Raw genomic sequence first — 286,115 nt, 5'->3', positions numbered from 1 at the left:
ATTGAGAAGATAAAGTTATGATAGAGATTTTACTTGATTATTTTGACGCATTACCTTTTGGTATAAAGTGTGTATTGTTGTTTATATTTGCTATAGTTATCTCGCTTTTTATCTATTATATATGGAAATGTAAGAAGTGTAATTGCTAAGCTCATGGAGCCACATGATATATGCATTTTGGATATACGAATTAGGTGTAATAATTTGAACTGCAATTGTTATCCATTTGCTTATTTTAAATGTAAGGTATGCCAGGGTAAATGGTGGACACACTGTGAATTCGGATACTCTCCGGCAGGAGTTTGCACACAGTGTTGGAAAAAATTCAAAGAGCTCTCACTAAGTGGAGACTAAAACAATTAGAGTCTAAAAAAAAAAAAAAAAAAAAAAAAATTATTCGGGAATCCCAAGAGTGGTGGGAAATTTTTGCTAAAGGAATAAACCCTCAATATTATTGTTACCACTCCAACCAGTTCCCCTTTATAGCTGAAATCTTGGCTATAAAATGCAGAAGGGAAGTACAAACCGTGTTTTGCTTTGCCCCATTAGTTAAAAGCTGCAAAGTGGGAAGCCTATATAAACAGGCAGACAGCCTGAAGCAGCTGTTCTCCTGAAGAATTCCCTTGCTGCCGTGAAGATGATACACCCCGTGGCTCGAAGCAACCGAGTCGACGGGCAAGGCAGAGGAGGAACAAACTGTGGAGAAAAGAACCAGAACAATGGGACACTAAAGCAACAATGGCCGAACTTCCCCAGGACTGGTAAAAATATACTTAAATTGGCAAAATTGATAGACACCTTTTTTCCTGGTATACTGTTAGTTTTGTTATTGATAATAACCAAAGCAAAAGGGGGAAACCCACATGAACCATTTAAGTGGGAACTAATATCTTGGGAAGGAACGAAAACAATAGCCACTTTTAGCAACCCAGGGCCACCTGAATTCGTAGTGAAACTTTGTGATTTAGTACCAATACCTTGTGAAAAAGGACCTCCATTTTATTTATGCCCGGCCTCTGGACAGCCTTACTGTCATTATCCCGGACACTATTATTGTGGTTATTGGGGATGTGAGACAATAGCCTCGGGCTGGACAGTAAAGGCTCCTGATAAATATATAAAAGCAACCTGGACTCCTAACGGATGTGTACCTGAACAAACAGGTGTAGATCTTACAGGTCTGCGTGACGTGGATTATGTAGCTCCACGTAACAAGAAAGTCTGTACTCACATCAAATTTCAAGTATTGCATCCCCTAGAAGACGAATGGTTGGTAGGACGAACATGGGGAATACGTGTCTATGCAGGAATTCCTAAAGATTGGGGAGGGCATTTTCTCATAAGAAAAATTAAAATACCACATGATTCACTCCCTGTTGGGCCGAATAAAGTATTGAATTCACCCACTTTTCCTAAGAAAAAGATTGTCCCCACAAGTGTTACAACCACTCGTCCAAATTCCCTATCAGTAACAGATAGAACAACTAATGACACAGTGACTGAGTCCTCTTTAGTTAGGGATTCAGGAGTGTCAGAATCCAAAGACCCCTTATGGGATTTAATGCAAGCCTCTTATCGTACCCTTAATGAAAGCAAACCAAATTTAACTAAGGAATGCTGGTTATGTTACAATGTTAGACCACCATATTTTGAGGCAATCGGAATACCAGATAGGATTCAATGGTCTAGTGGTTCAAACCCACAAGAATGTCCATGGGATGACCAGAAGAACCATACGCAAGGAATTACTATTCAATTAGTAACAGGTCAAGGAAAATGTATAGGTACAGTGCCCGAAAAATATCAGTCTTTGTGTAATCAAACAATCACTAAAGTTAACATAAAGAAACATAAGAATCAAAATGACAAATGGGCTATCCCAACACCAGGAGCTAAATGGGTTTGTTCAGACATCGGAGTAACGCCTTGCCTATCCCTAAACGTGTTTAATCAATCTCAGTTTTGTGTACAGGTGATTATTGTTCCTCGTCTGATCTATCACACCTCTGAGGAGGTGTTACGCCACTTTGAAGGAGTCCTGAATAGACAAAAACGAGAGCCAATTACAGTGGTAACCCTAGCTACACTGCTGATAGCGGGCGGAGTTGGAGCAGGTACAGGCATAGCCTCCCTAGTAAAAGGTCAGGAATTACAAAGTTTGCAGATGGCTGTAGATGAGGATTTAGCAAAAATAGAACAATCTATCCAAAATTTAGCCACTTCAGTAAAGTCTTTATCAGAAGTAGTGCTGCAAAATAGAAGAGGATTAGATCTATTGTTTTTAAAGGAAGGAGGGTTATGTGTAGCTCTTAATGAAGAATGTTGTTCTTTTGCTGACCATACGGGAGTAGTCCAGGACACCATGTCTGAACTCCGGAAAAGGTTAGATCAACGTAAGAAAGATCGTGAGGTGAGCAGGTCATGGTATGAAAACTGGTTTAATGTTTCACCTTGGCTAACTACTTTGTTGTCTGCTTTAGCAGGACCGCTTATTATATTGATTCTGGGACTTATATTTGGGCCTTGTATATTACGCTATATTTTACACTTTATTAGAGAACGATTTGACATAGCTAAATTGCTTATTTTAACTATGAAGTCTAGGGAAAATATAAGAGTGTATCTATTAATGAGGATGAAGATTGTTGCGAATGTGTTATGCCACGTGAAAATTGTGCCTATTGTAATTGTGAGGTATTACCTTGTGAGTGTTATGATAAATGTTGGGATTGTGGAAAAAGGTTTATTTGCAGTGCCGAGAATGAAAGTAGTGTCTAATAAACAATAATAGGATAAAAAGAAAAAGGGGGGATTGTAAGAAACTATGGACTAAGATATTGTTTATTAAGATTTATGTTAAGCATAATGTAAAGACTAGGCGCCAGATATCCAGAATGCCTCTTGTGAAAAATAAGATAACCGCCAGATGTTGCTTGTAAAAGAGAAGATAACCGCCAGACAGAAACAAGACAGACGACCCCATATAAAGATATAGGAGTAAGGGGTTAACACCTCCACTACATCCAGGATGCTGCTTGTAAAAGAGAAGATAACCGCCAGACAGAAACAAGACAGAAGACCCCATATAAAGATATATGAGTAAGGGGTTAACACCTCCACTACTTCATGAACACGAAAGTAAAGTATAAAAAAGGACTGTTTAAACTGCTCAGGGCGGCAGCTGGCGGAGCGCAGACTCCCCTGCCGTCCAGCGCTGTCTTTGCTCATATTCTACTTGCTATAATTAATAAAATTTTAATTGGATTATGATCAATTGTGGTCTCAATTTATAACACATTACATAGCTCTCTCTCTTATCCCAAGGCGTCCAAACCTTACAGTCAGGGCATTCAATTTCTTGTCGCCACCATACATATAATAATTCTTTACACCATATACACTTTAAAACATACAGAGGTTCACATTCACCCCTCGGATGTTCAAGACAATAACCACATACCAACATTTGTAATATACTGAATACAGAAATGTTCTCACATTTCCAGCATAAATGAGTATAACAATTATTAATAACCTTGTAATTATTAATTAAAAGGCCACTTTTCTCCACATTCCAACTTATAAAGCGGCCACCATTTTACAATATTTTATCAATGTTTTTCTATTCACATTTCCACCAGCGGATCCTCCAATATCCCTCCAGTGACTCAAAACACATCCTAACGGGCTTTTCTTTAAAATCCCACCACTCTGTTTTCTTCCCATTTTTCCAGCTTACACTCACAGAACACACTTATCACTTACAGAATTACTACTTACAAAATGCAACACACAGGTATCTTTCTACAGCAACACCAAGAGCTCACTATTATTATCAAAAATATAGCCAAAATCACAGTAACAATTATCAAAGTCAAATTCCACATTCCATAAATCCGGTAACCAAAATAAGCAACACTGCAGCAAATAAGCTTGAAACAATGAATATTCCATTAACGCCTATACATATTCATTACCTGAACCCGCCTACCCTCGCTTCGTATGCTAATTAGCTTATCAGTCTTTCACGCTTGTGCAGATTCTTCCAAAAATTGTGGGCCGGGGTCTTTAGAATATAACAATTATTAATAACCTTGTAATTATTAATTAAAAGGCCACTTTTCTCCACATTCCAGCTTACACTCACAGAACACACTTATCACTTACAGAATTACTACTTACAAAATGCAACACACAGGTATCTTTCTACAGCAACACCAAGAGCTCACTATTATTATAAAAAATATAGCCAAAATCACAGTAACAATTAGGGTACTGCTTCTCTAATCCCCTGAATTACTATAGTTCTCAGGTCCTGCATATGAGTTCTATGCGCCGGATCCTGATTATCCCAATTAGGTCTTTGGAGTGGCCATTTAATATCTGCTTGGGGTCCCTGGGTTTCCTCGGTAGTAAATAATTGACAAAGGATAGATTGCATCTTATCCCAAGTATAAAGGTTTGGTCCCAGAAATTGATCTAATCTTTCTGCCACTCCGAGTGGGTCCTCAATTAAGTTTCCCATCTCGGTCCTTTTAAAATCTCGTAGGTCAGCCGAATTTAGAGGCACAGAAATATATCCGATCACAGGTTGAGGTCCCCCCATGGGCTTTTCTCTTAGGGGGTATATTTGAGCTGCCCCTTTTTGACTTCCAGTTACGCGTCTAGGAAGAGGGGGAGAGACCCTTGTTCCGACTCTGGTGGGGGAATGGGCGCTCTGGGGACCTCTGCAGGAGCAGGAGGAGGAATGTAAGGAGGGGGGGTTAGAAGGGTTTCGTCTAACTCTCCCTTCTTTTTCTTTTGTTTAGTTTTTTTATTTCATTCAGCGGGTAAAGTCTAGCTCCCGGTTTTTTAGCCACACCTCCACATATTGACTCTCCTCCGGGTTAAGGGGTTTTTTTATTATTAACCCAGAGGTTTAATTGCTGTCTTACCCAATCTTCTTCTGACCCATAGACTGGCCAAAAGACATTTTTTGAAATCTTCTTCCCTCCCCATATCTTAGTACAATATTCTATCACTTTCTGCTTATCTTTCCCTAGGGTTCCAGGGAAATATCTCCAATTGTCCAAGATATATGCCAGAGGGGTATTCTTAGGTACAGTGGGTACCCTTCCCATGGGAGTCGAAGGCTTGCTGCCCTTCGCCCCCATCTTCTGGAATATCCACAAACATACACTCACTCGCTCCCCTTGTTCCTGGCCCAGTCCCTCGCGGGAGATGGGAGACGCAGTACTTAAGAGTCCACACTCGCTTGGTTCAGTATATCGAACCTCTCACTCGTTATATTCCAGGAAACCCAATCCCGCCCGAACGGCAAACCTTGCGAACAAATTCCCAATATACTTACACGTCCTGCGTCTTCGTCCAGACTCCCGTGCACAGAATTTTTATGGGATTTTACCGGTTTCTCCTTTGCTCATTATTCTAGAATTTAGGTTCGTCGGTAAGGTTGGAGTAAGCTGTTGGTCGCGGGGCCGCGAAATGCCGCGGGGCGCCCCCCCGGAGGACCAAAGCCCACTGTTCCTTATCCGAGTCACGGCACCAGAAATTGTTATAAATTGAGACCACAATTGATCATAATCCAATTAAAATTTTATTAATTATAGCAAGTAGAATATGAGCAAAGACAGCGCTGGACGGCAGGGGAGTCTGCGCTCCGCCAACTGCCGCCCTGAGCAGTTTAAACAGTCCTTTTTTATACTTTTTACTTTCGTGTTTATGAAGTAGTGGAGGTGTTAACCCCTTACTCATATATCTTTATATGGGGTTGTCTGTCTTGTTTCTGTCTGGCGGTTATCTTCTCTTTTACAAGCAGCATCCTGGATGTAGTGGAGGTGTTAACCCCTTACTCCTATATCTTTATATGGGGTCGTCTGTCTTGTTTCTGTCTGGCGGTTATCTTCTCTTTTACAAGCAGCATCCTGGACATCTGGCGGTTATCTTATTTTTCACAAGAGGCATCCTGGATATCTGGCGCCTAGTCTTTACATTATGCTTAACATAAATCTTAATAAACAATATCCTAGTCCATAGTTTCTTACAAACAGTATCGTCTTCTTTTGGATTAACATTATACATAGGTGGAAGGGCACACCAAACAAGAACTGGTTCAGTCAAAAAGTTCGAAACATAGCATGCCTTCTCTGAACATACCTCTGGGGTCATTCCCTTCATTCCCTCTTTTTTTATGCAAAGAGAAACACTTTTACCATAACAGAGAAGCCCCTAGAAGCCCCTATTTACATCTCTGAGCCCGGACACAAACCGCAGCTGTGTGCTCCACCATGCTCAGGGCAGGAATCATTTATGCCGTTACACAGCTATGTATCTCTACAAGCGTGCAGACACCTATTAAACACTAGATAACCATGTTTATCTTTCCTATTCTCCTTCACAATACCTAGCTGTTCTCTCATCTCTTGTTAGGTCAAAATATTCTCCAGTTTCCTCTCCTAGCTCTCTCTTCAGACATTCTCTAACCTCTTTTTTGCTTGTTAATTGCGAGGAGGCAAAGGGGGTGTGTAGCTGGGTGACCATGACCTGCTTTATGTTACAGTCAACTAAACACTAAATACAGAAAAAAAAACCCCGTATGGGAGACATAAGGCAAACATCAATAAGGTGGTTAAAGATAATTATAATAAATCCTGTAATACTTTTGAGTCATGACCCAAAGTTTCCCAGCCGTGAGAAGAGACCAAAGGCATCCCGCCCCTGGCTCTGTTGCAGATCTTTGTTTTAAGGCTTTTGAGTTTTGTATACTTTTGTAAATTAATTCACAGTGATCACTCAGATTCACGTAACACATCCTATCAAAGTCTTCACACTTGTGTCCCTGTGCTAATAATAAAAATCAATAGCAACTCGGTTCTGTAGCAACGTATGATGGACAGAATCAACATCTGTTAATAAGCCAGAAAAAAAAAAAAGTATTTGTAGTATTACTTTGTTTAGCAAGCTAGCAGCCTAATTTACTAAGCAAGTTAAAAGCGTGTACTATTCTTACAGAAGAGATTAGAGAAGCAAAAATCTGTTATGCTGCATTCCAGAACTCAGCCTGAGAATTACAGTCTGCTGTGAGCTCTGCGTTACAACCATTTGACACATGTTGGGGTTGCGGTTGTGAAAGTTGCCTGTTTACAATTTTCATTGACATTATCACAGCTAGTTGTTTTAAAAGCAACCCTTGAGCTTCCTGATGTTCAACTTGCTGCAAAATATTCTGAAGCCAATCAATCAAGTTAGTATTAAAGTTAGTGACTCTCTAGGACCCGGCAAGACTGTGGCAAGACTCCCGCATCCGGACTGCCTTAATAGCCATTCCTTCATTTGCAAACAGTTGTCCCTGGGATACCTTGCCTGAGTCACAGAATCGGCACAATTAATTTCTCCAGCCAACTGCTCATAGTTAACAGCAATTCCCCGATTAAGGTTTTCAGTCAAGGCCACTACACATAGCTCACAAAAATCAGATAACCACATCATATACTGTATCAGTTAGTACCATACAAAGCAATGACTTCCAATCATGCAGTGTGAGTGTATAAGGCTCTGCCATCACTTCAAGAAGGAACATAGCAAATGTATTATGAATCCTCCCTTCCCGCACTGCTTTGCTTAACTCTTTAACAGCCTCGTATTGCACAGGCTGCCACTCTGCAGGTTGATTTGTCTGACAAAATACTGAACATGCCATAGCGACTCCCAAAACCCATCACTGAAGTGTTTCCCACTTGCATTCCTGTCACCAATCCCTCAGACTCCCTTTCACCCTCCCCAAAAATACAATCAATGCATCAGGAGAGACAAGGGGGTGGGGGAAAGGTCTAGCTCCTTTTCCAGATCTATAGGACCTGGATCAAAAGGTTTATCAGTGTCAATGGAATCATTGTCCGAGTTGTCCTGTTCCCGTGCTTGGTCCTGTGTTGTGAGGGTCGCTGCAATCAGTGACAGAAGCTTTGGGGGCAGAGGAGGTGTGGACGGAATCGCCATCACTGACGGTGTCTTGAGAAGAGTCGCGCTGTCGGTGGAATTTACAGCTTCCTCTGGTTTAGCACCGTTAGTAGAATTAGTCCACACTTGGCAAAGAGTAGTCAGAATTTGCCACCAAGATGCTAAATGCATTCCCGACACGGAGCTCCCCTCCGCGGCAGCATCATACAATCGGCTGCTGTATGTACACACTTTCATTCTTTCAAAGTCTCTAAAGTTTCTTGGCTGCTCACCTGTCTCGATGAATACAGGTGTTATCCTCGGGGTTTAGGTTGTCCGCCTGGTCCAGCCAGCCAGACGACCGTTCAGCCAAGCCGTCTCCTCCGGAACACAGCCCTCTTCACGAGCTGTCTTTTTTATCGACCAGCTCCGTCCTTATTCTTCCAAGGCTTCGGAACACCACCGTAGGGGTCACCATTTGAGGAGACTGAGGCACGGACTCCCTGATCTGACTAGAAGACCCTTCATGAGTCCATATACGTCTCTTTCTGGGGACGAAGCCTGATTCCCCATTACGGATTTCCCACAGCTCACCTCTCAGCTCCGGAGGGATTTCAGGCCGGCTCCTGCTTCCTTTCAGCAGATCATTCAAAGTTCTGTGGGATTTGCTGCATGTCGCTCAGATAGGCGATTCGAGAGCCCTTCACGTCAGATCCTTAAACGCATCACGTCGGGGTCACCAATTTGCGGCGAATGAAGAGACGGGACGCAGCTTGATGCAAGCAAATGTCAATTTATTGTACAGAAGCACGAGGTTTTATAGACTTTCAGAAGCTGCGCGTTTGAAACAGATTGGTTCTTGAAGCTAAGCCTTGCAGACTAGGCAATCCCTGATTGGTGGTTAACTGCCATCAATTAACAGCAAGGTGTTACCTTTCCTTGGCGCCATCCATCTCCCACTCCCCTGTGCTCTGCAAACATGCCTCATCATGTTAATTGTTGTCTAGACAAGCTCGAGCACATTCCCCTCAGCTAACCGATTGCCACGCATGGTCCTAGTTTCCGGACCGCTCCTGCATGTAACAAAGTATTATAATCCAATGTTCCATTAAATGGCCACTTAACTTCGCCCTCTAACTTATACAATGGCCACCACTGATTACAATATTTAATGAGGGTCTTTTTACTTTCTGTGCTTCCCTTCCCAACAATATCCTTCCAATGGGCGAGTATACAACCCAGAGGACTCTTTTTTAGTATCCCTCCTTGGGTGTTACCCATTTTCAATATACTCTTAAGGAATTTAAACTGACTTTTAAATTCTCTTTTCACGCCTGTCAGCCACACTCTCACTTATTCTCACTCAATTCCACTCTCACGGACGTCCATGCACTCAGAGAAAATCACACACACATCACTTCACACAAACACTATGGTTCGACAAATTCAAATCGGTAGTCTATTCCAAATGCCTTATTGCCATAACCAAAATCAATACCAAAAGAAATCTAACATAGCATCGCTCCAGTTAACAACCTTTTAGCAGCTGGAAATATTTTGTGAATTACCAGAGGTCCGCTTACCCCTCTCCTGCTTCTCCTGGTTACCTCGAACTCAGTCGATCTATCCCCGAGATCGCTACTGGCCGCTCTATCGGCCAGCGAGTTTCCCAATTGCAGTCCCAAACCCTATAGGTACCCAACCCACGGGCACTATGCTGCACGCCAGACGTCTCTGCGCGATTTATCAGCAGCCCCGAATGTGCGTACGCTTAAGTCCCTTCGTTAAACATACCGTTAAATCTGCAGCTTCAAGAGGCTGTTGTCCACTCCCGCGGTGATCGGCCGGCAGCGGAGACGACTCCGAGTAAAATGCTCGGGGCGCGCCTAGGAGCATCCGCTCCGCAGTCGGTCCCGCAGCCGAGTGGAGATCCTCCTGGCTGGCTCGCCAGAACTGACGTGCGGAAAGCAGACTCCACAATCAGTAAGATTGTGAAGTAGGTATGATTATTCAGCGCTGGGCAGCACGGGGGGTAGTCCCGCCAAAACCGTGTGCGCCTGACATGAAAACTTGCTCTGTTTTTATAAGGCATCTCATTACATATTCATAATGTGTTGCAATGCGCCTATACATATGCATTACCTATCCCCGCTTCGTATTAAAATTAGTTCTGCGAGCCATTTCCGTATTTTTTTCTCGACTGAGTTTGCGCAGTGTTCCCTGGTGGTGGTCGTCAGGGGTCCTGAGGATGAAGGCAGGCGAGTCTTCCTCATGACCTCCCACATCTGGCGCAGGCTCAGTAACGTCCTGGTTTTTGTCCAAACCGCAGAACTGGCTTTGGCTTGTTCTTGCAAGGTTGTAATTGTTCTTTTGACTTATATGGTCATAAAGCTGGACTTATAAGGTCATAAGGCTCTTTACTCCCGTATACCTTATCACAACACCCAAACAAACCATGTAAGATCTGGCAAACAGCTAAGCAGACTATTATAATCGTTAAAACTTTACCCTAAACGGCCAAGCAGACTATCATTACCCTAAACAGCTAAGCAGACTATCATAATAATCGTTAAACTTTACTCTGTCTCTTAACCCCCTTCTCTCTCAGACAGGTCGAGGAAAGGAGCACTTGTTCTTTACAGAGGATGAAGTAGCAGAAATAAATGTGTAAATAGGCATGACCATTAGGCCATTAGGGGTGTTTCTATGGGTATGTCTGCTATGCCCAGAATGGTGTAAGAACAGTAATCCGCTTTGCAAATTTGGCTGTATGACCATATCACTATGTTTAGAGGTGCAGGCATCAATAGATGCAAGTGTTTTCACAGAATTAAGAAAACCATCTTGTCCATGCAGTCCAGCCATAAATGATGCACAGAACAACAAATGATAGAAAAAAAATGTATTTTCAGATGCATATGAGTAAATAGAGTATTCTGTGCTGTCCTGCACACGCATGTGTGTACATGTATTCGTAGCCAGTGAGTCGTGGCTCCTAAGCCTGATTTAAAAACTGAATGAGTTCATTATAATCCCCTCCCCCCCCCCCAAAAAAAATAAAATATCTGAGGAATCAATCTAATCTGCTTTACTAAATAAACGTATGAAAATGCTTACCAGGGATAAACCTGGGGACTCTACATATTTCTCTCTTTTTCCTCCAACAGAATGAAATCACCTTTGAGACAATAAAGGAGTTGGAAGAGGAGCCAGTGTGTCCCATTCAGTGTTCTCTGTGTATCTGCGTGCACCGCTTCCCCTGTTTGGTTCCTGATCTAGACGGGAAGGACAGGGAGGGTGTAAGGACACTGCAACTCTCTCTCCAGAAGATTGGCTTTTGTGCTGGCTTCAGGCAGTTCTGAGCTCTTTGGGGCTTAAATCTCCCAGAATGGGTGTGATGTTGAGTTGTCTACTCCAGGGCAAATGGAGAGGAGGAGGGGCGCCTGGAGGGAGGACCACTGGCTCAGGGGACACCCTGAGCATCAGAAGTTGTTGGAACCACTGATGACTAGAGCTGTGACCAGGGGGGACCTCTCAGATTTCTCTGCATGTGGTACCCCAGTTGCTGGGACATACATTAAGCAGAGATTGTGCGGTGTGGTGGGAGGGTGACTTGGTTTGCAAAGGGGGAGCTCAGGCCAAACCCCTGCCAGGCAGGTAGAACTGCAGATCCTCCCTGTGCTTCGTGTTCACCTTGCCTATGACAACGTGCCACAGAAAAGCTGAGCACAGCCCTTTGCTGACGCCCAGCAGCTTGTGCTCCCTGCTGTGCCCCTCTGAAATGTTTTGGTTGATCGTCATTTCATGGAGAGCTCTATTGTCCCCACAGCCAGGGCTACTGCAGCAGTAGCAAACCAGGGCTTCTAGTTACTCCCCGACACCTGCCTTCCTCCCCCTCTGCATCTCCCCAGCTCTCACAGAGGAGGGGTTGCCAGTGGTGCCTTCTTCAGGCAGGGCATGTCTGCAGCTTCCATTGAATACCCTCCTTTCCTTTGAAAGCCCTGCCTCCTTCTGGCGGGTGGGGTTTGCTCATTTCCATGGGCGCTTTTGCAGGTGGTGGTGACATGGGAAGGAAAGGGACATACAGTGCTGGAGGTAAAGAGCCGCTGCGCGTCTGTTTACACTGTGTTTGTACAGCTGAGGTGGATACAAATCGGGGGTGGCTTTGCTGGAGAACTTTGCCAGGGATATAACTGACCGCCTGTTTGGGAGTCCCAGAGCAGCACGTTCGGTACCAGGAGATCGCTGCGCTGCCTGCCCTTGCCGTTGCTCTTGCGCATGCGGCAGTAAATACCTCCTCTGCACAAAACTGAGTCCGGGTAGAGTCCACGGAGACAGTTTTGGTAAGAATCCCAGGTGCTGCAGAAAAGCAGTCTGAGGTCTCAGCTGAGCTGTACTGCTTCAGAAGGGAGATTAGCCATAGATAGGTATGTGCTTTCTTTCTCAAAGAGGGGAAGGATGGTGTGGGATAGTCCTTTGCTCGGTGGTCCTGTGGGCATGTGTACTGGAGAGGAGCCATCACAGGCCACCTCTTCCTGAGCAAGCCACCACTGTGGGAGGCACTGAGATGCTCAGCAGAGGCAGTTTAGGAGCGACAGGGGTGGTCTGTCCTGCTGCTTGGAGGTAATCCCCTCCATACAACCCTGAGATGCAACGTACCCAGCTAGAAGGAATCCCAGTAGAGGTGGACAAAAAGATGAACACGTGCAGGTATTGCTCCCCAGCAACATGCGAAAAAATTCATCAGCAGTACATATCCTGGCATGTATCCGTTCATATGGAAGGTGAATATTTATGGTTTTTAGTGTAAGTCAAAAGTTGTTGGACAGTCTGGTTTGCCTTGGAACGAAACCATACAACTAAATTTCGCGAAGCAACCCGTGTTTCAAATCCGTGGACAAGGTGAAATGCCATGTGCATGAGAGCGTTTCTCATCAGCGCGGATCTTTGCTGTCTCTAAAGCAGTGCAGGCTGGGGCTGTGGGTGCTACTGGAGATACACAGCCCGCCTGCACTGCAGGAAGGTCATCCTGGTCTGACTGTCAGATGGAGCTGTATGTTGTACAATATTGTACGTGTTGTGCCAAGCTTTCTGCAGGTAAAGAAAGAAGCAGTCATGTGTTTTACAACAGCAATCATAGGTGATGCTGTGAAGAAATTCAGGGAAAATCTGCGGCGCATGGGATTTTGACTACAACCAAGCTGTAGTTCTGACTTGTCTTGGTCACTTTAATTAGTAATGTGTCATTAATTTAAAAATAACCGGTGCAGTTAAAGAGCATGGGTGTTGGTCAGAAATGCCTGGTTTCTCATGTGTAAATTCAGCAAGTCAGACGCACTGATGCAAGTGCCTGGATGAATCGGTAAAACAGGGCTGGGCTAGCCAGGGTTGGCACGGGCAGCGTGTGCAACATGTAGTTGTTTAGGCAATAGCTCTAATTCAGAGTTATGATGGAGGTGCTGAATGTGCTTGGTTTTGAAAGCACGCAGTGTTCGTTAGCTTCAATGGAAACTGCAGGATCCTGCTGTCCAAATCAATGAAACTGTGAGATACAATCCACTGTTCAGGAAAGTCAGAATATGTTTTTAAGGAAGTCTCTGTTGGTAGGTAAAACCGCTGCTGAAGCGATAGCAGCGATGGAGCGTGTGTAAAAGAGCCTAGGGAGACCTGCAGCCTTCTGGAACCAGGCAGAGTATTTCCTGTTCACTTTAGCTATTGGTCACGAAGGGAAGATGCTTCCTACAAATTAGGGTTTGTTCTAATGGAAATAGGTGACTTGTGAATAAAGAGGGCAGTGCAGAGTTGTCTTTTTTCCCCATTTTTGGAAAACAGAATGCATTATTGTTCCAGTTTAACAATAGGTTAAATGGTTCCAGTGCAAGTAGTTATCTCTTCATTGCCATAAAAAGAAATCCATAGAACTCTATCGGTTCTGATTCTGAATCAAAGAATGAAAATAGCTTCTGAACAGGGTCCTGACTAATAATTCATGTGCTGTGATATCTGCATGGTGTTTCTTCATTGCCTTTCACTAAAATTCCTCTTTCCTGTGAAACCAGTTGTGTTTGTGGGTTTGGGATCTTTTTTTCTTTCCTCCCCTTGTTCGCGAACTGCTTGATTTTTTTCTGGTGGTGTTACAACGAACATTGTGCAGTCCTCCTAACGCTTTGTCCATCAGTACTGTTTTCACTTTTTTCTTGTTCATGTTTTAAGAGACACTATTGTTTTCTTTCTAAGGGCTGTATTTTTGTTATGTCTTGCATCATGAGTGAATTCAAAGTACTTTCAATGGCATAATACACTTTGTAGTGTAGTTTTGTGAAAATGCTTCTCTATGAATTAAAAAAAAGATCATTTTATATTATTTCAGGGGTAAACTCTGAATTAATCAATCTTGGATGTGGTGTTTCTGTCTTCTAGAAATACGTGAAGCTTAACTTTGTTTTTATAGGTTAAGAAGGAAAAAAGCAAACAAAGATGTTCAAAAGTGCAGGCCGTGGCAAAACAGGAATGTGTGGATAAATTAAATAACATCACTAATCGGCAAATGAAACAAAAGATTACTGTAAGGAAGAATGACTGTTTGAAAATGGAGAATGAAAACACGATAGAAGAAAAAGACAAAAAGAGTTTTTCATCTGGGGAGAGCTCAAAATTGATTAAAATGCCAATGAAAGGGTAAGCTAAGGAAATAATCTCTAGCTCTTATTTGTAGTACTATGTAAGTGTCTTAGGTTTTCTGATACTGTGGTAGTTGAAGTAGTTTCCTCAGTGGTGAAAGCCATAGTGAGTAGTCCACTGCTTCTCAAAAAATGAAGAAAAATTCTTTTTAGACAAAATGAAGCGCACGATGGAGGTTCAAATTTATTGCCTGCTCTAAAAAAAGAAAAGGGGAAAACAAAAGAAAACGCCCACCTAAATTCCTGTGATTTCCATGTCAACACTGAGGTAAAATGCATCTTCAAAACCAGAACTGAAGACTGGAAAAAGCAGTTATTTTTGTAGGAAATGGCCACCTAGAAAAGAAAAGTAGGAACTTGGGGTTTGCTACTACTCCCTTTTCTAGGTGATTTTAGTGATCTCCGTGCAGTTGGTGTTTTCCTTTTCATTAAGTTAATATGCCCTTTGTCGGGAGAGGGGAAAAGATGATATTACCAAACCAATCTCAAAAGTCTAAAGAAGGCACACGTATTTTTATGCAGACCTAAGCAGGAGCTTTTTCTGTCTGTCCTTCAAAGGAATCTCTGCTCTAGATGCTTTCTGTAACGTGGCTGTTGGATATAGTCCAGCTTAACCTGGATCCAGCTCAGATTCCACGTGTCCCCCTCACTCTAGGGGAAGGGTTTTAAATACTTGGGCATATTCCACGATCTTTACAGTCAAGTCTGTGATTTTATCATAGCTATTTTTTGTCTCGGTTGTTTCTGGACATCATCTTAAGTATGTCTGTTTCACAGAAATATTTTTTTATAAACCTACTCACTTGGTGTTTTGTTTTTTTTCTTTCTTTCTGTGTAATGCAGTAAAATTGCCCTGAATGCCAAAGGTGCAAAGGAAAGTAAAAGACAGCCTTCAAAGCAGAAGGCTCATCAGCAGATGAGCTCTTCCAGTGGCAATCATGGTCAAGTACCGGATGATAGCACTTCCAGTGAAACATCTGAGGATGAAGGAAGGTATGCATATAAGGAATGTTGAAAATAAAACTCACTTAATGATAAAAATTGGCCTGAGAGCTAGAGGCAAGTTTGGGGTTTTGTTGTGTGTTTAAGGTTTTTTGTAAACCTGATGCATATGAAGATTCTTGTTCTTTCGTGTGACCACCTGATGTTCTTTCTTGTTCTTTCTTGTTCTTTCCTGTGACTACCTGATGCGCTTTGTGTTGACAAACACTTCACTTCTGTTTAGAGTGCTTTTGAACATGCTGGCCAAGTCAACAATAAGGTCACGTGCACGAATTCTGATTAATTACATGAGTGTGTGTGCACAGGCATAGAAGTATTTCATGTGTTTAAAAAGGGTGAGGTATCTCAGTTTTTTCACTGCAGGTATCTCAGGATTTTTTGCCCTGCTCCCCGCTCCACCTTTTCTCTTGCAGCTGTGTACCCTCCTGACTTCTTGCCCACCCTGAACTTACTTGTGTGGGTTGTGGCAAAGTGAGAAAGAGAAGTTGTTGACACTGTTCAGCCCTAGCTAAAAATCTGGTGTGTTATCAACACTGTTTTGGTCAGAAATCTAACACACAGCCCTGTGTGGGCTGCTGTGAAGAAAATAAACTGCGTCCCAGCCAGACCCAGGACACCAGAGAATCCAAAATTACAGTTCATTGACCTGTAGGAGAAGGATTCTCGGTACTGAAGAGAGCTAAACCCCTGGTATTAAACAGGGAATGCACGTAAGCGTATAGCTACATGTCTGTAGCTGTAAGATTTCTGTCACTTTGCGTGAAGTTTAGGGAACAGTTATTTCAACTATTTGCTTAATATCTTGCGGAAAAATTAGCCTTCCAGTAGACATTAATAGCACACAATAATTGTTTCAGTCTTGAACTATATCTAGCAAAGTTACTATACCAGATTTTAGTTTAATTCAGTTCTGCAATTAAGTTTTCAAAGCAACTGTAGGTATTATTCATAATGCAAAGTAAGCATTTCAGTACTGAAATATATTTCTTGTTTTCTAGACCTGCAGCAACAACCAGGAGTGAAAGGAACGAGGTACTGTAAAACTAGTTTCTTGATAAACAGTCTCTATCAGCTTTTAATCACTTAGGTGGGAGCAGTGTTTATGTAGTGATCAACCAGATGTACAAATTGCTGCTGGTATGCAGCTTTATTGTATTTGAGACAAATCTGTGGGCTGTGAAGGAGAGAATGAATCATTCCTGCATTTGTAATGGTCTGTAATACTAGACAGTGGAATTACAGAAAGTACTGTATTTTTTGTAGGTCAGCATACCAGTGGAAGTAACTGATGACCCTGGTTTAACTCACTCATCTGACCCACCTTCAGAGGATGTCCGGTTACAAGCTTCAACCTACAAGGAGACTATGCTGCTGTTGGAAGAGCTTAGTGTGGTTCATATGGGTATGTTTTCAAGTCTCTGTCTTCAGCTGTTACAAGTTCCCCTTAAAACATGATTTCTTTGTATGCACTCCAAAGTATGTTAATTTCATATTTTGATATAGTATCTCTTTGTGACTAGAGATCCCCCTCAAAAGCTGTGAAACTGTCACTTAACCTGAGATGTTGCCTGCATTGCCAGCCGACGTGCCTTACGTTATCATTGGTTCTCTGTCTAGTCAGAGCTGGAGAAGCAGTTTCTTGCAAAGTACAGTTCAGCTCCTTCTAATGCGGTCATCAAAAGTCAGCAAGAGCTTTTTCTTCTTTATATCCCCTTGATGTGGTTTAAGCCCAGCCACACCTAAACACCTAAGCACCGCACAGCCACTCACTTGTTCCACCCCAGTGGGGTGGGGGAGAGCATCGGAAAGGGAAAAGTGAGAAAACTCATGGGTCGGCATGAAAACAGTTTAATAGCAAAAGCCACGCACGCAAGCAAAGCAAAGCAAGGAATTCATCCAGCACGTCCCATGGGCAGGCAGGTGTTCAGCCATCTCCAGGACAGCAGGGCTCCGTCACGCATAACAAATACTTGGGAAGACAAAGTGCCATCACTCTGGATGTCCCTCCCTTCCTTCGTCCTCCCCCAGCTTTATATGCTGAGCATGATGCCGTGTGGCATGGCACGTCCCTTGGGTCAGCTGGGGTCAGCTGTCCCAGCTGTGTCCCGGCCCGGCTCCTTGCGTACCCCCAGCCTGCTGGCTGGTGGGGTGGGGTGAGGAGCAGAAAAGGCCTTGGCTCTGTGTGAGCGCTGCTGGGCCATAAGGAACACATCCCCGTGCTACCAACCCTGTTTGCGGCACAGCTGTAAAACATGGCCCTGTACCAGCGACTGTGAAGAAAATTAACACTATCCCAGCCACAACCAGCACACCCCTCAACAGCTAATGAGAAAGAGTACAGCAAAATAATGGCTTTGCTTAAAAATAATAAGTACATATATATAACAAATTTCAACTGTCATAAGATGCTTGCATATATGCACAAGGCATTATATAAACATAAGCATCACTTACTAGGGCTCTTAAACTATGCTAAAATTTCATTAGGCAAGTGTTAACCTTGGCTGAAGGCCAAACTCCCCGCCCAGTGCTGCCACTGCCCCTCATTGACGAAACGGGGTGAAAAAGCCTGTGGGTCAGTGTGAAGGCAGGGCTGTCACTTCCCAGTGACTGTCACTGGCAAAACAGACTCCACCGATTAAAATACATTTGGATAGTGAGAAACAAAGACCCCAAACCTGAGAAGGACACGTCGGCACCCCCCCTGCTCAAGCTCTGCTGCGCTCCTTCCCTGCCACCTCCCCAGGCAGCACGGGGAGGCTGCGGTCTGCAGTCGGGACGTAGCAGTTTCTCTCTGCTGCTCCTTCCTCGTCCCTTTTCCCTGCTCCAGTGTGAGTCCTCCCCCAGGCTGCAGTCCTTTGGGGAAAATCTCCTCCAGCCTGGGCCCTCCATGGGTCGCAGGTCCTTCGGGAAGGATCCGCCTGCTCTGGCACGGGGTCCTGCGCAGCACTGCGCTGTGGGTATCTGCTCCAGCATGGTTCTCTCAGGGGCTGCAGGGGAATCTCTGCTCTGGCACCTGGAGCAGCACCTCTCCCTCCTCCTTCGCTGACCTGGGTGTTCGTTTGCGGGGCTGGTTTTCACATGCTTTTCCCCTTCTCTGCCCGTGTGGTGGTTTCACCCTTTCCTACGTTTGTTTTTCCTGAGGAGCTGCCAGCACGGCTGAGAGGCTCAGCTGTGCCCTGCGGTGGGTCCATCGAAACCGTCCATGTCCAGCACGGGACGACCCCTGGCTCCTTCTCACAGGGACCTTCCCGCTACCGAGACCTGCCACCTGCACCTAATGCAGCAAAGCATTGAACAGCTTATACATTGGGCAGTATTTGTGCAGCTTTGTGTCTTTTCTGTCTCAAAACAGGTTCTGCTACTTTGCTGAAAATGCAAAACATACTTCTTGAATATGAACAGAGAATAGAACGTCAGAAAAATCAGTATAAAGCGCTCTCAAGAGAAGTAAGGAAATTGGAAGATGAAAGGGAGGAGTCACAGTTCAGAGCGGAGAAGACTCAAGATTTGAAATCCGTATTGGCTCACCAAGCAGCAGAATGGAAAAGGGATATCCAAAGCCTTAAGTATGTAAATTGTGGTCTGATAATGTATTATCTTGTCAGTGGTTTTGTTCCGAAAGACACTGATGGTGCAGGCAACAGGATGAGAAGTTTCCAGTCTTTTGGGTTTGGGTTTTTTGAATCCCGTGGGCCAGTTATGCTATGAAGTAGATAATGGGAGAGGGGAAAAACGTCCGGATACCAGCTCCATGTACAGTCTTCTGGATGTTGTTCTAACTTTGTTTTCTAGCAAGAAAAGAGCAAGAGAGTGTGTATGGGGAAATCAGATTTATAAGAGAGATTTGAGAGATGGTTGGGTGGTGTTTTTTTTTTTTTCATTTTGTCCTTGCGGCTTCAGTTGGCCTATAATACTAGGGTTTCTGGTAACTCCACCCAGTGCAAGTCAAACCAGAGCTTAGAGCATTTGTTTGCTTACCTGTTTGTTTGTTGGAAAGGTCAAGTTTGGGATTGCCCCTTTCCCCACACTCCTGAGCTAGACCCAGAGGCGTGAGGTTTCTCATCGTTGTTGACATCACGTCAGACAGGCGTGGCCAGCAGGCACCGTAGGCAGTTCAGCAAGGACAACTGCAGAGCCCTGGCCTGGGAGGGGAGATCTCCTTGTGGTGATCCCCGGTGGGACGGCGTGGCTGGGGAGCGGCCCAGGCAGAGAGCGAGCTCAGCAGGAGCCACCGTGAGCTGGCAGCTGGGGCGGCCCGCAGCGGCCTGGGCTGTATGGAGGGCAGCAGTGCCAGGGCACTGGGGGCAGTGAGTGCCCACCCCTCCGCAGGGCTTGCTGAGCTGTGTCTCGAGCCCGGGGCCCGGTGTTTGGCCGCCCAGCCCAGGAGATCTTGCCCAGTCCGTGTGAGGTCGGCAGGGAGATGCCGGGCTGGCCCGGGGGCAGGAGCACCAGCCCTGTGAGGGGAGGCTGCGGGAGCTGGGCCTGGGGGAGTTGGGCCTCCCAGCGCGGGGGAGGGGGGTACGAGGAAGAGAGGCCGGTCCCAGCTTGGCCTGGGTTTGACTTCAGCAGGTGTTCAAAATCCTCAAACATCTGTCAAGTATAAAGAAGTAGTATTTTCATTCTAAGTGAATTCTCCAAGCAGCGTTAAATTTATACTTTCAAAAGTTACACTTTTTGCGAAATTACACTAGAAATTACATGTAAAGCTTTCTCCTTGCAATATACGCCATTCAAATACAAATGTTTCTGTCAGTCTTTCAAGTAATTTTAGTGGTGGTTGATTCTTGTTTTGCGGAATTTCTAAAGCAGGCTTTCAATTGGCAGTTCTTCCCTTAGGTTGACACTTGATTTTTTTTAATTTTTTTTTTTTGTCCACTATTGTGAGTATATGGGAAAAAATAGTCAAAATAATGATCAAACGCAAAGCTGCTTTCTTGTTTGGGTACCGTGGGCACACCATGGACCGTTTTTTACCATGTCAGTGCTCATTGCTGATTGTTTCAGTTGGTAAAGAAGCTGACCTTCCATAAGGCTTTCCTTGTAAGTCAGCTTCAAAATGAAATTGCTGTAGTTTCTCCCAGAGGTAGATCCAACTGAGGTTTAAAACTGTTTTTAATCGTATTCAGCTTAAACCCCATGCATTTCTGAATCTGGTTTTGAACACTGACATCCTTCTTGAGTAAACAGAAGCTGCTTGTTCTGCCTGTGGGCAGCAGTTGTTTTAGACTTACAGAAGGCTGCTGAAAAATTGTCGGGTCTGCCATAGGTAAGTGGCGTGCTGATTCACCAGTATTACTTCTGGTCACTGAATCCGTAATATGTAGGCAATGCTAAGTATACTAAGAAAATGTATACTAACCATAGTAAGTTTACGATGCTTTGATCTGATGAGACAACAAACTCCTTTTTCAACAAAATGGCTGTAATATGAAGATGGGTTTTTTTAATTTTATTTTTCTAGTGTGCACACTGGTGTGTGTTTCCCTATACAAACTTACAAATAACGGATAAATCACCCAAAGTTTTTTTTCTCTATCTTGTACAACTGATACCATGCACAACGGAATGAAGTTAGAATTCTTTAAAAAGTTGAAAAGTACAGTAAAAATATGAACTCTGAAAACATTTAACATTTTTTATGGTTTGAGTTGTCTCTGCAAGTTCATCATGTTGGAATATCTACTTTTATATCAGTGCTTTTGTTTCTCAAATCCTCCGTTAAATCCCAGATGTTCTTTGAAACAACAAGAAGAAAAGAGGCTCAGAGTAGAAGTGCTGTGTGAGAAAATGAGAGAAGACCTCCGAAGGAAAGAAGATCAATATTGTAAAGAGATGGAGGAGAAACAGAAACTTGAGTTACACTCTAGGAATTTAGAAATGGAGTTAAGAACACTGAGAAAGCTCTTGAAACAGGTATATTAAATAATGAATTAAAGTCTTTGTCTTATTTTCTGCTTCTTTTCAATTGTATTCCAGTATGCCTAGAGAAGGAGGCGCTTTGTTCACGGAAGAGGCGTTGGATAACAATTGTCAGGTTTTGAGAACAGTAGGGTACAGTTGGTTCACAATTGGGCTGGTTTTTTTTTTTTTTTTGCTTTGCAGTTTATTATTCCTTTTTTCCTTTTTCAAAATTGAGGTTTCATTTGTATTTCAGGCAAAGCCTTACGTTTTTTTGAATTACTACAAAACATCCTGTATTTCGCCTTCTTAAATTTTCATAAGAAAATTTAAATTTATTTATTTATAGGTGGATTATCATAACGGTGGGGAATCAAAAATGTTTTCAAGTATGCAAGGGAGAATGGGAAGATGTATTGCTAGCTCTGTTTTTTCTTCAGATGCAAGCAGTTTTATTGTATTACTGTAGGTTGAAGAGGAACGTGATGAAACACAGAGACAGCTCTCTCAGGAAAAGAGGGCCAGAGCCCTTCAAGAAGGAATTTTGAACAACCACCTTGGGAGACAAATGGAACTAGAAGAAGGGACAAGAAGATCTATAGGAAAAAAATCAGAGGTAAGCAGATTTTTTTTTCTAATAATAAATTAAATTTCACCATGTTTGTTTTAAAGTCATAATAAATCTTACATAACTTTTTCTGTTTCTTGATGGTTTATTTACTGTTTACCAGTGTAACTTATCTGGGTAAATACCTTTCTTGTTTTCTCTTATGTCTAAAAGTTCTGGAAAGCAGCATCACTCCTGTATGTACCTGAATTACTTGTGCAAGTAGGAAACTAATAGAAGACACTGTTTACACCGTTTCTTAACCTATCTGTTATTTGTCATTTCACAGACATTTCGTCATCACTTTTTAGGCTTTCTAGCAGTGAAACACCTAGCTACCTATGGCAAGGTTGACCAGGAAGAAAGTTGTTTGACAGTGTTTGTGTTTCCATTGCTTTTTTTTTTTTTTTTTAAATTAGTTATTCCCTTATTGAACTTACTTCAAGTATGCCTTTCTTTTCCACCTCCACATAACTAAAATTTTATGATCGAATATCAGCAATGAATTCAACTCTCTGTAAGAGTTAGAGTAACTGGAGGAGAAAAAGCAATCATAAACACTGTATTAAAAAAGATCTTGAAAAGAGTTTACTGAATTTCCTAAAGAATGTGCAGTGCCTGGAAGATCTTGAAAAGAGTTTACTGAATTTCCTAAAGAATGTGCAGTGCCTGGAAGCCTTTTTTTTCTTGGCTGTGCTGCCCAATAAATGTAGAGTGAATGTGTTTAAGTGGAAAAAAGTTATACATAAAATAAAGAGGAAATATACAGGACTATTGCATTCCGGGGGTGATTGAGTTTTATAGCTAACTTCCAGTAACACAAAAGGATAAGTGTTCAGAAGACATTTGAGAAGGAAAATACCCTTTCTAGCCTTGTGTTTACCAGATCTGTAGCACAACTAATTCAACCTTAAAGGCAGTATTATAAAGGCATGCACATACAAGAAAGCGCTGTCATTTTAAAAGCTTTGGTTGCTGGTTTAAGGGGGGAAAAAAACGTAACTGTATATTTGGGATGTTCATTTAGGTTTTAAGGATATGTTGCACTTCCGTTGTGTACGTACGTTGTACATGTGCATGGGTTCACAGAGTAGCTTATTGCCTGAAACTTCATCTTTGAAGTCATGCTTTAGTACTAGAAATGTTAAAATGCAGTTTATTGCTGCAGGTTTTTTGTAGATTCATTTCCCAATTGGCTCTTTATTCATGTTCCCTGTCCTTCAGGAATCCAGCACTGACAGAGAACAGGATCTGTTGTACAAGAATCAGTTACTACAAGATGAGATTGCTATGCTAAGGCTAGAACTCACTCAAGTAAGACTTAGGCACCAGGAGGAAGAAGGAAAATATTTAAAGGAAAATGAGACCTTGAAAGAAAAAAATGAAGCTCTCAAAAAGGAACTTAAACTGAACAAGGAAGCGTTAAGACAAATGTTTTTTCAGTTCAACACGGAGCTGGACTTACTAAAGACAGAATCTGCAGTGCTGACTTCCAAACTTGAGCAGACAAACAAAAGCAAAGACAGACTAGAGACAGAAATTGAATCATTTCGTTCCTCCCTGAACGCTGCAGTTCAAGAACTTGAACTTCATTTGTCATCAAAAAGCAATGCTGAACGAAGATTTCACAGAGAACGTGATGAATGCCTTTGCTTGCAAGTCGAGCTCCATCGTGACCTCTCTGGCGTGCAAGAAACCAACAAGAGCTTGTCTCTGCAGCTGTGTAAAGCTAAAAGCAAAGCTAATAGGCTAGAAAATGAGCTTCACCAGTTGAAGCAAATGCTCAGAGAAAAAGCTTTGCTTTTAGAAATGGCAAAAAAGAATTAAGTCAAGGCCAGTGTCGGGCAAAGGAATGTGATCATGCTTGACAACTTGAGAAAGATCCAGTAAGCAAACCTGTAATAAAACAGGAGTCCTTGCAGGAGCGATTGGCCCAGCTCCAGAGTGAAAACCTTTTTACTCCATCAGCAATGGGAAGAGATGCAGAACAAGAGGATCATGAAAGAAAAAATAGTGGATTATGTGCAGCACTGTTTTAATGACATTTTCAGCAAACTTAGAGCTGATACAGAAAAGCAAGTTTATCTAATAGAAGAGCGAAACAAGGATTTAAATGCCAAGTGCACTGATTTAAGGGAACAAGTCTTTAAATATGAGACTGACGTAGTAGAAAGACAGGTAAAGTATATGCGTAGAAAGAACAATTTAAAGTTTGTCCATTCTTGAAATTAGTTTGTTCCTACAATGTATCCGGTGTAAGTTATATGCATGGGACCAAAGAATACTGATTTGTTCTGGTTTGTTATGTTTCTCTCGGAATTGCGGAAAGTTTTGGCAACGGGGATATTAGTCCTCAGATCTAAGCAGAGAACAGAAAAAAGGTATCCAAGTCTAAGCTTTGATCAAGAAAGGTGATTCTTCTCTAGAACTTTTTTTCATCTATTTTCCTTAGTCCATGTTATGCCCTATAGAATAGTCTTAAGTATTTGATGGTGTTGATGTAAGTATTGCACTGATGACATGAATGAGAGTGGTATAAAAGGAGGAACCATCCAATACACGAGGGCTGAGAAATGAAGGTACAGAGAAGTGAAGTGGTTGGGGATAGATTTATATGAAGCTTCTATAGAGGGGAAAAAATAGGTTCTCTGTAAGCTGCTATCAAGAGTGAAGAGTATTAGTAATGTCCAGCTGTTGATTTCTGTATGTGTTTTGAGGGTTCTGAGGGGCCTACCTGTTCCTCAAAGTTCATGTCAGACGGTGACCTTAAGCTTTCCCTTTTATGATGTGTAGCCACACTCCAGCAGTACTGTCAATCATTGTAAACTGTGACTTGCTTTGTATTCTTACTACCAAAATAATGGGTTCCTTTTGAAGATCATGTGAGAGAGTGTGTGTATATGTATATAGCTATATATATATATGAGCTATGCAGATTTTTGTAAACCTAATCTATCAGTACTTCTAAAACGAGCTGAGTAAGAAGACTACAAGAGGATGTGATTCAACATACCCTTAAAGTGTATCTCAAAGGAGCTTTCAGATATTTGTATTCATTTAATTGTATTTGTATAGTGAAGAAACAGAAGAAAGAACAATCTAACACAAAGTCCTGCCTTCAGTCACCAGAGTAATATTTGCAGTCAAACTGTGGCTCTTAGATCACAACAGATTTCTTTGGGTTTTGTCAGGAAAAAAATACCTGATTGCAGTGTGTTCCTGTGTATTGTTCAAGGAAGAACAATACCTGAGCCTTTTTTATGTGTTAGGAAACAGAAATCCTCGTGAACAGCTGCTGATAGTCAAAGGTTCTCAGCTGAGAAAGATGACGAGAGGTCATCATCCATGCAGATGCCTGCTGCTGGCAGGCAAAATTTCATACTTTTGGGTTCAATCTAGACAGGTCTAATTGTATAATAAAATAAGTTAAAGGCGTATTTCATGTTCTTAGAACTTTCTTCATGCTAATTTAACTGTTTCATTAGGGCATGTTTGGACAACTGCAGCAGGAGCTTGCTGATGCACCTAAAAAGCAATCTATGCCAGAAGCTTCACTTGAAGTTACTACACGCTACCACAGTGACCTGGAGAGAGACAAGCTGCGCTTGCAAAAGGAGTTGGAAAGAAAGTTGAAAACTAAGGTACTTAATGTCTGTAACTATATGAATAAATCTGAGTGTAGCTGTTGAAAGTAGGAGCGAATGTTGTCCTTTTGCACCACCTTTTGCAGTGTTCTTACGAAAACTGAAGTATAGAGGGAACCAGAGGAGCTTTGCAGGAAAGCTGTAGGGTGATTTTGTGTGTGTGTGCATGTCATCTTATCCCCCAAAGTTGTAACCTCATCCTGTCGCTTCTAGAGTATTCCTTCTTCCCACCAGCTCCAGCTGCTGTTCTTGGTTATGGTTCCTAAGGTGTGTTTTACACTCCACATCAACCTTGGCCATAGGTCTTGGATGGGTGGAGGAGAGCTTAGGCCTGTTTCTGTGTAAGTTACTGCATTCTCCTGCGCTCTTGTCTTTTCCGGCCACCTTACTTTTTCTTCTGCCACTGTTGCCTTCACAGACGCAGAAGCAGAACATGCTGGCTCTGACATCCAAGGACTTGCACAGCACGTGGGAGGAGCACTTGAAGTCAAGATCCCACCTTGAAGAGCGCGTTGCTCAGCTGGACGAGGAGAAGGCTGAACTGTTGCAACAGGTGAGCCCAGAAAATTCTCCGGGCACCGAGGCAATACCCAGGAGAACCACATGCACCTTCTGGTCAGGTTCTTACATATCATTGCTTTCTGTTATCCCTGCCATTCAGGCTGCGAGTACCTTATCGTTTGGGGGTCACGGAGGAAGCAAATAAAAGCTAGATGGGTATCTTTGTGTAAGTTCTGGAGTGGCTCTGTTGGGAAGAGTTCCCAGTGTGGTTTGCTATCAGTTGAGCACATCGAGCAAGGCCACAGTTCCCAGTTCTTCCTTGGATTTTGTGTGGTCATCTTCTGACCCCTTGGTTTCTAGGCAGGTTTATGTTTCCAGTGCGTGTATGGAGGAGCTGCTGTATGTTTTCAGCGTAGCGGGAGCTTAAAAGCCTTGCAGAAAAACATACTGAAGGAATGCTGGGTAAATGAACGAGTGCTTGGGAAACAAGCAGCGCCTGCCAGTTGCCAAGGGGCGGCCTTCCCCTTTTCTCCTTTTCTGTAGAGGGAAAATGGAAGAACAAAGTCAAAACAGCTGCCAGCTCTCCTCTGGTGTGGCTGAGAAAACACCAAGAGGAGGAAAACCATCATGTGGCTAAGTAAATGCCCACACAGAAGAGGTGGAGGTAATGGCCGAGGGGAATAAAATGTTGAAGAACTCCAAAAGATCAGATTCCTCCACAAGCCCCTGCCTGCTGGTTGGTGGAAGATCCCATGAAAGCTTTGGATGGATTGATGTTCTCCCATGAAGTGCATACCTACATAATCCCTACTATGAGCAGAGGCACTGCCAAAAGTGTTCTCCAGCATCTTTTCCACCTGTTATGTCTAGAAGAGGATGGCCTTTGCTTCAGGCGAGGGCATCTGTTTCTGTAGTTACATATTGGTCTGTTTGATGTGAAACCTGAAGTGATGGATGGAATAGCCTCGGGAATTCCGTCCCATGGCATTCTGTGGAACGTGGCTAACGGATAGAGATGTCCAGCAGCTTCTCTGTGGAGAGCGCTAGATGCACAGACTGTACGTAGGTATTTTTCCTGTGCTCTGTGTGCGTGATACATCTTTCTTTTCTCTTTTGAAAGTGCGAGAGTGAAAGAAAGGAAGTGAAGAAGCTGGTAGAGTTGAAACGCCCAGTTGAACTACGTCTGGCCCAAGTAATGAAAAGAAACCTCGATCTGCAGAAAGACTGTAAGAGGTACGGCTTTTTAGCGTGGTGAAGAGGTATCCCTGCGTAGGAGTCATGTTTTATTAAACTTTAGTGTAAAAATAGGTGTACCTAACTGTGAGCAGATGCCAGCCTCGTGTTAGTTCTTGCAAGGTACTTCTGTACACCAGCCCCTGGTTTTCAATAGCTGCCAAAACAACTGCAGATGCAGGTTGCCCTGCAGTTCTCCTGGGAAAAAGGGAGTCTTTCATTCCTCTTTTCAGGTGAAATCTGGACTCTCCAAGTGTATGTGGCACAGGAATACTGTTTTTTCCTGGTAATTCCTGGTGCGTCAAGTACATTAAAGATAAAGCAAGCTGTGTCTGTGCTGTTTACATGAGAGTATGTGAAAAAGTCCAGTTTTGTTTCTTTTTGCTTCATTGTTTTCATGACTAGTTTGCTGTGCAGGTTGAAGAGGCTGCTGAGCAGAGCTACGAAGGAACTAAGGGTGTATGAGGCGAGAGGGGGACTGTCCCAGCTTAATTTGCAGGGAGAAGTGAAGAAAATGGTCAATGAAATTGGCAGATTAAGAACAAAGGTGAGCTTTATTTTGTTTGGGTTATTGTGGTGGTTTTTCTTTTGTAACCTTTATTCTTTCTTTATACTTCTTTTCATGTTGTTGATTTTGACTACTTTTTTCTTGGCTGTATTTCTGAAATTATTTGGCTGGTTTTTGATGTTCCTTCTATGGTCACAGTAGTAGGCGACTGTAATACTGATGTAGCTCTTAGGGGTAAAGATGGAAGTGTTACGTACACAGCAGTATCTGCGAGGGCGCATCAGGGGTAGGCTGTCCTGCAGAGGAAGGGCAAAGCAAGAGCCACAGCAAGGCTGGCAGGGTCTGTGACCACACAGGCCAGGGATCAGCCCCACAGGCCCTCACCAAGAAGAGCAGAAGAGTTCTGGGGACAGTTCTGGGGACAGTTCTGGGGACAGTAAGCAGAGTCCTCCAAGAGTGCAGATCACCAGGCCGGTCCATAGGGATGGGCAGGTCTGCAGTCCTACTGGGACGTCACGTCCATGGGTGAGGGCCAGGGCTGAGAGCAGTGAAGGCCCAGCACAGGCCTGGCTGCAGCTTGAGGCCGTGGCAGCATCGTCGGGCTCCGACGGATGCATTCCCTCTCGGAAGAGAGGGGAGTAACGCCACCATCACTCGGAACAACTCTGTGCAGTTGGCCTTGCCCAAGGTCACCCCCTGAAGCCTGTCTCAGGCACGAGTTGAGCAGGAGGCAGGTGGGGGTTTGCTTTTCGGAATGGTGTCTTTGCTTCCCAGGGCACGATGCAGTGTGAGGTGATGCGGAAAAAACCCTGTAACTTGTTGCTTACTAGTAGCTGACTCAGTCCGTCTTTCCCTTGTCATGGAGACCCAGAAGTAGAGTTCCCAGAAGTGGTTCTGAGGTTGCTCTGCGTAATAGATTCTAGTTTTTAATTTTGCATCCTTTCTGTCTAATAATAAACAAACAGTTCCTGTTGTGCCCATAACACTATATCCACAGGACCCATCAGCACTCTCTTACCTTCCAAGCCTGAAACTGAATTTCAGCCCAGCCAGCTACCAAAGTCCCTACCAACTAAAACTGGGTAATCACAGGGGGGTTTAATACCATTCTGAAACATTTGACATTGCACAGGAACTGTAGGGTCTCCTGGTCTTGGCTGGGGAGTGACCTGTAAAAAACCCAAGTTTTTGTGGCTGAGCATGCGTGCACTTGGAAAAGGACTGGAGAAGAAATACTTCCTCCTGGAAAGAGCACAGAGATGGATTGTGTTTACTCTGTATTGCCACCTTGTATATAAATTCCTGCCTTTCTTCTAATGTTTGGAAGAAAACAAATACACCCAATTAAAAAGTGCATTTTGCTCTCCATTCCCCCATTAAATGGTCAGACTGATTACAGAAGTGCTCTTGAAATGGCTGCTGCTCATAGCCATTTCCCAAAACTCATACAATTCAGGTTTTGCAACCTGAATTTACTTGGCTGTGTTTTCAACAAAAGTCTTTTTTCTGTCTTTTTAAAATTATTATTATTATTTATTATAGCTTTTCCTTCTAGAGATCACGTCTACAATAACAGATCGCTGCTAATACATTGAGGATCAGCTAAGGAAAGTGACTGTACATCAGCCACTTTGGTCGGGAGAACACTGCCAGAGTGAACAGGCTTGATAAAGCTGTGAAGGCTCATTCCAGAAAGGAAAATGAAGGTTTTAGGAGCTGTACCATTATTAGCAATGAAGAAAAAGAAGGTATTTCAAAGGGCTGAATCTTCTCCCTAAAAAGTGGTACCAGATTCCTGTCCTGTTGTAATCAATATTTTCAGCGCTAATCACAGTGAAGTGTGTCCCTCTCTCTGATTTAGGATTTCTTTCCCATCTCTCTGTTTTTCACAAACTCATTGGCAAGAGACAGTTTCTAAGAGGAAGTAGTGTGCTGGCAAGGTGTTCCATCAGTCAAACCATCTAGGGTATACTGGACTGTGACATCACCCCAAAACCTTATGGTACTTATAATAAGGTTTCACCACGCTGAACTACCTAGCGGCATCACCGCAGCAGTACAAAAGTTGGGAACCATCCTCCTAATCTATACCAAAGGCATGACCTGTCTTTTGATTTCTGGACCACGTTTCCATACCCTCAGTGCGCGTTTGTGTTCTTTTGTGGCAGTGCCAGCTCAGCCACATTTACTGGAAAGTAACTTTCTGACCCTGTCCTGGCAAGGCAGGTAACTAGATGATGCCTACAGCCCCCCCCCAGCCCCCCTCCCGCTATATTAACCCTTGCTGTTCGTTCCTTTGGCATCCATTTGCCCAGGGCTAACGATGGCACACAAGCAGGACTGCTCAACAAACTAGGAGGCGAATTGCTCGCAGAGCTGTTTTGGCCATAACTCCCTGACGAGATGCCCTTGCCCTGAACGACAAGCGCTTTCCCAGTTTGAGCCATTTTCTTTTAAAACCAACTAGACCGAGCCCCCCAGCGTGCTCGCAGCGCGGGCCCCGCCGGGGGCCAGCGGGGAGCTGCTGCTGCCCGGTACGCCGGCACCCCCCCGGGCTTCCCGACAGCGGCCCGAGTGCTCTGCGGGGGGCGCAGCGCCGCCGCCACCCGCCGGGCCTCTCGCTGCCCCCGGCCCCGCTCGGCAGCGCCGCGGCCGGGCACCGCGGGGCAGGAAGTGACGTCACTCGCGCTGGACTCGCGCTGGACACGCGCCGGAGCAGACCCCGCCCCCGCCAGCAGAGCCCGCCGGCCGTTTAACCGCCGCGCTCGCCGCTGAGGGAGGCGCTGTCCGCCGCTGCCGCGCTGAGGAGCAGCCTGTGCGCTCGGCTTCCCGCCCTCTGGTGGTTCGCTCTGTAGACAGCCGTACCGGGCCGCTGCCCGGGGCCCCGATCCCCCTGCCCCGGGGGCCCCCCGATCCCCCGTCCCTGCCCCGGGGGCCCCCCGATCCCCCGTCCCTGCCCCGGGGCCCCCCGATCCCCCGTCCCTGCCCCGGGGCCCCCCGATCCCCCCCATCCCCCGTCCCTGCCCCGGGGGCCCCCCGATCCCCCGATCCCCCGTCCCTGCCCCGGGGGTCCCCCGATCCCCCGTCCCTGCCCCGGGGCCCCCCCATCCCCCGATCCCCCGTCCCTGCCCCGGGGCCCCCCGATCCCCCGTCCCTGCCCCGGGGCCCCCCGATCCCCCGTCCCTGCCCCGGGGCCCCCCCGATCCCCCGTCCCTGCCCCGGGGCCCCCCCGATCCCCCGTCCCTGCCCCGGGGCCCCCCCGATCCCCCGTCCCTGCCCCGGGGCCCCCCCGATCCCCCGTCCCTGCCCCGGGGCCCCCCGATCCCCCGTCCCTGCCCCGGCCCACCGGCTGCCTCCCGCCGTCGCTTCGCTGAGGCGGGACCGTGCCGCGGGATGAAGAGGTTTTTCAGGTTCTGGAGGAAGAAGAAGGGGCGGCCGGCAGCGTCCGGCAGCTCCGCCAAGCCCTTCCCCACCGGTGCCTACGAGCTCCGGCTGAAGGACCTGGGCAAGCTGCACCGTGCGGCCGCCCGTGGCGACCTGGGTCAGGTGCGGCAGAGACTGAAGAAATACGGCATCGACGAGCGGGACACGGCGGAGCGGTAAGCGGCGGGGGGCAGCAGCGCCGGGCGGTGCTGGGACGGGGTGTGGGGGGGTTGCGGGCAGCGCCGGCACCCTCAGGTGCAGCTGCAGCCACCGGCAGCTCAAGGGCACTGGGAGCGAACGGCAGCATCGCTGCGGGGAGCCTCAGCCTGGGCGGGGAGCCAGGGCTGTGCTGCCAGGAGCCCTTGGAGTCGGCCGAGCATCCCCCGTCTTGTCCCGGTCTTGCCCCGGCCCCCTCCGTGCCCTCGTTCCCGGGGGTGTTGCCTTGCCTGGGGGCTCAGGAGCTGCAGGGGGCCGGCAGCAGCCTGGCCAGGGCGGGTTGCAGAAGGAGCCTCACGGCCATTCTCCAGGCACACTTGGAAGGCAGAGTGCAATTGCATTACCCCTCTGAGGCCTCAGCATGGGGGGTTAGTAGTTGAGCTGAGCAAGCTGCACTGCCTCAGCTGGGAGTAAAAGAGGGGTAAGCACTGCGTTTAGGAAAGGGTAAATGTGCTGTGTATTGGTGCTGTGTGGACGGTTGCCCGATGTGCCTTTTGTGACTCTGATGTTGCAGCCAAAGCAACATCAGTCTGATTTTAGGTGGCAGTTACTTTGCTGTTTGCTCTGTGGCCTTGGTACAGCTAATTAGTGCCTTGGTTTGGAAGATCTGGGCAGTGCCATGCAGAGGAAGCTGCTGCTTCTGGCAGGTGTTAGGATATGTGCTTTTGAGTCGAGCACAGCAAGTACTTGGCAGTTGTATCTTAAGGAGAAGCCCTGGGCTGCAGCATAGCTCCTCATGATCCACCGTAAGCCTAAGGGAATCAGCTGAAGGTTTTGGGTCTTGTATGTGTTGAGCTGTTAATGCCTTTTCTGAAAAGACTGAGTCAAAACATCCATGACATTCAGAGGAGATGCTGGTTTAATCAGAGTACTTCAGCATCCTGGGCTGTCTTTTCTGAAGACTGGACTTTTGCCAGCCAGCTAGCTTATTGCCCTGAAAACACCTGGAACTGTCTAGATTTGTAGGAAAAGCAATGAAGAATGCAGTCCGTCAGCACGTGGGCTGTGTGCCTGAGTGTTGCCAGCCAGTATTAGTTTATGCAGCTGGAGGGTGGGTGATGCTGGCTAAGGTGGCTCGAGTGCACTTTTGTGCATACTTAAGCTGCCAGAGTCAAGGTGCTCGATGGCATTTATGGAAATAGTTCTGAAAGTCTCTCTCTTTTTCTTCTTACTGCCTTCCCATTCACTGTGGCTGATTCAGTCATCAGTCAGTCACCAGCTCTTAGCAGACCCTGGTATGAAATTGAGCTAGTTTTTGTGTTTCAAGCTCATCTTGTCTAGAAAGCTTTGTTTCCTCTGGAAAGGTTTCCTTCTGTGTGCCAGGCTATTGTCAGTGTTATAACAGGACAAATAAAGTCACAAACGGTAAAAAAAAACAAGCCAGGGCCGGGGGGGGGGGGGGGGGGGGGGAGGGGAGAAAAGGCAGTGTACTATGATGAGCACTGTGGTGGTTTTGCCATGATAATGCCCAGTGCTGAAAAGCTGCTGAAAAGCGCGGCTGAGAGCAATTCAGTGGACAGAGCCTGCCTGCTTGCTGCAGCCACTGCCCTCTGTACCAGCCATGGGGGTTGCAAGGCCACCTGTGCCCTCTTAGTGCTTGTGGGTGTGATGTGTGTTGTGAGTGACCACTGGATACAGCTGCATTTCAGGGCTTCATCGTGTTGGAAGACTTGATATCATTGGAAGTAGAGGTGAAGAATAGGAAATAATGCAAAGTAACGGCAAAAATGTGTGCATTGGTTGTATGACTATCTCAGGTTTGCTCCTCAGGATTTCCAAAAGCAAAATCTTGCACCAGGAACATGGCAAGTATCACACATACAAGTTCCTTCCATAAAGTGGGTCCTGTAGCCCATAAGACCTCCCGAAAGTGTGCTTGATGCAGCATCAGTTAGGAGCAGGCAGCTTTCAGAGGTGGTCTAGCAAAACCTTCAGCCTCACTGACAAAGATGGGCAAAAGTCAGCACAGAGCTGGAAGCACTGCAGGCACAATGCCAGCTAGTCATGGATCCTGGGTCAGAGCTCATCGCTAAGGGAGATTTACCCTGTCAGCTGCCTGTCAGACTGAACTCCAGCGCTTTCATTGCTTGGCTTGTAGCTGCTGGGTTGTCGGCTCAAGGGCCATTCAAAGTGTGTACTGCCAACCTGCTGTTTCCCAGTGGGGTTGTTTCGTGGCTGCTCAGCATCAGCAGTTCTCTTCTACTCTGTAGGTGATCAGCGTAGCAGCAGCAGGAGCAGGAACAGAATCTGGGCAGTGTCCCCAGGGTTGGGTGGCAAAAGAAGTTCGGTGTTACTGGAGGCCTCTTGCAGGGACAGGCAACCCTGAACACCGGTGTTCTCTGCCAGCCTGTTCCCTGAAGTGGATCTTCTGTGGAGCACAGCAGGCCTTGCTCCAAGCAGAGCCGTCTCCTGTTGACAGACTGAGAGGCTTGGTTGAGGAGGACAGCAACAAGTCCACAAGTTTTCTGAAGGCTTTTCTGTTTGCAGAGCTGATAGTGACTACTTCACGTCTGTCATGCTTCCTAGTGGTTGGTAGTAGCAGCTTTCAGATGATTGTGGACTCCTTCATAACCAGTCCTGGTTAGCTTTCAGATAATCTCAGCCATTCATTTCTTCAGAGATGAAGGATCCTGCATGTTTACATGGGAATTTCTCAAAAGTGGTGGTAGTTGCTCTTGAGCTACTCCTCTGTCAGTGCTCCAGTCTGTTCCCTGTCTGTAGCAAGACATTACAAGTGCTTTGAAGTTTTATGTATTTCTCTCATCCTCATCTTTGTTGCAGTGGAGGAGGCTTTTCAGCTGCCCTGTAACAAGTATCTGTGTTACAGATTACTGTGTTTCTGCATCACCTGCCACTGCATTTGTGTACCTCTCCCTTTCCATTCCCCCGTAGCCAGGGAGCTGTTGTGCTTCTGCCTCAGCAAGGTTGGTTGAGCTTTCCTAAATACAAGAAGGACCTACCCACAGTGATGTGGTTCAGAGCCAGTGCTGGTGTTCCCCTCAGTTCTTGAGGAACTGTGGGATTGTTACTGCATCACCTTCAAGGGAGGAAGGTCCCAGCTGTTTTCTAGCTTGTCTTCTGCTCTGTTGGGACAGGTGTCCTGCAGAGCAGCAGGTGCTTTGCCTTTGCACAGAGTGAAGCTTGTGCTGATTTGTGCCTCTGACTTAGGGGGAAACACATGCAAGGACTTTCTGGGCAATTTCTTTCAATATAAGTAGGCTGGTTAATTGACATCAGACCCAAGGTGTTCTGTGGTTTGAAGGAGTCCTTTTCTTTCTGGCAAGGCTTTAACTTGAAGAAAAGAGTTTCATTTTCTTATGCTGGTCATGTATTATGGAAACACAGTATTCCCTCCCTGGAGAGGACTTCCTCTGTAGTAGGCTTATTATGACTATTGTAGTTATACATATCTGAAGGATCAGGTATTACTTTCCTGTACTCAGGATTACAGTGTTCTGTCTGGTTTGCTGCATGTTATGGGGGGCACTTTGGTGCAAGTGAGTACTTGGTTTTGTTGCAGTAGTAAGCAAGCTAGAGAAAAAGCAGAAATTCTTGAAGTGCAGGGAAACGCTAATACTCTTTATATAAAGCCCATCTACATCTCTGATACTTCTGGCACATGAATAATTACAGAACTTAGAGGGTTGCTTGCCATAGTTCTCAGATTCCCAAACTTTGGTCTTTTTTGCTGCACCACAGGTGTAGTCCTGCTGGAGGCAGTGACCAACACCTGGGCACAGGAATCTGTGCAGATTAAGTTCTAGAGTGAAGGAAATGGCACCTTACTAAGCAGATGCTGCGGAGGGGTTTTGCTGGCCAGTCTCGGGTGTTTGGTGCGCAACTGCTGTTACTGGTAACGGAATGAGAAATCATTTCTTAAGCTTGCTTTGTGCAAAGTGAAACTTGTGGTCATATCAATTTATCAGAGCCTGAAATTATTTCTCTAGTTGTCTGTTTGTGCTAATTTAATATGTTTAATTTTTAGGACACCTCTGCATCTTGCTTCTGCGAATGGCCATGTGAATGTTGTTACATATCTCGTAGAAAACAAGTGTAAACTAAATCTTACTGACAGTGATAACAGATCGCCGCTGATGAAGGTATTTGGAATATGTTATGCTCTTTCAAGTGGGGCTTGCCAACTAAATGAGAGGTGGCTGGTAGGATTCTTTACACAGCTCAGCGTAGAAGCATGCATCTGGTAATCAGCGTGGAATAGGCATATGTTAGCTCAGCTTTGTAGGTGCTCTTATTTTCCAGCATTGGGAAGCTGGGGCAATTGTAACAGAGTGCTGGCAGTTCTTCCTTTTTTGCGTGTTGTTCCCAGGCAGTACAGTGCCAGCAAGAAGAATGTGTAGCTATTCTGCTAGAGCACGGTGCCAACCCACATCTGGCAGATGCTGACGGCAACACTGCCCTTCACCTTGCTGTCCGATCTCCTAATACAGCTGTAGTGGGGCTGTTACTTGAGCATAATGCCAATATTGATGCTCGGAATAAGGTAAATTTTTGTATTTGTTGAAGAAGTTCTTTCAAAAAGTTGTACTAGTATTTCTCTTGTAGGGTTGTTTTTTTTACTTTTATTTTTAAATGTATTTATCTGTCCTTTCAGGAGGGAAACACTCCGCTTATTCTTGCTATCTCTGAACGTCATGAAGATATAGCAGAGTTTCTTCTGCAGAGAGGAGCTGATGTGCATGCTCGAGATCACTGTGAAAGGTGAGTGGTTTGTCAAAACTCTGCATGGGTCTCTTCAGTATTCTTTAGGTTGGATTAATCGGAGGCCTGAGAATGAGCTCTGAAAAAAAAAACAACCCAGGGAGCCACATAGCAGCTATTTCTGTGTGACTTGTGAAAGAACATCTGCACTTGGCTGTTGTCATACCTCGGTGGGTGCTTTCCTCGTAGAGGATTACAAGAAGGCATTGTCTGTGGTGGCCCTTCTGGCAGGAAACATGCTGTTAACTCAGCAGCACTGCCTCGGTTTGAAAAGACATCTCCTGCATAGTGGCATAGTTTGTATGTGAGTGTTGTCTATGTGGAAGCTTTGTCTGAAGATTGAACGTTTGGTTGTTTTGACTCCCTCTTGCATTTTATGGTTACTGTTAATATTTAATGAAAACTGCGTTTTCTTTTGCTCATTCAGTAATGAGGACAGTAGTTTTTGAGAGCAAATAGGAATAAAAATAATTACAGTGTCTGTGTCAAATGATCTACTTCATAACATATTTTTGGTGTTTCAGAACCCCACTTATGACTGCAGCATCTAGTGGACAGCTTAATTTAATAAAAGTTCTTCTTCGATATGGTGCTGATCTTTTCCATAAAGACACTAATGGATGGACAGCTGAGGATTATGCTGTTATTCATGGATATTCTAGGTAAATTTTTGACTTTATTGTTAGAATAGGTTGTCAGTTGTCAGTGTGGCTTTTGAATGTTTTCGGTAATAGCAGCACGGTTTAATGGTGTGTTGAAAGCTGTCCTGAAGCTGTGCTCAGTGGCGTCTTCTGATACATATCGTTCCCTGTGTCTAGTATTAATCTGGATGTTGAAGAAAATTTCCGCCCTGAATTGTCTGTAGATTTTAAGTTTTGACGCTAAGCTTGCACCTGCCCAATACAAACTCTAAAACATGTCTGTATCCTACAGTTACCCAGAGGTAGAACGTGGCAAACTGAAATGCATGTCAGTCCTCTCCTCAGACCAGCACCATTGTCCTTACTGACTTCCACTACAATGAGCAGGAACTACCAGCCTTTTGTTTCAGAGATCTAACATATCCCTTTTGTTAAAGTCTTAAGCAGTTTCACCCCTCTTATGGATAGCTTTGTACCTGTGCGTATCCCTTCTCTAAGGTGGTTATGTGTGCTTAACAGCTAAGCTGAAAATACTGTGCCGAGCGGGAGCTAATAGCTTCGTAGGTGTGGATATGCACCTCTAGAGTGAACATGACTGTAGTGAATATTGAAGTATGTAGTAGTCGTGCAGTAAGTTCTGTGTGTATTACTCTCAGTGAATGCATACAAGTATACGAATTCATACGGCTATGAATATGTGTAGGGTGGATAAGTGGCTGTTAACTGTTCTATTAAACTGTGTAAGCAAGTATGTGGTTGTTTTTACCAAATATGTTTCTTCTCTTTCCCTATATAGTCTTTGTAAACAACTGGTGGAATACGCATTCTGGGGAGACAGAGACGAAGGTGGTGCACAAGGCGACACAGTACCTGGCATTCCTCACCGGGCCAGAGCTGCTGGCTTGACGTTGGGTGCACCTGCTGTGGACAGAGGAGGTAGGATCTTTAATCACGCAGGAGCTCACGAGGAAAATCACTGTGGCCTTTCCTTTAGGGGGTTTGTGTTGTCAGCGCTCACTGTGTTTGCCGTTGACTTTAGTGGAGGCATCAGGTGGGGTAGCGCAAGAAGCTTTGTGAATATGCTGATTTGTTGCTGGTTGGAGGTGCTTCTTGTCAGGGGTGAAGGCAGCTGCGGTTTGTGTGCTACGGGCCCACTTACCAGGTTGTTGCGTTCTGCCTGCCAGATTGCCCATCTGTATAGGTTTTCATACAGAGAGAGAAGGGGGACAGGGAAGGAACTAGGTGAGAGTGGTTTTGGTTTTGGGGTGTGTACTTGTACCTGTAGATGGCCATTCAGATTGTGAAAATGAATTGCAAAAGCAGTAGGTTCGTCCTGAGTAGTTGTTCATCTTCCTGTAGCTGGGAAGCAACAGATGAGTTAGCAGGGCCGTACATGTCTTGTTGATTTCCACTGAGTTTGTGCGATGGTGTTTTAATATTAATAGTTTCACCTGCACTAAGCTGCCTTTAGTGAGTTGTCTTATTTCTCAGCATCAGTTACGATTGTTGCTGTGTAGGTGCTGTAGAGACATACTTAGGAAAAATCGTCTTGGAAAAGTCACTTTGTTAGAAACAATAATGCAACTTCTGTGTGTACTGTATCTTCATGGACATAGTTTGATTCCAGTAAAAATAAAAACCACTTCTACTTCCAGTAATTTTATGAAATAAACATTAAAAAGTCCATATTAACTTGTGATCCAGAAAAACAATTGAATTGCCTTGTTATCAAAAAATTAGCTCCTTCAGTGAGTTCATTTTAAATTAAAAAAACCAACTCCTTAATTTTTAAGATCCAGTCTATGCTTACGAGCTCATATAGCCCTAGAGGAATCTTAGAAAACTAATCTTTTAATATAGTACAAGACAGTTTGATCTTTACCTCTCAGGCCCTACAGTGGGAAGTTCTATCCTTTCTGGTTTTTTTAAGGGTGTTACATCAGAACTTTGTGGCAAATGGGCAGCAGACAGTGTTCAAACACAGTTTATTACTCCTTTTTTAAATATGTCATGAAATATGAGCAAAACATGGGATATTTTTTCCGAATTCACTTTTCCCAGATAGGGGAGTTTAATTTAGAGCCAATCTTTGTTCCTTTGACTTGGAATAGTTGCTTTGATCTAGTCAGAGATTTGTAAAGTTTCTTGATAGATTGAAGGAAGATGTAGAGGTTTTTATTTTTTTTTTTATTTTGTTTTTGGAAAGCGCATGGTACAGGTAGTTTAATCAAGAAAATGTTGCTTTTACCCAAACAGCACTCTGTGGCTGCCTCCTGTGCACATAGATAATTGCTGTGGTACCACATTGTGATGACTGACAGGCCTGGGTTATGTTAAAGTATGTGGCTTGAAGAATAATACTGTTGTATATTCATTTTGGAATCACACCCTCAGGGAAATATGGCTTCTTGAACCAAGTAATTTGCTCGGTTCCTTGAAAACAGTAATACTACTAGCATAAGTCAACAATGTTACGGGAAATCCTCACTTGAAGAGGCCTAGTAAGTGTGAAGAGCATATTTATGTGGGTTAAGGACTTGGGAGGAGAAAGAGTGCGCTGTGGTCTCAGACTGTTTATAGTAGGGCTTGTTTTTCTTGAGTAGTACGAATCTTTTTCTCCTTGTGCTCAGTCTCCTAGAAAATGACCCCGGCCTGTTGAGTGAGAGGGATTAGTAGCATGCAGGGAACACTTGGTGGCATTGATTCTGCAGTCTCTTGCTTGCACACACAAAGCACAGGTCCTGCATCCTGAGTCCCTTTGATAGGCTGCAGTAAAAGCTTTGAAGCCCCTGTTAGAGGAGAAGCTAGACTGATCTTGAGACAACGCAGGAATACCCACTTTGAATTCTTTGTTTTAATCTTGCTCTTCATTCCTGTTTTTCTGGGATCTTCAATGTAGTCCTTATTCCTTTTGCACTTGTTGAACATTCTTCAAAATACTCGCTTCTAGTGAGCAAGTCGGTATATTTAAGAGGTTGGCTCATGCTTATTTGAGTGTTTACTTTTTGTCAGAACATGAACCTTTTCGTTGATTACAGACAGACTTGCAAAAACCTCCAAATGAATGGCTTCCACCTCTAGCATATCGAATGACAGACTTTTCAGATTTGAAGCTGGAATTTCTTTGGCAAAAAGTAATTATGCATTTTTTCTAAAAGCGAAGGTTCAGATTTCTAGTATGTCTTCAGTGGCAGCTTTTTTTAGCTGCCACACTGCATATTGGTGTATTGTTCCTTCAGCGTTTCCCTGAGTCCCTACAGAAACCATTGGTTTTTCATCATAGAGCTCTTGGAAAAGAAACAAGTGCTTCAGTGTGTTTCACATTGCTTCTTCATTTCTCGATTTTTGTAAAAAGTGATACAGGAGATATAAATCAATCTTGAGGTCCTTTTTTTAACTCTTACATGTGTATTTTCGATAGGAGTCCTCTTGCCACATCCATTCCATGTATTTGTGGTAACATCAATATAAGCAGGACTCCCTGTTGCTCTGAGGCAAATGTTATGGCCTTGTCACAAAGACATTTGAGTTGGGTAGCTGCAATAACAGAACCACACCATTCATTGACATAAAAAATAAAATTTTACTAAGTAGGATGGGTAGAGCAGGTGCATGGTGATTTATATTCTAAAGCTTCTGTTCCACAACATAGACACGCGTACACACACAAGCACACATGCATGACACTCACACCAGTCAGTGCACCCGTTCTGGCCCAGTTGTGGCCTGCCCTATAGCCCTGGGGGAACAGGATATTCACTCTGACTGCTTGTCATGCCTGCGTTCTGGCTGGTGGCGTAGCTTCTCTATGTGAACAGTTCAGCATGGTCAAATCAATATATGCAGGGCTTTTACCTTCAGACTGAGGTAGGAGGGGGCTGTGTTTGCTTCAGGCACCATCTGACACAACTGGCTAGCATATCTCCAAAGTTTGTTGGCACCTACAGATTTTTGGGATGCTTAGAGGGATTTTAAGTGTGCCGTATGTATAAAACACTCTACAAATACGAAGGAATTGCATTGGCAGTCAGTGCTGGGCAAGGACCAGTCAAGCTGAGAGAAATTCAAAGTTGACAGTACAGTAAACTGTCAAGAATCTGTTTCAGTGTTTCAAAATATTGGAATATAGGTATTCTACAATGGAGCAAGTAAATTAAGTTACACTGTTTGACACTGTCCCTTAAGAGTAGAGTTCTGTAGGTTGTGATAGGTTTGGCTTCTACTTCTTGTAACTGTAGAGTAGGCTGATGGTCACAGTACATTCTCCCATTGCTATAGCTTTGTTAATGTACTGGTTAGGTTTTCCAAATTTCTGGGAATTCACATTTATTCTGGTGCCCTTGTTTGGTCTGTCCTTGACACGCCTTTCCCTAAATGGATATAGGAATGCCACAATCTCCTAGCCAGACATCAAGAACAGGAAAAACAAAGAAAGGTATTCTATACAGTAGCATTTCAACTATGGAACATGTTGTGTGATGTACAAATACTAACACACCTGTGATGTTTATTATCTTAGAGGTCTCTATTCTGATGGTTTTGGTTTTATAAATCAGGTTTGAGAGCAGGGTTTGGGCACTTTTTGTTTGCGTGTTTTGCACGGGTCCTTTATTACTGAATTGAGTGATTGCTTTGTGTCATTAGTGATAGTAAATAATATTAAAAAAAAATATATATGCTCTTCTGTTACTCCACAATGAAAATGGACTTCAATTAAAGTAGAAACAAGTGATCCCTAGATACTACTTTTCTAGATCCCATTTCTACAGTAGGGCATCAAGATCTGTCTGAAAACTAGCTCATAAACTTTCTCTCTTGCTTTTTAAAGGAGAATGGGAACTGGTTTTGATCATTGCTTAAAGTTACTATCCATGGAAAGCAAAAGTTCAGATAACTTACTCAACATGATATGCCCTTTGTTTTCTTTTCCTTCTAATGATTTTGTCTAAGACATTTTGTCTAAGGTTTGGCTGTCATCATACAACTTTATGGAAGGCCACCAATCTTCTATTTATAAGCAACTTCATTTTGTGATGATAGTTAACGAGAACTAATTATCGAGGACTTGAGGAATGCTGAAATAGATACGATGTGGAGGCTCTATTTGTTTTTTTCCTTTCTGTCCTGGGAATTGAAGAGGCCTTTTATTTCATCTTAGTTGTTGGTAATTGAGAGGTTTTCGCACTCTTCAGGCTGGATTCCTAGAGTTCAGGTTTCTTTAGTACATCAGTGGTGTGCTAGAGTGCGCTATCGTTGAGTTTGCAACATGTGCATCTGGGCCACGCTGCCATTCGGAGGGATCTTGACAAGCTGGGTAAATGGACTGTCAGGCCTGTCTTAACAGAATTCAGCAAGGGCAGATGCCAAGTCCTGCACATGGAAAGGAACAACCATTTGCTACAGCACGTGCTGGAGCTGCCTGGCTGGAGAGCTGCTTTGCTGGGAATAGCCAGAGGGTCTTGGCAGAAAGCGAGCTGAGAATGAGCCAGCAGGGTGCCCTGCCGGCTGAGAAGGTTAACGGTGTCCTGGGCTGTATGAAGAGCAGCATAGCCAGGGGACTGAGGAAGGGGATTGTACGCTGCTACCTGGCAGTCCCTGGGTTGTGTCCAGCTCCCTGGGTATAATTTTGAGCCCCCAGTGCAAGAGAGAGTGGTCTTTCATCCGTGAGCGAGTTCAGTGGAGGGCCATCAAACTTTGCCAGGAGCAGGACTACTTGCCTTTTGGGGAGAGACTGGGGGAACTGGGCTTGTTCAGTGTAGAGAAGAGATGACTTTGAAGGGGACCCAGCAGCAGCAGCTTCCAGTACGTGTATGGAGAAGACAGAGACAGGTGCCTCCCAGTGGTGTGTCACATGAAGCAAAGGTACAAGAGGCATAAATGGAAACAAGAGAATTTCTAACAGAATGTGGGCAGCTTCACCATGGTGAGAACAGTAAAACAGAGAGGTTGTGCAGTCTCCTTGAATGGTTCAAGATCAGACTGGCTAAAGCCCTGTGCAGCCTCATCTGACCTCAGAGCTGAGTCTGCTTTGAGGAGGCGGTTGGCTGAGAGACTTGCCGAGGTCCCTTGTGACCTGATTTATCCTGTGATCCTGTGTGCAAGTTGCTGTCTTAACATGGATGAAAGCTTGGAGCGTAGTATAGAGTGCCCTGGTTACGCCTGTTTTGCCTGTTGAATACCCTTTTTGGTGCAGTGTAGAGAACTGCTGGGGATTCTTCTATGTGAGGATAAGCTTTAGATCTTGGTTATGCTTTTTGATGTTTTTTACCTTTTCAGGATAACCTGTAAGTGGGTAGAGCACCAGCTAGTATAGTATATAAACCAGTAAAATCTCTGTCAACAGTGTGTGCTTGTGTGTGCAGTAGGAGTACTTCAGCAGTTCATTTATTTACTGTCTTGCTAAAGCACCAGTATTTTGTTAACTGTTTATTAACACAGCATATTCATGCTATGCTGGCTTTTTTTAGTTTAGAGGTAGTTCTTAAACTTTTGGGTATAAAAGTTCAAAGGAGATAAAACTCTGGTCTTTTTTGTTTTGTCAATTCAGTGTGACTTGAAAAAGCAGTTGTTTGGAAATGCATGCATTCATTCATGCTGTCTTACGTTAAGTTGACTCCCCAAAGTTTCATTCTGTTATGACATGTAGAGTTGTCCAGGTTAAATGTTTGTATGTGCTGGTTAATTTTTAGCATGCCAAATCTAATTTCAACATGTCAATTCGTGTTTGCACAGCAATAGATGACTTGTCGCAAGGAGACTCAATCAGGTAAGACTTTAAACATACCCAGCACATACCTGAGGAATGACTGGAGAGACACAGTACTCATTTTGCTTTACTTTTTAAGAAGCTTGGAGAAAGAGGGGAGTGATGTCAGTTGGCATACTTCTGAGGAAGAACTCGATTTTACTCCCAAGGTATGGTGTATTTACAGTAAATGTCCTATAGAAATAAGTGATCTGAAGGCAAGTTTTCTGGGGGATTGAAAGAAACTACAGTTCTAGCCAATATTGTTTTCTCCTTAGAAGCACTCTCTGACCTGCCAGCCTTTCTTCTGCTGTGAGTTTTTCCTAAAAGACCTTGTAGCTGTGGCAGATCATGCAGCAGATTTGTGGTTTGAGGCAAAAGAGCAATAGGCGACGAGATAAATCACCACAGTTTTATTTGTTCTTGGTCATTTGAGTCAGATTTTAAGTTTATAAGTTACTAATATAACCTGTTCTGTTCTTCCCCAAACACTGTTAATGTTTCCTGTAAATTTTTAGATAGAATCCTAACCGATAAAGGGCACTTTTTAGCGAAGATGTACTGAAATCCTTCATCACTTAGTTCTCCTTTCCTCCTCATCAGGTTACTCAAGAGTGCTCAGTGGATGAGTAACTCAAATGGGTCATGTTTTTTCTTCTATTGAGATGGCATTCTGTGCTTGCACGTAATCTCACACTGCATGTTTTCCCTCTTCTTTTTTTTTGAATGCTTAGGTAGTATTCTTTTTGTCAGCTACAAGCTCTCAGGCCTGCTTTTTTTGCTAGTGTTCTGAAGAATTATTAACTTCTGCAGTGATGTCTGGAACATCTGTTCTGTTGCTCTGGGATTCTGCAGCAATGAGGAACCAGTGTTCTAGTTCAGCCTACTCTGTAATACTGGAGGTGCAAGCATGTTTAGTTTTAACATGATTTCATTTTCTTGCACTGATTTAAATATAAATTATGCATTTTTTGGCATGTTTTTGAAATTTCAGGATATTCTGGTAAGTGTACTTGCAGGGACTAATTAATGCATTAAACCTAGGGTTCTTAACAGTTACTTCCCTTGTGCACAATTGCAAGTAATCATCCAGAAGCTGCGATCTTAAATATAACTGAATTTTACTGAAGTACTACAAATATTAAACCCAGATTTTTAAAACTGCTATGCATGTAACCATAGTTTTGGAAACAATTTTCAGAAGGGTGCCTGCATGGTATTTTGGGGGTGAAATACTCACTGAATTGCATATGTGAGGAGTGTTTTTGTAGTTAGAAGTATAGGATGGAGCCAGCACCTGACCACTATCAAAAGGACAGCCTGATTACATTTAGTGTTCAAGGTTTGATGTGACCAAAGGATTTGTTGTTGTCGTTAGTGTTCTAAAAGAAAATAATCATTTATTTACAGAAGCTGCAGAAGCCAAATTTGACATTGTTAATGAATGTTTCCCAGCAGTTCAGGAAAAACAGTAAGCTATTTGGAAAAGATTGCATAGTATACTAATATATAAAAGTAGATTTGCTAAGTAGTTTTTTAAACAATTCTTTTCCTATAGTAAATGAGAAAAGTAGCATTTTGAAAACACAGCACTTAGGCATTTCAGAAAAAATAAGTCATGCTGTTAAAATGAAGGTATTAATCCCCTCCTAAGCCTTTGTCCCTGGCCAAGTCCTTCCTCCATCCTGCCCATCCTTGACTTGGTTCCTTTTCCAGACATTCCCAGATTACTCCATTAATCTGGTAACATACCTGTTGCCATTTACATAACTCCTTTTGTTGTTTTGACATAACTGCCATGTCTCCGAAGACGGTGAATAATGAAGTATCTTGCAAGTCAGTACCAAAGCAAACTGTCTGTCAAAATCTAAATAATTTGCAAGATAAACCAGAAAGTTGGAACAAGAAAAGCATGATTCAGGCGAAGTTTCACAGAAATGATGACTCCCTTTTTGCAGAATCTAAGATGACAAACTGGAAAAAAGAGACACCTCGGCTTCTCTCAGATAGTTGTGGTCTTAAGGAGAAAAAGTCAAGCTTCAGTAATGGCTTTGAAAGTGATAATAGTTCTTTGTCAGCAGGAAAAAACCCAAGGCTTGAAAGTCAAAGACCAAACTCTGTCTGTCTTGAACATGTGGATGATGAAGATACAGAAGAAGAGCAATGTGAAGTAGATAATAAAGTCTGTGAAGCACCGAAACAAGAAAGTGAACACTTGTGCTTGAATAGGCATGAAGAAAATGTAAGAGCAGCATTTCACTCAGGCACCAAAGTAAGTTATATAAGGATGATTCAATCACAAAGGTATTTTCTAAGGGGAATAAAGGTAAGAACGAAAAGGTAAACTGGATTTCTGTTGATATTTCACGTATATCCATCTTTTGATCATCCTTTTTTTATAATAGAAAATGCCTTTACTCCTAACCAAAGCAGTTTCTTAGGTATAAGAATAATATTGGGCAGTATTTTCAATATTTTTTTATTGGTTGCAGTGGTTTTGCAGGAAAACAAATAGGCAGTATAGTTTTTCTGAAATAAATTAATTTTTTTCTCAGTTGTATGTACAGTTTTTATCTGTCAAGATTTATTGCCATTTAGTAAAATGCCTGGTGTGATGGCTGAAAATGAGGAACGAAAAAGTTTGAGTAAGATTGAGAGCAGGAAGTTAGTGATTTTCCTGGAGCAAAGTAGAGGAAAAGGAGCATGTTCCAAAACAATGTAACTGAAATGAAAGCTAGAGTTAGGCTGACATGAAGAATTGCTTCTCTGGAGCTTTGCAGAGCCAGGGCTAATGACTTAGGGCTAATGTCATTGCTGTCTCCTCAGAGATTCCCATGGAAAAACTGAAGGCCTTGTAAAACAAAGCTCAACAAAGTTTCCCTGTTGTCTTACACAGGAGAAGCATTTTTAAAGTTGTCAATGGGTGGCTAAGAAGGTGCTTGTTTCTGCTATTTCCAGCTGTTTGGTCAATCTCTTTTAGGAAAAATCACCTGAACAGGAAGAAGAGGAGAAGGAGCAGGAAAAGGAAGACACTGGTGAAGGGCTACAAACTGCAGTTGTTGAGGGTGTGAAAAACTCTATTTGTAATGATAGCCATCAAGTCCACAGTGCTTCCAAAGACAACACTGGTGAGAGAAGTGAGTTAGTGAATACTGATCCCAGTTCTTCCTCTATAAATATTAATGCACAGTAAATGAACTGAAATGGTGATTGACTTCTGAAACAGTAAGTTTTTCCCTTGCCTGTGAACCCTAGTGGGCATTGGCAAGGAGGAAAGTAGCTTTTGTTCCTTTTCGTTCGTTCCTGAAGAACAAATTGTGGCCTTGGATTCCAAATGATGCTACATGGAGCACGTGTCATTCTTGGTTTTGTTGCTGTGTTCTCCCTGAAGCGATCAGAACAAAATGCACAGTTGAAAAAGAGGAGGATTAGAGAGTCTTGGGTGTGACAGTGGTATTCCCCTTTCTGGCCCGTACTGTCAGACTGAAAAGTTGTGATTGCTCTTGGCTGAAGCCTGGGAAAGATTTGAGTCGATCTGAGAGAAAGCTGTTCTGTTCCAGTGCCTCACCTTGTCCAGTTTTAAAACGTAGAAAGTCTCTCCAGTGCCACGCTTGAGTGTGCTTGAAAGCATTGCCATGTCAGTCAGGGCTGAGCACTCTGGTACTCACCTCAGGTCTTGGAGCAGGAGGAGAAGGCACACTTTCCACTGTCTGTCTCCAGAGAGTAGAGTGGTGTGGTAGATGTTACCAGAGCGTGTGTAGCTGCTGATCAAATGCTACAGAGCGGGCCTGGCAGAACCTGCTCTATTCCAGGTGTTGTGCCTATACATGCTCTTCTGTCGGTGCATTTTACCATAAGCCTGCATTTGGCACAGTGTGAGTAGTCCTAGCTGAGGCTGGAACCAGCAGTTCCCCTCTGCTAGGACGGGTGCCCTCACTGGTCTCTAGCTCCTTTCCCATTTTTTGTGTGCATGTCTCCACAAGAGCGAATCCTGAATCAGTTTTACCTAACGGACTAGCTTAAAAGAGAGAAATGAAGATAGTTTAATCTGGCCAGGAACCTACTGAGACTGAGCCTTGCGTGTGCCTAGTAGAGAAGAGATTCGGATGTTAGCCCCCTGAGATAGAGACAAGTTGTGTGTTTGGGGTGAGATTTTGGGCTGTGAGCCTCTCCTCCTTTCAATGGCAATGCTTAGGTGTCTACCTTCTGGGAAGGTGCAGGGTAAAAACTGCTAGTCAAGGAAGGTCTTTTCTGGTAGTGCTACAAAAGGAGCATTGTTTCTTGGTGATTTTAGCGTGAAGATGTGTCGGGTGGTGTTTCTATGGTACTTCTTGTACAGTGGATGGTGGTAGTCAGTGGCAATTTCTGGAGCTGTGGACTGGAGAACAGGTGACCTAAACTCTGTATGCCACAGGGCTGCAGCGTGCTGGAGCCTTTTCCTGAGTGTGACCCAAACACGTCTTCAGTGCTGCTTGTAGCTGTGTCAGCTGTTGTGCATAGCCATCTTCTGCTGGAGAGGTGGCAATCCAAAGGAAGTACCATGATGTTGTGTGCTGGGTGTGAAGAAACCCTTGAATTCAACACTCACTCCTTAGTTTGTCCTCAGCAACAGAGCCGCTGTGCATCTTTTGGGTGCAGGGGTGCTGGGGAAAAGCAGAGTGAAATAGAAGGGCTCAGTGTCTCACCTCTTACTGCCTTTGTAGGTGCCCTGACTGCGGTGGGAGCAGAGGAAGAGGAAGATGCTGAATCTCCCTGGGATTCTGAGGTATTTCCCGTGAAGGACACCGGGGTTCCCAGTGGGGCGGGGGTGGGGAGCGAGATCCAGAAGCACTCGGAGCTTGGGCCCTGCCGCGGCTGAGGCTTATTTCCCCTTCTCCTGGTTCTGCTGTATGTTTGTAACTGGGGGCCCTTGAAATACTTGTGCTGTGTGCTAGCTGTTCAGCGAGGCTTGGGATGAAGGTAGGTCGAGCTAATGATTTGGGTCTCATGGCAGCTGGCCCTTGGAGTTGGGTTTCTGGTACAGTATTGCGGCAGTGAAGTTTCTTGCTGCTTAAAATAGTCTGAGCTTCTCAGCGGGGCTGGCGGGATTGTTGCTTTTTCACCACACAACTCTATTCCGCTGACGTGTTCAGTGGTTGCCCTTAGGGTCTGCAGCCTAGATGATGAGCTGCTTTGGGAAAGAGCCTTTCTACCGTTTTGGCCCTTTTTGAGAGTAGCGTTCAACAGAAATACCACACGTGCTGGCTGTGTTTGCCCTTTTAGTTCTTCCTGTCTGTGGGAATGGGTTAGAAGAAAGCGGGCAGAGTCTGTAGCTTACGCCCTCTGACTTCTCTTGTGAGGAAGAAGGAACTCTTCCCCACCCGCTTCTTAAAAATACAAGGCTAAAACGCTGCTGGGTTGTTTTGGGTTTTTTTTGTAGCCTTGGTTTCTGTAAGCTTTGTCTTGCTCGTCTTTGTTCAACCCTTGCAACTGGGAGTAGCAATGTGTTCGCTCCCCACTGCAGGACGTGTGCCTGGGGAACGTCAGCACAAATTTGAGTATCGGGTACCAGTTCAGTCCGAAAGTTGGGTCCCCCCCAGACCTGCAGTTACGGGTTGGCAACCCACAGCTCGAGTTACCGTGTTAATTCTCCCTTGCGGCTGTGCAGTTTGCCAGCGTGACAGACTAGTTTAGATGAGTTGTGAGGTTTTTGCCTAAGATCTGAAAACACACAAGTCTGCTGTGATTTTCCAATATACTGTGTCTTGACGTGCCCTTTCCAAGGGGCTGATCAAAGGCTTTTGTGATTCCATGCTGTGCAAGTTGGCTTAGCAGGAACATTTTGCGTAGAAATGAGTTGAGAATTTGTACCGATGCTCACGCCCGTGTTTTATGCTCTACAGACGGATTCTGAAAGTCCGGAAGAAGGATCACCTGGTGTGTTGCTTCCAGCTGCAGACAGACACGGAGCGCGCTCACGGATTGTTTCAGGGGAGCGCCACACCGGTAACTTCCTGGTGGACTAAATGTTTGTCTGTAAACACGTACAGGCTGAAGTGAGCTTTTATCGATGTCTGCCTTAGGAATGCACTTACGGTGTGGGTGCGCGCTATAGCAATGAAGTGCTTAGTATTTGTTAATTAACACCAGCTGTCACGGCGCTTGCTGGCAAGTTGTAAAGGAAGTTACCTTGTTTGCGTTACGTGTGCCCTTTGGATGTGTTTGTATCTCTTTGGGTTCGGGTTCTTGTGGCATAGTGCTGAAAGTGTATGTGGTTTAGGGCTGACCTGTCTGAACACCTGGACATTCTTGGATGATAACGTAGCAGAAGAAAGCTATGATCTGGCCAAGCACTTTTCCCCCCGTCTTAATTTTTGATACCTTACTGTTACGCTTTGCCTAGGAGCTAAAACGTGACTGAAAGTTCAGGGTTTGTTGTGAAGGGCTTCTGCCTGTAGTTTGCGACGCTGTCTCTTGAGCATCTGGAGTGTAGAATGGCAGGGAAGTTTTGCTGTTGGCGTAGAACTCTCATCTGAAGGATTTCTCCTTTACTAAACGGTCAGTCCTGCTTGTAGTGTAAGTACAATAGAATAGCTGAAGAAGCGAATCCAGTTTTAGTTTAGTAAGCTGGAAGCAAAACTTTAAAAGCTCCTGGGAGCTTGTAAATCCCCTTGCTGAGTAGTTGTCGTGCTTTGTATGATTCTACTGAGAGAAGTTTAAAATCGGTGTAAAAAGGAGGTAAAAGGTGATTACGCTAATCTTTCTAAGGTTTTTCTATACTGCTAGACCACCAAGTTTACTGAAATCAAATGCTGTTTGCTTTTTAACCGTTTTTGTAAACATGAAAATAATGCTGTGGAGCCATTCTTAGTAACATTTCATGCACTTCTTTCATGAGAGGACTCAAACTGTAAGATGACTAAAGCAGAGGACTTGAGAAATATAGGTGGGCCAGTAGATTGTGTGGGTTTGTAAATGATTTCCATGTTGGACAAAAATTTTTTAAAAATTACATATTTGGAACTGTGCTATAAATGCAGATTACAACCAATTGTAATGGGTTGGTTTTTTTCCTTTCCACACAAGCTGGACCCGAACAACCTGATAAGAACTAGTTTGCTTCTACCTCATTGAATGATGTGTATGAGGTGTCTGTGTCTGCACCCACGTTTCCTCTGTCCCATCGATGGAAAGGAAAACACTCCTCAACATTAAACACTTGTAGGATAATCGCAGTCGTAGTGCTGCTGGACTGTTTTACGGTAGTTCGTTACAGCAGACCAGCTTTGGCTTTTGAAATGATCTTTGTAGAAGGCAGGGTTCAGCTCCTCAAAAGAAGTATTTTGATCTTGTTGTGCTAACAAGCATGTCCTTACTGCTTCCTATGGCTTGTCCTGGTTCTGTGAGTATTGTTTCTTAAATCCAAGGCGCACGATGGGAAGCATGCATTGTCCATTTCTTGTATACTGATACAAATGCTGGATGTTGAAGTAGATTGAATGTTAAGTATCGCAGTCTCGATGGAATAAAGCTTGCGAGTAATACTTAGTTGTAGAAACTGCTGATGTTGAATGGAGTGAAAGGTGCCTTCAATTAAATGAAATAACACTTTCCAAAACATTTTTTACCTCCAGGCATTTTGGAGAACCCCGACAATTCCCAGGTAAGTATTTGTTCGTGTCAGACTGACTACTTGTCCTGCTCGTTAAATATTATGTAGTTACTTCAAGTCTGAATTTTTTTTTTTTTTTTTTTTTTTTTTTTTTTTTGTCATTGGATTGTCTTTCATAGCTGAAGACCCCTGAATCTGTTTTGGAAATGAATGAAACCTCTCCTAAAAAAATGCAGCAGAAATCAGGTAATGTTCACGGCATGTAGTTCTGGGTTTAGCTTTGTAATCTTTCTAGATGGGAGTATTTAATAAAGCATCTGATTGATTTGTTTTGCGGATCTGTTGGAGGAATTTGGTTTAGGACACGCAGAAGATATTGAAGGTGTTCATAACAATCTCTTTGTAGTGTTCTTTTATGAACAGACCCATTGTACTTGCAATTTTCTTTCTAATACGAAATGAATGGCTCTAGCAAGGCATCCCGGGAGCAGAAGGTGTACTGAAATAATCCTCGGTGTATGTGTTTGCTCCCTCCTCTAGTCTGCTGTTCAGCACTGTCCATACCCTTCCGTGATGTACGCTTCCTACACCGTACTTGCTGTCATCTCCCCTTTTCAGGCAGTCCTGAAGTCTGCTTTTCTTTCCGTGGCTCACACCCCCCCCCCCCCCCCTCCTGATTGTCTTGGTCCTTTGAGCATGTGCTGTGGCTGATTCCAGGCTAGGGATCTGTAGGCTAGGCTGTCCAGGAGCTGCCCGTGAGCCACAAAGGGTAATTCTTGGGCTCGTGCCGTAGCTGTAGTTTTCAGGAAATATTACTTGCCTGGCTTTATCTCTACCTGCCTGGCAGTTGTTTTGAAACATGTACAAACACGTTCCTCTGAGGCTTCCCTCTCTTGTTTCATGGAAAATGACCAGCAGGCTCAGAGGCAGGGGAGGGAGGTGAGGAAGAGAGACAAGATGGGAGGAAATTAGTGTCAGCGTGTTGTCAGGAATTCTTTTTTCTTTGGAAACAAGGCTAAAGTTGAGGCGGCTAGCTGGTCGGCTATGTATTGGAGAGAGGATATGTAACCTTAATGGGGTTTTTTTGTTTCTTTGTTCTGAGGTTTATTGATTTGTATAGTTGATAATTTGTGTTGTATTTTGTATTAATCACACTTGTTAATCGGATGAGAAACAATTTGCCATTCAGGTTTTAGAGTTTCTACAACTGTCTATTGACAATATAAACCAGAGAGAGGTGAACAGATATGCAGAAAAGTAAGCGGACTTGGAACTATTTGTGTTCTATACTTAGAAGTTACAAGTTCTTTGGCATCTTTGCTTTAGGCGAAGAAAAAAACCAGTATTGTTGTTCTTTTGACAATAATAGAGATGAAACTTCTCTCTAGGAGATGTATCTTCCTCCTTCTCCTCTCGCTCTTCTCCCTCTCCTGTATTTGCAATGGGTAAGCAACAGGTCCTCTCTTGCCCTTTATTTTGCAGTGACAGTGTTCTGGTAAGACACACAAATACTTGTTAGAGGTTGTTCGGTTAAAACTTGAGTTTTGGTTATGTCTGTATTCCACGGTAACGTGAAGTGTAGCCCCACAACGGACCAGTATGTTACGATATTACAAACACAGAAAGGTTGCCTTTTCGTGGCTCATTTCATGTCGGCTGTTTTTCCTGTGTGGCTTTATTCACCTGCGTCATGCTGGTTTTTAGCCATATGTTACCTTGAAGGTCGGGTGCTAAGAAGTAGGTGTAGATGTAAAAATTTCTTTCTTTCAAACAGTTTATGTTTGGATTTGGGTTTAAGGAATTTAGGTTGCTTCAGCAAAGCATCATGATTCCTGCAGCGCAAATATTTCTGACTCTAAAAGGGTTGAAATGCCATCCTTGACAACTTGATTTCATAAATCTGGAGAACAGGTACAGTATCTTTCACAATTAAATGTTCAGTGAGAGCTGGAATTTCCCATCCTATTTACTTTGTTACTGTTGCATAGTAATACATCCTTAAAATCTATTTTTGAGGCAAAGTAGTGGTGTTCTCGTGTTTTCTGCATAGAAGAGTAGCTGCTGTCCACTGCAATCTGCCAAAAGTCATTATGTAAGACAATTTATGAGGAGGGAAGTCTCAGAATAGAGTGGAGAGGTGAGGACTAATTGGAAAGAACTAAGATGACCAGAAGTCATTTTTCAATGCTAGCTAGAGAGCAGACCAGAGTAAAAGGTGGGGGATTTGCATCTTTTTGTATGCGCTGCACTGCAGGCATCCGTTAATAAAAATGCATGGTAGCAATAAATGACAGGCAAAAATACTGGAATCTGGTTTACCCTGTGAATTTTTTATATACGTTTTTTTGAATGGTGGGCTCTTCAGAAGCCTTGGAGTAGGGTTCTGCCAGTGTTTTAACTAAGACTTTCTCCCTGTGCTAAAAGTGAAGAACTCTTGACAGTGAGGAGTCCTCCTCTTTCACAGTGTTGACAGAAGCCAATAGAAGCCAGTGTTGGCAGAAAATAGACTCGTGAATTACTGCTCCAAGGAAAGAAGAAATTTTACTTGCAACAGCTAATGGGAGAAGTCCTTATCTTTTTAGTTTATGTTTTTGAGTTATTTTTCCAGTGGTTGGAAAAATAATTAACTGACTAGAGTTACCGACACGATGAGAACTGGAATTTTGCAGATAGAAGAACACTGTAGCCTTTCATCTTTCCTGCTTCTTCCTTGTTCTGTACCCATCATACAGAAATGTCAAGATTGATTAAACCCTGTGGAAAAGGATTCTTAGGGGCTCCAATGTTGTTAAAATCTTACCTAAAAAGGGAGACTTCAGGCTCAAATAGCTGCTGCTGAACACCTTCCTGTTGACCGTGACGGGCAAGGCTGAAGAGGAGTTAAGGGTTGCTTTTCATTCTAGCAGCATGGCGCCTAATTTTGAAGTGACTGCACTCTGAAACAGAATCCAGAAGACGAAGACACCTACGTACTCTGAACAGAGAATGTGACTTGCATCCTTAGAAGGCCCGTACAAAACAAAACCCTGGGTGCTCGCAGGTCTGCTTTTATCCAGCTTTCAGGCAGATACAGTTGACCAGAAAAGCTGGTCATTCAGCCTGTGCTGTGCACAGGGGAGGTGTCACAGCTCTCCTGCATCCACATCTAAGTCTTATCTTCTAAGCAAAATTGTGGTGTCCATGTTACATGATGGGAGTGATGGCGCGTATCAAATTGCATGGTAGGAAGCTGCCTGCATTTTTCTGTTTGTGACCTGAGTGAACATTGGTGAAGTGACAGAAGAAGTCTGGTAAGCGTACCTTCATGGAAGGAGAGTAGGAGCAGCCCCGTCTGTCTGACCGACTGACCACCCGCTGCTGTACGTGGGTGGAGAGGCTTCTAGGAGTAGCACGTAGACAATGAAAGTTTGTAAAAGGAGTCGCCTACAGGAGAAAATGCCAAAAGCGAGGCTGGCCCTGTGATTCATCAATAGTAGACCCTTTTGTATTTTTATGATGTTCCGGATTTTCTTCCTGTCTTGCTCGCTTTTCTTGTGCGAAGAATGTTGCGTCCCTCTCTAGCAGCAAAGCTTTGTGCATAGCCATCTCCTGCTGGAGAGGAGGCAAGAGAGGTGGCGATCCAAAGGAAGTACCGTGGTCTGTTGTGTGCTGGGTGTGAAGAAACCCTTGAATTCAACACTCACTGCTTAGTTTGTCCTCAGCAACAGAACCGCTGTGCATCTTTTGGGCGCAGGGGTGATGGGGAAAAGCAGAGTGAAATAGAAGGGCTCAGTGTCTCACCTCTTACTGCCTTTGTAGGTGCCCTGACTGCGGTGGGAGCAGAGGAAGAGGAAGGTGCTGAATCTCCCTGGGATTCTGAGGTATTTCCCGTGAAGGACACCGGGGTTCCCAGTGGGGCGGGGGTGGGGAGCGAGATCCAGAAGCACTCGGAGCTTGGGCCCTGCCGCGGCTGAGGCTTATTTCCCCTTCTCCTGGTTCTGCTGTATGTTTGTAACTGGGGGCCCTTGAAATACTTGTGCTGTGTGCTAGCTGTTCAGCGAGGCTTGGGGTGAAGGTAGGTCGAGCTAATGATTTGGGTCTCATGGCAGCTGGCCCTTGGAGTTGGGTTTCTGGTACAGTATTGCGGCAGTGAAGTTTCTTGCTGCTTAAAATAGTCTGAGCTTCTCAGCGGGGCTGGCGGGATTGTTGCTTTTTCACCACACAACTCTATTCCGCTGACGTGTTCAGTGGTTGCCCTTAGGGTCTGCAGCCTAGATGATGAGCTGCTTTGGGAAAGAGCCTTTCTACCGTTTTGGCCCTTTTTGAGAGTAGCGTTCAACAGAAATACCACACGTGCTGGCTGTGTTTGCCCTTTTAGTTCTTCCTGTCTGTGGGAATGGGTTAGAAGAAAGCGGGCAGAGTCTGTAGCTTACGCCCTCTGACTTCTCTTGTGAGGAAGAAGGAACTCTTCCCCACCCGCTTCTTAAAAATACAAGGCTAAAACGCTGCTGGGTTGTTTTGGGTTTTTTTTTTTTTGTAGCCTTGGTTTCTGTAAGCTTTGTCTTGCTCGTCTTTGTTCAACCCTTGCAACTGGGAGTAGCAATGTGTTCGCTCCCCACTGCAGGACGTGTGCCTGGGGAACGTCAGCACAAATTTGAGTATCGGGTACCAGTTCAGTCCGAAAGTTGGGTCCCCCCCAGACCTGCAGTTACGGGTTGGCAACCCACAGCTCGAGTTACCGTGTTAATTCTCCCTTGCGGCTGTGCAGTTTGCCAGCGTGACAGACTAGTTTAGATGAGTTGTGAGGTTTTTGCCTAAGATCTGAAAACACTCAAGTCTGCTGTGATTTTCCAATATACTGTGTCTTGACGTGCCCTTTCCAAGGGGCTGATCAAAGGCTTTTGTGATTCCATGCTGTGCAAGTTGGCTTAGCAGGAACATTTTGCGTAGAAATGAGTTGAGAATTTGTACCGATGCTCACGCCCGTGTTTTATGCTCTACAGACGGATTCTGAAAGTCCGGAAGAAGGATCACCTGGTGTGTTGCTTCCAGCTGCAGACAGACACGGAGCGCGCTCACGGATTGTTTCAGGGGAGCGCCACACCGGTAACTTCCTGGTGGACTAAATGTTTGTCTGTAAACACGTACAGGCTGAAGTGAGCTTTTATCGATGTCTGCCTTAGGAATGCACTTACGGTGTGGGTGCGCGCTATAGCAATGAAGTGCTTAGTATTTGTTAATTAACACCAGCTGTCACGGCGCTTGCCGGCAAGTTGTAAAGGAAGTTACCTTGTTTGCGTTACGTGTGCCCTTTGGATGTGTTTGTATCTCTTTGGGTTCGGGTTCTTGTGGCATAGTGCTGAAAGTGTATGTGGTTTAGGGCTGACCTGTCTGAACACCTGGACATTCTTGGATGATAACGTAGCAGAAGAAAGCTATGATCTGGCCAAGCACTTTTCCCCCCGTCTTAATTTTTGATACCTTACTGTTACGCTTTGCCTAGGAGCTAAAACGTGACTGAAAGTTCAGGGTTTGTTGTGAAGGGCTTCTGCCTGTAGTTTGCGACGCTGTCTCTTGAGCATCTGGAGTGTAGAATGGCAGGGAAGTTTTGCTGTTGGCGTAGAACTCTCATCTGAAGGATTTCTCCTTTACTAAACGGTCAGTCCTGCTTGTAGTGTAAGTACAATAGAATAGCTGAAGAAGCGAATCCAGTTTTAGTTTAGTAAGCTGGAAGCAAAACTTTAAAAGCTCCTGGGAGCTTGTAAATCCCCTTGCTGAGTAGTTGTCGTGCTTTGTATGATTCTACTGAGAGAAGTTTAAAATCGGTGTAAAAAGGAGGTAAAAGGTGATTACGCTAATCTTTCTAAGGTTTTTCTATACTGCTAGACCACCAAGTTTACTGAAATCAAATGCTGTTTGCTTTTTAACCGTTTTTGTAAACATGAAAATAATGCTGTGGAGCCATTCTTAGTAACATTTCATGCACTTCTTTCATGAGAGGACTCAAACTGTAAGATGACTAAAGCAGAGGACTTGAGAAATATAGGTGGGCCAGTAGATTGTGTGGGTTTGTAAATGATTTCCATGTTGGACAAAAATTTTTTAAAAATTACATATTTGGAACTGTGCTATAAATGCAGATTACAACCAATTGTAATGGGTTGGTTTTTTTCCTTTCCACACAAGCTGGACCCGAACAACCTGATAAGAACTAGTTTGCTTCTACCTCATTGAATGATGTGTATGAGGTGTCTGTGTCTGCACCCACGTTTCCTCTGTCCCATCGATGGAAAGGAAAACACTCCTCAACATTAAACACTTGTAGGATAATCGCAGTCGTAGTGCTGCTGGACTGTTTTACGGTAGTTCGTTACAGCAGACCAGCTTTGGCTTTTGAAATGATCTTTGTAGAAGGCAGGGTTCAGCTCCTCAAAAGAAGTATTTTGATCTTGTTGTGCTAACAAGCATGTCCTTACTGCTTCCTATGGCTTGTCCTGGTTCTGTGAGTATTGTTTCTTAAATCCAAGGCGCACGATGGGAAGCGTGCATTGTCCATTTCTTGTATACTGATACAAATGCTGGATGTTGAAGTAGATTGAATGTTAAGTATCGCAGTCTCGATGGAATAAAGCTTGCGAGTAATACTTAGTTGTAGAAACTGCTGATGTTGAATGGAGTGAAAGGTGCCTTCAATTAAATGAAATAACACTTTCCAAAACATTTTTTACCTCCAGGCATTTTGGAGAACCCCGACAATTCCCAGGTAAGTATTTGTTCGTGTCAGACTGACTACTTGTCCTGCTCGTTAAATATTATGTAGTTACTTCAAGTCTGAATTTTTTTTTTTTTTTTTTTTTTTTTTTTTTTTTTTTGTCATTGGATTGTCTTTCATAGCTGAAGACCCCTGAATCTGTTTTGGAAATGAATGAAACCTCTCCTAAAAAAATGCAGCAGAAATCAGGTAATGTTCACGGCATGTAGTTCTGGGTTTAGCTTTGTAATCTTTCTAGATGGGAGTATTTAATAAAGCATCTGATTGATTTGTTTTGCGGATCTGTTGGAGGAATTTGGTTTAGGACACGCAGAAGATATTGAAGGTGTTCATAACAATCTCTTTGTAGTGTTCTTTTATGAACAGACCCATTGTACTTGCAATTTTCTTTCTAATACGAAATGAATGGCTCTAGCAAGGCATCCCGGGAGCAGAAGGTGTACTGAAATAATCCTCGGTGTATGTGTTTGCTCCCTCCTCTAGTCTGCTGTTCAGCACTGTCCATACCCTTCCGTGATGTACGCTTCCTACACCGTACTTGCTGTCATCTCCCCTTTTCAGGCAGTCCTGAAGTCTGCTTTTCTTTCCGTGGCTCACACCCCCCCCCCCCCCCTCCTGATTGTCTTGGTCCTTTGAGCATGTGCTGTGGCTGATTCCAGGCTAGGGATCTGTAGGCTAGGCTGTCCAGGAGCTGCCCGTGAGCCACAAAGGGTAATTCTTGGGCTCGTGCCGTAGCTGTAGTTTTCAGGAAATATTACTTGCCTGGCTTTATCTCTACCTGCCTGGCAGTTGTTTTGAAACATGTACAAACACGTTCCTCTGAGGCTTCCCTCTCTTGTTTCATGGAAAATGACCAGCAGGCTCAGAGGCAGGGGAGGGAGGTGAGGAAGAGAGACAAGATGGGAGGAAATTAGTGTCAGCGTGTTGTCAGGAATTCTTTTTTCTTTGGAAACAAGGCTAAAGTTGAGGCGGCTAGCTGGTCGGCTATGTATTGGAGAGAGGATATGTAACCTTAATGGGGTTTTTTTGTTTCTTTGTTCTGAGGTTTATTGATTTGTATAGCTGATAATTTGTGTTGTATTTTGTATTAATCACACTTGTTAATCGGATGAGAAACAATTTGCCATTCAGGTTTTAGAGTTTCTACAACTGTCTATTGACAATATAAACCAGAGAGAGGTGAACAGATATGCAGAAAAGTAAGCGGACTTGGAACTATTTGTGTTCTATACTTAGAAGTTACAAGTTCTTTGGCATCTTTGCTTTAGGCGAAGAAAAAAACCAGTATTGTTGTTCTTTTGACAATAATAGAGATGAAACTTCTCTCTAGGAGATGTATCTTCCTCCTTCTCCTCTCGCTCTTCTCCCTCTCCTGTATTTGCAATGGGTAAGCAACAGGTCCTCTCTTGCCCTTTATTTTGCAGTGACAGTGTTCTGGTAAGACACACAAATACTTGTTAGAGGTTGTTCGGTTAAAACTTGAGTTTTGGTTATGTCTGTATTCCACGGTAACGTGAAGTGTAGCCCCACAACGGACCAGTATGTTACGATATTACAAACACAGAAAGGTTGCCTTTTCGTGGCTCATTTCATGTCGGCTGTTTTTCCTGTGTGGCTTTATTCACCTGCGTCATGCTGGTTTTTAGCCATATGTTACCTTGAAGGTCGGGTGCTAAGAAGTAGGTGTAGATGTAAAAATTTCTTTCTTTCAAACAGTTTATGTTTGGATTTGGGTTTAAGGAATTTAGGTTGCTTCAGCAAAGCATCATGATTCCTGCAGCGCAAATATTTCTGACTCTAAAAGGGTTGAAATGCCATCCTTGACAACTTGATTTCATAAATCTGGAGAACAGGTACAGTATCTTTCACAATTAAATGTTCAGTGAGAGCTGGAATTTCCCATCCTATTTACTTTGTTACTGTTGCATAGTAATACATCCTTAAAATCTATTTTTGAGGCAAAGTAGTGGTGTTCTCGTGTTTTCTGCATAGAAGAGTAGCTGCTGTCCACTGCAATCTGCCAAAAGTCATTATGTAAGACAATTTATGAGGAGGGAAGTCTCAGAATAGAGTGGAGAGGTGAGGACTAATTGGAAAGAACTAAGATGACCAGAAGTCATTTTTCAATGCTAGCTAGAGAGCAGACCAGAGTAAAAGGTGGGGGATTTGCATCTTTTTGTATGCGCTGCACTGCAGGCATCCGTTAATAAAAATGCATGGTAGCAATAAATGACAGGCAAAAATACTGGAATCTGGTTTACCCTGTGAATTTTTTATATACGTTTTTTTGAATGGTGGGCTCTTCAGAAGCCTTGGAGTAGGGTTCTGCCAGTGTTTTAACTAAGACTTTCTCCCTGTGCTAAAAGTGAAGAACTCTTGACAGTGAGGAGTCCTCCTCTTTCACAGTGTTGACAGAAGCCAATAGAAGCCAGTGTTGGCAGAAAATAGACTCGTGAATTACTGCTCCAAGGAAAGAAGAAATTTTACTTGCAACAGCTAATGGGAGAAGTCCTTATCTTTTTAGTTTATGTTTTTGAGTTATTTTTCCAGTGGTTGGAAAAATAATTAACTGACTAGAGTTACCGACACGATGAGAACTGGAATTTTGCAGATAGAAGAACACTGTAGCCTTTCATCTTTCCTGCTTCTTCCTTGTTCTGTACCCATCATACAGAAATGTCAAGATTGATTAAACCCTGTGGAAAAGGATTCTTAGGGGCTCCAATGTTGTTAAAATCTTACCTAAAAAGGGAGACTTCAGGCTCAAATAGCTGCTGCTGAACACCTTCCTGTTGACCGTGACGGGCAAGGCTGAAGAGGAGTTAAGGGTTGCTTTTCATTCTAGCAGCATGGCGCCTAATTTTGAAGTGACTGCACTCTGAAACAGAATCCAGAAGACGAAGACACCTACGTACTCTGAACAGAGAATGTGACTTGCATCCTTAGAAGGCCCGTACAAAACAAAACCCTGGGTGCTCGCAGGTCTGCTTTTATCCAGCTTTCAGGCAGATACAGTTGACCAGAAAAGCTGGTCATTCAGCCTGTGCTGTGCACAGGGGAGGTGTCACAGCTCTCCTGCATCCACATCTAAGTCTTATCTTCTAAGCAAAATTGTGGTGTCCATGTTACATGATGGGAGTGATGGCGCGTATCAAATTGCATGGTAGGAAGCTGCCTGCATTTTTCTGTTTGTGACCTGAGTGAACATTGGTGAAGTGACAGAAGAAGTCTGGTAAGCGTACCTTCATGGAAGGAGAGTAGGAGCAGCCCCGTCTGTCTGACCGACTGACCACCCGCTGCTGTACGTGGGTGGAGAGGCTTCTAGGAGTAGCACGTAGACAATGAAAGTTTGTAAAAGGAGTCGCCTACAGGAGAAAATGCCAAAAGCGAGGCTGGCCCTGTGATTCATCAATAGTAGACCCTTTTGTATTTTTATGATGTTCCGGATTTTCTTCCTGTCTTGCTCGCTTTTCTTGTGCGAAGAATGTTGCGTCCCTCTCTAGCAGCAAAGCTTTGTGCATAGCCATCTCCTGCTGGAGAGGAGGCAAGAGAGGTGGCGATCCAAAGGAAGTACCGTGGTCTGTTGTGTGCTGGGTGTGAAGAAACCCTTGAATTCAACACTCACTGCTTAGTTTGTCCTCAGCAACAGAACCGCTGTGCATCTTTTGGGCGCAGGGGTGATGGGGAAAAGCAGAGTGAAATAGAAGGGCTCAGTGTCTCACCTCTTACTGCCTTTGTAGGTGCCCTGACTGCGGTGGGAGCAGAGGAAGAGGAAGGTGCTGAATCTCCCTGGGATTCTGAGGTATTTCCCGTGAAGGACACCGGGGTTCCCAGTGGGGCGGGGGTGGGGAGCGAGATCCAGAAGCACTCGGAGCTTGGGCCCTGCCGCGGCTGAGGCTTATTTCCCCTTCTCCTGGTTCTGCTGTATGTTTGTAACTGGGGGCCCTTGAAATACTTGTGCTGTGTGCTAGCTGTTCAGCGAGGCTTGGGGTGAAGGTAGGTCGAGCTAATGATTTGGGTCTCATGGCAGCTGGCCCTTGGAGTTGGGTTTCTGGTACAGTATTGCGGCAGTGAAGTTTCTTGCTGCTTAAAATAGTCTGAGCTTCTCAGCGGGGCTGGCGGGATTGTTGCTTTTTCACCACACAACTCTATTCCGCTGACGTGTTCAGTGGTTGCCCTTAGGGTCTGCAGCCTAGATGATGAGCTGCTTTGGGAAAGAGCCTTTCTACCGTTTTGGCCCTTTTTGAGAGTAGCGTTCAACAGAAATACCACACGTGCTGGCTGTGTTTGCCCTTTTAGTTCTTCCTGTCTGTGGGAATGGGTTAGAAGAAAGCGGGCAGAGTCTGTAGCTTACGCCCTCTGACTTCTCTTGTGAGGAAGAAGGAACTCTTCCCCACCCGCTTCTTAAAAATACAAGGCTAAAACGCTGCTGGGTTGTTTTGGGTTTTTTTTTTTTGTAGCCTTGGTTTCTGTAAGCTTTGTCTTGCTCGTCTTTGTTCAACCCTTGCAACTGGGAGTAGCAATGTGTTCGCTCCCCACTGCAGGACGTGTGCCTGGGGAACGTCAGCACAAATTTGAGTATCGGGTACCAGTTCAGTCCGAAAGTTGGGTCCCCCCCAGACCTGCAGTTACGGGTTGGCAACCCACAGCTCGAGTTACCGTGTTAATTCTCCCTTGCGGCTGTGCAGTTTGCCAGCGTGACAGACTAGTTTAGATGAGTTGTGAGGTTTTTGCCTAAGATCTGAAAACACACAAGTCTGCTGTGATTTTCCAATATACTGTGTCTTGACGTGCCCTTTCCAAGGGGCTGATCAAAGGCTTTTGTGATTCCATGCTGTGCAAGTTGGCTTAGCAGGAACATTTTGCGTAGAAACGAGTTGAGAATTTGTACCGATGCTCACGCCCGTGTTTTATGCTCTACAGACGGATTCTGAAAGTCCGGAAGAAGGATCACCTGGTGTGTTGCTTCCAGCTGCAGACAGACACGGAGCGCGCTCACGGATTGTTTCAGGGGAGCGCCACACCGGTAACTTCCTGGTGGACTAAATGTTTGTCTGTAAACACGTACAGGCTGAAGTGAGCTTTTATCGATGTCTGCCTTAGGAATGCACTTACGGTGTGGGTGCGCGCTATAGCAATGAAGTGCTTAGTATTTGTTAATTAACACCAGCTGTCACGGCGCTTGCTGGCAAGTTGTAAAGGAAGTTACCTTGTTTGCGTTACGTGTGCCCTTTGGATGTGTTTGTATCTCTTTGGGTTCGGGTTCTTGTGGCATAGTGCTGAAAGTGTATGTGGTTTAGGGCTGACCTGTCTGAACACCTGGACATTCTTGGATGATAACGTAGCAGAAGAAAGCTATGATCTGGCCAAGCACTTTTCCCCCCGTCTTAATTTTTGATACCTTACTGTTACGCTTTGCCTAGGAGCTAAAACGTGACTGAAAGTTCAGGGTTTGTTGTGAAGGGCTTCTGCCTGTAGTTTGCGACGCTGTCTCTTGAGCATCTGGAGTGTAGAATGGCAGGGAAGTTTTGCTGTTGGCGTAGAACTCTCATCTGAAGGATTTCTCCTTTACTAAACGGTCAGTCCTGCTTGTAGTGTAAGTACAATAGAATAGCTGAAGAAGCGAATCCAGTTTTAGTTTAGTAAGCTGGAAGCAAAACTTTAAAAGCTCCTGGGAGCTTGTAAATCCCCTTGCTGAGTAGTTGTCGTGCTTTGTATGATTCTACTGAGAGAAGTTTAAAATCGGTGTAAAAAGGAGGTAAAAGGTGATTACGCTAATCTTTCTAAGGTTTTTCTATACTGCTAGACCACCAAGTTTACTGAAATCAAATGCTGTTTGCTTTTTAACCGTTTTTGTAAACATGAAAATAATGCTGTGGAGCCATTCTTAGTAACATTTCATGCACTTCTTTCATGAGAGGACTCAAACTGTAAGATGACTAAAGCAGAGGACTTGAGAAATATAGGTGGGCCAGTAGATTGTGTGGGTTTGTAAATGATTTCCATGTTGGACAAAAATTTTTTAAAAATTACATATTTGGAACTGTGCTATAAATGCAGATTACAACCAATTGTAATGGGTTGGTTTTTTTCCTTTCCACACAAGCTGGACCCGAACAACCTGATAAGAACTAGTTTGCTTCTACCTCATTGAATGATGTGTATGAGGTGTCTGTGTCTGCACCCACGTTTCCTCTGTCCCATCGATGGAAAGGAAAACACTCCTCAACATTAAACACTTGTAGGATAATCGCAGTCGTAGTGCTGCTGGACTGTTTTACGGTAGTTCGTTACAGCAGACCAGCTTTGGCTTTTGAAATGATCTTTGTAGAAGGCAGGGTTCAGCTCCTCAAAAGAAGTATTTTGATCTTGTTGTGCTAACAAGCATGTCCTTACTGCTTCCTATGGCTTGTCCTGGTTCTGTGAGTATTGTTTCTTAAATCCAAGGCGCACGATGGGAAGCGTGCATTGTCCATTTCTTGTATACTGATACAAATGCTGGATGTTGAAGTAGATTGAATGTTAAGTATCGCAGTCTCGATGGAATAAAGCTTGCGAGTAATACTTAGTTGTAGAAACTGCTGATGTTGAATGGAGTGAAAGGTGCCTTCAATTAAATGAAATAACACTTTCCAAAACATTTTTTACCTCCAGGCATTTTGGAGAACCCCGACAATTCCCAGGTAAGTATTTGTTCGTGTCAGACTGACTACTTGTCCTGCTCGTTAAATATTATGTAGTTACTTCAAGTCTGAATTTTTTTTTTTTTTTTTTTTTTTTTTTTTTTTTTGTCATTGGATTGTCTTTCATAGCTGAAGACCCCTGAATCTGTTTTGGAAATGAATGAAACCTCTCCTAAAAAAATGCAGCAGAAATCAGGTAATGTTCACGGCATGTAGTTCTGGGTTTAGCTTTGTAATCTTTCTAGATGGGAGTATTTAATAAAGCATCTGATTGATTTGTTTTGCGGATCTGTTGGAGGAATTTGGTTTAGGACACGCAGAAGATATTGAAGGTGTTCATAACAATCTCTTTGTAGTGTTCTTTTATGAACAGACCCATTGTACTTGCAATTTTCTTTCTAATACGAAATGAATGGCTCTAGCAAGGCATCCCGGGAGCAGAAGGTGTACTGAAATAATCCTCGGTGTATGTGTTTGCTCCCTCCTCTAGTCTGCTGTTCAGCACTGTCCATACCCTTCCGTGATGTACGCTTCCTACACCGTACTTGCTGTCATCTCCCCTTTTCAGGCAGTCCTGAAGTCTGCTTTTCTTTCCGTGGCTCACACCCCCCCCCCCCCCCTCCTGATTGTCTTGGTCCTTTGAGCATGTGCTGTGGCTGATTCCAGGCTAGGGATCTGTAGGCTAGGCTGTCCAGGAGCTGCCCGTGAGCCACAAAGGGTAATTCTTGGGCTCGTGCCGTAGCTGTAGTTTTCAGGAAATATTACTTGCCTGGCTTTATCTCTACCTGCCTGGCAGTTGTTTTGAAACATGTACAAACACGTTCCTCTGAGGCTTCCCTCTCTTGTTTCATGGAAAATGACCAGCAGGCTCAGAGGCAGGGGAGGGAGGTGAGGAAGAGAGACAAGATGGGAGGAAATTAGTGTCAGCGTGTTGTCAGGAATTCTTTTTTCTTTGGAAACAAGGCTAAAGTTGAGGCGGCTAGCTGGTCGGCTATGTATTGGAGAGAGGATATGTAACCTTAATGGGGTTTTTTTGTTTCTTTGTTCTGAGGTTTATTGATTTGTATAGTTGATAATTTGTGTTGTATTTTGTATTAATCACACTTGTTAATCGGATGAGAAACAATTTGCCATTCAGGTTTTAGAGTTTCTACAACTGTCTATTGACAATATAAACCAGAGAGAGGTGAACAGATATGCAGAAAAGTAAGCGGACTTGGAACTATTTGTGTTCTATACTTAGAAGTTACAAGTTCTTTGGCATCTTTGCTTTAGGCGAAGAAAAAAACCAGTATTGTTGTTCTTTTGACAATAATAGAGATGAAACTTCTCTCTAGGAGATGTATCTTCCTCCTTCTCCTCTCGCTCTTCTCCCTCTCCTGTATTTGCAATGGGTAAGCAACAGGTCCTCTCTTGCCCTTTATTTTGCAGTGACAGTGTTCTGGTAAGACACACAAATACTTGTTAGAGGTTGTTCGGTTAAAACTTGAGTTTTGGTTATGTCTGTATTCCACGGTAACGTGAAGTGTAGCCCCACAACGGACCAGTATGTTACGATATTACAAACACAGAAAGGTTGCCTTTTCGTGGCTCATTTCATGTCGGCTGTTTTTCCTGTGTGGCTTTATTCACCTGCGTCATGCTGGTTTTTAGCCATATGTTACCTTGAAGGTCGGGTGCTAAGAAGTAGGTGTAGATGTAAAAATTTCTTTCTTTCAAACAGTTTATGTTTGGATTTGGGTTTAAGGAATTTAGGTTGCTTCAGCAAAGCATCATGATTCCTGCAGCGCAAATATTTCTGACTCTAAAAGGGTTGAAATGCCATCCTTGACAACTTGATTTCATAAATCTGGAGAACAGGTACAGTATCTTTCACAATTAAATGTTCAGTGAGAGCTGGAATTTCCCATCCTATTTACTTTGTTACTGTTGCATAGTAATACATCCTTAAAATCTATTTTTGAGGCAAAGTAGTGGTGTTCTCGTGTTTTCTGCATAGAAGAGTAGCTGCTGTCCACTGCAATCTGCCAAAAGTCATTATGTAAGACAATTTATGAGGAGGGAAGTCTCAGAATAGAGTGGAGAGGTGAGGACTAATTGGAAAGAACTAAGATGACCAGAAGTCATTTTTCAATGCTAGCTAGAGAGCAGACCAGAGTAAAAGGTGGGGGATTTGCATCTTTTTGTATGCGCTGCACTGCAGGCATCCGTTAATAAAAATGCATGGTAGCAATAAATGACAGGCAAAAATACTGGAATCTGGTTTACCCTGTGAATTTTTTATATACGTTTTTTTGAATGGTGGGCTCTTCAGAAGCCTTGGAGTAGGGTTCTGCCAGTGTTTTAACTAAGACTTTCTCCCTGTGCTAAAAGTGAAGAACTCTTGACAGTGAGGAGTCCTCCTCTTTCACAGTGTTGACAGAAGCCAATAGAAGCCAGTGTTGGCAGAAAATAGACTCGTGAATTACTGCTCCAAGGAAAGAAGAAATTTTACTTGCAACAGCTAATGGGAGAAGTCCTTATCTTTTTAGTTTATGTTTTTGAGTTATTTTTCCAGTGGTTGGAAAAATAATTAACTGACTAGAGTTACCGACACGATGAGAACTGGAATTTTGCAGATAGAAGAACACTGTAGCCTTTCATCTTTCCTGCTTCTTCCTTGTTCTGTACCCATCATACAGAAATGTCAAGATTGATTAAACCCTGTGGAAAAGGATTCTTAGGGGCTCCAATGTTGTTAAAATCTTACCTAAAAAGGGAGACTTCAGGCTCAAATAGCTGCTGCTGAACACCTTCCTGTTGACCGTGACGGGCAAGGCTGAAGAGGAGTTAAGGGTTGCTTTTCATTCTAGCAGCATGGCGCCTAATTTTGAAGTGACTGCACTCTGAAACAGAATCCAGAAGACGAAGACACCTACGTACTCTGAACAGAGAATGTGACTTGCATCCTTAGAAGGCCCGTACAAAACAAAACCCTGGGTGCTCGCAGGTCTGCTTTTATCCAGCTTTCAGGCAGATACAGTTGACCAGAAAAGCTGGTCATTCAGCCTGTGCTGTGCACAGGGGAGGTGTCACAGCTCTCCTGCATCCACATCTAAGTCTTATCTTCTAAGCAAAATTGTGGTGTCCATGTTACATGATGGGAGTGATGGCGCGTATCAAATTGCATGGTAGGAAGCTGCCTGCATTTTTCTGTTTGTGACCTGAGTGAACATTGGTGAAGTGACAGAAGAAGTCTGGTAAGCGTACCTTCATGGAAGGAGAGTAGGAGCAGCCCCGTCTGTCTGACCGACTGACCACCCGCTGCTGTACGTGGGTGGAGAGGCTTCTAGGAGTAGCACGTAGACAATGAAAGTTTGTAAAAGGAGTCGCCTACAGGAGAAAATGCCAAAAGCGAGGCTGGCCCTGTGATTCATCAATAGTAGACCCTTTTGTATTTTTATGATGTTCCGGATTTTCTTCCTGTCTTGCTCGCTTTTCTTGTGCGAAGAATGTTGCGTCCCTCTCTAGCAGCAAAGCTTTGTGCATAGCCATCTCCTGCTGGAGAGGAGGCAAGAGAGGTGGCGATCCAAAGGAAGTACCGTGGTCTGTTGTGTGCTGGGTGTGAAGAAACCCTTGAATTCAACACTCACTGCTTAGTTTGTCCTCAGCAACAGAACCGCTGTGCATCTTTTGGGCGCAGGGGTGATGGGGAAAAGCAGAGTGAAATAGAAGGGCTCAGTGTCTCACCTCTTACTGCCTTTGTAGGTGCCCTGACTGCGGTGGGAGCAGAGGAAGAGGAAGGTGCTGAATCTCCCTGGGATTCTGAGGTATTTCCCGTGAAGGACACCGGGGTTCCCAGTGGGGCGGGGGTGGGGAGCGAGATCCAGAAGCACTCGGAGCTTGGGCCCTGCCGCGGCTGAGGCTTATTTCCCCTTCTCCTGGTTCTGCTGTATGTTTGTAACTGGGGGCCCTTGAAATACTTGTGCTGTGTGCTAGCTGTTCAGCGAGGCTTGGGGTGAAGGTAGGTCGAGCTAATGATTTGGGTCTCATGGCAGCTGGCCCTTGGAGTTGGGTTTCTGGTACAGTATTGCGGCAGTGAAGTTTCTTGCTGCTTAAAATAGTCTGAGCTTCTCAGCGGGGCTGGCGGGATTGTTGCTTTTTCACCACACAACTCTATTCCGCTGACGTGTTCAGTGGTTGCCCTTAGGGTCTGCAGCCTAGATGATGAGCTGCTTTGGGAAAGAGCCTTTCTACCGTTTTGGCCCTTTTTGAGAGTAGCGTTCAACAGAAATACCACACGTGCTGGCTGTGTTTGCCCTTTTAGTTCTTCCTGTCTGTGGGAATGGGTTAGAAGAAAGCGGGCAGAGTCTGTAGCTTACGCCCTCTGACTTCTCTTGTGAGGAAGAAGGAACTCTTCCCCACCCGCTTCTTAAAAATACAAGGCTAAAACGCTGCTGGGTTGTTTTGGGTTTTTTTTTTTTGTAGCCTTGGTTTCTGTAAGCTTTGTCTTGCTCGTCTTTGTTCAACCCTTGCAACTGGGAGTAGCAATGTGTTCGCTCCCCACTGCAGGACGTGTGCCTGGGGAACGTCAGCACAAATTTGAGTATCGGGTACCAGTTCAGTCCGAAAGTTGGGTCCCCCCCAGACCTGCAGTTACGGGTTGGCAACCCACAGCTCGAGTTACCGTGTTAATTCTCCCTTGCGGCTGTGCAGTTTGCCAGCGTGACAGACTAGTTTAGATGAGTTGTGAGGTTTTTGCCTAAGATCTGAAAACACACAAGTCTGCTGTGATTTTCCAATATACTGTGTCTTGACGTGCCCTTTCCAAGGGGCTGATCAAAGGCTTTTGTGATTCCATGCTGTGCAAGTTGGCTTAGCAGGAACATTTTGCGTAGAAACGAGTTGAGAATTTGTACCGATGCTCACGCCCGTGTTTTATGCTCTACAGACGGATTCTGAAAGTCCGGAAGAAGGATCACCTGGTGTGTTGCTTCCAGCTGCAGACAGACACGGAGCGCGCTCACGGATTGTTTCAGGGGAGCGCCACACCGGTAACTTCCTGGTGGACTAAATGTTTGTCTGTAAACACGTACAGGCTGAAGTGAGCTTTTATCGATGTCTGCCTTAGGAATGCACTTACGGTGTGGGTGCGCGCTATAGCAATGAAGTGCTTAGTATTTGTTAATTAACACCAGCTGTCACGGCGCTTGCCGGCAAGTTGTAAAGGAAGTTACCTTGTTTGCGTTACGTGTGCCCTTTGGATGTGTTTGTATCTCTTTGGGTTCGGGTTCTTGTGGCATAGTGCTGAAAGTGTATGTGGTTTAGGGCTGACCTGTCTGAACACCTGGACATTCTTGGATGATAACGTAGCAGAAGAAAGCTATGATCTGGCCAAGCACTTTTCCCCCCGTCTTAATTTTTGATACCTTACTGTTACGCTTTGCCTAGGAGCTAAAACGTGACTGAAAGTTCAGGGTTTGTTGTGAAGGGCTTCTGCCTGTAGTTTGCGACGCTGTCTCTTGAGCATCTGGAGTGTAGAATGGCAGGGAAGTTTTGCTGTTGGCGTAGAACTCTCATCTGAAGGATTTCTCCTTTACTAAATGGTCAGTCCTGCACGTAGTATTTTTTTTTATTTTGTGTTAAGTTTTTTGTCACAAGTAGGATGATTCAGGATGCACTCTAGGTGTAAATAAGTAATATGAAGTCTTGATGGTTATAAAAATGTGTGGTTTTTCACTGCAGGTGAGAACTCGGGATCTACCTTTCATATGTCATCATCAGCTGAAAAAGAAGACATGAAAGATGGCATTGAATATTATGGTGTGCGGGTATGTAAACCCAAATATTTTGGATTGCAGTCTGATTCAGTAGGCTGTATTATACACTAAGGTAAAGAAAACTTACCAGTCAATGAATAATGCAGAAGGGACGTCCTGTAGGTGAAGGCTGTGTTTACCGTCCGAAATAAAGTTGGATACAGTCTTCTTATGGTGGGGTTAAATCCTTGTCACTATGTCGGATGCTTGTTGTTTTCAGTTGGTTTGCTTAAATTTTGAGCGGTGTTTCTCCTCTTGTGCACTGCTGAGAAACAGTGCCACCAAATGTGGGTTTTATTGCCTGTGCAAAATGCACGTTCAAGTGAAGAGGGAGATTTGTCTATAATATGCTGATCTGTTTGATGAAACATGCCGGTCTTCCTCTTTGTAAGACAAAGATCAAAGAGAACACCTTGAAATATCGCGACCTTTCTGATGCTTCCCCAGCCTCTGCAAAATACGCTCTTGTTTGGCCACGTGAAGTGTTTGAAAAGGGTTTTCTCAGAGGGTATCCTAGAGGGGAATAAGGCAGGCGTCCTGCTTGTGGCGGGTGTGCGGGGCAGGGCTGCACAGCGGGGTCTGGCGTCCTCTGGAACGAACACCCGAAGGGACAGCGTAGCAAATGATTTCCACCCCACAGCCGGGCGTCACGAGAGAGGGACGTGCCTAATTCCAACAGGCAAAGCGCAGGACTTAAGCCTGTTGCAAGGTGGTAGTAGTTGGCCAGTGAGCTTGGGAAGGGGGAGGGTGAGACAGGTGGTGTCTGGCTGAGGTGCTCCTTCCCTCTTGTGAGCGGAGGGGTCTTTGCCGCGGGAGAACAGGGCCTGGCTGACGAGAGGAGCGCGAGGAGCATGACGGTCTCAGCCCGCTGGGACACCAAGGCTGCAGGCCCTCTTCAGGAGGCACCACGAGGGGAAGGGGCGTGTGGGCAGGACTGTGACACGGGGCAGAAGCCGTCGGTGCTGTTGAGAAACAGAGCGTGGGGACAGGGACTTGAGGGGGCTGGGTAGGATTAAGGTGTGGTGCGGTTTTCCTGCGAGCTTGGGTTCCTGATTCCTGGGATGAGGGCAGGAGCAGGCAGGTCTCCCTAATAAATCCTTTCCTTTGCACCTTGGAGTGGAATTCATTATTTCTGAAGCTTGGGTGAAGAAATAATCCTCCCTTAGCCAGTTCTCCGTGTGGTGAACAGTAAGAAGCTTGTCATGTTCATTCCCGTTGGGTTAGCTTAGGTGGCCGGGGACTGTACAATGCCAGACGGTAGAGCGCGATGGAGGGAGGAGGGTAGGTGAGGAAAATGTTGGCAGTTTTAATGAAAAATGGTATTAAAGCAATAAACCGTGAAAAATAAACATGCTCTGTGACAAATGCCGGCAGTTACAGCAAGCAAGCAGGCTAAAAGGTAAAAGCAACCCTAATGCCTAGGCAAACCTAACCCAAGAAACTGCTGTCTCTGAGTCCTTCTCTTGTTAAGAAGATGGTGTGCAGTGAACCTTTCATTTAGTGTCCCTTGATTTTTTTTAATGAAAATGGCTTTCAAAATGCCTTATTTCTATTATAGGATGAGTTTGCAACAGAAATTGCATAGATTAACTGTAGTAATTTTTCTTGATAATCTTTCTGTCTGTACCTGTTTACTTAAGGATAAATATATTTTAGAAACTACCAACTTGATAGAAAAAAACAGCACATGAAAACCACACTGGTAAGGCAGAAGTTTTACATCAGAAATTTCACAGCAGAAAATGAGGAATTGCACAGTGCTGACAAGCAGTTAAGTCCAAGACCTTGGAAAGAAAGATATGCAAGAATGTGGGTTGAAAATGAGAAAAGGGAATTGAAAACAAATTGTAAAAATGTTACAGCAGAGCTAAAGCAGCTGCTTGGTGAAATTAATGAAACTGGGAGAACTACTTCCCTTGTGGAAGAAATGTCAGAAGATGGCTTCAGTGCTGAATTGAAGAGTTCTCATGTTGTTTCATCTCATGCAACGGAATCAAGTAACAGCTTAGAAAGTAAAGTGAATTTGGAGATATTAAACTTATGCTAGGTGGAAAAGTACCCAAAATGGAAACTGTATTCCGAGTCTTGGTGTCCTTTCTGATCAAGATAACTGAAATGCAAACATGGAAGATACCTGGAGTACAGATGAAGAAGATTGCACAAACAATATCGATGATACAAAGATGCCTCTAGCAGAAGGAGGGAGAGAGAAAGAGAGAGAAAAAAATGCCTTGTATGGAAATGGAAGAGAATGAAACTGAAAGTAGTTGAAATGCAGTGGGAAGTCCTGAATACTCCCTGAGATACAGCTTTAAAACAAGTCTTTTGGATGACATTTCTAATATTATTCCTAAAATAAGACCAGTTTCTACATGTGATGAAAATGCACTTTCTGTAACAGAGGAAACTTGGAAAAGACTCTGGATTTAGTGATGATTTTCCCAGGGACTGCTTTATTAACAACAAAATAGGAGAAACAGAAATGGAAAGACTTTTTGCAAATGCTCAGCAATCATACGTCATGCTGAAAAGGAATCTTGATGAAGAACTAAAACAAGATACGGGAAGATTTAAGGGTAGGGTAGGAATGCTGCAAATAGTATTCCTGGCTTTGGAGAAAGAGAAGGTACAGCTGCTAAAAGAGGTGGTTCACCTGCTACTCTTTATTCTTTAATCTCGCTCTGGATCAACGGTCCTGTTCACTTTAGCTATTCATCATTAAAGGAGGATGCTTCCTACAAATTGGGGTTTGTTCTAATTAAATTGGTGACTGGTGAATAAAGAGAGCAGTAGAGAGTTGTCTTTTTTCCCCATTTTTGGAAAACGGAATGCATTATTGTTCCAGTTTAACAATAGGTGGCACTTGGTTCCAGTGCAAGTAGTTATCTCTTCATTGCCATAAAAAGAAATCCAGGTTCTGATTCTGAATCAAAGAATGAAAATAGCTTCTGAACAGGGTCCTGACTAATAATTCATGTGCTGTGATATCTGCATGGTGTTTCTTCATTGCCTTTCACTAAAATTCCTCTTTCCTGTGAAACCAGTTGTGTTTGTGGGTTTGGGATCTTTTTTTCTTTCCTCCCCTTGTTCGCGAACTGCTTGATTTTTTTCTGGTGGTGTTACAACGAACATTGTGCAGTCCTCCTAACGCTTTGTCCATCAGTACTGTTTTCACTTTTTTCTTGTTCATGTTTTAAGAGACACTATTGTTTTCTTTCTAAGGGCTGTATTTTTGTTATGTCTTGCATCATGAGTGAATTCAAAGTACTTTCAATGGCATAATACACCTTGTAGTGTAGTTTTGTGAAAATGCTTCTCTATGAATTAAAAAAAAGATCATTTTATATTATTTCAGGGGTAAACTCTGAATTAATCAATCTTGGATGTGGTGTTTCTGTCTTCTAGAAATACGTGAAGCTTAACTTTGTTTTTATAGGTTAAGAAGGAAAAAAGCAAACAAAGATGTTCAAAAGTGCAGGCCGTGGCAAAACAGGAATGTGTGGATAAATTAAATAACATCACTAATCGGCAAATGAAACAAAAGATTACTGTAAGGAAGAATGACTGTTTGAAAATGGAGAATGAAAACACGATAGAAGAAAAAGACAAAAAGAGTTTTTCATCTGGGGAGAGCTCAAAATTGATTAAAATGCCAATGAAAGGGTAAGCTAAGGAAATAATCTCTAGCTCTTATTTGTAGTACTATGTAAGTGTCTTAGGTTTTCTGATACTGTGGTAGTTGAAGTAGTTTCCTCAGTGGTGAAAGCCATAGTGAGTAGTCCACTGCTTCTCAAAAAATGAAGAAAAATTCTTTTTAGACAAAATGAAGCGCACGATGGAGGTTCAAATTTATTGCCTGCTCTAAAAAAAGAAAAGGGGAAAACAAAAGAAAACGCCCACCTAAATTCCTGTGATTTCCATGTCAACACTGAGGTAAAATGCATCTTCAAAACCAGAACTGAAGACTGGAAAAAGCAGTTATTTTTGTAGGAAATGGCCACCTAGAAAAGAAAAGTAGGAACTTGGGGTTTGCTACTACTCCCTTTTCTAGGTGATTTTAGTGATCTCCGTGCAGTTGGTGTTTTCCTTTTCATTAAGTTAATATGCCCTTTGTCGGGAGAGGGGAAAAGATGATATTACCAAACCAATCTCAAAAGTCTAAAGAAGGCACACGTATTTTTATGCAGACCTAAGCAGGAGCTTTTTCTGTCTGTCCTTCAAAGGAATCTCTGCTCTAGATGCTTTCTGTAACGTGGCTGTTGGATATAGTCCAGCTTAACCTGGATCCAGCTCAGATTCCACGTGTCCCCCTCACTCTAGGGGAAGGGTTTTAAATACTTGGGCATATTCCACGATCTTTACAGTCAAGTCTGTGATTTTATCATAGCTATTTTTTGTCTCGGTTGTTTCTGGACATCATCTTAAGTATGTCTGTTTCACAGAAATATTTTTTTATAAACCTACTCACTTGGTGTTTTGTTTTTTTTCTTTCTTTCTGTGTAATGCAGTAAAATTGCCCTGAATGCCAAAGGTGCAAAGGAAAGTAAAAGACAGCCTTCAAAGCAGAAGGCTCATCAGCAGATGAGCTCTTCCAGTGGCAATCATGGTCAAGTACCGGATGATAGCACTTCCAGTGAAACATCTGAGGATGAAGGAAGGTATGCATATAAGGAATGTTGAAAATAAAACTCACTTAATGATAAAAATTGGCCTGAGAGCTAGAGGCAAGTTTGGGGTTTTGTTGTGTGTTTAAGGTTTTTTGTAAACCTGATGCATATGAAGATTCTTGTTCTTTCGTGTGACCACCTGATGTTCTTTCTTGTTCTTTCTTGTTCTTTCCTGTGACTACCTGATGCGCTTTGTGTTGACAAACACTTCACTTCTGTTTAGAGTGCTTTTGAACATGCTGGCCAAGTCAACAATAAGGTCACGTGCACGAATTCTGATTAATTACATGAGTGTGTGTGCACAGGCATAGAAGTATTTCATGTGTTTAAAAAGGGTGAGGTATCTCAGTTTTTTCACTGCAGGTATCTCAGGATTTTTTGCCCTGCTCCACGCTCCACCTTTTCTCTTGCAGCTGTGTACCCTCCTGACTTCTTGCCCACCCTGAACTTACTTGTGTGGGTTGTGGCAAAGTGAGAAAGAGAAGTTGTTGACACTGTTCAGCCCTAGCTAAAAATCTGGTGTGTTATCAACACTGTTTTGGTCAGAAATCTAACACACAGCCCTGTGTGGGCTGCTGTGAAGAAAATAAACTGCGTCCCAGCCAGACCCAGGACACCAGAGAATCCAAAATTACAGTTCATTGACCTGTAGGAGAAGGATTCTCGGTACTGAAGAGAGCTAAACCCCTGGTATTAAACAGGGAATGCACGTAAGCGTATAGCTACATGTCTGTAGCTGTAAGATTTCTGTCACTTTGCGTGAAGTTTAGGGAACAGTTATTTCAACTATTTGCTTAATATCTTGCGGAAAAATTAGCCTTCCAGTAGACATTAATAGCACACAATAATTGTTTCAGTCTTGAACTATATCTAGCAAAGTTACTATACCAGATTTTAGTTTAATTCAGTTCTGCAATTAAGTTTTCAAAGCAACTGTAGGTATTATTCATAATGCAAAGTAAGCATTTCAGTACTGAAATATATTTCTTGTTTTCTAGACCTGCAGCAACAACCAGGAGTGAAAGGAACGAGGTACTGTAAAACTAGTTTCTTGATAAACAGTCTCTATCAGCTTTTAATCACTTAGGTGGGAGCAGTGTTTATGTAGTGATCAACCAGATGTACAAATTGCTGCTGGTATGCAGCTTTATTGTATTTGAGACAAATCTGTGGGCTGTGAAGGAGAGAATGAATCATTCCTGCATTTGTAATGGTCTGTAATACTAGACAGTGGAATTACAGAAAGTACTGTATTTTTTGTAGGTCAGCATACCAGTGGAAGTAACTGATGACCCTGGTTTAACTCACTCATCTGACCCACCTTCAGAGGATGTCCGGTTACAAGCTTCAACCTACAAGGAGACTATGCTGCTGTTGGAAGAGCTTAGTGTGGTTCATATGGGTATGTTTTCAAGTCTCTGTCTTCAGCTGTTACAAGTTCCCCTTAAAACATGATTTCTTTGTATGCACTCCAAAGTATGTTAATTTCATATTTTGATATAGTATCTCTTTGTGACTAGAGATCCCCCTCAAAAGCTGTGAAACTGTCACTTAACCTGAGATGTTGCCTGCATTGCCAGCCGACGTGCCTTACGTTATCATTGGTTCTCTGTCTAGTCAGAGCTGGAGAAGCAGTTTCTTGCAAAGTACAGTTCAGCTCCTTCTAATGCGGTCATCAAAAGTCAGCAAGAGCTTTTTCTTCTTTATATCCCCTTGATGTGGTTTAAGCCCAGCCACACCTAAACACCTAAGCACCGCACAGCCACTCACTTGTTCCACCCCAGTGGGGTGGGGGAGAGCATCGGAAAGGGAAAAGTGAGAAAACTCATGGGTCGGCATGAAAACAGTTTAATAGCAAAAGCCACGCACGCAAGCAAAGCAAAGCAAGGAATTCATCCAGCACGTCCCATGGGCAGGCGGGTGTTCAGCCATCTCCAGGACAGCAGGGCTCCGTCACGCATAACAAATACTTGGGAAGACAAAGTGCCATCACTCTGGATGTCCCTCCCTTCCTTCGTCCTCCCCCAGCTTTATATGCTGAGCATGATGCCGTGTGGCATGGCATGTCCCTTGGGTCAGCTGGGGTCAGCTGTCCCAGCTGTGTCCCGGCCCGGCTCCTTGCGTACCCCCAGCCTGCTGGCTGGTGGGGTGGGGTGAGGAGCAGAAAAGGCCTTGGCTCTGTGTGAGCGCTGCTGGGCCATAAGGAACACATCCCCGTGCTACCAACCCTGTTTGCGGCACAGCTGTAAAACATGGCCCTGTACCAGCGACTGTGAAGAAAATTAACACTATCCCAGCCACAACCAGCACACCCCTCAACAGCTAATGAGAAAGAGTACAGCAAAATAATGGCTTTGCTTAAAAATAATAAGTACATATATATAACAAATTTCAACTGTCATAAGATGCTTGCATATATGCACAAGGCATTATATAAACATAAGCATCACTTACTAGGGCTCTTAAACTATGCTAAAATTTCATTAGGCAAGTGTTAACCTTGGCTGAAGGCCAAACTCCCCGCCCAGTGCTGCCACTGCCCCTCATTGACGAAACGGGGTGAAAAAGCCTGTGGGTCAGTGTGAAGGCAGGGCTGTCACTTCCCAGTGACTGTCACTGGCCAAACAGACTCCACCGATTAAAATACATTTGGATAGTGAGAAACAAAGACCCCAAACCTGAGAAGGACACGTCGGCACCCCCCCTGCTCAAGCTCTGCTGCGCTCCTCCCCAGGCAGCACAGGGAGGCTGCGGTCTGCAGTCGGGACGTAGCAGTTTCTCTCTGCTGCTCCTTCCTCGTCCCTTTTCCCTGCTCCAGTGTGAGTCCTCCCCCAGGCTGCAGTCCTTTGGGGAAAAACTCCTCCAGCCTGGGCCCTCCATGGGTCGCAGGTCCTTCGGGAAGGATCCGCCTGCTCTGGCACGGGGTCCTGCGCAGCACTGCGCTGTGGGTATCTGCTCCAGCATGGTTCTCTCAGGGGCTGCAGGGGAATCTCTGCTCTGGCACCTGGAGCAGCACCTCTCCCTCCTCCTTCGCTGACCTGGGTGTTCGTTTGCGGGGCTGGTTTTCACATGCTTTTCCCCTTCTCTGCCCGTGTGGTGGTTTCACCCTTTCCTACGTTTGTTTTTCCTGAGGAGCTGCCAGCACGGCTGAGAGGCTCAGCTGTGCCCTGCGGTGGGTCCATCGAAACCGTCCATGTCCAGCACGGGACGACCCCTGGCTCCTTCTCACAGGGACCTTCCCGCTACCGAGACCTGCCACCTGCACCTAATGCAGCAAAGCATTGAACAGCTTATACATTGGGCAGTATTTGTGCAGCTTTGTGTCTTTTCTGTCTCAAAACAGGTTCTGCTACTTTGCTGAAAATGCAAAACATACTTCTTGAATATGAACAGAGAATAGAACGTCAGAAAAATCAGTATAAAGCGCTCTCAAGAGAAGTAAGGAAATTGGAAGATGAAAGGGAGGAGTCACAGTTCAGAGCGGAGAAGACTCAAGATTTGAAATCCGTATTGGCTCACCAAGCAGCAGAATGGAAAAGTGATACCCAAAGCCTTAAGTATGTAAATTGTGGTCTGATAATGTATTATCTTGTCAGTGGTTTTGTTCCGAAAGACACTGATGGTGCAGGCAACAGGATGAGAAGTTTCCAGTCTTTTGGGTTTGGGTTTTTTGAATCCCGTGGGCCAGTTATGCTATGAAGTAGATAATGGGAGAGGGGAAAAACGTCCGGATACCAGCTCCATGTACAGTCTTCTGGATGTTGTTCTAACTTTGTTTTCTAGCAAGAAAAGAGCAAGAGAGTGTGTATGGGGAAATCAGATTTATAAGAGAGATTTGAGAGATGGTTGGGTGGTGTTTTTTTTTTTTTCATTTTGTCCTTGCGGCTTCAGTTGGCCTATAATACTAGGGTTTCTGGTTACTCCACCCAGTGCAAGTCAAACCAGAGCTTAGAGCATTTGTTTGCTTACCTGTTTGTTTGTTGGAAAGGTCAAGTTTGGGATTGCCCCTTTCCCCACACTCCTGAGCTAGACCCGGAGGCGTGAGGTTTCTCGTCGCTGTTGACATCACGTCAGACAGGCGTGGCCAGCAGGCACCGTAGGCAGTTCAGCAAGGACAACTGCAGAGCCCTGGCCTGGGAGGGGAGATCTCCTTGTGGTGATCCCCGGTGGGACGGCGTGGCTGGGGAGCGGCCCAGGCAGAGAGCGAGCTCAGCAGGAGCCACCGTGAGCTGGCAGCTGGGGCGGCCCGCAGCGGCCTGGGCTGTATGGAGGGCAGCAGTGCCAGGGCACTGGGGGCAGTGAGTGCCCACCCCTCCGCAGGGCTTGCTGAGCTGTGTCTCGAGCCCGGGGCCCGGTGTTTGGCCGCCCAGCCCAGGAGATCTTGCCCAGTCCGTGTGAGGTCGGCAGGGAGATGCCGGGCTGGCCCGGGGGCAGGAGCACCAGCCCTGTGAGGGGAGGCTGCGGGAGCTGGGCCTGGGGGAGTTGGGCCTCCCAGCGCGGGGGAGGGGGGTACGAGGAAGAGAGGCCGGTCCCAGCTTGGCCTGGGTTTGACTTCAGCAGGTGTTCAAAATCCTCAAACATCTGTCAAGTATAAAGAAGTAGTATTTTCATTCTAAGTGAATTCTCCAAGCAGCGTTAAATTTATACTTTCAAAAGTTACACTTTTTGCGAAATTACACTAGAAATTACATGTAAAGCTTTCTCCTTGCAATATACGCCATTCAAATACAAATGTTTCTGTCAGTCTTTCAAGTAATTTTAGTGGTGGTTGATTCTTGTTTTGCGGAATTTCTAAAGCAGGCTTTCAATTGGCAGTTCTTCCCTTAGGTTGACACTTGATTTTTTTTAATTTTTTTTTTTTGTCCACTATTGTGAGTATATGGGAAAAAATAGTCAAAATAATGATCAAACGCAAAGCTGCTTTCTTGTTTGGGTACCGTGGGCACACCATGGACCGTTTTTTACCATGTCAGTGCTCATTGCTGATTGTTTCAGTTGGTAAAGAAGCTGACCTTCCATAAGGCTTTCCTTGTAAGTCAGCTTCAAAATGAAATTGCTGTAGTTTCTCCCAGAGGTAGATCCAACTGAGGTTTAAAACTGTTTTTAATCGTATTCAGCTTAAACCCCATGCATTTCTGAATCTGGTTTTGAACACTGACATCCTTCTTGAGTAAACAGAAGCTGCTTGTTCTGCCTGTGGGCAGCAGTTGTTTTAGACTTACAGAAGGCTGCTGAAAAATTGTCGGGTCTGCCATAGGTAAGTGGCGTGCTGATTCACCAGTATTACTTCTGGTCACTGAATCCGTAATATGTAGGCAATGCTCAGTATACTAAGAAAATGTATACTAACCATAGTAAAAGTTTACGATGCTTTGATCTGATGAGACAACAAACTCCTTTTTCAACAAAACGGCTGTAATATGAAGATGGGTTTTTTTAATTTTATTATTATAGTGTGCACACTGGTGTGTGTTTCCCTATACAAACTTACAAATAACGGATAAATCACTCAAAGTTTTTTTTCTCTATCTTGTACAACTGATACCATGCACAACGGAATGAAGTTAGAATTCTTTAAAAAGTTGAAAAGTACAGTAAAAATATGAACTCTGAAAACATTTAACATTTTTTATGGTTTGAGTTGTCTCTGCAAGTTCATCATGTGGAATATCTACTTTTATATCAGTGCTTTTGTTTCTCAAATCCTCCGTTAAATCCCAGATGTTCTTTGAAACAACAAGAAGAAAAGAGGCTCAGAGTAGAAGTGCTGTGTGAGAAAATGAGAGAAGACCTCCGAAGGAAAGAAGATCAATATTGTAAAGAGATGGAGGAGAAACAGAAACTTGAGTTACACTCTAGGAATTTAGAAATGGAGTTAAGAACACTGAGAAAGCTCTTGAAACAGGTATATTAAATAATGAATTAAAGTCTTTGTCTTATTTTCTGCTTCTTTTCAATTGTATTCCAGTATGCCTAGAGAAGGAGGCGCTTTGTTCACGGAAGAGGCGTTGGATAACAATTGTCAGGTTTTGAGAACAGTAGAGTACAGTTGGTTCACAATTGGGCTGTTCCTTTTTTTTTTTTTTTTTCCTTTTCAGTTTATTATTCCTTTTTTCTTTTTTCAAAATTGAGGTTTCATTTGTGTTTCAGGCAAAGCCTTACGTTTTTTTGAATTACTACAAAACATCCTGTATTTCGCCTTCTTAAATTTTCATAAGAAAATTTAAATTTATTTATTTATAGGTGGATTATCATAACGGTGGGGAATCAAAAATGTTTTCAAGTATGCAAGGGAGAATGGGAAGATGTATTGCTAGCTCTGTTTTTTCTTCAGATGCAAGCAGTTTTATTGTATTACTGTAGGTTGAAGAGGAACGTGATGAAACACAGAGACAGCTCTCTCAGGAAAAGAGGGCCAGAGCCCTTCAAGAAGGAATTTTGAACAACCACCTTGGGAGACAAATGGAACTAGAAGAAGGGACAAGAAGATCTATAGGAAAAAAATCAGAGGTAAGCAGATTTTTTTTTCTAATAATAAATTAAATTTCACCATGTTTGTTTTAAAGTCATAATAAATCTTACATAACTTTTTCTGTTTCTTGATGGTTTATTTACTGTTTACCAGTGTAACTTATCTGGGTAAATACCTTTCTTGTTTTCTCTTATGTCTAAAAGTTCTGGAAAGCAGCATCACTCCTGTATGTACCTGAATTACTTGTGCAAGTAGGAAACTAATAGAAGACACTGTTTACACCGTTTCTTAACCTATCTGTTATTTGTCATTTCACAGACATTTCGTCATCACTTTTTAGGCTTTCTAGCAGTGAAACACCTAGCTACCTATGGCAAGGTTGACCAGGAAGAAAGTTGTTTGACAGTGTTTGTGTTTCCATTGCTTTTTTTTTTTTTTTTTAAATTAGTTATTCCCTTATTGAACTTACTTCAAGTATGCCTTTCTTTTCCACCTCCACATAACTAAAATTTTATGATCGAATATCAGCAATGAATTCAACTCTCTGTAAGAGTTAGAGTAACTGGAGGAGAAAAAGCAATCATAAACACTGTATTAAAAAAGATCTTGAAAAGAGTTTACTGAATTTCCTAAAGAATGTGCAGTGCCTGGAAGATCTTGAAAAGAGTTTACTGAATTTCCTAAAGAATGTGCAGTGCCTGGAAGCCTTTTTTTTCTTGGCTGTGCTGCCCAATAAATGTAGAGTGAATGTGTTTAAGTGGAAAAAAGTTATACATAAAATAAAGAGGAAATATACAGGACTATTGCATTCCGGGGGTGATTGAGTTTTATAGCTAACTTCCAGTAACACAAAAGGATAAGTGTTCAGAAGACATTTGAGAAGGAAAATACCCTTTCTAGCCTTGTGTTTACCAGATCTGTAGCACAACTAATTCAACCTTAAAGGCAGTATTATAAAGGCATGCACATACAAGAAAGCGCTGTCATTTTAAAAGCTTTGGTTGCTGGTTTAAGGGGGGAAAAAAACGTAACTGTATATTTGGGATGTTCATTTAGGTTTTAAGGATATGTTGCACTTCCGTTGTGTACGTACGTTGTACATGTGCATGGGTTCACAGAGTAGCTTATTGCCTGAAACTTCATCTTTGAAGTCATGCTTTAGTACTAGAAATGTTAAAATGCAGTTTATTGCTGCAGGTTTTTTGTAGATTCATTTCCCAATTGGCTCTTTATTCATGTTCCCTGTCCTTCAGGAATCCAGCACTGACAGAGAACAGGATCTGTTGTACAAGAATCAGTTACTACAAGATGAGATTGCTATGCTAAGGCTAGAACTCACTCAAGTAAGACTTAGGCACCAGGAGGAAGAAGGAAAATATTTAAAGGAAAATGAGACCTTGAAAGAAAAAAATGAAGCTCTCAAAAAGGAACTTAAACTGAACAAGGAAGCGTTAAGACAAATGTTTTTTCAGTTCAACACGGAGCTGGACTTACTAAAGACAGAATCTGCAGTGCTGACTTCCAAACTTGAGCAGACAAACAAAAGCAAAGACAGACTAGAGACAGAAATTGAATCATTTCGTTCCTCCCTGAACGCTGCAGTTCAAGAACTTGAACTTCATTTGTCATCAAAAAGCAATGCTGAACGAAGATTTCACAGAGAACGTGATGAATGCCTTTGCTTGCAAGTCGAGCTCCATCGTGACCTCTCTGGCGTGCAAGAAACCAACAAGAGCTTGTCTCTGCAGCTGTGTAAAGCTAAAAGCAAAGCTAATAGGCTAGAAAATGAGCTTCACCAGTTGAAGCAAATGCTCAGAGAAAAAGCTTTGCTTTTAGAAATGGCAAAAAAGAATTAAGTCAAGGCCAGTGTCGGGCAAAGGAATGTGATCATGCTTGACAACTTGAGAAAGATCCAGTAAGCAAACCTGTAATAAAACAGGAGTCCTTGCAGGAGCGATTGGCCCAGCTCCAGAGTGAAAACCTTTTTACTCCATCAGCAATGGGAAGAGATGCAGAACAAGAGGATCATGAAAGAAAAAATAGTGGATTATGTGCAGCACTGTTTTAATGACATTTTCAGCAAACTTAGAGCTGATACAGAAAAGCAAGTTTATCTAATAGAAGAGCGAAACAAGGATTTAAATGCCAAGTGCACTGATTTAAGGGAACAAGTCTTTAAATATGAGACTGACGTAGTAGAAAGACAGGTAAAGTATATGCGTAGAAAGAACAATTTAAAGTTTGTCCATTCTTGAAATTAGTTTGTTCCTACAATGTATCCGGTGTAAGTTATATGCATGGGACCAAAGAATACTGATTTGTTCTGGTTTGTTATGTTTCTCTCGGAATTGCGGAAAGTTTTGGCAACGGGGATATTAGTCCTCAGATCTAAGCAGAGAACAGAAAAAAGGTATCCAAGTCTAAGCTTTGATCAAGAAAGGTGATTCTTCTCTAGAACTTTTTTTCATCTATTTTCCTTAGTCCATGTTATGCCCTATAGAATAGTCTTAAGTATTTGATGGTGTTGATGTAAGTATTGCACTGATGACATGAATGAGAGTGGTATAAAAGGAGGAACCATCCAATACACGAGGGCTGAGAAATGAAGGTACAGAGAAGTGAAGTGGTTGGGGATAGATTTATATGAAGCTTCTATAGAGGGGAAAAAATAGGTTCTCTGTAAGCTGCTATCAAGAGTGAAGAGTATTAGTAATGTCCAGCTGTTGATTTCTGTATGTGTTTTGAGGGTTCTGAGGGGCCTGCCTGTTCCTCAAAGTTCATGTCAGACGGTGACCTTAAGCTTTCTCTTTTATGATGTGTAGCCACACTCCAGCAGTACTGTCAATCATTGTAAACTGTGACTTGCTTTGTATTCTTACTACCAAAATAATGGGTTCCTTTTGAAGATCATGTGAGAGAGTGTGTGTATATGTATATAGCTATATATATATATGAGCTATGCAGATTTTTGTAAACCTAATCTATCAGTACTTCTAAAACGAGCTGAGTAAGAAGACTACAAGAGGATGTGATTCAACATACCCTTAAAGTGTATCTCAAAGGAGCTTTCAGATATTTGTATTCATTTAATTGTATTTGTATAGTGAAGAAACAGAAGAAAGAACAATCTAACACAAAGTCCTGCCTTCAGTCACCAGAGTAATATTTGCAGTCAAACTGTGGCTCTTAGATCACAACAGATTTCTTTGGGTTTTGTTAGGAAAAAAATACCTGATTGCAGTGTGTTCCTGTGTATTGTTCAAGGAAGAACAATACCTGAGCCTTTTTTATGTGTTAGGAAACAGAAATCCTCGTGAACAGCTGCTGATAGTCAAAGGTTCTCAGCTGAGAAAGATGACGAGAGGTCATCATCCATGCAGATGCCTGCTGCTGGCAGGCAAAATTTCATACTTTTGGGTTCAATCTAGACAGGTCTAATTGTATAATAAAATAAGTTAAAGGCGTATTTCATGTTCTTAGAACTTTCTTCATGCTAATTTAACTGTTTTGTTAGGGCATGTTTGGACAACTGCAGCAGGAGCTTGCTGATGCACCTAAAAAGCAATCTATGCCAGAAGCTTCACTTGAAGTTACTACACGCTACCACAGTGACCTGGAGAGAGACAAGCTGCGCTTGCAAAAGGAGTTGGAAAGAAAGCTGAAAATTAAGGTACTTAATGTATTTAACTATATGAATAAATCTGAGTGTAGCTGTTGAAAGTAGGAGCGAATGTTGTCCTTTTGCACCACCTTTTGCAGTGTTCTTACGAAAACTGAAGTATAGAGGGAACCAGAGGAGCTTTGCAGGAAAGCTGTAGGGTGATTTTGTGTGTGTGTGTGCATGTCATCTTATCCCCCAAAGTTGTAACCTCATCCTGTCGCTTCTAGAGTATTCCTTCTTCCCACCAGCTCCAGCTGCTGTTCTTGGTTATGGTTCCTAAGGTGTGTTTTACACTCCACATCAACCTTGGCCATAGGTCTTGGATGGGTGGAGGAGAGCTTAGGCCTGTTTCTGTGTAAGTTACTGCATTCTCCTGCGCTCTTGTCTTTTCCGGCCACCTTACTTTTTCTTCTGCCACTGTTGCTTTCACAGACGCAGAAGCAGAACATGCTGGCTCTGACATCCAAGGACTTGCACAGCACGTGGGAGGAGCACTTGAAGTCAAGATCCCACCTTGAAGAGCGCGTTGCTCAGCTGGACGAGGAGAAGGCTGAACTGTTGCAACAGGTGAGCCCAGAAAATTCTCCGGGCACCGAGGCAATACCCAGGAGAACCACATGCACCTTCTGGTCAGGTTCTTACATATCATTGCTTTCTGTTATCCCTGCCATTCAGGCTGCGAGTACCTTATCGTTTGGGGGTCACGGAGGAAGCAAATAAAAGCTAGATGGGTATCTTTGTGTAAGCTCTGGAGTGGCTCTGTTGGGAAGAGTTCCCAGTTTGGTTTGCTATCAGTTGAGCACATTGAGCAAGGCCACAGTTCCCAGTTCTTCCTTGGATTTTGTGTGGTCATCTTCTGACCCCTTGGTTTCTAGGCAGGTTTAAAATGCTTGATGTTTCCAGTGCGTGTATGGAGGAGCTGCTGTATGTTTTCAGCGTAGCGGGAGCTTAAAAGCCTTGCAGAAAAACATACTGAAGGAATGCTGGGTAAATGAACGAGTGCTTGGGAAACAAGCAGCGCCTGCCAGTTGCCAAGGGGCGGCCTTCCCCTTTTCTCCTTTTCTGTAGAGGGAAAATGGAAGAACAAAGTCAAAACAGCTGCCAGCTCTCCTCTGGTGTGGCTGAGAAAACACCAAGAGGAGGAAAACCATCATGTGGCTAAGTAAATGCCCACACAGAAGAGGTGGAGGTAATGGCCGAGGGGAATAAAATGTTGAAGAACTCCAAAAGATCAGATTCCTCCACAAGCCCCTGCCTGCTGGTTGGTGGAAGATCCCATGAAAGCTTTGGATGGATCGATGTTCTCCCATGAAGTGCATACCTACATAATCCCTACTATGAGCAGAGGCACTGCCAAAAGTGTTCTCCAGCATCTTTTCCACCTGTTATGTCTAGAAGAGGATGGCCTTTGCTTCAGGCGAGGGCATCTGTTTCTGTAGTTACATATTGGTCTGTTTGATGTGAAACCTGAAGTGATGGATGGAATAGCCTCGGGAATTCCGTCCCATGGCATTCTGTGGAACGTGGCTAACGGATAGAGACGTCCGGCAGCTTCTCTGTGGAGAGCGCTAGATGCACAGACTGTACGTAGGTATTTTTCCTGTGCTCTGTGTGTGTGATACATCTTTCTTTTCTCTTTTGAAAGTGCGAGAGTGAAAGAAAGGAAGTGAAGAAGCTGGTAGAGTTGAAACGCCCAGTTGAACTACGTCTGGCCCAAGAAATGAAAAGAAACCTCGATCTGCAGAAAGACTGTAAGAGGTACGGCTTTTTAGCGTGGTGAAGAGGTATCCCTGCGTAGGAGTCATGTTTTATTAAACTTTAGTGTAAAAATAGGTGTACCTAACTGTGAGCAGATGCCAGCCTCGTGTTAGTTCTTGCAAGGTACTTCTGTACACCAGCCCCTGGTTTTCAATAGCTGCCAAAACAACTGCAGATGCAGGTTGCCCTGCAGTTCTCCTGGGAAAAAGGGAGTCTTTCATTCCTCTTTTCAGGTGAAATCTGGACTCTCCAAGTGTATGTGGCACAGGAATACTGTTTTTTCCTGGTAATTCCTGGTGCGTCAAGTACATTAAAGATAAAGCAAGCTGTGTCTGTGCTGTTTACATGAGAGTATGTGAAAAAGTCCAGTTTTGTTTCTTTTTGCTTCATTGTTTTCATGACTAGTTTGCTGTGCAGGTTGAAGAGGCTGCTGAGCAGAGCTACGAAGGAACTAAGGGTGTATGAGGCGAGAGGGGGACTGTCCCAGCTTAATTTGCAGGGAGAAGTGAAGAAAATGGTCAATGAAATTGGCAGATTAAGAACAAAGGTGAGCTTTATTTTGTTTGGGTTATTGTGGTGGTTTTTCTTTTGTAACCTTTGTTCTTTCTTTATACTTCTTTTCATGTTGTTGATTTTGACTACTTTTTTCTTGGCTGTATTTCTGAAATTATTTGGCTGGTTTTTGATGTTCCTTCTATGGTCACAGTAGTAGGCGACTGTAATACTGATGTAGCTCTTAGGGGTAAAGATGGAAGTGTTACGTACACAGCAGTATCTGCGAGGGCGCATCAGGGGTAGGCTGTCCTGCAGAGGAAGGGCAAAGCAAGAGCCACAGCAAGGCTGGCAGGGTCTGTGACCACACAGGCCAGGGATCAGCCCCACAGGCCCTCACCAAGAAGAGCAGAAGAGTTCTGGGGACAGTTCTGGGGACAGTAAGCAGAGTCCTCCAAGAGTGCAGATCACCAGGCCGGTCCATAGGGATGGGCAGGTCTGCAGTCCTACTGGGACGTCACGTCCATGGGTGAGGGCCAGGGCTGAGAGCAGTGAAGGCCCAGCACAGGCCTGGCTGCAGCTTGAGGCCGTGGCAGCATCGTCGGGCTCCGACGGATGCATTCCCTCTCGGAAGAGAGGGGAGTAACGCCACCATCACTCGGAACAACTCTGTGCAGTTGGCCTTGCCCAAGGTCACCCCCTGAAGCCTGTCTTGGGCACGAGTTGAGCAGGAGGCAGGTGGGGGTTTGCTTTTCGGAATGGTGTCTTTGCTTCCCAGGGCACGATGCAGTGTGAGGTGATGCGGAAAAAACCCTGTAACTTGTTGCTTACTAGTAGCTGACTCAGTCCGTCTTTCCCTTGTCATGGAGACCCACAAATGCTTTTGAGGTTGCTCTGGCTGTTCGGTAGCGTGGAACCTTTTAGCTGCTTCTCCGCTCATTACTGAGATAGCTGTGTTTCAAAGTTATGCTCCTTTTTAGAAGATATTATTGTAGAACGAGTCAACTGCCTTGACAGTGGCTCACTTGTAGTTCACAGGTTAGCAGCATATTTGTGTTCCTGTTGGAAGAGCTATTTTGAATGACAGGGAATGGAATTACGTTTGGGCAATTTTAAATAAGTGTAAAGTTTCTACGTATTTTAGAGACTTTCAAGTGTTGACTCTGGTGGTTTCCCCCTCTTTTTTAAAAATAAAAGATGATGGGATATCATGTTTTATGGTTAATAGGTATAGACGATGGATGTTTCTGGAGGGGGAAAGAAGGGGATAGAAGCTGTAGTTGACCATTGGGACCTATGGGAACTCTGATATTTCCTGGAAATCTTTTGAAAACAAACTGTAGCTTTGACCTAAAGAGACTGTCTTCTGCCACCAGTGCTGTAAAAGCGGTGTTCTGAACCACTATTTCCAGATCTGTTAGCGTAATGGAAGGAAAGGGTATCCGTTTCTTGCCTTGTCAGTTCTGTGACGAAGCTTTGACCGTGTGACAGCATGTGAGAGTTCCTCTGAAGCATGATACATGGGTTTTTTTCTGATGAAACCAGAATGTGGCTGTGATGTAACTGGGTATGGGTGTGTTTGATTTCCTATGATCGTATGAACATCTCGCAGAAGAATAGCCCTAGTGCTTTTCAGCCTAGCCCTGCGGGTGTAATGCCGCTGGTTTGGTACCTCTTGGTCTGTGACCCACTGCAGAACTGAGGAAGGATGGGAACCTGAGGAATGCTGTCAGAAATGATGTGAAAGCTGTTCTTGTTTTAAAAGAAGAGCCTGGTTTCACTTTTGTTTTAACACTGAATCAGCAGATGATAAATAGTCTTGATGGCCAACTCCTTTACCAATTTTCACAGATTTGACTAATTTTAGATCCCTCTGAGTTCCCTGTTTTTTTCCCCTTTCCTGTCTACAGGTTGATGAACTTTCCCAGCAGCTGGAGATAGAGTCTAAAAAAGGCATGCAGCTAGAAGCACAAAATCATGATTTGCGAGAGGAGTTGTCCACCATGCGTGGGAGCCATGAAAAACTGGAAAAGAGCAAAAGCCAGCTGAAAGAAGAGGTGGCTAATCTCAAACACCATATGGAGACTAACATGGTGGATCGCAGCCAAATAGAACAATACAAAAGAGAGGTGGAAGAGTGAGCTGAACAAGAAATAAGACAAAAACTGCAAGAAGTCAATCTGATTTTGCAGGTAAGTTAATTTCTTATGTGTGTCTGTTATAGACTTCTGTTTTGGTTGTCATTTTATAGGGGCGGGGGGTGGTGCCTGATTCCATGTGTTACGCTGTACTTCTGTTTTTCCTGAAGGGCAGTGGGAGAAGGGAATATGGTTGGGCAAGATGCTTTCATGTGCGTGCAGTGTGCCTGCAGGCCCTGAATCAAAAACTTGCCAAGGTAGGTTTTCATTTTGCAGTTCTTGGAGGGGTATCACTGTCCACTGGTCTGTTCTCATTGTTTATCCTTGAATGGGTATTGCAACTTAGAGTTGTCACAGCCAGGCATACACATCTTCCTTAGTCATTGCACAAGGGGCAACGCTCAGAAAAGAAGTCACCAAAGCTGCAGGGTGGGGGCTGGGGGTGCGGCATCTCCATGATTTCTTTGAGGAATGCTATGCCCTGTCCTACAGAGATAGTGTTCCTTCATCAGTAGCTTTGATGAGTAATAGTGCTAAGATGGGGGTTCTTTCTGAATGAAAAGAATCATTTAGTGTGGTAGTTCCAGGGTTCTGCCCTGGTCGCTGATGGCAGTGAGGAGGCACAGTTGCCTCGCTGAATAGAGCTGGGCCCTTGAAATTGGGTGCACGCAATTGACTGGCGAGGAGAGTTCTCTTTTTCTTTGCGGTGGTTGAAAGTGTGTATCTACTTCAGATGCAGGCAGCCTCCCAGGACAGATTAGAACAAATCAGAGCCAGTCGTCATGCTTTGCTGACAAACCAGCTAGACCACAGAATTGGAGACCTCGAACGTGAATTGGACAGGATAAAAAATACCCAACGAGACAGTATTTTTCAAAAAGAATCTGTACAGGCAGAAGCGGAAAAGTACAAAGACCTGTACCTGGAGGAAGTTAAAAATGGAAGATGCCTAGGAAATAAACTAGAAGGGTAAGTCCATGCATTTTTGGGGTGATAATAAGATACTACTTCTTCCTCAAGCAGTTTTCTTCGTTAAATACCTTTTCTACATCTGGTCAGCATTATGCATAAGATAGCATATTTGTGATGAAAGTACCTTAAGGGTCCCCCCTGTTCATTGGAACTATCTTCATTTCTCTTCAGTGTTCCAGCAGTAACACCACCGATCATGGGCATTAATAGGATATTTTTGAAGTTGAGTTTGTTTTAACAGGCAGCCTTTTTGCCAGTCTCTAATCTCCTCTTCTTACTCTAAGTATGGCAGAAAAGATAATGTCATGTCCTTTACTGCTTGAATAAGGATAGGCCCTTCAGAGAACAGCATTTGGTGCTGTGAAGAAGAACAACAAAAATCTTTTGGCTTCCATTTTAGCCGCATGTCATAGGTTTCAGCTTTCTTTGGGAAAGGAAGGGTAGCCCAGAGTTCTTATGCAGGTGATGTACCTTTCAGGAAGAGCTATGTAAACACACGGTGTGCACAGACTGCTTTGAGGCCTTAATGCTGAGAAGTCCAAAGTATTGGTTAACTTGCTGCTTCTTGCAGGTAGTGTGGCTACCTAGAAATAGGCTCTTCAAAAAAACTCAGATCAAATTATGGACGTTTTTTTTGGACTCTCTTAATCCCTTCCACTTTGAGAAGTCAAATAATAGTCAAAGACCTGGAGGGTAACTTTGCGGAGGTGTTATTACCAAAGATAATTCTTTGTATGCTTCTGAATGTTTCAGAGCTAATGAGAGACGAGCAGAAGCCAATGCTAAGCTCCTTCAGGAGTGCCATAGAAGCAAACCTTTAATTGCAAGCAGCGCTGTCAGTGGTCCAGTTCTGTATTCAACTGAACTGGGACATACTAGCAACGATCTGGCACTGAATAGAAGTCTAAATCTAGGAGGAAGCTTCCTAACCCCAACCGTGAATACGTTAGCCACATAGGCTTCAACTCTGTTTCTTGATGGTAAGGTAAGCGTTTTTAAATACTGTTCTCAACTAGTGTTGAAGAGTATCTGTAAGCAAGGTTGTGCTTTTCAGTCTAAAGTCAGAATCCATTTCTAGTTCCAAACCATATGCTCTAATATGCTAAACCAAATTGCTCATCAAACCAGTATACAACTAGGTGGTAGAAATGAAGACTTCTGGTCATTAGGGTTATAAAATTTCCAGAAGCGCTCAAAGACCAAAAAATACTGAGTTCTAAATGATGAACTGCATAACAGGTTTTTTTTGCAAGTTCTCTTTTGCAAGAGAAACTGTGATGAAGAATACTGTGGCATAGGAAGCTGCCAAAGAAGCTCTTCAGTAAAATTTAGTGCCGATGCCCCATCCCTGGCAGTGCTCAAGGCCAGGCTGGGTGGGGCTTGGAGCAACCCGGTCTAGTGGAAGGTGTCCCTGCCCATGGCAGGGGGGGTGGAACTGGATGATCTTTAAGGTCCCTTCCAACCCAAGCCATTCTGTGGATGACCTTTTTTAAAACAGCTAACTTTATGATGAGTGCAAAATCCCATCAGACATCTTTGTTTGAGACACCTTTTCCTCCTTCACTGATGTTCATGCTAGCAGTTTCTTCACCGGAACTTGTTTTAGTACAATACCAACAAAGGGATGCTTCAAAACTAGGATGGTATGAACAGGACACGTAACTTCTCACTTGAGTGTGGGACGTATGCTGTGCATAGGAGGCATTTGATTTTTGTGGGTCCTGCTATGTGGTGTTATATGTAACTGCTCCTCAGGAAGTCTACAGAGCTTTCTGATTTTGTACAAAAGCTGCAACCTCTGCAATACCTCTGGTCAAAATGTGCCCTGTAATTAGCAGTCAGCATGATAGCACATCCCTCACAGAATGGTAAACGTGATATCATGAGACTTGGAAACAGATGTCAGTCGTTGTAATCCGTTTCCCACCTAGCATAGGACTGAGGCATGGGCAAGCTTGCCTGTTCAGTCAGTGTCTGTCCCTCGCGTATTCTGTTGTTGAATGGATGTGAGAAGCATTCGCTCACTTTTAAGCCTTACCCTGGTTCACTGGTCCCACCTACACTGGGAAGAATCCATTTAAAATAACGTGTCTACATACTGCACCTGGTTTAAGAAAAAGAAAAAACCAAACCAAACAACAAAACAAAAATAGACAAAGCGGTGTGTAGGTAATGCGTAGCAGCGGCAGTTAAGAGATGAACTTTTCTGTATCATTGTGAATGTGTTTTTTGTGTCAGAGGGGCGGACAAAACACTACCTAAAGAACGTGGGAGGCAATTAGTACTGTACCACCTGCAGGGATTATTCTGCACGCAAGCAGCAGAAAGGAGGCGAAATTCAGGGATCCACTGCAAAACTGAAGGAGAAAGCCAGGACAAGGGAACAAGAGGGACAGGGAGCAGGGAGCACGTGAGGGCAGGGGAAAATGAGAGAGAGATGGGAGCGAGATGTTACAAGAAGAAAAAGGCAAAGGAGGAAACCATCCCACTTCTAGGAAAAAAGCTGTCCTAGTTTAAAAGAAAAGGATTTAACAGTTATGGTTTCTTTTTTTGAAGAAGAAACAGGAAAAAAAGAATAACCTCCCTGTTACTAAATCCAGCTGCACATCTCTTTATGATATTTCTTCCTGTAATCACCAGTTAGGGAACAACTGAGACTAATTGTAGTGGCACTGCCTGTAGCCTCAAGTCACCTGACGTTCAGTGTATTCAGGGAAGTCTTAAAACCTGATCTTCTCTGGAGTCCTTCAGAAGAAAGGAACTGAGTTCTCAGAGGTGCAGTAGTTGCTAGAGGACTAGGTGAGTATTTCACTTAGAACTGCGGGCTGAATTGTTCTCAGTCGGGTGCAGTATGTCATGTGCATAACATGCATCTGAGAAAAGAGGATTGAATTGGAACGTAAGACTTTGAAGTCAGGAAGTAACAAAAGGGAAAAACTGCATGTATCCCTCTGCATACAATAATGGGTGGCAAATCTCAATCAGTTTCCAAATGCAAAATCACCAGATGCACAGTCTGTGCTGTCATTTCCGCAGGAGTCCCGTGCCATTCAGGAGGCAAGTTGGAGCATGAGGGAAGAAATCAGAGATTATAGTTTTAGTCTGTTTTGAAATGCTTTGCTGGTTGTGCTGCCTGGTATTCTGTCTGTTCACCAGACTGTTTCAAAACAGAAGAATTTCTCTGACTCTAAGCCTTTTCTTCACTTCACTGTTTACTTCAGTTATGCCTCAGCTTTGTTTTCCCACTAACCTGGTTCCCTTCTACAGAATTTGCCTTGCCTTTAAATTCAGGATGCTGCCTTGGCTGGAGATGACAAATGCTTCTGCCACTGAAGCTCTAAATGACAGGGAGTTAAGAAGCTGAAATTGCAGCGTGCCTCAGGCAGTCCTTTGAGGCTTCTTTTTTTAGTCAAAGCTCTCTGCAGATTTGGTGTTCCTTGTAGTAGCTTCCTCAAGGTGAGAAAGGCTATTGGAAGTAGGGAACATGCCAGCCATTCTGAAGAGGAAGATGTTTGTGTAAATTTCGTTTGTGCAGAAGCTTTGAAATAGCTTCAGGGGCAAAGAGGTGAAAATAGTTCACACTGCTATTATTCAAAATGATGGTAATCGTTGGTCCTGCAGCTGTTGGAAAAAACCCTGGTAAATGATGCTGACAAGAGGAAGGAGTGCTCCACTAGCAAGTGGACACAGTTTCTTCTTTAGACTTAACTAAGGAATTTGGTGTTTAAAGGCTTGAAAGATTGCACCGTTTTCCTAAACATTAAGCATGACTATCAGTGATTACACATAGAGCCGTACATGTTGAAGATGGTCATATCACAAGTTCAGCAAAAAAATGAGCGTGTTATTCTTAAAAAAGCATAAAGAAATGTGTTCCATCACAGTATAGCCCCTTCCCCTTTATCAAATATATACGCTACAGAAATGAATAACCTTGAAGTGCAAAAGGATCTTTAAAAATACAAAAAAAGTTCATATTGGCACAAGCTTATTAACCAGTAGAATCCCAATCACATGCAATGTCTTCGGGTTTTTTTGGTGGTTTTTATTTGTATTAGAGCTTCAGTAATGTGGAATAAATTACAAGTACTTGACAAATTCTGTGCATGTAATTAGACAGTGACTGTAGCAACTAGCAATTCAGTATTTCAGACCTGCTCCCTTAGTCCATAGACTAAGGCAAGGAATGTCTCCTGCAAGTGCTGCAAGGAGGTTTTGGGACTGGAGTCCTGTTGTTAGGTTTAACAAATGTCAAGCTTAAATCCTCAGAGCTGTGCAAAGGCTGGTGAAAATGAACATGGGTGTCTTGACAGACAAGAACAGTGAACTCTGCAACCAGGGTGAATCAGTGGATAAATGAAACCAGTTTAATGTGGGAAGGGAAATGTCTGCTTCCTACTTCATCTTCCAATTTCTGTTCCATTTCTGATTTGGCTTTCTGCACTCTTGTAGCAGTCTTTGTTGTTAGCTTTTTTACTTGCTTCATTTACATGTAGGCCACGTTCTTGTTTCTCACTGAAGACCTGTGAACTTCAGGCTGTTTTTCTTTCTTCTTCAGCTCCTTCATCAAAAATCTGTCCGTCTCTCTTCTCTGCAGCCAGATACATGGCAAGGTTTGCAGCCAGCATTGTTTAATGTTGGGATGGTATTTTATACTGGAAATGTTGTTTATGCTGTTAGGTTTTGATTAAAACTTACTGATGTATTCACATTTTCCTAACACTGCACATATTTTGAACTTTAGTTTGTCCAAGTGAAAGAATGACTGCTGCAGGGGACTTCTCTGCTTTATGTATTTGTAATGCAATGGCTTCTGTGGTAGTTAACCATCTGTGAGATGTAATGCAATGGCTTCTGTGGTAGTTAACCATCTGTGAGATGATAGTCTATGGATTTAATCTGTTATAATGGAACTTTGAGCTCTAGGAGTAGGCTGGTTTACCCTCCTTGCCACTTCTGATATACAAAAAGTTCTTGGTGGTCGCAGCAGTTGTGTCTAGGAACTCAACTTCAGAACAGTACTGGTACTCCAGACTCGGAGCATCATCTCACGGAGTCTTACAGGATCCAGCTTACTCTGTGCTAAAGCAGCCTGTGTGGATAAGTAGTAAGTCAACACCACTTTCTGAAAAAGAACTGTTGAGAAGGTGCCTGCTGCAAATGAACACCTGGTGTGTTACCGTCTGAAGAGATGTGCAGTGAGGTGAGAAGTACCTGCTCAGGAGGTTTGGGACACTCAGCTGTGATGCCTTTCCCAGGGGTTTGGGGGGAAGGAGAAAAGTGGAGGCAAGTTAAGGTCCTCGGAGGTGTATTTTGCCTGGCTCTTCATTCATTCCCTTTTCAGAAATCAGTGTGTTGGCTTTATTTCCACCTATTTCTCTTCCCTCAGACATGGATGAGAATCACAAAGACATTGATGGAATGGATAAGAGGAAAACAAGACCTTTTTCTTCTCTTGATTGATTTGTACATGTTGCAGAGGGTCCTGTGGACCTTCTAGTCATTGTGAAGACTCAGGAAACCAGGGAAAGTGGTTTCTTCTAACACCTCAACTGCTACTTATTTGCTTGGGATTGGTCCTGGGTTTGGGCCGTATTTTGGTCTAGGCATTAGTTTTCCTGCTTTTTTCTGTTACCTGTGTCTCGTCTCAGGAGTTAGGGGGTCCTTTCTCCCTGGAATTTTGCTTCTGCTTGTACCTGCTGGAAAACAATTAGAGATTTGGGGGGTCCTTTTCCATTGTTCATGCAGCTCTGTTGGCACAGAGTATTTCAATGAAGTATCACAGAGTGGTGCTTCTCCTGCAGGATCTGGTGAATTTGGTCCCAGCTATCCCTGTGTTCCTGGAGAGAGAGCCCTTCCCTCCGCTTTGCTGGTTTACAGCCCCGCTCCTTTGACCCTTGCAGTTACTGCCTGTTACTGCTCCTCTTGTGAGGGTAAGCGGAGTGGTTTCCTTCCTGAGGCTCTTGCTCTCTGTGTCCTGTTGAGTACCCTGTGCAGTGTTTCCGTTCTTGTTGTTGTTGTTATGCTGCTAGGTGGGTCTGCTCATTTCATAAAATAAATGCTCCTTCCCCCAGGAATTCAGTACTAAAATCAAGAGAGTTGCAGAATGAGTGAGGGGAAGGGGCCTCTAGAGATGGTCTAGTCCAGCATCACCCCTGCTCAAAGCAGGGTCAGCCGTAGCAGGTTTTGTCACTGTTCTGTCAGCCAGGTGTTATACATCTCCAAGGATGGACACTCCACAACCTTTTCTGGCAACTTGTTCCAGTGTCTGTCCATGCTTACAATTTTTTTAAAAATAATAATTGTAAAAATCCTTGTGTTAAAATTTCCTCTATCTGGATTTGTGCCTATTCCTCTTGTTCTTTTGCGTGGCACTGCTGAGAAGAGTCTGGCTCCATCTTCTGTACTCCCCCCACCAGGTATTTATACACATAGATAAGGTCCCTCTGAGTTTTCCTGTTCTCCAGTAAAGAAACAGTTGCAGCTCTCAGCCTCTCCATATAGCTCACGAGGTCCAAGCCCTGCAGCATCTTCATGGCCATCGTAGCCCTGGAAGCTGTATGATATCTGTTTGGAAATTCACTTCTGCGTGTCACAAATTTAATGGAAAAAATGTAGGAGTAGCAGGTATCATCAAATGTAAACAGCAGCATATAGCGCTTGGACTGTGACTCTTAAATTAAGAGATGTGATTCCTTCTTGTGAAGGCTTCTGAAGGCAGAATCATAAGTGAGAATAACTTAATTGGTAACAATACCCACTTTCTAGGGGAGAAGAGGCGTAAGTGCTCCTTTGTAGTGATCCAGGCTGATTCCAGCTACATAATAAACCCCACAGCACTCGCTGCGTAGAAGCTGTAGCTGTGGTTATCTTTTCTTAGTACACAGTTTGCAAGAAAAAATTGTGTGTGCTTTTATGTTTTTATAAATGCGTGTCGTGGTATTTGCAATAACAATAAAGAAGTTTTGGCATCATCTGTAGGAGCTCTTTCAATTTCCCATCTTAAGGTGGAGAAAAGAAGAATATTGGCACACGCTTTTTTCTATACAAATGGTGTATGTCAATCCTGCAGCAGCTGCTGGTGCAGCTCTTCTCTCTGTGAAGTTGCAGAAGCCAGCCTCAACTGGCTGATTTGTCCCTGTGGGTGGCATTTGTACCTATCTCGGCATGTAGCTGACATTCTGTTCGTGTGTTTGATGATAAACTTCAGCCATACCTTCACTGCAATAACTGCGCTAGGCTTTCTTGCTTTCTTCCTGTGTATTTTGTTAAATGCCCAGTAATAATCCAGCTGGTGACTTACAAATTGTTTTGTTAACGTTGCTGAGCAATGAGGCAGCTGCAGCCCGACGGACCAAAAGTTTCTCTTCAGTAGAAATCAAACCCCAAACCAAGATGTGTCTACTTGGAATTATATTTTTAGGTTTTCTCTCATTATGTGTGGATTTTAAGAATGTTTTAGAAGTTTAATATTAGAAAAACGTAACTGTTAAAATATTAACTGTATTTTCTGTATAATTCTAGGTATGGCAGGAACTAGATGAAAAAATCGCTAAAGAACTTAAACAAGGTAATGTGTCACTATGTTAGGGGCATTTTTAAGGAAAAAGAGGAGTGTTCCTACTCTTGAACATAATGGCTTGAAAGCTGTGAAGTTCCTGTGCTAAGCACAGGGAGGTTTTTCTGCTAGCTTTCCAGTTTAGACTTGAATGTGAAAACTTCCAGCTTACCAAAAGATTGTGTAGAATGTTATGCAGTTGCCTGAAAAAGACAAGTGCAGAGAAAACTAACCCACTTCCTCTACAGGGGTGCACTTGGCTTAAGCTGAAGTCACGTTTTTCTAGAGTGAATCCTTGAGCACAAACGTCAAACGTAAAAGAAGCCCCGAGAGAAGATGTTTATAGACTTCAGCCATCACTGCTTCTTCCATGTGCATCAGTTGCATTCCGCACTAAATCATACCGTGCACATTCTCTGCTGTTGGACCTTGGTTTTTTGCTATTTCTTATTCATTGCTTGTATTTGTAGCTTATGTTGCAGTCTTTTTTGAATAAGCAAGAAAAATATAATCAGTGATGAAAGATACCCTTTCTTTAGGAAAAAATGATTTAGTAGCACTTAGGCAAACATAAGATGAGTTGAATGCTTTTAACACATAGCATGAAACATGCTCTATAATATGAGGCCAGGTGTCCAAAGAGGAATTCCACCTGTTTCAGGGTAGTCGTTCCTCCAGAGTCACTGCTTTGCTTTGCAGTGACTGGTGCTATTTCAAAGCAGGTGGCCCCTGCGAGAATTTCCTTCTGTTCCTGCATGCTTTTGGTAATACAGAGAGTGTTCAGCTGTAGCTTCACAGCTCGTTCCGTGTGTCCGAATGGACACAAAGCCGTTGCATTTCATCCGTGTGCATTTTGAACCTGACTGTGCATCTGCTAGGTGTCATAGAGTGCGTTTGGTTTCAGGACCTTGTCTGAAAAATGTGGCTGGAGAAGAACAGTAAAGGTGGGCTTGCTGTCATTGAGTATGTGTTTTTGTGGAGGAAAGAGGGTTTTGCCAGGGTGAGTTACAAAGACGCCCCTCAAAGAAAGTGCCAGGCTAGGAGACTTGTCCTGGCCTGACTGCACTGCAAAGGTGTTTGCGTTTTCACCGGCGGATTCTTTTTAAGTTTGTCACAGAGAAGGCAGAAGCTGGTTTTTAGGAGTAGAGTTCCAATAAATCACTGCTTTGAACATTCAAGGAAAACAGATACTGGAGGTTCGAGAGATCTGCAGGGGGGCTCAGTTTAGCACTGGTGTAAGCAGGAGTCATTTGTGGATTCCCTGAAGACGTTCGCTGTGTAGCCTATAGAATTTCTTTCACTGGCTTTAGAAATACTGTTGACTGGTAAGCAAATGTGGAAAAAGATTGTTTTTTCCTTTGTGCCTAGCCCTTTGATTGTTACGATCCCTTGGAAGTTTTTAAATCTCTTTCTGGATTATAGTCTCTCCAGTTATCCATGATGTTTTCATAGTGACTGATTTGGCCCTGTCTAGTGTAAAAGCAACACCGGAATCTTGTTTCTCTTCTCCCTAGCCACTGCTGAACTTGAAGCTGGATCTGCTGGAGCTTGTCCCATGGTATTTTCTGATGGATCTTCAAAAAGTATCCACGTTGACCAGGATCCCCTTTGCAGGGCAGTACAGGAGTACCGCGATGTTTTAACCAAAAATTACCTGATTTGAACAAAATGCTAGGAAAAAAGCTCCGGAAAGGATTTTGTTTACATAGCGCGTCTATAGTTTCTCATCCCACAGTTCAGATGTGCATATGTGTTTATTGCAGTCCAAATGTGAATTCTATTAAATGGATGTCAAGCACATTGCACTTGCCTGTTGGTTTATTGATGCATAGGTGTTTTATTTTGCACTCACTCTAAGAAGCACACCTGTTTTTTTCTGACTAGCAGAATGACTCACCTTGATTCTTGAGCGTGACAGAATTGTCAGAATGTTTCTTATTAAGGTAGAAGCATTATTTTTTCTCCACTGATGTTCTGTGTTTTAACGAAAGCATTCCCTTTGTTCTGCTTAATCCTTTCACCCTATGTGTTTTTAATGTTTCCAGTGTTACTTTAATGCTTAGGACATTGTTTGATGTGATTTGAGCCTGCTGCTTCAGTCCAGATGCCGTGATTGTTTCTGCCGATAAAGTGAAATCTTTACCAGTGGTCATGCTGGAGGACAGGGCACTTTACGTTGCTGTCACCTTATGCGCCTTAGGTTTACCATTACTGTGAGTGTGTAGCAGTGCCAAGAGAGTTATGTGGTGGGTTTGGTATGTTTGTTTTGGATCACAGAACCACAGAGCGGGTGAGGTTGGAAGGGACCTCTGGAGGTCATCCGTTCTAGCTCCCCTGCTCAGGGAAGACCACCCAGAGCTGGTTGCCCAGGACCATGCTGGCTTTTGAGCATCTCCCAGGATGGAGCCTCCATGGGCAGCCTGTGCCAGTGCCCAGTCACCCTGATCGGAAAGAAGCATTTCCTGATGTTCAGCCCCGACCCTCTGTGTTTCAGTTTGTGCCCATGGCCCCTCACGGTATTCATCTTGGGGTTCGTATTAAAGGTCGCTGCAGCTGTAGACATTCCCAGTTACTACATCAGCAGCTGCGCTGTACCTGAAACACTTCATGTGCGGGAAAAATGAATGTTAAAATATTAACTTCCAGTCTCCTCAGTACTTTCCAAACCTTGTATGATAGGACAGCCAATCTTTTTGTTGCTGCTAGCAGCTGATGATGTGGTGGCTGTAGCCCAGATGGTAGCCAGTGTTCTGGGACATTTGTGTCAATAAAAGAAGCAGGTTTACTTATTTCAGGGAGTTACCTGTTACTGAAGATCTACATTGTCATTTCCTGTCCACAGAAGTCAGTAGTGATCAGAAGATGATAGAACAAAGTCCCAGTTCTGGGAAAGGAAGAATGGTTGTTCCAAGATCAATTAAGACTGGAAAAATTTGGGGGTTTTACCCACTAATTCAAGGACTTGAGTTAACAGGCAGTGAGGAAAAAAGCAATGAATGTTGCTGTGACGCTGTTCCTTTTTATATGAATACATATTTTTGAAGGTAATATACTGTATTTAATTCCAGATATTCTGTTTGAAATTTAATAAACTTTGTCATCTAATATATGTCTTTGTTTTATCGTTTCCCTTCTTGACATCGCTTTCTACCCCTTTCCCTAACCGTACAGCTCTCCAGAGCGCTCTGCTCCTTTCAGCTCTGTTCACTGCTGCGCCTTCAGCCTGTCCTGGAGGCCAGGCAAAAGGCCAGCATGTGTGTATGTCCTTCTCCACAATTGTGTTAAGATCAGTTCCCAGACTTTCCCTGTATTTTAGAGCAATCCTCCTTGTGGTTTGGGCAGAAGGTAGCAGGTGAGCTTCTGGTGGCCGTGAAACGCTGGGAAATCCCACAGGTTTTGATCCCCTGCAAAGGAAAAAGGTGTAACGAAATTTCTCCAGCCTGCACCAGAGTGGTCAAAGAGAAGTTCAGCTTTTGCTACTTTCTAGTGTCTCTCCACAGAGGAAGCAGGGACAGAACATCTTGACATTCACGTTGTGTTGTCAGTCACTGTGATAAACTCAGACGTGACCTGTGCTCACGTTTCCTCACCGCTCTCTGCTGCCAGCTCTTAGTGAGAGGGGAGAGCTCTTGGCTGGTGGAGCAGCAGAACAGAAATTCGGTGTTGGCATCTGCCATAACCGGCATTGATAGCAGTTATGATGAGGTGTGAGGGGGGTACAGAGAAGTCCAGGCAATTCCTGCGCTCGAAAGTCCATCCCCAGTGTCACTGTGGGGACACTCCTGATGAAGCAGGAGAGGGCATGGCACTTGGGGGAGGCTCTGAGGCCTGGAAGACAGGGAATGTCTGTCCCATCTTCAAGAAGGGCAAGACCGAGGAGCTGGGAACTGCAGCCTCACCGTGCTGCCTGGGAAGGTGGCGGAGCACGTACTCTGGGAGCCGTTTCCAAAGATGCTGGGGACAAGAATTTGGTAGGGAGGAGTCAGCATGGGTTTGCAAAGGGTGAAATCATGCCGCACTGACCTGGTACCTTTCTAGTGGTGTGTGAGTAACTGAGTGGACAGAGGAAGAGCAGTGCGTGTTGCTTACCTTGACTTTAGCAAGGCTTTCTCTGGCTTGTGCCCGAACAGTCAAGTTCAGGTTCAGGAACTTCCTGATCTCTTTCCAAAGAAGAAAGCAAGCGTGTTTCTTGATTTCTTTGCTCAGGTACATTAGAAACCCTTTGGGGTCAGTAGCTACAAGCAGGTTGCAGATCTTTGCAATCAGTTGTATGGAATAAACAACTCTGTTTCAGAAAATCTTATTATGCCAGTTGCTTTTTCCTCATGAGCAAATGTGTCAGGAGTTTCCCAGGTTTTGCTGTCTTCAAAATACCATGTTGAATTGTTGCTACAAAACATTAGTTTTTCAGTTACTCATTGGCAGAGTAGTGGTTGAGTAGTGCTGCTGCAGCACTAGTATGTCTTCCCAGTGAGTCCTGACCTCTGAAACATCCAGGCTTTTGCTTATAATTCATTGCTGATCGCTGCGACTCCGCTCCACTGATGCTCTGCAGAGGGAACATAACTCTGGTACCCCATAAGCACGCTGACCGCCTGTGTCCTGTTTTCATCCTGCCTTTACCTCAGAGGTACCCCTCGCCACACTTCCCTGGGTATAGAGATAAAGCACTTGTGACTAAAAACAAAGCAGCTGCACGTTCTGTGTGCCTAGAAAAGCCAGTGGTAAATGCTGCTTTACCGCTGGCTCCCAGCGAGAAGCGGAGGTTACTGGCTGCTGGGCAAACCAGCGTTAACATCGAGCACAGCAGCGAGGGAAAGCCCAGTCCAGTCATTCACTGCAGTGATGACGTGTCTGTTTTCTGGTTGCCAGTGAGAAACCTGCTCTCAAATGTGGGTGGCTGCTCCTTGCTGCTTGTTGGAAACAGCCCCCGCTACCCTGCAAGTGGTGCGGTGTCGTGGTTTAACCCCGGCTGGTAACCCAGTGCCACGCAGCCGCTCGCTCGCTCCCCCCTCAGCCAGAGGGATGGGGAGAGCTGGAAAGGAACGCAAAACTCAAAGGCTGAGGTAAGAACGATTTAATAATTGAAACAGAATAAAAATGGAAGAATAGCCACAACAGTGACAATAATAGTTATAATGAAAAGGGAGAGGGAAAGGAAGAAAGGAGCACGTGGTGCACAACGCAACTGCTGGCCACCCACTGGCTGATGCCCAGCCAGTCCCCAGGCAACAAGCCCCCTGCCCAGCCAGCCCCCAGGTACACAGAGAGCAGGCGTGCCGTCCCATGGCATGGAACACCTCTTCGGTTGGTTCGGGTCAGCGGACCTGGCAGTCTCCCCTCCCCAGCCCTTGCGCCCCTCCAGCCTTTTTGCTAGCGAGGCCTGAGGAACTGCAGTGCCTCACACCAAAGCCAAAAGACAGCACTGCGCTAGCCCCTAAGAAGGTAATTAACGCCATCCCAGCTGAAACCAGGACGTGCTGCTAACACATCTGGCAATACCCGAGCTCACTATGCTGAAGCAGAGCTGTATCCTGTTCCATAAAACAGGGAACTGATCTTCTGTGCAGGTGTCTATCTTCCATAATTTCTGTCTAAGCGTCTGGACCAGTTACCTAGCGTCGTAGTACCTGACCACGCGCTATTCGCACACAGCGAGGGCATGCTGAGGGTTGGTTGGGGTTTTTTTTCATTTTGTCTGTACAACACAAACAGTGCAGGCAAATCGCATGTGACCAAGGGAATTTCAGCTTCTCCCTGCACCCCACTGCCAGTGTTCCTTGCACTCCAGAGCAAGGGGTTCAGACAAAGGATGCCTTTCTTAAGCAAGGCAGAAATGTATGAGACTTTGAACAACCAGCATGCCAAGAGATGTTTCCCACTACCAAACCACATCTCTTCAACTATGCCTATTAGTGGAGCTTTTTCTCTAACGTGAGCTTTGGTTTCTTTCCTATCCATCACACTGGTTACATATTGCCAGTAGCAGATGGTGTTGGCTCTTTGCACCTGCAAATGAAGTTGATTTTATAATTATCTTTCTTGACACAGTCAACCTTGAATTTGCAAATTGCTTTTCATTGGTAGTACCGCCTCTCCCTAAGCATAAGCGCTACTTTAACTGAGGTTACTGTGATAGCTGATCATTGTACTACCTATTAACTATGATGAATTAATAATGATTAGTTATTACTATTAATCACTGCTATAAGCACAGCAAGGACAGTGACTGTTAGGAAGACAAGCAGCACAGTCCATGTTTTATTCAGGATAATCTGGACCACACACTAGTTGGGCCTTTTGAGCACAGCTGTGTATCACAAACAACAAGGACAATATTCACTTTTATCTTCCTTGCAAATTCTGTTCTATTTGTAGAAACTGAGTACAAGTTCTGCTCCCACCTCACAGGCCCACCCCCAGATGTCTACAGCAATACCTTCATGTAGAATGGAGCTCCAGGCACCTTTACAAACAAACAAACAAGCAAGCTTCCTTCACATCTATAAACACGCGTGGCATCTACACGAATACTACTGCCAGTCACCTTCTTGCTGGTGAAGTGCCAATTGGCCATAGCCTTAGAGAGAGTTCACTTTTAACCTCCGGCTGTATTATCAAAATCCTGTGCATAAACCTGCGTTCCCTGTTGCAGGAATGAATAGACAGTTATTACCCAGCTCAAATGCTCCTCTTTAATGGCTCTTCATGAAACAGCATCATGCTTACCTATTTCTGGAGCATCCAGGCAAAAATAACCCTGTACAAAGCTAACAGTCCTCTCACAGCAACTAGGTAGCCACAGTAGAAATTATTTACCAAGGAATCCTAAATCGCACAGGCCCATTCCAGCTCCCTTTTCCACATAATTCTTCAGAGCAATCTCATCAACAATGTGTCTTTGTATTTACTGTTCATAAACTCTTTTGTGCTGCCCTCTAATTTTCAGGAGTTGCAGGGCTACTTCCCAGAAATACATCAATATCTCAGAGAAGCTGGGATTTAAAACCTGGTTTGGTTCTTGGCATCCACAATGGCGCTGAGCTTTCTCCCATCAAGAAAAGGACATACGTGGGGGATTTTTTGGCTCATCTATTTGGGGGCAAGGAAAAAATTGCTTTGAACATGGGCTGAATTTAATCTTCGCCTTATAAATGACTGGCTGTATTACATTCCAGCTTCATCCCTGCAACAAAATCCTGCACCTGTATTTTGCCATCTGTCCTATGAGGGGCCCGAGCCACTGTGAGAAAGACCAGCTTTCATTTTGCACATGGAAGACAAGATGTGTCGATGTTACAGGCATACAGACAGGAGCAAACAAGACAAAAGTATGCACCAGAAGTGCAGGGGGAAAACGATGGATCACTGGCTTTTGCAATTTACCTAAACGTCCTTATGTCTAGATTATCTTCACTGATTAAGCCTTTCTTGGTGCTGTAGTAGAACCTTTGTCATTCTAGAAGTTTTTCACTTTAATAAGTTACTATGGCTCAGATGGTACATGGAAGAGTGCAGGGAAACTTCAGTGCTTTCATAAATAACGCTCAGCTGCTCAAAGGCCCAGGGTGATGAAGGGCATTGCCCTGGGTACATCTGTGTGTTGAAGCATGGCATTAGCAGTAGGGTAGCCTGGCAATTCCCTTTCAGCTATGAGCAATTCTGCTGGCACGTGCACTTTGCAGAAAAGCAAAACTGCTGACATACACAATGTGATTGTAGAGCATCATACACATCTTACAAAAAAAAAAAGTAAGGGCTCCCAGGTTGAAGTTTGTCTTTCTTACTGCTTTCTACACTGACCGGACTTCTAAAAAATGGTGGAATCAGAAGTTAGATAACACTCAAAATTACTGAATGGATACTACAAACTACGCCAGATGTTAACCTCTAGATAAAAAGGAAGCTGTCCCCTTCACCCATATAACAATCATCACTTACATTATAACAATAGCTAACTCTACCAAATATTTGAATTCTGTTCCATTTCTCATCAGAGACACTTTCCACTCAGATCCTGGCAATTTTAATTGAATGCGAGCTGATGACTTTTCGGGGAAGCGACCTTGAAAATCAGAAGCACAATTCTTCACAATGCTTCCCCAGTATAGTTACACAGAAGAATCTTAAGCCTTTTCAAAGGCCTCTTTGCACTTGTTAGACGTAAGCTGCCCTTACGCCTGACTCTTGTATCCAGGATGAATTAGAACAAGCAGGAGAAGAAACATGGCAAAAAGCAAGGCCGTTTCCGCTCAGCGTTAATGAGCACGCACTTCCATGCATTTTGCACTTGCAGTTTAATCATGGAAATCATTCTGCACACTCCTACTGCTAATGACCTGATTGTTAGGAGAAAGGTGGGCCCCGGTCCTATTGACTGTTTACATCTTAATGTGCCCTGGTTTTGAAATCGATGTCCAGACTAGCTGAGGTTCTACGGTGTTACATTTCCTCTGCAGCATCACACACTTCCAATCAGCATCGGCTCTTTAGCCATAATCGCTTCCTGCCCTGGCTTCTGCTCGGCACTGCAACTTGCTGCAGAACAGAACCCCCCCAAACCTGGTCTGTGTGCATGAAATGGTATAGATGAAGTGGTATTTAAGTGGCACTTGGCAAGAACCGGTTATATTCATTGGAAATGCTGTGAATGGGTTTGAAATGGTTGTAAATAGGTTTTCACTGTTGCATGTTTTTTACTGGTCTTCTGCATGCATGTTGTTTTAAATGCAATTTTGACAATCTGTCCCCTGTATCTGAGGGCACTACGTCACCTGCATGTTCCATCAGTGCAAATACTGCAGATTCTTGCCATATGCCACCTGCAACTCTGGCCGCTTCACAGAAACGTCACAGCATTCATCTGCACACAGGTAGGTTTCTGTCGCGACGGAGGGAAGACACAGTCACTCAATATGAGTGATCAGCAGACTTCGTTTATTGTCCCTTACAGTCACCTTTTATGCCTTCCTATAATTAGCTCATACATATTACAAAAGTTAAGCTCATTATTGGTTAGTTGCCTAAATACCAAGCCCGCCCCTAGTTTCTCTTCTGTAGTTATCTGTTCCCACCTGCAACATTCTTTTCCCACCGCGATCTTCCTGATATTGTGTAACAAGAACAGCCAAGGATAGTGTATTTTTGCTTTACTTCAGATAAGCTGAGAGCGATGTGCATTTTTGTCCAGCCAGCTGGACTATGTCTATGAGACCTTTTTCAGCTAGCCAGTTATCCGCAGGTTTCCATCTGCATCATAAGCAGAGCTGAAGTCTGAAATTATACAAGTGAGAGTTCCGAAAGACTTAAGCGCAAAAATCCAAAGCAAGAACCAACATTTTAAAATAACATTTTATGATAGAAAGCTTCCATATGAAATTCTAGTGCCCTAAAATATTTCTTGGTAGGGAATGTTTTCTCACAATTACTCAGTATTTCTTGTAATATGAATGGCATGCACAATAATTGTATCTGTGTTAGAGAAAACTTCCCTATAATGGGCACTGCTCTAAAACCTGACTTTGTCCACATTCAACAGGTTTGTGTTCTGCTTGCTTCTGCTTTTTGTGGATTTCACTACTTCAAATCCAGCTTCTTTCATTTCTCCGCCTGTATAATCTCCGCTTGTTTCTATGCAGAGCACTGTAATCACTGCTGAGAAAATTGGCACTAAAGATAAAACTAAAGTACAAAACAAAAAGATGATGGTGGGACAGCCAGTAAAGCTGTTTTGGTGGACAAAACCAGCGTATGCACATGCCCTTGTGCTCCCTTGAGTAATGAACACCTTTTATCAAAAAGTGCAAGTAGCAGACAAGGAGTTCAGCACTGAGTGAAATTTCTCGGCGTTCAGCAGCACCGTGCCTGATGTAAAGCTGAACGGCAGCAGCACGTTGTTCCGCTCAAGTTCCAGAGTTTCTGGAACGTTCTGCAAGGCTCCAGGAAGGAAGGTATTACCGCCTGGGTGAGGTCAGGCCCTTAGTGCTAGCAAGTAATTCTTGGCAAAGGTCTGAATGCTATTGTGTTTTCAGCTTTGATTTCCACCTTTGTCAGTGAAGCTTTTATTTTCTTCAGGGACAACATTGCTACCGGAAGAAATGTCAGCATTTCTGCCATAACTAAACACTACTATAAAAAAAAAGGCCCCAGAAAAGGTCCCCAAGACAGAATATAGCACACTGGAAGAGGCTGTTAGAACAGGACTTCCAGGACAAATGCCCTGCTCTTTGCTCTCTTCTGTCATATGTTTTTAACCTAAGCCTGGTACAAGTTTTCCCTCCCTCCCTCAAGGCTTGGCCCACACAGATAGCACCTTCTGGCACATCTAGGTTTTGCGGTTTGTCTGTGCACACCCGATATATGAAGTATGTCTTATTATTTAAGCAACAGGGAAGCAAAGACTGATTTACGTGACACAGCTTTACTGGATCTTTACCGTGACTGAAGAACTCTCTTCCACTTAAAATAAGAACAATCCACAGATTTACTTTTGCGATTCTAATCAAGGAACTGCCGTTTCCCCAGAAAGCAGAAATAAGGACACAATTAGTAAAAATTAGTGGAGTTGCATGCACAGGTGCCAAAATGCACCACAGACCAAATATAACTGGCAAGCACAAACCGTCCTGACGTTTCACTGGCGCGACTCACATTCGTAGTTTCCAAGTCTCTTCAATCAAGGCTTCTACCTTCTTCAGAAGTGCCTTCATCGTTGTTGTCATTTAATTCCTGAAGGAACAACAGCTCATGGCTTGGTATTTGTCATATTAACTGTGGAATTAATTAAATTCTTTCTTAACAATGCACAGAGAACTCAACCCTGGCATTTAGGATCATTTCTGTGTGAATCTGCAGAATAAAATTCTTAGCAGAGCGCAGATTCCTGCAGGAGAGACTGAGAGGTGGAATTATGTTACCACATTTGCTATGAAAGTAGTACAGCAGTGGCCATGAGAAATCATACGAACCACCTGTACTGTACCTTCAGCTCTAGCACAGTGTGTTTAATGTGTCTCTCAGCTGCTTTACTTATAAAACGGATTGAAGAATAAATGCTCCAGGAACTAAGGATGACGGGCTGTAGTTGATAGCAAAGGTTGAGTCATACAGAAATTCTCCACTGTTGGAGTAAGTCCTCAAAACAGAATCCATGTTCTTTCAATCCAACAGGCCATGCAGTATTTGAAGAACTTTGGTTGCAAATACGTGGACATGGAGGCACTTCACATGGACTGCAACTAGGGACGTTGCCCTTGGACCACAGGAGATGGCTCCTGCATTGCTTCATGCACAACAAATGAATGTAACTCATCTTTTTATAAGACAAGTCAGTCATTTCGCTGGAGGCATCCTTTTCCAGTACTCATCAAGACTTGTCCTTTCACTCCATGATCTCTATTAAACAAACAAAAGGAGGAAGTGACCAACCTAGGGCAATGCAGGAAATTTAATGGAATATGACAATTACCTCCAATTCAGCATTACCTCTTCTTGTCCTTAGCATCACCTTTCTCTGCCCTACTCATTTTGGGAAAATTGGTTTATGACTCTGCAAGGACTCACTGGGTTTTAGGGAACATCGCCTGTTATTTATTGAATCTTTAATCTAGGCTTTTTGCAGGAAAAGACAGTTTCCAAGAGCACTATGGACTATGATGACCCTTTTCCTATCTCAGCAGGGCTCTTCACGTGCCGCAAGGAACCAGCTCAGCCATCCAGCCACAGTGGGCAGAACCACTGTAAATGCCTTCAAGTCTGAAAAGGGAGTTACTTTTTTTTTTGTTGAGGGTACTTTTCCATCAGAAAGAGTAAAGCACAGGCTTTTTGTAGACAATACTACTCCTCATCTCCCAGGAGACATTTGCTTTGCTACGTCTCTACAACCAGTGGGAATCGGCAGAGATCCTTTGCCCCAGCCAGCTGACACCCACTGACTGGCATTCCCCCACTCCGCACACAACGGTAATCTGTGGTGCTCTTTTTCCATTCCAGTCCTCTTTCGTACCTCCTCAGCATCAGAAATAACTTCTCCTCCCCAAAATTCAGCTCTACTTCATTTCCTCTATGTTTTACCTTTTCACCACTTTCAACACTTTTGCTACGCTGGCTGCAGTGTGGGTTCACCTGGAGTCAAGATACATCCGCAGCCTTCACACCTGCTGAGCTTCCACCCTAGGCTCTTCCTCCTCTGGGAACTGACATCCTCTAGCTTTCTGTTTTAGTATCACTAATACAAGGCCATCACTCTATGTCCACATTCTGGTTTCAATCCCATTTATTTTTCCTGCTTTATTGAAATGAATCAAAGTAAATTAATGACATAAAAAATATTAACTTTCAGGGATGACCTATTTTTTAGCTGGACTGCACTACAGGTTTGATTCAATGAAAATAGTTTCAGGGTGGTTATAATTCAATAATGCATCAACTACTTTTCCTGAGTGCTTTCTTTCCACCACATACATACAGGGATCCAGCTATCCACTATGGATTAAAAGTTACTGTAAATTCACAAGACTATAATTTAATGTCATAATTTTTAAAAGCATATTGGGCCCTAGATTAAATTTCAAGATACCCCTTCTGACTGGGTGTAAGAGACTGTGCTGCTGAGACCCACCATCGCCACAGCAGATGTGTTGTCTCAGCATTGCTGTGGCAGGAGACTCATGCCATCCCCACGGGGAACGATCTGTACATTGTTAAGGCAGGAAGATAACACCACCGGCACAGAAGGGATTTAAGGCAGGAGGGTAACACCGCTGCCACCGCAGAGATCGGTCTATACATTGTTAAAGGAGGAAACCGACGGACGCCATGGAGCAACGGGGGAGGCTGATCCTGCACAACCCAACCAAACCCCTGTGCACGTGCCCAGACTTGGGGTCAGGGGGTCAGGGTGCCCAGAGGCCCCTGAGGAGTGTTGGGCACGTACACCATTGCCGGGTGGAAGGTGTGGTGTAGCAGAACAGCTTGTAGCAACTCCATAAAAAATGGAACCAACTAACATGGGACAGAACGTTCCCCCACCGGACTGGGGAACGAATCAGACCGTTGGGACGCTGCACTCCGGGGTGGTGGCTATTGCCTTGAACTCTTTCTTTTTCTTCCCTTATTTCTTTCCTTCCTTTCTCTCACTTTAGCTCTCGCGCTCTCTCCCTTTGCATTTGCAGATTTATTGTTAGGCAAATAAAGTTCCTTGGCTCTTGACTCTGTGTGTGTGTGTGTGTGTGTGTGTGCGCGCATGCGCACACGTGTGTGTGTCTGTGTATCTGTGTGTGTGTGTGTCTGTGTGTGTGTATCTGTGTGTGTCTGTGTCTGTGTATCTCTGTGTGTGTGTCTCTGTGTCTGTGTCTCTGTGTGCGTGCGCACGCATGTGTGTCTGTGTCTGTGTGTCTGTGTGTATCTGTGTGTGTGTGTGTCTGCATGTGTATGTGTCTGTGTGTGTGCGTGTCTGTGTGTGTGCGCCTGAGACGTGCCTTGGTGCGAAGTGAGTGCGGAGTCTGGATCCGCGGTTCTGTTTGCCCGTGAGGAAAACAGCCGAAGGACAAAGCGATCAAATTGAACAAGAGGTGAGTCTCTACAGAAGTTTACAAGTGTGACCTCCTGAGAGTGAAGGGCGGCGGCAGGGGTGGGAAGTGGTAAGAGAATTTACAGTGAGGCCCTCTCAGGATGAAATAACCCCTCTTTGGTGAAGCGTGTGCCCACACTTCTACAGATGTTCATGATGTTTCCCCCACTGAAGTATGGGGCGAAGATTTCTATAAACTGGATGACTTTTGGGCACCTATCATGCTCGCCCAGCTGCCTGAGGGCGAGAATGGGCAAAAAATCAGTGGTTCCAACCGCAGAGTATAGTGGATAGGATCACGATATTGCAGAAGGAAGCTAAAGTTAGGCCTGGCAAGGGAAAAATCCATAATTTGTCCAGTTTTACGGGCAAGTTTGCAGCAGCCATAGAAGATAGGAGCCAAACATTGTGTCAAGATGATGCCATGGTAGATTCCTTGAAAATGGCAGTTAAAACACTGCCAGAGCAGTTAGAAAAGTCCAAACAGCTATTAGAGCAGGAGAGAAACCAGAATGCTTTGTTAAAAGACACATTAAGAGAAGAATTGTGGAAACAAAGTGACTCGTTTGGGGAGGTGGAGTTGAAGTTAACAGAGAAAGGGATTAGACAAATACACGCCCAGGGGGAAAAAGAGGCAGCAGAAAACCCTCCTCACATGTATCCCCTGGTTAAGACTGAGTGTTTGTATGAGACAGACAATGACACTTGTGCCCAAATTGTGCCCAAATGGTTATTAAAGAGGCTCCGTTTACAGCAACTGAGTTAGTAAAATTAAGGAAGGATTTTGCAAAGACTCCAAAAGAATCTGAAACAGAATATGTTTGGAAAGTGTCCTTGTCAGGAGGGGATGGGATTTTGTTGTCAGAGAAGGAAGCAGAAGGATACTGGGGCCCAGGTGTGTTTTTAACTGCTGGCAACCATCAGGCCCCATGGTCATTAACGCAGAGGGCAGCGTATTGGGCCGGGGGAGTGAACCCTCTGGAAGGGGAGACCCCCTAGCCGTAACAGGTGCGGTGGATCAGCTGGTAGGAAGTGTACAAAAGGCAGCTTGTCTGCAGATGATGTATGACAGGAGGCTTGAATCTCGCCAGGGCTCCCCCATGATGGTGCCTGTGGACCCAGAAGGGATGACTCCTCTAATTCCAGGACTTCCTGATTCTTTAAAACCCGCTGGGATCCAGCTACAGGGGAAAATACAAAATACCCCCATATCAGGCAGAGTTATGTGAGGGGAAATTGCTCAACTGCGGCGAATGAAGAGACGGGACGCAGCTTGATGCAAGCAAATGTCAATTTATTGTACAGAAGCACGAGGTTTTAGACACTTTCAGAAGCTGCGCGTTTGAAACAGATTGGTTCTTGAAGCTAAGCCTTGCAGACTAGGCAATCCCTGATTGGTGGTTAGCTGCCATCAATTAACAGCAAGGTGTTACCTTTCCTTGGCGCCATCCGTCCCCCACTCCTCTGTGCTCTGTAAACATGCCTCATCATGTTAATCCTTGTCCAGACAAGCTCGAGCACATTCCCCTCAGCAAACGGATTGCCACGCATGGTCCTAGTTTCCAGCCCGCTCCTGCATCTCCCCCTTCCTGTTGCACAAAAAGAACCTTTGAAACCGAACGAGTAAAAACAAGGTATAAGTAATAGAACAAATAAAAAACTAACTGAGACATATTATCAGTGTCAAAATAACCCACTGTCTCTGTTCCATACAATTTTACAATTTCCCCTTTTTGTTTTTGAACAGCTGGTACCAGGTTTGGCATGTTCTGCAGGGCCCTTGCAAACATGACAGTAACCAAGGTAACAGCAAACAAACAATACTGCCAGTTGAGTGAATGGATGCCCAAAAGGCTGACATCTTCTCAGATTTTGATAACATGTTGCTGCAATGGGGCGCCTAAAATCCATGCAGCGCATACCATCAAAATCCTCACAGCCATGTCCTTGTGATATGCGGAATTAGACTCTATTGATATGGAGAAATAGTGTGAAATGGGGACGCTTAACACCGACTGTGATTGTATATGTCTGCCCAGGAATGTGGGTATGGTGACTGGTCATGGGTGCGGTGTCTGGTCACATAGGCACACAGCTCTGAGGAGACAACTACAGTTTTTGAGGAGACGCCTGCTCTTATTCCTCTAACAAAAGGGAGACGGGGAGACGCCTGCCCCTCTTCCTCTAACAAAGGGGAGACGGGGAGACGCCTGCCCTTCTTCCTCTAACAAAAGGGGCTATTTAAAAGAGAATGAGAGAAGATGAGAGACATTCCAATGCTATCTAGAGGGAGGGAGTGCTAAGTCTCCTTGCTGGAGAAGATGGGATGGTCACAAGGACATGAATCACCTTTCCTTGCTGGAGAAGATGGGATGGTCACAAGAACATGAATCACCTACAAACCTGCAAGACCACCACATTCCAGGAAACGGACTGATAAGCTAATTAACATACGAAGCGGGGTTTAGGTAACGAATATGTATAGGCGTTAATTGAATATTCATTTGTTTCATTGTATAAATGTGGGATGGTTTGTCACTTCGGGTATGCACGCTTGTGGAGGAGCGATCCCCCGTGCATCTGCGCGCAATAAACATACCTACTTTATAACTTTCGAGTTATAGAGTCTAATTCCGCACGTCAGTTTTGGCGAGCCAGGCAGGAGGATTTCTGCTCGGCTGAGGGACCAGCTGCGGAGCGGACGCTCCTAGGCGCGTCCCGGGAGATTTCCTCGGAGGAGCCTCCTCTTCTCAGCTGTTCACCCGGGAGCAGAAGAGAACCCCTGGATCCGCGGATAAAACGGTATGTTTAGTAACGGGGCGGCTGGTGAGACGCACGGAGACGTCCGGCGCGCAGCGTAGTCCCCAGGAGGAAAGGTACCTTGGGAGGGGGTTTGCTGACCAAGGGGTGGCCACTAGCGATCTTGAGGGCAGATCGAGCAAACCCGAGGTTACTGCCATTCCTAAAAGCCCGGAGGCCTCGTGACGGAAAGCGGGGGGTGGGACGGAATAAGGCGGAATCTCACAGGAACAAGAGGGACCTCATAGCAAAAGTAAAAGGGAAACTTTTGCGTAGGAAAAAAAAAAAAAAAAAAAAAAAAGAAAAAGGGGGAAGCTAAAAACTTCCATTAGGTTGTCTTAAGAATTGGGGAATTCCTAGAATGTAACAACTGAAATAGCGCTCTGTGTCTTGTTTGTTCTGTGTGTTGTCTTGTTACATGTTCAAAACTTGGAGTTATGAAATGTATGTTGAAAAATAATAATATTCTGGTAATTCGTGGCAAATAGCGGAAAACTTAACACTCTGCTTAAGACCAGGAAAAATGTGGTTTTTGTTTGTTGTTTGTTTTTTGGCAATTGTTCATTGAAATGCATACTTTGTGAACTGTCAGTGTTCCTAAAAGTTGTACATAAGTGCACGGTACCGTATAACATATTGCTTGTGTGACTGCGGGCTGCCCGGAGAGTGTGAATGGTGTGATTGAGATGCACATTTTGATTTTCCGTGTATAGCTTAATTATTTTGACTGAGTGTGAGTGCAAGAGTGCTTGAGACACGCGTTTGAGTGCAATACGAGTAAGGAGCTCTATCCGTGTTTCCGACCTTGGGTGGCTAAGGCGGCCGGAGAAAAACAAAGTAATTAAAATTGTAAAATGGGAAATGGAAGGAGTAAGCCCTGTGAAAAATCGCCCTTGGGTTGTATATTAAAACATTGGAGTGATATCGTAGGACATGGTGGTACCGAAAATAGAAGGAAATTGATTAAACATTGTAATCAGTAGTGGCCTTTGTATAAATTGGAGTGATGCGAAATGGCCTCAGGAGGGAGGAACATTAGATTATAACACTCTCCTGCAATTAATGTTGTTTCTGAGGAGAGAGGGAAAATGGGACGAAGTATCGTATGCAGACATGTTCTTCGTCCTCCAGGACAAACCTGAGTGGCAAAAGGACTGTGGATTAGTACCCCCTCGGGATCCTATGGTACTAGCACTAGAAAGAGTGCGGGATTAACATCACCTGATCTTTGATTATGGCTCTAGAAAAGGATAGAAAAAAAAACCCCAACAACTGAGACCTAAACTAGAAAGATGTTCTTGTTGAAATTTTTGTGTTTAAAAGCTCAGGTTGCGGTTCCTTCTGTGGAGCAACCAGAATGAAACATGTTGTAAGATAAAAATTTGTACTGATGTATGTAAAACCTGAGGCAGGTGTGTGTGTGTGTGTAGAATCAAAGACCTTGTGAAAGTGTTAAAGTATTGGGGTGAGTTTGTACAAACCCCCGTACCCCCTCGAAGGTGCGGCTGAGTCCTGCGGGACGCATGGCAGGGTGTTTGCTGTTTGCCTGCGAAGGCTGATATGTAATAACACAGACTTAAAGCAACAAGTAGCAGATTTGCATTCAGGGTAAGAAAGGGTTAAAACAGAAATGCTGCTGCAGAGGCAGGCCTGTGTTACCTGCAGAGCAGGAAGAGCATCTCCTGCCCCGAACCCTTCTGCTGGTGGGGAGGAGGGGATTGCTGTTGCTGACAATTGAGCAGAAGGACCTGACAATGTCACCCCGATTGCTGCAGCATTTGCAGCACAACAGGACCCATAACTGCCCTTTAGGGCAGGGAATGGGTATGAGGTGGAATTTTAGTGAATACGCAACCAACTTATTTGTTGAACTTCAGTAAAAAAAAAATAATTATTTGTTACAGTTGTGGGAGCTGCTGGCCACCAGGAAAAAATCCTGAAACCTTTAAAGTACAAACTAAGAAAACAAACAAGAATGCCAAATTCCCCAAAGGCCCTTCTTGGTAGGGACTTATTAGAACAATTGGAGGCAACAATCAAATTTAAAAAAAGGGGAAGTTACTCTGGAAGTAAATGATCACCAATACATACAGGTTATGAGCCTATCTTTGGCCAGTACTCCTATAAAAAGGGAAATTGATACCAGAATTATTCATCAGGTATATCCCGGAGTATGGGCAATTGACATACCGGGACGTGCCAAGAATGCATCACCTGTTATAGTAAAATTAAAGGAAGGACAGAGTGCGATAAGAATTAAACAATACCCACTGAAAAGGGAAGATAGGGAAGGAATTCGTCCAAATATAGAGCGATTCATAGAATTAAAACTACTAAAAGAATGTGAGTCAGAATTTAACACACCTATCCTCCCAGTTAAAAAACCTGATGGGTCTTATAGGATAGTTCAAGATTTAAGGGCCATTAACAAAATAACAGAGGATCTGTATCCTGTAGTAGCTAACCCCTATACCTTACTAACCACCCTGACACCTGACCTAGCTTGGTTCACAGTTTTAGACTTAAAAGATGCCTTCTTTTGCCTCCCTCTCCACGAAGCCAGCCAAAGAATTTTTGCTTTTGAATGGGAAAATCCCAGAAGCGGTCAAAAGACCCAGCTCACATGGACGGTGTTGCCACAGGGGTTTAAAATAGCCCCACAATTTTTGGAAACCAATTAGCAAAGGATTTGGAGTTATGGGAACCACCATCAGGAGAAGGGAAAGTGTTACAATATGTAGACGATCTTCTTATTGCAACCAGAACCGAAGAATCTTGTATTATTTGGACTGTGAGCCTGCTGAACTTTCTGGGACTACAAGGATATCGGCTTTCTAAGAAGAAGGCACAGGTGGTGTTACAACAAGTCACATACCTAGGGTACGAGATCAGTGCCGGACAATGGGTCCTAGGGAAGGCCCGAAAAGAAGCCATATGCCAAGCCCCCCGACCACGAACTGTAAAGGAACTGCAGACATTTCTGGGAATGACAGGATGGTGCAGGCTTTGGATATGTAATTATGGCTTGCTTGTTAAACCATTATATTCCCTGATAATAGCTAATCAGAAGGATCTTCAGTGGGATGCTGAATCAGACAGAGCTTTCCATGAACTGAAGAAAGCCTTGATGTCGGCACCAGCACTAGGACTTCCTGATGTGAGTAAGCCATTTTTCCTATTTTCCCATGAGAAACAGGGAATGGCATTAGGAATACTGGCACAAGATTTGGGACCATACAGACGGGCAGTGGCATACTTCTCTAAACAGCTGGATGCCACTGCAAAAGGGTGGCCTGGTTGCCTGAGAGCAGTAGCAGCTGTCATCCTAAACATCCAGGAGGCCCGGAAGTTTACCTTGGGCCAGAAAATGACTGTCTTAGTATCCCACACAGTGTCTGCAGTCCTTGAAACAAAAGGGGGGCATTGGCTCTCCCCACAGAGATTCCTAAAATACCAGGCCATAATGGTGGAACAAGATGATGTTGAGATCGTGACTACAAACATCGTCAATCCGGCCTCATTTCTTAATGGGAATGTTGGCGAATCAGTCGATCATGACTGTCTAGAAACAATCGAAGCCACTTATTCTAGTAGGACAGATCTCAAGGATGTTCCTATTAATGGAGCTGAACATTAGTTCACGGATGGGAGCAGCTATATGCTGAATGGAAAGCGACATTCCGGATATGCTGTTACAACCTCTGAAGAAGTGATAGAATCGGGACCGCTACCAGCTGACACTTCGGCACAGAAGGCTGAAATCATAACCCTTACTCGAGCTCTGGAGAGAGCTCAGGGAAAACCTATAAATATTTGGACTGATTCTAAATATGCCTTTGGAGTGGTACATGCTCATGGAGCAATATGGAAAGAAAGGGGACTGTTAAACTCCCAAGGAAAAATCATCAAACATGCAGAAGAAATTTTGAAACTCCTAAATGCGGTCCAGCTTCCTGAAAGGGTGGCAATTATGCACATCAAGGCACACCAGAAAGTGAGCACAGAATTAGAAAGAGGAAATGAACTGGCGGACAGGGAAGCAAAACAGGCAGCCAGAAAAGCAATCAAGGTAGAGGGTGCGCTAATACCCGATGGACAAATATCTCTAGAAGGTAAACCAGACTATACTAAAGAAGATCGCAAACTGATTTCTGACCTAGAGGGATCATATAATGAGGAAGGGTGGGCTGTAATCTCACATGGGAGAATAGTGATTCCTTCCTACATGGTATGGTCAGTAGTTCGGGAAGAACATAGAAAAAGGCACTGGGGGGCAGAAGCTCTCACTAAAAACATAATAGCACGAAACTCGTATACTACTATTAGACAAGTAACCCAACAATGTGATCTTTGTCTCCAGACTAATCCTAAGATTACCAAGGGGCCAAAGTTGGGAAAAATTGGGAAAGGAAATGTTCCAGGGCAACATTGGCAGATGATTTCTCGGAACTTCCTAAAAAAGGGGGGTATCGATATTTATTGGTACTAACAGATACCTTTTCAGGTTGGCCAGAAGCCTTCCCGTGCAAAACTGCTAAAGCCCGGGAAGTGACCAAAATACTGCTCCAAGAGATAATACCTAGGTTTGGAGTCCCAGCGGTAATGTCCTCGGATAGAGGACCACATTTTGTGTCCAGAATAATGCAACAGATCAGCCACCATCTAGGAATAGATTGGCAATTACATACCCCATACCGACCACAATCGAGTGGCCAGGTGGAAAAGATGAATCATCTAATCAAACAACAGATTGTCAAGTTAGGTCAAGAAACAAATCTAACTTGGCCCCAGTCTTTGCCATTAGCTCTTACACGAATTCGAACTAGACCAAGAGCAAAAGAGGGGCTTAGCCCATTTGAAATTTTGTATGGACGACCCTATGGGGTACAAAAGGGGACGTCTTCACAGATTGGTGAAGAAACAATGACTTCCTATATGGTGGCACTAAACAAACAATTAATAAGAATTGAGAAGCATGTGATGGGAACACGCAGTAGGGGTCTGGATGGACCTGTTCACGATATACGACCAGGGGACCATGTATACGTTAAGTGTTTTACAGATAAAACCCTGGAACCACAGTGGACTGGACCTTTTCAAGTCCTACTCACCACCTACACTGCAATCAAGGTTGAGGGACAGAATTCTTGGATTCACCATACCCGGATCAAGAAAGCCCCTGCAACTTCGTGGAAAGTAACCCCAGATAAAAAAGAACTGAAACTCAAATTTACTCGGACAAATGGGAACCTGAGCGGTTGTGGATCCACCATATGGGAAGGGCACCACAACAAAAAATATAGAACAATAGAGTCTGGGACTGAGCCAGTGGCCAGTCTTGCCCAATTTGTTATCAGTAAGCCCCAACTCAAACAAAGATATTTTTGATCAAAACAGATTTTATATGTATATGTGAGGAATGTTTAGATTCTTAAAATGATCAATAGTGGGTTTAAACCATTTGTGGTTTTTTTGTACCCTCTCTCTTGCCTACAACCAAGAGCCTGATAACTGGCCTTGGAATCATGCCCAGAAAAAACACACTGGAATAATGGGAAAGGTGGACTCAAAGGCGAAACTAGCTATGGTGGTTTTTTTTTTCTGAAAATGAGGTGTACCAAAAGAATCAATGGGATCGGGAGGATGTACACAAAGTCGACCGATTATGGGGAAAATTAGGAGATAGGATAAAAGTAGGGTGTCAAACATAATGAAAAAGATAACACCAAGATTTCAGGAGACACCCTGATTAATGTCAGAAAGGTAGATAAGGAATTTACCCTTCTAAATACAGCCATGTGCTTTAATTCACGGGAATGTTGCCACAATTTTACCTTAACCGAGCCCATCTTTATAATATGCCTAGGAAAATATCCTTTTGAACATAGAACATGGGCCAGAAAGACAGGCGACAAGTGGCAAACAGTAGATTTAGAATCTTGTATTATGCGAGAGCAGGAGGCCTTCCTCTGTGAAAGCAATACTATAATGGCTCAGGATACTTGTTTAGATACAGATCAGAAAATATGTCATTTCGAGGCCAGACCAAATGCAAACTTGAAAACAGTAATTATATATGCAGGGAAGGGATGTGCGTGTTTGAGAACTAAGTGTAACACAATAACTGTAGATGGGGAGGTAAAGGAGACTGCACAATATTCAAATTACTGTATCTGTAATTTTACATCTAACTTTACCCTATCACAGATGATAATTCCTACCCCCATAGGACTAAATATAAGCAGTATAAAAGAACTATTAAAACATGTAGATTTTACAACGTATACTGGAAGAAACCAAAGAAAAGGGACATGAAACTCTTCTTATGATCCATGATGTAAAAAAAAAAAAAAAGGTAGAACAGGATGGAAACCATAATTGGTGGGATACTCTCTTTGGCTGGTCACCTTCTGCAACAGGAATTCTTAACACTATGGTACACCCCATTGTGATCTTATTGATCCGTTGAGGAATTTCCTTAATACTAACCATTATGTTATATTTGTGGGTTTGGAGAATGTTTAAAAGGGTAACACTTATGTATGATGCTTTATATCATTCGGGAAGACTGCTTAAGTAAAAGAATTTACTTAATTTAATAAAAAGGGGGGATTGATATGGAGAAATAGTGTGAAATGGGGATGCTTAACACCGACTGTGATTGTATATGTCTACTCAGAAATGTAGGTATGGTGACTAGTCATGGGTGCGGTGTCTGGTCACATAGGCACACAGCTATAGAGTCTAATTCCGCACGTCACTGTAACTCGAAAGTTATAAAGTAGGTATGTTTATTGCGCGCAGATGCACGGGGGATCGCTCCTCCACAAGCGTGCATACCCGAAGTGACGAACCATCCCACATTTATACAATGAAACAAATGAATATTCAATTAACGCCTATACATATTCGTTACCTAAACCCCGCTTCGTATGTTAATTAGCTTATCAGTCCGTTTCCTGGAATGTGGTGGTCTTGCAGGTTTGTAGGTGATTCATGTTCTTGTGACCATCCCATCTTCTCCAGCAAGGAAAGGTGATTCATGTCCTTGTGACCATCCCATCTTCTCCAGCAAGGAGACTTAGCACTCCCTCCCTCTAGATAGCATTGGAATGTCTCTCATCTTCTCTCATTCTCTTTTAAATAGCCCCTTTTGTTAGAGGAAGAAGGGCAGGCGTCTCCCCGTCTCCCCTTTGTTAGAGGAAGAGGGGCAGGCGTCTCCTCAAAAACTGTAGTTGTCTCCTCAGAGCTGTGTGCCTATGTGACCAGACACCGCACCCATGACTAGTCACCATACCCACATTTCTGAGTAGACATATACAATCACAGTCGGCGTTAAGCGTCCCCATTTCACACTATTTCTCCATATCAATCCCCCCTTTTTATTAAATTAAGTAAATTCTTTTACTTAAGCAGTCTTCCCGAATGATATAAAGCATCATACATAAGTGTTACCCTTTTAAACATTCTCCAAACCCACAAATATAACATAATGGTTAGTATTAAGGAAATTCCTCAACGGATCAATAAGATCACAATGGGGTGTACCATAGTGTTAAGAATTCCTGTTGCAGAAGGTGACCAGCCAAAGAGAGTATCCCACCAATTATGGTTTCCATCCTGTTCTACCTTTTTTAAAACTTTCTTGATCCCCTCTACATCATGATGGATCATAAGAAGAGTTTCATGTCCCTTTTCTTTGGTTTCTTCCAGTATACGTTGTAAATCTGCATGTTTTAATAGTTCTTTTATACTGCTTATATTTAGTCCTATGGGGGTAGGAATTATCATCTGTGATAGGGTAAAGTTAGATGTAAAATTACAGATACAGTAATTTGAATATTGTGCAGTCTCCTTTACCTCCCCATCTACAGTTATTGTGTTACACTTAGTTCTCAAACACGCACATCCCTTCCCTGCATATATAATTACTGTTTTCAAGTTTGCATTTGGTCTGGCCTCGAAATGACATATTTTCTGATCTGTATCTAAACAAGTATCCTGAGCCATTATAGTATTGCTTTCACAGAGGAAGGCCTCCTGCTCTCGCATAATACAAGATTCTAAATCTACTGTTTGCCACTTGTCGCCTGTCTTTCTGGCCCATGTTCTATGTTCAAAAGGATATTTTTCCTAGGCATATTATAAAGATGGGCTCGGTTAAGGTAAAATTGTGGCAACATTCCCGTGAATTAAAGCACATGGCTGTATTTAGAAGGGTAAATTCCTTATCTACCTTTCTGACATTAATCAGGGTGTCTCCTGAAATCTTGGTGTTATCTTTTTCATTATATGTTTGACACCCTACTTTTATCCTATCTCCTAATTTTCCCCATAATCGGTCGACTTTGTGTACATCCTCCCGATCCCATTGATTCTTTTGGTACACCTCATTTTCAGAAAAAAAAACCACCATAGCTAGTTTCGCCTTTGAGTCCACCTTTCCCATTATTCCAGTGTGTTTTTTCTGGGCATGATTCCAAGGCCAGTTATCAGGCTCTTGGTTGTAGGCAAGAGAGAGGGTACAAAAAACCACAAATGGTTTAAACCCACTATTGATCATTTTAAGAATCTAAACGTTCCTCATATATACATATAAAATCTGTTTTGATCAAAAATATCTTTGTTTGAGTTGGGGCTTACTGATAACAAGTTGGGCAAGACTGGCCACTGGCTCAGTCCCAGACTCTTTTGGTCTATATTTTTTGTTGTGGTGCCCTTCCCATATGGTGGATCCACAACCGCTCAGGTTCACTTACTTGCCACCCACATTGTTCCCATTTGTCCGAGTAAATTTGAGTTTCAGTTCTTTTTTATCTGGGGTTACTTTCCACGAAGTTGCAGGGGCTTTCTTGATCCGGGTATGGTGAATCCAAGAATTCTGTCCCTCAACCTTGATTGCAGTGTAGGTGGTGAGTAGGACTTGAAAAGGTCCAGTCCACTGTGGTTCCAGGGTTTTATCTGTAAAACACTTAACGTATACATGGTCCCCTGGTCGTATATCGTGAACAGGTCCATCCAGACCCCTACTGCGTGTTCCCATCACATGCTTGCATTATTCTGGACACAAAATGTGGTCCTCTATCCGAGGACATTACCGCTGGGACTCCAAACCTAGGTATTATCTCTTGGAGTAGTATTTTGGTCACTTCCCGGGCTTTAGCAGTTCTGCACGGGAAGGCTTCTGGCCAACCTGAAAAGGTATCTGTTAGTACCAATAAATATCGATACCCCCCTTTTCAAGGAAGTTCCGAGAAATTGGATCTGCCAATGTTGCCCTGGAACATTTCCTCTACTAATGTTCCCTAGTTTTATTTTATTTGCTTTATTGGGATTATTGGATAAACACATTTCACATTGCTGAGTCACCTGTTTTATTACAGTATACAAGTTTTGCCCTATCAATTTCTGATTTAGACTTTTATATAAAGCATCAGCTCCCCAATGCGTCTTATTGATAATAGGGCTGTGGTCCATATTAAATTGGATGGTACCACTATACGACCATCCCTCAAATAAGTCCACTTACTTAATTTTATTTTATCATTCATATCCTGAATTACCTTTAAGTTTTCTTTAGAATAGTTTGGCTCTTGATCTGTACTTACAGTTTAGATTTTATTGTCTGGTATTAAAGGATAATTCCTCCTTTCCTACCTCCTCTGTTACTCATCTGGCCTCATGGTCGGCCAGGCGGTTTCCAATTTCCAAATCAGTGCCTCAGAGTGGGCCATTCCTCACATCAAGGTCTGGCATGGCATATGTCCCCACCGCTCAACGCCTACTGGGTTGCAGCCAACAGCGGAGCTCAAGATTCTTCTTTGTGGCAAACACAGAGGCCAACCCAGTCTTGCCCTTGACTATGGTAGGAGGCACCTGACCAACCTTATTCCTTGTACTTCGTTGTCAATGCAGTTTCATCTGCACATCCCATAACAAGTCACTGTCATGGCAAAACACACAGATTTACATTAGTAGAACTACTACAGAGTGTATTTTATTTCAGTTTTTCTGCCAATATCCCCACAGCCTTGCTGACCAAGGGATATTGTTTTTATCTGAACTGGGCAAGCCTCCCCCTTATCATTTTTACTGTAACAGGTAAAACATTTTTCACCTTTTATTTTCGGATACACCTGGTTAAAAAATTATTTTACTTCAGGGAGGTCCTCTTTTCCTCTTTTCTGTTGAATTAAAGATAAGCTTAATGTTTCAATTACTTGATCATTTTTAACTTTTAGTTTCATTTCTCCTTCTTTAAACGTCTAGATGTTCTAATAAATCTCTTCCCAACAAAGATTTCGGTGAATTTGGCATTCTTATTTGTTTTCTTAGTTTGTACTTTAAAGGTTTCAGGATGTTTTCCTGGTGGCCAGCAGCTCCCACAACTGTAACAAATTTTTTTTAATTATTATTATTGTTTTTTTACTGAAGTTTAACAAATAAGTTGGTTTTGTATTCACTAAAATTCCACCTCATACCCATTCCCTGCCCTAGAGGGGCCGTTACCGGTCCTGTTGTGCTGCAAATGCTGCAGCAATTGGGGTGACATTGTCAGGTCCTTCTGCTCAATCGTCAGCAACAGCAACCCCCTCCTCCCCACCAGCAGAAGGGTTCGGGGCAGGAGATGCTCTTCCTGCTCTGCAGGTTACACAAGCCTGCCTCTGCAGCAGCACTTCTGTTTTAACTCTTTCTTACCCTGAATGCACATCTGCTACTTGTTGCTTTAAGTCTGTGTTATTACATATCAGCCTTCGCAGGCAAACAGCAAACACCCTGCCATGCGTCCCGCAGGACTCAGCCGCACCTTCGAGGGGGTACGGGGGTTTGTACAAACTCACCCCAATACTTTAACACTTTCACAAGGTCTTTGATTCTACACACACACACACACCTGCCTCAGGTTTTACATACATCAGTACAAATTTTTATCTTACAACATGTTTCATTCTGGTTGCTCCACAGAAGGAACCGCAACCTGAGCTTTTAAACACAAAAATTTCAACAAGAACATCTTTCTAGTTTAGGTCTCAGTTGTTGGGGTTTTTTTTTCTATCCTTTTCTAGAGCCATAATCAAAGATCAGGTGATGTTAATCCCGCACTCTTTCTAGTGCTAGTACCATAGGATCCCGAGGGGGTACTAATCCACAGTCCTTTTGCCACTCAGGTTTGTCCTGGAGGACGAAGAACATGTCTGCATACGATACTTCGTCCCATTTTCCCTCTCTCCTCAGAAACAACATTAATTGCAGGAGAGTGTTATAATCTAATGTTCCTCCCTCCTGAGGCCATTTCGCATCACTCCAATTTATACAAAGGCCACTACTGATTACAATGTTTAATCAATTTCCTTCTATTTTCGGTACCACCATGTCCTACGATATCACTCCAATGTTTTAATATACAACCCAAGGGCGATTTTTCACAGGGCTTACTCCTTCCATTTCCCATTTTACAATTTTAATTACTTTGTTTTTCTCCGGCCGCCTTAGCCACCCAAGGTCGGAAACACGGATAGAGCTCCTTACTCGTATTGCACTCAAACGCGTGTCTCAAGCACTCTTGCACTCACACTCAGTCAAAATAATTAAGCTATACACGGAAAATCAAAATGTGCATCTCAATCACACCATTCACACTCTCCGGGCAGCCCGCAGTCACACAAGCAGTATGTTATACGGTACCGTGCACTTATGTACAACTTTTAGGAACACTGACAGTTCACAAAGTATGCATTTCAATGAACAATTGCCAAAAAACAAACAACAAACAAAAACCACATTTTTCCTGGTCTTAAGCAGAGTGTTAAGTTTTCCGCTATTTGCCACGAATTACCAGAATATTATTATTTTTCAACATACATTTCATAACTCCAAGTTTTGAACATGTAACAAGACAACACACAGAACAAACAAGACACAGAGCGCTATTTCAGTTGTTACATTCTAGGAATTCCCCAATTCTTAAGACAACCTAATGGAAGTTTTTAGCTTCCCCCTTTTTCTTTTTTTTTTTTTTTTTTTTTTTTTCCTACGCAAAAGTTTCCCTTTTACTTTTGCTATGAGGTCCCTCTTGTTCCTGTGAGATTCCGCCTTATTCCGTCCCACCCCCCGCTTTCCGTCACGAGGCCTCCGGGCTTTTAGGAATGGCAGTAACCTCGGGTTTGCTCGATCTGCCCTCAAGATCGCTAGCGGCCACCCCTTGGTCAGCAAACCCCCTCCCAAGGTACCTTTCCTCCTGGGGACTGCGCTGCGCGCCGGACGTCTCCGTGCGTCTCACCAGCCGCCCCGTTACTAAACATACCGTTTTATCCGCGGATCCAGGGGTTCTCTTCTGCTCCCGGGTGAACAGCTGAGAAGAGGAGGCTCCTCCGAGGAAATCTCCCGGGACGCGCCTAGGAGCGTCCGCTCCGCAGCTGGTCCCTCAGCCGAGCAGAAATCCTCCTGCCTGGCTCGCCAAAACTGACGTGCGGAATTAGACTCTATAACTCGAAAGTTATAAAGTAGGTATGTTTATTGCGCGCAGATGCACGGGGGATCGCTCCTCCACAAGCGTGCATACCCGAAGTGACAAACCATCCCACATTTATACAATGAAACAAATGAATATTCAATTAACGCCTATACATATTCGTTACCTAAACCCCGCTTCGTATGTTAATTAGCTTATCAGTCCGTTTCCTGGAATGTGGTGGTCTTGCAGGTTTGTAGGTGATTCATGTTCTTGTGACCATCCCATCTTCTCCAGCAAGGAGACTTAGCACTCCCTCCTTCTAGATAGCATTTGAATGTCTCTCATCTTTTCTGGTTCTCTTTTAAATAGCCCCTTTTATTAGAGGAAGAGGGGCAGGCGTCTCCCCGTCTCCCCTTTGTTAGAGGAATAAGAGCAGGCGTCTCCTCAAAAACTGTAGTTGTCTCCTCAGAGCTGTGTGCCTATGTGACCAGACACCGCACCCATGACTAGTCACCATACCCACATTTCTGAGCAGACATATACAATCACAGTCGGTGTTAAGCATCCCCATTTCACACTATTTCTCCATATCACTTGAACCAACAACAAAAAGCAGTGGCAATTTTGACTCACATGCTTAACTGCCTACCAAACAAGGTGATTTAACTCTTTAATGCTTTCCCTGCTGTCACTCCGGACAAGAGAAGAACCGCTGCGACACGTTCCCACCACAGCCTCCCACTACATCAGCATCTACAGAAAGACAATGATCGACATTCAAAGTGTAAACAATATCATCATCTTTTGGATTAACATTATACATAGGTGGAAGGGCACACCAAGAACTGGCTCAGTCAAAAAGTTCGAAACATAGCATGCCTTCTCTGAACATACCTCTGGGGTCATTCCCTTCATTCCCTCTTTTTTTATGCAAAGAGAAACACTTCCACCAAAACAGAGAAGCCCCTATTTACATCTCTGAGCCCGGACACAAACCCAAACCGCAGCTGTGTGCTCCACCAGGCTCAGGGCAGGAATCATTCATGCCGTTACACAGCTATGTATCTCTACAAGCGTGCAGACACCTATTAAACACTAGATAACCATGTTTATCTTTCCTATTCTCCTTCACAATACCTAGTTGTTCTCTCATTATGAATCCTCCCTTCCCGCACTGCTTTGCTTAACTCTTTAACAGCCTCGTATTGCACAGGCTGCCACTCTGCAGGTTGATTTGTCTGACAAAATACTGAACATGCCATAGCGACTCCCAAAACCCATCACTGAAGTGTTTCCCACTTGCATTCCTGCCACCAATCCCTCAGACTCCTTTTCACCCTCCCCAAAAATACAATCAATGCATCAGGAGAGACAAGGGGGTGGGGGAAAGGTCTAGCTCCTTTTCCAGATCTATAGGACCTGGATCAAAAGGTTTATCAGTGTCAATAAAATCATTGTCCGAGTTGTCCTGTTCCCGTGCTTGGTCCTGTGTTGTGAGGGTCGCTGCAGTCAGTGACAGAAGCTTTGGGGGCAGAGGAGGTGTGGACGGAATTGCCATCACTGACGGTGTCTTGAGAAGAGTCGCGCTGTCAGTGGAATTTACAGCTTCCTCTGGTTTAGCACCGTTAGTAGAATTAGTCCACATTTGGCAAAGAGTAGTCATAATTTGCCACCAAGGTGCTAAATGAATTCCCGACACGGAGCTCCCCTCCGCGGCAGCATCATACAATCGGCTGCTGTATGTACACACTTTCATTCTTTCAGAGTCTCTAAAGTTTCTTGGCTGCTCACCTGTCTCGATGCATACAGGTGTTATCCTCGGGGTTTAGGTTGTCCGCCTGGTCCAGCCAGCCAGACGATCGGTCAGCCAAGCCGTCTCCTCCGGAACGCAGCCCTCTTCCACGAGCTGTCTTTTTTATCAACCAGCTCCGTCCTTATTCTTCCAAGGCTTCGGAACACCACCATAGGGGTCACCATTTGAGGAGACTGAGGCACAGACTCCCGGATCTGACTAGAAGACCCTTCATGAGTCCATATACGTCTCTTTCTGGGGACGAAGCCTGATTCCCCGTTACGGATTTCCCACAGCTCACCTCTCAACTCCGGAGGGATTTCAGGCCGGCTCCTGCTTCCTTTCAGCAGATCATTCAAAGTTCTGTGGGATTTGCTGCATGTCGCTCAGATAGGCGATTCGAGAGCCCTTCACGTCAGATCCTTAAACGCATCACGTCGGGGTCACCAATTTGCGGCAAATGAAGAGACGGGACGCAGCTTGATGCAAGCAAATGTCAATTTATTGTACAGAAGCACGAGTTTCTATACACTTTCAGAAGCTGCGCGTTTGAAACAGATTGGTTCTTGAAGCTAAGCCTTGCATACTAGGCAATCCCTGATTGGTGGTTAGCTGCCATCAATTAACAACAAGGTGTTACCTTTCCTTGGCGCCATCCTTGGCTCCATCCGTCTCCCACCCCCCTGTGCTCTGTAAACATGCCTCATCATGTTAATTGTTGTCTAGACAAGCTCGAGCACATTCCCCTCAGCTAACTGATTGCCATCATGGTCCTAGTTTCCAGACCGCTCCTGCACTCAACAGCTAATTAACTCTGGGACAAAATACGGTCCCGTTGGTAGGTCCTGGCAAAGACCTGAAACGAGAGCCACAGAACTGCGGGAAAAGCTGAGGGACACTTAGCACAGGCTCAGGGAAGTCAGAATTCTAAATTGGTCCGATGTACTGATCCTGGGGGAGGGAGACCCCTAAGCCGGCAGGACTGGTGGCAGCTGGGGCTCCAGAGAGGTATTCACTGGGATCTAATGGATGGGCTCCCGACCCAGAGACTGGAGAAATCTGTACAGACATGGTCAGGGCACAAAGTTAGTTTCAAGCCACCCCCTAGTGCCCCACCATCAATAGGCATCGGGGAAAAAGCTGATGAAGTAAAGAAGCTATCCTCCATCCCCCAAAGGTGGGGGGAGAAGGGAGGGTGAATGTTTATTAGGCAACTCACCTTAAATTTGAGAGGAGATTTAATGATTACAGTGGCCGTTGGAACACAGAAAAAACCAGTACTGACACAGGAGCACAAATCACTGCACTGACGCAGAGTGAGGCAGAGCAATGTGGAATTCTGACTTTGCCTAAAACCCCAATTGTCCTAAATGCTTTAGGGAAAACTCAGTCGGTCCCTGTGGCCTTGGTAACATTATGGATGCCTGGGGAGGCAGACCCAGGTAACACCCAGGCTGCAAAAGGCCCTTTCCCGACAAATCTTTTGGGCATAGATGTGCTGAAGGGCAGGCAGTGGTATGATACCCAGGGGAATGCATGGTCCTTTGGCACTCCTCAGATCAGAGAATTAGCTGAAACGTCCTGGGCAGAAGTGCGCCTGTTGCAAGCAGCACCTACGCTCCCCCCTTCCAGGACGACTGATGTGACAGCCTGTCCCTTGCCGTTAGGGGCCCGGAGGGGATAGCTCCTGTGACTGAGGATCTTAAACACCAGGGCATTTTAACATTCACCCACTCCCCATACAATTCCCCAGTGTGGCCGGTTGGTAAATCAAATGGGAGGTGGAGACTGGCTGTAGATGATCGTCGACTTAATGCAGACACTGTTCCCTTGGCAGCAGCGGTGCCTAACGGAGCTGAGCGCATCTCACTCGTTCAGGAGCAGGCTCATGCGGTGATGGCCACAGCTGATGCGAAAGAGATGTTTGTCATGGGTCCCCAGCAAGAGGAGGACCGTGATCGTTTTGCTTTCACATGGGAGGGACAGCAGTACAGCTTCACTCGCCTCCCTCAGGGATATAAACATTCTCCCACCTTAGCACGTCATGCTTCGGCACAAGGATGAGCCCAAATTCTCCCAGACCTGGGAGTTAGAGTTTATCAATACATCGATGATGTTTTGATAGGAGGGGATGAAATTATTCCAGTACAGGTGACACAAGGAAAGATTGTACAGCACTTAGAGTCTCTGGGACTCCAGGTACCAGAGGGAAAGATACAAACTGCTGCAAATGAAGTGAAATTTTGAGGGATATGGTGGAGAGGAGGTTCAGCCTGTATTCCTCAGGACACCCTCTCAACACTAGAGCAGGTAAAAATTCCAGAAAATAAAAAGGAGCTGCAGCATGCCTCACGCTTATTGTTCTTCTGGAGAAGACACATCCCAGACTTTGCAATAATTGCACGACTCTTATATGACCTGCTGCGAAAAGGAGCAGCTTGGGAATGGGCTCCGGCCCACGATGAAGCGTTACAGCTTTTGGTGTCTGAAGCAAACACCCACCGGGCTTTGGGTCCTGTTCACCCCACTGACCTGTCCAGATTGAGTGGGGGTTTGCACACTCAGGATTGTCCGTTCATCTTTGGCAAAAAGGACCAGAAGGTCCTGCCCGCCCGATCAGATTTCACTCCAGGAGCTTTAGGGATGCTGAGAAACGGTACTCTAATTGGGAAAAAGGGTTGTTTGTAGTGAGTGTTGCTCTCAGAGAAGCAGAGCGAACCATACGCCAACAGCCTCTAATTTTAAGGGGACCTTTTAAGGTAATTAAACCTGTGTTAGCAGGAACTGCACCCTGCACCCCCCACCCCCTCCACCCGGGGTTAGGGTTAGGTTTTTGATTCAGACTATTAAGTACAAGACCAGGTGTTGTCCATGATCAAGTAGTCTAAAAATAGTAAAGCAGTAGCACTGGAGTCTACCCCAAAACAAACCCACTTGTTTAAAAAAGGTTTGGTGAAGGAGTATGGCATTATACAGGAAGATGTAGCATTTCAAAGACAGTAATAATATCGGTGAGTTATGGATTTACGCTAATGTATTTATTCAAACAGTATAGTACAAAGTACAAGTAATTAAGCTAATGTTCCAGGAGGTGACACTGCTCTGGTCATTTTCAGCTGTTCACATTATAGAATTCTGATCATTATAATCAGTGATTATTTCTTTTACTTGAATGCCTTTTGTATTGTTGACTTCCATTTATTATGAATTTTCTAGTCTACCAGTGACTGAAAAAGTGTTAATTAGATTATGCTTTCTTTCAAGGAAAAATGAATTATTTGAGAAGAGGCCGATGCTTGTTCATAGTTTTAGCATTTTTGATTTTATTTAAGACTTTATAACAAATTACTAGATATGGCTGACTATATTCGGGTTGTGATTTGATACACATGAGCAGAATGTACTTTCATTTTATATTACGTATTATATATTAGACTTCTCTTTTCCTGGGATGGTAGATTGAAATTGTCATGGATAGAAAGAACTTGAGGAATTGCAATCCAAGTGGTGGTGTCAGCTTTTTGTAAATGCTAAGGTTTTTTCAGACTAAGCAAAGGTATTTGGGAGGTTATATATCTATTTTCAGCATCCAGTGCTTAAAGGGAGTGGGGGACATAACCTTAAATTTAAACCTCCTCTTGCCAGTTCAATAGAATTGCAGGTGAAATGGTTCTAATTTCACCTTTTTATACTACCCAATTGAATGAATACCAAGGTGGGGGAAGTATATCAAATTACTTCAGGTGAAAAGTGATACATGCACTTACTCATTTGGTTCTCTCCAGATTTGGAATTAAAAACTTTACCACTTATTACATGATCCATAAATCTTTGTTGAAGGGAAATGCAACTGTTTCATACTCTTATGATTCTGATGCTTTTGATAATTTGAAAATGACTATTATAGAAATATTTAAAACTCCGTTTCCAAATCTGGCTAGTTTCTGTTACCATCGACTTGTTCCTCTGTTATGTAATTAGTTCTGTGACTAAAAAAATAGCCTGAAATTTACTGTCCAGTGAAATGGATAAGTTCTGGATACCTATTAATCGCAGAACTTGAAGGGTAGTTATTTAGTTATCGGACTTGCCAGCGCTGGCGAGAAGAGCCGGCCACGCAGCCTCTTGCTGCTCAGCTGCTCAGTACGAACCGCATCCGACCGTGCAGTTTGTCTAACCCAGTCAAAAGGTCAATTGCCCCAAACAGACCCTACTCAGCTGTGCAGCACTTGGAGTACACCAGGGTGCTCAGTGGCTCCAGGGACTCTGCCAGCGATGAAACCTGCTACTGCTGAGGCGGGGGAGCCCCCAGGCTTGGTGGAGGAGCGAGGAAGAATGGCACTGAGAAAAGAAAGGACAGGCAGCTGGGAATTCTTGCTTCTTCCTTCTGCTCCCCCAGTTGCTCTCAGCCTAAGGGTGGCCGCACAGATGCGTCCCCTGAAGGCCATCTTCTTCAGTCCTGTTGGCCATCAGTGTTTCTGGAGCTGTCGAGCAAGAGTGTTAGACTCTCTAGACACAGAATTCTAGAAAGCTCTCAAGAAACAAGCTCTGTTGTGCTTCCAAACTAAGATGCACAACATTTTGTGGAATTCTGATACTGGTTTTTGTTTAAATTAGCATGTTATCAGTTTCCTCTTCCCCCCCCCCCCCGTGATAACTGGAACCCATATTCTTTCCTGAAGGTGGAATTTTAAGAGGTATCTTTTTAAGGTAATATGGATGATGTTGAAGTATTATATTAGTCACTGTTTGTCCACCAGGAAAAATGCTATCAGAAGAAATTATTCTTATTTAAATGAAGTTTTTTTCATGCTGTCACAGCTCTATTTTCTGTATCAGCTGCCTTCATGTATAATAGTAAAAATAATACAGGCTTATAAGTGATGATACTGTTAAAGCAGAATACCAGATTTTGATATACACTGTACATACCCAGCAACGCTTCTGCAGGGTGGTACTGTGTAATATTAATAAGACTCATATGCTTATTTTTAATCAGTTTGCATGGAATAGGAAGCTAGTGTAGGGAGCTTTGGTGAAAATGGCATAAATGCTGGAAGAGTTTAATGGGAATTTTTAAATAATCCTAGGTCCAAAGCCTAGTCTTTTTTTTTTTTTTTTTTTTCAGTCTCGGGGTTGATGGAGATTGGGTTATAGAAATACAGAATTTTTTTAGAATAGGATTTTTTTAATACCAGCCTGTTTTATTTTCTGTTGTGCATTTTTTTAAAGCAATTTTGCAGTATAGAGAAATACTAAAGTAATCATGACAACGAAAGTACCGTATTTCTTTAAACGACTTTTTTTTAATAGTCAGTGCTTCTCAGGGTAGGAATTGTGCATGTCTGCATTGCTGAATAGCATGTAGCATGGTAAGGCCTTAACTGGGGTCTGTGGTTACTCTTGCAGTCTAAATAAAAACTATGTAAAAAGCTCCAATGTAAAAACGGTTATACTGATGGGTTGGTTAGAAGGCATTCCAAAATGGAGGTTTATTAGTATTACTCAACTAACAGGCACTTAGCTTTGTTTATTTACATTGCATGGCTTCTTTATTCAAGCAAGATTTATTCCTTAAGGTTGGATTAAATCTACACTTAGGCTCATTTTTATATTTAAAGAATTATTGGCCTTATCATCAAGCTTTAGGAGAAGGCAAATCATACGGGTTTTCTGAGCTTGTTTATGGCGCCGCTTGTTACTTGTCTTTCTACTCCACACCAATGCTCACATTATAGGTAGATTTTTTTACCTCTTAATTTTATACCCTAATACAGACATTTCCAACAAAACCTGTAGCTGTACAGTAGTTCTAATTGTCTGTTATTCATCTTTTCCTTCTTGTGAAGGAGTTGATACTGACTATTATCAGTAACAGGCTCCAGGAGTAAGTGGATAGCAGTTTTACAACAGCGTATCTGTTTCTCTGACTAGTCACCTAAAGTTCTGTCCCTTTCTGTGCCATTCTTAGCCTTCCCTTCCCTGCCTCAGGAACGCTGCAGGTTCAATGTTCTAGTATGAGAGTTACCTGATCTGGTTTTAGAAGTTAAAATTAAAAGCATGTGCTGCTATGTTGTATCTAGAAATTAACAGCAAGATTTAGGTTTTAAAGCAGAGAAATGCTGTGCTTAGTTCTCAGAAATATCGACAAACTTGCTTCTGTATTTTTCATTAAGTATATTCAAACGTGATATGAAGTGATCTGTCTTTTTATGGCCCGCCCCAAAATTGTTTGAGGATCTTCAAAAGCTATTTAAAGTAGAAGAGGGGTGGTAGAAAGCGCTTTTAAAGTATAAAGCTCCTGAAGTATTGTGGGTAGGAAGGTTAAAGTAAATTAGGTACAGAACAAATGTATCTTTGTGGTTCTTCCTGAATAATGGTTTTCCATGACAATTTGCAAGTGGCACATTCGCTGAAAAGCACCTTGAACGTGTGCCACTCATAATAAAGAGGCAACATTAATGTCCAAGGTGTAAAGTATGAGAGTGTTCCTGTTTACTCCTGTCTCTGCTTAGAACAGTTTTGTACTTAGTCTTCCTTTGTATTTTAAGTTTCTTTCTATACAATGTCTTCAGAATGCTTCTAGCATTTAAACACATTTAAAATGTAAATACATTTAAGTTCCTTGTTACACTTCACAGGATTGTCTTGTGTTTGCTGCTAATAAAAAAGTGTTAAAACAAAAGAAACAAAACAAAAAACCTTCTGAGGAAATTTTTTCATGGATTAAGGTTTTGTATAATGACTTTACATGTAGAACTAAATCATTTAAGCATGAATGTGATGTCTGCTTTTTTGTTGTTTGTATGTAACCTGAAGATGTGTTGCAGTATGTTGAACAAGTGTTGCAATTCAGACTCGGATATAAAATTTGCAAGTGAAATTTTTCTACAGTAAAGAAAGAAAAATTGTACTGCAGTGACTCAGATTTTTACAGGGTACTAACCTTTTTCAAGATTGCAAGCAATATATTTGAATTAAAATTTTGTTCCTCCTTCAGATTGCTTTGTGGAGGTGAAGAGGGATATTTTAAATGCATGCTGTGTGGGACTGCTGATTTATATGTGTATGTACAATTGTGTTTTGGAATGTCTTCAGTAAAGCAATTTTTACAAGTGGAAGTAAGTCAGTTTTATCTGGAACAATTCTATATTAAAATTTTTAAAACAGCACTCATAGATTCGATGTTATCTTTAGGAAATACACAGGCATAAAGTCATCAAACAATATGTTCTTGTGTCCTGATGTTTTTCCATATGGTAATACTGAAACATGTCAGCTTCATTTGTTGCAGGAAACAGAGGGCTTGAAGGAACAGAGCACCGAAAGCCAAATCCCATCCCATAACTCTTCAAACTTACTTTTCCCTCTCTCATCCCCACCCCGCAATCATATTTCCTGGAGTTCCCATCCATATTTGCATTCTTCTGGTCTCTCTGTTCTTTTTTTCTGAATCATACTTCTGGGTTTTTTTGTAGAGGAAAAGAACTGCTGAGAGAATGCCAAATAAGCACAACTACTGTTTGTTGCCCTTGCAGTTCCTTCAACAGCCTTCAAAGTACTGAAGATTTCTTGGTTAAGAAGTGTTATACTACAAGGTTTATCAGCTGTGCAGTGTTCCCTGGCCAAGCTGGGAAAGGGCTTGTCAGAGGACTACATACTCTGCCTTATTTTATCTTAAAAGAAAAGTAGCTCTTCCTTGGTACCGTATTCAAACTGCCCAAACTGGTTTGGGAATGGTAGACTGGTGTGATGCTTAACTCTCCTCAAATGCTGCACAGCCTGGCTTCTGTTCCCATTTGATGTCTGCAGCTGGACGCTGAGTGTAGTCTTTCAGCTTCCAATGCTACTCATTTCCTTACTCCTTCCGTATGTAAATAGCAGTTGTATGGGTTCTATTCTCTTGCTTTCCCTTTTCAGTTTGATGATTGTAGAACCCTTTTAAGGGGCTGTTGAAGGAAAAGAGTCTCTTATGGAGCCATCCAGCAACATGACTTGGTTATTTGGTACCATCAGAGACAACTGAAATATGACTGAAACACATTTTGCAAGTAAAAAGTGACGCTGTGGTCAATGGAGGAATTTTGAAGAACAGTGTCCTAAATTTGTCTCCTCTGGAGGTTACAAGTCCACAACTAGTTACTTACACTATGAACAAAACATATTCTTGGATTAATTTATCTGATCTAGTGACATATGTAAGATCATATCTAGTTGACTGGGGAGAGTTGTGTTAGGTCATAGCGATCCTCTCATTCCTACTTCATCGCTTCTCAGCTTAACTGTGGCAGTTCAGTGTACGTGGCATGAAGTTACCAGCATTAAAGAAACGTCGGTTCTGTCATAGGTGTCCTGCTGTAGCACACTGGGTATCTATACAGAAATGATGATCTATCTCCATCTATGTGGAGTCTAGAGAACATCTCTTCCAGAAACCACTTGAGAATTCTTCAGCGCCTGGTCCAACACTCCCAATCTGTTGACCTTTATTTCTTAAAGAGATAAACATACAGCAGAGTGTATGCGTGAGATTATACACATGTGTAAACACACATTAGGTTATTTTTTTTAAAGAAAGGAAACCTGGTGGTGTGTGATCAATGTACTTGGATGCATATGCTTCTTTTGAGGGTGAAAGGTATTAGGTGTGCTTTTTAATGATGATCAGTTCAAGAGCTTGTATTAACTAGAATTCCTGGAACTCTTCAGCCATTACACAGAGACTGGCATGTACTCAGTCTCTGTCAGGTGTAAATTCAGCATATGCAAGTGATGCAGCTGCTAACCTCCAGTATGCCTGCAATAGAGATTTTTCACTTACTGATGTTTGCCTAGAGTCTAAAAATCAGTATGACTAAAAATGTATGTTTTCAAATATGCTTGCCTGTGATGTAACCTAGAAGTCACCATTATCACCTAAATCATACCTGATTTCATCTGCTCATTAGCTGCGTTTTCTTGCTCAGAATCTCTCACTGTCTTCATTTCCATCAGAACAGGCAGCTGAGTGGGAAACTTGGGGACTCCTGTGTCTGCTTATTTTTACCAAAGGAACTTCTGTCATTTCATAAAAACTCTCATTTTTTGATTCAAGTACAGTTTTATTTATTTTACTTATAACACTTATGTGTGTTTCTAGAACAGTGTATGTAGATTTGGAGAACAGGAGGAGAAGGGACGACAAGAGGTCACCTGCTCTATACACCAGCCTAAGGACAGGCTTATCTCTCTACACGGGTGCCAATATTTTCTGTTAAAACCTCTATGATTAAGGTTTTAAAACAGCCCCGGTCAACACCACTTGTAATACTTTACTGTCCTTACTACTAAAAAGGATTTCATAAGGCTGAGTATCTTCTTTTGATATCTTTAGTAGCTAATACAAATTTCCCTTAAGCTTATTAGTTGTCCTATCCACTGTGGACATGAAAATTGCTCTCGCTTTATGCAGCAACCTTTTGCACGTGTGGTACACATTTGCACATCACATCTCTCTCCAATTTTTTCCTTTCTTCAGATAAACTGGTTAAATCCAATTTATCTATCTTTTCCTAAAGCTAGAAACCATGATCACCACTCCTGGTATTTCAGAACTTTCTTGAAGGATAGAGCCCAAAACTATACATGGTACTGCTGGGCTTCTTTTCTAAAGTTGCTTTATAATAATGTTTACACAGGTATCATGGTCAACTTGTCTAATAATTCCTCTAGAGCCTGTGAGACTCTATGCCTCCGCTGAACTTTGTTCCAGTCTCAAAGCAAGCTGTGCAGTGACACCATCTGGTTTGGTTTTGCCTATAGAGTTCTTCCGCATTTAAATTGCTGTTTCAACCTAATTCAGTTTAAGCTGCTTTATACAAACTCTCTCCTTTCCTTGTAATAGCTTTGTGTCCTCATTCGGTGCTGCCCACACAAGACTTCTCCTGTTTTCAGGAATAGTGCTGGCGTTTCTCCCACACGAAACGTTTGTGGGGAGGGGGCTCAAAGGCTGTTGTCTTACGCAAGCAGCTTCTTTCTTACAGACTTCCATGAAACTCAATTTTATCTTTTTTTCTTTGTCAGTAATCCAGAATAAAAGGTTAACAGGAACTGTAGAGTTACATATAGCTTTACAAGCAAGAACTTAAATAGTTAGGCATACTGACTTCAAGGGGGAAGTCAGGATAAAAAAAAATGTAAACCAAATAATACTGTGGCTAAGAGATGAAAAACATATTACTGTTACTGCATTTGTGAAAATGGCAGCAATTTTTATGGTAAGTAATATTTTTTTCTCAAGGTACTACAGTTGAATGTGATTTACAGAAATGAGCTGTGGTGTTTTGTTGGGTTTTTCCCCCTTTTCCCTGTTAGTGGGCAGGAAAGAATCAAAGTGCAGGGAGTTTTTTATTGCTGCATTTGAGTATGGTCTTTTTGAACAACCTGCCTGCCGAGTTTGTTAGGAATCTTACTTAGATGGCACTGTTTGTTACACTTGTTAATAAAATATTGCCAAAGAGTAGCTTGAAATGTGTAGGTGAAGTTGCACTGATAGCTGAGCTGATTTAACAGCTCAACAGTGCCAAACAAAAATCTTCCTCTTTTCTGCCGGTGTGCCTTCCACCTCCCCTTGTATAAGCTTCATTCCGAATGCTCTAAGATGCTGCAGCTCGCTAAACTATTAGACAAAAGAACAGTTCTTTGCCAGATTGTGGAGCTGGATCAGCTTAGCACAAGGGCTAAAGAGCACCAAAAATGGCTTAATGTGGAACTAAAAGTTGGTGCATGGGGAGGAAGGAGGGGTTCAGGTTTTGAAGAGGAGCTGATTCTTCATCCTTTAGTGGACCTGAGCTATTAAGTTGGCTCCAAGGTATGCAATGCTACCCTTTGAGAAGCTGAATTGTACAACATGTTCTTCAGGAAAAAATGTTGCGCCCAGAAGTTGTGGTAAATTCTCCTGAGTCCCTATCATGTGTCCACCTGCCCCCCCCCGTCAAAACTAAATGCATGATTTGAGTCGATCTGTCCTCTTTAAGACTATACGTATTTTCTTCTGATCTGTTTCTGTTATTTTTTAGAAAGTCTTGTCTTTTTTTGTTGTTGTTGTTTGAATTGCTGATGCAGTAGCTACCAGAAGGCGGAAGATGACCTCACCAAAAGCCAAGAAAGGCACAGCATCCAGAAGGGGAGTCCAGAAGTAAATTATAGATGGAACAACAAATTAAGCTGCTCTTTGGCTTACCTCTGGGTTGTCTTTTTTTTTTGGTTACCGTAGCACTGGAATCTATTTCTTTCCTTTTAAAGTGATGAATCCTGAAAACATTAATGTTGTTTGTACCTGTTTTGAAGAATAGATGTTTTATTAAAATAGATGTTTATTAATTAGATTTTTTTTATTAAAATATTTGCATAATTTACGAATACTTCAATACGAATGCAAAGTTTTGCCAACTTTGAAGTGAGGATGTGTTTTCTTTATACACACAAATCCATATCTTACAGGCAAACTGAAGTGCTTTTTTCTGCTTTCTAATGTAGAAATAAAGCTTTATTTACTTTTGTTGTGGGTACTTTATAAAGAACAGTGGTGTTGCATCTGATTTCTTCTAATTTTGAGTAAGTCCTATTGAGGGCCGCTTAGATGTACACCAAGAGGAAGTCTGAAATGGTAGAGACACCTTTTAAATATTTTTCAAGTGTTTGAATTAAAAAAAGAGAGCGTAAGACAAAAATCACGTCCTTGCATTCCAGTTTGTTACAAAATAAGTTTAAACAATTATTTGGAGAACAGGTAGCGAATGTTAGTTATTTTTTTCATAGTATTTGTGTTTGTGTCACTTTTCTAATTATTCAGATTTTCTCTGGAAAGGAGGAGACCAGCATTTCAGACATAGAGCCCAGGGAAAAGAAAAGAACAAACCAAAATCCAAGGTCCATTCTCAACTGCCCCCTCAGGTTTTCTTTTTATGTTAGTGAAAAGTTGTAATTATTAATAATTTTGTAAAGTGTCTAGTTCAAGTGAAAGCTTGACTTGCATGTGCTTCTCATAACAAAATAATGGTTTACCTTTTTTGCATAGTTGAGAAGCATGTAACCTTCCAAAACCTTTCTTAAAAGTACTTCCTTGCCTGGCTTTGAGTCTTGTTTTCAGAGTTGTAAGTAAAAAAATGCAGTGTTTAATTTTGGTGTGAAATACCACTACTTTACATTTAGATACTGCAAAAAAAAAAATAAAAATGTTAGGGCATGAACATTATTCTTATCAGGGAGACTGCTTTATGAAGTGTGGCAAACCAAAACGAATGCATATGAGCCAGTGGGTGGTGTATTTGTGTGGATGCCCAGTGCTATGCTTGCTTGATTTTATGTCTGAATCGCTACTGAAATAAATATGTTGTAGCATAAAATGTTGAATGAATGCCGAGGTAATGTTTTGAAAACAAGGGAATCCATTGTTTTGAAATAAAACTGGAATAACATATTTAAAAGTTCATTTCTACTCTGACTGCTATACAGACTCAATCAGCAAAGTGTGGCTGGTGACTTTAAGCATAGCATGCTTTTCATTTCAGATGCAAAGCAGGACTGCTAAAGCCTCTCTCATATTTAAAACTCCTCAAACCAAACTATCATTTTAATGACTTCATTTAATTATTTTGTTCAAAAAGTATGTTACACTATTCCGAAGAACTGTTGTCAGGAAAGCATATTGTATTCTCTTGCTGTCTTGCATACTCAAAGTTAATGTCATTCTTTTGTACTTTAGTTGTTGGACGTTTTAATTGTTTTAGTAACTTATTTACCAGTAAACTTTCTCTCTTTATTTTGAAGTTTACAAGGAGTGTGTTTTCTTTTGAGACTGCCAAAGCCAAATGCAGGAAACACAGACATTTCCATATATTTGAAAAGAATGTTCTGAGGTGCAGATTTCGTAAGCCACCCCTGCCTCTTCCCACCCCAAAAAAGTCCTGGAAAAAGTTTGTACTGACAAGTGTTCTGCGAAGAAAAAGGGTGCTTTCCATCCTAGGTGAATGTTGTTTCAGGGCTTGCCTTTGCTCACAAGAGACTGCAAAGCTACAGTCGTGGCAAGCAAGAACGCCTTTGGCTCACTGTGACCTGCAATGATGTTTTAAAGCGTGGGATGGTCAGGATAAGCGAAGTGGAAGGCTGTGACAATCCCTGCAGTGCTACTGTACATACCGCATACTGTATGTGCTTGCACACGTGTGTGTTGTTTTGCAGAACAGGGATAGGGAAACGGTAGGATTTTGTTGCCATCCCTGATTGAAAGTAAAGCCCCCAACACAAAAGAAGCAAGCTGCCTTTAGACTGCATTTACGGCTCTTGGTGACTGCAGGTGTGTGTAAATATTAGAGAACAGCAGGGTCCTGCATTCCCAGAGCCACTTGAGCAGTGCCGCGAAGACAAGTGTCCTTACTGGTATTGCAGTCATACTCCCAAGCTCTCCTGCTGTTTCCAACCTGTGCGCACAGCCATGAAAAAACCAGACTGACTGTGGATAACTGGCTAGCTGAAAAGGGTCTTATAGCCATAGTCCAGCTGGCTGGACAAAAATGCACATCGCTCTCAGCTTATCTGAAGTAAAGCAAAATACACTGTCTTTGGCTGTTCTTGTTACACAATAACAGGAAGATTTCGGTGGGAAAAGAATGTTGCAGGTGGGAACAGAAAACTACAGAAGAGAAACTAGGGGCGGACTTGGTATTTAGGCAACTAACCAATAATGAGCTTAACTTTTGTAATATGTATGAGCTAATTATAACAAGGCATAAAAGGTGACTGTGAGGTACAATAAACGAACTCTGCTGATCACTCATATTGAGTGACTGTGTCTTCCCTCCGTCGCGACAAATGGCGCCCAAAAAGGGACCCTAGAGAGGGCTGAACCTGCGAGCCACGGTTCGACGGAGATTCGGGTACCGGTCCTGAAAGCAGCGCAGGAGGCGGAAGGGCACAGTCCCCGTGCCCGGGAGCACCTACAGAGGGTCCCGCCGGCCACGCGTCGCCGAAGTCTCGCAAAGGCTGCAGCAGCGCTGACGAAGGTGTGGAGAGACAAGCGACGTACGATTCGCTCATATGCTTTTTAGAAAAGCGGAGCGTTCAGGACATAGATTGTAGAAAGGAATTACCCGGGTTATTAGCGTATGGGATAGCATCCGGGACCCCCGCGGCAGCGGCGAGCGGCGGCGCGCAGCCCGGCAGGCCCCTTCCCGGCCGCGGTTTCTCTCCAAGGCGGCACCCCCCCCCCCCCCCCCCCCCTCCGATCGTCGCCATGGCGATGCAAGCGGCCAAGCGAGCTAACATCTGGCTGCCCCCAGAGGTCAATCGGATCCTCTATATTCGGAACCTGTCGTATAAAAATCACAGCGGAGGAAATGTATGATATATTTGGGAAATACGGACCTATTCGACAAATCAGAGTTGGAAACACTCCTGAAACAAGAGGAACAGCTTAAGCTTCTCAAGGGAAAATACGGAATTGATTACAAACCCACCAAAAAAAGTGCTTCAGATGTCCCCTACAAGAAATGGGTTTCTGCCTTGAACTAGCAAACATCTCTGTGTTTAAAATGAAGCCTTTTTGCCTTGATGGAGATAATTTATTCTGTATTCTGTATTTATGCTGTATTCTGAATGTGGAAATTGGTTGGGACTAGGAGGCTGGCTTAAAGGCATTTTGCAAACGGGATTATTATTTTTGATCATTATTGTAATAATAGTTTTTTGATCAAAACCAGCCAAAATTATTTGTAAACATTAGGCATATCTGAAGAGAATGCCTTTATTTGAATCAGCAGTTAAGGTGTAGTTTAGTCTGATGCTGTGGTTTTATCTGCTCCTGGTGAATTTTTGAAGTGATGGAATCAGAGATACAAGGTATACTAAGAGTTACAAGGTAATAAGGTAATAATCTAAGTAAGGGTGCTGTCTTTTATATCTACAAGTGCAATATGCTTTTATGTAGCAGAGAGAAACTTTAACAATAATGTTGCTTGAGCGAGATGTGCATGTGACAACTTGGGAAAAGGGATATCACAACTGGAGTGCAACAGTGTTTCTACGTCTGGCAGAGTGAAATCTTTCAAGACCTGAGTTTAGACAGTCTAAAATAAATTGTTAGTATTCAGAAAACCCGTCTTAAGCCTCTTTTGCTTACATAGTGTTATGGAAGTCAACTGCTATTGTAGAGAATTAATGATTTTTCAATACATATTAACAAATACTACTATTTTAACTTGAGGCAGTTAAGTGAGAAATACTCACGTGTAGCATTTGAGGGAATGTCAGCATAAATCGCACTTACAGTAAGACTGCATTTTTAATTACTGTACTTGTTAAGATTCGATGATGCCATAAGGCTAAGGCCTTTTATCACGGATTGGTTCTGAACTAAAAGGTGTGTGCACACGTAGATATGCACATTTGTGTTAATTTCCTTAATTGGCTACAAAATAATATAATTAGGTTGGGGACTAGATCTTGGGAATTTGTCTATTATACTTCTGTTTGTTAAGGAACGTGCATAACATACAGCACCCATGTAGGCTTGGCTTGTGGCATAGTTGTCAAATTTAGCATAGACATTCAGACAGATAAGCAAGGTACTCTTCTTGTGTGTATCACCTACAAGCCATTATGGCTTAGTGTGTAAATCTGTATGTAACTGTTGAAAAATCCACTTATGAATGTATATAGCTTAGAACTAATTTTTTCCCTTTGTTAATTCTTTGATATCAATGAGGTATTCTTCAGAAAATGTATGGACTGGTTGGTTGCATAAGGGCAGTTGTTATTTGGACAGAAAATTGTTAATGGTCAGGGATTTTCCACTACAATATTTGCAAATATTCCTAGTCAAACACCAGTTTGGTTTCTTTTTGGGTTTTGAGCTTGCATTAGTCCATGTTCAGAACTTTAAAATTACCTTTGAATTTTTTAAACTTTTTATATCACTGGAACAGAAAGAGCATCTAAATTAAAGCTTCAAGCTAACTTTATTTTTCAAGTATTTCTGGAATTATCCTTCTGAACTGAGATTTTATAAGTTGGCTGTGTATTTTCCTGTGTTAAAATGCTGTTATTGAAAATGGTCAACCAAGCCTATGTCGCCCAAAATAAAAACGGGGGAATTGTGGATAACTGGCTAGCTGAAAAAGGTCTCATAGACATAGTCCAGCTGGCTGGACAAAAATGCACATCGCTCTCAGCTTATCTGAAGTAAAGCAAAAGTTACACAATAACAGGAAGACTGCAGTGGGAAAAGAATGTTGCAGGTGGGAACAGATAACTACAGAAGAGAAACTAGGGGCGGGCTTGGTATTTAGGCAACTAACCAATAATGAGCTTAACTTTTGTAATATGTATGAGCTAATTATAACAAGGCATAAAAGGTGACTGTAAGGGACAATAAATGAAGTCTGCTGATCACTCATATTGAGTGACTGTGTCTTCCCTCCGTCGTGACAACTGACATCTACAGCACAGCAGGGAAACTCTTGAGTAGGGAATGTTAAAGACTCCGCTACCTATGTTTCAAAGTGGCCACTATACATGATAAATCTTCACAGGAGAACTAGTCAGCACTTCAGCTGATGGTGTAATGAGGCTATTGATAATGAAGCACAGAATGCTTCTTTTAGTGCTTGAACGCTTTGCAGACATTGTTTCTATTTTTTTTTTTCCTTAATCTAAAATATCTGGTGAGAGAATCAAATTCAGGATGGGTATAAGATATTTTTTAGATGGTGCTTCTTTGCTAATTTTTACAGGAATAAGTTAATATAAAATATTAACGTAATTCCCGATGTCTGTTACAGCTAGCATTAAGAAGGGTCAGTTGCTTTCCTGAGTAGTTTGACAGACTTTACTCACTGTTTTATCCTAGTGAGCTGCCAGATTTGGGATGCCATAATAACAGTAATGCAATTAGGTTTTCTGCACGTTGTCTGGTTGACTTCTTAATTAAGAGTTTCTTTCCCTTTGGGAATAAGACTAGACAGCCTGTCATTTGCTATTACTAATTCTGCTTAAGATTATCACTGGAGCTTTTTTTGTAATTAGCTGTCTTAGTTGGCTCTTAAATTTTAATAGCCAATTGAAGCTACATTTTAGCCAAGTTCCATACCTAAATTGCATTCAGTCCATTAACAAAGTTGGTTAAAAGGCTCTTAAAACAAAAGCCAATAGATGGTGGTTAGCACTTCCGTGTTTGCAGCAGTAGCAGTACCAGCCTCCAGTGAACATTCTCAAGAAATGGCACTTCCTTCTAGCAAAGGAAGAGAACAAAGAATGACCAAAATTTGTTTTGGGAGCAAAGGCTGATTATGCAGAATACTTGTAGAAAAAAAATAAAATTGAAGTGCGTCTTTTCTGGAAGAAGGTGGGGGAGATGCAGAAGGGAGAAATGAATGGTTCTGCTCAGACTTGACAGGTTCTGGAAAAGCCAAATAAATGAAGTTACGTTTTTCTCCATTTCAGCTGATCAAAATTATTAGCAAAACCATCTGAAGCACCTTGTGGTGGAATCGTCACCTTGCTGAGTTTAGTTTGTAAAACATCCTGCCAGACATTAAAAAAACTGTAAGGATGCCAGCACATAGGCTCAGAGCACCGCTTCTCTAGTTGATAGACCCTATGATTTTCTTTTATACTGAAGACCATGGCTGGATACCTCAGCCTCCCAAATAATTTAATGTAACATCAGTCTGAATTTTTTATCCCTAATAACACTTGTTTAAATTAGATTTTTCTCCTCTTTTCTTTCTTTAAGGTGTAGACAGGAGATTAACAGCCTTTGGATCATCCCGTGACAAATAATGGCTGTCTCAGACTTTTCTGCTTTTTAAAAAATAAATAAATCTTTACTGCTGTGAAGACATCAAATATTAATACTACTACAGTTTTAATACAGAGTCTACTAGTTGCTGATGAGTTGTTTCAAGGATGGTTTGCAATGCCCTGTATGTGTGACGATAGGTAAGTATCAGTGGCTTCATTGCAGGAGGTGTGAGGCAAACCCCAGATTATGTCTGAATAATCAGTGTGTGTGTGTGTGTATCTATCTATCTATCTATCTATCTATCTATCTATCTATCTGCTTTTACCAGCATATATAGTGGGACATCTAAATTAGAGTTTCCAGAGTGCACCACTTCCATTGTTCAATAAGACGTAGAGCTGAAGCTCTTTGAACATGAGTTGGATCCTGTTGCTTGTAGCTGACCTGCAGAATCAAACCGACTGGAAATGCTCTGTGGCAGTAAGTGCCGGTTCCTTCATCTCTCTTGCTGTTCTGGGGGTGCTGGGCTCTCTGTGACGATGCAGTACTCAAAGGGGGAAGGAATCTTATGTGTCTGAAGGCTGATTTTCACGATGTCCTTTCTCACAGGTAGGGAGAAAGCAGATGTGGTGGGATCAACTTCTTTGGAAATTCCTAGAGTCCTAGTTGATCTCATGGATAGCTTTATGCAACCGCATGCTAACTCACATGCATTTCAGTTTTCTTCCCCCATATTTTCAAGACTGAGCAGCTGAAGATTTAGAAAGGTGATTCTATGAATTCTTGCTTCATTTTAGGCCTTCTTTATCTCTATAGATGATACCTCTATAGCAACAGTTTTGGGGTTTTGCGTGTTTTGCTCTTTGGGTTTTTTTTCCTTTTCTCCTGAAGCGATACATAAAAAAGGGAATATACTATTTCTGTGAACTGTTTTTCCTGGATGCAGAGTAAGCCGGACAGCTTAGAAAAATGCAGCAGCTCTAATTGGATGCTACAGACTAGTTTTTCTCTGCACTGATGGGCCATGTTTTTAAACATGAAGTCAACCAGCAGTATTGCACTTGTACTTCTTTCTAGTTGTCTGTGTTTCATTTTATCTCAATCCAAACCTGTCTTCTTTCAGACTAGAGCATATCCTGCTCATACAGGCTTTCATGCCAGATTTTAATGCCCTTGCATCTAGGTCTACTGCATACAAATAACTGAAGCATTTTCAAATGGACCTCAAGTTCCACAGCTCCTAAGCTGCTGACAAGTGAATCCTGACAGCTTTTTCTCCATCATTGTGAATGCTGCAACAAGCCAAAATTGAGGTTTTGCATTTTGTCAGGGATATCCCAAACAGTAAAAGAGTTGTGGAGGAACTGTTATTTGATGGGAGAAAGATTGCCTCCTGTATTTCTGCCCCTTGTGTTGGAAGGTCAGCTTTCCAACCCTGCAGACCTTAGCTGCTGTGATGGGTTTTCATAAGTATACTCGAAAGAAAAGTGACAAGAGCACAGTGAGACAGCTGTGAAGTGTAGTAGAAGTGAAAAGAAAATAGACGTTTATGAACTTTCCTGAACTAATTCCTTTTGCCAAACCACTCCAGACAGGAAGAAGCTGGCACAGTGGTAATCTGCATCTGCAGCTCCTGAGAGAAGGAAAATGCTTCTTTGGCAAATGGAGCAAGAAACCTAGAAAATTAAGGATTAATATGTTCATTTATAGAGAAGCAGTGAGAACACAGTAAGATGAAATACAACCAAGGAGGATGCATTTAGAAGACAAAAGAGCCCTGGAAGGGAAGGTACTTAGCTTTGTTCAGAATGCAAACTATAACACGCAGTTCTTGGAACTGGTGAGCTGCACAGCTGAATGTTAAAAGAAATTAGTTCATACCACACGCAATACACAATCTGTGCCTTGAAAACCTGAAGGTACTTTTCTTTTCTGCCAGGAGAGGAGTGGAACACTGGATCTACTTGAAAGTAAGTAACCCTCCAGCTAATTTTATCTATCTGCTGCTAAACTTCAACAAAAATAGTTTTATTAATAAACTGAATTCCTTTCTGAAAACAGATATATCTATACAAAATAAAAATGCCTTTATTCCTGCTTTCTCACTAATCTGTTGTTATGGAGTTGTTTCCTTTGGAACGGTGTAGGTGGATCTGCACTAGCACATGTGCAGTCCCTGACACGCTTCTAATAACGCTTGGTGATAGCCATAGTGACAGGTATAGAGCAAACGGCACCACATTCAGAAGACAATATGATGCTGAAAATATCTGGACATGGTCTAACAACTAGTTCCTTTTGTCACCTTTTCCTTATTCGCCAGCCCAGATATTTCCAAGGGGGAAACTTCTGGACCTTTTCTGGTGCTATAGAGAGACCTGCCGAATTCACGGCATCTGTGACAAGGGCTACAGCTTTCTCCATGACTTCGTGATGTTGTGCTGCCACTAAAAGGTCATCCATATAATGATACAATAACACAGTAGGCATAGCATTTCGGACAGGACTGAGTATTTTTGCAACGTACCATTGACACATTGTAGGGCTATTTTTCATACCTTGTGGCAGTCCAACCCACTGATATCTCTGCAATGGAGCTTGCATGGTGATGCTTGGAAATGAAAAGGCAAATTTCGGGGCATCATCTGGATGTAACGGGATACTGAAAAATCAATCTTTAAGATCTATGACAGTTAGATGCCAATGTCGAGGGATCATAGTCGGGGACGGGAGCCTGGGTTGGAGGGCTCCCATATCTTCCATAGCATCATTAATTTTTCTAAGATCATGGAGCAAGAACCACTTGCCAGTTTGTTTTTTAATAACGAAAACAGGTGAATTCCATGGGCTGGTAGAAGGTACAATGTGTCCTTGGGACAGTTGTTCTGAGACTAAGTTTTGAAGTGCGCGAAGTTTTTCCAAAGAAAGGGGCCATTGATCCACCCAAATAGGAACATCAGTCTTCCAAGTTATTTTCAGGGTGTCACGCACTTCAATGGCCCCATCTAAAAATGTGTACGGATAGACATTCCCCATTGTGACAATATATCACGTCCCCACAAAACCATAGGGACAGGCAGCACAAAAGGTTTAACAGAAGCCACATGTCCCTCTGGTCCTTGAATTCGAATTAGTTCCAAACTCTGACGACTGTTACCGGTCCCCCCTATCCCAGCCAGTGTCTGAGAGACATTAGTCAGTGGCCATTGTGGAGGCCATTTGGCTTGAGAAATTACTGTGACATCAGCTCCAGTGTCAATGATCCCATTTAGTGCTATTTGTTGGTCATTGTAAATAAGGGTACACTGATACATAGGTCGCTGTGGAAAAATAGATTGTGCCCACAAAATGTGAGGCAACCCTGTAGAACCAAAACCTCCTCTCCTCTGCAGAGGGTGATCAGTGGTAAGAGAGCTTACCTGCCGGGATCAAAATCAATTGCGCTATTCTACTACCTTGAGGTATCGTACAAGGTGGAAATGGAGTCCGTGCCATGATTTTGATTTCGTCCACACTGTCAGAGTCAACAACACCCGGTAAAACAAAGAGACCAGACAATGTTGTGGAAGATCTACCAATTAACAGAGCTTGTGTATCGGGGGGTAATGGTCCTTTGACATTTGTTGATAATAAATGAACCGAGGAATCGAGCAGTGTTACTGTGTGTGAGGTTGCCAGGTCCAGTCCGGCGCTGCCTGAGGTTGCTGGACAGAGACTTGAGGTGTCGGTGCTTCTCTCCGAGCTTGTTGAAATGTCAGCTGTGGCACTTGTGTCTGCGCGCGTCGCTGCCCCGCGCTCCGTGGTCGGTTTCCCTGTATCGGTTGTCCCTGGAAATCATACTTAGGTCAACATCGATTAGCATAATCACGCCCTTTCCGACATGTCGGACAAACTCCAGGACCAGGAGGTTGTTGTTTATTCCCCGCAGCCCGCGCAAGACAATTTCTCTTTAGATGACCAGGCTTACCACAACCATAGCAATTCCCCACACCACGCATCGCTGCAAAAGCAGCAGCCATAGCTTCAAACTTGTGGTCAACCGTACCGATTCGGTTACATGCTTCCACCATTTCCACCAGAGTGGGGTTCGGGTTGGGAAGAGACTTCAGTAGCCTTTTACAATCAGCATTAGCATTTTCAACACCTAGTTTTGTTAACAATATATCCCGAGCTTCCGCATTATCTACTTGACGTTCCAAAGCCTGTTTTAGTCTACCAATAAACTGCATATAAGGTTCTCGAGACTCCTGAGTGATGTTAGTAAAGGCTTTTTGTGGCTTTTGTACGTCAGGAACCTGGAAAAAAGCCTTTTTCGCCTCTTCTCTAATTGCCTCGAGAGCCGCACGGGGGCAGTGTTGAGCCTGCGCTACCGGATCAGCACGTGCACCGGTGCCCGTAAGATGCTCTATTGCCAGCGCAGCTGATGCAGCATCATTATGGTTAACGTACGTGAGCAGGAGTGCTTGCAGTCCCCCTCTCCAGTGCGACTCCCATAACGTGTACTGAGTCGGGGTTAGCAGCAATCGTGCTAAAGATTTCAAATCATGAGGAGTCATGATATAAGCATCAAACACAGAAGATAACAGACTTATAAAACAGGGAGAAGAAATACCACGTTCCGTAACCGTGCGGCGCAGTTCTTTAACAACCAAAAAAGAAAGAGCCCCCCATCGTGCTCCCCCTGCCCGACCCTGAGAATACAAGACCGGAGCAACTATAGTTTTAGCCATTTCTAGATCCCCCTCCTTTAAGGCTTGTTTCTTTATTTTTGCCCACACATCACGTAGATCAGGAGGGTATAAATCAGGTTCTTGTTCAGGCTCTACCGGTCCCGGGTCAAAGGGGTCTTCTTCTGGCAGATACTCCACTGCATTAACACCCAGGGGTTTGGAGCACTGTGATTTAGAGGCTGACAAGGACAGGGCTGTAGGAGCTTGCGACTCCTCCTCCTCCTCTCCTTCCTCTGCCTTTTCTTTTTGTGCTTTCAGAGTCTCAAAAATAACTCTCCACGAAGAGAGCAGACGGTGGGACTCAGTATTGCCTTTTGTTGTCGCAGAATCCCACAATTTCACCCCTGTGTCGTCCCAAAGTTCCTGCGTGAAAATTGTAGATGCAGTCACTGCAGGCATATTTACTTGCACCCACTTAAGCATTGCTTTAAGGTCATGCCCAGAAATACTTTCCTTATGTTTGTTAGGGAGACCTTTCATAAGCTCATATACGTCTCTTTCTGGGGATGAAACCTGATTCCCCATTACGGATTTCCCACAGCTCACCTCTCAACTCCGGAGGGATTTCAGGCCGGCTCCCGCTTCCTTTCAGCGGATCATTCAAAGTTCTGTGGGATCCGTTGCATGTCGCTCAGTTAGGCGATTCGAGAGTCCGTCCACGTCAGATCCTTCACCGGATCACGTCGGGGTCACCAATTTGCGGTGAATGAAGAGACGGGACGCAGCTTGATGCAAGCAAGTTGTCGGTTTATTAGTGATTTTCTTACAATTATATACGTTTCTACCTTCTACATATTACACACCAATTGGTTAAATCTTAAGCGTAAAAAACACTGATTGGTTGACATTTAAGGCACACCGTTAAAACAATAGGAACTTATTAGTTTACCTTGACATAGCAACAGTTTCTATTCCAAAATTAGGGGGTTTCTTTCTAGGCGGCTTTCTTGATTAACAAAGTTACATATCGGCGCCATCCGTTCCCTTATCTGGCTACTTGTTTCTCTGTCCGCCTGGCTGCCTCCTCAGCTGTAACGGCTCAGGGGTCTGCAGTTGGCTTGTTCCTTGGTTCCCAGGGCTTGTGCCCTGCAAGTTCTAACAAGTCTCTATTCATCAGGCTATCAGTACTTGGACTCTTGTCCTTGAGGCCTTGTCCTACAGGGGAACACAGACAGACAGGCTGACTCTTTGCACCAGCACTCTGCTGCCTCTTGGCACAGTTCTTTGCGTGACTTTGTGGGTGATGCAAGGTGAGGGGGTCGCTCTGAGCCAGCTGGCGTTTCCGCACCAGGCCAGAGGCGCAGGATCCCTTTGGGCACAGCTGTTCTCTCATCTTGCGTTCGCTGCTTAGATTTAGTTTAATGCCCTGTCCTATCCTCAAACAGCGTGGCTGTAGCAAACTAGAGAGGAAATGCCCTGCGGTCCCTGGCTCCCTGAGCTTGTGAAATGATCTGTTGCTTTGGGGAGGGACTGAGAAATGGTTTTACATCATTCGTATGGAAGGTTAAAATGATGTTGGCCTAGGGCAGTTCTCCATACTGCCCAAGTGACACAAGACCTTAATCTCACCGAGGTAGGCTTTGCAGAGGACGCTGTTTCCTTTAAAATGTGATTTATTAGTATGAATTAGCATTCATTTTGGGTGTGGAAGTAAATTGGTTCCCATGAAGGGCAAATTGCTGCTCTTCAACTAGAGAGAAGCAGCAGAGCAACAGATGAACATCACCCCAAATAGAAGTAGGGTGAGAGAACCCCCAGGAGCACTCATGTCCAGTACTTTGTCCCTTGTCTTGCCCTTGAACTGGTGAGTGTGTGGCATTAGGGAGCTGTGCCAGCAAGGTCCTCTGCACAGCTTCAGCGACACCACGGCGGTTTCTGCCGAACTGGGTTTTGTGCTCCTTGCAGGGCATTGGGGGAGGGATATGGGCTTCTTGGTGAGGAGCACATGGGGATTATACAGCAGAACCAGAATGTTGTACAAATTAGAATTTTGTCTCATACTTGATGGAGTGTGAGTCAGCAAAGTCCCGCAGTGCTGTCGCTCAGCTAGAAATGCATCAGTAGCATGGTCAGGATGTGCAGAGCACCTTGCAAAGCCCTTGGCCAAGAGGCAGGCTTTGGGAGATGGTTCTGTAAAGCCACCTGCGCTGGGCTTGCAGTTGCTTGCCTGCAGAGTATCTGTGTTAGTTGTGGAAGGCTCAGGAGTGCTGCCTTTGAACAACCTCTACATCCCTGATGCTGCACGATCCACAGGGACTGTGGGTAACCCAGTGAACTGGGATGCGGGTCTTCCTGATGGGGAGTTGGTTTGTATAATTCTCTTGCTTTGAATCTGTTCTTCCCTGGGGTAAGTCTGACTTCAGCGAAGTCACTCCTGATTGAAAGGAGTAAAATTGTGGCTAAGCCCTAAGTAATAGGGCCATGTGAGTTGTTAGTGGCTGAAATGCCACGTAGCCCTTTCTTGGAAAATGAGCAGTTTCCTACTGTCTCGCAGTCATTTGGGAACGTGCCACGTGGTTGGACTGTCAGTAAAGAAATAGCTGGTGTGCCTCTTGGTTTATTGGCACTTGTGTTATAAATGAACTGCTAATTTTTCTGCTGGGCAACATTTCCAACTTGTTACTCTTGCTGCTTCTGATTTGCACGTTTCTGTTTTATGGCTCCAGTTGTACAGCGTGGGTGTTCTCGTGCCAGCCCCTGTTCCCGTGTGTTCTTGCGTTATGGTCTGACGGCCTCTGCTGAATTGGAAACCATTGTGGCACTGACTGGCAGATAAACAACAGACAGAAATACTTCCATTTGTGCGTCCTACAGGCTTATTAATAGTTTATTGTAAAGGAAGAAGGAAGTAAGAAGCACATAAAAACATAGCAGAGCTTATTCTGTGTTGTCCTCTTGCTCTTTTCACTGTAGCAGTACACTGTTTTCAGGCAATGCAAGTTCAGTCTGTGAGGTTTGTGAAATTCACTGCTGATGCTCGGTGGAGACTGAATTAATGCACATTGATTACTATGGAATACGACAGGACAGCGAGTTATTGCATTACTGAAATGAAGTCCTTTAAAATTCAGCCCAGCCCTGTTAGATGTTTTGTTGTGCACAGAAGCTATTCCACAAATACTTTTAAGATGACTCTTGTGAGGAGGAAAGGGGCGGAAGACCAAGGCAAATGGCGCGGCGCCACAGGAACCTGAAGCCAAGTGACTCATTTCAAAGACTCCTGCGAACCAGCGGCTGAGGGGGGCAGGCGCAGGGGCACCCCCTCTGCTGCGAACGGATCTTCATCCTCTGGTCTCTCCTCTGTTGTCACGGCCCTTATTTTCCAGCCTTTCTGATATCAGGGTTTCAGCGGGAGCTTTCCCTGCTTGGCTTGCCCTGTTACCTCATGCTACAAGGATCTTTTCTGTGCAAGTTGGCTGCTGCAAGGAGTTCAGTGAAGCATTTGGGATAGGTTATGCAGGGAAACTGACATCTGAGTTTGGGGTTCTGGGCAGTTAGGGTTGATATTGCTGTGACAGTAATTACTGTTAGCCTGAGTTTACAAAGAGCCTGAAACAGCACCAAAGACGAGCAGCTGCTTCAGTCTCAGTGGGTGCCAGTTCAGGTGCCAGTGGTGATACCGGGAAGGCCAGAGCTTGTAATTTACTGCTTGTCACAGGGGAGCACGAGAAGGGGAACCATCATACAACTGTCTGTATCTTCCTTGAAATTGAGAGGGGAGTTGTATGAAGGATGAAGTCGTATTTTCATGAAAACCTATAGCCTGAAGCTGTGTCTAAACACAACAAACTTTAAAGCATAGATCGGATGCAACCCCTCTGTCATCCAGGCACGTTTATTTAGAAACCTGGTCTTAAACAGTCTGCTAAGGGTTTGCAGTTGCAAAGTAGAACAACATTTTGCACTGGTCTCAACTGTGCCCCTAGGCTGCAAGCAAGGGCGTAGCAGAGTTAGTGCCCTGGTAACACGAGGCAGTGCTGCAGTAGAGACTTTGCAACCTCTTACCCCCAAGGGAGGGCAAGTCAGCTTTCAAAAGCTTAAGGGACCATAGGTTCACAGTGGCACAAGCAGCCAGCTTCTGCCTAGCACCCCTCTTGCCTTGGGTTTCCCCCTGTTTGGGCTGATGCTGCATTCAGCCTGGTGCAAGGTCCCACTTTGGTGGGGTGGTAGAGCGTGGCTGAAGGGTCAGCCCGCTCTGAAGTGCTGAGTCAAGCCTTGCACGGGATGCCATGTCCCACGGTGTCCCTGGAGAGGGGGCTTGGAGCATAATGTGCATCTGCGTGAATGGCGAGAGGCATCTTTCTCTCTCAAGGTCGTGGTTGTCTCTGTGAAACCAAATCCTTGCTGCTTTAGCCTTGCCCTCAGGTCCATGGAGAAATCCCTTGTGCATTGCTGTGCAGGTGGTCCCAGTGCCCCTCACCAGCAAGGGAGCTGGGAAGGCTGCCAGTGCTTGCTTTTTGGGGGGATTTATTTCTTGGGCTCTTAATTGCATTGCTGTTGATCCATTTGCTCCTTAGCAATGACAACGACTTGACAATTACTTCCTTTTACTTCCTTCAAGTAGCTCCAGTTGTTGAAGTTCCTTTTTTCTTTATCCTCCTGCTGATCTGAACTTGCATCCTCCCCTGCCTACCCGGCACCTGAAAGAGGGAGCTAAGTAAATATGGCATGCCAAGACTTAATAAGGCAGGTAGCTTTCAATTGGCTTTGCAATGCCTTTGTTACAGTAGTGTGGCCAAAAGAACAACAACAATAAAAGCAAATAACATTCTTCATTTGCTAATAAGTTTCTGAGGATCGAAACAGTGCAGGACGTGAAGTGCCCAGATAACAGGTGCTTTAAATTCATATGGGCTGCCCATAGCTTTTATTTTAGAGGGCTTAGCTGCAAGATTGAGTACAAAATTGCCAATTCAGAATGACTTGCTGAAGGTGAAACACTTTCCTGAAATGCGGTATTAAATCATGCAGGTTGCTTGCTGCAGTTCCCTTCCTAGTGTTTTACTTTCCAAATAGGAAAAGCAAAAGCCCTTCTGCAGATTCTAGGGTTAATATTTGAGATGTCTAGAAAAAGAGATTATTCTTTTTGTCTTGGATGGGGCAGCATCTGTGTTGACAACCTTAAACCCCAGCTGAGCAGGTGGTAGGCGAGGTGCTGGGTGGTGGGTGAGGCGCTGGCTGTCAGCGCCTGTGTTAGAGCAATAGGTACGTGTCTGTGCCTGGGCTGGCTGCCTTAGGGCCCTTCCAGGAGGGGGTGGGGATGGGAGCAGAAATCCCAGCTGTGGGGGAGTCTGGATCAGTTCTGCTGAAGGGAGTTTGCTGCTGTATGCAATTCCTAAATCAAAGTGCTTGCTGCTTCAACAATGATAAAAATATCAAATTAATTAAAAGCACTGAGGAAAACATCAGGGCAGCCAGTGAGTGATGAGAAGCAGAGCTTTTATCAGCTCATCAACAAGAGCGCTGCTGGGGGTAATGGCTCCTGGCCCTATGGCAGCAGTTTTACCACTGATTTCAGTGGGGGCAAGGTGATAGTTCCAGCGCAGCGATGCCACGCCATACATCTGGAGAATGCTCTGCTCATCTCTACAGTAACATGATTTTGGTAATTTGATTTGCCTTCCTGCTGCTAAATGCCAGGCAGCCGGGATGGGGGGGGATTGCCTGGCTCTGTTCTGCAGAAGGCAGTGGCTGGGAATGCACAGCCGGCTTTGCTCTGGCGGGGTGTCTGAGTGTCCCCCGTGTGCAGCTCCCGATGCCGCCTGCCTGGGGTGGGTGTGCTAACCAGGCACCCCGTCACTTACTCCTCTAGAACAGACCTTACAGAGGGGTGTGATTAAGGCATCAGCCAGAGCTGTCTCCTGAGGCTGGGGTGAGATGTAAAGGGAAACGGAGTTCAGACACAGGAAGAACTAACACCCTTTAACTCTAGCGCAGAGCTGGCGTAGGCTGCTGAGGGCAGGGGTGGAACTGTTAGTGCTTTTAAGTACTTGTGAAACCTCTTGCAAAAACAGTTTGGGTCTGGAGCTGAGCCAGCTCTGGTGTGGGGAGATGGACCAGGTGGCTTTTGAAGGGTGCGTGTCCCCAGCCTTGGCCCTATAACGCTGTGAGAAGGGGCAGGAAATACACCCGTACCCTACACTGCCCTGACACTGCCGCAATTGTCTAATTCCGTACGTCACCAGCTTGTGAAGTATTTCACCAAAGACTGACCGTTGCTCACGTATGTGGTGAAGTCCTTTTGAAAACGTACCTGAGCATCCCCTGCCGAGCTTCAACGAGGTCGCCGCGTTGCTGGCATTGGAGTTAGTGCTGTGGCACAGCTGGGTTCTCAGTGGTGCTTCCAATAGTCTGCGGTGGCGATTGAAGCAGGTTGCGTTAGTGCTGTGATCCCTTGCACGAAGAGACTGTTCTGGTGTCTCAGAATCAAAGCATCAGATAATTGTGGTGCTGTCAGCTTGCTGCGAAAGCGGGTGAATCGGTGAGCTTGTTTCTTTGCAAGTTAACGACCCTGTGCAAGTCATGCTACTGGAATGAAAGGTCATGAAGGTAAAAGCTACTGTTGCGTTACTGAATGATACTGCTACAGTCCTAGAAAACAGCAGTTTTTCTTCTGCCGTGGGAATGGTGCTAAATGCATTGTGCTGAGATTGTTTCTTTCCCTGCAGGATTATTTCCATGAGCTCATCTGCATCACAGAAAGGGAGAAGTTTGTTGTGCCTATCCGAGCTATAGGTGCCCAAGCTATCCTGGACTTCCCCGACCAGGTGAACTTCTCAGCCTGTCCCGTCAAGTACAGCACCCAGAAAACGCTGCTGGTTCGCAACGTTGGTAACCGGGTGGCCCGCTACTGCATCAGCACGCAGAGGTAGGGAGCTCATCTCTTTTTGCGCAAAACACTGTGGTGTGACAATATAGTTGGGAAACAGCGACAAAAAGGAACCAGAGCATGTGAGCTGCCGTGCTGCTGCCGTGGCTGGAGATGGGCAGGGCACGTGGGGTTTGCTGTTGATTATAGTGTTTGAAGCATGGCGCAACCTCTGCTTAAACTCTGCAAGCTGCAGAGTGGAGTTTTATAGTGCAACGGTGTCTTCAGTGCACAGCCGTGCAAGGCTGATTCTGTTAGACTGAAAGAGCAATTGTAAGAAGGCAGCTGGACTGCCCTTGGGCTGTGGAAGATCCTGCGGGGCAGACGACAGCTCTAGGAGCTCAGTTCCTGCAGACCAAGGGCAGTGTTAAGAAATGGGCAAGCTCTGAGCTGGTGGAAGAGACATTTAAGAATTTATCAGCAGCTTTATCAGCAGTTTGTCTAGAGTAGCGAGTGCAATCAGAGATGATAGATCAAAGCAATTGGTATTGAGACCCTGACAGAAACCCTGTGGGGTCCAGAACCTGGTTTTCCAGTAGGTTTGATCTGGTCCCTGGGATCCAATATTCTTCATTAGAATGAGCTCTTAAGCGGAGATGAGCTGGCAGCAGCTTCAAAGCTGCACTACAGCCCCAAAGAGGAATGCCTTACAGCGGGGGCACAGGCCAAAGATGCAGCAAATACCTGGTGCGTGGGTTGGGAGCCTCTTGTAGAGCTTTGTCTCTCTCAGATCTCCTGGAAAGTGCTCTAGCACTTTGTAGTAGCTACCGGCAACCTCCTTGATCTTCAGTGCCTTCTGAAATGGGTATGTGGCCCTGTTGGCCAAATATACACGTTCCTTGGGAGGCCACAAGCACGTGGTATTTGGGCAGTCTCCTGGTCAGGTGCCTGACATGTGCGGCGTTGTGGACAGCCTGTACTGTTCCTGTTGGTCTCAGAAGACAGTCACTGTTTTTCCAGTTTGCTGGACTGGAGAAGGTAATGCATTTTTGACACTGCACCTGCAAGGAAACCAGTTCAGCTGGCTGGTAGTTAGCTCCGAGTTGCTTGGTCCCAGAGGTCTTGGTGCAGGAGCTGAGGTCCAGAATGCAGCAAAGACGTGCCATCTGCCTTAGTGCACCTGAGTTGCTTCAGTTTCTTCCCCAGGAAAACAGGGGTCAAGAGAAGGCTCTTTGCTCTTTCTCCTGGGAAGCGTGAGGGTCCAAGAGGCTCCTACCAAAGCCTGGCAAGGCTATGGAAGCAGGCTTCCAGGATGCTATTTAAGCAGGCTGCTGCTTGTCACTGTGGAAATACGTAGGCAGGACCTTGTAAATCCCTGTACAGCTTCCCTCTGGGATTTCCAGATCTAGTCGTCACCACCAAAACAAGTACCCAGTCGTGTGTAGCATCTCTTGGCAACGTCCTTGCCAACTCTTCTATTGAGTGATCCAGCGTATGTTGAATCCTGCTTGATACGATTTTTATGCTGAACTTCAGCAATTGAATGTTTCAGTCCTGATTTGCAACAAAGGGATGGGAAGCGTTACGAAAGCTTTATTTCAAACTACACAAGAAAGTACGATTCTGAATAACTGGATTGCATGTGCGCAGAGATCAAAAGCTGGTAAGATTTCCCATGTCAGCCAAAGGCATCGGTCATCTCTTCCATTTCGTTATGAACTTTTGAAAGCCAGTTTGAAATTTCAAACTGATGATCTTTGAATATAAGCAGCGTTTTACTTTTTTATTCTAATTAGGTCACCCCCACTTTCCTTCAGATTTCTTTTTAAATACTCTGAGGTTCCTGTCTTTTTGCTCGGTTTTTTTTGGTTTGTTTTTTTTTTTTTTTTTTTTTTGGCTTTAAGTGTTCAGCAAAATGTCATAATGAATTCCTCATTGGGAACTTTCTTAAAGGTTGAGTTCCTCTAATGCCCGTCTGTCTACCATCTGCCTATATATATGCACAGGTGTATAGGAAATATTGGAAATTTGGGGAACATGTGAAATGGAATTGGGCTGATGGAGAAGATAAAATCATAGAATAACTTTGGAAGAGACCTCTGGAGATCATCTGAGCAAACACACTGCTCAAAGCAAGTGTCAAAGTTTGATCAGGTGTGCACACAACACGAAAAGTAAGACCAAGTGATACCAACCTTCGTCTTTCCTTCTCAAGGCTGTGCAAAGCCATTTATCCCAGCATCTCCCTGTATGTGCTGTGCTCCAGCCCCTAAGCTCCTCTTCTGTAGAAAGGCTTTCGTGCCCACCAGCCTGTACTGCCAGGGATTCTTCCACCCCAAATACAGGTGTTTGCATTTCCCATCCCTCGGCTGCATGCAGTTCTGCTGTGTCCCCTGAATAGCAGCCCAGCAGTCCGGTATCTCGACTGTACTCCCCCAAGCTTGCCTGGAAGCAGATCTCAGTGCAGCACTGCCTTTTCCTGATGTTACATTGTGCTATGCTGTGCTATGGGGTTAGAGAGGATCTGTCTGAGAAGCTCCATTTAGGAATGTCCCATCCAGCTCTGGAAGCTCAGGAAATGATCCTACATGGCACAGTGCTAGGAGCCGCCTTGCATCCCTCCCTGCAGTGCCCATTATACTACATGGAGGCGTGGGATTGGAGAGTTACCATGGGATGTACAGGAATGTGACAACAGAGCCTATGTGCAGGGAAAGAGGGAAAGAGAGAGCTTGTCAGATGCTGGCTCTGTGCAGGATTTTTTCAGTATGGAGATGGAGTCTTGGATGCTTTGACCTAACAGACTGTGTTTACTGGAATGGTTACAGTGCTCGACTTTGGCTTTTATACCATTACCAAAACATTCTGTATGCCAAGATTAAATGATCTTTGGGTTTTTTTCCTGCAATAGGTCTTAGTTGACAGATGAGGCAATTCAAACCAGTAATTTTACTGTCAGTCTTGGGGTTGGAGGCAGCTTTTAATGAAATCAATTCTCACAAACTCAGATGATTTATAATGCAAATTAAGGCACCAGTGGACTAAAGGGGTTGTGGTTGTAGAAGAGAAACATACCATGGGACGAAGTATGTTGCAGCCTCCTTGCACGCTGCACTGACTAAACGTACGGTTGCAGGAGAAAAGGCAGCGCGGTAGTCGGGAAATCCTGAGCCACAGAATTGTCAGCGTTGTTCACTTGTCAGTTGTGTTTCTGACTTGTCAGGAGTATTTTGCCCGTGGTATCCTCATGGGATTTAACTTTTGCCCAGCTTTGTCAAGATGGGGAGCTGATGCCTGGTGAAAGCAAGCAAGATGTAAACACCAAGATAGATCACAACGAAATTGCTTACTAACCTGGTGTTGTTCCCTTTCTGAAGGGCAATTACGGGCAAGATCTCAGCAGGTTGTGCTGGGAAGGTCTCCCTCAGATTGGTGCAGCTAGATGAGTTTATACAAGCCGGGGATTGCAAGGCACCACTGGGAGATCTGGACCTGTGACAGTTTAGATGTTGTACAACAAAGCAAACATACAAATGGGCATAGTTAAAAAGGATGTCAGAAGAAGAGCTATTAATAAACCTCCAAACCTTATCTTTCCTGTCATTTCAGGAGCAGTAGTGATTCACTAACAGGGTAGATCTAACAGGACAAGAATTATCCTAAAGAGCAGCTCACAATTAATGGCTAAAAGGCCAGAGTTTAGCCTGCCAGCTTCATCTCTTGGCAGTGGCTTTCATGTGGCTATTAGTGTGTCAGGGACGAGGGACGTTTCCTTAGCATCTCTTATCTGTAGGCTGCAGGGAACAGCTTAGTGACGTGCACTGAAGTTCAGAGTTCAGGTTAAGCATGGACCTTGCATCCCTCTGGGTCTTTGAGAACCAGGTCTACGTGAGGGATAACAAGCTCCTGCTACAGCAGGAACCAAGTTGTCCTGTGGGTACAGCGTGGGGTGGGAGGCAGGAGGTGCAGTGTCTGACTTGCGCTCTGTTTCTCAGTCCTGAGAATGAGTCCTGACCTCGGTGGGATCCTCTTCTCTGGTAATTTGAAGATACGAAGGTATCTACTTTCTCGGGCATCCCCTGAAGTCATCCTCAGGAGTGTCATTCCCATCCCAGCTATCTGAGGGCAGGGGTATGCAGACAAGGGGATGGAGTAGGAAGGGGATGGGATGGGAGGTAGTGCTGAAGTGTGGCCCTTAACCAGCAACTTTTCTGTTCCGGCAATGTTTCTGGTAAAAACAACAAAATAAAAGAGGTGGGGGGGAATTTTTCTGTGCCTTTCCCCCAGCAGGCAGTGATGCCAGCCAAGCACCAGCAGAGCCCTGCCCAGTATAACCAGGCACAACCCCCAGTGCAGGTGCAGGGCCATGTAGAGCAGCCTGGTTCTGAGGCTGGTGGCACCTTGGCTTTCCTCCTCCCTCTCAAAAGTCTCAGGTCCAGCACGTGAACATTGCAGGCCCAGTGCTTCCCCATTAGTCACTGGTGATGTTCTTGCTAGTTGTAATGGGAGCAGGTCAGGCCCCTAATTGCAGCAATATCTCCTTAATGAGCAGGAACTCCAGCAATTTCATCAGCTGTCACTGCTTACATGAACGAAGCTCAGCTTGCACATGGCTCCAGTTTTTCACATTATTTTTGTGGGCTGCATTCCCCAATCACTGGGAAACTCTGCAGAACATATTTTTAAGGTTAATTGACCACCAGCAAAGCGCTAAACCAAATAACTTTTGCTTTCTAAGTGAGGCTGTACAAGAGCCACAAAGCCCAGCTGCTGTTGTGCAGAAACATGTTGCATCTGACTTTTCCCTGAGCATTAAAGGACTGAATTATGTGTCTGTCAGCCAAGAGCTGTTTACCTGGCCACAAATCATGATTGCTCTTGTTAAATCCAAAGTACACCAAAACCTTTTCATCATTATTTCCAACGCATTGCACAGAATTTCTCCAGCGGGCCAAGCAAACAGTTACCAAGCCTGGATCACAACCCAGAGCCCCAGATTGCATTGCTTGTGAATACACCGAAAACCTCCTGTTAAAGGTGCCTTGAAATGCTCCTGGTAATGGTGCTTCATTTAGCTAGAGATTTAATTGTTCAGGCTGTAAATGGGATACTCCTTTTGTGTCTTGTTTTCTTGTTTCTGTATCATTCTAATGTGCCTTTGCACTCCTACAGATTTTTCTTGGCTTAGGGCAGCTTTCATTGAAACACTGATAAAATGTGCCCTTTCTTAGGCAAAACCAGGATGCTTTCAAGGTAAAAAAAAAAAAAAAAGAGTTGAATTCTGCAACTTAAACTCCAGTTATTCTCTGGTCTTCAAGAAGAAATTCTCTTCTCCCTGTCTGATTTCCAGGCTGCAATCTCATTGGGACAGGCATTGCCTTGACATTTGTATCTCTTGAGGTGTATAGGTGGCAGGAAAAGACGGATTCCTGAGGAACTCAGTGTCAAGTTGTGCATGCAAATAACTCTTGCCATCTCTGTGCCCTTCAAAAACCCTCCTCCGATCGTACCGCTAGCAGTCAGACTCTTGAGCCTTGCTGCAGAGAACTGGATGCAGGGTATGGGGGAGATGAGGTCATTTTATAGCTTAGGATCTTTATAGCTTAGGCTGGAGCTCTTCAGGAGTTGGGTCGGTGGCTCAGTTCCTGGCCCTGTATGTTCTCTTTTTCTGCTGCTGACTGTGGTTTCTTGGCCCCTTGCTAATACAGGTGAGCTGGAGTGAGCTAGATGGCAGAAGGAGCGTAGTCCCCAAATGTCCCACAGTAATCCTGATGTGCCTCTCTGTGTTGCAGCCCTTTCTCTGTTGATCGCTCTGCTGGGACTCTTGGGATTGGCGATGCCGTGCAAGTAACAGTGGACTTCCACCCAGAGAAGACTGGTGATTATTCCGGGTCCCTGACAGTACACTACGACACAGGTAAGGTCTGGGCACTGCATGGTGCCCAGTCTCTGCGTCCTTCAAAACAGAGACCTTTCAAAGCAGAAAAATGTGAAGCTTGCTTTGCAGACTACTTCTAAAACCTTGTATTTCAGAACCTCTGCATGTTTTGGTGCTTCAAGTGAGCAGGTAAGGGACAAAGGCTGAGTGTGCCCTTGTTCTGTGTGGCTGTGTGCCGGCCTCTCCCTGGGGGATGCTTGTGTTGGCTGGGTGCTCTCCACCCAGCCCCCCCATGACTGTCATCTACCATCATTCCCTGTTGTCCTGGTCACCTTAACTCCCTCTCCAGGTGTATCTCCCCTGTCCTGGCTTTGCCTCAAAGAAAAGTGACAAATAGTTGGTGTTTAGGGGGGCTTTTAAAGTGCATCCCCTCAAGCGGGAATGAGGTTTTTTGGAATCCGGTTTTGCTGGGAGTTGCTGAGTCGGAGGCGGGAGGAACCTTGATTCTCCGTTACGGTGTGCATATGCACGTGTGAAGCTTCATTCCTTGGCGGTGCTATGTTTGAAGCACAACGTGGGAATGCGTGCCTCTGTCAGACTCGCTGCAATGCCACTGTCTCTTACACATCTGTCCCCTGCACTGCTTCTACGTTGTTTTGCCGCAGACCCTTGTTCTTTCTTTTTGCCCTCTACCCACCTGCATCCCACAGCTCACGACATCAGGACTAATGCAGCCAGGACTTGAGGGCTCTTGGGATTTGGCAGGAAGAGCTCGCTGCCTCCTGAGATAGGTGTAAAATTTATATTAGGCTAGGAGAAGCCAAGATCAGGCCACAGAAACACCATCAGCTTTAAGCTTCACTCAAGAGTAAGTGGGGAATATCTTTAGGAAAAGGCGTCATGTTAAAATGCTTCTGTCGGCCTTGGCTCAGCAGGGGTATGTTGTGGTGCCGAACGAGACGCTTCCTCAGTTGCATGAAGGCACTTGGCGTGTGTTTCCTCTCGCCTGAGAGGGAGGTTTGGTTTGTCCCTGTTCCTCAGCGTTGGTCCTTGGAAGTGTGGTGTCCTAACCGAGGTGATACTGTGTGCTGCTTTAGCCCGGCAAAGAGCATTTTAGTTGTCTTGGGTTTGTGGAAGTTACAAATGCTCCTGTATCTTCCAAACGCTTATGTAGCCTTACGACTTATTTCAGCTTTGTCTAATGTTTTCCAGTTATTGACATATTCACGGAGAATGGTTTATGCTCAATCAGAGGAGCTTATTGTTTTGGGTAACAGTTTCTAGGAAGAATAAATGAAATATCAGCTAGGGAAGCACAAAAAAGTGCCTTATTTGTATGCCTATACAGAATCTATAGGATGAAATTGAGAGGGATAGAATTTCTCTGGGGCAGATGAGCAGTGACAGTGGAGACTAGGGCCGTGGGGTTTATACTTTGTGACGGAACAGAGTGAGTAAATAATTAGGGCCAGGATCTTTGTGGCTTGCTTTGAAAAACCTGAGAGTCTTGTTCTTACTGAAACAGCTGGTTCCTCCGTAGTCAATCTTTGCAAAAGTGATTTGTGTGGGTAGGCCACGGAGATAAACTCTCTGCTGGCTCTGAGATGGGTGATTTCCCAGGAACATGTGCAGCTCCCTGGGAGAAGAACCCAGGATTTCATTTCTGCCTGCCAGTACAATGTGGCAGTTATTTTGAAATAAACTACGAATTGCGAAGGAGAGCAAGGGGATAACGAAGGGATTATCTCTCTAGCTTTGAAGCACACAGGTAAGTGAAAGGCTGCTGTGATTAATTGCTAAAGTGAAGCAGAAACGTTTAATCAATCAGTCCTTCGAGGTGTGGTGCAGAGCTTATTGCAGGAGTAGTGCAGAGCACCAGACAGCGTTCCCTGACCTCGCGCGGCGAGCCCTGGCTAATGTGTCCGGCACCACGACAGGCTCCCTGTGATGCGCGTACAGAAAGCAGCCGGGTTGCTCTTTCGGAGCCACCAACAGAGTGTTTATTAAGAAACAGAAGTGCTAAGAGCAAAACAGCAGTTTAAGGTGTTGGGAGGCGTTTCCCTCGCTTTGCTGTGTATCAGTACTGACTTGCTCGCAGGCAGCAGTAGTTCTCAATGGATCACACCCTTCTTAGGGTGACTTACGCAGGATCAGGTGAACATTGCTTAAATTTCTGCTGAAGCTGGGTCAGATCTGTCCCTAGCATTGCTTAAGCAAGCATGGAGCTCTTCCATGTGAACAAGTCACAATTTTTCCCTTAGCGTATGATTTGGTTGCTTTAAATTGTGTGTCCTTTGGGCTGCTTAGGAGCACAGGTACTGTCCCCTGGCTAGACTGTGTGTGTGGTGGTGGTTCTGTTGCTACAAATTTATGGATGAGCGTGGAGAAAATGTTTGCTGCTACGAGCGTAATGATTTACAATGAAAACTTGTCCTTCAGTGCTTTACGTGCCTAAACTCCTCCTTTTCGCCTGTGTACATGTGTCTGGGTGTGAAAAATCCCAGCTCGTACTGAAATGAGGGTGACTTGGGATGTTCTGGGCTCCAGCATATCCCTGCCCAGCACCTTAACATCAGATTATGGTACTTGAAAGGGTTTCTGAAACCTGCGTGCGAAGCACTCGTACAGCTTTGGAAAAGGTTTCAATTCCACTGAAAGTCCTGTTGGTCACTTGGCCTTTCCCAGATGACGTTCAGCCCACCCTGTGTGGACCGTGTGGATGTGGGAAAATAAGTTTATGGAGGTAAGTCCTGGTCTCAACCAAGTCAGTATTCATAAAGTTTCGATATTCTTTCAGCTGTCAAGTCCTGCTCAAGTGAGATGATGCCCAAGCTGCTTGCCCTGAGTGCTGCTGATTGTACACCAAACCCAGTTTGCTGCAGTAACAACATTTATTGCAACCTGGCAGCGTAGCACCAGCTTGGTGTGGGAAGGTGAGCTTTGCTCAGGGACACGTGGCTGAGGAGATGCATGACGGGTTCCCAGAGGTGTGACAGAGGTGCAAAGCAAATCCACCAGTCCAGTGCCATCCAGAAACAATAACGTCTACGGCAGGTGCTCCATGCAGGTGCAGAAGGCTGCCAGAGACAGGAGGTGCCGGAGAGATGCTTGGAGTTGTGAAAGGAGAATTGCTTCTCTACTCAGAGCTCCCTAAATGCTGACTCACATTAGACTCCTGTCTCCAAAGAGTACCTAGTATAGTATGATGGGTGGTCTTCAAGGTGTAGGACCAGATCCTGTGCCTGTATGTGGGTGCCTGCAGTGCCCACTGGCCCTTGTGGCAAGGTGCTACAACACGCTTCTAGCCCAGGGGATCTGTGGTGCGGCACTGAAATTCCTCTGTGCAGTTTTTCCCCATTGGTTGCTGCATCCCTTGGCATCTCTTTGTCAGCACAGAAAACTTCAGTAATTAGCAAAGCACCACTGAGCTTGTGCATGGCTGACAGACACTATGTATTGAGATGCTTTTATTGCTGTCAGTAATAAAAGTAATGATGCAGATGGCTCTCTTTCAGTAGCTCTGTGAGTCTAATGCAGAAGCAAAAGCCTGGGGGCAGGATCTCACCCTCTTTGAGGAGGGAGATCAGAACCCATACCCATAGGAGTATTTTAGGAGACAGCATACCCAAGAGGAGGCAGCCCTCAAGCAGGACTGTCTATTCCATTACTCTTCTGTCTCCCCTTGGTTCAGAGCCCCAAAAAGCGGTTTCCCCAGAAGAGAGGTAACGTGTGTGGCTCAGGAGTAGTTCTCGGTGGTTTTAGTCCTGCTGGAAGCCTCCAGCCTTGTGCTAAAAGCCTGGTGAGGAACCATCTAGGTGTTTGGCAGATGAATACCCTGTTTTCCCTCAACTTCCCACACAGCTTGCAGGAGGGCTGACAGCTGCTGAGCAGGAGCTGTGCTAAAGCAAATCTTGGCTTGTTTGCTGTGGATGGCAGACCCAGGCTCAGAGCATCCTTTGTGGTTCTGCACGCCCAGGGCACAGCTGGGGGAGTTCAGCCTCGGCTCCTTAATTACTTGCTTCAAGGGCAGGTAGAAAGTGCGAGCAGGGTCTGATTCTGGCTCCGTGGTTGTTAATCAGAGTGAGTTTTCCTGCGCTGGCTCAGTTCCTGTCCCCATAGGAAGTGGGTGAAGTCATGTCTCCCCTCCTGAGCCCTGGGCGGCAAGACTTGCTCTGTGCCAGATTCAGGTTATTCCTGTATGGCAGGAGAGAGCAGCTAAATAGGCTTCTTCAGTGCAGCACGCTGGGAGCTGGAGATGATGTGGAGCAGAGCTTGCCTTGCCCTGGGTCAGGGAGGGCTCTGGCTGCCTTGTTCCCCTGCCCCTGAGCTTTGCTGCCTGGCCCTGACAGCAGGGGGTCCCCAGCACCGTTTCCTCCCCATTGCTGCTTGCTAGGCGTGGGGCAAATGCCATCAGCCTCGTAGAATCATAGAATGATTGAGGCTGGAAAAGACCTTGAAGATGACCAAGTCCAACTTAACCCGGATTGCCAAGCCCACCGCTAAACTGTGTCCCAAAGCACCACATCTGTGTGTTTGTCGAACACGTCAGGGGTGGTGATTCCAGCCTGCAGCGTGGAGAAGCAAGCCCTGCCGGAGCCGTCTCCTCCCTGGCAGGGTCCCACCAGCCCCCCAGTCCCGAAGGCTGGCCAGCAGCTGCTGCTTAGGCTGCCCGCACGCGGGGGGCTGCTGCAGGGGGGTTTGGTACTGAGCACTGGAGAGCTACTGGGATGTGTGGTTTGGGTTGGTCAGTAAGCGTGATGAGCTGGCCTCAGATCTTCCCCTTCCTCTAAGCCAGCACCAACACTTGCACGATAGACAAGATCTCCTTAGGGCAGAATGGCTGCAGAAGCGTGGCCATAGAATCCCTAAAGATCTGCACAATCCAGGCCTGGAATTAGAATTGTGCTGAAGTTGTTGTGCTGAAGTTAACAAGAAAGTGGCCTTGATCTATTCCTGAATCCTGAGACCAAGTAACTTTGTTGTACTAACAGGCCATGGCTGTAACAAGCGGCAGCTGTTAGGGAAGACAGGCGCAAGGCCAAGGGAGATAGGGAGCGGGATGGGAATAAAGGCAGTAGCAAACCGCAAGGCTAAAACATGGCTAACGCAAGTAGCTGCATGGATAGAATGCTTGTTCTAATCATGATAATTAGTGGTGTGAGAGCAGCGCATGCTTAGGGGCTAATCACCAATTATATGTTTGCTTTGGGAACATGCTTGTGTATTGAGGCTGTATAAGAAGTATTAGAAGCCAATAAAGATGAGCAAGATGCATAACTCGTATTGAGTAATTTCTTGACTCCGGCAGACCCCTCTCCCAACAGTAGATCTGGAAGAACTGGCTGGGGATCACTGTATTTAGTGTGGCAGCAGTGCTCAGGGTGGCAGGGGATGTCAGAAGAGGATCTGGGTCTTCTGCCCTACACAGGACGGCCTGAGCCACTGCCCTGAGGTGCCTCAGCCCTTCTCGGTCCAACCACAGGCAGCTTCTCTGTGCTGCGGCAGCCTCTGGAGCTGTGAGTGATAACCGCCAGCTTGAGAAAACACCGAGGTTTCATCACAAATGGGGGGAAATGAGGCATGAGATCACAGGAAAAATCAAGGCATATGAAACACGATTAATTAGGGAGCTGATGTGGAGCTCTTCAGTCACCTGTGGCACGACAGAGAGTTTGATGTGGTGTGTTAGAGCCATTTGGGTTTGGTGAAGATGACGGTAACTACAGAACCAGGTGTGCTCGGCTGGCAGGAGGGCAAGCACAGCCTGTGCATCTCGGCCACGGTGGGAAACTGCAGTAGGGGCTGCATCGCGTTGCAAATGGGCCGAGGGGAATTGTCAGGGGCGTTACCGACTGCTCAGCTCCTGCACAGATCAGCATGGGGTTCCCAGCCGGAAATGTCGATGTGTTGGGATGCTGAATCCCTTTCTTCAGCTGAAATTGATGCTGGACTTAGCTGAATCAGCTTACTTTGGTAAATGAGGCCACCTCTGCAAGGGCTTGGTGGTGTGTTAGTGGCCACTGTACACATGCAGGAAGCTCATTAAATCCCAGCCCTACGTTTTTATTGATGTTTGAGGCTGAACAAGTAACGGCAGCACGGATGTGCCATCACCTCTGGGCATCTCAGCTACTCACAAGAGTAAAACATTACTTCGCTGTGATATTAGTCTGTGGTTTTGTGCAGACTTTGGAGAAGACAACCATCTCTGCATGCCTCTCTTCTCTTTCCTTTAAGAACCCCCTTTCTACCAAAGGTCCTGTCATCTTGCCAGGCTGGCACTGCCATCAGTAGCTTCTGGGAACTTGTTTGAAAACAAAATGAAAATCCTATTGACTTAGCCTTTAGATCAAGCCTTTTCCTTTGTCTTTTTTCTCTGCAAACCCACTGATGGATGTGGATAGGCAGCAGGGTTTAACTGAGGTTCAGCCCTCGCTCTGTTGTGTTTCACGTTCCTGAGATCACTCAGGTTGCTGAGCCCTCGCGGTTTGTACTGACTCCAGCCGGAGCGGAGGAGGCTCAGGACTTGCCTGAGCAAACCCTCTGCCTCGCTGCATCTTGACCTGAGCTGTGCCTGTGTTGTGCAGGATACCAGGGTGGGAATGCCAAAACCATTTCTGGTTTTAACCTTGGCCTGGTGTGAGCGTTCACAGGGGCTCTGATGTCGCAGTGTGTTCGGTTGCTATCGAGCTATATTCACGGCAACAGCCCCATAGCTTCTGGTGGCCACCACTGTGTGCCACTGCTGGTCAGGTCTGTAGCTCTTCATCGCCGCGCAATTCTCCGACCCTTCAACACCAGGCAGGCTGGTAGTGGCTTCTTACCAGTGCTGAGAGGTGAGGAAACCTTCTGCTTCCCTAAGCAGCAGCCTCTCTTGGCTCTAAAGCTTCACTGTAGTGCATGAACTGATGTTATTATTTCCGTTTGTGTTTAGTGCTAGCAGACGCAGACAAACTTGTTTTGTTTGGTGAGTTTTTAAAGATCTTGTTTCCTGTGTTATCCAAAGGTGTAAGCCAGGCTCTGACACCGTGGTTATTACAAGAGGCTGCTCTAGCTTTTCCTTGGACAGCCAGGCATTTAAGAACTTTGCAAAGGGATTTTCCTTTCTGCTTGTCTCGGGTCGTGAGTGCATGTTGTGCTTTTCTTCCTTCACTTGTGAGAATTCCCAGCAGGATTGGCTAGTTTCTGTCGGACTTTTATGTTCTTGTATGTCTGCTTCAAAGCAAGTGCAGGGTGGCATATACTGTAGGCAAAAAAAGGTGTAAATAGGAGTTCGTGCAATTATATGTTGACTTTGCATCTTAATCACAGCAGCACTGCAATGGACTGAGGATTGGTAACTAATACTTTATACAAATAATTGGTTATATAGGCTTTTATAGTTCAAATCAATTAGAATGATGGGCGAGTATAATTGGTCTCCGAAGTGTTCCTTTATGTCAGATCAGCTAACAGTTAACAACAGTTTCCTGTCTTTGTTCCCCTTTTCCACAACTGCTTGTAACAATGATTTTTCTTTATATATACTGTTTTAGATAAGGTTGTTACATTTCTTGCAAACAGAGTATGGCCTTCGCCCCTCTCTAGGACCTTGTGTTTCAAAGCCGATGGTCTGTCGCTTTGAGGGTAGAAGAAGAGAAATTAGGTTTGTGCTTCATTTGCTTGATTTTTTTTTTTTTTTTTTTCCCATGGCTTTATATCTTCAAAACTATGTAACACCCCTTCTGACAAAAATGCTGCTAAAGCAACCTGTGGAGTTGACTGCAGGAGCACGGCTGGGGGGTGGGTGCTAAGAGGGCTATTTGGAGGTTAAAAGTCCCCTTTTGGCTGTTTTGTTCATCCCCAGAAGCAGACTTCCAGGTGACGCCGCCTATCCCGTTCTTAGCCTGTGAAGGATTTCTGGAAGAATGTAGTTGTCATCTCTTTGCAGGGCATCCTGGACTGCAGCTTGTCTCTTCTATCATCAATGGAAATCACTAGTACGTTCTTAGGTGCCATGAACCCTGGATGCATTTCAGGGCAGAACTGACCATTCATTAGTCTCCTTTCCTCGTGGATCAATCAGCGTTTGCTGAGAAGCAGAGGAGTAGCTTGAAGGGTGATTGATTTATGAAGTGGCGTATTAAACATGCCTTTGCCAGGCAATCAGAATGAAGATTCCTGCTCTGTTTTTCCCCGTGGGCCAAAAGCAATGTTTCAGTTGATCAGGGACCCCAGCGTACCATGGCTGTAGTACCAATAATGATTAAAAATAGCCCACGGCATCCTGGATACGCGGCAGCGCTGTCTTGCGTTATCCAACAGTTTCATTGTCCTTTCAATCCATTCTGCGAGTCTCCTTCGCGCTGGGCAGCACAAAGCCTCTGTGCTGGCTCCCAGATATTCCTGCGCTGGAGTATTTCATCCTGTAACAAAGCCAACAGCCCTTCCTAAGCACGGTGCGGAGGAGGTAATGGGTAATACTTTGGGTGATCCATTACAGGAGGATGCACAACAAGGAGCCTGGTGGAAAGCAAAGTGACTCCTAAGTGCAGGAGAGCTGTCTGAAGAGCCTGCGACCTGTCCCGTAGACGCTGTGGCTGGTCATTGCTCTCCATCGCCCTTTTCCTCCCCATCTGTTATCTCACGGTGGCTTGCAATGCCCTGGGGTAGCAGATCCTTTCCTTGCAATGGGCTGCATGGGCTCAGAGGGGGCTTTGCTGGGGACTTTAGCTGTTGACAGCATCACCTGTGGCAGCAGTGATGATTAGGGTGCCCTGAGCTTTGTTGTAGCCTGGGCAATGGTCCTGCAGAAACCCCTGTGTTGGCAGCAGTTATTTAATGGTGAGGTTTATAAACAACCTGCTCCTAGGGCTGGAGTAACCAGCACGATGGTTTTAATGATGTCTGAAGGTAGCTCATGAACACTGCCTCAGAGGAACACTTAAAAATGACTGTCACTGCCCTGTGTTTTGCTCTAGTGCTGGAAATACAAACGTGGGGACTGACAGGTGGCCTTTGTCAGAGATCCAGCACACTTTGAAGGTGATGCCATTAGCTTCCTGACACCAAAACAGCTCAGAGCAGCGCTCCTGACTCTGATCGAGGTAGCTCTATGGGAGGTGCAGCAAAAAGCATATGGTGGGGAGGGCTGGATCCAGCTGCAGGGGACTCCTCTCGCTTTCCAGAGATTGCTAGCCTGGTGAAATGACTCCCGTCTCCGGTGGTGAAGTGGTGCCAGCAGACCTTTGCATGCTGTTTGAAAAACCAGAATATGCTGGTGGTGGTGAGGCAGTTGGGTATCGTGATAGCAGCAGGAGCAAAAGAGCTGCTCAGAGGGTTGATGTGGAGGTACAATGACACCCTTCTGAGTGAAGAGCTTGGCTTTCGTTGCTTGCTTGTATTTTCAGTGAAAAAGCAGCAGGACCTGCCTCTTTTAGAAGAGGTGAGAGCCAGGCATAGTTTTCTGACAAACTGGGCAAATTAACTTAAACTTGCTTTCCCTGTTACCCAAATATTCTGAACCTGATTGTCATGCACTCCTAAAAAGGTTTAAAATCCAAATTCAGCAAGGAGAGAGTTACAGGGATAGAAGAAGAATATTATGGTGAGGACGAAAGGCAGCAGAGTGCTGTTTTGTTTCTCTTCAGCCGTATCCATCTGGCTACCAGATTCCTAATATTTAGAGCAGTAATCGATGGAGGAAGGTACTGGCTGTTGAATGCTAGGAACACATTCTTCATAAAACCTGAAATTTGTTTTGAAATCGTGTTCAAGGGTTTGCTTTGATCAAGGGAAAGATATTTTAGCTCTTCTGTAAATTCCCTCTCCTCCTGCACAACAGGCCCCACAGAGGATGGCCCAGTGCTGGATTTCTTACTTTCAGATAGTTAAAAGTTACCATGATGTGCTAAGATACCGGTGTCCATAGCCATGCAGATGGATGCTGGAATAAAACACGGTGGTGTTCCTGCTGTCTCAAAAAGCATCGTTCAGGAGTGCACAGCCGAAAGCATCTGCTCTACTGCTGTATAAGAAGCCTCTCTTTTAATTTCAAGTTCAGGTGTCGCTTTGTTCAGGTTGCAGTGAGCTGTGTCCTGCTCATGTAAGAATGTAAGAATGAGAGAACTGACAGCCTGTAATAAGATCGTGTTGTGTAAGTAACGATAGGGCAGGTACGTCTGGCTTCAGTAAACGTGCTTTCATGGCAGCAAAGCATCCCAAACCACAGACCCATGGACATTACCCCGTCAAGTGAAATACCTAGGGCTACATTGCTGTTACAGTACAGAGATTGTTTTGTTGTGGTTTGTTTTTTTTTTTCCTCCAGACTTATATATTAAACAACCAAGAGTCTTAAATAAATGTCACATCTAATTTGGCACCCAGGACATGAAGCCTGCAGCTGCCCTGGGCCAACCCTGACAGCTCTGCTCTGTGTCAGTTTATCTGCCTGGCAGAAAGACCTGCTGCTCCCTCCTGACTCGCTGGCATCTGCACGCTCTCGTCTGTACCGGGAGGTTTGTGGGTTTACACAGTCAGCACGATGCCAGATCCTTCTCTCTGTGGTAGAAGGTGCTCCGGCAAAGCCCTCCAGCCTTCGGAAGCATCCTCGGTGCCTGCAGCCAGGAGTGTAAGTGCTCTCCAGGAGAGCAGCAGTAGGGGATGCTCAGCAAAGCGTGTAGAAGCAGGCAGTGCGTATGCTTTCTCCCTCGTGGGCCTTGGAGGTAGCATTTTTCTGTGCTGGAGGCTTTATTCACGTCTTTGTTTAATCACTTCTGATGGTTTTACCTTCCAAGCCTTTGTCCAGTTGCTTTGTGGATTTATAGCGGTGAGCGTCTGTAGGCAGCTATGGCAGCATGTTCCAAAGGAAGGAATATTCCTTGGAAAAGTACTAGTACTACTTTTCTCTAATTTTGACTAATACTATTTCAGGCCCTCAGGTTCCTGTTTTATGACAAATGGTGACAATTTTTTCCTCGTTCACTTTCTCCCAGGCCATTCATACTTTTACAAACCTACCTGTCTCCTATATCATTTCTAGGTTGAGGAATCCTGTTCAGTCTTTGTATAGAAGCTGCTCTGTACTTCGGAGAAGGGCAGAAAGAATGATTACATTTCAAAGGCTTCAGCTTGGTTTTTAAGATCAGAACTATACCCATTGTTTCAAGACCCACCTGTCCATGGGCCTAGACAGGGAGATCATGATAGTTTTCGTGGAGTTTATTTTGCAGTAGTTAGTTGTCTCGTAGAGCATTTTTCATGTCATGTTTCCATGAACCTGAGTTGTACATGCTCAAAGCACTGTGCATGTCTCCCATTTCTTGGGTCCTGCTTCCTCTGCTTGCCAACGTACGCTGAGGATTCAGCGGAGGGGGAAGGCAAGGCTTATAAAGCACGCCTGCCTCTGTAACGCTTCTGAACCTTATTTTTGTACGCTGAGTTGTCTGTTATAGAAAGCAGGCTGTCCAGTCATTGGAGACATTGCTGTTTCTCGCAACATAACTCATGTCTGGCCACGAATCCCTCCCACTCCTCCTGGGCTCCCTTAAGAGCAGAGAAGTTGAGGTTATACAGGCACGAAGGCTGAACTCTCCATGTGTGGAGATGAAGGAATGGCTGCAGAGATCTGTTTGAAGGGTGATTCATTCCCCAACCTCCCTCCAAGAGAGGGGGCTCTCTTTCTTCTGGCACGACTGTGATTCGCCACATTGTGTCTGGCTTAGGGTTTAAGGAGTCCACCCAGAAGGCAGCCAGCTCTCCCCCGTGCTGTTGCGTGGCAGCCTTGGAAAGGCAGGTCCATCCCCTGGCTGCCTTGCTGTAACCCGTGCAGCGAGGAGAAGGCTCTGCCTCGGCAGGGGGATGCTCTCCAGGGATGGCCGGGTCGCTGCCCTTCTCAGCTGGGGCTGGCTTTGAGGCTTTAAACACGCTCCACAGAAGTGCCATTTCAATGGAGAATGTCTCGTGTTTGGGGTTTGCTTCTCACCTGGGAGACCCTCACCTGCAACAGGCAGAGTAGGCTCGGTGCTCAAGTTTGAGCTTAGTTGACTCCCGGGAGTTGCTTGGTTGGGAAGAATGAAGGTTTGGAAGCTCTGGCAGTGAGGGACGCTTTGGTGGGGGTCTCTTCTGGAGGGTGAAGGGCTGGCAGGTGCTCCAGAAAGTCTCCAGGCGTTAATCGGCTGCTGTGCGCAGCCAGGGGCTCTCTCCTCTTCGGTCTGAGGCGGAAAGCAAAGGTGTGCTCGCTCGGGTTGTGGGACAGCTTGGGAACACTCAGTGTAGACTTGCACGCTCGGGCATAGGCACCGACAGGCTCCAGGCAGAAGAAATGGACTTGCAGGGCTGTGATGGACAGGTTGGTGTGGGCCGTGCCCCACCAGTCTGGTTCCGACCTATCTTCACAGACCTACAGCAAGTGAAGGCACTGCTGCTCCAACACAGTGAAGTTCTCATCTGCGTCCCATCCTGCTGTGGACTGTCGCTTTGCCTGTTTCTCTTCACCTCCCTCTTCTGCCTACGTGCCCCAGGCATCTTGTCATGTTGGCAACAAGGGATCAGGAGAGACACAACCCTGGTGGCGTGCTTGCAGGAGACTCTGGGCGAGCCGTGACCGAGGTGGGGTCTCCTCAGTCACCTGAACGACTCAGATGCAGAATTCCCTGTGACCCGCGTGGGATCACAACCCAAAGGCCACCTGGGCACATCTGAAAAAGTCTCCCTGTAGATAGTGTCACCTTGGGGATAAATCTTTACAAGCCCACCCAGAAATAAGGTGCTTAAGGTGGTGTCCAGGACATCCTTATGCTGTACACGTGCAGCTATCAGGATGTGATAAATGTATTGATCTGTGGAACTGCTAATATAGCTAAAGGCTGTGACACTTCTGTTCCTTGTGGCTTCCTCTGTTCCTTGTACTCCCATCAGCAAGGGTGATGAGCAAAGTCTCCCTTTTGCTTTATTCCAGGTGAAGATATTCATGCAAGCCTTCATGGAGCAGCTGAAGATGTCAACATCAGGCTAGACAGGAACTCTGTGACAGTTGGGAAGACCTACATCACGCTGTCAAACCACAAATCCATCGTCATCCACAATCGGAGTAAAGTCATAGCCCACTCCAGTGGAAGGCTTTTGTTAGTCAAGAAGAGGAGGATCAGGAGAAGCTGAGGTTCGCTGGGAAGATTCCTTTCAGTAACACACACTGCCCAAGGGTAAAACTAATGTACAGCTTCAGAGGGATGTTGGTGCTTTTTTGAATGGCATAGGACAAGTAAACCATCCACGACATCAGGGTGTCCCCCCTGGGCTTCAGGGTAATGGAGCTCGGTGCTTCCCATTCTGGTTCCATCCATGTTCCAGCTGATGTTTTGGGGAGGAAAGGTTGATTGCAATGGCTGCATTTCCTCGGAGAGCAAATTCCCACCTGTGGGAGCCCTAAATCAGTGAGGCCTGGTCCCTGGGCTCGCAGGGGGTCTGTGAGGCTGAGGAAAGTGTCGGCACTCCTTACCTGGGACGGCGTTGAGCAGTAGCACCTAACAGCTGCAGGCAGCGTACCTGCTGTGATATTCACTGCAGTTTCTTCCCCTCCAGCTCTGGTAGGACAGCAACCTCCTTCAGCCTGCTTTTGCAGTAATGCGCAGGGCAGGGTGCTTTGCTGGCCCCGAACGTTGAGGCCATCCAGCTGTAGGATGCTGAATTGCCTTGCGCTGTCCCGTCTTCCAGCACAACGAGGTATCCCTCACGGTGCTGAGAGGTGGGGCAGGCTCTCCAAAGGGTGTCTCTGAAGCTTTGAAATTCCGTTTGGGGCAGCAAGGAAACGCTTCTGGCCCAGGGGGAGGCACTGGAAACGACACTTCAAAGCTGGGGTGATTTAGGGAGTCCTTGTGTGACTTTTCAGAGTTGGACGGCTGTAGGTGTATAGGAGTTAGTCTGAACCCAGAGCTGATCAGGAAACTGCCTTCAACTGGAGCACTTTTTAAGGGCTTCTGAGCAAATAAAGTTCAATGTAATTAGGTCAGAAATGCCTTGAAGGCCAAACCTAGTTTCCCACTGTTCTCTGTTTTTAATTGCACAGTGCATGACTTCTCTGCAAGATCAGTGTGTTAATAGAAAAAGTCTGTAGTTACAGAAAAAGTTTGTAGTCCCTGCATGCACAGGCTATCTGCCCTGGCTGAAACCTGACAGGATAACAAACGGTGATTGCTTCAGGCAGCTTCCCTATGCAGATGTCCCCGGAACCCCTTTGGAAGAGTAACCCAGAGAAGGTGCTTCAGGGAAACCGCAGGCACTTCCAAAGCGTGGAACTAATGAGCAGGACATGCACGGGAGAGTCTGTGTTTAGTAGCCACCTTATAGCTTGAAGTGAGCGATTCTTATTTGCTTTCCAAATCCATTTTCCTCCTGCCTAACCCAATTGGAAGAGTGAGTTCCACCGCATTTTTTTGTGATGTACTGAATGTATTCTTTTTTAAAAGCAGGTGCCACCTTCTTGGCTTTGCTTCACGCTTTGTGCTGTCCCTTTTTTCTATGTACAAGAAACCCCACTGAAGACAGAGCGTTGATGGTTCTATTCAGCTGCAGGGGAACTGCCATGGCGGCTGTAAGAGAGGGGCAGGGCCGGGCGCGGGCCGGGGGGTTTATCCGTTCTGAGCCCCTCGACCCCAGCTGCGCATATCTGACAGCCCTGCCTCGCTCACAGCCGCTGTCCCAGAGGGAACAAAGCCCAGGAGAGAAAGTTCTCTGTCGGCTCAGGGGAAGCACCATGCAGGGGTGCAGCACCCTCGTGTTGCAGCCAAAGTGATAAACGGGCCTTGCTTAGCGCAGCTCTCCGTGCAAAAACCTCCGTGGCTGCAAGGATCTCAAGCCTCGACTCTGAGCGCTCGATGGAGCTCCCTCCCAGCCAGCCGAGATTCCCGACCGTCCTGACGTGGCGCTTTCCCTCCCAGCAGCGCCCATGCCCATTGAGTGCCTTTCGCTTGCAGCCGGCTCTAATGCCGGCATCAACCCTGCACTCCAGTTTTTGGCCTCTCTGAGTGTTGCTCACTAGGATAGCCCCGAGAGTGACACCCCCCCACACCCACCCCCCCACCCCCTCACCCCCAACCCCCGTGCCGGCTGCCCCCATTGTGTCCATAGGGATAGCGGTTTGCCTGCGGGCATGGTGGGATGGTGTTTCTTCCAGGAACCACATGGGTGGCAGGGTGAGCCCTGGGGGGGGCTTGCGCCGCCCGGGCTCACAGCTGGGGAGGCGGATTCCCCGCTCGCAGGGGCTGGGGGCGAGGGGAAGTGTTTTAGGGACGGACCGTGGGGGCCGGAGGGAGGGATTTGAGGGACGGACGTTGAGGAAGGCCTCATCCCTGCCGAGATGGCTCAGGCCCAGGGCAGGGCTCTTCTCTGGATGCCACGGGGTCGACTGCAAAGGAGCAGGCTGCCCCATGCAGGGAGCAGGTGCGTGCCGGGGCTGCCAGGGGCCCTGCCTGCCTGTTCCCAGCCCAGCCCCAGCTGGGGCCAGCCCTGCGCTGCAGCCCTGGGGCCGAGGCGCAAGGAGCCGGGCATTGCTGAGGGTGCTGCACCCTGACGGGCCCCGCCGCCAGCTGCCGGCTGCCCTGGGCTGCCCCTCGCTCTCCCCAGCTCTGCCTGCTGCCAGTGCCGGGGGCACCACCACGGGGCTTGCCCCCTGCCCACAGCTGCCCTGACCCACATCTGCAGCTGTACGTGGTGCCCACATCGCACAGCTGGGGCGGGGGTGGCAGGTCTCTCTGGTGGCAGCCTGGGGCTGGGGGCAAAGCCAAGCCCATCCCTCGCTTGTGATCTTTGTCCCCAGGGAGAGCCAGTGCAGACGTGTGCTGCGCTGGGGAGTGTCCCACGGGGAGGTGACGGCCGACTGCAGAGCAGCACTGAGACCCGCGCGACAGCAACAGCAGCCGGTGGCTGCAGAGCAGCCCAGGGGAGCTGGTTCCCTCGACGGGCCCCAAAGCAGCCTTCCTCAGCCCCAGCTTTTGGTGACATGTGGAGCAGCGCAGGGATGTCTCTCAGGCTTCCAGGCCTGAGGAGGCTTTCCTCCCCAGGGGCACTGTTAGAAATCCTGCTCCCAGGATTAAAGCACCCCTCCCCCCCATGGATCCGAGGCTGTGTATCCAGCCCCCTGGAGCTGGGTACAGGTGCCCTGAGCAGTCTCTCAGGGAGGATGGGGCCACCTGCCTGGTGGCTCTGACACAGAAATGATGAGCTGAAGCCCTGTGATGGTGGCCGGCCGGCTCAAAGCCTCCGAGTGCCTCAGCCTCTGTCCCCAGGAGCGTTTATCCCAGGCCCTGTTTCAGGGTGTGAAGATGGGTGCCGGTGATGTCCTGGTGCCTCCGTCTGGCTCCCACTTCAAGGTTGTGATGCCTGAGGTCAGGGACCACCTGAAGGCCTTGGCAGAGATCTCAAGGGACTTTGTGTTCCATCTAGTGTTGCCTTAGGGCTACAATGTGCTGTGGTTTGGGGGCAACAAGGTTATGGTATGCCACTGGTTAAGCGAGTAAAGTGTTAAAGCACGTTATTGTTATGGACAGAATGTGGGTTTGCTGACCTGGGTTCCTGGGGTAATGGTAGTGTGATCTTGTGTTCTGTGTGTGGTTTTTTTTTTTTGTGGAGAGTGCCTTTTCTCAGCTTTTTAGCCTTTGCAGGGTTTGGATGGGGGCCATTGGTTTGTGTACAAAGTTTCTTCTGGTTGTTTTTCTGCTGTGCTGGTGGATGGTGGTGTTTTTTCTGTCTTGAAACCATCGTTACTGGTCTAATATATCTCCTGCAGGTCAGGCAGTGTCACTTCTTGTGTGGTCTGACTCATTTCTGGTGAGTTGGTAGGTAGGTATGGAGGACTTGTGGTCCCTCCATGGAGGATGACTGCTAGAGGACTAAGAGGCAGATCTGTGGAGGGGTGAGAGGACTGCTGGCCCATAAGCAGTGACTGTCAGAGGACTAAGTGTACTTGAATTTACGTGGGCTTCCAAATTCATGGTTGTTTCTCCTGCCTTGCGGAAGAGCCATGGGAAGTCACCAGCCACACGGAAGGACAAGGGGTTTCCCAAGGCTACGTGGCTTTTTGGGGTTTGCTTTTGAGTAAGAAAGTCTTGTCTCTACATGAGCGCAACTGTGAACGGTCAATTTTGCTGACTTTAGAGAGCAGGGAGCTGCACTTTTGTGCTGTGCCTCACATGGCTGTAAGGACAGAGTGAGAACCAGCAAGAGGATTCCTTCCTGTCACCTTCTCCAGGGGAACAGTGCTGCACTTTCACAAGGTGAGCTCTGGTTCTGCATGAGTGCACAAGTTTTTGGTCAATTTTCTCACCACAGGAAGCAGGGAGCAGAACTTTTGCTCTGTGCCTCATCACATGGCTTCCAGGTCAGGGTGAGAAACAGCCAGAGAATTCCTCCCTGTCACCTTCTCCAGGGGAGCACTGCTGCACTTTGTCAAGGTGAGTTTCTTTGGGCTGTACATGATTGCCAATGAAAAGAGGTCAATTTTCTCACCACACAAAGCAGGGAGAAGAACTTTTGCTCAGTGCCTGACAGGGCTACCAGGGCAGGGTGAGAAGCAGCAAGAGAATTCCTTCCTGGAACCTTCTCCAGGGGAGCCATGCTGCCCTTTCCCAAAATGTATTTTTTGGGCTCTGCATGAGTGCAAAAGGTTTTGGTCAATTTTTCACCACAGAAAGCAGGGAGCAGAACTTTTATGATGTGCGTCATATGTCTGCCAGGGCAGGTTGAGAAGCAGCAAGAGGATTCCTTTCTGGCACCTTCTCCAGGGGAATTTCCCAGTTCCCGAGAGACTGCTGGTGCCGGCTGCAAGGGCGCTCCCAGACAAAGGGTGGTCCTGTGTGATGCTGGGGTTGGAATTGGTGATGTCTCCTTTCCTTAGTCTCGTTAAGGCTTTGCAGTGACAATTTGGTGCTTCGCTCCTATTGCTCTTTTATCATATCGCTCACAGTAACTGCCACTGGTTCCTTTTATCATATTGCATGCTATTTTCTTTTATTGCAATATAAGAAACTGCATTTGATATATTCCATTATTTGATATACTTGATAGATTTGATTATATTTGATGTGGAGTTCAGCTTTGCTGTGTATCCAGTCAGCCAGCAAAACATAATTCGGCGTAGTCGGCAGCGTACAAAGTAAAAATCTCTCTATTTAGGAAAAAAAAAATGTTCCTCGACTTGCTATTGTCAGGTGGGAACCATTGCCTTATGGTGTTTGGGCCAGAGTGGTCTGGTGGTGCTGGGCAGTTGGGCCATGCCAGGGACAGAGGGGCGGGGGCAGGGGAGGGGGCGGGGGGAAGGGGTTTAGGGATGGACGGGTGGGAATTGATGAAGGATTTTAGGGATGGACCGGGGTGTGGGGGTGTTTGTGGGTATGGGGGTGGTGGTGGGTGTGTGTGTGTGCCCCACCCCGCAGCTCCCCTCGACTGCTTCCTCCTCACCAGCACCTGCTCAGCACCCCAGAGGGGCTTCCCGGAGAGTTCCCGGAGAGCCGGGGAAGGGGCTGTCCTGCACCGCCCCTCCAGACGGGCGCCGCGCAGGCAGACCCCCGAGCCCCGCTGAGGGAGGGCAGCGCCGCTGGCCGCCCCCCTCCCGCCGCGTCTCCTCACCTGCGCCCCGCGCCTCGCGCAGCCAGCGACCCCGACCGCCGCTGCCACGCGCGCACAGCTGGCGGGAAGAGGCGGCCCCTCGGCCTCGTGCCCAGCACAGGCTTCGCTGCAGGCCTACGAGAGGTAAAGCCGGTCCCGGGGCACCATCCTGGTGAAGAAGAGAGAAGTGCGTGACCTGCCAACACAGGGGTGGCCCCGCCCCCATGCACCCTTTGGTCGGTTGCTATGGGAACGAGTCGGGCTGTTCCCCTGGCAACCGGCTGACAAAGGGCACACAGGGGAGGGACCACCCGTATGTTGGGAGGTCACACACATCTCTTCTTGACCACGATGGCGGCAGGCCCCTCGGCCTCGTGCCCAGCACAGGCTTAGCTGCGGGCCTACTAGAGGTAAAGCCAGCTTGGGGTGTCCCCCTTTCCAAGAGGCTTCTTAGGTTGCACATCCTCTGCCTTCCTAACGAGGAGCTCTGGTTTTGATGCCCACTGTGCTATCAGGAAAAATCCCCCCTCAGTTTCTGTGTGGTTCAGCAAGAGAACAGGGCAGCAGACTGGCCCTGTAGGCGCTTCTCAAGAGGCCGGCTGGAAAAGTGCTCAGGAAACACGTCATTTGCCTTCCTGGAGTGACTTGTGTGCATCTTGAGTGGTGCTGGTAACAGTGTTGCCTCCTCTGTCTCTTCCAGTGGCATACCCGGATTGTGTGTGTGCGTGGGAAGTCGGCGATGAGCTCGGTGGCAGTTTTGAGCCAGGAGAGCTTTGCCAAACACCGCAGTGGCTTGACGCAGCAGCAGGTGAAAGGTGAGAAGACACAGCTGAGTTCCTGTGATGTGCCTCTAAATAGAGACTGCGCAGGCAAGGTTCCTTGCTGTTAGCCAAGCTCGCTCCATGCCTCCGGCTCCCCCTAAGTGTCCAGGCACGGCGTTCGCCATTCCTAGGCTGGCGGCCTGCCAGACTCTGGCTTTCCACCAACAGGAGCACATCGGTGGTGCTGCACAGTGCAGGGCCAGGCGGAGGCAAGCCTCAGATCTTCACAGAGCTCTGGCTAGCAACGCTGTCAGCCGTGGGGCAGGGCATGTGCAAGCAGGGGTCATTGGGCTGCAAGAGAGCCTCGTGGGATCAGTGTGCTGGATTGTCACTTCCTCCTTTGCTCAGCCAGGTGCTGGGGAAAGTCAGTATAACCGTATTGGCTGACTCACTGATGGGTCTCGGCACCCATTCTCCAGCTGCGAGCTGGCCCGCTTGGCACAGCCCAGTGCCCAGCTGAGTCGAACATAAGCTACAGGCTTTCCCTGGACTCTGCCCCAACTAGAGTGCTTCTGCTTCTCTCTGCCTTCTTCCTGGGCATGTGTCTGTCCTGTCCCCTTCTGACCTACAGCCTTGCTGTGTCCCTTTGATTTCTTTCTCCTTGGCCTGTTGTCCCCTGATGAAGCTCCTCTCAACAAAGCTGGCGATAATGTGCTGTGTTTGCTGCCACCATTCACTTGCACGGTTGCTTCCTGCATCCATAGCGGCACCTACTGCAGTCTGTGCTGTGCTGAGCTCAGCTGTGCTCCCGACTCGGCTGCTCTCCACAAGCATAACTGTAGCAGGGTGAATAGTAGTGCACAAGTCCTTTGTTGTCCCTCTTTGATGATGCCTCAATAGAGTTGCACTGCCTATGAATGGGGGCGTTTCTGTGGGGAGAGCATCTCATTGGCCTTGTTTGCTTCACCCCAGTAACAGCTTTAAACTCGGAAGAAGAGAAGGATCCTCCCACCTACGAGGAAGCCTTCCCTGCGCTCCCTGAAAAAGCACCATGTTTGGAAGCTGCCCGGGAACCTGCTGGGCCCTGGAGCAAAATCCGGCCAATAAAGGCTTCTGTCATCACTCAGGTTGGTGGGAGTGGGTGTCTTATCTCCCTCCTTTTCATCCCTCCAAAAAGTAGGTGAAGCGAAGCTTTCCCTGGAGTATGAAATCCCTTAGTGTGCCAGAGTAACTGCCTCTTTGCTGTCCTTTGCCCTGGGGCACAAGGAAGACTGCGGCTGAATGCTAGGACGGCTCTGGAGGGGGAGGGATGTGTTGAAAACTGCCCAGACAAAGCTCTGCATCCCTGTTGCACAGACAGCTGGAACAGGCCTGAAGGGAGGATTGCAGAGGGAGGCACTGACAATCAAAAGCACACTGACACCTTGCTGTGCCCTGCTTGTGTCTGTCCCGTGGCTGAGCAGGTGTTCCATGTGCCACTGGAGGAGAGGAAATACAAGGACATGGATCAGTTGGGAGAAAGCAAGCAGGCCAAGATCTGCCTTGACATCATGCAGAAGACGGGAGCTCACCTGGAGCTGTCTCTCGCAAAGGACCAGGGCCTTTCGATCGTGGTCTCTGGCAAGCCGGAAGCAGTCACGAAGGCTCGGAAGCAGATTGTCGCTCGACTGCAGACTCAGGTGAGGGCATCTAACTGTTTCTGCCTTCATCTTTGCTCTTCCCCAAGACTCGCAAATGCTTTGAGACCCTTGGGCCCATGTGCTTGTAAGCCAAAGAGGTGTGTTGTTACATGACTAATTCAGCTTTGCCATACGTTTTCAAAGCACCCAATTGGCAATTTGGAATAGGAATGAGGCTTAAAATAGGGTTCCAAGGTAATTACAGGCCGTGGTGTTGCATGAAGCGTGGAGTCTGCGATCTCTGGAACATTTGAGTTGCAACCAGTGACTTTGTGCTGAGGTGCTGGTGCTGGAGGGGGTGCAGGAGCCTCACACACAAAGCTAGTAGTGTGTGAGAACGGGACTGTGCTTTTCCTGAAGCCCTTCAGAGAAGAACGTGGAAGGCTGGGAGAAAGAAAAGTAGAGAAAAGGAAGTCCTGCCAAAAGCCAAAAGCTTCGGGTCAGGGTTCTGCCTTGTGTAGCTCAAGGCACACTGGTAAGGAGCCACAACCCTGTTGTTTCGGTTGCTTCAGTCCTCTAGGTTTTGATCTCTTACCTTAAGGTTCTTGAGCTCATAGTCAAGGTGGTAGCTCTTGTTAGGATGTATCGCAGCCAGGTGTTGCAGTGTGTTTTAAAGTATAATGCCAAAGGTAGGTAATGCGATGTTAATACCATGTCTGCTTAGTGCTGTTCAGCCCCTGTGTCATACCCTGCCAGAGGAAAGAGAAAGGAACAAAACCCTACATCCACAATGTGCATCTGAAAAATCAGTTCAGGTCGTGCCGCCACAGATCCATGAGCCACTGTTCCCAAATATACCTCCTACTGCCCTGGCCCCAGGTCTGGAAGGTGTGTCTGTATTCCAGCTTCTCTTACGCTTGGCTGGCTTCAGGACAGGAACACAGAGCTGAAAAGTCACACCGAGTGATCTTTTCTTCATCTTTCATTTTTCCATTATAGCTTGAATGTTCATTGTCTGATTGCTGTTAGTGGTTACCTAATCACAGGGACCAGGAGCACGATAGCAGTCATCAGCTACCAGACCTGTACAAACTCAGTGAGAAGGGAAGAAGTCAGGAAGCCCTTGTATAGACCAGCCCTTTAATGGTAGATTGAGAAGGACCCCTTTTGCATGTGGGGCCTTCTAGAAGCAGTCCCAGGAGCAGCACGTGCTACACTTGAAGACACCTTAGCACTTAAGTAGCGGTGAGCATCTGCTAGCTGCCTGCCTCCTGCAGTAGGTTTCTGGTGTTGAATTTCTCTTTCCTAGGAGTCATACTGTATGTCTTGTTCTCTGTAGCCTTGGCAGCAGGTGTCAGAGTTCAGATAAACTCCAGCTGTGCGCTGTCATCTCAGTTGTTGTCTGGTGTCTTACACTGGAGGAGAGGCACCTCCTCGTCTGTGTCGGAAGGCCTTTGCTAATTCAGAGTACCGCTCCTGTGCAAACAGAAGGGTTTTGAGGGAAAGGTGGGGTCTATACTCCTGGCACGGAGGCGCTGTAGATCAACTGGTACAGTGTCAGCCCTCAGACAGAGTGTGCTGGGAAGGCGTTGTGTTTGCTCTGAGGAGCAGTACCACTGAGCAGCGTCTACCTTGCTTTCCCTGGCTCTGTTCCTGTGGATCTGCCAGTGCAGGCAAGGCTTTTCACAGATGCTTGGTTCTTCTGCTGCAGGCTTCGGCAACAGTTGCCATCCCCAAGGAGCACCACCGTTTTGTCATTGGAAAGAAGGGTGAGAAGCTGCAGGACCTGAAGCTCAAAACTGCAACCAAAATGCAGGTCCCCCGCCCAGATGACCTCAGCAACCAGATCAAGATCAGCGGCACTAAAGAAGGGATTGAGAAGGCCCGGCACGAGATCCTGCTTATCTCCGCTGAGCAGGTACCTCAGTACTGTGATCTCTCTCATGGCATTGGCTGCTCAGCCATTTTGCTTCCCCGTGGTGTAGTCGGAGTTTGCAGCCACCGTGGCTACAGTCAGTGGCTAACGTTAGCCTGAACGGAGACGTATGCTGTGCCACTCGCTGGCTGTGTGAGCACCGCTGCCAGGTCCTGAAACTTCTTGTGCTGCGTTTTGTCCATCTCTGAAGCCAAAACAAGCATTTGAGAGTTGAAGCGACGCGTCTTAGGTGCCAGCTGAGATAAGGCAGGAGATCACAGGGGTGAATATCGTAAACAAGGAGCAGCAGCAGCAACCGTATTTGTAGATTGAAAGAGGTGGAGATCTACAAGCCCGCCAACTGAGAAGGTTGCTTGGGCCAGAGTGTCAGGCAGGACACCCCTGGGAACTTAGCTGTGCCTGGCAGAGACTGTAATATAGAGGGCAGTTCCCACCAAGGTCTGTTGTGGGCTCTTCCAGGATAAGCGTGCCGTGGAGCGGCTGGACGTGGAGAAAGTGTACCACCCTTTCATTGCTGGCCCTTACAACAAGCTGGTGAGGGAGCTCATGCAGGACACAGGGACGCGCATCAACATTCCTCCACCCAGTGTCAACAAGACCGAGATAGTCTTCACCGGAGAAAAGGAGCAACTAGCCCAGGCTGTGGCTCGAGTTAAGAAGATCTATGAGGAGAAGGTACGGATGGTCCATAAAGCTTCCCACCTTCCCCTGGCACCTGCTCCTAGGCACTCTTCCCTTCTTGTTCTACTTTTGTGCATCCCTCCGTTGCATCTGGCTCAGAAGCCCTTGCAGTACATGACCCCGAATCCTACCGTTTCCTCACTCGGCAGAGTGGGAGCCGGGCTGATACTATCCGGGACGTGACAGATTACTCGCTTTTCTGTACCGTGGGACTTAGCAGGCCACCAAGAGCTCCCCTGGCTCTTGTTCACACCGGGGCTACTAAGGAAGGAAAGAAGTGTGAAGTCTACAGTGGTGGCCAGCTGACAGTATCAAAGTTGCTACCTAAGTAGAAGTTGCTGAAGAGCGAATGTCACTCCAGTTTATTTCCCACAGCCAACGCTGCTGTGAATATCCTTGTTGTGGGTTGCTGGGCTGTTTTTCCTCGTGGTTAGGTCTGTATTTGTACCGGTCTGGATTTCAACAATCGGCTTATAGCCTGCACAGTGTTGCATCACAGCACTGCCTGGGAGACGGCTGGGAGTTGAACCCTGCTGTCCAACGGGGGGACGGGGGGGACGACAACGACAACGACATGCCTGTGTGTGCGTGTGGTCTCTTCCATGCCGTGTCCCAGGGAGCTTGACACAGCATGCTAGTTTTGTACTTCCCCTGTGAATTTTTGAGCACAAGGCTTTCTGTAGGCAGGGGCCCAAGGGGTGCTAGGGTACTGCCGAGCCACTGTGCTCAGCTTGGCTTTGCTCTTTGCTGGGTGCAGAGTCTGACTGCATCTTGTGCCTCTTCCTGTCGCTCTTGTCCTTCCCCGCCCCCTTGTGATTGACGCCTCAGTGTCTCTGCCCCTACAGAAAAAGAAGACTACTACTATTGCAGTGGAGGTGAAAAAGTCTCAGCACAAGTATGTCATCGGCCCCAAGGGGAATTCCCTGCAGGAGATCTTGGAGAAGACTGGAGTCTCTGTCGAGATCCCACCCATTGACAGTAGCTCGGAGACGGTGATACTGCGAGGCGAGCCTGAAAAACTGGGGCAAGCATTGACTGAAGTCTTTGCAAAGGTACTGACAAGATGGGCTAGGCCTCCTTTGAAGGTCCCATGAAGATACATTTGTGAGCACTGACGGCTGTAGCGGGGGTGCTCTCTCTTGGGCCATTAGAGGTGCAGCTTAGAAGTCAATACCGGAGGTGCAGCATGGGAATTGGAACTGAATTGTTGGGAAGGCCTCTTCCAGTTTGTCCATCAAACAGCTTCTCTGTTTTTCTGTCTCTCAGGCCAACAGTTTTACCGTCTCCTCGGTCTCTGCCCCCTCTTGGCTTCATCGTTTCATTATTGGAAAGAAAGGACAGAACCTGGCCAAAATAACTCAGCAGATGCCAAAGGTATGGATGAGCTGGTTAGCTTAGCACCCCCGGCGTAGAAAAAGGTTTAGTCCAGATCACTTGTCACGGGAGAGAGAGGTGTATTCTAGCGTGGGTAAACCCAGGGGGAAATGACACAGATCTTTGCTGTTCAAGGGAACCCTCTCTTTTACTGCTGCAAACACTGCTCATCCTATGTTATTGTCATGGGTTGAGCCCTTCCAAGGAAGCTTTATGTGGTGCTGTTTTGAGAACTGATGTAGCAGGATACCTGGAAATGCTGAGTGCAGCAAGGCTTCTCCCTGGTGAGTTAGACGGTATCTAGATAAAGGCTAGATGAGTAAACTTCTCCAAAGCCCTTGCAGAAACCGGGACAGCACCAGAGCCTTGGGCTCTAGGCACTGCCATATGGCCGACATCGTTAAGTTACTGACTTGGGAAATTGTGGGGATTTTGTTTGGGCTTTTTGGGAAGAGGCGCATCTCTTAGTGGCAGGGATCGATGGTCTAGGCCTGACCAAGAGCATTGGCCTGGCTTGGATCTTGGCAAATTCTTAAGAGATTCATTGTCTTTCACCTCAAGGTTCGCATCAAATTCACTGGAGGAGAGGATAACATCACTTTGGAAGGGCCTACAGAAGATGTGCATGTGGCTCAGGAACAGATTGAAGCCATGGTCAAGGAACTGATGAGCTGGAGTTACTAGTTCCAGTAAGAAACTGGGGGAAGAAGGTGCAACAGAGCAGAGGGGCCCCTGCTTAGGGCCCTGCTTAGGGCCAGAAAAAATTAGAACTTGTTTTTTGGCAATTGTTCATTGAAACACGTACTTTGTGTGCTAACGCAAACTGTCAGCATTCCTAGAGTTGTATGTAACATGCTGCCTGTGTGGCTGAGGGCTGCCCGGCAAGTGTGATGTGTGTGAGAGACACAGTTCAACTGTGAAGTGAGTGGGGGGTCCCGATCTGCGTTTCCGTGTTCCCCGCGAGGGGGCCGGCCAGAGACGGACGAAGCGATTGAAAAGTCGACGTATGAAGTGGTGGAATGCACTATTAGAACGGGGAACTGTGGACCAAACACCAGAACAAATATCATTTGGGAAAAGCACGAACGCGGGGCTCCAGGTCAGTAAAGGGGAGTCAGAGGCCTTGGGAATACAGCCTATTAAACCCTGTTCCACAGGCAGTAACGTAACATTTGAGAACCGAACGGCAAGTCAGGAAGATCCTTTCTTGCTGTGGCAGGCTGCTTGTGTAAGGCTTTTATTGTCTGCTCAGGATGCTGGAGTAAATGAAGAGAACCAGTCCTTTGGGCGGGAGTGCTGAGGCAAGGCACTTTGTGAAGCGTTCTCCAAAGCAAGGGCAACCAAGTCACGCCTCGTCCTGGCTTTGTGGCTTTAGCAGTGCTTCCTGGCTCTTATTGTTGCAGGTGCTGTTTTCCTGCCTGAAGCCCTGGGGCTCCTGGGTAGCCGCCACCCCCCCAGCCCGCAGCTGCTGTCCTCAATAAAATGATCTTTCCTCTCTTCTGACTACGTCTGCCATGTGATAATTGGGGACTGGGCAGATATTGTTTGGTGGTGCGTCCTAGGGGAGGACTTTGGGATCATCCCTTGGCCCAGACTCCTTGCCAGTGGGCATCACGGCTGAGCTTTATGACTCACAGCACAGTCACACAGGGAGGTGGGGGCCGGATGGCACCTCTGGAGGTGTCACTGTCCCCTCAGCTCCTGCTCGGATTCTGGCTAAGACACAGCCTGTGCTCAGGCTCGATGGATGCTCCACTGGGGAGCAGCGCCATTAGCTCAGAGCCGGGACAACACGCAGGCAGACACGGTGCCGCCGCTGACCATCACCTGCAGCTCGCTGTCCCCTGCGGCCGTCATCCCTGCACACTGACTGATGGGCAGTTTCTCCAGATGCCCACGCTCAGGGCAACGGTATAAAGCAAACTGCCACGCTGGCCACTACAAATACGTCGGCTCGCCCAAAAAGCTTCTCCAGCAGCTCCAACAGCAGCCGGATTGCTGAGGCTTTTGTGCGTCCAAGTGTGATACGGGAGACGCCCGCACCCTGATGGAGGACGAAGGATGAGCACTCTCACCATCAACCAGCTAACTGTTGCTCATAGGCTGCTGTGGTTCAAGCGGGGCCGCCAGCTGTGCAACACACAGCTGCTCGCTCCCTCCCTCCCTCCCCAGGGGGATGGCAGGGAGAACTGGGAGGCTCAAAGGGAGAAAACTCGTAGGCTGAGGCCAAGGCTTTGATGTGTGCAGGGGAACGTGCTGGTGCAGTTTGTGATTGAAAACTGCGGGGACATCTTTGGGGAGGAGGTGGCCGGCCCCTCCCCTCCATCAGCCGAGGAGGTGCCAGCACCTGTGGACAGGTGCACAGGTATGAGGAGGGGCTGAGGGTTTTCAAAATCTGGGGCTTCTGGTCCAATTCCTTATTGTGCTGCTGGTGGATTTTGGTTTAGGTGTTGTCCACTTCCACGAGGTCACTTTGCTGCACGTGCTTTTGTGTTCCATGGGTGCGTTTGGAAGATCAAAGGAGCCGTGCAGGTGAAGCAAACGCAGAGCCCCAGGCAAAAGACTTCTTGCACACAGCACCCTCTCTGTTCATCCTCTACAGAGAAGCAGGGGCAGGTATGGTGGTGAAATCAGAAATAGTAGAGGGATGTCAGGCCAAGAAACACTGACACGTTTCTCATGTATGACAGTAGTTTCTGATAGGTCCAAGCAGCTGCTGTGCCTCCTCCTGTCATTAGATCTCTTGTCTGTTTGACTTTTCCCACCCTCTAATGATAGAGAAGAAAAACCAGAAAGGTTGTTTCTCAGATGCATTGGGAATGTGCTTAATCAATCTAAATACCTACAAGAAGTCAAATACAAAATCGCAGATTTAAAAATAAAAGGCTCACGCCCCAGAATGGGATAATGCTGCCCAAGGGATAACGGCAGAACCGTGTCCCAGGAAGGCAGAAGCAAGCCCAGCAGAACGAAGCTGGCAAGGGTCTGTCCTACCCTCCAAGGCCCCTCCAGTTTGTGGTGCCCCAGCCCGCAAGAAGGGGCAGCCCATCATCCCAATTCATCAGAGCTCCTGAAGCCTATCTTGCGACCGTGCAAATGTGGATAATGCAAAGCAACCAAAGGGATCTTATTTGAGGAGCTAAGGTAGCAATTTGGAAAACGGTAGCTTACTACTCCAGGTGTCTTGCCACCTTTCAACTTCAACCTTTCCGGTTCAGGCACTTGTACCTTTGCCTCCAACCACCCCCGAGAGCACAGCAGACTCCTCGGTAGACCCGGAACAGCTGATGAGCCTTTCAGAGGAAAGAAGGTAAAATGAGCTCCCTTTGTTTAAAATGAGAACTGATTCCAGTTGATCGTGGTTTTACCTCTCTAATAACACTGTGGAATGTCAAGGTTTGCAGGGTCTTTCGTTTCAGGAAAATGAAAAGCAAAGAAACAGAAAGGGAAAACAGGTCTCTGGAGAAGAGGCTGAAAGCACACCAGAAGAGAAAAGGAGAGAAGAAAAGCTTTTCGAGATCAACCGCTGAAAAAATTCAGGAAGCTCAAGAAGCCCAGGTGTATCCAGACACTGCTGTCCATCTCTCAAAACTCTGAACACTGCACTAAGTGCATGAACTATTTTTAGCGTGCACAAAGATGGCCCCGGATAGGAAGCAGACACCTGCCTTTTGGAAAAAAATGCGTGTCAGCAGGAAACTGCCGTTCCCGATGTTGCAGGTTTGGTTTTGCACTTACTGAAGTACTGTTTGCTCAAGGGTAAGCAGACACCTCGCCACAAGAGCCTCGATCCTTAGCTATTTACCTAGCTACTGAGATAAAGAGGCAAAGTAAGTCCCGCTGTTCTGTCCATGTTAGCAATCCTCACGCTGCCCTGTATCATCTGGATCCCAAATATGCAGCAACGTTGTTCCAGGTCACTACATACGCTTTAGATGCTGGCCCTTTTTCAAAAGGCCGCGGTTCACCTGAGGTAATTTGGGGGCGGGTGGTGGTGTTTGTGGTGGTGGTGTGTGTATTGGGATGGACACTTTTTAGTTTCTTACTTCTTCTTCCCTTACCAGTAAACAGAGGTCTATTTCTCAAGATCTTGAGAAATGTCCTGAAAAAAAGTTTTCATGACTTTTTTGTATATAGTTGAATACTCTTTCAATGTACACTATTTCACTGTTGCTAGAAGTACTATATTCCACTTCACATGGCTTGCTTCAGTGACAGCCTTGTACCGTAAATTCATATCATGTACCCCCTTTTTCTTGGGGTCCATAAGTTGCGATGCCTGCAGTTTGTAGTCCCTGCATGCACAGGCTATCTGCCCTGGCTGAAACCTGACAGGATAACAAACGGTGATTGCTTCAGGCAGCTTCCCTATGCAGATGTCCCCGGAACCCCTTTGGAAGAGTAACCCAGAGAAGGTGCTTCAGGGAAACCGCAGGCACTTCCAAAGCGTGGAACTAATGAGCAGGACATGCACGGGAGAGTCTGTGTTTAGTAGCCACCTTATAGCTTGAAGTGAGCGATTCTTATTTGCTTTCCAAATCCATTTTCCTCCTGCCTAACCCAATTGGAAGAGTGAGTTCCACCGCATTTTTTTGTGATGTACTGAATGTATTCTTTTTTAAAAGCAGGTGCCACCTTCTTGGCTTTGCTTCACGCTTTGTGCTGTCCCTTTTTTCTATGTACAAGAAACCCCACTGAAGACAGAGCGTTGATGGTTCTATTCAGCTGCAGGGGAACTGCCATGGCGGCTGTAAGAGAGGGGCAGGGCCGGGCGCGGGCCGGGGGGTTTATCCGTTCTGAGCCCCTCGACCCCAGCTGCGCATATCTGACAGCCCTGCCTCGCTCACAGCCGCTGTCCCAGAGGGAACAAAGCCCAGGAGAGAAAGTTCTCTGTCGGCTCAGGGGAAGCACCATGCAGGGGTGCAGCACCCTCGTGTTGCAGCCAAAGTGATAAACGGGCCTTGCTTAGCACAGCTCTCTGTGCAAAAACCTCCGTGGCTGCAAGAATCTCAAGCCTCGACTCTGAGCGCTCGATGGAGCTCCCTCCCAGCCAGCCGAGATTCCCGACCGTCCTGACGTGGCGCTTTCCCTCCCAGCAGCGCCCATGCCCATTGAGTGCCTTTCGCTTGCAGCCGGCTCTAATGCCGGCATCAACCCTGCACTCCAGTTTTTGGCCTCTCTGAGTGTTGCTCACTAGGATAGCCCCGAGAGTGACACCCCCCCACACCCACCCCCCCACCCCCAACCCCCGTGCCGGCTGCCCCCATTGTGTCCATAGGGATAGCGGTTTGCCTGCGGGCATGGTGGGATGGTGTTTCTTCCAGGAACCACATGGGTGGCAGGGTGAGCCCTGGGGGGGCTTGCGCCGCCCGGGCTCACAGCTGGGGAGGCGGATTCCCTGCTCGCAGGGACTGGGGGCGAGGGGAAATGTTTTAGGGACGGACTGTGGGGGCCGGAGGGAGGGGTTTGAGGGACGGACGTTGAGGAAGGCCTCATCCCTGCCGAGATGGCTCAGGCCCAGGGCAGGGCTCTTCTCTGGATGCCACGGGGTCGACTGCAAAGGAGCAGGCTGCCCCATGCAGGGAGCAGGTGCGTGCCGGGGCTGCCAGGGGCCCTGCCTGCCTGTTCCCAGCCCAGCCCCAGCTGGGGCCAGCCCTGCGCTGCAGCCCTGGGGCCGAGGCGCACGGAGCCGGGCATTGCTGAGGGTGCTGCACCCTGACGGGCCCCGCCGCCAGCTGCCGGCTGCCCTGGGCTGCCCCTCGCTCTCCCCAGCTCTGCCTGCTGCCAGCGCCGGGGGCACCGCCACGGGGCTTGCCCCCGGCCCACAGCTGCCCTGACCCACATCTGCAGCTGTACGTGGTGCCCACATCGCACAGCTGGGGCGGGGGTGGCAGGTCTCTCTGGTGGCAGCCTGGGGCTGGGGCCAAAGCCAAGCCCATCCCTCGCTTGTGATCTTTGTCCCCAGGGAGAGCCAGTGCAGATGTGTGCTGCGCTGGGGAGTGTCCCACGGGGAGGTGACGGCCGACTGCAGAGCAGCACTGAGACCCGCGCGACAGCAACAGCAGCCGGTGGCTGCAGAGCAGCCCAGGGGAGCTGGTTCCCTCGACGGGCCCCAAAGCAGCCTTCCTCAGCCCCTGCTTTTGGTGACATGTGGAGCAGCGCAGGGATGTCTCTCAGGCTTCCAGGCCTGAGGAGGCTTTCCTCCCCAGGGGCACTGTCAGAAATCCTGCTCCCAGGATTAAAGCACCCCTCCCCCCCATGGATCCGAGGCTGTGTGTCCAGCCCCCTGGAGCTGGGTACAGGTGCCCTGAGCAGTCTCTCAGGGAGGATGGGGCCACCTGCCTGGTGGCTCTGACACAGAAATGATGAGCTGAAGCCCTGTGATGGTGGAGGGCTGTCTCAAAGCCTCCGAGTGCCTCAGCCTCTGTCCCCAGGAGCGTTTATCCCAGGCCCTGTTTCAGGGTGTGAAGATGGGTGCCGGTGATGTCCTGGTGCCTCCGTCTGGCTCCCACTTCAAGGTTGTGATGCCTGAGGTCAGGGACCACCTGAAGGCCTTGGCAGAGATCTCAAGGGACTTTGTGTTCCATCTAGTGTTGCCTTAGGGCTACAATGTGCTGTGGTTTGGGGGCAACAAGGTTATGGTATGCCACTGGTTAAGCGAGTAAAGTGTTAAAGCACGTTATTGTTATGGACAGAATGTGGGTTTGCTGACCTGGGTTCCTGGGGTAATGGTAGTGTGATCTTGTGTTCTGTGTGTGGTTTTTTTTTTTTGTGGAGAGTGCCTTTTCTCAGCTTTTTAGCCTTTGCAGGGTTTGGATGGGGGCCATTGGTTTGTGTACAGAGTTTCTTCTGGTTGTTTTTCTGCTGTACTGTTGGATGGTGGTGTTTTTTTCTGTCTTGAAACCATCGTTACTGGTCTAATATATCTCCTGCAGGTCAGGCAGTGTCACTTCTGGCGTGGTCTGACTCATTTCTGGTGAGTTGGTAGGTAGGTATGGAGGACTTGTGGTCCCTCCATGGAGAATGACTGCTAGAGGACTAAGAGGCAGATCTGTGGAGGGGTGAGAGGACTGCTGGCCCATAAGCAGTGACTGTCAGAGGACTAAGTGTACTTGAATTTACGTGGGCTTCCAAATTCATGGTTGTTTCTCCTGCCTTGCGGAAGAGCCATGGGAAGTCACCAGCCACACGGAAGGATAAAGGGTTTCCCACGGCTACGTGGCTTTTTGGGTTTTGCTTTTGAATAAGAAAGTCCTGTCTCTACATGAGTAGAACTATAAACAGTCAATTTTGCCAACTTTAGAAAGCAGGGAGCAGCACTTTTGTGCTGTGCCTCACATGGCGGCCAGGGCATGGTGAGAAACAGCAAGAGAGTTTCTTCCTGGAACCTTCTCCAGGGGAGCAGTGCTGCACTTGTCAAGGTGAGGGGTTTTTTGGCTCTATGCGATTGCAAATGTGAGGGGTTAATTTTCAGAACACAGATACTAGGGAGCAGAACATTTGTGCTGTGCCTCACATGGCTGCAAGGACAGAGTGAGAAACAGCAAGAGAGTTCCTGCCTGACACCTTCTCCAGGGGAGCACTGCTGCACTTACCCACAGTGAGGGGTTTTTTTGGCTCTGCGTGATCGCAAATGTGAGAGGTCCATTTTCTCACCACAGGAAGCAGGGAGCAGAACTTTTGTTCTGTGCCTCACATGGCTGCTGGGGCAGGGTGAGAAGTAGCAAGAGAATTCCTTCCTGGCACTTTTTTCAGAGGAGCAGTGCTGCACTTTCCCAAGGTGTGTTTTTTTGTCTTTCTATGAGTGCAACCATGATGGGTCAATTTTCTCACCACAGAAAGCAGGGAGCAGAACTTTAGTGCTGTGCCTGACATGGCTGCCAGGGCAGGGTGAGAACAGCAAGAGAATTTTTTCCTGGTACCTTCTTTATGGGAGGAGTGCTGTACTTTCCCAAAGTGACTTTTTTGGGCTCTTAACGACTGCAACACTTAAGGGTTAATTTTGCTCATCACAGAAAGCAGGGAGCAGAACATTTGTGCTGTGCCTCACACGGCTACCAGGGCAGGGTGAAAAGCAACAAGAGAATTCCTTCCTGCCACCTTCTCCAGGGAGCACTGCTGCACTTTGCCAAGGTGACTTTTTTGGGCTATGCATTATTGCCAATGAAAAGAGGTCAATGTTCTCACCACAGAAAGCAGGGAGCAGAACTTTTCTGCTGTGCCTGACACGGCTGCCAGGGCAGGGTGAGAAGCAGCAAGAGAATTCCTTCCTGGAACCCTCTCCAGGGGAGCAGCCCTGCACTTTCCCAAGCCATGTTTTTTGGTTCTGTATGGGTGTTAATGTGCTGTGTCAATTTCCTCACCAGAGAAAGCAGGGAGCAGAACTCTTGTGCTGTGCCTCACATGGCTACCATGCACGGTGGGAAGCAGCGAGAGAATTCCTTCCTGGTACCTTCTCCAGGGGAATTTCCCAGTTCCCGAGAGACTCCTGGCACTGGCTGCGAGGGGGCTCCCAGCCGAAGGGTGGGCCTGGGTGTTGTTGGGGTGGGAATTGGTGATGTCTCCTTTCCTTAGTCACGTTAACACTTTGGGATAACAAATGGATGCTTCGCTCCTATTGCTCTTTTATCATATCGCTCACAGTCACTGCTACTGGTTCCTTTTATCATATTGCATGCTATTTTCTTTTATTGCAATATAAGAAACTGCATTTGATATATTCCATTATTTGATATACTTGATAGATTTGATTATATTTGATGTGGAGTTCAGCTTTGCTGTGTATCCAGTCAGCCAGCAAAACATAATTCGGCGTAGTCGGCAGCGTACAAAGTAAAAATCTCTCTATTTAGGAAAAAAAAAATGTTCCTCGACTTGCTATTGTCAGGTGGGAACCATTGCCTTATGGTGTTTGGGCCAGAGTGGTCTGGTGGTGCTGGGCAGTTGGGCCATGCCAGGGACAGAGGGATGGGGGCAGGGGAGGGGGCGGGGGGAAGGGGTTTAGGGACGGATGGGTGGGAATGGATGAAGGTGTTTAGGGATGGAGCGGGGTGTGTGGGGGTGGGGCAAGGATGTGTGTTTGTGGGAGTGGGTGTATGGGGGGTGGGGTGTGGGGGGAGGTGGGGTGGGGGAGTGGGGGAGGTGGGGGTATGTGGGGGGGTGCGTATTGATACACGGGGGGGGAGGTGTTGAGGCTGTGTGTGTTATTTAGAGAACAGAGTGGGGAGTCTGGGGGAAGGGTTTTAGGGACGGATGGGCAAGGTTGATGAAGGCCTTTAGGGAAGGATGGGAGGGGAGGTGTTGGGGTTGGGGGAAGGACTTTAGGGACGGACTGAGGGTGGGGGAGGGACTTTAGGGCCGGACCAGGGTCTGGGGGAGAAGTTTTAGGGCCAGGGCAGGGAGGTGGAGGTGGGGGATGATTTCAGGAACAGCCTGGGGTGGAGGAGGGTGTCAAGGGAAGTCTTTCAGGGTTGTTTGGGGGGAAGGATTTTAGGGACGGATGTGGTGTCTGGCGGGACGTTTGATGCCACTGTATAGATTCCACTGTATATACATTTATGTCCAGGGATTCTGCTAAGGGGAAGCTGCTGGCTCGGCAAAGGGATAAGATGTCTGAGCTCCCCAGTTGCCACGCTCTGATTTGGTGTGTAGCTCTACGTTAAACACACCTGCGCACAAAGGTTAGGCCAAGCTGACTCTCTAAAGCTGTTAGAAGTGACGAAGTAAGGGACCTCTCATCCAGGGAGTCAGCCTTGGGAAGGATGGGGAACAAAGAATGGGTGGGGAAAAGATCTCCGTTCTCTTCGGTGATGCAGAAAGAGCCTCTGGGTGAGGATGTTGTGGTCGCAGGAGGAGACAAGCCGATAGAGTGCTGCGATCCATGGAAAGTTGGTTGGAATTCGGACAAAGGTAATTGTTGTGGGGGGAGATCGTGACCTCTGACTCAGATAGCCCCCCGAGAGAGGGCAAGGCCCCGCCTGGGGAGCACAGGGAGCTAGTAAAAAACCTCAGCGGTGCTGTCTGAGGGTGTGTGCTCGTTTGCATTAAAGCAAGCAACTTGTAACCCATCCCGTGCCTGACTGAAAATGCATGTGTAATGCGCTATGAGTGTGCAAGTGCTCTGCTGTCCGTAGTGCGTACCCTCGAGGAACTGGGTGAGCACGCTCAGAGGAAACATTCCCCCGTGCTCCCAGCACTGCCATAAAGAATGCCGGCCTTCTGAAACTTGCAAGCAAGTCTTAGAGGGTTTTTCTCCCTGACCGACTTTATGGTATCATTCCCACCATACTGGAGAGAGCAAATCTTTTATTGTTTGGTGGTGAAAGCAGCTTGGGGAGCGTCACTGAAGTGCAGCACTTTTTTAACCTCAGGTCTAAAGTGCCACTGGTCCTACCGTGGAATACATCCTTCCTCAGGCTTTCAGCAAACGGAAAGGATGCATCAAACCCACCCCACAAACATGTCCTGCGCTTTTTTTATCTTTCCTGGAACGTGGGGACATGACCCTGCTGGGCCATCAGGGCCATCTGCCTGGGAGCCAAGATGGTGCCTTTACATTCCAGGCTAAGAACTTACCTTCTTTTTTTCCTTTTCAGTGACTTTAGAGCCATCCTTAGGGAGGCTGGTTAAGCTGGTTTACTGCACAGCTGGTCGCCAGTGGAGGGAAGCGGTAAGCTCTGCTATCGCCTTTGGTGTTTACTTGTTACTGTGTTGCTCATTTGAGTGATCTTACCATGCCCTGGCAAGCAGAAGCTATCACTCCACTTTAGGCCTTGGTCTAAAAGCCATGCAAAGCAATATTGAAAGTCATTCTGAGATGTGGAACAGGCCCCAATGTGCATTTTATAAAAGTGCTTCTTGGCTGCTCTTTACCTTTGTATGGGTGTTTTTCCCTTTTCTCCAGACTGTTGAAGCTCTGAAAGGCGCCAATGAGCTGCTCTCCCTCAGTTTGCTCCTTTGCCTTTGGGGAGTGCGTTTCATGTTTTCTTCATGGCTTTGCAGAGGAGAAAATCCATGAATACACAGCCTTGCTTGAATTGATCTTGCTGGAAAGTGGTTGAAAGCTTATTGCTGCCCCATCTTGCAAATGGCATACATTCTGGTTCTGATTTGATGGGCAGCGTGTCGGCTTGTCGGATAACTGTAGAACGATTCAATTGCTCAAAGCAGCAATGCTGATAGGGAGAGTTTACGTACTTCCTTGCACAAAGCAGTTCTGGGCTTTTTTCCCTCTGCGTGTGTTTCTGTGCAGACATGTGCGTGAAACACAGGTGTCTCTCTGTGTCACAGGTGGGACTGATGACAGCTTTTCATTTCATTTCAACTAGAATTTAAACAAAGATTGTGCCTGCAAAAGAATTTGAGCAGCTGTCCTTGTTTCCCAGAGCAAGCATCCAAGCACTGGGGAGCAGTTTGCAGGATCAGAACCTGAGCCTGCTCTGGGTAGTAAATCCTCAGGAGAGGAAAGAGAAACCCCAATTTTTTCAATACAGATCTAGTTCCCTTAATATTTTGAGCAGCAGAGGGGGGTGAGATGGGGCGGTGTGGTGACAGGAGAGGGACAGGAGAGGGACAGAGGAATGAAGAGAACAGGGGTGGATCTGGGCAGGGAGTGGAGGAAGGAAACCCCTGCTGAAGAGTCAGCAAACCATGAAGTATTCCTATGTGCTAAATTTCATCACACTAGCCTGTTTCCACAGCAAAGACTCCAAAGTTGCCCAAAGAAACAAGGAAAAGAGCAATTGGTACTAGTGATGGCAAACACGATGGAGTTCTTGGCAGCATGAGGAAATAGATAACTACTGTAGGAAGTTCAATGACCTAAACTGATGGAAATAAATCTCTGAAACATTTAGGGCAGCTATTGCGTAATTTTTATGTCTGTCTGACTATATATCGATCGATCGATCAATCGATCTTGCAGAAGACCCAGTTGCAAGACCCTACAGTAATATACCTCTGTTCCTGGTAATAATACTTAGCCCTAAGACTCGACCTTAAGACTCAATATTAAAACTCAACCTTAAGACCTAACCCTGAGACCTAAATTTAAGACTTAAGCTAAGACTTAACCCTAAGACATAATCCTAATACCTAACCCTAACACCTAACCTAAAGACCTAACCCTAGAGACTGAACTCTAAGACTTAACCCTAAGACTTAACCTTAACACTAAACCTTAACACTTAAACCTAAGACTTAACCCTAAGACCGAACCTAAAGACTTAACCTGAAGACATAACCTTGATACATAACCTTAAGAATTAACCATAAGACTGAACCCTAAAGACTCAACCTTAAGACGTAACCCTAAGACTTAACCCTATAGACTTAACACCAAGACTTAACCCTAAGAACTAACCCTAAGACTTAGCCCTCAGACTTAACCTTAAGCCTTAAATCTAAGACTTAACCCTAAGACTTTATCCTGACTCAGTTCTAAGACTTAACCATAAGACTTAATCTTAAGAATTAACCTAAAACTTAACCATTAGGCCTATCCCTAAGACTTAAACCTAAGAACTAACCCTAAGACCTAACCATAAGAATTAACTCTAAGATTTATCCTTAAGACTTAATGCTAGGACTTAACCTTAAGATTTAATCTTAAAACAGCCAGAAGACATAATCCTAATACCTAACCATAAGGCCTAACTCTAAGACTTAAGCCTAAGACTTAACTCTAAGACTGAACTCTATAAACTTATCCCAAAGACTTAACCCTAAGACTAAATCTTAAGACTTAACCCTAACACCTAAACTTAAGACTTAAGCTAAGACTTAACCCTAAGACTTAATCCTAATACCTAACCCTAAGAGCTAACCTAAAGACCTAACCCTAGAGACTGAACTCTAAGTCTTAACCCTAAGACTCAACCTTAAGACTTAACCCTTTGAATCTATCCCTAAGACCTAACCCTAATACCTAGCCTAATGACTTAACCGTAAGACTGAACCCTACGACTTAACCTAAAGACTTAACCATAAAACTTAACCTTAAGACTTAACCCTAAGACTAAATTGTAAGACTTAGCCCTAAAACTTAACCCTACATATAACCTTAAGACTTAACCCTAAAACTTGACCCTAAGACTCAACATTAAGACTTAACACTAAGACCTAACCCTAAGACCTAAAATAATGACCTAACCAGAAGACTGAACCCTAAGACTTAACATTGAGACTTAACCATAAGACTTAACACTAAGACTTAACCCTAAGACCTAAACGTAAGACTTAGCCTTGAATCTTAATCCTACGACTTAAGCCTAAGACTTAAACTTAAGACTTATACTTAAGACTTAAACCTAAGACTCAATCCGTAAGACTTAACCTTAAGACTTAACCCTGAGGCTTAAGCTTAAACTTAACCCTGAGACTTAATTCTAAAACATATCCCCAAGACAACTCTAAGACTTAAACCTAAGACTCAATCCATAAGATTAAACTTAAAAATTAACCTTAAGACTTAAACTTAAGAATTAAACATAAATCTTAACGCTGACACTTAACCCTAAGACGTATCCCAAAGACTTAAACTTAAGACTTAACCCTAAGACTCAAAGCCTAGGACTTAAGATTTAACCTTAAGACTGAACACAAAGACTTAACCCTAAAACTTAAATTTATGAGTTAACCTTAAGACTTAACACTAAGACATAACCTTAAGACATAACCAGAACACTTAAATTTAAGACTTAACCTTAACACTTAACCGTATGACTTAACCTTAAGATTTAACCCTAAGACTTAAATTTAAGACTTATCCTTAAGACTTAACCCTAAGACTTAAATTTAGGTCTTAACCTTAACAGTTAACCCTAAGACATAACCCTGAGACTTAAACCTAATACTTAATCTTAGAGACTTAACCCTTAGACTTAACCTTAAGACTTAACACTAACACTTATAATTAAGACTTGAGCTTAAGACTTAACCTTGTGACTCAACCTTAAAAACTGAACCTGAGACTTAACCCTAAGACTTAACATTAAGACATAACCTTAAGACTTAACCGTAAGACTTAACTCTTAAGATTAACCTTAATTCTTACCCTTAAAACTTAACCCTAAGACTGAACTCTAAGCCTTAAGCCTTACACTTAAACTTAAGACTTTATCTTAAGTCTTTACTCTAAGGCTTAACCCTAAGACTTCATCCTATCTTAACTTAAGACTTACCCCTGAGACTTAAAGATTTTAACACTAAGAATTGACCCTAGGTCTTAAATTTAAGACATAACATTAAGACTTAACCCTAAGACTTAACCTTAAAACTTAACCCTGAGACCTAACCCTAAGACTTAACATTAAGACTTAACCTTAAGACTTAACCAAAAGATTTAACCTTAAAAATCAACCCTAAGACTCAACCTTAAGACTTAACCCTAGGACTTAACACTAACGCTTAACCCTGAGACTTAGCCTTAAGAAGTAACCCTAGGACTTAACCCTGAAACTTAACCTTAAAACTTTAACATTAAAATTTAAGACTTAACCTTAAGACTTAACCCTGAGATTTAACCTTGTACGACTTAACCCTAGGACTTAAATTTTAGACTTCACCCTAAGACTTAACCCTAAAAGTTAACCTTAAGACTTAACCCAAAGACACAACACTGATACTTAATGTTAAGACTTCACCTTAAAACTTACCCCTAAGACTTAACCCTGAGACTTAATCTTAAAGATTTTAACCCTAAGAATTATACCTAGGTCTTAAATTTAAGACTTAACCCTAAGACTTAACCCTAAGACTTAACCCTAAGATATAACCCTGAGACTTAACCCTAAGACTGAACCCTAAGACTTAACCTTAAGACTTAACCCTAAATCTTAACCCTGAGATTAACCTTGAGACTTAACCTTAAGACTTATCCCCAAGACTTAAAATTAGGACTTAAACTTATGACTTAACCATAAGACCTAACCCTGAGATTAAATCTTAAGACTTTAACCCTAAGACTTAATAGTAATACTTAACCTTAAGACAAAACCCTAAGACTTAACCCTAAGACATAAACCTAAGACGTAAACTTAAAGATGTAACTATAAGTCTTATCCTTAAGACTTAACCCTAAGACATAACTCTAAGACTTGATCTTAAGTCTTAACCCTAAAACTTAACCCTAAGACTTAACCCTAAGATTTAACCATAAGACTTCACCTTAAGACTTAACCTTAAGATTTAACCTTAAGACTTAACCCTAAGACATAACCCTGAGACTTAACATTGAAACTTAGCCTTGAAACTTAACCCTGAGACTTAACCCTAAGAATTATCCCCTGTTGCGACGGAGGGAAGACACAGTCACTCAATATGAGTGATCAGCAGACTTCATTTATTGTCCCTTACAGTCACCTTTTATGCCTTGTTATAATTAGCTCATACATATTACAAAAGTTAAGCTCATTATTGGTTAGTTGCCTAAATACCAAGCCCGCCCCTAGTTTCTCTTCTGTAGTTATCTGTTCCCACCTGCAACATTCTTTTCCTACTGCAGTCTTCCTGTTATTGTGTAACTTTTGCTTTACTTCAGATAAGCTGAGAGCGATGTGCATTTTTGTCCAGCCAGCTGGACTATGTCTATGAGACCTTTTTCAGCTAGCCAGTTATCCACAATTCCCCCGTTTTTATTTTGGGCGACATAGGCTTGGTTGACCATTTTCAATAACAGCATTTTAACACAGGAAAATACACAGCCAACTTATAAAATCTCAGTTCAGAAGGATAATTCCAGAAATACTTGAAAAATAAAGTTAGCTTGAAGCTTTAATTTAGATGCTCTTTCTGTTCCAGTGATATAAAAAGTTTAAAAAATTCAAAGGTAATTTTAAAGTTCTGAACATGGACTAATGCAAGCTCAAAACCCAAAAAGAAACCAAACTGGTGTTTGACTAGGAATATTTGCAAATATTGTAGTGGAAAATCCCTGACCATTAACAATTTTCTGTCCAAATAACAACTGCCCTTATGCAACCAACCAGTCCATACATTTTCTGAAGAATACCTCATTGATATCAAAGAATTAACAAAGGGAAAAAATTAGTTCTAAGCTATATACATTCATAAGTGGATTTTTCAACAGTTACATACAGATTTACACACTAAGCCATAATGGCTTGTAGGTGATACACACAGGAAGAGTACCTTGCTTATCTGTCTGAATGTCTATGCTAAATTTGACAACTATGCCACAAGCCAAGCCTACATGGGTGCTGTATGTTATGCACGTTCCTTAACAAACAGAAGTATAATAGACAAATCCCCAAGATCTAGTCCCCAACCTAATTATATTATTTTGTAGCCAATTAAGGAAATTAACACAAATGTGCATATCTACGTGTGCACACACCTTTTAGTTCAGAACCAATCCGTGATAAAAGGCCTTAGCCTTATGGCATCATCGAATCTTAACAAGTACAGTAATTAAAAATGCAGTCTTACTGTAAGTGCGATTTATGCTGACATTCCCTCAAATGCTACACGTGAGTATTTCTCACTCAACTGCCTCAAGTTAAAATAGTAGTATTTGTTAATATGTATTGAAAAATCATTAATTCTCTACAATAGCAGTTGACTTCCATAACACTATGTAAGCAAAAGAGGCTTAAGATGGGTTTTCTGAATACTAACAATTTATTTTAGACTGTCTAAACTCAGGTCTTGAAAGATTTCACTCTGCCAGACATAGAAACACTGTTGCACTCCAGTTGTGATATCCCTTTTCCCAAGTTGTCACATGCACATCTCGCTCAAGCAACATTATTGTTAAAGTTTCTCTCTGCTACATAAAAGCATATTGCACTTGTAGATATAAAAGACAGCACCCTTACTTAGATTATTACCTTATTACCTCATAACTCTTAGTATACCTTGTATCTCTGATTTCATCACTTCAAAAATTCACCAGGAGCAGATAAAACCACAGCATCAGACTAAACTACACCTTAACTGCTGATTCAAATAAAGGCATTCTCTTCAGATATGCCTAATGTTTACAAATAATTTTGGCTGGTTTTGATCAAAAAACTATTATTACAATAATGATCAAAAATAATAATCCCGTTTGCAAAATGCCTTTAAGCCAGCCTCCTAGTCCCAACCAATTTCCACATTCAGAATACAGCATAAATACAGAATACAGAATAAATTATCTCCATCAAGGCAAAAAGGCTTCATTTTAAACACAGAGATGTTTGCTAGTTCAAGGCAGAAACCCATTTCTTGTAGAGGACATCTGAAGCACTTTTTTTTTTTTTTTTTTTTTGTGGGTTTGTAATCAATTCCGTATTTTTCCTTGAGAAGCTTAAGCTGTTCCTCTTGTTTCAGGAGTGTTTTCAACTCTGATTTGTCGAATAGGTCCGTATTTCCCAAATATATCATACATTTCCTCCGCTGTGATTTTATACGGCAGGTTCCGAATATAGAGGATCCGATTGACCTCTGGGGGCAGCCAGATGTTAGCTCGCTTGGCTGCTTGCATCGCCATGGCGACGATCGGAGGGGGGGGGGGGTGCCGCCTTGGAGAGAAACCGCGGCCGGGAAGGGGCCTGCCGGGCTGCGCGCCGCCGCTCGCCGCTGCCGCGGGGGTCCCGGATGCTATCCCATACGCTAATAACCCGGGTAATTCCTTTCTACAATCTATGTCCTGAACGCTCCGCTTTTCTAAAAAGCATATGAGCGAATCGTACGTCGCTTGTCTCTCCACACCTTCGTCAGCGCTGCTGCAGCCTTTGCGAGACTTCGGCGACGCGTGGCCGGCGGGACCCTCTGTAGGTGCTCCCGGGCACGGGGACTGTGCCCTTCCGCCTCCTGCGCTGCTTTCAGGACCGGTACCCGAATCTCCGTCGAACCGTGGCTCGCAGGTTCAGCCCTCTCTAGGGTCCCTTTTTGGGCGCCATTTGTCGCGACGGAGGGAAGACACAGTCACTCAATATGAGTGATCAGCAGAGTTCGTTTATTGTCCCTTACAGTCACCTTTTATGCCTTCTTATAATTAGCTCATACATATTACCAAGCCCGCCCCTAGTTTCTCTTCTGTAGTTATCTGTTCCCACCTGCAACATTCTTTTCCCACTGCAGTCTTCCTGTTATTGTGTAACTTTTGCTTTACTTCAGATAAGCTGAGAGCGATGTGCATTTTTGTCCAGCCAGCTGGACTATGTCTATGTGAACTTTTTCAGCTAGCCAGTTATCCACAATCCCCAAGACTTAAACTACGGACTTAACCTTTAAGACCTAACCCTGACTCAACCTAAAGATTCAACCTTAAGTCTTAACCCTGAGATTAACCTTGAGACTTAAACCTGAGATTAAACCGTAAGACTTTAACCCTAAGTCTTAAACTTAAGACTTTAACTTAAGACTTAACCCTGAGATTTAATCTTAAAACTTTAACCCAAAGACTTAACCCTAGGACTTAACCCTAAAACTTAACCCTAAGACTTCACTGTAGGACAAGGCCTCAAGGACAGGAGTCCAAGTACTGATAGCCTGATGAACAGAGACTTGCTAGAACCTGTAGGGCACAAGCCCTGGGAACCAAGGAACAAGCTAACTGCAGACCCCTGAGCCGTTACAGCTGAGGAGGCAGCCAGGCGGACAGAGAAACAAGTAGTCAGATAAGGGAACGGATGGCGCCGATATGTAACTTTGTTAATCAAGAAAGCCGCCTAGAAAGAAACTCCTTAACTTTGGAATAGAAATTATTGCTATGTCAAGATAAACTAATAAGTTCCTATTGTTCTAACGGTGTGCCTTAAATGTCAACCAATCAGTGTTTTTTACGCTTAAGATTTAACCAATCAGTGTGTAATATGTAGAAAGTAGAAACGTATACAAGTGTAAGAAAATCACTAATAAACCGACAACTTGCTTGCATCAAGCTGCGTCCCGTCTCTTCATTCGCTGCAAATTGGTGACCCCGACGTGATCTGGTGAAGGATCTGATGTGGAGGGACTCTCGAATCGCCTGACTGAGCAACATGCAATGGATCCCACAGAACTTTGAATGATCCGCTGAAAGGAAGCGGTAGCCGGCCTGAAATCCCTCCGGAGTTGAGAGGTGAGCTGTGGGAAATCCGTAATGGGGAATCAGGTTTCGTCCCCAGAAAGAGACGTTTATGAGCTTATGAAAGGTCTCCCTAACAAACATGAGAAAAGTATTTCTGAGCATGACCTTAAAGCAATGCTTAAGTGGGTGCAAGTAAATATGCCTGCAGTGACTGCAACTACAATTTTCACGCGGGAACTTTGGGACGACACAGGGGTGAAATTGTGGGATTCTGCGACAAAAGGCAATACTGAGTCCCACCATCTGCTCTCTTCGTGGAGAGTTATTTTTGAGACTCTGAAAGCACAAAAAGAAAAGGCAGAGGAAGGAGAGGAGGAGGAGTCGCAAGCTCCTATAGCCCTGTCCTTATCAGCCTCTAAATCACAGTGCTCCAAACCCCTGGGTATCAATGCAGTGGAGTATCTGCCAGAAAAAGATCCCTTTGACCCAGGACTGGTAGAGCCTGAACAAGAACCTGATTTATACCCTCCTGATCTACGTGATGTGTGGGCAAAAATAAAGAAACAAGCCTTAAAGGAGGGGGATCTAGAAATGGCTAAAACTATAGTTGCTCCGGTCTTGTATTCTCAGGGTCGGGCAGGGGGAGCACGATGGGGGGCTCTTTCTTTTTTGGTTGTTAAAGAACTGCGCCGCACGGTTACGGAACGTGGTATTTCTTCTCCCTGTTTTATAAGTCTGTTATCTTCTGTGTTTGATGCTTATATCATGACTCCTCATGATTTGAAATCTTTAGCACGATTGCTGCTAACCCCGACTCAGTACACGTTATGGGAGTCGCACAGGAGAGGGGGACTGCAAGCACTCCTGCTCACGTACGTTAACCATAATGATGCTGCATCAGCTGCGCTGGCAATAGAGCATCTTACGGGCACCGGTGCACGTGCTGATCCGGTAGCGCAGGCTCAACACTGCCCCCGTGCGGCTCTCGAGGCAATTAGAGAAGAGGCGAAAAAGGCTTTTTTCCAGGTTCCTGACGTACAAAAGCCACAAAAAGCCTTTACTAACATCACTCAGGAGTCTCGAGAACCTTATATGCAGTTTATTGGTAGACTAAAACAGGCTTTGGAACGTCAAGTAGATAATGCGGAAGCTCGGGATATATTGTTAACAAAACTAGGTGTTGAAAATGCTAATGCTGATTGTAAAAGGCTACTGAAGTCTCTTCCCAACCCGAACCCCACTCTGGTGGAAATGGTGGAAGCATGTAACCGAATCGGTACGGTTGACCACAAGTTTGAAGCTATGGCTGCTGCTTTTGCAGCGATGCGTGGTGTGGGGAATTGCTATGGTTGTGGTAAGCCTGGTCATCTAAAGAGAAATTGTCTTGCGCGGGCTGCGGGGAATAAACAACAACCTCCTGGTCCTGGAGTTTGTCCGACATGTCGGAAAGGGCGTGATTATGCTAATCGATGTTGACCTAAGTACGACTTCCAGGGACAACCGATACAGGGAAACCGACCACGGAGCGCGGGGCAGCGACACGCGCAGACACAAGTGCCACAGCTGACATTTCAACATCCTTGGAGAGAAGCACCGACACCTCAAGTCTCTGTCCAGCAACCTCAGGCAGCGCTGGATTGGACCTGGCAACCTCACACACAGTAACACTGCTCGATTCCTTGGTTCATTTATTATCAACAAATGTCAAAGGACCATTACCCCCCGATACACAAGCTCTGTTAATTGGTAGATCTTCCACAACATTGTCTGGTCTCTTTGTTTTACCAGGTGTTATTGACTCTGACAGGGTGGACGAAATCAAAATCATGGCACGGACTCCATTTCCACCTTGTACGATACCTCAGGGTAGTCAAATAGTGCAATTGATTCTGATTCCAGCAAGGGTAAACTCTCTTACCACTGATCATCCTCCGCAGAGGAGAGGAGGTTTTGGATCCACAGGGTTACCTCACATTCTGTGGGTACAATCCATTTCTCCACAGTGGCCTATGTATCAGTGTACCCTTATTTACAATGACCAACAAATAGCACTGAATGGGATCATTGACACTGGAGCTGATGTCACAGTAATTTCTCAAGCCAAATGGCCTCCGCAATGGCCACTGACTAATGTCTCTCAGACACTGGCTGGGATAGGGGGGACCGGTAACAGTCGTCAGAGTTTGGAACTAATTCGAATTCAAGGACCAGAGGGACATGTGGCTTCTGTTAAACCTTTTGTGCTGCCTGTCCCTATGGTTTTGTGGGGATGTGATGTATTGTCACAATGGGGAATGTCCATCCGTACACATTTTTAGATGGGGCCATTGAAGTGCGTGACACCCTAAAAATAACCTGGAAAACTGATGTTCCTATTTGGGTGGATCAATGGCCCCTTCCTTTGGAAAAACTTCGTGCACTTCAAAACTTAGTCTCAGAACAACTGTCCCAAGGACACATTGTACCTTCTACTAGCCCATGGAATTCACCTGTTTTTGTTATTAAAAAACAAACTGGCAAGTGGCGCTTGCTCCATGATCTTAGAAAAATTAATGATGCTATGGAAGATATGGGAGCCCTCCAACCCGGGCTCCCATCCCCGACTATGATCCCTCGACATTGGCATCTAACTGTCCTAGATCTTAAAGATTGTTTTTTCAGTATCCCGTTACATCCAGATGATGCCCCGAAATTTGCCTTTTCATTTCCAAGCATCACCATGCAAGCTCCATTGCAGAGATATCAGTGGGTTGGACTGCCACAAGGTATGAAAAATAGCCCTACAATGTGTCAATGGTATGTTGCAAAAATACTCAGTCCTGTCCGAAATGCTATGCCTACTGTGTTATTGTATCATTATATGGATGACCTTTTAGTGGCAGCACAACATCACGAAGTCATGGAGAAAGCTGTAGCCCTTGTCACAGATGCCGTGAATTCGGCAGGTCTCTCTATAGCACCAGAAAAGGTCCAGAAGTTTCCCCCTTGGAAATATCTGGGCTGGCGAATAAGAGCACAAAGTATTGTTCCTCAACCATTGCAGATCAATACCAATGTAAGAAACCTGCATGATGCACAGAAATTACTGGGAACAATAAATTGGGTTCGACCATTATTGGGAATTTCTAATACAGACTTGGGTCCTTTGTTTGACCTACTAAAAGGGGACACTAATCTTTGTTCTCCACGTAGTCTTAACTCTGAAGCAGATACATCTTTACAAAAGGTTGCCTCAGCTATCGCTTCTCGACAGGCCCACCGATGGGCTCCTGAACTACCTTTTTACTTGATTATTTTAAACCCTGCACGACAGCCTCATGCCCTGATATTTCAATGGGACCTTCAGAACTCAGACCCCCTGTCGATTACTGAATGGATCTTTTTACCTAACCAGTCTACAAAAACTATTTTGACACAACATGAAATGTTTGCCTCTCTGATTGTTCAAGCTAGATCACGCCTGTTAACCTTATCAGGGAAGGATTTTGTCTGTATTTGTCTACCAATAACAACAGTATACTTACAATGGCTTTATCAGCAATCAGACACCTTTGCTATGGCACTTGCTGACTATACAGGTCAAATAACTTCTCATCCACCTTCACACAAACTGTTTAACATTGACTTTCGTCTGATGTTAAAACCCAAAAGAAGCAAACAACCCTTACAGGCATTTACTGTCTTTACAGATGGATCAGGCAAATCACATAAATCTGTTCTCCTATGGTGGGATGATCAACAGAGACAATGGGACTCGGACATAGAGACAGTCTCCGGTTCACCTCAAATAGTAGAACTGAATGCAGTTGTTCGTGTTTTCCGAAAATGGAATGTACCACTCAACCTTGTTACTGATTCTGCTTATATTGCAGTTGTTGTTACACAAGCCGAAGCTTCTGTGCTGCGGAATGTTTCACATTCACAACTTTTTACCCTGTTACAGGAACTTATTTTCCTTTTGGACTCTCGATCTGCACCTTATTTTGTTATGCATATTAGGTCTCACACCTCACTACCTGGTTTTCTTGCAGAAGGCAATCGACGAGCTGATCTATTGACGTTACCAGTTCAAGTATTGCCAGACCACATTGCACAAGCTAAACTAAGTCACTCTTTTTTCCATCAAAATGCTGGAGCTCTTAAACGACAGCTTGACCTTCCTTCTCAACAAGCGCCAAATATTATTGCTGTCTGTCCTGATTGTCAAAAACATTCTTTCCCATCAATTGCTGCAGGAGTTAACCCTAGAGGATTACAAAGCCTACAATTATGGCAAACAGATGTCACACATTATTCTGAATTTGGTAACCTTAAATATATCCACTCTTCCATTGATACATTTTCAGGTGCCTGGTTTGCCTCTTGTCACACAGGAGAAAAGGCACGAGATGTTCGTAGACATTTAATGCGTGCTTTTGATACTTTGGGTATTCCCTTAAAGATAAAGACAGATAATGGTCCAGCTTATGTTTCAACAACTATAAAAACCTTTTTTGCCCTATGGGGTATAACTCATATTACTGGCATTCCTCATTCCCCCACTGGTCAATCTCTCATTGAACGGTCTCATCAGTCGCTAAAACATCTATTACAACAACAAAAAGGGGGAATGGGAATGGCTATTCCAGAGGAACGGTTACAGAAAGCATTGTATGTTTTTAATTTTTTAAATTGTTCTTTAATAGATAACAACCCCCCGACAGTTCGACATTTTACTGCAAATACCTTCTTCAAGGCACGGGTTAAAGCCCCAGTATTGGTTCGAGATCCAGAAACAGGTAAAATTATGGGACCATATCCTCTTGTTACATGGGGAAAAGGTTATGCTTGTGTCTCCACAGAAAAAGGACCCAGATGGATCCCAGCAAAGAATGTACGACCTTTCCGTGAACCTTTACCGCAGACAACTGATACCGACACCGACCCTACAGAATGAAATAAAAACTGTGTGAGGATTTCTGTTTTGCATTAATGTCAGGTAAACAAATTCAGGATGTAGCATCTAGATTTCACTTTTTACAGCGCTTGGAACGGACAATATCGCCCTGGATTAAACCACTTAACAAAGGTAATACGTTTGGACCAGTCCAGATCCCCAACGCACTGACGGCACCACTAGCAGATATTATCTTCCGTTACATCGACTTTCAACGACACTGTCATGAACCAGATTGGACAGCGTCTCGATTTCTACAGTTATGTTGCTATGAACATGGACCATCTTGTCGACTGTGGATCAAGGTTCATCGTGAACTCTGTGATCACGATCGCTGGTGAGTTGTAAGACTAAGGGACAGATGGGGTCATTGGATGTGTTCTGAGTGTAATAATCAAATATTAAGGTTTAATCGTATACAGTGGGCTGAACGTTTTATGGGAAAACCTCTTTTGGAATTAGAGGGAGTTACAGGGTTAGGTTCTGAGATTTTGCCAAACTTAGTTTTTGCAAATTTTTTATCATTGATTGAAAGCCTAGAAGTACGGGCTATTGCACAGTTGTTGTTTCAATATATTGTATTAGCAAGCAGAATTTATAATATTAACAAGAACATTACTGTAGGATTAGAGTGTGGACAATCAATTGCAGTGCCTCGGTCATGGACAGTACGACCAGAAGAATGGCTGGTTGTAAAACGACGATGGAAAAAGAAAAAGAGAAACAAGTGTTGTCAGTAATATGGATAATGATGTTCATACCTGGACCTTGGCCTATTGAAGGTGGCTCTTATCCCCCTTTTCTACCAAAGGTAAATGTTTGGGTCACGTTGGCGAACTTGACTGGACAGGATACTCTGTGTCTTGCTATGGCCACTCCGGATCAGCCTTTTCCCACATGTCTTGTGGGCTTACCATTAGATGAATGGCCTATACCTAGGGACCTTCAAAGTCTTTTTCCACCCAAAAACGTATCAAAAAATGTGACAGACAATTGGGATGTATGGATACCCCATCTCCCACTGGCCACTTTGGAACCACAAGAAATTGAACTCCTTGGTTCTGTAAAAATGGATTTTTGCATAAAATTTAACTACATGGGAAAGAATCAATCTAGGGCATGGGACGTTTCCCCTACTCATCCTGTTTTTAGAAATGCAAGTATCTGGTGTAATTACACTGCTAACGACTTGTCTAAATCTAGCAATGCTCCGCTCTCACTACCTGCTGGAGTATTTTTTATTTGTGGTGATAGAGCATGGCCTGTCATTCCTTCTCATATAAAAGGAGGTCCGTGTAGCTTAGGGCGACTTTCCGTCCTGACTCCTAACACATCTATGATTTTACAACATTGCTACTCTCGAAGGACAAAGCGTGGCGTTCATGCATTTGCCTCCGACTGTGATGATAACATGCAATTTTGGTCCTTTGGCCAACGCTTTATTGCATCTCTTCTGTTGCCTGGAGCTGCTGCAGGAAAGGCTCTGGCAACATTAGATAAGCTTGGCTGTTGGCTTGCCAAACAAACTAATGCCACAAGCAGTGCCCTGTCTGGTCTTTTATTAGATGTTGATAGTGTTCGCCACGCGACATTACAAAATAGAGCTGCAATAGATTTTTTGCTTCTGGCACAAGGTCATGGTTGTGAAGAGTTTGAAGGGATGTGTTGCATGAACCTTTCAGATCATTCGGAATCAATTCATGCTAGCATCCAAAGATTGAGGGATGGAGTTTCTCGCCTTCAACAAAGTGATACTTGGGATTGGTTAGATAAACTGTTCAGTGGTTGGGGCATTTCAGGATGGTTAAGAAGTTTAGTGAAGATGATTATATATGCTTTAGTTGCTTTTTTGTTTGTTTTATTACTTATACCTTGTCTTTTACAATGCTTACAAAAATTAATAACTCATTTGATTTCAGGGGTTCTTTTTGTGCAACAGGAAGGGGGAGATGTAGGACAAGGCCTCAAGGACAAGAGTCCAAGTACTGATAGCCTGATGAATAGAGACTTGTTAGAACTTGTAGGGCACAAGCCCTGGGAACCAAGGAACAAGCCAACTGCAGACCCCTGAGCCGCTACAGCTGAGGAGGCAGCCAGGCGGACAGAGAAACAAGTAGCCAGATAAGGGAACGGATGGCGCCAATATGTAATCAAGAAAGCCGCGTAGAAAGAAACTCCCTAACTTTGGAATAGAAATTATTGCTATGTCAAGATAAACTAATAAGTTCCTATTGTTCTAACGGTGTGCCTTAAATATCAACCAATCAGTGTTTTTTACGCTTAAGATTTGACCAATCAGTGTGTAATATGTAGAAGGTAGAAACATATGTAATTGTAAGAAAATCACTAATAAATGGACAACTTGCTTGCATCAAGCTGTGTCCCGTCTCTTCATTCGCTGCAGCACCTTACCATCCAGACTGGGTGGAAGCAGCTCCCCAGTGTGGCTCAATGCCCTTTCGTCCTCCACAGCCGCCATCCGGTTGTATTCCAGGGCCACATTCCCCGTGTTGGACAGCATGGAACTGAAAAGCAAGAAGGAGGAGTGAAAAGACAATGACCAATAAATACAAAGCAAGTAGAAAAGTAACACTGTATGGTGAGCTTCTGGTACCCCTTCCTTGATGCTCAGGAGTATCTTTGTCCCCAGGTAACTCTGCCACGTCTAGACCACTGCCCTGGGCTACCCAGAGACAAAGTGTTTCAAAGTTTGGAGGTTAAAGAGGAAAGGGCAGGCATGGTGCCCAGGAGACTTAATCCAAGGGTCTTATTCTGGTCTTTACATCTCAGTTTGACATTATTTTGACTGCAAACCTGTCCTCGAGCAGATGAGGACAGGCAACACGCAATGGAAGCAAATCCATGGTTGCTGTCAGCAGAAAGGCATGGCAGAATTGAACCTTTCCTGGCACGCCTTGGCAGGACGGTGGCCACCATCTCCTGCTTGGCTTTATGTGCAGATACGCAGGCCCCAGCACCCTGCCAGGACTTGGACAGGATGAAACAATACATGATTTGTTTAAAGAGAAGAACAGCAGGTGAGACTGAACACAAAGCCCTAGAAGGGACTCGAGTCCACATGTGAGGCATCTCCAGGCACCCAGGATGTGTGGAAGCTGAAACCTCAGAACCAGCAGGCAGCAGCACACACACCCCTGCCCCCACCCCCCGCCAGGCCTAATCACCCAGTTAGAAATTAGAAGAGGTTTATTAAGTGGCCAAACAATAAACATGTCAGTGTTTTATTTTTTGCCTTTATTGGCACTTTATTGCCTTTATTTTCACCAGACCACGAGTAGAAGGAGAAGCAGAGGCCACCAGAGAGCACGGCACAGCTCCGGCGAAGCAGGCACCAGGTCAGCCCTGGGCAAAGGCAGCTCCCACGCACGGGTCCCTGCCTGGCCTCTGGCTCTCACGTGAATGTCCTCGTCTGGAAGGGCAAGGTCTCCTTGCACTGAATCGTGTCCGTATCCAGCTTGAGCTCAGCGTAGTCGACAACAGCACTGAGGCAAAGCTCCACCTCACGGCTGCTCTCCTCCAGGACAGTGTGAGCTGGTTCTGGGTCTGTCTCGATCACCTCCAAACAGGAAAGGGAAGAATCACTGAGCAGAGCCTAGAAAGCCCGGCTGAGCAAGAGGAGGCTTTTGGCCTCCAAGATCAGCCACGTACAGGGGCTAGAAAGGACCATTCCCATTTATTTCCCCGGGAAGGTGACAAAATTTAACCCTTCCATTACAGTGTTTGTTTCTACCGACTGAACACCATAATCACCACCATGACTGAGAATACACCCATGGGGACAATGACTGGGTCATAGGTACCTGTCCCTGTGTTTCAACCCTGTAGAGTGTCAGACCTTTTTCATGGCCCGCTACAGATCCAGCAGGCCTCTAAATTAGGATTAAGTTCCCCTGTGGGAGTTCTGTGGATGGAGAACCCCAAGACTGAACAAAACCAGAAAGCACCTTTTCCCTCTTGTCTTAGCGGGAGGTGCTTTCCAGACACCATGTGTGGGGCAACAGCCACGCTGGTGAGGGCTGGGGACGGGCATTTTGGAATGGGGACGAACTCACTAGGAAAGCCTCCGACTGCTGCTGCTGATGGGGAAGAAGTGTGGTTTACAGGTCTTAAAAAGGCTCAGAAACTAGGGAGGAACACGTGCCAGGTACGTGTGTGTGGCACTTTCTGGAGCGATGCTTCTCCAGACTGCTGCACGACTGCCACGCAGCACCTGGGCTGCTCCACAATGAGATATCCCACACAACATGGGCACCACCACCAAAATCTCTGCTATCGGTGTAGGCAGAGCTGACAGCTCACCCGCCATGTGCCGGTGGGCTGGCCAGCGCACACACAAGAGCACTAGTGTGGCTCTCCACTCCAAAACAAGAGTCAGAGTGCAGCGCCTTAAACTCCTTGTTGGTGAAAAGGCACTGAAGTCGACGAAGAAATTTTAACACCACAAAACGTGATAAAATCGTAAAATGTGCCCTCCCGTTCAACACAGGTTGCAACACTTCAGCTTTTGGCAGAGACCGGTAGTTTGCATGTGGCTAAACGTGTCTTGTCAAAAGACCTCCCCATTTTGTGTTGGTGTCACAGGTCACTGCATCTGCCTCTCCCCCAAAACGCACTGCGGGTGAACCTCACGGGTGGATTAAACGTCAGGAGGACGCAGGAGCTGCTCAGCCAGCAGAGATGGTGGCCTGCCAGGGTTTTTTTGTAGCAGCTCCGTTAGCTTTTCCTGTTTGCGTTTCTTACCTTCTTCTTCACAGGCCACGTGGCTCCTGGGCCCCTCATGGTGGTATCCACCCACTTGATGGTGCGCAGGCAGTCATCCCAGTCTTTAATCTGCTCCGGCGGCAGCGGGAAGGTGATCCTAGCCACCTTGCACTTCACAGGGTGCATTTTGAAGGTGACCGCGACATCCGATTTCAAGGTCACTGTGATGGCCTTAGCACAGCCAGCATGGAGGTGTCCCACCTAGGGAGAACCAGAGAGCCAAGACCTAACTGGAATCACTAGCAAGGGCAGGACTGACAGCAAAGAGATCGATCGATGTGGTGAGCAGCTGTGCCAGGAATCTGCCTCTTACCGTGTATTCATCTGGGGTTTGACAGAGGAAAATACAAAAGATGCCACCTCCCGTAACACTGAGCCTTTTCTGTGGGGTTGACAGCCCCGCGCCAGCTAAGCCAGGGATTGCAGCTCCTTTGTGGCACTGAAACAGGCTCTCACCGGTACGTGGTGACTCCCTGCCAGCTCCTGGGAACCCGCCGGGCAGGGCTGGAGCAATGGGAAAAGGCAGAGCCATCCAAACTCACCTTGGGGGAGAAGTGAAATGGGGTGTCTGCCAGCCACTCAAACCGCATCGCCTCCGTCCTGCTGCGGTTGGTGATGGTGAAGGTCACGCTGTAGGGTTTCCCGATGTGACAGTCCCCGAACGGGATGTGATTCACTCTGGCAGCTGCTAGGAATGAGAGCAGGAGGTCTCAGTGTGCCTGAGGTCCATCCGCCCCCCTCACTTCCACAGAGACAGGCGTGGCCAACTCTTCCTTGCTCCAAGCCTTCCTCCCTGGGGAGACGCAGTTCCCCATCCTACCGCTTCCATGGAAGCGCCCTGCCACATCCCTAAACCCGTGGCTGTGGCTGTGCAGAGCCACGCAGCACAGCATGCACTGCCCCTCTGCACAGAGCCAGCACGCTCCCAGACCGCCAGGCCAGGGGGTGACAGCACAGGCTGCGTATATCGAGGGCACAAATCATTAGACACGGGCTTCATCTCCATAGCATACCATGGGCTGGCAGCCCTCCTTTTGGAGATACTCAGCTGAACGCGGGTATCTCTGACCCTTCCCTGCTAGCCTGCAAGCTTCTCCCTTGACAGACGATCTTCTCTTCTGCTCTCAAGCTGCCTCTTAAGCCTCTGCAGGCTACAAAAGGCAGCAGGATCTGGCTGCTAAAGCTGGACCGCAGGTGCGTGGCACAGGGTGAGCAGAAACGTCTGTTTTCCTGTTCCTTGATCCACCTGGGCAGCCTTTCCTCTCTTACCCTCAATTACGTCTTCCTCTAGATTGCCCTCAGCATTCTCCTCCTCCTCACTGTCTGCCACCAGTCCGTGGATGTTATCTAGCGTGAAGTCATCCTCGTAGCCTTCGCCCACCAGCTGAATGTCGGTCTCCTCATACGGGTTGTTCACCACCGACAAGTGGATCCTGCCTTCCACACGTTGGGCCAGGGTGGGTTTGAAAAGCACGTCAAACTCTGCTAATTCCCCACGGAGCAGGACCAGGAGAGCGGTGTGAGGCTTCCTCTCTGCACAGCAATGAAATCAGCGACAAGTGATACAGCTGTACCGCTGAAATATTTCTGTGGGGCGTAAGGGGTTGAAACCCAGCTACCTCTAAGCACAGGTTCTCCCACCAATGGTGCCAGACCCTCCTCCTATGTTCACAAGGCTACGACAGCACCACGCGTATCACTGCTGAAGTGCCTTAAACACAGGTTAACACCCAGCGCTCACTCAAACTGCAGTCAGTCAGCTCCTGCCACACGTAAAGCTGAGCCAAAGAATGGGTTTGGCTTCTGTTGGCTGGCTGTGGGCTCAGGGGCTGCCTCCATTCAGGCTGCTACTCCCACATGCAGCAAAGACCTCAGATGGTCCGCTGAAGTGGTGACAGCCCCCCGCAACTCAACCCACCATGTCCAGAGGAACAGAAAAAACTTCCAACCACTTTCTAGGAGGAAGCCGTGCGCAGAGTCCACATGAAAAGCTGGGGGTACGGAGAGCCCCAGCGAAGAAACAACATCTAACATTTGGCGGCTGCTTGGCCAAGCCAAGAGCAGGGCACACATTTCTCCCCTGTGTGGATGACCGCGCTTCACGCTTACTGGATTTACCTCCTGCAGGAGAGTCCTCCTTCACGCCCCCAGCTTGGTAGACGCATTGTGTGGTGGGCCTGGCTTTCAAGAAGAAAACTCCCGCTTCATCCAACAGGTCTATCGTCAACTGAGAAAAAGGAACACAGAGCACAACCACACTGCTGTGGGTACAGGGTGACACGTGGGTTGGCACCGTACTGGTGCTGGTCCAGCACGGGGCATCCAGCATGCTTCCCCGCTTCAAACACAGCTCTTAGCTAAACTTACAAAGTTCAAGTAAAACTAGACAGAAAAAAGAAGCGTTCAGAGGCGCTGGGATACAAAAGTAATGAACAGAATTTTTCATTAAAGTGTAGTAAAATGGGATCAAATACAATCTAATGCAACTAGGACATCACACGTGCCCACCCGAGAATCAAAGCGTGAGAAGAGAGATGGGGGGAAAACACCCCACCAACTTTCTTGCGCTGTATTTAACTGAAAAGGATAGGCTAGTCAGAAAAATCGCATTTCCAAGAGGAACTCTCTTCCTGGAAATTACAAGTCAGTCATTTGCTTAAAAAGAATTTCTGAGAGCTGTTTCCAGGTCTGCCATGCTTCCTGGGACCTTTTCTCCACGAGACAAGCACTTGTTCCCAGACCAGAGCGTTCCCTGAGCAGGTCCTCACCTAGACAGGTAGGGTGCCACCATTATGAAGGACCAGAGGGAGCTTTTGTGAATCACCCAGCAACAGCTTCTTAAAGACCAGCAGAGGGTTCCCTCTCTTACTGTGAAGTACTGGGCGCAGGACTGTCACCCGAGGCAGAGTCCCATCTCCACTGACACCGAAGGTCAGGCTTTGCGCTTTAATTGCTGCAGGGCTGCAGGAAAGGCAGAGGAGAGATCGTGACGGCCGGCACTAACCAATTTCCCACCTGGCAAGCAACAAAGAGGGGCCACCCACTGCATTTTCCCTGGCTGGTGCTCCTGTACCCCACGACACAGGTCTCCTCCGCCCCCCTCCTCCCAATCCAATCAGGGCCATTCACAAGAGCTCTGAAGAGCCAGAGCCTTCCAGAGTAGCAGTAAAAGAACATGTCACTGAATTGAATCATGCAGCACAGCAGGTAAATAATGAGGCGAGAGGTGAGACATGGCAAATTCACTGGCTGCGATGATATGAGACACATGCAAAAAGCACGAGCGCAGCATGGAAATAGTATAAAAGCAAGAAGGGAAAAATAAATGGCACCATCAGTAATGATTATTTCCAAGGACGCTAAAAAAGGAATTGCGTACTAGAGCAGAAAGCTGACTTGTCCTGACTCAGCCACTAAACGGCTGGGGAAGAGCCGGTCAGAGCCCTGGTACACACGTCCCAGGACAGGGGAACTGGGCTCCTTTTTTAGAAGGGCTCCAGTCGCTCCTTTGACAGAGAGTAGCTTAACATACCCCAGGTAATCACATACAATCATCTCATTTTAACAGAAACAAGGAGGAAATAATGCATGCTGGCTGGCTGGCACAGAAACGGCTTCATCTAAACCTTTGTCCTTGGAAAGCCCCAGCTCAACTGTTGCACATCTCCATTTCTTGCTGATTCACTAACTCCCAGCTGGCCACCAAATGCTGCACTGCCTTCACAGTCACTCGCAGAGGCTAAGCTATAACCCCTTCTCTTTCTACTCTGTCTAGTAGTTACCGCCTCCTCTATTCTCTAATGCTAAGCACTCTGCCTAAGGCTACCGAGAGCATCAGGGTTAACAAGAGGTCGGGTTCCTCCCAGAGGAGGGGCAGCCATCAGGCAGGTCCCCCCGCCCAGATTTCACAGGGGGAGTTACCTCGCCAGGACATCGAGGGAAGCCTCAAAAGTGCACTGGTAGCTCTGCATCATCTGTGGAGTGAAGGTCACCGTAGCAAAGGCGTGGGAGCAGCTGGGCACGCACATCTGAACGGGATCCACCTTGAAAATGTCACTGATGGGGCTGTGAAACTTGGGGGAACCCACAGAGCCGTGTTAGGAGGAAACATCCTTCAGTGTTCCGTACGCAGTCTTATTCTTATATGCGTCACCGGGAACAGCCCCAGACAGCGTGTCTCCCTTCCTGCTTGCCCTGGGCAGGCTCCTTCCATCGCAGGGGTGACTCCAAAGCGGTGCTGACCTTGCACAGGGAGCCCAGGAGCGCAAAAGCTGGCTTTGAGCACTGGGCAGCCACCCCAGCACACAAGGGAGGGGGGCACTGCACGGAAACCCCGCAACTAACCTCAAACTGGCCTTTAAAGAGAAGGAAAAGGCCAGGGAGCCTGAGGGAATGGTCTGCTTTGAGCCCAGGCACGTCAGGCCAGTAAAGGCCCCCTCTGAGCGGGCTTCCAAGAGATGTGCAGAAGGGTTTGGGTCTCCCACCAAAGACCCAGCCAGAGCGGTGAGCCAAAGCCTTGCTCGAGACGTGCCAAATTCAGAACTGCCACCCTGGCACTGCTGCTCCCCCCTGTAGCCTGACCTGCACGGAGCTGGACTAGGGCAGGCAAGAGGAAGCAACGAGTCTGGAGAACAAGGCAGCGCAGCCTGTAAAGAGCAACGGTCACCTTGGCCTCTTGTTCTTACCTCACCGGCGATGGGTTTGATGGAAAGGACCACATTGCAGGGGACTTTGTTGACATTGTGGATCTCGAAGCGAGCTGTGGCCCGGTGCCCAACCCGAACGTCGGTGAAGATAAACTTGTTCTCATCTCTGACATACACACCCTTGTCTCGCACCGTCTGCGGGGTCTGGCAGAGGTTGACGTTGCTGCAGATTCGATGCTCCTCAAAGATGGACTCGATGTCATCAACCACAAATGCTGCGGAGCAGAGCAGAGGGAGGGCTGAATGCTGAATTCCTGATGAATTTTTTGGGACCCTGCTGGCCTCTCGGAAGGCTTGATAAACCCTTTCTGCCCAGGTCACTGCAAAACCCAGCCTTGGGCGGGGAGTCGGCTGCGAGGATGGAGCTCAGTCCCAGTCAAGGAGTATTGCTTTCCTTTTATCCTTCCATGCATCCCTCCCAGCCTCTCCCCGCTGGCTGACTTGAAAAGAACTGGAACCTCTGAGGATTTTAGGGTTTAGCTTCAAGGTCAGGGCGCCTCTCTAACCAAGCAATAAGTTCAGGTGCTGACCAGCAGCAGGTCTGGCTGTGGGAACCTGTGGACGGGGCGTACCTGGGAGGCAGGACTCAGCCAGCAGGGTATAGGGGATGCCGAGGGGATTGTCCTGGGGGTCTCTGTCGCTGATATCGATGCGCAGGTGCTCCTCGCACGTCCCCAGTGATTCCGCAGAGCAATCCACCGTGATCATCTGCTGGCCCCCAGGAGGGATGGAACCAAAGCCAGGGTACACCGTGAACATGCCTAGAGTGAGGCGAGCCTGCAGAAAGAGTCCCAGGAGAGGCTGACGTCCAGCAGCCCAGCCTTGAGCATCCCCAGCAAGGAGTACGCCACCCCTCAACCTCCAGCCAGGCCGAGCCCCCAGTCCCAGGGCAGGGAGGGATGACTCCACGGCCCAGAGGCAGCCCCAGGACGAGAGGGACAAGCCAGGAGGAGCTGCAGGCCTATCCTGGCTGGCACAGAGGACGGAGTTTGGGTGTAAAAGGTGAAGGTGCTAGCTGGGATCCTCCAGCCTCAGGGGTAAAACAGGAGAGCAGAAATAACTGTGAGAAGTGACGGGAGGGAAGGGAGGGGACTGGGAAGACGAAAACACAAGGTCATCTGGTATCTATGGAGTGGGACTTCAAACAGGAACGTGCCCACATCTGTGGTATTCACAGTCCTATTTTGGCTAGCAGCCACCAAAACACGGGACCTGCTCCTCTCTCTTGACCCCACAACTCCAAGTCTGAGCCAGAGCACGGGACTGTCAGTGCAACTGAGCAGCTCCTGCCTCTGCTTGTGGCTGGGAGATGACGGACCTCCATCGTGCAGACCATGTCCCACCCCACGGTGATGAGCCCCCATCAGCGTCCTCCCCCAGCACCCGCAGCAGTGTGTCTTGGGGAGCGGGAGCCACCCACCTGCATGGAGGGGCTGGCAACCTTCTGCAGCGAGCGCTTGCTTTTCTTGGCTGAGGAAGTCCTTTGGTGTAAGTTCTCACTCTTGCCAGAGTGGGCAGATTTCATTTGACATCCACTAAGAGGAGAAAGCAGAAACATCCATCATGCTGAGCCCCCACCCTGCCTTCCTCTGAAGCCAAAGCTGACCTTCCCCTCCCCACAGAGGAAAGCCTCCCTGCCCCTCGCAGCCCCGGCGGCACCTCCTGCAGCTTACAGACAGCTCAGCTGTATCACCAGCTTTGCCCGACACACGGGGACACTGAGGCACTTTTCCACTCCCTGTTCACAAGCAGGTGACGTGAACTGGACAATAACCCAGGTGTCTGGGCTGCCTGTCACACACCAGCCACGCTGTCGTGCCTCCTCAGGCAGGACAGGTGATGCAGGTCTTCTCTCACCTTTTCTCTTGCAATCGGGATGCGTCCTGGTCTGCTCGGTAGATGAGGAATTTAAAGTCAAGGCTGCCTTTGTTCTCCAGCATGAAGGTGCAGGTTTTCCTGCTGCCCTTCACCATGGCACCGAAGTTGATGAGCGAGGCGGGGTGAATGCTGTACTTGCTGAACACAGCTTTCGCCGACACCCTCACTGGGATGACGGCGACAGTCTCGCCTCCTCCGCAGATGCTGGGCTCCATCACCTGCAGCCAGAGGAGGGCTTGGTAAAACCAGCAAAGAGGCCAGCCTCTGACTCTCTTCCCTGATCCCATCCCAGGTCCCCATCAGCTCATCCTCCCTGTTTCAACGCCTCCTCCGGAGCCAGACTTTCAGCTCCGCTTAGGAAGCATCACAAATGTTTTCTGAGACATTGCTGTCACCTACGAGAATTACCCAGCTAAAGCCCTCCTTCCAGAAGGCACCTGTCCTGCTCACGCTCCCAAGACGTGCTGTGCCACCGCTGCCTGGCTGGGGCAGCTCACCTGGTAGTGCAGGATGGGTTTGTCCTCGATATTCACTTCCGTCTTGGGGTGGAAGAACACCTGGACCTGCACAGGGCGCCCGGAGGCAGCCAGCAGGCCCTTCTGCGGCTGGATAGTGAAGTGGCTTGCCAGGTCTGGTATGGTGGTGCCTGCAGCTTTCAGCTGGAAACTGGGGAGAAAGGGAAGGAACAAAGACCTCTGCAGTTAAAAGTACAAGTGCCACCAGCACAGCCAGGACTTGACATAAGACCATAAAAAAATTAAAAGGGAAAGAGTCCAGCTCTGCTTGGGGAATCTCAGATCTTGAGAGAGTGCAGACCATCATGAGTGTTGCAAACTAACTTCGACAGCCAATTTTCTCATCCCCTCCTTTAAAGAGTCATAAAGAGAAAGGAGCTGCCCCTCAGAGGAAGGCAATGGATCTCAGCAGTGAGTGGCTTCAATTTCAGGGCCTCTCCTTCTGGTTCCTGCTCAGCTGTGAAGGACTTCTGGTGTGGGGCTGCATTCTCCCTTAAAGTCTTTGAGATTAGGGAGCCCGGGCTTTTTATTTAACCAGACCACGAGGCAGCCAGCACGGGAAGCGGTTCTAGCCATGGGCAGGAGGAGAAGGCAGGCCTGGGCAGATGGTGGCACCACGCGTTCACAGACCAGGCAGCTGGACCCACCTGTACGCAATCTCGTACTTCCCCTTGTTCCTCAGAGTCAGCACTTGCTTCGCATCACCCAGGACTTTCAGGACTCCAAAATCCACGGTGCCACCTGCACCTGCAGAAAACCCGCAGAGCCAGGCAAGAAACGGGGAGTATTTGTGAGCTGCTACAGACCACACCAAGTGACAAGACAGATATTTCAACACTTCCAGGCCAATTTCAATTGGCCTCTCAATACTGAAATGGGGCTTATAAGAAAGGTGGGGACAGGTGTTTCCTGGGGGGCTGTAGTGACAGGACAGGGGGCAATGGCTTTGAACTGGAGGAGGGGAGATTTACATGAGCTGTTGGGAAGAAATTCTTCACTGTGAGGGTGGCGAGGCACTGGCAGAGGCTGCCCGGAGCAGCTGTGGCTGCCCCACTCAAGGCCAGGTTGGACGGGGGTTGGGGCAACCTGGGCTAGTGGAAGGTGTTCCTGCCCATGGCAGGGGGGTTGGGACAAGACAATCTTTGAGGTCCTTTCCAACCCAAACTGTTCTATGACACTTGGAGTTCTCAGGCAGCCCAAAACCCTTCTCAGGAAGTTTCTGTTCTTGGAAATTTGCTTTAGCTACTTTGCTGCCCTTGCTCTTCTTACTCGGAGAATATCTGCAGGGTTTAGCAGGTGAGGAGCTGGGTTTCTGTCTTCTTGCTTCCAAGCACTGATCCAACAACTTTATGTGCCCTGCTGAGCCCTCAGGAGCTGCCAATTGCTCGCTCACATCGCTGTGGTTTCTAAGCCCCCAGACCAACCTGCACACTGCAAAGCTCAGGGGCGAGAGACTCGAGGCTGGCTGTGCCCTGACAGCCCTTCACTCCACTCAACTTGCAGGATACGCGCTTTATGTGACCGGGCCACGCTTGCATGCTACCCCATCCCAAGCGCTTTGGTTGCTCACCTGCCAAGGCAAGGCAACGCACCCAGACTGCTTTATTTTGGGGCGTCCACTGACCTTTAGGAATGTTGATGATTGGAGCAACATCATAGCCCTCTGCAGAAACGAGGATATTTTCGGTCTGGACAATCCCCAGGATGTTTTCTGCATCTGAAACCTGAGGCAGCGAGAAACGAACAGTGCTTAGACCGTTCTCTTAAATTCTTTTGGTAGACAACATACGAGTCCTTGTCTCTGCTGGCTGCTTCCACCATGGCCTCCCCTGCTTGACAAGCACTTGTGGATTCCCAAACTCTCCCAACCTGCTCATCTCACGGGCTGACCCAGCGAGATGCTGCTGCAGTAAGAAGCCCTACCAGCCCAGCTCGGCACTCCTTCAGCAGGGAGTGCTGCCACGGAAGCACCCGGGGAGACACAGCGATGGAAAAACAATCTCAAGAATTGTGAGGTGTCCCAGAGCAGGTGGCATTGACCGTCAACCCTCTCCCCTTCAATCACCCAGCATCCTCACTGAAGTGCAGCCCCCAAACCACGGGGAACAAAAGCCCAGGGTGACAGCTTGTTGCTCTCCGTTAAGAGCCCCGGACAGGCTCCAGCATGGGCGCAGGGAGCACGCCGAGGTCTGGACAACCAAACAACAGCATTCAACCACGCACAGCGGCAAGGTGGCTGTAACGCGGGCTCAGGACACAGCGCCTGGTTGTCTGGGCTGACGCAGATGCTCAGGGATGCACCATGTGCTCTGGTGAACCCAGGCTGAGGCAGCAGAAGTTGGGGTCACAGCAGCCTTGTGTCCCTCAGGTGCAGCTCTTCCTGGCCTGGCAGCACACATGCCCCCTGAAGCTCAGCTATAAGAGCAAGTTCCTTGCCGCTAAGGGCCTGCCCCCCCGGCGATGCGGGTAGAAAGGAACCTCGGGAAGGCTCATCCTTTGTCCCCCTCTTTGCAGGGAACCCTTCAAGCACAGCCTCCACCCCAAAGATCTCGTTGCCCTGCCAGGGAGGGCACAGTCCCCCTCACCTCCAGTCGGATCTTCTTCTCAATGTTGAGAGCCTTTGTGGGCTTGAAATACAGATGCACGTCAAACTCCGTGCGCGGACCAACGATGCCCTCACGTTGTGACACGGAGAAGTCCTCGCCCAGGTTTTCCAGCCCACAGAGCCGCCAGGCCACAGGCAGCAGGGTGCTGTTTCGCAGGACCAGGGTCTTGCTGTCCTCCCTGCAGAGGCAGAAAGACACCCTGCACCAGCTGCTCGATGGTCAGGATAGGCCTTGCAACTGAATGCATCTTGGAGCAGCCCTATGCATTAGTTTATATATATATCTTTATCTATACACATCCAGTATTTATAGTATCCATAACATTAGTTAAATGTCTTCTCTGTGTCACAAGTCTCAGAGGTGAGGTCCTGGGGAAGGGCTGGGTGCTAACGGTGTATCCAACAGAAGGGACATAAGGAGGAGCAACTGCACTGCTCTCCGAACCAGCAGACGAGATACAAATGAATCAAGATGCCCATTGCACCACGTTGCTGGGGGGCTACAGAGCTTGCGGCTGTCCTGAGAGAACCAAGCCAGCAAGGAACGGTGAGCAAGAGACCGGGAACTGCTGGCAGAAAGAGGGACGCCAGCCCAACATCCAGCCTGAAGGGCCGTGCAGCCAGCCAGAGAGGCTGAAGGGGAGCTCACCGACAGCACCCGTCCCCAGCAGAGGGGCCGCGGGATGACTGACCTGTGCAGAAGCAGCCTGTTGAAATGCACGTGCTTGGGGCTGACCCTCAGCTCCACCTTCACCCCCTGGCAGCACAGGGGGAAGACCACCGGCTCTGGGTTCTCCTTAATGCGGCAGACGAGCTTGTCTTCCACCAGACCAGCTGAAGTGGGGTACGCCCAAATGCTCAGCTTCTAGCCCCGTCCCCGAAACAAGAAATACAGAAGAGCACTCAGTGAGCAGGAGGAATGGCTCCTGGGCACTTACACCAGTGCCTGCCCTACCTGCTGTCCCCTACCTGCTTCTCGTTCGGTTTCAGCCTCATGCTGGGAGGTTCTACAAGGAACGTGTCCGCCTTGAGATCGCGCTCAAAGGAGAAATGCGCCTCTACTTCCAAGGGGGTGACGTTGAGGATGGTTATCGTCTCACAGTTGCTGGGATAGTCCAGTGCCTTGTACCTGTCCGCAAAAGGGGAGAAGGCTGCAGAGGAGACCGTCGCCTTCATCCCACACCAAGGAAAGCGCCATGTCCTGGCAGCGGGAGGCTGCACTGCAAGACCATGTTCCAACAAGCAGGCCAAGAAAAAGGATCATTTTCAGGGGCACACTGGGTGCTATGTGTCTCCATCCTTGCGTTACTTTGATGTCCACCCCTGTACTTGGTGCCTGCAGCCCAGACACGTGATGATGCACAGGCCACTTAAAGAGCATTTTACAAATTAGAAATTCAAAGATGCCTGGAAAAACAGAGGTACTGCAGGCACGTGGGTTCTCCCCCTTTCTTTGTTGGGTTTCCTTCCCTGCAGGGTAGAAAGAAATGCTCTTGGAAAGAGCTTTTAAAAATAGTTTAGCTTTTGTCTTCCAAAACAGTCACGAGATTGCCTTGTATTTCACAGGTTAGCTCAAGGTCTGAGGGAAGGAAATAGAGAGGATTCATTCCCAAGAGGAATGCTGAATTTAAAAAAAAACGTCCCTTCCCTCGGGTATGGAGCAGATTTGGGAGTTAAAGGGTTAAAAAGCACAAACAGAAACCCAAGGCCATGCAGCAGCCTGACTAAAGATCCTCTTTTGGTTTTTGAACTGTTTTGATTTCATTTGCTTGGGTTGTCAAAATACCACTAGCTCTCCAGAGCTCCCATGAAGAGGAGAACTTAATTTCTAATACTGAAAAAAAAAGCTATGTTAAAAATAGAAATGCGCCAGCAGCTACAATGGCAACTTTTTCAGGCAGACTTTGTCCAGCATTGAGGACGGGGAAACAGAATTTCCATTTTCATTCCTCTGCAGATCCCCCACGCCCCCATATCGGCAGGTCGAATCATAAGGCCTTACTAATATTACAAACGGATGAATGTTTTACAAAACCATCAGCAGAGTAATTGCTTGTTCAGTCCACCTGTAGAGCTCAAAGCACTTTTAAAAAACACCATAAAGTTCATTTCGTAGGTGGCGAAGCTGAGATGTGGCGGGGGGACACAAGCTGCTCCAAGTGACCTTCAGGCTGGAAGCAGCACATGGCTCTGGCCACCAAGGCACCCACCAGGGAGGAAGATCAGCTCCGTCTCTCCCCTGCTCCTCCAGGACTCACTTGCCCATCATCTGCTCAAGTTCACACATCTGTGGCCCTTCAGCCCCCTGCATCTCCCAGGCAGGTCTCCACCTGGAAATACAAAAGGCATTTCAATTTCAGGTCAGACTGTCTAGGTGATATTTCCATGCATTTCTACAGAAGTAAAGAAGCTAACAGACAAAAAGCCCAGATCAAGCCATATTAGTCAGGCTGATTGGTTCTACCAAGTTAGATCAATAGTGATTATGAACAAATGGACCAAGTGACCAAAGCCTGAGGCTGAGAATACCACTTTTTGAGATGTGGTTTCTTTTCACTGTACTACCCATAGAACTGGAGCACTCTGATAGAAGTATCTGCATTTGTAGAAGCCTCAGAAGCATCTGACCCGCTAGTAAGTGTGTATTAGAGAAATGAAGGTAGTTCTAAATTAAACTATGTCAACAGAAAAGTAGTTGATAGAATCCCTCAGGTTGAAGGAGAACTCAAGGCACTTCATAACAAGAACATTGAACCTTTAGAACAAGTGAACCTTTAAATATTATTACTGCACCGTGAGTTTACAAGAGTGGATTAGGACTATTTCCCAGAAAAATGTGTCTATTTTATGTCTGTTTCACTTCAGGATTAGCCTTTATTAGTACTGCTCTGCAACTGCTAGCACTAAGAATTTAACCCAGTTTTTGTGCCAACAGGTTGTTTTAGCCTAACTTTCACTACAGGTTTTCAGTTTTGTATAAAGTGGTTACAGGGGAAACTGTTTCTGAGTTTGGCCATTTGACCAGCAGCCTCTGATATGGAGAAATAGTGTGAAATGGGGACAATGGACACCGACTGTGATTGCATATGTCTGCCCAGGAATGTGGGTATGGTGACTGGTCATGGGTGCGGTGTCTGGTCACATAGGCACACAGCTCTGAGGAGACAACTACAGTTTTGAGGAGACGCCTGCCCCTCTTCCTCTAACAAAAGGGGAGATGGGGAGACGCCTGCCCTTCTTCCTCTAACAAAGGGGCTATTTAAAAAAGAATGAGAAAAGGATGAGAGATATTCCAATGCTATCTAGAGGGAGGGAGTGCTAAGTCTCCTTGCTGGAGAAGATGGGATGGTCACAAGAACATGAATCACCTACAAACCTGCAAGACCACCACATTCCAGCAAACGGACTGATAAGCTAAATTAACGTACGAAGCGGGGTTTAGGTAACGAATATGTATAGGCGTTAATTGAATATTCATTTGTTTCATTGTATAAATGTAGGATGGTTCGTCACTTCGGGCATGCACGCTTGTGGAGGAGCGATCCCCCGTGCATCTGCGCGCAATAAACATACCTACTTTATAACTTTCGAGTTATAGAGTCTAATTCTGCACGTCAGCCTCAAAAAGACTGACTGAATTTTGCTTTTTACAACTCAGAAAATTAAGAACAGGAACCAGTTTGTTCTCACACCCCCACCCCCACCCCCCTTTCATCCCATGATACATTGTCACTTTGCAGCGTTGGACCAACATTTTTGGAGACCTTTAGCGTTAATCCATTGGGGACAGTATTGGGCTACTGGACAACCAATGCAAATATTAATAAACCAAGAGAAATCCTTAGATTTGATTTGTTGAGGGTCATTTGTACATAGGAGCTACATCTCCAAAATGTGCTTTATTCTACCAGACAGCTTCCCAGCAGTTAGTGAAACCCTTGCCTAGAATGGTTGCTTTACATAACTGATCTATTAAAACATGGAATGTGCGGCGAATGAAGAGACGGGACGCAGCTTGATGCAAGCAAGTTGCCGATTTATTATACACAATCATGAGTTTATATATGTTTTCAGAAGCTGCGTGCTTTAAACAGATTGGTTCTTTAAGCTAAGAATTACATACTAGGCAATCCTCGATTGGTGGTTAACTACCAGCAATCAACAGCAAGGTGTTACCTTTCCTTGGCGCCATCCTTGGCTCCATCCGTCTCCCACTCCCCTGTGCTCTGCAAACATGCCTCATCATGTTAATTGTTGTCTAGACAAGCTCGAGCACATTCCCCTCAGCTAACTGATTGCCACGCATGGTCCTAGTTTGCAGACCGCTCCTGCAGGAATGCCTGTAGAGTTGTGGCACTGCATGACATCTACACGGGACGTGCTTCAAAAGCTACGACCAGGGAGCCTCCTGGCTTCTCAGCAATGCAAGCTCGGGTCAGGTCCTCTGGCCCATTTGCTTGGCATTCATGCTTTATGCCTAAAAAAAGAGGCAAAACGCTCAATGTGGCATTCCAGCATGCTAGTAATCAATCAAATGTACTTGGTAGTAACATTAGAAGAGGCAATCGGGTCACCAAGCAGGTAAGCCCTGCCTTGGCTTAGGCATTTGGATGGTTTTCTCTGACGTGTGTCAGAGCAGACATCTGGCTACACGCCAAATAGCAATGCAGAAATACCGGGGAGAACGTTTTCACTACATCCGTGCTCAGACTGTTCCCCTTTTCACTGCAGGCTCTCTCAGGAGCGCATCTCTCCTTTCTAGGGCTACCCTGGGTATGGCGGGTGAGGAAGCTACACGCAGGCAGGCTCCAATGGCTGACTCAGCTCCCGCTGGCTCTGGAGAGGTGGGTGGAAGAATCAGAGTGAGAATCTGGGCTGTAGAGACCAGAAAGGCTTTGCTGCTCCAAGGGGTCAACAATGGATTCTTTTTTTGGAGATCAGGGAGCCCAACCCAAGCCCATCTGATGTGGAGAAAAGCTGAATTTCTTCAGGATTTCTTTTTTTTTTTAACTTCCACCTGTGCAGCACAGCCTCCCTGGCTAGTTCCAGTCCACTGGCCAGCTGTCGTGTGAAGGCTGGCACTGCTGCACAACGATCCTGTCTGTCTTGCAGGCTGTGAGATTTTGGCCCAGTGCAGCAGGAGGAACTGAAGGGGGTCAGCGCTCTCTGGCTACAAGCCACGCCGACTGAGCATGAAATCTCTGAATGCTGCAGCAACATGTTTACTCCTTGGTTAACGGTGTCTGACAGGCTGAACAGAACTTTGCTTCTCCACGTGGAGATGCAATGCCCTTTGAAATGAGTAATCACAACCACATCCCTAAATCAAGCGCATTGTTAATTACTACTGTTGCACAGGATGTTTGAGATCGTGTCTTTCAACAGACACAGGCTTGAACGTCCTCTGCCACAGCAGCAGCTCTAGAAGGAATCTAATGGTTTCTAGCCTGTACGGTGCAGATGTGCTGCTCTGCATGGTACAGCTATGGTGTCACAGACACTGCAAAACCTGCTCTTGTCCTGCGCACAGTTCTAGTGCCTCTAAAATTCAGTCAGACAGTGTAAGTTTTAGCCAGAGCTCATTTGAGCTGCATCACAGGGCATTTCACTTGTGAAGTTCTCATCTCTCACTAGTATCTCAAAAAACCCAGCCATCCACAACCAAAAACCAAAGGCCAGTCCAGCATCCAGCTGCTTTGGGAGGTGGCGGGAGCAGCTGACGGGGCTGGAGAGCATTTGCCAGCCGTCAGTGACGCCCTTGCCCTAAGCTGGTGTGGCGAATTTTGATCTAAGTCTGACGTGGTGGCAGTGTGAGGTCAGCAGCTCTGTTGGTACCAGCGCATTGTTGGGGTTGCCAGGTGAGGAATGCAGGGCGCTCAGCTCCGCCCCGTTCAGCTCCGGGGCACATTGGTCTGGCCCTAAAGCCAGCAGAAGGACGTGGGTACATGTTCTCTGGACCCTCGTTTCTGTTTCCTGCCAGGAAGAGGAAATCCATCCCTTTTCACCCTGCAGGTTAGGAATAATCCCTCTGTCCCGATGGGGACCATCCCAAAGTGATGCTGCGTTGTCAGGAGGGAGGGGGCTGGCACCAGCTGTGCTGGGATGGAGCCGGCTGAGGCCGCTGAAATCCCAAACAACCGGGACGGACCAGGATAGCGATGCCTGTAGTATCAGCTGGGATCTCGCGCGGTGCCCTGGTGTAGAAAGTTGGTCCTGCCGGAGGGAGGCTGGTTCCAGCTGGCGTTGGCAGCCTGCCCGCCTGCCGGCTCTCTGCTGCTTTGTCTGGGATGCTTGGCGAGGCGGGCAGGGAGAGCTGGGCTGCTGATTGAAACAGCCCTCAACAACCCCCCTGGGGGTTGGAGACGACGTTTCCATTGCACTGTCACCCCCTGGCTGCACCAGTGCAGATTCGGCTGTGAGTGAGTTCGCCGCTGTCGGCTGTGAGAAAGGGAAAGGCTCTGAGGTCTCTCCCTGTGAGCACTGAGGTTTTGAAAAGATGCTGATCTCCTTAGTTTTATTCTTATTTTTGCCTCCTCCCTTTCCAACCACTCCCTCCGTCCCCAGCCCACAACCTCTTAAAGAGGAAATTCAATGATGTTTACAGTTAAGCGCGGGGATGGGAACTTCTGATAGCCGAGGGCTTGATGCATTGATCACAAGAAAGCGCAGCCTGGCACCTCCTGGGGAGTGCCCCTGCGCAGATGAACTGCCTGACTGCAGCATCGGGGGGGTTGTGAGCCACGTGGAGGTGATGCCCATGGGGGAAACGCACGAGTGGGACAGCGGGGAAGACTGGCTTCCAGACTCGGGACGGGGTTCGGTTAGCGATTAAGAAGAGTGGAGGCAGCAGCATCTTCCTCCGCGTGGGGCTGCACCCTGCCTGCCAGGTCTCAGACCAGGCAGTACAGTCTCCGTTGCGGCTCCGTGTGTTATGGGTGGAGAACCTGAGCGTGGAGAGGAGGGTGGGAACGGATGCCCGCCAGTTAACAGCAGAGGTGGAAAGAGAAGCACCACATCCAGTGCTCCCTTTGCAAGTCTCGTTTCTTCCTGTGGGCATCTGCTGGGGAGATGAGATGGTTAATGACCACGCTTTTGCTTTTTTTTGGCTTGAACTTAGGCCTTTTCCTGGTGTTTGCATTGCAAGGAGATGGTAGCGTCTTGGTTCTCTGTGTGGCGTCTGTAGCATCATTGCTGGGGTGGTTCTCATCACTGGAGGCTGGGAGCAGCGACCCAGTGGGATGTGGTCGCTGTGTGTCCTCCCTGCCAGGCTGGGCAGAGGCCAGCAGTGCTGCAGGGTGCGGGTGGCAAAGGGAGGCGGCCAGGGCTGTTGCAAAGCTGGGGAAAGCTCTCCCGTGCATGCTTTCCCCTTCCAGGGGGGTGTTTTATTCCAAAGCTGAGACCCTGGATGCACTTCCACCTGCGCCTGGGTGCAGAGATAAGGCCAGGTGGCCCAGGGAGAGCCCAGGGCTTGGCCAAACTGCACCAGGCAGTCTGGAAACGGGCTCTCTTACTGCCGCAGGGCTGCAGGTATTGCCCAGGGTCGTGCAAAAGCGTCCCATTGGACATGGCATGGGCACTTTGCTCGTGGCTGTCTCTGATTGCATCCCTGCTTTTTTCTTCCCCCTCTTTGGTTCTTCTGGAGTTTGCTGCAGCCAGTGCAAGCAGCCCCTGCAGTGCGGCTGGAGCACCATGCGCAGGCAGCGCAGCGGAGGAGCGCAAACCTGGGAGGGGGCGGGGGGTGTCAGCAGGTTGCCCACACAACACAGATGGACATAGGAAACTCGCTGCTCACAGAGAGGCCGTTGCGCCTCTTTGTTTTCCCCACTAACTGTTGTTCTGGTGTCTTGCAGGCACAGAAGAATAAGGCAGGATGGATGTCTATGACCCTCAGATGCTGAAGGTTGTGCTCTTTGGAGGTTTGATGCTGGTATCGACCATTGGGATCTTCCTGGTGTTCACCTTCGTGGAGAAGGTCCTCCGTCCTTCTGAGGAAGCCTTGGCCAAGCAAGGCAAAGGGCTTAAGAAGACTCAGCAGAAGGAAAAAGAGAAAAAGAAGAAAGAGGAAGCTGTTGAGAAAAAAGGAAAAGGAAAGAAAAATCAAGAGAAACCTAATGGACAGGTCCCAGAGGCGCACCAAAGTGCTCCAGTGGTCAGCTCTGTCACCATAAAGAAAAGCAATTTTCTTCCAGCCCATGAGGAGCAGAAGCATAATGGACCTGTCAAGAAGGTGGCTGCATCCAAGAAGAAGAGCGAGCCAGGTAAGGCCAAGTTCCTCTGCATATATCCCCGTCGGGTAAGCCGGCAGAGGGATCGGAGAAGGGCTGGAGTCATCTCGTTCCCTTAGCAAAGAGCTGGAACGAACCTGCCTGGTGAAAGGCAGAAGATGACCTTGCTGCTCTGCATCACTGGCACCGCTGTGTGGAGCGACAGTCCCCCAGCGAGGCTGTGTCACGATGGAGTCCAGCTTCTGATGCCCACCATGTCTCTGCTCCCTGGCTTTAGCAAAGCGTGCCCAGCTCCGTCTGGAATCGCTCAGTGTGATGGAGGGCGGTGGCAGGGCGGCAGGAGCAGTAGCAGAGCCAGGCAGAGGTGGCAGCTGGCTCAGGGAACACTTGTCTGTGGTGGGCGCCGTCCCCAGCGCTCGTCACGTTGCTTTCAGTTAGAGAGGTATCAAACTTGGCTGTGGAAATCTGGGCGGTTGCTGGCGTGAAATGGCAGTTATGGGGTTGAAGTCAACTGAGGTGATGCTACTCAGCCCTGCCGTTGGCTCAAGCGCTCCCAACCCCTCCTCTCTCCTCCCCAGCACCTGCGGACTCGGATGGGCCCCTCTACCTGCCCTACAAGACGCTTGTGTCCACAGTCAGCAGCACGGTGTTCAGCGAGGGGGAGGCCCAGCAGCTCATCGAGATCCTGACGGAGAAAGCGGGCATCGTCCAGGACACCTGGCACGCGGTAGGGCTGCCAGCAGCGTCGTGTCCACCAGGGCTGGGCCAAGCCTCCGGGGGTGCGGAGGGGCGAAGGCAGCCCGTTTTCGGGCAGGCTGTCCCCCGAGGGTCAGCCTTAGAGACGGGAGCTGAATTTTCCCTGCAGCAGAGGGCAGGACCTTGTGCGTGTGGGGTGGAGGGGTTGGATGCGGAGGTGGTGGTCCCCGCTGATGTGCCACCCTGTGCCGGCAGGCCAAGCAGAAGGGTGACCCTGTCACTGTCCTGAAACGCCAGCTGGAGGAGAAGGAGAAGCAGCTCGCCACTAAGCAGGAGGCTGCAGCCGCTGCCAGAAACAAGGTGGAGGAGCTGAGTCAGGTAAGTGCCGCGCAGCCCTCCCGGCACGCCTGGCACAGGCTCTGCGCCTCACGGCTCGCCGTGTGCCTCCCTCTCCCCGCGTCTTACCCGCCCTTGGAGGTGAAGCCCAGGGGTTCTCTGGGCCCTTCATCCATTTGCTGTTTTCTCCCCAAAAAGGGGAGGAGATGCCCACCTGAGCTCCTCTCCTGGGCCTGATCCAGCCCGGGGAGGCACGTGCCCTGTTGGCAGCCGCAGCAGGAGCGGGCTAAAGCCGTGCCCGTAAGAGACTGCAGCTTTCTGCTGCTCTACGGAGGACAGTAAAGCCCTTCTCATCTCTTGGCAGAGCCCCTGAGCTGAGAAGGTGTTGAACAGTCCCTTTTTAAGGAGCCTGGTGCTATTTACAGCCCCTTGCCTGACTCAGCCCCTTGCCTCCACCTCTCGTTGGGTGTTGAAGTCAGAAGGGACCCCCGGCGCGTCGTGCTCAGCACCTCCTGCCCCGCAGCCGCCAGGACCCTGCTGCAGCAGGTCCATCTGCCTGCAGGCAGGAGAGGAGAGGGCGAAGCCACCCTGTGCACTGAGTGCTGCGCTAAACCCCGGCCTGTGCAGGCAGCCCAGGGCAGCGGCACGGCATCACCCAGCCGGCCAAGAGAGCATCCCTGCCTTGGCAGGGGGCGGAGGGGGAGTCTGTGTTTGATTTGTGGGGGTGTTTTCTTTTTTTAGTTTTCCTGCTTTGCCGCAAACTTGATGTGATGATGTTGATCCTGGGGCCGGGGAGGGGAATAAAATTCCAGGCCCTCACTCCTGTCTCTTAGCTGGCCCAATGTGGAACAACAGTGGCATCCAGTGGCCACTGAGCCCAAAGCTTAATGCAGGAGGAAATGTAAGTGCGGACGGTGTAGCTGAGCCTGGGGGCAGCGCCGAAAGGGTTACACTTCTTAAAGTCTTCTGAGCTAGGAGGCCACTTGGTTCGAGTCCCCTTAAAGCAGGGAAATTCCTAGGCTGAGGACTGACCGGGTGGCTTCTCTCCTCGAAGGAGCTGGCGGCCGAGCGGGCCAAGGCGACAACCCTGGAGGGCAAGCTGAAGGAGCAGCTGCTGGCCCGCGAGCAGGAGATGGCAGCGGTGCAGGCACGCATGCAGGCCAGCTACCAGGACCATGTCAGCGAAACGCAGCAGCTGCAGGGCAAGGTGAGCCCCACGCGGTGCTCTGCAGCTTCCTCCGCTGGCTGCCGGCTGGCCCTCGGTGGCAGCTGCCTGGTCTTTTGGAGAAGACCGAGGTGGACGAGGGGACCAGAGCCTCGGGGAGGGGCGAGAGCCCCGCAGTGCTCCTGAGCCGTGGTGCTCACGCTAGAAGAGGGATGTGGGAGCATCCTCACGGGATGCAGCAGCCGCAGGGGCTGTCAGCATCAGCAGACACCTCGCTGTGGCTTCCTTGCCAGTCCCTCTTGCCCATGGAGTGGGCTCCTCAGGGGAGAGCTGAGGGGCTGGCAGCGGCGGCATTAACCCCTGTTGGTCTCTCCCTAGATCCGCACCCTGCAGGAGCAGCTGGAGAATGGCCCTGACACGCAGCTGGCTCGCCTGCAGCAGGAGAACTCCATCCTGAGCGATGCCTTCTGCCAGATCAGAAGTCAGATGGAGAGCAAGTAAGACTAGGGGTGGGGGTGGGGGGCAGAGCCTGGGGCCGCCCTCTGGCAAGCCCTGGGGGTGGCTGTCCATCATGATTGGCCACCCCCTTTCTTGAGGGTGCTTCTACAGACGCCCCAGCTAGCTGGAGGTAGAGGAGGGAGTGAGGAAGAGATTGCCAAATGGCTTTTGTGGGCCTGGCAGGGGAAACAAGGATGCTTTTCCCAAGTGGAAGGGCAGGGGAAGCCCTCTCTGCTTTGGAGTCACCTGTGCTGATGCTAGCGGAGGGGGCAGAGGGGACCAGAAGACGCTGCAGCATTTCTCCACACTTTGGAGAGCTTGTGCTCACCAGCTTCAGAAGAAATGTCGCTGGCTCTTAGATGGGAGTGGTGCTGCAGAGAACCGAGACCTGCCTGGTGCATACAGAGCAACCAGGAGCTAGGGGAAGAATTTGGCACTCTCTTTTTGTAGAAAGTCTGAAATGGCTGGTGATTAACAGTGGTCAATTAATTACAGAGCAGACTCCAGCTGCTTAGAGTGCTTCCTCCTGTGTCTGGGAACACAGATCCTTGCGTCTTCTATTTCATGAGAAAGGAATGTCTCCTGTGATGGAAACGGAGCTTTTGAAATTGATGTGTCAGCTCCTTCCACCCCATCCCTGAAGGACCAGGCGTGTCCGAGAAGCAGGCCAACACAACCGTTGAGATGTTTCAAGCCCTGTTATCAGGCCCACAGGAGGATGTGTTCCCCCTGGGTAACGCCAGGGATGCTTGACTGGCCTGCGGGCTGGAATAACGCTGCTTCTGTTGGTGCAGGCAAAACGCTGAGGTGGCCAGGTTACAGGAGTGGTGCGGCAAGCTGATGAACGAGCTCTCTGAGAAGTCAGAGGTGCTGCAGCAAGAGAAGCAGCTGAGGAAGAGCTGGAAGATGAAAGTGGCAGCCTTGGAGAGGCAGATGCAGCAGCTGCAGGTCAGGCAAGCGCCTGCAAACCTGCTCCCCCCGGGTGTGAGGGTGGGGGGGGAAGCCTAGGTGGTGCACCGTGCTGGGTGGTAGCCTCAGGTGAGAGAGGAAACCCAGTGGCCCCTGCCAGCGGGTGCTCATGAGGATGTGGGTGCTCCCTCTCGACTCTGAAGCCCTTGGTGTGGCTGGTTTTGGGTTTTTTAGGGGTGTTTAAAGGACACCTCCCAGGTAGAGCCTCTGAGCACGCCGCTGGAGCAGTGGCGCATCGCTGGCATGTGGCTACCGAGGCAGCTCAGTGGAGACCTGAGGTGACCCGAGATGTTTTGGAGGGGGGAGTGTCACCAGACGGCCAAGGGAGACTCAGGCAGATGCCTTCTTTTGACTCCCATGTAGGAAAAACTAGGAAAAAAAAAAAGAAAGAACCGGGGCCAGGCAGCAAGCGAACTACAGGAGCGGCTGAAGGTTACCCAGGACCAACTGGCCAAAGGGAGAATGAAGAAGTGTAAAGAACAGCTTCAGGAAACGGTACTGGTGGTGGCCGCAGCCATCCCTCCCCTTGGTGCTGGTGGAGGGCAGGGGGAAGCGCCTGTCAGGCAGCAGTTGAAAACCGGAGACAAGGTGGCACTTGCTGCCAGAAACCATCTGGGTGGCTTTTGGGAAGCTCTGGGAGCACAGGAGATGGTGGTCATGGTTCTCCCTTCTCAAAAGGCAGGACCTGGCCCATCTGTGAAACGCTTTGATGCTTGAGCTGCCATGAGAATAAGGTTGAGACCCAGTTGAGTAACCCACCTCTCTTTTCCTTCTCCAGGGGGAAGAGGACAGTTTGAAGGAAGGGACTTCAGCTTGATGAGTCTGTGACCTAGACCTTACTGTCAGCTTGCCAAAATGCCTTACACATTCCTAAAACTAAAACTAAAAATATATGCCTGATTTACTGTAGAAAAAAGTTGCAAGCCATTTGTGACCTAAAACCTAGTTTTGAAACTTAAAAAAAAAACCAAACACAAAAACCCAACCAGTAAACACTGCAGGCATATGTTTGTAAGAAAATCTTCATACTGTTTTGTACAACTACCGTTTGTTCCCAAGGGCACCGCACCGACCACATCGGGGCAGGCAGAACCCACAGATCTGTGAAAAGGGAAGACTCTGTTTGTACATCAACTGGTGAAATTATTTTTTTTCTTTCTTTTTTACTTTTTTTGGTTTGTTTTGGGGTTTTTTTGTTTGTTGGAGTGCAAGAAGTGTGAAAGTGAGACCCAGCATGGAAGGAAGCCTCTCTTTGATGGGTGGCTCTTGGCACGTATCTTTTTGTGTATTTCTGGGTGTCGATGCATTTACAATGATGTAGTGAAAAGAGCTTATCCTTGCTTCATTTTCCCGGTTATTATTTACTAATTTTTTATTAAGTTTGCAAGCCAGCCAGGTGTTTGGGGTCACTGAAGAAGGACCCTGCTGTGGCCGGGAGCAGATCCTTTATTCCCCGCCTTGCTTGCTGTGCTGCAAACAGCCATCCCCTCTGTTTTTTCTCCAAGATACGCAAAGGAGAGAAGCCTTCCCTTCCAGCCACGAGTGTCCTCACACTGGCTGCACCCCGAGGTCCCCTGCCATGGGGTCAGGCTGAGCGTGGGGACAGGGCACAGCAGCGTGAGCGTGGGGACAGGGCACAGCAGCACAGCCTCGCCAGCCCAGCGCAGGCTGCTCCTGCTCTCTTAAGCCTCAGCGCACCCCTGAAATTCTGTCCCTGCGGGTGCTGTGTGGTGGAGGTCCTTGGGCACTGCCTTCTCTCTCCCCTTCTTGTGGCTTTCCTTTTGAAACTCCACACAAAACCACCCTTTTTTCCCCAGGTTTTCTTCTTTTTAAATAATTTTTCTTTTTTTTTTTTTTTTTTATTTCAAGTTGGTTTATTGGGAAATGGCAGAGACCACGTCACAGCTTGGTGCCTGCCTCCTCACAATAAAGCTGCTGATCCCGGCGCTGACATCAGTGGGATTTGAGGAGCTGGTGGGGGGAAAAGGCCCCCAGAGTGCTTGGTACCTCTGGGGTGTGTGAAGAACCAAGGCCAGGAAGGGGGATGAAGGCCAGTCCCGCCTCCATTTTGTTCCCAGAGAAGTCTGCGTGTGCTCAGCCTCTATATTAGACACACCAGAGATTCCACGCAGGCAGGACTGGGTAGACACGTGTCCTGTCCCCCCAGCACTGCAGCTTTGGGGGTCATGATGGAGAAGGGATGTGCAAATCACACTTGGGCTGTGCGGTATGTGCATGACCTGTCTCTGGTCAGGCAAGAAAAAGGGGTCCTGCTGAATTCTGGCTGAGGGAATGGCAAGCTGAGAGCCCACCACCACCACCACCCCTACTGCCTGGTGATTGACAGTGGTCAATTAATTACAGAGCAGACTCCAGCTGCTTAGAGTGCTTTCTCCTGTGTCTGGGAACACAGACCCTTGCGTCTTCTATTTCATGAGAAAGGAATGTCTCCTGTGATGGAAACGGAGCTTTTGAAATTGATGTGTCAGCTCCTTCCACCCCATCCCTGAAGGACCAGGCATGTCCGAGAAGCAGGCCAACACAACCGTTGAGATGTTTCAAGCCCTGTTATCAGGCCCACAGGAGGATGTGTTCCCCCGGGTAACGCCAGGGATGCTTGACTGGCCTGCGGGCTGGAATAACGCTGCTTCTGTTGGTGCAGGCAAAACGCTGAGGTGGCCAGGTTACAGGAGTGGTGCGGCAAGCTGATGAACGAGCTCTCTGAGAAGTCAGAGGTGCTGCAGCAAGAGGAGCAGCTGAGGAAGAGCTGGGAGATGAAAGTGGCAGCCTTGGAGAGGCAGATGCAGCAGCTGCAGGTCAGGCAAGCGCCTGCAAACCTGCTCCCCCCGGGTGTGAGGGTGGGGGGGGAAGCCTAGGTGGTGCACCGTGCTGGGTGGTAGCCTCAGGTGAGAGAGGAAACCCAGTGGCCCCTGCCAGCGGGTGCTCACGAGGATGTGGGTGCTCCCTCTCGACTCTGAAGCCCTTGGTGCAGGAGGTAGAGCTTGTGGCTTTGTTGTTGTCACCGGGGTGTGGCTGGATTTGGGTTTTTTAGGGGTGTTTAAAGGACACCTCCCAGGTAGAGCCTCTGAGCACGCCGCTGGAGCAGTGGCGCATCGCTGGCTTGTGGCCACCGAGGCTGGTAAGATGCATGGAGACGTCAGGTGAGCAGCGTAGTCCCCAGGAGGAAAAGGTACCTTGGGAAGGGGGTTTGCTGACCAAGGGGTGGTCGCTAGCGATCTTGAGGGCAGATCGAGCAAACCAAGGTTACTGCCAAATCCTATTAAAAGCCCGGAGGCCTCGCGATGGAAAGCGGGGGGCAGGACGGAATAAGGCAGAATCTCACAGTAATAAGTTAAAAAAAGGGGGACCTCATAGCAGAAAGTAAGGGAAACTTTGCGTCGGGAAAAAGGAAAATAGGGGAGTAACAAAATCTTAAATAATTCATTACCAATAATCGTTTTTATTATCTGTTACATATTCTGCACAAGGCACTCCAGAAGCAGCCATGGCCCTCACGGAGCCTCCTGGCCAAAAGGCTTCAGTCTTGAGGGCAAAGGCTGAAGAGTGCACGAAAGTGAGAGAGACACAGGGGCAAGCACTTGTCCCACCTTGTAACATCACTTGTCGGCATCTTCTCATCTGACCCCAGGCTGCAAAGGGTTGCAGCTCCGCTTGTAAATGACTGGGTACCATTACAGCGGTATTATCAAGCAAGGAACAACGTTAGAGTAGCAAAAAGACACAGCTTTGCCCTCGGCTGGGGAGGCACACTGGGACAGCCTCCAGCGCCAGACCATTTTTAGCAAAACAATCACAAATACAATTAACTTCTTAGCTGACTTGTCTACAAAGAGGGAAAGGCTCCATACGATAAGCAGCACTCACTATTACTCTGCTGCAGAATTTAGTTCTTCCAGAGGTAATATACTCTGTTTTGCCAGCATCTAACAGCAAACCATGTAACACGAAGATGCGGAGTTAAGGTACCTGTAAATGCACTGGTTTTGTTTCCTGGCTTTTGTGCTTCCCAGGGCTGTCCTGTGTTGTGCAGCTGTGATATTTTCCAATGTTTTTATATTTGGATATAGTAATTGCTAACACAGAGCCTAAGGCTAGCAATCATAACATCTATTTACAACATGCACACTGGCTGTGTGCACCTGTTCCACCAGCCTCCCATTTGCTTCAAACATGTCAGTCTCCCTGAGGACACGTTCAATGAGAAACCACCCCCCTACCCTGCAGAGCCCTGCTTTACTTGCTGCCAAGCCTCCTGCATCCCCCTGGGCAGATTACTTTTGGAAGGCTGGCCAGGGAATATTTACCAGCTATTGAATCAACAGAGTTCAGCCACATGCCAACGTTTCATGCTGTTACCTAAACGGTGTCGGAACTCTTAGAACTCCATCAAAACAGAAGTGGTTTGCACTTTGGTATTAAAAGTTATGTCCAGGCCTGAACACCTCGTTGGGAGCTGGGCCACACAGCAGGCTCCTCTGGGCAAAGATTTCTTTTCTAAGCAGCCATTATGCAAGTACCAATCTGTGAAAAAATTTTGAAACTCAAAGAGAGAGAACCTTGATTTGACATAGTGCTCTTGCTGCACGTTCCGTAGAAGGGAAGTCACCCACATCTCTAGATCTAACGGAAAGTAGGAAAGAGGCACCAAGTGCCAGGTTCTGCGTGTGGGCTGGGGCAATACCAAGCGCAGGCACAGGCTGGGCAGAGAATGGATGGAGAGCAGCCCTGAGGAGAAGGACTGTGGGGTGTTGGTGGATGAGAAGCTCAACTTGGCCCAGCAACGTGTGCTTGCAGCACAGAAAGCCAACCATGCCGTGGGCTACATCCCCAGCAGGGCAAGGGAGGGGATCCTCCCCCTCTGCTCTGCTCTGCTCTGCTCTCGTGAGACCCTCCCTGTGCAGTGCTGTGTCTTCTCTGAGGCCCTCAACATAAGAAAGACATGAAGCTGTTGGAGCAAGTCCAGAGGAGACCGTGGAGATGCTCAGAGGGCTGGAGCCCCTCTGCTGTGCAGACAGGCTGAGAGAGTTGGGGTTGTTCAGCCTGGAGAAGAAATGGCTCCAGGGAGACCTTAGAGCAGCTCCCAGTACCTGAAGGGACTGACAGGAAAGCTGGAGGGGTGTAGAGGGATTTTTAAAGGACCGAGGACATATGTTACCGTTGTCCAGGTTGGACAACCAAGGCCTGTTAGTTGAAGCTGCAGAGCAACTTTAAATTGTCCTTGGAACAAGCAGTGTGAGAAATAAAACAAGCTATGCACGAACAAGAAGCCAGGTGCAGAGCAAGTCCTGGGAACCGCAGAATCGACACAGTCATTGGCACACTCTGATCAGGTGCCTGCAGCATGTGACACGGGTGCCCACATGGCCAGAGTCTTTTATCCAATCACCTGTGTGTAAAGTCGGGTGGGCGGCCGGTTTAAGTTATAAATACGACCTGTTTGTTTAATAAAGTGAGCACGGCACGTAGCCATATTGGTGTGATTGTCGTGAATTGGCTGACTCTCCACGGGGGACCTTCTTCGCCTGGTGTCACCCGTCTGGAGATGCACCAGGATCCCTGGAGCTCCTGACCCCCCCCAACCCTCCCATCTGTTGCCCTCATCCCCACTCCCAAGCAGTGCAAGTATGTCCCAAAAGGCGTTGCCTCCAGTTAATGGCGAGAGGAGAAAAGAGACCGCTATAAACTTGTAGGATGTGTCAGGGCAGCGACTGTTACAGGCAGGTTTAGAGAAACACGCATGGAGGGGCCCTTGGTACTCTGGAGGCAGAGGGGACTGCACATGCAGGTGGGGAGGCCGGGGGAAAATGCTAATGAGTGAGAGGTGGTTAGCAGCAGTCAGAAGCTGCTGATTATCCCACGCTCCAGCTTGTTCTCAGGAGAGCTGGGAAACTCTCTCTTTGATCCTCCTGCATTTTATCTGATAATTGGATGGGGGTTCCAGATGTTACTGCTGAGCATTTCAGAGAGCTGATGGAAAGACATATCTTGAATCAAGGGGCCTTGGACAATCCCAGAGGTATTTTCAGTGCTTTGCTAAAGGAGTGGGACACCATTCACCTTCTTGTCCCTGTTGAGTTATTGCTAGGGTTCATTTGTATTGTCCCCTGAATGGCCTTTTCTTTACCATATACTTCCATAAGCTTCCACCCTTTTTTACTCAAGTTTCACAGAGAACAGAGCTGAATCTTTATTTCCTTCTGCTTAGAAGAGCTTTGAATTGGATTGAGTTTGTGTGTCATTGCTGCAGCTCTGTATGACTATTTCAATAAATGGATTTACTGATTTAGTGGCATTTAGTGGTAGCGACTGCAGCAGCAAGTCTGAAGATGCCTCCAAGAACATCAATGGAAAGGGAATTTTGAATTTGTCATTGCAAATATGCATGTTGAAAGCCTGATTCTGGCACCTAGATCTTTTCATGAACAGTACATCCAACCAAAGCAAAACACCTTGAAATACAAAGATGTAGGTTTTGTAATAAGTTGCTCATTGATGGGCCACAGATCAAGGTATTAGCAGAAATCAGCTGGGGAAGATTTTTCCTGTCTAGTCCAGGAGGAGACAAATCCAATCCCAAAACGCCTGGTCTCACAGAAGCTCAGATTACAGACTGTCATTGCAGGTTTCTTTGGATTTCCAGAATTTCTCCTGTGGCACAGTACTGGACGAATGGAGAATGACAGAGACTGAGAAAGGTCTGTTGGCTTGAAAAAAAGTTACAACAGTTATCAGCGTAGTTAAAGTACTGTAGGTGTAACGGCATGATCTCTATTATTATTCCAAAGAATAATGCCTTTCCCCAGTTGAGTAACACAAATAAGATCAGAAAAGTGCCTCTTTTGGAAAAGCATCCCGAGTGGGAGTTATGCAGTATGAAATGGCTGTATAATTTTAATGGTAAATTTCTTAGTGCAGACAAGCCCCGCTCTTGTAACAGTCCCGGGGCATGTCACAAAAGAGGGCATTAGTGTTACTAAAGGGCCAACAGTCTTCTAGGGAAATGTTTTCCATAATCAGCTATAATGTGAAATTATACAGTGCCTAGATACCATAGTGACATAGATAGATAGATGGGATGTGTCAGCTACTCCCTGTGACAACGTCTTGAAGATCTCTTTATGGATGAAAACACCCAGTCACACACTTATCGTCAAGGCTTGTAGCTCCAGATGGAAGAAAAAGCTGCATTCACCCAGGCATGCCCATTCTTGTCTGTTTTACTTGGTGGTTGACCACGGGCACTGCATGGAGCCGTGTCCACTTCCAGGACTGCTGATAAGCAGGAGACTGGGACCCATCATCCCTGTGTTCTCATGAGGCAGAACAAGAGCACAGAGGGGAGAGAGTGTCTCTGTCCTCTGTAAAATGTTGTGTTTGCCTCCTGAGATAAAGGTTAAAATGCACAGAAGAATCCTCAGCAAGAGGTACCAAAGGTAACATCTCTGGTGGTGCTGAGACACCCAGGGAACAGGGATGGGAACCTCTCAGCCCTGAGCCACTCTGGAGTTACAGTTGAGGAGGCAAGTGGTGGAATCTAAAACTGGTTCACACTGCAGAGTCTGTGAACGCACTATGGGTACCACAGTCCTTGACTTCTTGAATACGAGCTCTGCTCTGCAAAGAATATGACAGGAAGCAAATACTGAGGAATTTTCAGCATGGATGGCTGGAAGTTAAACAGACTTCTGTGCTGATCTCCATAATCAAGGGCAGGCTGTCTTGCTCCTGCAGCTGAGATTTGGGGCTGGTTTTATGCATTTTTTTGGGAATCTTTTTTTCTTAGATGATGTGAATCTTCATGTCTGGGCACTGGAGCACAAGCTGTTTCTAGTAGGTCATGCAGATCTCTTTCCCTGCTTTGTCTTGATACAGGCGTTCCAGCTGCTGAAGCCATTTTGGGGCTTTCATGCAGCAGGGGCTGCCATCAGCTCAAAGTGAAGATAAAACTGCACTGCTGAACGGGTCTAAAATGTGCAAAAAGGTGTGGGGCATGCACAAAACTGTATCTTAGTTTGAACGATGTGCTTGCTTGCTTATTTTCCTGCCACCACAATAAGCAGGATGGGGCCTATGCCTGTGCTTGATGAGACTCCTCCAAAGAAACCCCCTTGGTGATTCATTTAGTTTAAACCCCTTTTTCTCTCAGTAGAATTAAGGATCTGGACAGATGTCAGCCGTTTTGGAAAGGACTCCTGAGTTGCTGTCCCAGAGTTGGCCTTACGACTTCTAGTATCTAGAACCTCCTCCTACTGTACCACACCAGATGTCCTGACAGCAACAGCATAGGATGTTTCTTCTGTGAGGATGGAAGCAAACGGTAGGGGCATATGCAGACTATGAGCATTAGCCATGGGGACCAGGAAACTAAGGGAGTGAAGGGAGGAGAAAGAATGGAGGCTCAGCCCAGAACAAAGTGGATATAACATCCCTAACCAAGCCCATTTACCTGGATTTGCACTGTGTCCTGGGCTTCTCAAGGTTGACGCTAATAGGGTCACATTCATGTTACAGAGAGAAATGAGTGGCCTGGTTTGCATTACTGTATTTCATGAAGCAAACTACAAATCTGACCAGAATGAGGTATAAAATTGCAGATGTATATAGCCTCTCTGTGTGTGTGTGTTTATGTGCACGTGTGTACAAACACACAGATTACTTCCAAGAAGCACAATGTATTTGTGGTAGTCTGAAGGTTAATCCAGACTGGGACTTGATTTCCATATTCATTCACTGAGAACCAATACAATCTTTGTAGTAAACAACAAAACCCCCAAATATATTGGAACAATGAGCATTCCTGCAGTCAAATACAGCAAATTCCCTGATGAGTTATGCTAGGTCTACTCTCTCAGGTATTAGCAGGAGAGAGAGGGAGAATCTTGCACTCAAAAACTTAAAGATCCATAAAGATTTTCTTTTTTTTAGCAAGTAATAATTCTTTGGAAATTAAGGCTATTTAAAAGCAATACCATCCCAATAAATGCATTCAGTTACTTTGTCAAGACAATTTTATATTTGTTTCCTATGATGTTGCCATGTGCATCCTAATCAGTGTTTTGCTGTAATTGTAATTAGAGACCATACCTCAGAGGCAGACTCCTTAAAAACTGAATGAAAGTAACAAGCAGTGGGTGGTAACAGAACTGAGTGTCTTCTGCATATTTACAATGGATTAGGCTTTTTTATTTGAGGGTCAGTGCAGCCTTAACCTATATGCAGTGGTTTATGGCTAATGCCAGCATTGCTTCTGGGTGCAAAGCATGTGTGAGAAATTTCTGCATGCTTGATGTACTTAAAAGGGAAGACAGGAACTTAAGAAGATCTCTTTCCTGCCCTACTCATTTTCCATAATTGGCCCCAACTTCCTCCTAAGTCTTTTCCAGGTAGTGAAAAATGAAATGTGTGTTGGAACCCAGCTTTTTGCCCCTTCAGCTGTTGGCACATCTGTTCATCTGCTGAGGATGAGATGCACGTTACCATACGGCTGAAATGTTAGCGACTGAATTTCTGATGACTGCTTCCATAAAGCCAAACTAATGTTTCAGTAGCATGTCTCTTACCAATTGATATGCACAGAACCTCAGGTTTGATATTTTAGCTCTTCCTCTCTTTTTCAGGGCACAAAAAAAAAGAAAAATTAGCCTTCTTGTTTACCCAGAATCTATTCTCTGAGTGCACATGCCCGTGCATCTCTGTGTGTCTGTGTCTAACACGGGATGGCCCTTGGTGCCAGGCTGTCACTACTACTGCGTGTGTCAAGTGCTACAGGACTGTAACTGTTCCCCTCATTTTATCCGCAGCTATGGCTAACTCTGTGCTACAGACAACAGACGAAAGGAATAGTTTTTGCAAACAGCACAATGTTCAAAATGCCTTTTTATCCTTTTCTTTTGGTGCAAAACTTTAAAGTTTTTGACTATGTACAGAGTAGTTTTCTAAGTGTGTGCTGACAACGTATTTATTTGCATGTGTGCCTGTTGAGTGTGAAGAGTGAGTGAAAATGCTTTGTGCCATGTCTGGATGCAGATTAGTTTTGGCTAAGAAAAGGAAGATGTATGACAAACAAAATCTTTGTCTCCTGCTGTGAACAAAATAGTTATTTCTAAGTATTTTCCAAAGAGTTTAGATGAACAATTTTAGGCATCAGGCATGAAAATTATGCGCAAACTGCATGCTCTGACATTTCTGCATTTGCTGCTTGTGGTGCATTGTGGCTCATAATTACTTGGTTTTGCTCAGTGACTGAGCTATTGAACTTGAGAGAAACAGAGCTATAGAAATCTATAGTATGAGATGGAAATGAATGAAGAGTGTGAGCACCTGAAGAGCAGTACTTCCCCGCTCTGCTTTACAGAGATGTTTTCTCTCTGTTTCATGAGTGAAGAACCTGAGTTTGGAGTCACTAGGTGAATTGCTGCCGTCACACAGTGATGCAAAATAGGCAGAAATAGAAATGAGAATGCCTGACTCCACATGTAGAAAAGTTCAGGTTTGGAAGTCTGACAAACAAATAAAAGTTGGTGCTAACTAGTTGCAGCAGGCAGCTTCTCTTGTCCACAAGCATGCTGCATTTGCTATGAAGCAATGCAAAGGAAGGAGCAGAAAAGTTGCTCATCTTCCAAGGAACTCAAATCCCCATGAGAAGATTCAAACATGTAAATGCCTGCTTACATATTTTTTTTGAAATTCCCTTTATTTAGTTTTTGTTATTCTTTTCTTAATCTCATCTAAGTTTTTGTTTGATTTAAGCACTCTGTTGCAGTGTAGTCACAGCAACAAGTTTACTTCATTGAGTCTCTTTTTTAGGAATGTAAGATTTAAAAGAAAAGAAAAACAAATTCAGACAAGATAAGCCTTCATGTGGTCCTGACCCAGCATTTATTCATAGTCATGGAGGAGGTGTGAGCGAGGAGTAAGTGCAAAGTTGTTCATGTGCATTTGTCTCCTTGAGTTCACTGGAGGCTCTGCTTGTGCCTGTGACTGTTTGTAGGTATGCCTTTGAGTATGTTGTGTCCAATTACGATGTACATGGTAGAAGAGACCATGTAAGAGTTCTGGTCACAGTGACGCTGAAGTTACAGTTGCCTGCCTGTACCGGCGTTGATCTAGGTAGTCCATGAAACAATCACAGAGAAAGCACAGCAGCACAAACTTCAGTGAGAATTCCCTACACAAACGTAGGTCCGTGTTGATGGAGCTCCTATGTGATGTCTTCTCAGAGTACCAGTGTTAATTTAGGAACATTGAACTATGGCAGACGGGCACTTGCAGTCATATCTGAAACTGCAGTATAGACACAGCTCTGACTAGGGCCTATCTGTACACAGTTTCACATTGCTGTAACAGTAATTGTTCAGAAACATTCCTAGCGGCATTTGCACAGCTCTCTCCTGGGGTGCAGTTTTACTAGTGAAGAGGTGATGCATGCTCATCCCACCATTAGTAGGGCAGTGACTACACTACATCAGTTTCTAGAAGAGGAGAATAAGAACAATACAAAACCTGTCTGCAGAGATGCCCAGTGAACGATTTAAAGACTTTTGAATGTGTCAGCTCTAATTAATGTGTTTGACAGCTGTAAGCCAGCTCAGGTGGTGTGTACTTTAGCACCCCCTAAATTGGTCAAGGCATGTTCCACCTAGTGTTTAATTTGATCTTTCTAGCATGTATTAAAAGCAGTCACACCTTGATTGCACTAGACTCTTCTGAAACACTACTTCCAAAGGAGTAGCTAACAAGGTTCACCTGCCTATCCTAAAAAAAGTGCTGTTTGTCCACATTTGTATATGCATGTGAATTAAGGGAGAGACCCATGGCTTATTTGTCTGTGGCACTGTTTGATGTTGGGATGGCATGCCTAATGTTATCATCTTTCCAACGGTCACAATTTTTTAATTGTTTTAACCCAGCAACAGATTCCAACCATACCCAGATTCTTGGATAACCAGTTTTTCAGTGTATCTTTTTGTTAGTGTGATTGTAGGAGGGAAGGCAGGCGGGAAGTTAGGGAAGTGGAGTAGCACAGAGTATATACACAAGTGTTGGGACACAGCCAAGCTTTAGATTAATACGTGACTGTCGTTTCACCATCTTTTGATACACGGAGTTTTTCTGAGCAGTGGTGCAGAGTGGAGTAGCACAAACAAAGGCTTTAAGGGAAAGAGAGAATCTGGTGGAGGCTTTCTTCTGCATTACATCTCTGGTATCTCAAGTCTTTCACAACAGTTATGAATTAGCAATAAATAACCTCTGAGGACAGAGGAATAGAGAAGGATGCATTTTTAATTGCAGGATGCACAAAGAAGTATAGTAATAAGTACAGGGAAGCTGTCCAGCAACTGGGACTCCAAAGGTGGCAGCTCTTGCCTTACAATGGTCAGAGAGAACAGTTACTATAACAGCAGCTTTGATACTTAAAGCCTTACTCCATTAGTGATTTCTGTAAATGTGTTTTTTACATCATAGAGACATCACTTGAGTGTAGCTAAACTTCTTGTTTCCCAAAACCTTTGCAGAGAAGGGCAATCTCTTGCTCTATTGTGGAGGACTAGAACACTGAAGTGTCATGTCAGTAAAAACTTGCTGTTGGTTTTAAGAGAAATCGGATTGTGCCCTTTAAACTTCTTGTACAGATCTCAAGGTTGATTCTGATCTACATAACCCCAAGACAGCTGAACTTCAACCAGTAAGGAAGAGCGGCGCATCAGTCCTCCTACCATCTCATAGGTTTTCCAGTGCCATGTCCTTTGACAGCACATCACAAAGCAAAATGGTCACTTGGCGCACAGCCAGCCTCCCAGGGCAGTTGCAGGGTGATTCTTGCTGTGCAGTATGTGCAGCAGAGTACAAAGGTCTCTGAGCTGTGGGCCAGGTGACTGTTTACAGTGTAACCAGTATACCAAGTCAGAGAGAGAACAGAAAACGCGTTCCCTGCATGTGAAGTTATTCATGATTTAGAAGAATGGAGCAGCTAGTTTAGAGTTAGTCCTTGTCTCCCAGATAAAACTTCCTTCACTTCTCCCCGACATTTAATTCCTCTAGGGTTAGAGTACTGATCTACTGAGACTGGTCACACAGCTATACAGGGCACTTGTAGGGAAGGTGGTTTGGAGAAGACATTTTGTGAAAATAGTTTGATGAGGAGAGAGTTCCTTAAAGCACCATTGACCACCCCCAACCCTGACCACGCCCAACGTCTGACCCTAAACCCGACCCCGACGTCTAACCCTAACCGGCGCCTAACCCTAACCAAGCGCTCCAAGCGCGCGGCTGCAGTACCCAATTCCTGGCCGCCAGGTGGCAGCAGCGCCCCACCAGCCCCGTGCTGAGCAGGGGCCGCGCGAGCACTGGGCGGGGTCTCAGCCCAGTTTACGCCACCGGAGCCCGGGAGTGCCCGCTGCGGCTGCGGGGTGCCCTGCGCTCTGCCCTTCGCCCACTCGCAGCCCAGCCGCTATTACCCGTTGCCTCCGTACTAAAAAGCACCCGCGTGGTTCGAGTGGCTAAATCCTTTGCATCTGACAGCTTTACAGTTGGGTGGCTCTTTCTGCCCGTGCCCCCGGCCCACCAGGAGGGAGCAGCAGCAGCATGGGGAACCCCTGGCACAAGGTGCAGGGGGGGCGGTGCATGGTGGGGCCCTACGGATAAGCCCCGGCGATTGCTGTTGTTCCAGGAGAAATTTAAACAGATGCGGGTACCACTGGGCTTGCTTTAGTCACAACTCAGAGCCGGGCTGCCACCCCAGCGAGTGGCAGGAGCAAAGGGATACAGCACGGCTTAGATATGCTTCTCAAACTGTTGGGATACAGCACGGCTTAGATATGCTTCTCAAACCGTTGGTCAACGTCTGAAGTTTTTAGGAGTTTCCTTTGGTCCTGTCAGTTCTGCAAATCCATCACCTGACTGTCCCAGGTGATTCATCTCCTCAGTTCCAGGCTGCTCCTCAGATCTTTATCTTCTTTCTGCCTGCTTTAACTCACACACTCCTTCGAGTACACTTAGGTCTTTGAACAAGCAATTACTATTCCAGTAGACAATTTTTTCCAAAAACACCTGAATTTGAGAACACCTGTGTACACAACTTGATCATCTGTTGTTTCTCTGCTCTCCCACTGCTTAACTGGACTGGGCTTTAAACCAGCCTTGGATTAGGGCTACACTAGGGACAAGGCGTGGTTCTGCCACTTAGCTGCTTCAGCACTTCACATTTCCTAATTCAAAATACTTTTTCTCTAACAGACAACACAGAACAAAATGCTAAACCTCCAGGTGTTACAACAAACAAAAAAGCCCCAAACCCTAAACAGTGCCTCTGAACTGTTTCCCTTTCCATCCAACGAGTGGAAACTTCCTCAGTAAATGACAGGTGTCCATGACCACCCGAGTGACCTGTGCTTACTGAGCAGGAAAGCAAACAATACCTTTTCAGCTGGCACATGTATCCAAATATATACCCAAAGAAACTCCGTCAGCGTAACTTGCAAAGAGCCCTGCGATCTTACAGCCTTACCTGTAGTGAGTGCCCCTCTAGGGAACTGCAGAGCTGTGGACTCTCAGACGTACTGGAGCACATCTCTTGCCTGCCTGAAACGTTCAGGAGGCTCTCGGATATCCAGGCAGCAGCAGAAAGCGTTCTGATTTTACAGCAAGGCTGACCACACTGGCGAGTTTTCTTTTGCATGCTCACACCTGGAAGCCAAACCAGAACAGCTGCACACACAGCAGAGCAATTACTCAGCACACCTACACCAACAGAGCTCTCCTAAAGCACACCTGGAGCTATTCATACCCCAAGTCAACATCTACACCGGAACTTGGCCACAAGCTTTGACACAATGTCATTTTGGGGTCAAACTGATGCACACCAAAAAATTAGTAAAATGCACCTCCTTCTCTGCCACGTCAGGTATCGTGCTCCTTCAGTTCAGCTGTAACTGTTACATTATTTCCCAAATGCAAAGCCAAACAGAGAAAATATAACCACAGCATGCTCCTTAAAAAGCAGCTCTGCATAGGCAACCGTTCATTGTGTGTGACCAAGGGAAGATGTGACCACGGCCCTTCAAACTTTCGGGATGCCTAGGCAGGACTAAACGGTGCTTGCAAACAAAGAACATGCCTGCTCATTAAGACAGGCTGGTCAAGTTTACCACCAAAACTCTACATCAGCATTTGCCACCCCTGTCCAGCTTTGGGTAGCCAGAGCTGCACTCGGATCATTTGAAAGCGTCTCCCAGTAGCGGCCAGTACTAAGCTCAGAACTGTACCTCCCTGACACCTGCATGGAGGAAAACTCAGACTGTGCCCCCTTCTCCTTAAGGTGCCTTAGAGCTTGTGACAGGAATTTCATCCACTGCTTGGAAAAGCTCCAAGGTTGCAGCTTAAGGGAACCAGAGTTCCCTGGGTCTCAGAGTAATTCCAGAGCTAAAGCGGTGACAGACATCAGCTCTAGGTCAGATGATACATGCCAGCACTCACCACTGACCCAGGGTGGCAACCTGCTCCCATCCGCTACCTCCTGACCTAGGAAGCCCCTTAGGGAATTACAGCAGCAGTTTGCCAATGGAAAAACCACAACAGCACGACACGGTGACTCAAAGATCTAAAATAGACCCCTTGCGCCTACAGAAGCTGGTGCTAAAAACACAACAGGTGAACGAGAGAACATTAACTGCCATGACTGATACTAGAGCAAACCTCACTGGGCACTTAAGGAGAACAGCAAAACCAGAATAGTAGCAAAAGCCTGCATGCCCAGGACTGTAATAAAAGAAAAAACCCTGCCTGGAGATTGTTATGAGCACAAGTAATACACATCCTCTTCAGTTGCGATCTGAGTTAAGACAGACAACAAATATCACAACACACCCATATTGATTAGTTGCAACAGCTCGCCTCTCACCGTGTCTGTTATGGGTCACAGGTTCTCCCGCTTGTCTCAGCTACGTTGGGCACCAGTTGCTGTAGCTGGAGCCCAACTCAGGCAGCCTCACACAGGGCACCCGCTGCTGCAGCACAAGCAAGCTATCAGGCTGCAACAAGGCTTTTACCATCAGTCAGATTCTACTGTCTGTGCTGTTTCTCCTTCCTCCAGGGATGGGATGGGATGGGATGGGATGGGATGGGATGGGATGGGATGGGATGGGATGGGATGGGATGGGATGGGATGGGATGGGATGGGATGGGATGGGATGGGATGGGATGGGATGGGATGGGATGGGATGGGATGGGATGGGATGGGATGGGATGGGATGGGATGGGATGGGATGGGATGGGATGGGACCCCCTCCATCCAACCCCCTCTCCCACAATCCTCAGGGCTATTTAACTACTTAGCAGGAACGAGCTACAGCTGCTCATCATCCATGTCCCTCAACCCACTGCCTTGGAGGCAAGGTCACAGCTGCATGTTATCAATACTCATCAACCCTCTGCCTTCACTCCTCTGCACTCCAAGAAATTGCAGGGAAGACAGTGACAGAAACCTGTGTTGGAACTAAGTGCCTGGTCAATGCCTCCAAGTAACAGCAGCTGTGACATCCAGACAGACTGTGAAGGGACAGATGGATCCAAGAATTAAATTAGGGAATGAGGTAAGTAAAAGGCACAGAGAAACAGAGACCTCTGAGTTCTGGAGAGTATATTTTGATGTACCCAATTTCTGGTTTTGTGGCTCAGAAAGAACAGAGCCCAGGTTTTGTCGCAGCAGTTATATGGCTGCAAAGGGAAGGCGAGAGCCAGCAGCAGAACTTCCTGGCACCTTCTGTGTAGGAGCAGCGGCCAGACGTTTTCAGTTTCGGAGCAGGGCTCCGTGGGAGTGACAAAGTGAGGGGACTGTTTTGTGGCCGAGAAGGAAAACCATGACACCACCATACAGGAAGCAATTCCATTTTAATAGTCTCCAAAGTGTCACGGTTCGAAAGGAAGAACAATAGGGTAAGAGCACGAATATGCAGCCAATACCGACAGAAGCAGTGTTGGTAAGCTTCTCAATATTGCTTTTTGGTATTTCACAGGGAAAAACATTGAGCCTAATATTTCTCATCTGTAGAGTTCTTGGGGGCTTTGGGGAGAAGGAAACTGACACTCTTACTAGGTTGTCTGAGAATCACAGTTTACGGTTACTCAATGTCTTCTGGTCTCACAGGATGAGGCAGAGGTATAATTGATTTCTTCTCTGTAACTCTGCAAAGAGCTTTCCTCGTACCTATGGCAAAAGAAAATAATGCTATTATGAAAGACAGTCATTGCACAAAGCCACGTTAAGTGACTTCTCTATTATGTTAAGATCATTTTTCAAGAAGATTTCCTAGAATATCTTGAGTTGCAAGTGACCCATAAGGATTCATCAAGTCCAACTCCATGCTCCTTGCGGGACTACCTGAAACTAAACCATATGACTAAAAACATCATCCAGATGCTCCCTAAGCTCTTGACAGGTTTGGTGCCCTGACTGAACGCCCTTTCAGTGGATAAGATTTTCCTAATGTCCAACCTGAACTTCCCCTGACGCAGCTTCATTCCGTTTCCTGCAATCAAGTTTCCTAACTGATGTACTCTTCAGTAGGAAAAGCTATCTAAAGCAGAATACAGAATCCCATTCATCAATGACTATCTGAACTTGTACAGGCCCAGGAACCCTCAACACAAGAACCTTTCCATTCAACTTAAGGCACAACAACCACTTACCGTAAGCATCTTCATCTGGCTCTCCACTGCTAGCAGAGTAGCGCTCCGATACTGTCCGGTACACACGGCAGCCGAGCTGCTTATACATATTTACTGCAACCCGATTTGATACTCTCACAAAGAGATCGACGAAAAATCCACCGTTTCTTTGGAAACATAAAACCAAAGAAAAACCACAGTAAGGAACAGCAGGTGAATGTATTGCTAAATAACCCATAACTTGTAATCTGACCAAGAGCAGGTCTGATGATGTCATATGCTAATCAAACACCTTTCACACTGCAGTAACAGATGCACTCCTTTCCCAAGGGACAAATCTGGTATAAGTTCAGATTTTATTCTATTTTTGTCATATAACCATTCTTTTATACCAGCCTGTAGGTTCAAAGTTATGAACAGAAAGAACAGGGCAAGCTAAGCACTCGCACAGGTCTCATACACATAAGAAATCTTTAATTTAAAAAAAAAATCATCTAAAAATCCACATTTTCAATTGCATTGGCTTAGGGACTGCCTCCTTCAATGTGTGTGGCAGGGGGCAGTGGCGGAACGGGTCACAAAGTTCAGTCACCTAACACAAGGCAGCCCTTCTCCTCACAAGGCAGATTCCTCAATGTGCAATTTTCCCATTTTACCGATTACAATGGGGTTGCCCTACCACCATGAGTTCAGGACATTTCCCTGTGGGTTCATTTGATGCTCAATTAAATCTTCAGCAAGTACAAGCAGCCAAGCATGACAAAAAGTAAGCTAAGGTACTGTCTGCCATACAGAATTGGTTCCAAGGCTGCCTGCAGGAACTGCAAAAATCTCACGATCACTGAACAAGCACGCTGGAGACCCTACGGGAAAGTGTTGACCCTCCATGAAACTCTCTTGCTGTCAAGACAAGGACCTTTTTCTATACAGTATCTCTATTAGAATTCAGGCTACATGCGGCGAATGAAGAGACGGGCCGCAGCTTGATGCAAGCAAATGTCAATTTATTGTACAGAAGCACGAGTTTCTATACACTTTCAGAAGCTGCGCGTTTGAAACAGATTGGTTCTTGAAGCTAAGCCTTGCATACTAGGCAATCCCTGATTGGTGGTTAGCTGCCATCAATTAACAGCAAGGTGTTACCTTTCCTTGGTGCCATCCTTGGCGCCATCCGTCTCCCACCCCCCTGTGCTCTGTAAACATGCCTCATCATGTTAATCGTTGTCCAGACAAGCTCGAGCACATTCCCCTCAGCTAACTGATTGCCACGCATGGTCCTAGTTTCCAGCCCGCTCCTGCAGCTACACCCTACTCATTCTGGCAAGTTAGCTTTCATAGAAACCCTGAGATCTTACACCGCCACATGACAGTTTTAGTCTTGTTCTCTAATTACAGGGAATCCTCAGCGAATCAGAACACTACTTAAAGCAAAATTCTGGGTCTCTTTCATGCAAGTCAAATACCTAAGCCATGTCAGTTGAGAGGTTACTTTTAGAAGATTAAAGATAAGCATGGTACTCACACTTCTGAAATTTCTCCCAGTAGTTCCATCAATTTAGCAGCCAAACCCAGCTGTTGAAATTCCGGTGCGACAGAGAGAGCAGCAACATGTCCGTGCCACTCTTCCCCAGCCACAGAGCCTTCCGCTTTACCCAGTACTGCGAACGTACAGAGCATCAGAGCAGTAAGGAGCACCTTGGGAATAATGCACCACACGCAGCCACACGACTTTACAAAAAACCAAGCAGTCTACAAACAAACATTGCGATGATTGTGGTAAAGGCTTAAGCAGCGATTCTATGCTATTACTCAGTGATTCAGCAGCCACTAAGTTTCATTTTGACACAGTATTACAGTTTTTTCTTCAATAGTATAAATAAATAAATTGATCTCCACAAATTCATTGTTTGAGGTGTGACTTCCAAATGCAAGTTTTAAGCAATTCTCTTGAGTCTTTAACTGAGCGGAATTCACAACCGAAGGAATGGAGGGCTAGAAGCCCAAAAGTCACTCGCCATCCCAGCAATTACTGAAGGCTTTTTTTGACTATGGGGCAATAGAGCTTGGGACGCTTTGCCAATGTGGCAAGAGAAAGCAAAGGCCCTGGAAACACTGGACGTTTAGGGAAAAATAAAAAATAAAAGCAGGGATGGGTGTGTGTTCTTCATAGTTCCTCTCCTTTCTACACAGAGCCAAGCTCCTGTTAGCTCGTTAATGAATATGCAGACTTCCACAGGGCACTGCTAAATAAGCAACTGATGTGGTGGGTACAGAGAAACCTTCCGTACAGCAAACGCTTTAAGCTTTACTGTTAAACACTTCATTTCCTGGGTCCCTACAAAGACTCCCATTCTGTGCCCACCTTCTCAAACCCCCCAAAAGAAGGGGAATAAAAACAACTGGAAGGAACAAATACATATATATATATACACACACACGTAAAAACACGGCGAATCTCTGTAATTAAAAAAATTAGGAAAGGATGCAATCATCCAAGTAATGAGGAGTTAACTGATGCGCTGCATTGGACAGTCTTGTCAAACTCATGCTGGTGAAACTAAGCTCATACCAGTTGGTTTACTGAAACACTTGTCATTTTGATTCAAGTATATGTATGCTAAGACATTTGGCTATAGAGTGAGTGCAAGAAAATACATTTTTGCACACTACAGCAAGAGACCTGCAAAGGGCCACGGTATAATATGCTTCAAAAGAGTCTGTGGTACAAGAAATTCAGCCTCATGGGCTGCTGGCTCAAACACACTGGTGGAACACTGTATAACTGGCCATACGCACGGTTTACACGGAGTGTTGTATGCAATGCACATGTTTAACTAGGTATTTATGGTTTAAGACCTTTTTTAGCTCCTAAGGCAGGCAGCCAGCAAAGATGTTTTCAAGAGTTAACAAGGAACAGAAATTAAAGGAGTTGCTGGTTTTAAGAAGCTGACTCATCATTGTTTTGAAAAATGGCACCATATGGATCACTGTTAATGCGCCTGTAGACAAAGCGAAAGACCTTGGGTTGCGGGCGGCTGTGCAGCTCTGTCTGAATCTTCTGAGGGTAGGTATCTTCTGTCAGTTGCTGCCGGGTGTCATCAACAAAAAGAAACAGGCTATAGTCTTCTGGATTCTCCACTCTAAACTTTTCAGCACAAAGCTGACATACATCTGCGGTAGTGATGTAGGGTCTTACTAGTAAGGTCTTTCCTGTACACGCACTGTTAACTTCCTGGAATGCAACACGAAGGTAGTTCTGTAGAATGAGAAAACAGACATCAGAAACAAAACCTCCAAACCTCATCCTCTGAAAACAGGAAGCTCAGCAACAAACAGCAATCCTCTCTATGTTCTAGTTGTGAAACGCACACCAGTGATTCCTGTACATTACAGCCACCTTGTGAATTGACGTTGGTGATAAGACTGTGGCAGGCATAACAAATTCATAAGTTGACATCCTCCTTTCCTTGGCTCACATTCTAACCCTGCAATTACAAACGAACAGATAGCAGTCTTAAAGCCCCATTGAAAACATCAGTGGTTTTAACGGGACTGGGTGTTTGGCCTTACTAGGAAACTAAATGCTGTGAAGCAAAATAAACATCAGAGGCTGTAGGACAAGGCCTCAAGAACAAGAGTCCAAGTACTGTTAGCTTGATGAATAAGACTTGTAGGGCACAAGCCCTGGGAACCAAGGAACAAGCTAACTGCAGACCCCTGAGCCGCTACAGCTGAGGAGGCAGCAAGACGGACAGAGAAACAAGTAGCCGGATAAGGGAACGGATGGCGCCGATATGTAACTTTGTTAATCAAGAAAGCCGCCTAGAAAGAAACTCCCTAACTTTGGAATAGAAATTGTTGCTATGATAAGGTAAACTTCCTATTGTTTAAACGGTGTGTCTTAAATGTCAACCAATTGGTGTGTAATATGTAGAAGGTAGAAACGTATATAATTGTAAGAAAATCACTAATAAACTGACATCTTGCTTGCATCAAGCTGTGTCCCGTCTCCTCATTCGCCACAAATTGGTGACCCTGACATGATCCAGTGAAGGATCCAACGTGGAGGGGCTCTTGAATCGCCTGAGCGACTTGCAGCGAATCCCACAGAACTCTGAATGAACCGCTGAAGTGGGAGCCGGCCGGCCTGAAATCCCTCCGGAGTTGAGAGGTGAGCTGTGGGAAATGCGTAATGGCGAATCAGGCTTCGTCCCCAGAAAGAGACGTTTATGAGCTTATGAAAAGTCTCCCTAACAAACATGAGAAAAGTATTTCTGGGCATGACCTTAAAGCAATGCTCAAGTGGGTGCAAGTAGATATGCCCGCAGTGACTGCATCTACAATTTTTGCACGGGAACTTCAGAACAACACAGGGGTGAAATTGTGGGATTCTGCGACAAAAGGCAATACTGAGTCCCACCGTCTGCTCTCTTCATGGAGAGTTATTTTTGAAACTATGAAAGCACAAGAAGAAAAGGCAGAGGAAGGAGAGGAAGAGGAGTCGCATGCTCTTTACCAGCCTCTAAGTCACAGTGCTCTAAACCCCTGGGTGTCAATGCAGTTGAGTATCCGTCAGAGGAAGATCCCTTTGACCCAGGACTGGCAGACCCTGAAAAAGGACCTGATTTATACTCTCCTGATCCACGCGATCTGTGGGCAAAAATAAAGAAACAAGCTTTAAGGGAGGTGGATTTAGAAATGGCTAAGACTATAGTTGCTCCGGTCTTGTACACTCAGGGTCGGGCAGGGGGACCACCTCTTTCTTTTTCGGTTGTTAGGGAACTGCGCCGCAAGAGGCAGCATGCCCAAGAGATGATGCTGCAACTGCTGGTCAATACTATTGAAGAGAAGCTTCACACAATATGTTCATCATAAGGAAAAAGAAAAAAACCCAACCCTCTGCCAGCAACACACAAGGGTGTTGATCCAGAGGTTGCTGCACGATAAACCATTCACACTCTATGCTGCAGCATGCAAAAGGCAATCCATTTTCATGCAGGACATTTTCATCACATTAACCGATGGCAACTTAGTGTCTGAGCCTGATGTAACCAAATTTCATCTAACAGGCTTAGAGGGAGGCAGAAAGAAAATTTACTCTGCAACATTAAAGTAAAACCGTATGATCACGAGGCAAAAGCTGGATCTTTTTTCTCTGCTGAAATTCACACATGTGCACAACTGATAACATAGATTAATTCTAAACAAGCCCTACAAGGAAACGCAGTTCTATCTTTCAAAAAGTATTTAAAAAGTAAAATAAAAAGCAACTGGAAAAAAACACACCCAACCACAAAACACTTTTGGACACATGAGCAAAGCAGCCTGCCATCACGTGCTTTTTTGCAAAAAACTAACTGCAATTAGAAACTAAAAGCAGTAAAATGAAAGGAGATGGAAAAAATGACAGTAAGAAAGACCTGTTTATTTACTGAGCTGATACTTACGTTTGTACGCTGAATAAATTAAGCATGCTAAATCACAATGGCAAAAATTCACGTTTCCTAAGAACAAGCTGTTAAAAGCTAAGACTGAGAAGAATGCTCATATGACTTCAGTTCCAAAGAGCACTCTGGGTTTTTAATAAACTTTTGATAGCTTGCAGACTGAAACACTGGAACTTTGCAACAGCTTTTAAACCATTAGGACTGAGCAGAACTAATCCATTTTTGTTAGCCGGTGTGAAGAAAAAATAAATAAAAAAAATCAAATCAGCTCTAAATAAGGCAAAGCACGCTACAGTTTCAATTTCTAACGTAGCTAACACACAGAAGACCTGTTTTTCGATGCTTCTAGATGGACAGGATTGCTTCAAGGAGAGGCTGAGGTTTGTGCAAATGCCTGTAACTCATATAGTAAGTATCAAAATTCTTTATGCAGTATCAGCAAGTTGTATTTCATCATCATCAAAATACCGGATTTTTTGCTTTTCCATCCTTTTGAGGGAGGGAGGATGAAGGCCTTTCCAGGACCCAAAAGCTGGTGGTAAGGCTGTGAGACAGCACCACAGACATGTAGTGACCACATCCTGGTTCAATGTGGGAAAGATGAGTTGAGCTGAAGCTGTGTTACACATACCTTGTAGGGAAGGTGCTTCATGTCAGGACTGCAGATGTGGAGAAGGGAGATGGAAAACTGGCATTCTGGGCAGGCAGCAAAGTGCTTGAATTTGTGCCAAGCATAGCCTGGAAGCGGAGCGACCTTACTGATTTGAGGCTCTCTTTCAAAGAGTCAAAGGAGCAGCCCTGGACACAGCTGGTGCCAGCTCTTCCTGTGCTCCCCTGCATCTTCCAGCATCCAGCACGGCGTCCAGCTGTACAGGTAGCTTGGCTGAAGTTCAGTTGCTGAGGAAGAGAAGGTGAAACTGAATACAAGATCCTGCTGAAAAAAATCTTCTGTCATTTAGTCATCCAGCAGAAATACAAAGGTGATTAATTTTCCTATTAAGCGTAATATTTTGCTAGAAAGAACAAAGACTCAAGGTACTTGAATGTGACACCTAACTACAGGTAAGCAGAATATAAAATGGATCCCAGTAAGATGGACTAGCTTTGTGCGCTTGCCACAGTTTGGAATTTCTGTTTGTCAGTTCTCCTGTTCCTAAGAGAGGCATATTGTGGGAGACTGCTGCTTTTCCCAGCTCCTTCCTGTTCAGTGATGTGCTGTGGTTGTTTGCATGGACACTGATAAAGCAGAAGGAGCCGCAAGTGAAAGGTTTAATTACCTCCTGATGACCCCATACCTTCATTTATCAAGCTCTTAGCTACATCATAACTCATTGACGGTTGTTGTTAGCCTCTCCAGCAGCTTTGCACTGTGGTATGGGCTGTAAACAACCAGACACAAAGGAGTAAATCCCTTCTTCTCGATTCCAACATCCTCCTTGCTTCAGTTCGCAAACTGATGCATCTGGACAGACAGCAGCACGCCTATCTACGTAACAATCTTTTCCTATATGAAAGGCATGCAGACTTGGTTTTAAAAGATGAAGTAATCCCGACTGTTTTGTTATTCTTCAGTTGGAGTTACTGCCCTACTCTGAAAGAGCAGTAAGAAATGGGAGGGGGGAGAAAAAAACCCCACAAAACAAACTACAAACATGAAGACATCCACAATACAGAACTCTACAACTTGCTTAAACTTTCAAATTGTAGGCAAGCTTTTCTGCCAAGTCTCCTCTCTATTACCCACGGTAAGCCACCAATCGCTACTGGGGAGTTGTGATGATTTATACCACTGGAAATCTGGGTTTGTTCTTTTTAACAGCAAAGCGTACAAAGAAGCTGAATCGAAAATACAATTTGGTCTGTCCTCGCTCTGCACGACTTAAATACAAAGGACAGTGGGAAAGCTCCATTATTTAGTGTTTCCTTTATACCATCATAACCACACTCTGCTATGAAGTGGAAGGACTTTGAAACAGAGGCAAATTTGCCAGCCATCTTCTCAGCACTGCTTCACACCACTTGTGGCCCCAAGGAAATCATTATGAATCATACTTCTCAAATGGAGATTTCCAACAAAACAACCATCCCCTGGGCTTTTTTTCTCTTCAGCCTAAAGCTCTACCTGAAAATCATCAACTGAAGGCATTGTTCTGTTAGTTGTCCTCCTCTTGTGCCGTTGCCGGAGAGTATCTCTAGCTTCTGGGCAGCCTGGTCTTCCTGGAAGTTCTTGATCAGCAAAAGTGCTCCATAAGCACTTGCCAAGGAATATCCTCCTGTGAAGGACAGCAGGGGAAGAACAATTCACAGTGGTTGCAAACACCACGCCAGTTCCAACGGGTCACAGTCAAAAGTACAAACTATTTCTGTTTTTTTTTTTTTTAATAAACAGACGCACACATACACGAAAGTCACTGCATTCTATGGCCAAAATATTTATACGTAAAGAAAAACAGCTTACTTGCCTGCAAAATACTGGACAGTGTGTTCTCAGCTGCTAAGAGCCGTGCAGTGGTTGCCTGGGCTCCATATTATCAAAGTGGTGCAACAGTATCCATCTCTGGGTCCGCTAGCGCTGGGGGTGGCCGGTTATTTAAATGACCAGTGTCGCTCCTTTACTCCTGAGTGTTTTTACAAAGGTGGAACATGAGTTTTCTTCTAAACAGTTTCCAAACAGCGATTTGTTTTCTTCCTGGGCTTCAAGCGGGGATCAAACAAACACAGCTGTTTAAACGACATAAAAGACCATCTACCACTGTTCAGGAACTTAAAAGTGACCCCCTTAGTGGCAACAAAGCAATGACCGAGCGTGTGATTTGTACCTGGAAGCATCCCAAAGGTTTTGCTTTTGTTTTTAAAAGGCAGGCTGTGTTTGTTCACCTATGTCCAACACTACATCCAACTAGTTCAGGAGGCAGCGTGTACAGCTCTCCAGACTTCACCTTTATTACATGAGTGGAGAACAAAGTACAGCCACAACAGAGTTGCCGATGTACAAAAGGAGCTGCAGGTCACAAAGGAAAAGGACTCTCAGCAGGAGGCAACAGTCCTCAGCAACCAGGAGAAACAGAAGACAGGCTATCATATATTTCTCTTGCTCTTTAAGTAAACTATTTGAGTGGGAGCGTTCAATTAAGAGGCAGCGCGGTCTATTTGTGGAGTCATTCAGAGATGCAGTCTATGCTCACAGTAGTGCTTTCTGTATTACCGACAGCATCCTCTCACTTTCAGCTCTGTGACGAGTTCAATACGTGGAAGACACGCAAGACCCACCAGACAAACTGGAAAATACATTTACATTTGTACCGCACAACCCCAAAGCACTAAACAATTTTTCCTGCACCGTACAGTTTAACTAGTGCACAGACAGGGCCAGCCAATAGATGAATGACTTTTGCTACATTAAAAACGACACGACTTAACAGCCCAGTAAATATTTCTGCCTTTCAAGCGTGTTAATGATCTCCAGCTTCACATCTCAAGTATTTTCTGTCCTAAGATTCCTGAACAATGCACCCTGCACACAAAGCAGGGAACAGACTAGTACTGAACCGGAGGAAACCCGACACAGTTCTGTCATGCATATCGGCATGTAAAAGGATACAGCAATTTCAGCAACCCAAGAGATAGCAGAAATGGGACGTATACACATATACTTAACTCACAGCTGAGCTTGGTCACAAGAACCTTTGAAACTTCCTCATAAACTGATAGATTCTGGGGCCTACCAAGGGCTGGCAGAATACCTCTTTGTTAAAACCACCACCGTGAAAACAAAGGAGGGAGATTTCCTTGCCTCTAGCAGACTTCAGCCATTGTTCAAGAGTGCCTTAAGAAACATATTCCTAGGCCTCATAAAAATACTCTGTGAGAAGCAAGTATCGGGCATAAACCAGGATCATTAAGGGGGGCAACATTCTCAAAAGCACTCTCCCCAGAGGGGCAGAGAATTCCCCCAAAGATTTTACAAAGCACCTAACCGGGTCCCATTCCAGGTCTCACAACTCAATTGAATGCTGCAGACCCAGACATACTCTCGGGACATTTTCAGGCACAGAAGGATAACCACAGTTGGCACCCGCACAGCCTATGTTTGCTTGCTAAGTCAGGATGCCTCCTCCTTCTTGGCAGAAAACAACATACTCCCTCCTAAGACGTCGGTAGATTCCCAGGTCACTTGGGGCTGCAACTCTGCAAGCTAACCAGCCTTCTCTTATTTTAAGGTGGAAATAATTACGAGGTTCTCTTGTTACACTACCGCCATCACCGACTACATGACTCCGTCAAAAGGGTTTCTACTCAAACGAGGTGAGGAAGAATCCCCCTTCCCCAGCCCTCCACTCAGTTCTAATAGCAGTTGATTACCTTCTCCATGCAGCAAAGATGGGTCCAGCAATTCCACCATGTATTCAGTTTCAGTATCCAGCTCCAGCGTATCACCCTGGGCCAGCACATATGCCAACACAGGCAAGAAGTCGTCAGCTCCAAACAGCCTCCCTGGGTCAAAGAGAACACAGGCAGCGATAGACAAATCACACCCTTTTACCAGTTTCGGTGTTTGAAAGGAAAGTGTTATTTTGCTGCCTTTACTGACCAGGTTTGTATTACTCTAGAGCCTCTCGTTACAGATGTGCAGCAAAGAGAACATCATCGGACACTTGGTGGGCAGCGTCCAGCTTCATCTTGTACTTCTAACGAGCACAAACTGGATGACGCAGACCTTGAAGCACGCAAGGGAATTTAAAGACTGGGCTCACCTTGGTGTCAGCTCAACTGGTGAACTCACAAGAGGTAGCCATGCCAGTCTGGCCTGACCTCCACCCGCACTTCTGTCAGTGGCTAAAAGAAAATCAATGGGCATTTTCTTTATACGTGCACGGACGATGTCCCCTTTCTGGAAGGATCCAGCCACAAGTATCCGTTCCTGAGTCCGAAACCCAGCAGAGAAGCCTGTATATAAAAGCCTATTAGATTTTACATGAAAACTCTGCGCATTTCCTTGATGGATCATGGTTAAAAACACCAGTGAGCAAAGCCTCACGTAACTCCCAACTAGCTGGTGAAGCATCATCAGTAACAACAGCACGCAACACAGAGGCTCTGCTGTACCTAGGTCTGTATGTGTTCCTCTTACCGCATTTAAACTTTCTCTTTAGAAAACGCTATGTGGCTAGATCTCTGGGTCTGGCCAAACTGTGCTCATTGCAGAAGCGGTGTGATGGTCACTTGAAACATCAAGATCGGGAGCCAGTTTAAACTATGGCGAAACTCCAGAGGACTGAAGGGCTGATATTGAAAGTCAGACCAGCTAAGACATACCCTCCAGGTATTACACTATTATATGGCTGAGATTACAGGACAAAGCAGGTACTGGAAACAGGTGCTGGCTCGATGCCACATTTTAAAACTTTACACGACAAAGCAAGACAACCCCAAGGAGCATTTGCTGCATCTTAGCCCAAGCCCCTCAGTACAATGGTTCACCAGAAGCCTCTCAGTACTTTTCTTTTGCATGTTGGGAATACCTTACTCAATGTGATAATACAGTATGGAGAAAAAACCAAAGTTTACATCACTTTGGGCAAAGATTCCTATATACATTTTAAAATGCAGGATTTTGCACAGAAATAAGCCAGGTCTAAGCTCCTGCCCAAATCTTGCCAAAGTGCCTGGGGGTCTTTTACAGCCTCAAGCTTTCACCATTCACCTCAAGTCTCAAAAGAAAGCAAGCATCCTGATCGGCACAGAGCCCAGCTGCAGATTCAGCGCTCGAAAGAAAACTGCCAACCACCTGCAGCAGCTTATACTTTCTTAAGAGAAAAAAATCTTCCACTACCACCAGCATTGCTTCACCTTAGCTCGTGACCTACCACGGCAGCGTATGATAAGATGTCAGGCAATAGAGCTGCACCTATGAATTCATGCTGTCCAGCACAGTGTTTTAACTGTGCCACTGACTAATCAAGCGGGTCTTAACTGGTCTGTGGTTCCATTTCACCATCTAGGTTTCAAGTCACTTTGGGACTCCTGCTACAGCGTAAAAATAGATGTTATTTCTCTCGCAAAAACACAAAGAAATTGTCCAAATGAGAACGTTCAGAGGCACAGCAAACCCAAAACACTGGATCAGGGGCTGCTTTCCTCCAGCCATTAACACAGAGCCCTTGTAATTGTCATATTGCATACACACTGCTGAATTACTACAGCTAGATACTGGGTGCATCCTTTATTACGATTTCCAGGAAAATACTAATTTAGAACCAGTGTCAAATTCTAGGCTTACAGGACACATCAACAGAGAAAGCTCTTTGGTAAATATTTTCTTTGAAAACCTTTGTAAGTGAATTTTCTCTCCCACTCAGCCTCCCTATGACAACATAGCTTACATTAATAATTAGCTTATATCCATTATTTGTACTACAGTGAACCGCCACAAGCACAATAGAAACTAAGGACCCTTCAGCCTGGCCACAGCACAAACACCCTGGCGATGGGGCCGGACCAGAGCCCAGACTAGGCAGATGTATTAGGGGAGCACAGGGACCGAGAAGAGAAAGAGGAGAGGCCGTGTCACCACTAGATCACACATTTATACAGGCTAACAGTGGACATCCCTGCTGCTAGTGGCAACTCAAATGTTTCGTTAAACCTCATGCCCTTTCCAGGTTCTTTCCCTGTTCTTACATGTTTCTCCTAGACCAGTCTCTTTTTTTCTCCCCCCAGCCTGCCCTTTTTGGGGGTGGTTTTTTTTTTTTTTTTTTTTGAAATTGCAGGCTATTCCTAAGGCTTGGGATTTACACACACACACACTCCCCTCCAAATAAACATTACCTACTACTTTTGTTTTCTTGCTTTTGCTTTATGTTTTCATTTATTTTATCCTTGTGTTCAACCAATTTTCCTTTTGTGCCTTCAGACTGCTCTTTCTCATACAAACACACCCTTCACACACTCCTCACCTTACGGTGTCTTTGCTTCACATGTAGCATTTATTCTGTACTTGTCTGGCACACAATTCCCAAATGTCCAACCCTATTGGGAGCTCCCATCTCCCCTGTCCCAATTCTGCTGCGGCTTTGGTAGCTTCTCTTACTATTTTCCCCTTCCGAGATCCTGATGGAGGTGGCAAAGCCATGTCTGCTTCATTCCCAGACACGTCAAACACATCTAGGTGCTCTCTCACGGAGCCTGCAAAAAGGTGGAAAGAGTGAATGTGAGGAGCAGCACTTGCCCTCTGATTTTCTATAGCCACCAGTAAAGGCATAACCAGTCTGACACATGGTCTTGATGGCCTGTCACACAGCGTGAAGGGCAGATCTAGCTTCCCACCAGACCAAAGCCACCAGTTATACATAACAAGCGGCAACATTTCAAATGACTGATCTGGTAGAGCCACACAATCACCATTGACAGCACTACCAAACCCAGCCAGGAAAGCAGAAGCATCACCCTTCTGCACAGTGATAGAAACTGCCTCTCCCTGCTATCAGAGCCATCCTCAGGGCTCACAGGGCAGAAATATTTTTCCACCAAGAAAAATGCACAAATCTCACCCACTGGTATGTTAGCTAGCTGAATTTCTAGAGCAGGAGTCCTCAAACTACGGCCCGCGGGCCAGATACAGCCCCCCAGGGTCCTCAATCCGGCCCCCAGTATCTACAGACCCCCCCTGCCCCTGCCAGGGGTTGGGGGGGGAGGGGGCGGGGAAGGGAACCAAGCAACTGCAGATGACTGCCTGCCACTTCATCTGCATGCCGCCCCCCTGTTCAAAAAGTTTCGGGACCCCTGTTCTAGAGGGTACACATAGTTCCTTGATAGCTTCACTGATTTTTATTTTATTTTTTTTACAGTTCAGCTTGCTTCCTTTATTTATACTGCCTGTTCAGTTTTCTAAGAAAAGTGAAACCGTCAAATGCTTTGCTTGTAAGTGGAACATCTCTGCAGTTTGCATTCCAAGTGCCTATCTCATTTAAGTCAAAATTAAAGCAGTCTGTGCCACCAAGCACTGGATTAAAGAACTCTCTATGCCCACGTTAACTCCCACAGGCTTCCACTGGACATGACTAGTTAACATCAGACATCCTTCCCCTCAGCAAAGCGGGGTCATCACCACATCTGGTCACAGGAGGCTCAATAAACTGTAGAGAGTTCAGCACAGATCCCCAGAGCCCTTGGTCCAAAAACAAGGGAGCACCTAGCTTAGGATGGGACATCGGAAAACTCAGTACACTTCTCCGATCCTCTTTATAGGCTCCAGCCCGGCTGGTTCAGCTGCTGCCTGCAGCATCAGCACAGAGGGAGCTGCAGAAACCGTCCCTCCCCAGAGGCTACAGGAACTGGACGTGGCAGGCAGGGAAAACTCCTCCATAGAGCCCCAGTCCCTGGTCGGGGCCAGGCTTGTTACCTGTAGGCAAGAAGTAGAAGCCTCAAGCCTTCTGCCCTCAACCCTCGCTTAGTGCTGCTCCCACAGCTTCCCGTGCAGATGAGCGTCACAGGAGGCGTTATTTCACATTGGCAGTTTGTGACGGGCTCCAAAAGCAGTGCCTGCAAATTGCTCCGAAATGTACTTGATCACACTCCACATTTACTCTAAAAACTTAAATCTGAAGCAGCACAGAGAAACAGAGCAGATAACTCACATGGCTGTGCTCAAAGCTCTGAACAGGGTCTAAATACTTATTGCTGAAGGCTGTTCCTAATGGTTTCTGTGCCGTTAAGGCAATCGGGTAAACAAAAACAGGACAGAACATTGAGTAAAGCATCCTTCAGTGCTGTCCAGTGACTCTGTTACAGCTAATAGGAATCAAATGAAATAAAGGACATAGCCTCTCTTTGGAATCGCAGCCGTAACTGCCTTGGCTCCGTAAGGGCAGACCGAGAGAGACTGTCATTTTAATGCAGCACGTTTGCACAGAACTAGAAAATGAGGAGGTGACTAAGACATGACAGTGTGTCTGAGGCGGTTGTTGTTCTAAAAAACAAAACAATCACAACCAAAAAAGCCCACCAAACCAAACAAAAAACCCCACCCCAAAACAACACACAGCCTTTTATTCTCCCTCGTGAATTCTTGGAATAGGCATAAGAACCACAGAGTTCTGCCCTCAAATTAAAAGTGGCAAATTCCAGCAAGTTGAAGCGGCCAACACAGCAAGATTGATAAACACTGGAATTATTTCTCAATGGTCAATAAACACCCCTACGTATCCTAATTAATAGAAAACCTATAGAAACGTTTAGATTATTATGAAAGCCTGGAAGGACAGCATTTCTAGTAATCTGGGTCCTAGACCAATATTCAGTGTCAGAAGACACCTATAAGCTGTTTATCCTTTCTACTGAACTGCTGTTACTGCTGCCTTTCAGAGAAAGGTGTTTCTGGATCCGATCCCCCAAATCAATTCCCAGCTAGCAGTTTTCACTGATTAAATAAAAAAAAGTATAGGAGGGTCACCCCCCCCAGGCAAATGAGCATCTAAGTTCTGAACTGAGGACTGATTCGTTGCATATGAACATCTCTGTATACTCCCCAAATCCAAACTGGCAACAAAAATTCTTGTTTGCTTCGGCATATGCAAAGTGTTTTCAGCTGTCCTCCCAGGTTGCTTAATACTCTTCAAGCCAAAACAGACACTCTTCGGGTTTCGTGGGGGTGGGGTTTTTTTGTTTGTTTTGCTTTTTAACTGAGCATCATTTGAGCTGAGCACCATGTAGTGTTCCTGAAGTGATACTTATCAATCATTAGCCTCTAGCCTCAAAATGGGAACAGGAAGTGATCTGATAAATGAATTGTAAAGGCAAACCAGCTCGTTTCGTCATGACTTGTGGATGCATCTGTATCCTGTGCTGACGTGCTATTTTGTTTTGCCACAAACCCCACAAGTCTGCATCTGGAAAGGACAACGTATTAGTCATCACCACTGTCCTTACACAGCCTCTTTACAGCCTCACTGCCTGAAACTGCAGGCGTGCTCTTGCCTTTTCCTGGCTTCAGTTTACCTGTTACCCACCACTGTTGCTCCACGGAGATTACCTGTCAAACTTCAGATTTACATACAAGCCCTGATCATCACCTACGACAGAAAAACCATCCATCCATAAAAGAAGGCTCAGTAAGAGACTGAACGAGCCTGGGAACCACCACAAAAAGGCACAGTCCTGTAAAGTAACGTTGCCTGGGAGGCTGAAAGCAGAAGGCTGCTTTAGAACACCACGGTGTGTGGTGTGTATGTGCAGAATACACGACTACGCTGCATTTGCTTTCTTATAGCTCTTCCTAATGTCTTGCACATGTATAGACTGGCATGACTGATACAGATCTATTTCAAGACACCTCATGTCAGGATGGCCAGGTGTCCAGCTTTTGGTGGACATCTACAGTGACACATGCCTCACCCCTTGTGCAGACAAGGGCATCTCCTCCAAAGAAGCAAGGCTCGAAAATCAAGACCTCACACAACCTATATGCCTTGATAATCTTCACAACCCTGAAAAGAAAGGTAGGACTGAGGCAGGTGATGGATAGGTGGTGGTGCCAGGAGCTAAACAACTAGGGAAGACAGGTCTCCGGGTAAACCTCCTCCCATTTTACCCGCCTAAAGCATGCCAATGAATGACAGAACTATCTGTGCTAGGTCTGGTTTGCTTTGTTCAGCTGTGGGTTAATTAAAGTTCATGTTATGGCAGTGTGGTAAATACCTATCTTTTCTTAAAGAAGAGGTAATAAAGGACCATGGAATAAGTCACAAAGCAAATCAAAGGGATGCCTGGGAAAGGGAGAACCAAATCCTCTGCTTGGCACTTTTACCGCTGTTTCTTACTTGCCCTATCTGCCTGCTCCTATAGCGAAAGGAGCAGTGGTGAGGGACACAGTGGTTGGCCTCGACTCAATATGAAAAGATACTAGGATGAACCACAGGGTAAGGGAATGGGACACCAAAACAAATGTACAAGCACCTAAAAAGTAACGCAGCACTAGAAAACAGTCACTTGTTTTTTTTTTCCCCAAGAGCCAGTAGTGTCATACCATTCTAATTCCTTTAAGAGGAAAACTGGATCAGCGAAGTAGAGGGAAGTAGGGGATGGGCTGTATCCTAACCTTTTTAAAGCCTAAAACCCTATTCCATGCAAATGTCCTATAAGCAAACAAGGGAAATCCTGTCATGCTGTAATTACCATAAGGTGGGTGGCTTGAACGGGTGTATAAAATACTGCACTTGGAGCCCAAGACAGGTATTTGCACAGGGGTCAGCCATGATGTCAGAGCAGAGACTTTACATACAAAATCTGCACATGACATCACAGCACGGGTGGAAGAAGGGCAGCCCCAGTCCTTCGCAGACCAGGTTTAATTAATAAGTGAGAAACGGGCCTAAAGCTAACGTGACAAAATCTCATGAGAACAAAAGTAAAACATTGCCTCTCAGCAAGAGGAATACAAAAGCAAAAGCGCTGCTCAAAGCAGCCTCCCCGGAGCAGCCGGCAGAGTGACTCAGCGGGGGACGGGCTGCGCCTCTGCACACCGCAGCTCTGCCCGCCCGCAGACCCCAGCCCCTGCCACAGGGCATGGCCTGCCAGCCAGGGACCAGCACAGCCTCTCCAAGCCTCCTGCAACACACAACGTTTAAGAATCCATTACAGATGAGACATACCAAAGCAAAGAACAGACAGTATTGTTTAGGCACCTTCCCACACAACCAGTTAATACCTTATGGCCAAATTACTGAAGCAGCCAGTCGTTTCTTGGGCTGGGCCCAGGCTTGGGCATTGAGACCGAAGCTGTTCGGGTGTCCACCCTGCCTGGTAGAACAGCGACAGTCGGCTTGATTCCCTTCTCTTCACAGACAAGATGATGCAGTATTACCGTTAGATTGCAACACTACCAGAATCATTCCCGGTTTGTATCGAAGTACAACAGTAAGTGTTATGACACACAACATGTTAAAAAACCAGAGGAGAGGTTTACGTATAGCCAAGGACCACTTACTCCAACTTGTAACTAAACTGATAAATCGACTGAAATATATTTATCAGGTAAGCATTAACACACACAAAGTAAACGCAGTAAGGTGATAGTTTAGGCTTAAAGTTCAAGTCAGTGGAGCTTTCCCTGGAAAGAGGCTCATTCCTCTAACCAGCTTGTCCCATTTGTCAGCCTACCAGGATTTAAAGATTGGGCAGCAAACTCAAAAACAGATAAGCCAGCATTGTAGCCAATTACAATTAATTTAATACAATGACTACTGCAAACAATTTAAACTAACACAGTCTGTTGCCTTCACAGGCACGCGGTGACCTGGCTCAGGAACGGCACGGCAGCCGACCCCTGGCCGCGCGGTCCATCAGCCCACAGACACCAATGTGGTGGATGGCAAATGGTGTTTATTGCTGAACGACGTGACACTATATAGCCTAGGTTTACAATGTCACTTCTGTCTGCTTACATCATAAATTAAAAGCTGTTGGCTACCTGGAGGGGGGCCCTGTGTTTCCGTACAGCGTGAGATCTTCCAGCCGCCAGGCCCTACCTAGCAACATTCCCCCCCCTTCCCCCCCCCCCCCCCCCCCCCCCCGCTTAACCCAACAGGCTAAAATAGTAAAAATATTTCTAAAAAAGAGTACAAAGATAAGGCACACTGAGGAATTGGCACTTGGGAAGCGACTGGGGGTAATGGAGTGTAGCTTGGGATATTTGGGGAGAGCCAGGGAGAATCAGGGGAAATACTGATCAAGTACATTTTTAAAGCAGTTGTTGGTGTTCTACAAACATGATGTTGACCCTTTCTAGCCGGCTCTGGACAAAGGACACAAGCCTGTTTAATATACAGGGTCCGAAGATCAGTATCAGCAGGATTATTGCAATCGGACCTACCAAGGTGGATATCAGGGTGGCTAGCCACGGAGATTGCTTAAACCATGATTCAAACCACCCTTGTTGGGCTTCCCTGTCTCTTTTTCTTTGAGCCAATCTCTCTCTCAATTTGGCCACCGACTCCCTAACTACTCTGGTGTGGTCCGCATAGAAGCAACATTCCTCTTTCAAGGCAGCACAGTGGCCTCCTTGTTGCATAAACAGGAGGTCTAATCCCCGTCTATTCTGCAAAACAACCTCTGATAGCGAGGAGAGGGATTACTCCAAAAAGGTAATGGATTTCTCGATTTTTTGTAGGTCTTCATCGATGGCAGCTTGCAGTTGAGGCAGGCCTCGTCACTGGGTCACTAGGGAGGTCACTCCCGTGGCCGTGCCGGCTGCTCCCAAACCAAGCAGCTTTGCTATTGTTACAGCTGTCAGTACTTCTCTTTTTTGAAGCCTGCTATTGGCTTCTCCCCAGTAGCGGTACATTTCTTCTTCTGGATGGTATAGGATCCTAGGAACAATCAGAATTTGTACACAAAAGTCAGCAGAATCGTCAAAAATTTTGAGGGACACACGGGGAGTTACTCCTGATCGATGGCAGATCCACATTCCGGGTGCGGATGGGATCACCCATTTACGGGTCTTGTCAACCGCAATGGTTCTTGCGCAGACAGCATTATCCCAGCTTGCTAGGGCAACATTACCAATACATACGCCCAGGCCCCTGACTTGGTTCAAGGTAACTCCTTTCCATGGTGTATCCCACCTACACTGGGTTGGATTGCTGTCTGATGAATAATCAAAGGAAGCATCAAGGGCAATGCCCTCGTAGAAGGGGGGATACACGTCATAACATAACCAACAGGAATTCATGAGATCCGGGTTTGACTGATTCAGCGACCGAAAGGTGGCATCTAACACGCTAAAAAATGGCTTGTCGGGTAAATGGTGAAGGTTCATGTTAGGTTGGCTTGAGGGAACTATCTGCTTGGTTAGTAAGGGATCGGCTGGGGCGGGCATGGCAGTCTGCAAGTTTTCTTTTCTTTGCTGGTTATCGCTTTTGATCACGACGTTGGGGCCAATCGCTGTTCTGCTTTTTACTTCCTGTTTTTTAATAAAAAACAGTCCCCCCCTATCTGTGCCGGGTTGCCAGTATCTAACGCCCCAAGTTTTGCCGATGTCCATCCTAGGTCGTTTTCATTGGTTACGTTTAAGAAAATATGTTGGCAGTCACATTTCCCTTGGCATACTGTCCTTCCCATCCCACTTGGTCTCCTAGGGGTGCAGCCTATTGGTCCCCAACTGGTTTTAAGAAACGGGTCTGGTTTCGCTACCTTCTGGCCAGATGCAATGGTTTCACAGCCCCAGCGAGAACAGTAATACTGATTAGGGACGTTACAGTAAGATTTGCCGGGGTTAGAGCTGGGACACACATAATACATTATAGTGTTCGAACAGGGGGTTGAGAGGATTAGGTCACAGAGATATACTTGAAAACTAGGGGAACCCGGGGTAACTATCCTTTGCAGTATCTTTTGGTCCTCCCATCTTGCCAGTACCCATTCCCACGGCTGATGTTCATACAAGCCGCTAGACGGCGTTATGAACCCCAAAATTGAGATCACACAAAAACATCGCAGCCCCGCCTTGCGGGAGCTGTTTCGCCGTTGTCTGGACTCCGCCGGTGCAGAGCTCTCAGATGCGGACAGGCCGCTTGCCGACTCGTCGTCTTCTCTTGTCACCAGGGTATACTGGTTACGGGGGTGTCCGATGATCCGGTCCTGCAGATAAAAACTCACAGTTTTCATTAGTTTTATTTTGAAGGTCTGGCTTGATAGACTTAAGTGGACACCATTTGATTCTGTTATCTTTTCTGACCGCAGCATACCCTTGCCCTGTCAGAACTAATTTCCACCCTTGTTCCCACTCTCCTAGCTCATTTCTGATCATGACGTACGGACCTTCTTCTAGCGCTCGAGTGGCCCAGTGCTTCTGGGCAGGGCTATTCACCTCGTCTCCCCTGGGGAACTGGTTTAAAGCTAACAGGGCTGTTGCTAATAAGTGTGCCTGGTCCCTTGAGGTAATGACGTTGGTAAAACCTTCTGTTTTTGCTAATACCTCTAATTTAGATTTCAGAGTTTGATTTGCCCATTCGACTATGGCTTGTCCTGTACTATTATATGGGATACCGTGTATCAGAGTAATACCCCATTTCAGAGCGAACGCCTGGACTGATTTAGACACAAAATTTGGGCTGTTGTCCATTTTGATCTGATTAGGGATGCCAAGCCACGCCATGGCTGTTAGCCAATGTTGGATGGTTGCCTTTGCGTCGGTCTTAAGGTGTTGTGTCGCTACGATCACCCCGCTATATGTGTCTACAGTTACTGCTAGCCATGCTCGAGGTTTTAGCAATTGGCAGAGCGTAAAATCTGTCTGCCACACCTCAGCGGCTTTAAGACCTCTGGGGTTGACTCTGCTAGACCACAATGGTGCTTTTTGACAGTGGGGACATGTAGCTACTATATGTTTCGCATCAGTGGCCGAGATCCCACATCTCTTTGCTAACGCTTTAGCTCCAATGTGGAGGGACTCATGTAATTGGCGGGCATCTTTCAGTGTCCACACCCCTTTTGCAGCGGCATCTGCTTTGTCGTTGCCGATTTGGAAGAACCCTTTGATTGGGTTATGGCTGTTGACATGGATAACCGATATAGTGCCCTTTCGGGAAAAAAGTGCTTCTTCTAGCATCAGAGCTATTGTTGATGTTGACACGCCGGGCCCTGACATGGCTAAGGAAAGCTTGGCCACAAACATTGAATCAGTTACTATGTTGAGATGTTCTGTTGGGAACAGACCGCATGCCAGCACTACAGCTGCTGCTTCCAGCTGTTGGACAGAGATCGCACGATCGGTCATTTTGACACAGTGCCATTCTCCTCCCGACTGCCATACTGCTGCCGCAGTTGAGGTCGCTGAGGATGCGTCTGTGAAGACCATTGGTCCCTGTTGGGGCCGGTCCATGATTTTCCGTGGGAGGTCGACGTCGACAATAGCTAGCATTTGAGTCCAGGGGGGCTTTGTGGCATACCGGACTTCCCCCCAAATCCGGCGAGGGCTATAGCTAGATATTCTGACATTGCCACTGATTGTGTTGGGAGCTGTTTGCGAAAGGGTAGGTATATTCTGGCTGGCTCAATGCCCAGATGCCTTAGGGCGAGTTTCCTGCCTTTCATGATGAGGTTACCGAGGCACTCGACTCCTGGAGAGAAAGCATGTGACGTTTTTCCCAGGACTATCCATTGTATTGGCTGAGCTTTTTCAGGAGGGCCTTGGGCCAGCGCTCCTACTCCCCCCCCTTCCGTGAAGTGCACATACAGGTCGAGTGGCATAGCTGGGTTCCACCTGGCGAGCGTGTTTGATGACACCTGTTGTTCGATAAAGTCGAGAGAGTTTACTGCCTCTGTCGTCAGAGTTTTTTGTTCCCATGGGTGTTTCCCTTTCAAAAGATCATACAGGGGGGCCATGATTTCGGGAGGGATCAGGACAACATTGCGGAGCCATTGCAAAGACCCCACTAACTGTTGCATATCATGGAGTGTTTTAACGGTTCGACGGATTTTTATTTGAGGAGGTGTTATATAAGAACTTGTGATTCCCATTCCCAAGAAACTGACACAGGGTCCTCTTTTAATTTTTGCACTTGCGATTTCAAACCCGTTTGTCTTGAGGGTTTCTGAAATGATTGTCACCAGGTGGTCTACCTGATTGCCTGATGGTGCGGCAATCAGGATATCATCCATATATTGAATGATAGTCGCAGTCGGGTCACTGTGCCGTACCGGTGCCAGTGCTCGATCCACTGTGATTTGACAGATAGTGGGTGAATTGATCATTCCTTGGGGCAGCACTTTCCACTGGAAGCGTAAGTTAGGGCGTTGGCTGTTTGGAGACACTACAGAAAAAGCAAACCGCTCTTTGTCCGCCTCATGCAGAGATATTGAGAAAAAACAATCTTTAATATCAAGGACAGCACAAGGTTGTCCCTCCGGAACCATGGAGTTCATGGGCAACAGTGTTTGAACGGGACCCATTGGTTGGATTTTTTTGTTTACCTCACGCAGGTTGTGGAGGAGACGAAACCCCTCGCCTGCTCGTTTGGGTATTACAAAGACTGGGGTGTTCCATGGACTAGTGGAAGGCTCTATATGACCCCGTTGCAGTTCGCGGTCAACTAACTCAAGAAGGGCATCCATTCGAGGCTTTGACAGGGGCCACTGCTCGACCCAGACTGGGTCGGACGATTTCCATGTCAGTCTGATCGGTGGAAGTGGGTGTACGGCAGTGGCCCTTACTGTAAATTTGTCACTCTGGCTTTTAATAAGGCTAGGGCGTCCCTTCCCAACAGGGGTGGGACTCCTGACATGACGTATGGGAAGAGGGTAATGGTCTTTTCTGGTCCCTTTTCTGTGTGGAGCGTGATTGCTACCAAGTGAGCACTTTTCCGAGCTCGGGTTAATCCCCCGACTCCGCCCACCGTGGAGGCGTCTTCCAATTTCCAAGGTGGGGGCCAGCTCGTTTCAGGAATGACTGTAACATCTGCTCCGGTATCAATCAAAAAGGGGATACTGATGGTGGTACCATTTAGGGAATTATGGAGGGAACAAATCCCCCACACCACTGGCGGGTTGTCACACCTTACTGCAAGGGCCACCCAGGGGTCTCGCCCCCACCGGGCGGTCCCTGCTGTCCCTGGGACGGAGGCCAGGTTTGTGGGGTCGTTGGCTGGGCCATAAAGTTGGTTGCTTCCTGCGGGGGCAACGGGTTCGGGAGTGACCCCCCCTGTCTGGGGTTGGTGTAATGGGGCCGCCTGACATCCCAAGTGGGAGAGGGCTGTGTGCGGCCCAGGGGCCCCCTCCCCTTCCCGTTTCCCTGCTTTTTAAGCCTGCATTCCTTCGCGAGGTGCCCTCTCTTTCCACAGGCCCAACATGGTCCTTTAGATCGGTTTTGCGGGGGGAGTGCCGTTGGCGGGTCTCCTGATTGGGGGCAATTGATCATCGCATGGCCTGGCTGGCCACATTTGGGGCATATCATCACGCTAGCCAGTGCACGAACGGCCACTTGGATTGGGGCCAGGTGTTCCTCGCTCACTACATGTTCAATCATGTCTGCGAGACTTGACCCAGGTGGCAGCGATCGCAGGATTTCCTTGGGTTTTAGATTAGACTGTTGCCGCAAACAGTCTGCGACAACCGGGCCTTTTGCCTCTGGGGGCAGGGTCGAGGAATCGACTGCTGCTTGGAGGCGATCTACAAACTGTGTGAAACTCTCGCTTTCTTTTTGTTTTATTGTGGACCATGGCGATGGCTTGGCAATAACTCTAGAGGTTGTGCGAATAGCCTCTCTAGCTGCACGGGTGGTTGCCATAACTTCATGGGCCCGCAGGCCCTGGGCTTGTGCTTGGGGGGTAATCATTGTTGGGTCTGTACCCATCAACCGCTGTAGGCTGGAGCCGTGTAGCGGATGATCCGCTCCGGTTACTCGGGCTAACTGCCTCGCACAGTTCTCTTCCCATTCTTGTTTAAACACAATCATCCCTGCCCCGTCAAAAATCAACCTACAGGTCTGTTTTATATCGAACGGGAGCAAATCATCTCCCCCAAAAACCCCATCTATGAGTGCTGCGGGCATTTCGGGCAAGCGGGAGTCAGATTCAAATACTCATGGAGTTCAAGATCTGATCCGTTTATTGTACAAACCAGGTAAACTTTGGCATTCTATAAACGTGCAATAATGTGATTGGCTATCTTACAAGCGTAAAATAATATGATTGGTTAACAATTGTTTATTGGCAAGATTTCTGTTTCTGCTCATTCTGGCACGTAGGCTCTTTTCTGCCGTTTCCCAGCTCCTCTTATCGCGTCCTGCTGGCTCTGGTTTTGTGCAAGCATCTGCAATTTGTTCCTCCCTCTTCATTCCACTGTTCTGGTCGTGACCTCGTCTTATTTCTTCAGTATTTTTCCACTTACTTCAAAGTTCAGTATAATCATTCAATACAGCAAGAGCCCCAACATATGAGGGTGGAGACCATGGCCGAATTGAGTCCTTTGCCCGCGATTGCTTTAACAATCACTTGTATATCCTTAGGGCTTAAGGGCAAATGAACCCTCTGTCCCCCGTCCGTCACTCGGACTGGGAATGCTAGTGCGTCCGATGGGGCCCAATCGGCACATGCAATTTGTATTTTTCTCCAATCAGTGAGAGTAATTTCTGTCCCCTTAGGTTTTTCTTTCCCTGTGAGTGGTGATATTTTGGTCTTTGTATTTGCAAGCCAAGTCTCCCATGCAGAGTCTGAGTCGGAGTCAGAGTCCGACTGACTGTTCACTTCCGGGTGCTGGTGGTATGTGGTCGGGCTTCGGCCCCTCCCCTTTCTTGTGTAATTGGGCGGTTCTTTCCCTTTTTGCCCGCCCTGCCTTCCACTTGGGGAGGTGCCTGCCTTATAAGGACGGTTTTGGGGAGGGTCATTCTGATTAGCTTTCTGCCCCTCACTCGTGCTCTTTTCCCTTTTTTGGTCATGCCAATCACTCTTTTCCTTCCCGTTCTCCTCCCCCTCCCCTCTGTGTGCGCCTGTTAACTCTAGCGCTCCCCCCCTGCTCCCGCCGGGGGCGGTCTCGCCCCGCCCTTCTTCTTGCTGCTCGGCGCCATCTTGGGGCACATATGGTGGTGGTTCAATCCGTGTATTTTCAGCCTCAGCTTTCGCCTCAGCGCCCCTGGCCTCTGCCGCCAGTTTGCCCCAAAAGGAGTTCGCCGAGGAGTCTGTGGGCGAGCTGAAGATGTTAGAGTCTTTCGGACGCTGAGTGGGCGCGTCACTTTTCTGTCGGCTTTGAGGGTCGACGGAACCCTCCTCAGCCGGGGGGTGTGAGGTTTGCGTAGCCGCCCCAATTCCCACCCGTGGGGTGGTTAACAGAAAATCCCTGGCAGCTTTCCAGGTCTCCTGCTCGTGTCTAGCTTTTTGGAGAGCCTGGACGACTTTCCCCCACGCTTTCAGATTTTTCCCACTACCAGTAGACATTGTTTCATCGCATAAAGCACAGGAACATTTGTCCCACACATCTGGGTGGAGTATATCCACCGGCTGGTCAATGGCCCCCAGCTCCAAAAGTCTCGCGACTGCGAGAGTAAAATCTTTGGGCTTACAGTCAATACCCCACTGCTTATGCAGCTGTAATACGACCTTCGCAAGAGCTTCCATCCTCTTGGCTGGTCCGGGAGCGTCCTCCCCGCCGGGCTGGTCCTGCCGCTCCGGCCGCCGTTCACCCGACTCCAGGTGATTTTCCCGGGTTTCGGCACCACTTGTTGCCTTTTGAGGCACGCAGTGACCTGGTTCAGGAACGGCACGGCGGCCGACCCCTGGCCGCGCGGTCCATCAGCTCACAGACACCAATGTGGTGGATGGCAAATGGCGTTTATTGCTGAACGACGCGGCACTATATAGCCTAGGTTTACAATGTCACTTCCGTCTGCTTACATCATAAACCAAAAGCTGTTGGCTACCTGGAGGGGGGCCCTGTGTTTCCGTACAGCGCGAGATCTTCCGGCCGCCAGGCCCTACCTAGCAACAGTCGTTCTGCTGCTAAGACATGAATAAGTAACTCGAGGAGATACTTGACTGGTAATGGCCTAGATCTCCATTTGGCCCTTGGGTGGAATGCTACGTGCAACGATGCATTTCAAAATAGCCCTCATAGTACAAACCTTACTTTGCGGTGGTGTTTGGTTTTCATCTGTAAGTATAACTGCTTTTTCTTCACTCGAATGGTGTGATGCATTACACGAGCTCTAGGTCACGGGATCTGATCACTTTGTAAGCTCTTAGGATAACTTCATCTAGAAATTCATGAACTTGGGGTCTAATGAAAGTAAATGAAAGACAGCGCAAAAACTATACTGCGTTCATGAACCATACCTGTGTGCATTTAGAAAATGTTGAGCTATTAACTGATTAATTTATAAACTGCACTGACAATGTTTCCTGTAGTGACACTTCCTTCTCAAATAAATGGAAATATTTTTTTTAGATCCTTTTGAGCTGAAAATGGACAGCTTCCTTGACCCTCCGTCTTTTAAGCAGTTGTGAGCATTTGACCAGGGTCCCGCTCTGAGGTATCCTGAGCGATAGATTGATCTCAAGAGGGGTTGGTTACTTTAGTTTCTTCTCATTAACAATGCAGGCATACTTCAGCCCTTTAAGGTTTGTACTTTGTTCTGAACAAATCTAAATTCCACTGGCTTGGAGGTGGCTCTTTAAGTGGCACTCAGAGGATATAGTGCGGGCTTTCATACAGCAGTAGGCGTGTATGTAGAACTTGAATATGTGTTTAATTTTTCTGAATAGATTGGCGACTCTTCCGCACCTCTTTCTCTGGCCCAGCTTATTAAGGTATGCTTGGATGTACTTTCTTGTGAAATAGTGGTTTTAAACCTTACACTGTGCTCTCTAGCTGGATAGCTGCTGTAATATGAGAAAAAACATTAGTTGTTAATAACTCAGAGTGTTTCTCCTAACTCTAAAATGTGCGTATACTTTGATACTATCCTGTAGAGAGTAGTTCCCAGCTTGGGAAGATGGAAGGGGAGCACCTTACTGGCCTCAGTGTAATGCTGCAGTATTACTCATCTGCAAGACACAAAGAAGCAGCACTTCAGAAGCTGTTTACCATTTTTCATACGACCCGTTAATTCTTCATTGGAAACTAACACAAATTTTTCAGAAGAATTTAATTGGCTGTAAGTTATGGACATTGCTGGGGCCTTTGCAACAGCCGGAACAGAAGTGTTTCTGGAACATGGACAATTGCATGGCTGTTTTTGAATTACTAGTCATTACCTAACCCTATGATAGGTATGACGAAACCCTAAGTCTGAATTTTATGACATAACCGTAAGTCTTCACGCTACGACTTAACCCTATGACTTAACCCTAAAACCTAACTCTAAGACTTAACCTTAAGACTTAACGCTAAGACTTAACCATAAGACATAACCCTAAGACTTAAACGTAAGGCTCAACCTTGAGATTTAACCCTGAGAGTTAAACATAATATTAACCCTAAGATTTAACGTTAAGATTTAAGCTTGGGAGTTAACATTAAGACTTAACCTTAAAACTTAAATTTAAAAGTTAATGATAAGACTTACACCCTAAGACTTAACATTAAGACTTAAGTTTAACACTTATAATTAAGACTTAATTTTAAGACTTAACATTAAGACTTAACTCTGAGATTTAGCCATAAGACTTAATCCTAAGTCTAAACAATAAGTCTTAAGGTTAAGTTTTGACCTTAAGACTTAACCTTAAGACTCAACCGTGAGACTTAACCGTGAATCTTAACCATAAGACTTATCCCTAAAACTGAAAACTGAGACTTAAACCTAAGATTTAACCTGAAGACTTAACCCTAAAACGTAGCCCTGAGACTTATCCTTGAGCTTTAACCTTGATACTTAATCCTGAGACTTAGCCCTAAGACTTATCCCCAAGACATAACTCTAAGGCTTAACCCTAAGACTTAACCTTAAGGCTCAACCTTAAGACTTAACATTAAGACTTAACCCTGAGACTTAACCATAAGACTTATCCTCAAGATTGTACTCTAAGACTTAACCCTAAGACTTAAGATGAAGACTTAACCCTAAGACTCAATCTATGAGATGTAAACTTAAGACTTAATTAACCCTAAGGCTCAATCTATGAGATGTAAACTTAAGATTTAACCTTTAGGAATTAACCCTGACACTTAACCTTAAGGCTTAACCCTAAGACTTAAGCTTAAGGTTTAAACTTAAGACTTATCCCTAAGACATAATCCTGAGACTTAACCCTAAGACTTAACCTCAAGTTTAACTTCAAAACTTAACCCTAAGACTGAATCCTAAGACACAACTTGACCACGTAACCCTGAGACTTAACCTTGAGACTTTACCTTGAAATTTAACCCTAAGATTTAACCCTAAGTCTTAATGCTAAGACTTAACTTTAAGATGTACCATTAAGACTTAACCTTAAAGCGTAACCTTAAGATTTACACTCAATACTTAACCCTAAGACTTAACCCTATGACGTAAACTTAAGGTTAAACCTTAAGACAAAACTTGAAGACTTAATTCAAAGACTTATCCCTAAGACTCAACACTGAGACTTAAACCTAAGATTTAAGACTTAACCCTAAGAATTAGCCCCAAGACTTAAGTCTAAGACTTAAACTTATGAATTAAACTTTAGACTTAACCCTAAGACTCAAGCCATAAGACTTCACCTTAAGACTTAACCCTAAGACTTAACCTTAAAATTTAACCCTAAGACTGAACCCTAAAATATAACTTTTAAGACTTAACAATAAGACTGAACATTAAGACACAACCTTACGACTTCTACCCTGAGACCTAACCTTGAGACTTAACACTGAGATTTAACCCTAAGACTTAACTTTAAGATGTAACATTCGGACTTAACCTTAAAACTTAACCGTAAGCCTCAACCTTAAGAAGTAACTTGAAGACTTAACCCTGAGAATGAACTCTAAGACTTCAACTTAATAATTAACGCTCAGATATAACCCTCAGACTTAAACTTAAGAAATAACCCTAAGACTTAACCTTAATATTTAACTTTAAGATGTAACCTTAAGGCTTAACCCTAAACTTAACCCTAAGAGTTAACCTTAAGTGTTGACCTTACAGAT

At 46.0% G+C, this 286,115-nt stretch overlaps 8 protein-coding genes, 1 long non-coding RNA gene and 1 pseudogene across 14 annotated transcripts in view; 7 read left to right on the top strand and 3 right to left on the bottom strand.

Annotated features, from left to right (window-relative positions):
• LOC308057355 (protein NYNRIN-like) overlaps positions 1 to 84 on the top strand; it is a 2,827-nt gene extending 2,743 nt beyond the window's left edge. The window contains exon 2 of the mRNA XM_080411473.1: positions 1 to 84. This exon is cut by the window's left edge and continues 112 nt beyond it. The gene's annotated coding sequence lies outside the window, so the exon portion shown is untranslated.
• Positions 85 to 18,753: 18,669 nt separating this feature from the next.
• On the top strand, positions 18,754 to 22,528 carry LOC308057359. Its single transcript, XR_013925233.1, has 2 exons — positions 18,754 to 19,186; positions 21,350 to 22,528. It is a non-coding gene; the product is annotated as an uncharacterized lncRNA (long non-coding RNA).
• A 2,380-nt stretch (positions 22,529 to 24,908) lies between these two features.
• On the top strand, positions 24,909 to 27,525 carry LOC308057350 (ankyrin repeat domain-containing protein 26-like; the record flags this gene model as incomplete). The annotated part of the gene is made up of 3 exons (XM_080411468.1): positions 24,909 to 25,766; positions 26,188 to 26,322; positions 27,391 to 27,525. The coding sequence occupies exons 1-3, from the start codon at positions 25,614 to 25,616 to the stop codon at positions 27,523 to 27,525; spliced, it is 423 nt and encodes a 140-aa protein (XP_080267594.1). The 5' UTR covers positions 24,909 to 25,613.
• A 17,986-nt stretch (positions 27,526 to 45,511) lies between these two features.
• LOC308057349 (ankyrin repeat domain-containing protein 26-like) lies at positions 45,512 to 91,286 on the top strand (annotated as a pseudogene). The gene is made up of 7 exons: positions 45,512 to 46,081; positions 82,953 to 83,924; positions 85,811 to 85,945; positions 87,024 to 87,136; positions 87,554 to 87,683; positions 89,539 to 89,820; positions 90,500 to 91,286. The product of its transcript is annotated as an ankyrin repeat domain-containing protein 26-like (transcript).
• On the top strand, positions 64,476 to 77,297 carry LOC308057358 (uncharacterized protein). Of its 4 annotated transcripts, none has more exons than XM_080411478.1 (4): positions 64,476 to 64,976; positions 70,505 to 70,629; positions 74,015 to 74,241; positions 75,087 to 77,297. In XM_080411478.1, the coding sequence occupies exons 1-4, from the start codon at positions 64,937 to 64,939 to the stop codon at positions 75,256 to 75,258; spliced, it is 564 nt and encodes a 187-aa protein (XP_080267604.1). In that variant the 5' UTR covers positions 64,476 to 64,936; the 3' UTR covers positions 75,259 to 77,297. The 4 variants fall into 4 exon arrangements, with proteins under 4 accessions (XP_080267604.1, XP_080267605.1, XP_080267603.1 ...); XM_080411479.1 differs by having other exon boundaries at positions 64,481 to 64,976; positions 70,505 to 70,590; XM_080411477.1 differs by lacking the exon at positions 64,476 to 64,976 and adding an exon at positions 69,657 to 69,813 and having other exon boundaries at positions 70,505 to 70,590.
• Positions 80,061 to 281,500, bottom strand: LOC308057357 (endogenous retrovirus group K member 24 Gag polyprotein-like). Its single transcript, XM_080411475.1, has 3 exons — positions 281,443 to 281,500; positions 277,595 to 281,042; positions 80,061 to 80,426 (listed from the first exon to the last, which is right to left on the bottom strand). The coding sequence occupies exons 1-2, from the start codon at positions 281,459 to 281,461 to the stop codon at positions 280,069 to 280,071; spliced, it is 993 nt and encodes a 330-aa protein (XP_080267601.1). The 5' UTR covers positions 281,462 to 281,500; the 3' UTR covers positions 80,061 to 80,426; positions 277,595 to 280,068.
• LOC308057348 (vigilin-like) lies at positions 183,452 to 187,868 on the top strand (the record flags this gene model as incomplete). The annotated part of the gene is made up of 4 exons (XM_080411467.1): positions 183,452 to 184,576; positions 184,913 to 185,128; positions 186,780 to 186,986; positions 187,464 to 187,868. Exons 1-4 carry the CDS (start codon positions 184,367 to 184,369, stop codon positions 187,866 to 187,868), a joined length of 1,038 nt encoding a protein of 345 aa, XP_080267593.1. The 5' UTR covers positions 183,452 to 184,366.
• LOC308057360 (hydrocephalus-inducing protein homolog) lies at positions 215,972 to 220,556 on the bottom strand. Of its 2 annotated transcripts, none has more exons than XM_080411480.1 (5): positions 219,911 to 220,556; positions 219,062 to 219,325; positions 218,335 to 218,480; positions 217,772 to 217,993; positions 215,972 to 216,587 (listed from the first exon to the last, which is right to left on the bottom strand). In XM_080411480.1, exons 1-5 carry the CDS (start codon positions 220,119 to 220,121, stop codon positions 216,423 to 216,425), a joined length of 1,008 nt encoding a protein of 335 aa, XP_080267606.1. In that variant the 5' UTR covers positions 220,122 to 220,556; the 3' UTR covers positions 215,972 to 216,422. The 2 variants fall into 2 exon arrangements, with proteins under 2 accessions (XP_080267606.1, XP_080267607.1); XM_080411481.1 differs by having other exon boundaries at positions 218,335 to 218,477.
• On the top strand, positions 235,367 to 238,791 carry LOC308057347 (ribosome-binding protein 1-like; the record flags this gene model as incomplete). The annotated part of the gene is made up of 5 exons (XM_080411466.1): positions 235,367 to 235,754; positions 236,300 to 236,448; positions 236,673 to 236,795; positions 237,808 to 237,960; positions 238,297 to 238,791. The coding sequence occupies 5 exons, from the start codon at positions 235,367 to 235,369 to the stop codon at positions 238,417 to 238,419; spliced, it is 936 nt and encodes a 311-aa protein (XP_080267592.1). The 3' UTR covers positions 238,420 to 238,791.
• Positions 275,722 to 282,988, bottom strand: LOC308057345 (uncharacterized protein; the record flags this gene model as incomplete). Its single annotated transcript, XM_080411465.1, has 2 exons — positions 281,745 to 282,988; positions 275,722 to 276,460 (listed from the first exon to the last, which is right to left on the bottom strand). Exons 1-2 carry the CDS (start codon positions 282,620 to 282,622, stop codon positions 275,722 to 275,724), a joined length of 1,617 nt encoding a protein of 538 aa, XP_080267591.1. The 5' UTR covers positions 282,623 to 282,988.
• Positions 282,989 to 286,115: the final 3,127 nt, after the last annotated feature.

The sequence above is a fragment of the Falco punctatus genome (genome assembly GCF_963210335.1).
Source record: "Falco punctatus genome assembly, contig: scaffold_42, whole genome shotgun sequence".
In the NCBI taxonomy this organism is placed as follows: Eukaryota; Metazoa; Chordata; class Aves; order Falconiformes; family Falconidae; genus Falco; species Falco punctatus.
Note: the sequence above shows the minus strand (reverse complement) of the source record. Positions and strands in the feature narration are given on the sequence as shown.

Bases quoted from the DNA above. Each gene is read 5' to 3' on its own strand.
- LOC308057358 (XM_080411476.1), top strand. From the start codon at position 69,681: ATGCTCACGCCCGTGTTTTATGCTCTACAGACGGATTCTGAAAGTCCG. The intron at 69,814-70,504 runs GTAACTTCCTGG...TTTTCACTGCAG, and splicing joins TTCAGGGGAGCGCCACACCG to GTGAGAACTCGGGATCTACC. The intron at 70,630-74,014 runs GTAGGCTGTATT...TTGTTTTTATAG, and splicing joins TTGGATTGCAGTCTGATTCA to GTTAAGAAGGAAAAAAGCAA.
- LOC308057360 (XM_080411480.1), bottom strand. From the start codon at position 220,121: ATGCTGGATGCCCCGTGCTGGACCAGCACCAGTACGGTGCCAACCCAC. The intron at 218,481-219,061 runs GTAAGAGAGGAA...TCTCATTCCTAG, and splicing joins AGAGGAAGACGTAATTGAGG to CAGCTGCCAGAGTGAATCAC. The intron at 217,994-218,334 runs GTGAGTTTGGAT...GGTTCTCCCTAG, and splicing joins CATTTCACTTCTCCCCCAAG to GTGGGACACCTCCATGCTGG.